General features: G+C 39.1%; 2 protein-coding genes and 1 long non-coding RNA gene across 9 annotated transcripts; 2 read left to right on the top strand and 1 right to left on the bottom strand.

The window, feature by feature from the left end:
- The first annotated feature begins 94076 nt into the window (after window positions 1-94076).
- Window positions 94077-217051, top strand: UBR2 (ubiquitin protein ligase E3 component n-recognin 2). 7 transcript variants are annotated; one of them, XM_041769855.1, is made up of 47 exons: window positions 94088-94743; window positions 103343-103602; window positions 135487-135565; window positions 137415-137528; window positions 145651-145781; window positions 148799-148937; window positions 149414-149476; window positions 153388-153508; window positions 155801-155908; window positions 156244-156332; window positions 157419-157517; window positions 165113-165276; window positions 165367-165466; window positions 167438-167566; window positions 168635-168818; window positions 171170-171231; window positions 171899-172009; window positions 172979-173044; window positions 174873-174995; window positions 175139-175202; window positions 176119-176243; window positions 179585-179637; window positions 180732-180834; window positions 181849-181897; window positions 182299-182453; window positions 184792-184894; window positions 187132-187241; window positions 187352-187432; window positions 187748-187926; window positions 188783-188982; window positions 190963-191056; window positions 191718-191879; window positions 193321-193421; window positions 194125-194203; window positions 196665-196813; window positions 197179-197234; window positions 200196-200292; window positions 200584-200651; window positions 202178-202313; window positions 203003-203093; window positions 204159-204289; window positions 205895-206003; window positions 208061-208117; window positions 210273-210350; window positions 211237-211407; window positions 213249-213350; window positions 214892-217051. In XM_041769855.1, exons 1-47 carry the CDS (start codon window positions 94666-94668, stop codon window positions 215031-215033), a joined length of 5265 nt encoding a protein of 1754 aa, XP_041625789.1. In that variant the 5' UTR covers window positions 94088-94665; the 3' UTR covers window positions 215034-217051. The 7 variants fall into 7 exon arrangements, 6 of the variants coding, with proteins under 6 accessions (XP_041626001.1, XP_041625789.1, XP_041625714.1 ...); XM_041769780.1 differs by lacking the exon at window positions 157419-157517 and adding an exon at window positions 157250-157348 and having other exon boundaries at window positions 193318-193421; XM_041769746.1 differs by having other exon boundaries at window positions 94089-94743; window positions 193318-193421.
- A 1511-nt stretch (window positions 217052-218562) lies between these two features.
- Window positions 218563-222654, top strand: LOC121499967. Its single transcript, XR_005990279.1, has 3 exons — window positions 218563-218655; window positions 222195-222307; window positions 222403-222654. It is a non-coding gene; the product is annotated as an uncharacterized LOC121499967 (long non-coding RNA).
- Window positions 221254-237047, bottom strand: PRPH2 (peripherin 2). The gene is made up of 3 exons (XM_041771275.1): window positions 236467-237047; window positions 224850-225096; window positions 221254-221466 (listed from the first exon to the last, which is right to left on the bottom strand). The coding sequence occupies exons 1-3, from the start codon at window positions 237045-237047 to the stop codon at window positions 221254-221256; spliced, it is 1041 nt and encodes a 346-aa protein (XP_041627209.1).
- Window positions 237048-253096: the final 16049 nt, after the last annotated feature.

The raw sequence follows: 253096 nt of genomic DNA, 5'->3' as shown, positions 1-253096 counted from the left end.
ACAGTATTCACAGCTCCTCAGCTGCTTTGCCAAGTCCACAAAAGCTTATCAGAGGCGAAAATGTTGCTCTAAGTCGAAGTGTGGCAGTCATGGCCCTAAAGTCCTTTGGGGTGCCTGTGTCCTGTCTGTAGTAATGATGGGAACAGTTTGTTCCTTTTAGCTCCTTGTAACAGTAGGGTTGCATTCAGGTTTTGTAGAGCCCTGCTCTTACACAAGTTGGGGCCTCTTTAAACACACACACATGCACACACACAATTACAAATAAAAAATTAGATGCAGGACTTTGGAAAGAACTCTGTGAAAGTCTAGAAGCATTAACTTCATTAATTTCATAGTGCATTTGACCCTTAAACAATGCAGGGGTTAGCTGAAAATCCACCTTTTTTTTTAAGATTTTATTTATTTATTCATGAGAGACACAGAGACAGAGGCAGAGACACAGGCAGAGGAAGAAGCAAGCTCCCTGCAGGGAACCTGATGTGGGACTTGATCCCAGGATCCCGGGATCATGACCTGAGCCAAAAGCAGATACTCAACCACTGAGCCACCCAGGTGCCCCGAAAACCCACTTTTGATTCCCCCCCAAAACTCAGCTACTAACAGCCTCCTGTCGACTGGAAGACTTACAATAAAACTGTCAATAACCCATATTTTGTATATTAGATGTATTATATACTGTAACCTTACAATAAAGGAAGCTAGGGAAAAGAAAGTGTTAAGAAAATCATAAGGAAGAGAAAATACGTTGACAGGACTGTACTGGTAAAAAAATGCATGTGTTATGCGCAGACCTTCACAGTTCAAACCCTCGTTGTTCAAGGATCAACTGTATGCCTATCTGTGCTGAACAGTAGTAACAAATCTTTTTTTTTTTTTTAAGTTTCATTTTTTTTTAATTTTTTTTTTAAATTTATTTATAATAGTCACAGAGAGAGAGAGAGAGAGAGAGAGAGGCAGAGACACAGGCAGAGGGAGAAGCAGACTCCATGCACCGGAAGCCTGATGTGGGATTCGATCCCGGGTCTCCAGGATCGTGCCCCGGGCCAAAGGCAGGCGCCAAACCGCTGCGCCACCCAGGGATCCCAGTAGTAACAAATCTTACAAAAGGAGAAGAAATTATTCAATTGAATAGCACAGAAGTATTTTTCACTGTATATTCACATCTGCTTGACAGTAATTTTAAAAATCTGCTAAAAGAAAGGGAAATTATCCAATTGAGGGCCAATTAATTAATAGGAGTTGTTTTGTTTTGTTTTTGGATGGTACCTGTGCTCCCAGGCTGGTTTTTATCTCCCCAGCACTTTATTTATTTATTTATTTATTTATTTATTTATTTATTTGACTGAGAGAGAGAGAGCGAGAGCACCAGGGGGAGTGGCAGGCTGAGGGAAAGAGACAGGCAGACTCCTCACTGAGCAAGGAGCCCAGTGTGGAGCTCGATTCCAGGACCCTGGGATCATGACCTGAGCTGACAGCAGATGCTTAACTGACTGAGCCACCCAGGTACCCCATTTTTAAATAGTTTTATTTAAATCTAATAGACAGGGATCCCTGGGTGGCGCAGCAGTTTGGCGCCTGCCTTTGGCCCAGGGCGCGATCCTGGAGACCCAGGATCGAATCCCACATCAGACTCCCGGTGCATGGAGCCTGCTTCCCCCTCTGCCTATGTCTCTGCCTCTCTCTCTCTGTGACTATCATAAATAAATAAAAATAAAAAAAAATTAAATCTAATAGACATACAACAAACTGCTCATATCTGAAGCATACAATCTAAGTTTTGAAATATGCATATACCTGTGATACTGAGAGATTGGTGGGATCTCAAGATAGTGAATATATCCATCACCCGCAGAAGTTTCTTTCTGTCCCATATAATCCCATCATCCAGCCCCTGCTTATATTCCCTCCTCAACTCTGCCCATATATTCTATATACTTTATATCTGCTTTATCCTTTTTCTCTCTTTTTATTTATTTTTATTTTTTTAAAAGATTTATTTATTTATTCATGAGAGACACACACACAGAGAGAGAGGCAGAGACACAGGCAGAGGGAGGAGAAGCAGGCTCCATGCACCGGGACCCCGACGTGGGCTTCGATCCCGGGTCTCCAGGATCGCGCCCTGGGCCAAAGGAAGGCACCAAACCACTGCGCCACCCAGGGATCCCAGCAGTCTATGTTTTAATAAGCCCTCCAAGGGGGCTCTGATACACAACAAAATTTAAGAACCACTAACTAAAGGCTGGGATTATATCCTGTTCATTGTTGTGGCCTCTGCCTCAGCATGTGGTGCCTAGAAGGTTGAAAAGAATTTGTTAAATCAGGAATACAAATACCCCTTATACATGAATTAATTTTAAAAATGATTTTTATTATGATACATTTCTCATAGAAATACATAAAAGATATAATGAATACTTAGTCTATCCAGCACAATTTATAGCAAACTAAATCTTAACAGTTTGTCACATTTCCTTCAGATATTTTTTTCTAGAACAAAAACATTGCAGCTACAACTGAGTGCTTTTGGTATATCCTCTTCCCAATCTCATCCTTCTTTCTCCTTCTGTAGAAATAACCAAGATCATGCCGTTGGCATTAATCATTCTCATACATGTTTTATGCTTTTACTACATATTCATGTATCTATAAACAATATATGGAATTGTTTTGCAGGTTTTTAAACTCTTTGAATGGTGTCATACTCCACATACCCTGCAATTAGCTTTTCTGTATTGTTTTTAAGATTTATCATGGGGCAGCCACAAAGCCATGATTCATCATTGTAATTGCTGTATAATATTCCCTTATACGAATATATGATGATATGTGAAACTGATCTTCTATTAATGACATTTAAATGTATTCAGTTGATTTAGTTTCTCATTGTTAATAGAATGCCACCACAAATATTCACACCCTCTAGTCCAACCAAATAGTGTTTATCTAAGGTTTAGCCCTGAGAATAGACTTCCTGAGATTTAGGAAGGTGAGCATTTCCAATCATAATAGATAAAATCATTGCTCCTCAAAGAGGTTGTACCGATTTCTCCACCTTTTTTCCAATGTTTGGTGTTGTCAGACTTTAGATTCTTGCCAATTTGGTGAGTATGAAACAGCATCTCATCCTTTTTCTAAATCTTTCAGTACCTTACATCCTAGGGTTGAGCATCTCTTTATATGCTAATAGGCCATTTGGATTTGAGAGATATGAAGTTAACACATATTCACATCAGTTTAAATCCCTGATATCATCTCCATGTCTGAAAGAGAGTTTTAATAGGGAGAAAGCCTGAGAGGGAGGAAAAAGCGGAAAAAGCCCTGCAGAGATAGGAGTAGATGAAGTGAGGGGAAGCTAGACATACCATTCAACTTCCTCAAGGTCATTTCCAGGGACCTGGCCAATTGTCACATCAGTTCTATTTCAGTCCCCCAGAGTGGAGTCCTAAGTCCTGGGAGAGGTTGAGGTAGAGTGGATGGTGTAGTAAAATCTTCACTGAGGAAGGCTCTTTCTGGTCCTGAGGTTTTCAGTCTTTTTTGGTTCAGGACTAGTTAACCCACTGTTAATGAAAGATGTACATCCCTACTAAGATGTGGGAAATGGAAGGGGTGATTATCACAATAATTAGATTGGCATTGGTGAACTGGGACTAGGAGTGCTATAATTGCTTCCATGTATGGGACAGTCCTACTCAACAAGGAATTTCCATGACCACTCCACACAACTTTCAACGGCCCTGCTAGACATTTATCTAGGTGAAAAACCTGTCCAGAATGGTCAAGCCTAGCACTTAACTGTTTTCCGTGTCATCGCAATGTGTTTTGTCTTGGGTTTAAATTGATTGTTCTGGGAATGTAAACCACTATTTAAACTGAGAGAAGATTCTTTTTTTTTTTTTTTAGATTGATTGATTGATTGATTGATTGATTTTTAAAGCACCAGCAGTACAGTGGGGAGAGGGAGAGGGAGAGAATCCCCTGAGTATGGAGCCTGATGTGGAGCTTGATCCCATGACTCCGAGAACATGATCTGAGCCAAAACCAAGAGTCAGTGCTCAACTGACTGAGCCACACAGGTGTCCCTAAACTGAGAGAAGATTCTAATTTCATTTTGTTCAGAACTTTACCAAGATTTTCCCAAAAAAGTCTTCCACCTGACAGTACTGATCATGGTATTTAAGTCACCAAGACGAGAATTAACTGGTGTTAAAATATTGTGTGTAGAATGATCATAGTACCTGTGAATTTCATTTTGGTATTTTTTTTTTCATTTTGGTATTTAAAAAGGACATTACAAAATGTTTTTTGAGAACCAGTGAGTTCATAGTTCCTTAGTAAGGAAATTTAGGTTAAGAGAGTGAAAAAAATAAATAAAAACCAAACCCTCAGTTAGCTTAAGATGACACAGTGGGTAATTGAGAGAAGACAGCTGTACAACCTTTGCTGACTGGCATCAAATCTAAACTCTTTGCATTAAGCCACTCTACCTTCCAAAGCCATGGCCTCAGTGCAAGTAACAGCAATCACAAAAGCTTATAGGTACCTGATACTTGCCAGACATGGTTCTTAAGGGTTTTACATTTACTAACTCTCTGACCCTCACAACAACTTGAGGTAAGTAACCTAAGGTAGGTACTATTCCTTATTATACAGGTGAGGAAGCCAAGGCACAGAGAGGTTAAGAGATATTCCCAAAGGCACACAGCTAATGTGTAGCACAGCTAAGATGATCGATTCCTGGCTACCTGGCTTTGCATCACTTCACTGTATCTTTCTTTCTTTCTTTCTTTCTTTCTTTCTTTCTTTCTTTCTTTCTTTCTTTTTCTTTCTTCTTTTAGATTTTATTTATTTATTCATGAGAGGCACAGAGAGAGAGGCAGAGACACAGGCAGAGGGAGACGCAGGCTCCATGCAAGGAGCCCAATGTGGGACTCGATCCCGGGACTCTGGGATCAAGACCTGAGCCAAAGGCAGATGCTCAACCTCTGAGCCACCCAGGCGTCCCTCACTGTATCATTTCAAAGACAGGGTCAGGAAGCCAGGCAAACTTAACTGGGGCATTCAGGCTGTAGAAATAGAGGGAAATGGACACACCCAAGCCAAACTGTTGCTGAAGTAATAGAATGTCCCCAGATGAGCTCTGAGGTATATGTGGATCTCCTGACACTATATGCAAACTACGTATCTATGTGTATATATTTGCACGTTATTTTAGTGAGCAAGTTCATGGTTCCCATTTGATTCTCAAAGCAGTTCCTGACCACAGAAGTTAGAACCACTTGTTATAGAGAAGTATCAGCAGGATTTAGTGAAGAGGAGAATCTGAACCCAACACTGGTGCACAGGGCACTGAGTGCTGGGATAGAAGCTCCCTTTGCTAGAACTTCTCCACTCTTGGGCATCTCCATCTAGGAGCAACCTCTCAATTTCTGTTCCCTGCAAAAGCAAACCCTGAGAAAGTCAACACACTGCACAAATAAGATCCTTTTTTTTTTTCTTAAGATTTTATTTATTTATTCAAGGTAGAGACACAGGCAGAGAGGGAGAGAAGTAGGATCCATGCAGGGAGCCTGACGCGGGACTCGATCCCGGGTCTCCAGGATCACACCCCAGGCCGAAGGCGGTGCTAAACCACTGGGCCACTGGGGCTGCCCAAATAAGGTCCTTTCTATGTATTCAATTACATGCAAAAGATCAGAAGCCACTGATTTATAAAGCAAAGGAGGAGAAAGAACCATGTTCTAAGAGCACGAGTGAGGTTGAAAGGGCCATTCAAGGTGTGCCTGGGTGGCTCAGTGGGTTAAACATCTGCCTTAAGCTCAGGTCATGATCTTAGGGTCCTGCGATTGAGCCACATCCCTGCTCATCAGGGAGCTTGCTTCTCCCTCTCCCTCTGCCTGCTGCTCCCTCATTCATGCTCTCTCTCTCCCTCTCTGTCAAACAAATAAATAAAATCTTGGGGGGAAAAAGCCATTCTATACACATGTGGCTGTAAGCTTTTTCTGCCTCAACACATCAAGAAGATTTAGAAGAGGCACAAACCACCATGGGCCATGCCAGGATCTCATGTGCGAGTAACAGCTTCTGAAGGGGAGACTCTCAACGCTCCTCAATGTTCTGTAACCCCTGATTCCGCCCAGGTGACCTCCTCCAGCTTTGGTGGGAGTCCTTATACACACCAGCAGCTTCCTATCCCAAACACTTGCTCCTTTTCTGCCTCGAAGCTGTCTCTGGACCCAGGGCCCTATTAGTTCACGCCCCCAAGGATAGTGCTGAATCAGGTAGGGAGTTAGTGAATAAATGCCTCTGCTTTCCTGCCCTTGGTGGGACAAATCTGAGGTGTGTTTTACACAGTCTCTCAGACCGTCCCCAGTGGGATTGGGCCCCAACTGCCCACAGCAGTAGGCCTCTCCTCAATGCATCCTTTACTGACTTTTCTTACCTTGTGTCTCAATTCAATTTCCCAACCCCTCTTCCTGGAGCCAACTCTAAAATAAACTGTATCCAAATCTTTGTCTTAAGGTCTGCTTTTAGGGGAACCCGAGCTAAGATGGTCTCCCTTAAAGGTCAGGCATCAGCTAAGAATCATGGCTAAGCAAGCAAGGCTCCAGCCAGACCTTGAAGCCTATCTTGCCAGATGCACCATGGACCTGGCATTGTTGGGGATGGGGTGCTCACAAGACCCTTGTAGGATGTATCTGAAGTGCTCTAAAACCAGGGGGGGAAAGCATTGTTCAAATCCTTAAATGAGGGGCACCTGGGTGGCTCAGTGGTTGAGCATCTGCCTTTGGCTCAGGTTGTGATCCCAGGGTCCCAGGATCAAGTCCTGCATTGGGATCCCACAGGGAGCCTGCTTCTCCCTCTGCCTATGTCTCTGCCTCTCACTCTCTCTCTCTCTGTGTGTCTCTCAGGAATAAACAAAATCTTTTTTAAAAAATCCTTAGATAAGAAATTCTATCATAGAGGGCCTTATCACTACAAAGCTGTATATAAGGAAGCTTGTCCCAGGACAGACTTAAGGAAGACAATTTCAGAGAGCCAACTTAAAAACAGGCCTTAAAAGAACAGACTCGTGAAGCCAGGGCCTCTGCAAAAGGTTGTGCTGTGGCTGAGGGGGCAAGGGGAGTTGAATTCCAGCTGGCATTCTGATCACCAAGCTATGTGCCCATGTAAAGAGCCTACTTTTTAAAATGTGTACAGAAGGGGGAGATTATCTACACATGGCCCTGTGTGCATCCACCACAATCTCCTGGTTCACTCTTAAAAAAAAAATCAGATAGGTTTCATCTTCAGATCCAAACTATCATTGCTAGCAATATATTCTTTATAATGATATTCCACTGATCTAGAACAAAAGCAATCCGAAAGCCCCGGGCTGTTTGTTGTAATGGAATATTCCTCATGTGAAAAAGTAAGCATTGCTGTTGTATTATTAATGGAGTTTATCCTTTTTCCACCAAGTTGACAGCTTTAGTATCATGTTGGCACGATTTATTCTGCTAAATGATTAGAATACCTCTCTGTCACATTTCCATCTTCCTCTTCTAAATTGGAAATGCTTGTATTCTTGCTGCAAAGTCCGACATTTAATGAGATTTGAACTTGTTTGCTTTGTGTTGAATGGGATTAACCCCCCTGCCAGTGCCCACTCACCAGTCTTTGTGTTGGGGAGGCCCCAGTTATGGGGGCAAATGGATGGTTATTCTCAGCAATAAAAATGAGCAAATAACGTGAAAGCACCCATACCTCAAAGAGCAGAAGAGTGACCTCTGTTTGACCTTGAGGTCTGTGTGCTAAAATGTTCCCTAACAGACAAAACAAGCTTTGAGCCAGAGAGAAAGAGAAAGATTGCTTACTTTCTGATTACTTTGTTTAAACCAACCTCCTCACTAGTTTATAATCCTTTACGGGAGCATATTAAGAAGGGGCAGTCTAAGGCCTGTTTAGAGCGGAGAAGAATCATGAAATAAACAATTAATATTTAGGAAAGGGGCCCAGAACCCTTTTTGTAGGCTTTTCCCTCTCCCCATTTAATGACTAATAGCCTTGAGCTGTGGTCACAGGCATCCCATGTATTTATTTTGATTACTGCTGTCATATATTCGGTGGTTACATCTTTGTGCTATTTTGGACAATCCAAAATTAGGGGAATTCATTGAAGTAAATAATGCCATGATTTCTGCTGGTGCAAGTTGTCTGTAGTATATACGAGTGTCGGTTCCAGTAACAGGGAAGCAAAGTCAGCATTCAATTTTATCCTGGCAAAGTGGTTTTGGAACTTTGGCCTTGGGTGATTTTAAAAAATCAGTCAGTATTCTTTCCCTTCCAGCCAAATACTCCATTACAGTGCAGTATAACATATGGATGCTGCTGCTCCTGCCCAAGGCTGATCTGCACTGTCTGGCTTCTAGGCTTCCGCTCAGGTCACTGCCTCCCACCACCCAAAAGAGTCCTTCCCATCCTCAAAGAGTTCAAATCCTAGTTCTTTCCCAGGTAAAGCTCCCAAGGTAGCTTTCCCAGGCTACTTTGACACCTTCTCTTCCTCCTCCAAATATTGACAACCCATTGCTTGGCCCTTCTCAATATACTACTAATTGTCTTTTAAGCCTATAGGTTGTTTTTTTAAAAGATTTTGTTTATTCATGAGAGACACAGAGAGAGAGAGAGGCAGAGACATAGGCAGAGGGAGAAGCAGGCTCCCTATGGGGAGCCTGATGCAGGACTCGATCCCAGGACCCTGAGATCACATTCTGAGCCAAAGACAGATCCTCAACCACTGAGACACCCAGGTGTCCCAAACCTCTAGGTTCTTATTTATCCAGGGAGATTTTAACATCCTAAAAGCAGAAGTTGTAACATGCCACCCCAATTCTATTCCACCCCACTTTTTAGTAACCCATCCCCAGTTATTCAGAGTGGCAATAAAACCACAGAGAAACTACCCTCTCTGGCCTCTCTGGCCAAGCATGGTCATGTCACTAAATTCTGATCAGTAAGATACAAGGAGAAATGTTTTCTGGAACTTATAGAAAGACTGCTAAAAAAGAAAAGGCTGGACCTTTTTGTCCCTTCCTCCTTCCTGCTGCCTGAAGTGAAGAGGGGGATGGCTAGCACTAAGAAAGCCACCTTGGACCGTGAGGGAACCATCAGGATGGATGCCATGGCCAAGCATAATGGAGCTAAAAATAGGGACGATGTCCAGTGAATTCGTGAAGCCACTATTCCATCTCTGGCTTATCACTTCTAGACTTCTTTTCTGAGAAACAACGAACCTTTTATGTTTAAGCCACTGTTGTCCCATACAGTCGAATCCACTTCTCCAGTCCAGCTTCTTAAGGGCAGATGGGCTTTTTAGTCATTGTATCATGAGCAGTGCCTAACACACAGTACATGATAACTGTATTTGTTAAAGCTGGAAAATATTTTCCGTCTGACCCATAACAGTTCTCATCCTCATTAGTAATAGAATTACCCTCTTTAAAATCATGCCTATTGATCTTAGGCTCCAATTTCAAAAGTTGATATTGTTTCCACTGCGTAAAATGTTTATCGTTGCAGATGAAGTCATTGTTTATTTAGGAAATAGAAGAGATCAGAAGAAAAAAAATAAAGAAGGCCATTATTAGGTCACAAGTGGAATGAGGTAAGTTTACTGCATGACCCAGAGGAGCCCACATGAAAGGTATCTTGGGCAGGTTTAATTTCATCTGGTTAATTTTGCTCCATTGCAGGCAGAGGAGAAACAAGGCATTTTTATGCCTGTATAATTCTCTGTAGCCACATCTTCTTTCATTAACTTGACCTTCTAATGCTGACCTCCCTGAGTCAGTATCTGTGACCTGTGATAGGAATCGTAGTTATCGATCAATAGAAGTGCTCCTGTAGATTTTGAACCACAAAGACTTTGAACCATAAAATATAAGAAAAGGATTGTCAAATTGTACCTGGGGATCTGTAAGTTGACCTTTGACAAATCATTTAGCTTTCCTTTGCAGCCCTTGGCCGTCTATAACATTGTCACATACATGTGTGCCAGTTCTCCTACATGAATGTGGCTGGAATTAATGAGGTCACCATTTCCAAATGTGTTTAAAGGTCCTTACATGGAAAACACTTTGCAGGCAGAAAAAATGATTATTGATCCATTATCATTGATGACTGCCAACCTTGAATAAAATCTTATTTAGAAAGAAACACTCTTCCCCATGTCTTTCTCCTGAATGTAATAATTCTTAGGAGTAAATGGTGGAAGAATTGTGTTTCAAAACTGTATAGCTTATGTGGCAGATCATATGTTTTGTCATCTTAAGGCAAAACAAGTTTAAAGTCAACTTTACAATTTTTCTTTCCATTTGCCATTTCCGTGGTCAATACCAAAATTACATACCTTGAGAGTAAAACAACATGGGAAGCTTAACTTTTGTTTGTGCTCTTAAATTTTAAAAATGTAAAAACCCAGAATTAGAAAAGGACCCTGAAAGTATCTGATAGTTATTCCTCCTTCAGGTAGATGGACAGCCAAACTATCAAAAACAAATTTCAGCCGATCCCATTCATAGAGGTCTCTAGGAATCAGGAAATCCTTTGTTTTCCCAGAGAGTCTTGGTCAGGATTTTAAAGTTCTCTTTCATTTCTGGTCAGAATAGCTACATCTCCAGTCCCACAAGTGCCCCAGAAAAATAGTTTCCTAGAAGAAGGTCACCAGTGCATGGAATCTTTTATTACAAGCCCTATTACACATAGCAAAACAGAGGCATCTCTGACTTGCTATCATCTTTGATTGAACATAAATGGGCACATCTACACATGAGACACATAAAGAATTGAGTTACACAAAAATCAAATCAATAGGGACGCCAGTGTGGCTCAGCAGTTGGGCATCTGCCTTTGGCCCAGGGCATGATCCTGGAGTCCTGGGATCGAGTTTCGCATCGGGCTCCCTGCATGGAGCCTGCTTCTCTCTCTGCCTATGTCTCTGCCTCTCTCTTTCTGTGTCTCTCATGAATAAATAAATAAAATACTTTAAAAAATCAAATCAATAGCTAAATGAACAAAGAACTACTAATGCCTTAAATCGGGAGCCTTCTCTCCCTTAGCCAGACTATGAATTCTGTCCTGGAATTTCATTTATGGAGGGGAGTGACTCTTCTATAAAGTAAGGGAACATTTTTCCTAGGAAAATATTCCCCAAAAGAGAAAAGGATTAATGAGAAATTAGATTAAGATCCAATTTATTTGAAACCCATATATAAAATTAGGTCATTCATTCTCTTTATACCCAAATAATTATATGCAAATAATTAATTATGACTCACGCACCTAGCTGTATATTACCACATACATCCTCCAAACTGTGAGAAACTCCTGCTCAGTCCACACCTCGTGGCTCCCCCTTTTTCTGAACACCACTCTATTCTGGTGACTGCTATTGCTAACAATCTCTGGCAGAGGTTAGGTCTTCCACTTTTCCTTCTAATTCTTTGTACCAAGCCTGAACACCAGCTCTTTCCTAATTTCTCCCAGCAGCATTGAGACTGAAATGCAACACTAATAACAACTACTGAAGGTTGAGAGTAAGACAGGTTGAGAGTAGAGGCAGGGCGCACCATTCAAAATCAAATTAAAGGGGCAACTGGGTGGCTCAATCGGGTGAGCGTCTGACTCTTTGATTTTGGCTCAGGTCATGATCTCAGGGTCATGAGATCAAGCTTGGAATCGGGCTCCGTACTGGGTGTGGAGTCTGTTTAAGATTCTATCTCTCTTGGGGCACCTGGGTGGTTCAGTGGGTTAAGCGTCTGCCTTCCACTCAGGTCATGATCCCGGGGTCCTGGAATGGAGCCCCATGTTGGGCTTCCTGCCCAGTGGGGAAGATGCTTCTCCCTCTCCTTCTGCTTACTGCTCCCCTGCTTGTGCTCTCTTGCTCTCTGTCAAATAAATAAATAATATCTTTTTTTAAAAATAAAACGTTTTAAAAAATATTTTCTCCCTCTGCCCCTACCCCCACCCACTTGCTTTTTCTCTCTTTCTCTCTAAAAACAAACAGACAAACAAACAAACCAAAAACAAGTTATAATTACTTTCTAAGCCTAGATAACTTCCTGGCCATTCTCCCAGCCTGACCCTAAGCAGCTCGCCCTCTACCACAAAAGTGCTTCAAATCTTTCCTTTCTATGAAGAATATATTCTTCATAGAATAATGTTCCCATTATCAATCATGTTGTAAATAGGTTCATTTGCAGTTAGAATATAAAAATGTAAGGAGACTCTTAAATGAGAAAGGGAAAGGAAAATTTTATTTTCCTTTTGGGGGTAAGAGATCCGTTTTTCTAGGACTTGGAAATGTGGAAAGACTTGGAATGCTAGCCACTTTGATGCCAATAAGATGAAGACAACCAATAAATAAATTCAGAGCCAAGAGAAGTGCAAGGAAACAGAGCTAGAGATACTGGGTTGGATCAATTTTAAACTTACCTTACCTCTTGAATTTAGTTATGAGAGCCAAAACATTCCCTTACAATCCAAGTAAAATTGTATTAGGGTTATTTTTGTTATTGGGAAAAAGCACCCTGGTATACGTCCATGTTCCTAACTATACTTATACTGCCATTTCTTGGTTTATCATAGATACTATCTATTTAATCTGTAATATGATAAATGAAAAAGTAGACTTTTTTTAACACCTTTATCTCCTCTTTCAGCCCCTCTATTGGTTACCTTTATAACTGTAAAGATCATCCTAACAACTTTATTTTTTTTGATCCATCAACTATCTTTTAATGTTCCTTATAAAATTAAGATATTAGCCTCAACTAGTCCACTCAGTAATTCTTTTTCTTTTTTAAGATTTTATTTATTTATTCGTGAGAGACACAGAGAGAGAGAGGCAGAGACACAGGCAGAGGGAGAAACAGGCTCCCTGCTGGGAGCCTGGTGCAGGACTCGATCCCAGGACAAGCTGACAGCAGATGCTCAACCACTGAGCCACCCATGTGTCCCTACTCAGTAATTCTACACTTCACTTTGTACCTTCTGACATCCATACTCAACTTTTGCATTATCAAAGTTGATAATGTTTACACTATAACTAAATGGTCTAAGATTTATCTATAGATTGCTTATGAACAAAAAATCAGTGAAAACTCTTTGCTATTGGTAATGAATGCACCATGATGGCAGGGAAACACTGTTCAATAGTACCATCATCCGGTGCACCTGGGGGGCTCAGTCAGTTAAGCATCCGACTCTTTAGGCTCTGGCCATGATCTCAGGATCCTGAGATCAAGCCCCCTGTTGGGCTTCACACTCACCACGGAGCCTGCTTGAGATTCTCTCTCTCCCTCTCCCCACCCAAATAAATAAATAAATAAATAAATAAATAAATAAATAAATAAATAATTGTAAAAGATAGTATCATCCTCCATCTACTCTCATTTTAACTCTATGAAAGTCCCTAAAAATTTGACTTGCTGTGTAGCTGAGATACACAGAGGTAGAATGGAGACAGAGACAGAGACACAGAGACAGAGAGAGGCAAACAGACAAGGCTGATGTGATTATAAGAAGCAAGGATATGGTCCAATTGGGAGTTACATTTAACACCATAAATGAACAAAGTTTTATCATAGCATGAATACTTGTGAGCATAAAATACTTGTATAAGTCAAAATACTTGTATACATAAAAATGCATATATACATCATTCACACATACCTGGGTAGAATGAGAGAGAGCAAAGAAAAACAAAAATAAAAACTTCTACATTATTATGACCGGAAATATTGCTCACTGCAGAATCAGTGATCATTAGAGTTACATTTCCTCTCTCATTGCTTTTTGTTTTTCCTAAAATTTTTATCTACTTTTTTTTATTCCGCACTATTTGTAAATTATATAAATAATGTAGGAAATTTTCCCACATCAATGACTGTTTATATTTTTTCCATAGTTATTTTTTCCAAAACTTTCTCTATGTGTTTGCATATGTGTGTGCATGTGTAAAAAGTTCTATTTGCTGCTTTGTTTTACATAAATATTGTAACATTGTACATCTGGTTCTCTGACTTACTTTTTTCACTTACCAAATATCTTGGATACCTTTCCACATCTAAAAAATACAGCTCAAGTTAATTATTTTCTTTTAACACTCACCTAAGTACTGGTACGGTTGTATCATAGATCTGTTCATTTCGGTTTTGTTTTTCTAATTATGTTAGACCCAGTTGTACAGATAGATTGACGTGATTTGATTATTCATTTATAGCCAATTTGGGGTTTTATTCCTTTGCTTCCATTCTTCTCCCTTCACCATAGACATCTACTTTCAGATGTTTAATGTGTATCTTTCTAATCCACTTGCCGTATTTTTCTTACATAATATACATCATTTTTAGTGAGTGTAGGCTTTTTTATAAAAATGGTATCATGCTATATGTCTCTACAACTTGCTTTTATCATGTAAATTATATTTAAGATTCATCCATGTTGATAAATGTTTGTTTATTCCTCTGAACTGCTGTATGGCAATCTATCATATGATTAGACCACATTTTATCTATCCATTCCCCCATGGCTGTCATTTAAGTTGTTTTTGACAATTTGCTATCATGAATAGTGATTCAATGAATATTACTGTACATATCTCCTTCTGTATAGGTACAATCCATAATTATTTAATCATATCACTGATGGATATTTAGTTTGTTATAAATTTTTATTATTACAGATCTCTTTTGTCATATATGCATTTTATCCTCTAGCAAATGTTGTGTAAGCAGCATTCTTACATAGAACTGTATGCATTTTAGAATTTTGATATCACTAGATTATCTTCCAAAAGATTATATCAATTTAAATCCCCAACAACTGAACATGAGACATCAATTTTCTACACATTTGCCTGCACTTGATATAATCAATATGAAATTTTTCTCTATAACACAGTTAAGAAATAGTATCTCATTGTTAAGATTTGCATGTCCCCAGGGCTCAAGTGTGGCTCAGTAGATTACGTGCCTGCCTTCAGCTCAGGTCGTGATCCTGGGGTCCTGGGATCAAGCCCTGAGCTGGCCTCCCTGCTCAGTGGGAAAGGTGGGGAGAGGGAGAAGCAGACTCCCTGCAGGGACTCCGATGCAGGACTCGATCCCAGGACTCCAGGATCATGAATTGAGTTGAAGGCAGATGCTCAACCACTGAGCAACGCAGGTGCCCCTCCTGTAAAGCTTTTTGTTTGAGTCTTTCTTGCTTTAGGGAATTTTCCCTATTTCATGTGTTGTAAGTATTTGCTTTCATATTCCTATGATTGTGTATGTGTATGTGCTTGACTTAGAATATCCTTCCCTGTCAGTAGTTATATATATATTTGTCTGTGTTTTCATCTAAGACTCTCATTGCTTATGGGTTTTATGTTTTTAAGCTTAGCCCTTTAATCCATTTGGGATTTAATTTGGGGAATGGTATATGGCAGGGATGTAGCTTTTTTCTCCCAATTATTCTAACACAATTGAATTTAAAATAACATAATATCATATACTATTAACCTCTCACGTATAGACAAATCTACTTCTATAGTCTCCATTCTGCCCATTAATCTCCATTAATCTCTTTATGTATTTCTATGCCAAAACCACACAATTTTAATTGCTTTAGTATCGTTAAATATTTTTATATTTGATATGAATATCAAATATAAATACTTATACTTGATATAAGTCCTAATGTCTGTTTACAGGAGTATAGTAGACCAGATACCCTGAACAGCTTCTTGCAGCAAGACAAGTAAAAATTCTGAACAGAATAGATTTCTTTTCAATTTTAAAAAGTTAGCAAGGAAATTGCAAAAAGTTACATAGGCCGAATGAGTGAAAGACGAAATCCAAGTGGAATGCCAGGTGCCTTATCATCCTCTTTTATGACCTTAATCAAGTTTCCATTTTGACATCCTCCCAAGGTCTACAGCATTGAAGTTCTTCCAAAGCAAGGAAAATGGATAGAAGACCCATGCACAAAGCTAACATACAAAAAGATGTGTTAGAGGGGCACCTGGGTGGCTCAGTGTTTGAGCGTCTGCCTTTGGCTCAAGTCAATCTCTGGATCCTGAAATCAAGCCCCATTTTGGGTTCCTTGCTCAGCTCGGAGTCGGCTTCTCCCTCTCCCCACCCTTCCCACACACACACCCCTGCCCCCACTCATGTACTCTCTTGCTATCTCAAATAAATGAAATATTTTTCAAAAATGCTGAAATAAGAAATGAAACTAAGTTGCCGGCTATCACCACTGTTTTTTAATATTATCTTGAAGATAGAAACAAATATAATTAGATATGAGAAAGTGAGGAATTTTCTATTTATTTATTTATTTATTTATTTATTTATTTATTTTGAGAGAGAGAGAAAGCGTTAGCCCAAGTGTGTGTGGGAGTGAGCACAGCAGGCTGGGGGATATTCAGAGGAAACAGAAAGAATCTTAAGCAGGTTCCCTACCCAGCACAGAGCCGCATGTGGGGCTTCATCTCACAACCCTGAGATCATGACCTGAACTGAAACCAAGAGTCAGAGGCTTAACTGACTAAGCCACCCAGGTGCCCCAAAAGTAAGGAATTTTATTTTATTTATTTCTTTTTACATATATTTTTAATTGGAGTTCAATTTGCCAACATATAGCATAACACCCAGTGCTCATCCCATCAAGTACCCCCATCAGTGCCCGTCACACAGTCACCCCCAGCCCCCACCCACCTCCCTTTCCACAGAAATTTTAAAAGAAATGGCAAAAATGTCACTATTTTCAAATGATTTGATTTTATATTTAAGAAAATCAACTGAAAAATAGGAACACAAATAATAAAAGGATCCAGTAAAAGGCAGGGTATAAAATTAATATAAAGCAATGAATACCTTTCTTATTTAAAACAATACCAGTTAAAAAATACAATGGGAAAAAAGACCACATCTGCAATGGGAAGAACAACAAATGGATACACTACTTAAGAATAGACTTCATAGGAAATATGCACTCTGTTAGGAAAATTTTCAAACACCACTGTTGGACACTAAAACAGAACTGAATAATAGAGATATATGCCCTGTCCGTTCGTAGAAAAAGCCAGCATGGCAAAAAATGTGTCCTGAGCCAATTTATAAATTTAATCTTAATAAGATTACCAGTGGATTTTCCCCCCAGGAAATGGATAAATTGGTTTTAAATTCATTCAAAAATTATATAAACAGGGATAACCAGCGGGCACCCAGGTGGCTCAGTTGGAAGTGCATGCAACTCTTGCTCTCAGGGTTGTGAGTTCGAGCCCCACGGGGGTAGAGATTACTTACCTAAATTAAAAACTTAAAAAAAAAAAAAAGAGTGACCATAAACACTCTGGAAACGAAGATACGGTGTATTTATCCAACAGATATTAAAATATACCAAGATTTCCCTCAAATTAAAACAGTGTGATAAAATAAAATAAAATAAAACAGTGTGATAATGTTACATGACTAAACAGACTAAAGGTGGAAAATATAAAAAAAACAGAAATAGGGCAAATATACCTAAAAACTTAATATATGAAAACATGGCAATTCAAATCAGAGTGACAAGAAAGAATTTTAAATAAATATTTTAAATAAATAACTGGGTAGCCACCTGGAAAAAATAATGTTGAATCAAGACTCTCATATACCAGGAAAAAAGCAATTACCTTTAAAATCTTAATATTAAAAAGGGCACCTAGCTGGCTCAATTGGAAAAACATCCGTCTCTGGATTTGGGGATGGTGAGTTTAAGCCTCACATTGAGTGTACTCTCAACTCACGTTGAGAGATACTGAAAAAAAACAAAACAAAACATAAACTAAAAAAGTCGTAATATTAAAAAATGAAACACAACTATCAGAAAATGTGAGTGAATTTCTTTAGGAACTAACTATGACCTAAAATACAGAAGACAAACAAAATAAATAAATAAAAAATAAAAAATAAAATACAGAAGACACTTACAAAAAGCTTAGTGATTTTGACTACATAACAAAGTTTTTTAAGTTCATGAGAAAATATGCCAAAAGCAATGTTGAAAGACAAAGGACAAAGTGGGAAAATATATTTGCAACCTACGTCATAGCCAAAGAGGAAATTATCCAAATATGTAAGGAATAACAGTAAATCAATATTAAAAAGACCAATAAAGATCAGTACTTTTAAGGAATGTTAACAAAGTACATGGAACAGAAAGTTCTCAGAAAAGGATAGACAGGGCAGCCCTGGTGGTGCAGCGGTTTAGCGCCGCCTGCAGCTCAGGGCGTGATCCTGGAGACCCTAGATCGAGTCCCATGTCAGGCTCTCTGTATGATGCCTGCTTCTCCCTCTGCCTCTCTCTCTTTCTCTGTCTCTATGAATAAATAAAATCTTAAAAAAAAAAAAAAAAAAAGGAAGAAAGAAAAGGATAGACAAATGGCCCTAACGCATATTTTTTTAAAAAGTAAGCTTTCTTTAACTCATAAGAGAAATTCAAATTGAAACTAAACCAAGGTAATTCTTAAATTATTTTTTTTAAAGAATTTACTTATGTATTCATGAGAGACACAGAGAGAGGCAGAGACACAGGCAGAGGGAGAAGCAGGCTCCACGCAGGAGCCCGATGCGGGACTCGATTCAGAGACCTCGGATCACGCCCTGAGCCGAAGGCAGACGCTCAGCCGCTGAACTACCCAGGCGTCCCAGTAATTCTTAAATTATGAAAAACCCAAAAATTGAGCTGCAGTTTCTGTTAGCAAGGCTGTAGCACACTAGATCCTTTTAGACGTTGGCACTAGTAGTAAAAAACGGTACAACCATAGTGGAAAACAATATTTCCCAAATTTAAAAGCATTTACCCTTTGACCTGGCATTTTCATTTCTGGAGATTTTATATGTTCCCCTACTCATTGACAAAATGATGTATGTATGGGGTAATTCATCACTGCATCATCGACTGCAATAGGAAGATCGGAAACAAGTGCCCACCAATAAGGAACTGCTTATATAAACTATATCCTGTTCACACAATGGAACACAATACAGCTGTTAAAAAAAAAAAGGAAGTTTTTTGTTGTACTGCTGTGAAAGAGCTATAAGATCTACTTTAAGTAACAAAAAGAAGGTATAGAATAGTAATTTATAATTTTCTGCCTTTTTTTGTAAGAAAGAGGGTAAATACACACACACACACTCTTATTTGTTTGTATCTGCATAAAGAATATTGGAAGTATTTAAGGGAAATTGATAAAAGGGCTCAACTGCAGAAAGGAGGGAGTGGAAGGTAGCAAATCAGTAGGGAAGGGAGTGACTGGATTCATTGTTAGGATAAAGATGTTGATTACCTTTAGATTTTGTTAATTCGAGTCAGGACAGGTTTGTTTTTGTATGTCTCAGTAACGAACACATCAAAATCTCGGAAGTCTAACCACCAAGATTTTCTCTTTTCTTTTCTTTTCTTTTTTCTTTTTTCTTTTTTCTTTTCTTTTCTTTTCTTTTTTCTTTTCTTTTCTTTCTTTTCTTTTCTTTTCTTTCTTTTCTTTTTCTTTCTTTCTTTCTTTCTTTCTTTCTTTCTTTCTTTCTTTCTTTCTTTCTTTTTTTCCTTCTTTCTTTCTTTTCCTCCTTTCTTTCTTTTCCTTCTTTAATTTGACAGAACAGAGCAAGAGCCAGAGAGCATGAAGAGGGGTGGGGGGCAGGCAGAGGAAGAAGCAGGCTCCCCGCTGAGCAGGAAGCCAGATGAGGCCTCAATCCCAGGACCCTGGGATCATGACCTTGAGCCTAAGGCAGACACTTAACCAACTAAGCCTCCCAGGTGCCCCTAACCACCAAGATTTTCTTTCTTTCTCCTGCTAAATGTCTGTCATGGGCACACTGGGAACTCTATCCCATAGTTCTGGGAGGAGCATAAGACCTAGTTTGCACCAATGAGATGTGACAAAATATCCTGGAGCATTTCTGACAAACATTTCCTCACTCTTGAGAGGAGTCAAACAGGAAGACATCACTTCTCTCACAGGTTTCCACAGGATGCCTAGTGGTATGGGAGCCATGTTGTTGCCTTGGGAGGGGCAAGCTTGAGAGACTACATGTCTGACCTCCTGGATATGGTAGAGCTAAAAATAGAACCTGGGTTCTTCATGATGTCAGTAAACCACTGAATTAGCTAACTCTGGAGACTTCTTACCTCAGGATTTCTTATTACATGAGACAATAACATTTATTTTATAAGTTTCCCAAATTAGGTTTTCTGTTAGTATTTTTAGATGGAAACATACTCATCTATAGGTTTCTTACTCATTTTTCTTATTTTATTGCATTGACTAGATCTCCCAGTGTAATGTTGTATAGTAGCATGAAAACAGGCATCCCTGTCTTATTCCTGACTTAATAGGGTTACTTCTAAAATCATCTCTATTATGATAGCTGTAGATTTTTGGTAGGTCCTTTATTAAGATAAGAAATTTCCCTTCTACAGCTAGCTGCTTACAGGTCTTTTTAAATCCTTAATAGATGTTAAATGTTATCAATTATTTTTCAGCATTTATTGATGTAATTAGATGCTTTATTCTGTGAATGTAGTGAATCATATGACTTTTTTTTTTTGAAGATTTTATTCATTTATTCATGAGAGACACAGAGAGAGAGATGCAGAGACATAGGCAGTAAGAGAAGCAGGCTCCATGCAGGGAGCCCGATGGCGGGACTTGATCCCTGAATTCCAGGATCACGCCTGAGCCAAAGGCAGGCGCTCAACCACTGAATCACCCAGGGATCCCAAACTTTTTTTTTTTTTTTAATTTTTTTTATTATTTATTTATGATAGTCACAGAGAGAGAGAGAGAGAGAGGCAGAGACACAGGCAGAGGGAGAAGCAGGCTCCATGCACCGGGAGCCCGATGTGGGATTCGATCCCGGGTCTCCAGGATCGCGCCCTGGGCCAAAGGCAGGCGCCGAACCGCTGCGCCACCCAGGGATCCCCCCAAACTTTTTTTTAAAGTAGGCTCTACATCTACTGTGTAGCCCAAAGCAAGACCTGAGCTGATATTGCGAATTGGACACAACCTACTGAGCTACTCAGGCATCCTGTGAATTAGATAAACTTTCTAAGTTAAAATTAGAATCTTTTTTTTTTTTTATGATAGTCACACACACACACACACACACACACAGAGAGAGAGAGAGAGAGAGAGAGAGGCAGAGACACAGGCAGAGGGAGAAGCAGGCTCCATGCACCGGGAGCCCGACGTGGGATTCGATCCCGGGTCTCCAGGATCGTGCCCTGGGCCAAAGGCAGGCGCCAAACCGCTGCACCACCCAGGGATCCCTAAAATTAGAATCATGGACATCTGTAATTAACCTCCTATTGTCATGATAGATCCCTTTGATACAGTGTTGTGTTTGCTGTATTCAAGACCTTCCTTGAATTTTAATTTGCTTTAAACATACTCATACAAAGTTTTTTTCCATTTATTTCTTCTTTGAATATGTTTTTCCATCATTTTGTTTTCAACATTCATAGGTGGCTTTTTTTACTGGTGTCTCTTCTAATGGCTAGATTTTTAAAAATCCAATATAATAATTCTCTTTTCATCACATTGCAGCCCAATCACATGCAATGTGATATTGACACAGCTGAGACCTCATCTTATTTTGCCTTTTCTACTTATTATGGATTTTTGTTGTTTCTTTTTACCTTTTGTACGATTTATTGAATTTTCTTTGTCCTATTTTCCCCTTAAAATTTGGAACATGTTGGGATGCCTGGGTGGCTCAGCGGTTGAGCATCTATCTTCGGCTCAGGGTGTGATCCCGGGATCTGGGATCGAGTCCCACATGGGGCTCTCTGCGAAGAGCCTGCTTCTCCCTCTACCTATATCTCTGCCAATCTCTTTCTCTGTGTCTCTCATGAATAAATAAATAAATTTTTAAAAAATTTGGAACATGTATCTGCTATTTCTTCCAGTGGTTACCCTGATTTATATGGACTTTACAATAAGTTTCACTAACTTCTTTAATAAGATACTGCTTAATATGTCTCTGTGGGATTACATTTAAATTAAAAATTTTCCTAAGTAAGTACATTGTCTATTAATTATTTGTGGATGATAAATTTTCTGAGTCCTTGACTACCTACAAATGTATTTATTTTGCATTCATACCTGAATATTCTCTGAGTATAGAATTCTAGATTTGTAACCATTATCCTCTCAAAAAATTTTTTTTTCCTCTCAAAAATTTGAAGGTATATTTCTATTGTCTTCTTGTTTTCAAAATGTTCTCATTGAAAATTCTGATATCGGTGTTCGTAGAAATGCTTTTAAGAATCTTTGAAGGCCGGATCCCTGGGTGGCTCAGCGGTTTAGCGCCTGCCTCCGGCCCAGGGCGTGATCCTGGAGTCCCAAGATCCAGTCACACATTGGGCTCCCTGCATGGAGCCTGCTTCTCCCTCTGCTTCTGCCTCTGTCTCTGCCTCTGTGTGTGTGTGTGTGTGTGTGTGTCTCATGAATAAATAAATAAAATCTTTTTAAAAAAAAAAGGAAGAAGAATCTTTGGATGCTATCAGGGATCCTCCTTAATAAGCCTATTGCTTTAAAATTTCACTGGACAAAAAAATAATAATAATAATAATAATAAAATAAAATTTCATTCGACATATCTAGATGTAGTTATTTCTTTCTTTCTTCCTTCTTCCTTCCTTCCTCTCTTTTTAAAAGATGTAGTTATTTCTTTTTTTTTTTTAAGATTTATGAGAGAGAGAGAGCACGCGCACGCTTGCGAATGTGGGGGAGGGGCAGAGAGAGTGAGAAAGAGAATTCCAAGCTGACTCCACATTGAGTGCAGAGCCTGATTCAGGGCTCAGTCCCAGGACCCTGAGGTCACAACCTGAGCCAAAACCAGGAGCCAGAGATGCTCAACTGACTGAGCCCCCCAGGTACCCCAAAGATGTAGTCATTTATTATTCATCCTACTCCATTCTCAACCTGAAGTATTGTGTCTTTATTCAACTCTGGAGATTTTTCTTTTATTATATTTTTAATTTTTCTTCCTTTTCATTTTCTCTGCTTTTAATTAATTTATTTTTAAAAATTTTTTTGTATATTTTTTATTGGAGTTTGATTTGCCAACATATAGTATAACACCCAATGCTCATCCCAACAAGTGCCCCCCTCAAGGCCTGTCACCCAGTCACCCCATCCCCCCATCCAACTCCCCTTCCATTACCCCTTGTTCATTTCCCAGAGTTAGGAGTCTTTCATGTTCTATCACCCTCACTGATATTTCCCACTCATTTTCTCTCCTTTTCCCTTTAATCCCTTTCACTATTTTTTATATTCCCGAATGAATGAAACCATATAATGTTTGTCCTTCTCCAATTGATTTACTTCACTCAGCATAATACTTTTCTTCTAGAACATGCATGGTTAGGTCTGGGAGGTGCTGGCTCTACTGTCCATGTTTCTAAACATTTCTTTCACACTTTCTGTCCTTTCATACTCACTCTGGGAGAATCCCTTGGCTGTTGTTTCTAGCTCACTAAACAGTTCTTCATCTATATTCAGTCTGCTATTTCCCCTTCTGAATACTTTTTGTTTCCAAGATCTTGATTCTTGGTCCTTAGGTCCTTGGTATTCAGTCCTTTTTCATACTTCCTTTTTGTCTCATGGTTTCAATTACATTTCTTACACCTATGAAGATTTTTATTATATTTCCCTTAAAATCACCTGTGACTTCTATTAACTGTTTCTTAGGTATCCATCATGTGTTACATTTTGTGCTTCTCATTGATGATGTATTAGTAATATGTACTTCTGTGCACATCTTTCCCTTTACGATTCTCTGTTAATCCTGCCTGTGGGAGCTGCTTATTGAAACCCACTTCCAGTAACTGTTGGGTAGGAAAGTTGGGGTGGACCTTCTGAGTGTGGAGCTGCTGTCTCTCTCTGGGTAGCAGCAGCCTCCAAAGATGCTACCTTGCCTCTTTTTTTTTTTGCTACCTTGCCTCATACCCAAAGGTTTCTTCTCACTATTCATGGGCAGACACCTCTGCTCACCACCATATGATGCAAAGTGGAAAGTCGTGAGAAACATAATTATCAGTCTCCTCCTACCTAAGTGTACTGGATTGAGTAGTGTCCATCCCTCCTCCCCAAAAGAAATCCATGTGCAGAGGGATCCCTGGGTGGCTCAGCGGTTTATCTCCTGCCTTCTGCCCAGGGCGTGACCCTGGAGACCTGGGATCGAGTCCCACGTCCGGCTCCCTGCATGGAGCCTGCTTCTCCCTCTGCCTCTCTCTTTCTGTCTCTCATGAATAAATAAATAAAATCTTTTTTAAAAAATTCATGTGCATCTAGAAACTATGAATAAGACTTTATTTGAAAACAAGGCCCAAATGCAGATGTAGTCAAGCTAAAATGAGGCCATGTTGGATTAGGGTAAATAAATCCAAGATGACTGGTATTCTTAAAAGAAAAGGAAAATTTGGATGCAAAGACACAAACACCTGGCGAAGGCCATGTGAAGGCAGACATGAAGATTAGAAGGATGTACCTATAAGCTAAGGAATGGCAAAGATTGTCAGCAACTACCAGAAACTAAAAGAGGCAAAGTCCTCCCCCCAGGGCCTTCAGAGGGAGAATGACCCCGCTGACACCTTAATTTCAGACTTGTAGCCTCCAAAACTGGGAAAGGGAAAAATTTTTAAAAATCTATTGTTTAAAGTCATCCAGTTTGTGGTAATGTGTTCCAGCAGCTCCAGGAAACGAATACACCTTGTACCCCTCCAATCATCCTCAGTCCCCTCTCCAACCCATTTTGCATCTTTCCAGTCTTCAACTATGAGATGGTCAGTTTCACAATGGAAGTCCTTTTCATTTCCTTTGTAAATGACCACCATCCCCTCCCTACCCACTTCAGCCAAAAGAAATTTACCATACAAGACAAGAAATTTACCCTGCAATTGAAACTCATTATGTCCTCCTAGATATCAGGTCATAAAGATTTAAGTCTTCACATCATAATTTACTCATCTGGAAAATAGGAATAATAATACCTCTACCCTACAGAGTTATTATGAAGAGTAAAAAAAATAAGGTTGATACAAAGGGCTGTAAAAGTCAGGGCATTGTATTTTCCATTATGGTAAGTGCCACATAGAGAAGATTAGCGTGATGACACATATCAAAAGTAATACGTGTTATCTTGACATTTGAACTAATAACCTTAATTCTGTTAATATACCTCAAGAAAACAACAAACTACAGAACCATCTTTATGCTTGAAAAATGTTCATCATAGTAATCCTAATTAAGACTATACTTTCAGGGATCATCATAGTAGTCCTTATTAAAGCAAGACATTGGCAGTAATCCAAGACTCTTTTGCCCAGTCATATAGTATCTCATAAAATTCATAGCATTTAAAAAAACTATTTTGTAATTGTATTATTTTTATTTAGCAAGCACATATAGTGCTTAATATGTGCCAGGCACTGTTCTAAGAACTTCAAAAGTATTTTAAAATGTTACACTTGGGGATGCCTTGGTGGCTCCGTGGTTGAGCGCCTGCCTTGGGCTCAGGGCCTGATCCCCGCATCTGGGATTGAGTCCTGCATCAGGCTCCCTGCGAGGCTCTTGCTTCTCCCTCTGTCTATGTCTCTGCCTTTGTTTCTCCGTGTCTCTCATGAATAAATAAATAAAAATCTTTAAAAATATAATAAATAAATAAATAAATAAATAAATAAATAAATAAATAAAATGGCATGCTTAGGGGTGCCTGGCTGGCTTAGTAAGTGGAGCATGCCACTCTTAATCTAGGGGCTGTGAGTTCGAGCCCCACATTGGGTGTAGATATTGTTTTAAAAAGATTCTTAGGGGATCCCTGGGTGGCGCAGCGGTTTAGCGCCTGCCTTTGGCCCAGGGCGCGATCCTGGAGACCTGGGATCAAATCCCACGTCAGGCTCCCGGTGCATGGAGCCTGCTTCTCCCTCTGCCTGTGTCTCTGCCTCTCTCTCTCTCTCTCTGTGTGTGTGACTATCATAAAAAAAAAAAAAAAAGATTCCTAAAAAATTCTTAAAAAGGGGCAGCCCCGGTGGCTCAGTGGTTTAGCGCAGCCTTCAGCCCAGGGCGTGATCCTGGAGATCCGGGATCGAGTCCCACGTCGGTCTCCCTGCATGGAGCCTGCTTCTCCCTCTGCCTGTATCTCTGCTTCTCTCTCTGTGGGTCTCTCATGAATAAATAAATAAATAATCTTTAAAAAATTCTTAAAAAAGATTTTATGTATGTATGTACTTATTTAGAAAGAGATACAGAGTGCACGCACACATGCGCGGACAGGTACAAGCGACAGGTACAGGTAGAGGGAGAGTAAATGGGAAGTAGACTCTATGCTGAGTGGAGCCCAATGTGGGGGCTTGATCCCATGACCCTGAGATCATGACCTGAGCCAAAACCTAGAGTCAGATGCTCAACCAACTGAAATACCCAGGTGCCCCAAAAGTAAAATCTTTAAATAAATAAAATAAAATGTAACATTTATAAATATTAACTCATTGACATATTTTTAAAGCTTTTTGTAAGCTATTTTATATTTAATAAAATAGTATTAAAATTTTATGATAGATTGTTTTCATACAAGTTATTAATATCTATATTAAGACAAAAATGTAACTTCCTATTAACATGTGATGCATACTTTAAATAATTACATAATTACATTTTAATTATATTAAAAAGCATAGTTTGTGGTATATGTTTTGAAATGGAATTGCTTAATATGTTTAGGGACAAAATCTATATTTTGATAGAAGCTACATGCTATGGCATTAAGATGGGTAAAAATAGTTTTCATTGCCTAATGTTTAGAATTCTTGCATTTCAGCTTAAAAAATCAACTATTTTGGGATCCCTGGGTGGCGCAGCGGTTTGGCGCCTGCCTTTGGCCCAGGGCGCGATCCTGGAGACCCAGGATTGAGTCCCACGTCGGGCTCCCGGTGCATGGAGCCTGCTTCTCCCTCTGCCTGTGTCTCTGCCTCTCTCTCTCTGTGTGACTATCATAAATAAATAATAAAAAAATGTTTAAAAAAATCAACTATTTTCTCTTTATAATTTTCATATTTTGTTCCCAAATGAAGAGATGAGGGAGACTTTAGACTCTCATTTGTAAAATACTTCTCTATAAACACATTTGGAAATGGAAGTTGAGTGCAGATAATCATTTTGCCTAGTAAATGAATTACTCCTTCCCACTTTTATTTTATTTTGTTTTAGATTTTTTTTTTTTAAGATTTTTATTTATTTACGAGAGACACAGAAAGAGAGCAAGAGACACAGGCAGAAGGAGAAGCAGGTTCCAGGCAAGGAGCCCAATGTGGGACTGAGTCCCAGGAGTTCGGGATCAGGCCCTGACCCAAAGGCAGACGCTCAACCGCTGAGCCACCAAGAGTCCCTTAGATTTTATTTTTAAGTAATCTCTATGCCCAGTGTGGGGCTCCAACTAATGACCCCAAGATCAAGAGTCCCACGCTCCACTGACTGAGCCAACCGAGTGCCCCCTCACTTTTTAAAAATTTTTTTAAAAGATTTTATTTATTTATTCATGAGAGACTCAGAGACATAGGCAGAGGGAGAAGCAGGCCCCACGCAGGGAGCCCCATGTGGGACTTGATCCCAAGAGTCCAGGATCACACCCTGAGCCAAATGCAGACGCTTAACAGCTGAGCCACCCAGGTGTACCACCTCTCTCACTTTTATTTTTATTTTATTCCAGGGAATCCCAGAGAATGTAGAACATTATTTCCCTTTCAAAGATATCAATGTTCATTGATCTTGCAGAGGATCACAGACACTTTATGGGACCCCCATGAGGTGGAATGTTTTGCAACCATTAAACATGATGCTCATGAGGAAAATGTATTACATGAAAAATATTTATGATATAATGCCATGAGGGAAGCAGTGTACAAGTTTGTAAGTATGCTACAGAAATGAGAAAATGTGTAAAATGATGTAAAATCACTTCAATAGAAAAGACAGGAAATATTCAAAATAATAATAACATGACAGATGGAGAAATTATATTTCTTCTTTCCAAAATTTCCTAAAGATCTGTAATGTGCTTATACTACCTTCATAATTTAAATAATCATACAAGAAGAAAGGGACTAATGAGCTCATGATGATTGTCCTTTAGCAACTTTCTATTTAAGTAAACCTTGATGCAGGTCATCATAAAAGGACACATAGGATCACCTGGGTGGCTCAATGGTTGAGCATCTGCCTTGGGCTCAGGTCATGATCTTGGGGTCCTAGGATCAAGTCCGGCATCAAGCTCCCTTACAGGGGGCCTGCTTCTCCTTCTGCCTATGTCTCTGCCTCTGTCTGAGTCTCTCATGAATAAATAAATAAAATCTTAATAAATAAATAAAAATAAAAAGACACGCAGAACCCCACACACTCTATAGATAAAATTTCTTTTTTTTCCTTTTTTCTTTCTTTCTTTTTTTTTTTTTTTTTGAGAGAGAGAGAGAGAAAAAAAGAGAGCATTGGAGCACTAGCTAGAGGCAGAACAGAGGGAGGGGAGACTCTCAAGCAGGATCAGTGTGGAGCCTGATGCGGGGCTGGAATCTCACCACCCCGACATTGTGATCTGAGCTGAAACCAAGAGTCTGATGCTCATCGGACTGAGCCCCTCCAGATGCCTCCACAAGGACTGGTCTCTACTGTTTGCTTAGGGAAGATAACTGCCATGGGCTTGCCTTTTAGAGAACAGTTCCTTTTTGTAGGCCCTTTTTGTAGAAACTTCATTAATCTCCCTTGGATGGCCTTTAACTCGACCAAACTCTGCTTACTGTATGCTTAACACAAAAGCACAGCGCCTTGGCTTCCAGTACCAGGCCACTTACTGTCGTGTGCTGGGAAGGACACCGGCATAGGTGTTAAGAGGCCGAGGTCAAGGCGTAGCTGTGTGTTCTCAGGCAATCAAACTCCAGGTCTGAACTTTATCTTTCTGATCTGCCCGAGGGGGATGGGAGTCCTAACTTCTGCAGAGCTATGCTCTACAGGAGAAGGAAATTCTCGGCTAGACAAATGATCTATCATTTCACAGAAGTAGGGACACTCAAAAAGGGGTCTGACTCCTGCTACAGTAGAAACAGCTTAAGGAACGCCTGGGTAGCTCAGTGGTTGAGAGTCTGCCTTTGGCCCAGGGCGTGATCCTGGAGACTCAGATCGAGTCCCGCATGGGGCTCCCTGCAAGGAGCTTGCTTCTGCCTCTGCCTATGTCTCTGCCTCTCTCTGAGTGTGTCTCTCATGAATAAATAAATACAATTTTTTTTTCTTTTTTAAGAAAGAAAGAAAGAAACAGCTGGAGAGCAGGAAGAGAAAAAAGATCAAAAGTACACATTTGAAAATCAGCTTGGAGCTGGGGAGGGCACTGGAGGGTGAATCTCAGGAGACCTGAGTTCTAGTCCTTGCTCTGCTGTTGGCTAAGGGTATGATCCTGGGTTAGTCATTTCCCTTCTGCAGGCCCAGTTTCTTCCTCTGTGAAATGAGGTGACAGATCTAAGGCCTCTAGGGTTACAAATTCTACTAATATATGGTTCTATATTATAGGACCAACCGTGCTAGTGATAGCTCAGTTGGTTCTTATAGGGCCTCATGGTTGGTTATTCAAGGGATTTAGCACAATGTTGACTTTGATCTTTTCATTCATTCTAGGGTCATCTTTGAAATAAATCAGAAGAGAAAAATCCATAAAAGCATTCCCATTTAATTCAGTTTCTTGGGGATCCCTGGGTGGCTCAATAGTTTAGCATCTGCCTCTGGCCCAGGGCGTGATCCTGGGGTCCCAGGATCGAATCCTGCATCGGGTTCCCTGCATGGAGCCTGCTTCTGCTTCTGCCTGTGTCTCTGCCTCTGTCTCTCTCAGTCTGTGTCTCTCATGAATAAATAAATAAAATCTTAAAATAAAATTTAAACCAGTTTCTTGAGGTTGATATTTTAACAAACAATAAACTGATGAATCATGAGATGGCCTTGGAAGATATTAGACACTTAAATCTGCTCAACATTTTTCAGGAAATAGGCTGTAAATGGGGGAAGAAAAAATGTAAATGTGTTCAAAATGGGGAACTGTCTTAAATAAAAATAACTACATTTTACTTTTAAATTAAAAAAAATTCTTCTGAAAGAGTACTTGGGATGGGTACAAACATAGTGTCAGGGATTTTCCTTTACATCCCACAGCCAACTCTCAATTTGCTAAACAGCATTTTGGGAAATGTGCATCACGAATGCAGACTGAAGAGAGGAGAATGTGGCAATGGGTGACTTCTCCAGCCCTTCCTCAGCTGCTTGTTTTTCCTGATGGCCACACTGTGCTAAAGCCAACCCTTCATCATTAGGAGAAGCTGGGGGTAAAAATGGGAGGGGGGCACAAAATTTATCTTCTAGCTCAGTATCCGGTTCTCCTCACTCAGTGGCAAGTCCTCTCCAAAGGTGACTTACCCATCTAGAGTCTGTCGTTCACCATTCCTTCCTCCCCGCCTGCCTCCCTCTCTCCTTCTCTCCCCACCTTCCCTCCCCACCTTCTTTCCCCTTCCTTCCTTTTATTCTTTCTTTCTTCCTTTTTATTGTCTTTCTTCCCTTTCCTTTCCTCCTTTCTTCCTCACTTCCTTTCTCTGTCTCTCTCTTCCTCCCTTTCTTTGCTCCTTCCTTTTTTTCCTTACTTTTTCTCCACACCTTTTATCAGGAAACATCTTTTTTTTTTTTTTTTTTTTTTTTTTTTTAGGATTTATTTATTTTTTCATGAGAGACACAGAGAGAGAGAGAGAGTCAGAGACATAGGCAGAGGGAGAAGCAGGCTCCCTGCGGGGATCCTGATTGGAGACTCGATCCCAGGACCCTGGGATCATGCCTTGAACCGAAGGCAGACGCTCAACCACTGAGCCATCAGGTGCCTGGAGAAATCTTCTGAATATATTGTTCTGAGCTATAAGAGATTGAGAAGATCCTACAATAGGTTGTATCTTCCCAGGTTCGGTAAGCTTTTATAGGATTCAAAGGCTCAAACAAATGGAATACGCTTTCCAACAAGAATTATGGCTGCCAGCCTTGGTGAGGGAATATGGGGGTATGAAAGGAGGGGGTATTTGTAGGGTCTATCAGCCAGGATCCAGCTGCAAATAACGGAAACCAATTTGGCTAGTTTAAATAACCCTTAAATAATGGAGTTAGATGCTTACAAAATTGTCTGAAGGCTATAGGAAGAGCTTCCAGGAATGACTCCCCAGAACACGATGGTAGCAGCGGCCCACAAAGGGAGCTGTTACTGTCAATAGTAGTAAGTTCAGGAATCCGGAAGCTCTAGGTCCACGTTGCTCATGTGTTAGAAGGTGGAGGAGGGACAGTCAAGTACCCTCCAGACTGAGAAGGCACTTGAGACAGTAAAGTGAGGCAAGCCACTCTCTACCATTTACACAGAGTTTTATTCAGGCTAACTTGAATACCCTGTGGGACAGTGCAGGGGCTGGGCAGACAGACCATCCTGGTGCCACACAACAATTCTCCAGTCCCGTTGGGACCCTAACCTACAGGTTTTGTTTTTGGTTTTTTTGAGATTTTATTTATTCATGAGAGACACAGAGAGAGAGGCAGAGGCAGGCTCCCTATGGGGAGCCTGATGCGGGACTCCATCCTAGGACTCCAGGATCACGACAAGAGCCAAAGGCAGACACTCAACCAGTGAGCCATCCAGGTGCTCCCTTAACCCACAGGATTTATGTAGCAAGGGGATCCTTAAGGATCCTTGGTGAGGTGAAAGTTAGTTACCTAAAATAGCACCAGTTATGCACCAGAGGATCTCTACTTGTCCTCTCCAGTGGGCCTCCTGCGTGTCAGTGATCTCCACTGGTTACCTATAGTGATTCCTTTTGTATGCCGCTTTAGGGAAGATCAGAGCAAGCCTCTTCACATTCCAGTCAGGGCATGTGTCAAGCTCCAAGGGGCCTGGAACAGACGGCCTTGAGGAAGGTCATGGTGTGGGCATGAACATGACAGAGGCCAAAGATGAAGCCAGTGTCATCAGCTACTGGCTACTGCTACATCCTGACACCTACAGAGCTAAGAACCAGACTCTGACACTTCTGCCACTTTGACAGAAGTATCCAACTCCTCTATACTTGCATGCAAGCCAGCAGAAATGACAAAAACCAACAAAAACATGTCCTCCACCTCTTCCTGACTTTCAAATCCCAGGTGTGTTTCCATGATGGGCTTGGAACTCCAGTTGTCAAGGACTCTAGAAAATATGCAATCTAAAAAGAAAGAAAGAAAGAAAGAAAGAAAGAAAGAAAGAAAGAAAGAAAGAAAGAAAGAAAGAAAGAAAGAAAGAAAGAAAGAAAGAAAGAAAGAAAGAAAGAAAGAAAGAAAGAAAATATGTAATATTTTACTTTTTATCTGGAGCATTTAGCAAGGCATATTACAAGGGAGTTGGAATGGAGCTGAGTGAGTGTATCTGTAATATTTGACATGAAAGTAGGGAGGGAGAAGAACTTCATTTTCCCCAAGGCCCCTGTAAGTTTACTCTCATACACCAAGGCCAGCCATGAACATCACCGTGTGTATAAGAAGCCATGCAGGGATCCCTGGGTGGCGCAGCGGTTTGGCGCCTGCCTTTGGCCCAGGGCGCGATCCTGGAGACCCAGGATCGAATCCCACATCAGGCTCCCGGTGCATGGAGCCTGCTTCTCCCTCTGCCTATGTCTCTGCCTCTCTCTCTCTCTCTCTGTATGACTATCATAAATAAATAATAAAAAAAAAAATTAAAAAAAAAGAAGCCATGCAGACATACGGAAAATATAAAAAATAGTGAAAGGGATTATAGGGGAAAGGAAAGAAAATGAGTGGGAAATATCAGAGAGGGAGACAGAACATGAGAGACTCCTAACTCTGGGAAATGAACAAGGGGTAGTGGAAAGGGAGGTGGGCGGGGGAGTTGGGGTGACTGGGTGATGGGCACTTGACAGGATGAGCACTGGTATTGTACTATATGTTGGCAAATCAAACTCCAATAAAAAATATACAAAAAAAGAAATTAAATAAATATTTTAAAAAGAAAAAAAAAGAAGCAATGTAGAGCATAAGGCCTTCTGGTAGGGGAGGACTCAGAGTTCAGTGCATAAATCACAACTGGCTACCTAGAGCTTATACTGTCTCATCTGAAAAATAGGAAGACACACTCAGATTGGCAGGCCAATACCATATATATAAGGTTAAAGATGTGTTCAATTTACAGCATCTATTTGTTGTGAACCTACTAGGTACAAAGAAATACTTCCATATTTCTTTTTCATTTAATCTTCATAACCCATGAATCCAGAATTCCAGAGATATGAGACATATTACGTATATTAAAAAGTTATTGAATTTCCTGGAGGGGGCAAGGTGGTGGTAGAAACAGTACATGTAGAGGCAACTCATTTATCTTTACTAGAGAAATGAGAGTTGAAAGCTAGGTAAAACCATTTAGAGAAGTTGTCAGATTTCCAAAACCAGAAATGTGTATGGAAATTTAAAGGTACATCTAACCCACATGTCCTTGGACTGCTGAAGTTAATCCTAACTTTAAGTTAATGGTGTCGCAAAAGAAGTGTTAGGACCTTGGGGTTTCTGCCTGGCTGGGGTGCGCATGTGTGGTGAGGTGACAGGGAAGGATTCTGCTTCAAAAGACACGGAAGAAAAAGGTTTTCTTCTGTTGAAGAAGCAGAAAACCACTAGCCCACAGGCACAAGTCATAAAACACAGAGGGAGCAGGTCAGAGCTCTCATATGAAAAGGAGTATCTGCTACAACCAGCAGCCAAAGACTCAAGCCATATCCTGGGTAGAACAACTATAGGAAGGTATTTTTCAGAACCCTCTTGAGGAAATCAAAGGCTTTTTGATGAAAAAAAAAAAAAAAAAGTAAATGTTCTCTGTTCATAGACAAAATATATATCAAAACTGGACAGAGATAGATTTTTGGTTTTAGGAGGCAGGTCTTTTTTAAAAAAAATTTTTTTAAGGTTTTATTTATTTATTCATGAGAGACACAGAGAGAGAGGCAGAGACATAGGAAGAAGGAGGAGAAGCAGGCTCCCTGCAGGGAGCCTGATGGGGGAGGGGGGGATTCATCCTGACCCTTGAGCCACCCAGGCCTTTCAATGTTGAAGTATAGTTGATAAGAGGTAGATCTTGTCATAAAAAGGCACAAACTATGTTTTTCCTTATCCTTTAAAATTTTTTTAAAATTGCCTATATTGATAGTATTAATGTGTTATCTACCAAGTTCTTTTTTTTTTTTTTAAGATTTTATTTATTTATTCATGAGAGACACACAGACAGAAGCAGAGACGTAGGCAGGGGGAGAAGCAGGCTCCCTGTGGGGATTCCAGGACCCCAGGATCAAGACCTGAGCCAAAGGCAGATGCTCAACCCCGGAGCGACCCAGGTGCTCCTCTACTGAATTCTTTATCTGTATTTTGTGTCTATTACCTCATTTATAGGTATGTCTTATTATCATTCCCTTTTATACATAGAAGATGGAGGCTTAAAGAGTTTATCAAAGTCAGGCAGCCTGGGTGGCTCAGTGGTTTTGCGCTGCTTTTGGCCCAGGGCATGATCCTGGAGTCCCGGGATCGAGTCCCACATCGGGATCCCTGCATGGAGTCTGCTTCTCCCTCTGCCTCTCTCTGTGTCTCTCATGAATAAATAAACAAAAAATCTTCTAAAAGAAAAAAAAGTTTACCAGAGTCAAACAAAATATAAGCATGGACTCTGGGATTTATTTATTTTTTTTAAATATTTTCTTTCTTTCTTTCTTTCTTTCTTTCTTTCTTTCTTCTTTCTTCTACTTTTTAAAAATTATTTATTTGTTTCTTCATGAGAGACACAGAGAGAGATAGATGCAGAGACACAAGCAGAGGGAGAAGCAGGCTCCATGCAGGGAGCCCGATGTGGGACTTGATCTTGGGACTCTGGGATCACACCTTGAGCCAAAGGCAGATGTTCAGCCACTGAGCCACTCAGGCATGCTGGACATTTAGATTTAAAGCCAGGTGTGACTCCAGATAACTGCTGACATCCTAGCATCATTAGAGTGATCTGAGCAAATATGGATGTGGGCTCAGTTCTATTATAAATATGTAGAAGATGTTAAATAAAATATATTTGAAATATATATGTATGTAAATAAGTTGAAAAAAATAAAGGAAAATGTCCAAATACTAGGAATGAAGAGATCCATTAAAGGCAGAGCAGCCATCATGTGAACTAATAATGCCCCAACAGCCCACGAGGATTTGGGTGTAGAGTTCAGGCCAGGAGTTAATGCTCATAAAGAGCAAGAGGAAGGTGACAAGCCATGATTGTACTCTCTGCTCAAAATCTAAGATCTTGGGGCGCCTGGGTGGCTCAGCTAAGCTTCTGACTTTTGACTTCAGCTCATGCCTTGATTTCAGGGTTATGAGTTCAAACAGAGAAAAAATTGAAGGTCTTAAAGAACTCTTCCTTCTGATATAGGGGTAGAAAAATTGCTCGTGGGCCCTATAAATTTGCCAGGAAGCTTACCACTTGTCATAGTTCTTAGATGTGGAACAAACATGTCATCCATGAGAAATCTAAGCCCTAGGCCTATACCTTGTGCAGGAGTGGAGGTCTGAATTAAGCTACCTGCATGGTGCAAAATCTGAGATGAAAATTTGACATAAAAATTGGCTTAGGTGGGGATCCCTGGGTGGGACCCAATTGCTAAGCCACCTTCTCCTCATGATGGCACCTAATCCCTACTTAATCCACACTTCTCCTAATACCCACTCAGCAACACCAACCAATCCAGAATTGATACTCACTTCCCTTGGCATCCTCAGAATTCTTCAGTGGGACCTGAACCTTACAAAAGATACCCCCCTCCTTCCTCTTGTGGAGTGATATTTTCCATAATTCCCCTGGAGTGCCCTCCTTTGCTGTATTGAGTCAGTAACTGACGTAGTTAAATGACACACTTGCTCCTGGTGGTCTGTAGCTGATTAGACTTTATCAGTAGAGAGTTTGTATATCCAAGAAATGGAAAAATAGGCCCCTCCTCAAAAGTCAAAATAATAGAAAATCTGAAAGAAACTATAAATCATAAGCAGATTTTAAGTGATGAAAATAGTGGTAGGGATGTCTGGGTGGCTCAGCGGTTGGGTGTCTGTCTTCGGCTCAGGGCGTGATCCTGGAGCCCTGGGATCAAGTCCCACATCGGGCTCCTGCATAGAGCCTGCTTCTCCCTCTGCCTATGTCTCTGCCTCTCTCTCTCTGTGTGTCTCTCATGAATAAATAAATAAAATCTTAAAAAAAAAAAAAAAAAGGAAAGAAAATAGTGGTAAAGATAGCGATCACTGTTCAAAGCACTTCACAGAATGTTAATGTCTCCTGTCTTCAAGAAATCCTTGTGAAATAAATACTACTACTTTCTCCATTTTACAAATGAGATATTAGGAAATTTACTCATGGTCACACAGCTATTAGGGTGTCAGAGCTGGGATCTGAACCCAAGCAGTCTAGTGCCAGAGCACATGCTATTCATCACTACAAATGGAAAGCAACAGGACACTATTAAATAAGAACAGGGAGGGAATCCCTGGGTGGCTCAGCAGTTTGGCACCTGTTTTCCGCCTGGGGGTTGATCCTGGAGCCCCAGGATCGAGTCCCACGTTGGGCTCCCTGCCTGGAGCCTGCTTCTCTCTCTGCCTGTGTCTCTACCTCTCTCTGCGTGTCTCTCATGAATAAATAAATAAAATCTTTTTCAAAATAATAATAATAAATAAGTAAGTTTAAATGAGAACAGGGAGATTTTAAAAATTTTTTTTTCAGCTTTCAACTAGCGTCGTTCTTTTTTAAAAAAATTTATTTATTTTTTATTGGAGTTCAATTTGCCAACATATAGCATAACACCCAGTGCTCATCCCGCCAAGTGCCCCCCTCAGTGCCCATCACCCAGTCACCCCAACCCCCTGCCCACCTCCCCCACCACTACCCCTTGTTCATTTCCCAGAGTTAGGTGTCTCTCATGTTTTGTCACCCTCACTCATTTTCTCTCCTTTATCTTCTTTCCCTTTCATATAATTTTTATATTCCCCAAATGAATGAGACCATATAATGTTTGTCCTTTTCCAATGGACTTATTTCACTCAGCATAATACCTTCCAGGTCCATCCACGTTGAAGCAAATGGTGGGTATTTGTCATTTCTAATGGCTGAGTAATATTCCATTGTATACATAGACCACATCTAGAACAGGGAGATTTGAAGGAATAACTGAATCAACTTTCTAGAAGTACAAAATAGGGTCATTCATTCATTTACCAAATATTTATTGAGCCCATATTATATGGCAGACGTGGACTCTGGGAATATTACAGTGAACAAAATAGACAAAAAGCTTCATTCTAACAGAGCTTACATTTTAGTGATGAAGACAGATAATAAATACAGCATATGAGGTAGGGATAAGCAGAAAAAAATAAAGTAGGGGTAAAGGGGATAAAAATATCAAGAAGGAGTGGGTGAAACTTTAGATAAGGTATCAAGGAAAGCCTCATTGAGCAAATGAGTTTTATTTAAGACCTGAGGAAGTGAGAGAGCAAACCATACAGATGTGTAAGGAAGAACTTTCCAAATAGAGGAAACAACCAGAGCAAAGGCCCTGCAGCAGGAATATGCCTGGTGTTTTTAAGTAACAGCAAAGAGCCCAGTGTAGGTGAGAGTGGAAAAAAGAGAGAAGGAGAAGCAGTGGGAGGTGAGGCCAGGAAGTAACGGGGTTGGATCATGTAGGGACTTGCAGATCATAGTAAGGCCTTTGGTTTTACTTTGAGTGACAAGGGAGTCCTGCTGGGTTCTTGGCAGAAGGAAGTAAGGATCTGGCTAACATTTTGACAGGATTACTCTGGCTGCCATGTTGAAAAGAAGCTGCAGACAGACCAGTCAGGAGGTTATTGCAATAATCCAGGCAAGAAATGACAGTGACTTGGACGAACAGGGGCAACTGTGTGAATTGTTGAAAAGTGGCCAAATTCTAGGGCACCTGACTGGCTCAGTCAGTTAATTAATCATCCAACCCTTGATTTTGGCTCAGGTCATAATCTCAGGGTTGTGTGATCAAGTCCTGTGTCAGGCTCTTTGCTCACCACGGAGTCTGACTGTCCCTCTCCCTCTGCTACACACCCCCATCCCTCTCTCTCTCTCTCAAATAAATAAATAAAATCTTTTTTTTTAAGTGGCCAAATTCTGGATCTATTTTTAGATAAATCAATAGGATTTATAGTATTTACAGTGTGAGACAGAGGAGACAAAGATGATTCAAGGAGTTCAACCCGAACACCTATAATAACAATTACCATTAACTGAGATAGAAAACAAACAAACAAAACAATCCTGCAGGATTTGGGAATGAAGATCAGGAGCTTAGATTCCAAACTTTCAAGTGCCTCATAGCCAGTTAGATACGGGTCAGGAGTTTAGGGGAGATATAAATTTGGAAGTTATTAGCATATCTGTGGTATTTGAAGTCACAAGACTGATGACTTCATCTGGAAAGTGGTTTCAATTGTGAAAAAGAGAAGAGGTTCAAGAACCGAGACCCAGGGACTTCATCATTTAGAAGTAGGGACAATGAAGAGGAACCAGCAAACAAGACTGAAACAGAGCAACCAGAAATACAGGAAGAAAACCAGATGAGTATGTGTCTTCAAAGCCAACTGAAGGAAGTTATTAAGGTTTACAAGTCCATAGATGGGTTCAACAGCAGTTTAGACCCACATGAAGATAAAATTAGCAAATTCAAAGAGACAGAGATAGAAAGATGAAAAAAATTTAAAAGAGTGATTATAAGAAATGCAGGATAGAATGAAGACATTCAACATGTATATAGTGAATGTACCACAAAGAAAGAATAGAGAATGCGAAGAGTGATATTTCTTTTTTTTTTTTTAAGATTTTATTTAGGGTGCCTGGGTGGCTCAGTGGTTGTCTGCCTTTGGCTCAGGGCGTGATCCTGGAGTCCTAGGATTGAGTCCTGCATCGGGCTCCCCACAGGGAGCCTGCTTCTCCCTCTGCCTGTGTCTCTGCCTCTCTCTCTGTGTCTCTCATGAATAAGAGATATTTCAGGAAAATATCCAAGAATTTTCTATAATTAAATTTAGAGAGACATTAGTGTTGCTGGTTGGGTTCCTAGGGAAGTAGATTGAGTCAGATGTTGGTGGCTTATTCTGGAATACTTTTGGGATCAATACCAATGGAAGGGATGGAAGCAGGACCAAGTAGAGTGAGAAGGTGAGCCTTCATTGCAGTCTCAATAAAGACTTCACTCAACTTCATGGGAAGAATGACCAATTGTCCTGGATTGCCTGGGATCGGGAGATTTCCCAGGAGGCAAAATGGAGGGGTTTCAGAGACACGAATCCCTGGCAAACTTGGATGAGTTGATCACCTTTCCATGGGAGCCGGGAATCTCAGATGGACCTTTAGAATTGTCCCATGTTGACACAAGAGGGCTGGCTCTTTACACCCCTGCACCAACCAATCATTAGATACAGGCTACACTCAGGAAAGGATGGGACATTGCGGGTGAAGCAACCCTATTCAGCTGAGGGCAATTCCTAGAGAGGGGTTGACATTGAGCATTGTCTGCCAGAGGTATCTCCCGTTTCTAGCATCTGGAGGATTAGGATTAGGTCCTTCAGCCCTGAAGAGGGATCTACCATGAATCTTTGGGCACCTGGGTGATAGCTCAGTCAGTTGAGCATCCAACTCTCGTTTAAGCTCAGGTCATGATCTCATAGGACGCCAACACCGGACAGAGCATCTGGCTCCCTCCTCAGCGGGGAGTCTGCTAGAAGATTCTCTCCCTCTGCCCCTCCCCCTTCTCATGCACTCTCTCACTAGTGCTCACTCACACTCTCCCAAATAAATGAATAAAATCATTAAAAAATTAGAATGCATAATTTCCAAACCCATAGAAATAAAAAGGGGGACCATAAGAAAAACTTTATTTTTTTTAGATCTTATTTATTTGTTCATGAGAGATACACAGAAAGAAGCAGAGACATAGGCAGAGGGAGAAGCCCGCTCCCTGTGGGGAGCCCGATGTGGGACTTGATCCTAGGACCCCAGGATCACCCCTGAGCTAAAGGCAGATGCTCAACCACTGAGCCATACAGGCGTCCCAGAAAAATTTTATTAATACAATAAAAACAGTTTAGATAAAGAAAATGCTTGAAAAAGGAAAAGCACAAAAACAGGACAGAGACCTAAATCCAAATAGACTGCTAGTCCTAATCAACCAATCAATTTATTTATTTATTTATCATTTTATTTTTCTTCACCAAATTTAAACAATTAAATCCAGTGTTAAAAGGCAAAAATTCTCAGACCAGGAAATAAAATCCAACCATTATGTTCCTTTTAAAGAAACAAACCTGAGGGGTGCCTGGGTGACTCAGTCCTTTACGCTGTCTGCCTTGGGCTCAGGTCATGATCTAGCATCCTGGGTTCAAGCCTTGCATTGGGCTCCCTGTTCAGCGGGGAGTCTGCTTCTCCCTTTCCCTCTGCTCCTCCCCTTCCTTCTGCTCTTCCCCTCCCTCTGCCCCTACCGCTGCTCCTGCTTGTGCATATGCACTCTCTCAAATAAATAAAATCTAAAAAAGAGAGAGAGACAAATCTGAGACATAATGATATAAGAATTTTCAAAGGAAATAAATGGCAGTATTTACACAAGGCAAATACTAGAGGAAGGATATCTGGTGTGGCAATGCCAATATCAGGCAAAAAGCATTATTGGAAATTAATTAGACTTCAGCTTCCAGCAAAGCTAGAGTAACAGGACTCAGAATTACCCTCTCACCTGAGACAACTGAAGAAGTGGGCAGACTAATTGAAAAGATGGATTTTCACACTTTAGACATCAGATGGCACAGAGAGTGATCCCTGAGAAGGGAAACAAATTTGGCAAGCTGCATAATTGTTCCAGTGTAGAGCCTGGAGAGTTCCCAGGACATAGCACAGACAGGGAGAATCCAGGCCAACCCGTGGTCTCCCTGAGTTGAAGAGATAAATCTGGGAGTCTGAGGCAGGGAGGCAAAGCTGCTACAGTTTGCAGGCACAGTACTGGACAGCAGAGAATTGCACACAGAGAAAGACGGTTCCGGAGATCCTCACAGGATCCCTTTCAAGTCTTCGGCTGAGTGCTCATCAGCACATGATGGAGAGGAAGCTATCGAAAGCCAGAGAAGAAATGACCCAAAAGGAGCAGAGGAAATAATCCAGGAGATGACAAAGGGCTAAGAATTGTTGGGTTCCCATCAGACAAAATGGAAAGCCTGGTAATTCACAGAGCACTGAGTAATTAGGATACTGCCTCAGTAGTGGGGGAATATTAGCCCTAGACTAAAGACTACTGGAGTCTCAGTAAACAAAGGTTAAAAATAAAAAATTCTGGGGCACCTGGGTGGTGCAGTCGGTTAAACATCTGACTGTTGGTTTTGGCTCAGGTCATGGGAGGAGTCTGCTTGAGATCTCTCCCTTTCCCTCTGCCTCTGCTCCTCCCCCTGCTCTCTCTCTCAAATAAATAAATAAATCTTTTAAAAAATCCTTAAAATGATCATCTGTTTACTCATAATTTAACTTATGTCCTGGAACAAAGCTCAAGAACATTTACAGAAACACAAAACATCCAGCATCTCACAAGATAGAATATACATTGTCTGGAAACTAATCAAAACTTACCCAGCATGCAAAGAAGCAGGCAGCAGGAAGCTACGACCCATAAGGAGAAAAATCAATTAATAAACATATCATCCAGAAAAAGCACCGATGACAGAATTAGTAGATAAGGACACAAAGTTATTTTAACCATATTCCATTAAGCTCAAGAAGGTAGAGGAAAGATTGCACATGTTAAGCAGAGAGATGAGAGATATAAAAAAGATCCAAATTTGTGGTGCTTGGGTGGCTCATTCAGTTAAGTATCTGCCTTTGGTTCAGGTCATGGGGATCGAACCCTGCATCAGGCTCCTTGCTTAACTGGTAGTCTGCTTTTCCCTCCACCACTCCCCAGTTCATGCTCTCTCACTCACTCTCTCTCTCAAATAAATAAATAAAATCTTAAAAAAAATAAAAGACCCAAATTGAACCTCTAGAGATAAAACATCCTGGGATAAATTTCACTGGATGGTTGAACAGCAGATTGGCCACTGCAGGAGATAAAAGAGAATTCATTAGAAAGTTATAAAAATTAAAATAAAAAAAAAAGAAAGTTATAAAAATCCTGAACAAGCATGCACCTAACAATGGAGTCTTGAAGTATATGAAACAAAAATGGACAGATCTAAAGGAGGATTTAATGACTTCATGACCATGGTGAGTTTTTTTTTTTAAGATTTTAATTATTTATTCATGAGAGACACAGAGAGAGAGAGGCCGAGACACAGGCAGAGGAAGAAGCAGGCTCCTTGTGGGGAGCCCAACCTGGGACTCGATTCCAGGACCCCAGGACCATGACCTAAACCAAAGGCAGACGATCAACTACTGAGCCACCCAGGCGTCTCCATGGTGAGAGATTTCAACATTGTTTTATCAAAATCTGATAAGTAGAAAGTCAAGGCTTTAAACTGAAACAGTCATAAAATATAAATCAAAAATATAAATTCAAAATAAAAGCTGACATTGCAGGTCCTATATCTTCATGGATTGAGACATTTGTTGTCTACTGTGAGCTCCCTAAAGAGCAAAATTCAAGACTGATCCATCAGAGCCTAGCATGGGGCCTTACATTTTGGTTTATCAACAAATAAACATTTATTATTTTATTATTTTAATTCTCAATAAAGTAGCGAAAACATTTGTAAGGCCATAGAGCATATAAATGCACAATTAACAGGCTTGCATTAATGGATGTATATAAAACTGCACCTAACAACAAACAGAGCATACATACCTTTTTTTTAACTTTTGTTTATTTAGGGGCACCTGGGTAGGTCAGTGGTTGAGCGTCTGCCTTTGGCTCAGGTCGTGATCCCAGGGTCCTGGGATCGAGTCCCGCATTGGACTCCCCGCAGGGAGCCTGCTTCTCCCTCTGTCTGTGTCCCTGCCTCTCTCTGTGTCTCTTATGAATAAATAAAATCTTTGAAACAAACAGACATTGATTGATTGATTGATTTTAGAGAGGGCGAAGGGGCAGAGGGAGAGAGAGAGAAACTTTAGCAGGCTCTGTGCTAAGCATGGAGCCCAATGCGGGGCTCCATCTCACCCCTGCAAGATCACGCCCTGAAATGAAACCAAGAGTCAGATGCTCAACCAAGTGTGCCACCCAGGCGCCCCACATACATACTTTTTTCAAAACCATGTGAAACATCTGTGAAGGTCAACCATGGAGAAACCATTAGACAATAAAAAATGTGTTATCACACTGTTGCAGGAGAGTCAAACTGTAACTTGTTTTCTTTCCTTTTTTTTTTTTTTTAAGATTTTATTCGTTTATTTATGAGAGACACACACAGAGAGAAGCAGAGAACCGCTGAGCCACCCAGGCATCACATATAACTTGTTTTCTTGCTATGTAAATAATGAATTCAAATACTTTCGATGGTTCTTGGAAATGTAGTTGTGAACACTCTTTTGTTTTCTGGGAAGTTGAGGAAGAAGCAATACTTCCCTCTCCCCTTTTCTTCACCCTGACAAGCTACTATTACTTCATAATCCAAATACAGCAGATCCTAAGAGGAAGCTTAAACTTCATGATCAGAGAATGTAAGAATTCAGATCAAGTCTCCGTACTGATCTTCACCTCACTGATAAGAGGAATATAACAATCATATTAACTGTAATATTATACTGTATTAACTGTATAATTAAAACTATATTAACTGTATAATAAACTGACATTCAGCTCTCATTTCATATGTTGGTCCTAAAAACTCTATCAAGAAACAAATTGTAGTGTCATTATAGTTAGCTATCTGGGTTGATTTTGCCTTATCTGATGATAGACAGGAGTCTGGTGTCCAAAGTAGTAAAAAAAAAAATAGACATTAGTCTTATAGAATATTGCCTTTAAAAAACACACCTTTGGGGTGTCTTGCTGGCTCAGTCAGTAGAGAATGTGACTCTTGATCTCAGAGTCATGAGTTCAAGCCCAATATTGGGTTAGAGATTACTTAAAAAAATCCTAACAAAAAAAAGTTTTAAAACGTCTTTATTGAGATATAATTCATACCATACAGTTCACCCTTTTAAAGTGTACAATTCAATGTTTGTAGCGTATCTACAGTTTGAAATCATCAAAGCAATCAATTTTAGAATATGCTCATTAGCCCCAAAACAAACTCAGTACCTATTAACACTTGCTTTTTATTGTTCTCAGCCCAAGCCAATCCCTAATCTACTCTCTACCTCTATAGATTTGCTTATTCTGGACATTTCGTGTAAGTAGGAACATACAATATGTGGTCTTTGTGACTGGCTTCTTTCATTTAACACAACTTTTTTTTATTTTTATTTTTTTATTTTTTTTAAATTTTTATTTATTTATGATAGTCACAGAGAGATAGAGAGAGAGGCAGAGACACAGGCAGAGGGAGAAGCAGGCTCCATGCACCGGGAGCCCGACGTGGGATTCGATCCCGGGTCTCCAGGACCGCGCCCTGGGCCAAAGGCAGGCGCCAAACCGCTGCGCCACCCAGGGATCCCAACACAACTTTTTTTTTTAATTTATTTTTACTAAAAAATTTTTAAGTCATCTCCACACCCAGTGTGGGGCTCCAACTCACAACCCGAAGATCAAGAATCGCATGATCTACATACTGTGGCAGCCCAGGTGCCCCTGACATAACATTTTCAAGGTTCATTCACTTTGTAGCATGTGTCAGTACTTTATTCCTTTTCATTGACAAATAATACTCCAGTGATTAGATAATAACAGATATTATTTATTCATTCATCACTTGATGGACATCTGGGTTGTTTCTGGTTTTCAGCTATAATGAATAATGTTGCTATGAGCAATCAATCCTGTACAAGTTTTTATGGGGATGTACGTTTTCTTTTTTTTGGAGGGGGGGATGTACATTTTAATTTCTCTTGAGTATATGGTAATGGAATTGCTGGGTCACATGCTAACTCTAAGAGGAATGGCAAGATTGCTTTCCAAAGCAGCTGCACCATTTTGCATTCCACCAACAGTGTATAAGGGTTTCAATTTCCCCACATATCTGTCAACACTTGCTATCATCTATCTGTGTAATTGTAGCCATCACAATGGACATAGAGTGCCATTTCACTGGGGTCTGAATGTTGCAGGTCTAAGACTTATTTTTGATTGGGTATTTCACAAGATAAATGTTTTGTTTTGTTTTGTTTTGTTTTGTTTTGTTAAGATTTTATTTATTTATTCATGAGAGACAGAGAGAGGGAGAGGCCGAGACACAGGCAGAGGAAGAAGCAGGCTCCATGCAGGGAGCCTGATGTGGGACTTGACTCCGGGTCTCCAGGATCACACCCCGGGCCGAAGGTGGCGCCAAACCGCTGAGCCACCCAGGGATCCCCAAGAAATTTTTTTTTTTAAGATTGTATTTATTTATTCACGAGAGACACACACAGAGAGGGATTGAGGCAGAGACACAGGCAGAGGGAGAAGCAGGCTCCATACAGGGAGGCCGATGTGGGACTTGATCCTGGGTCTCCAGGATCAGGCCCTGGGCTGAAGGCGGAGCTCAACTGCTGAGCCACCAGGGGCTGCCCCTAAAGAAATGTTTTTAATTACTTTGCTATAGTATGCATTGTTATTGACCTTGTTTATCCATAAAAATAATCAAGTTTGATACAGGAAAATGGAGAGTGTTCGTCTGTGTATTGCTATATGTCAGGGGCTTAAAATAATAACCATTTTATGACTACAGACTCATGACTACTCTCATGAGTCTGTAGGTTGATGAGGGTCAGCTGGGTGATTTTTCTGCTCTTTGTGATGTCTGCTGTCTCTACAGTCACCTGGGGCTTTACTGCACAGGAATATCCAATATAGTTCATCACCATGTCTAGCATCATCTTGGAGATGGCTGGCAGGCTGGACTTAGCTGGAATACTTGGGCAGCAGGGACTCTTTCTCTCCACATTATCTGAGAGCCTCTCTCTCTCTCCACACCCCCTCTCTCTGCATACCCTTTCTAGTGAATAAATAAATAGAGTAGAAAGGACTTCATACATGTTAGCACAGAGCTCCCAAAAGTCCAAAGTGGAAACTTTGAGACCTTCCTAAAGTTTAGGCCTAGAAATGGCACAGCATCACTTCCACAATACTGTATTGATTGAAGAGAATCTGGGCCAGTCTAGACTCCCAGGGATGAGTCCTGTGAGGTGCAGATCCCAGGGGACCACCTTTGTAGTCTAGCTACTGCAAAAAGAATAGCTTACTCAGTTATAATAATAACAACAAATGTTCTAATTTACTAACATCACTGTTATATATTTTCAGTTTTTAAGGCATTTCTGGCATCTATCATTCAGGACCTTTTAGGAAGCAAGAAAGATCTTGGTTTAGCAAGAAACAATGGATATTCTAAGAAAACATCCTCCCCACCTTCCAGATTTCTTGTTCTCTCAAGTGTAAAGGAAATATAAAAAGGATCATACTGGGATGCTGGGGTGGCTTAGTCGGTTAAGTGTCTGTCTTTGGCACAGGTCATGATCTAGGGTCCTGGGATCCAGCCTCGCACTGGGCTCCCTGCTCAATGGGGATTCTGCTTCTCCCTCTCCCTCTGCCTCTTTCCCTGCTTGTGCTCTCTCCCTCTCTCTCAAATAAGTAAATAAAGTCTTTTTTAAATAAAAAAGGATCATTCTTACAAAAGAAGCTAGAGAAAAAAAGACCCCTATGACAGCTAAGAAAAATTTTGCTGTATATGGAAATTATCAACCATTTCCATTTTCAAAGCATATCTTCTGATGCTTTTGAAAGATTGCCTTGCCCATCATTCTACATGTTAGATTATTTCTGGATGTGCATGCTTATATTTCCCAATGCAGTCCACTTCCCCCATGTGCCCCACTTTGAAGTAGAGGCTCCATGCTGCAGAATTTCAGATCCTAGTCCTAGACAACACACCTGAAAATGTTTTGCATTTTACATTTGAAGGCACCTTGCCAGCATCCAATCCTAAGGTAAATCAGAGTTTACTACTTTAAAAGCATTCATGAAGTCCAACAATGTTGCTGACTCCTGATGAAGTAGGAAGCTCCCATCCCCAGAAGGGTTTGTACAGAACTGGGTCACCTGCCACAGATGCTGCTGTTAGGATTTGGGGAAGTTGGAAAAACCCTAACAAATTTCAGATCTTATTGTTTTAAACCTGTTCAAAGTAGACAAAGCTTTGCCCACTAATGAAATGCTCCATTTCTGAAGTCAGACAGACTTGGATTTATTACCTGGATTCACCATTCACCAGCCATATGACTCACGGATGAGTCATTTAAACTCTGTTGGTCTGTTTTTTCATCTGCACAGTGGGGATAACAATATTACCTATATTTAAGGCATGGGTCCTGCTGCTGATCCAGAAGATATGCAGCTGCTCCAGGCTTGGACCAGGAGCCTTCACTTCCAAGGTCACAGACTTCTGAGAATCTAATGAGAGCTTTGGATCCTCTATATTCCCCCAACCTGTGTGCATATAATGAAAATGTGACTACAAGTTCATGGTATTCACAGACCCCCAGTTGCTCATTCATGGTTCTTCTAGGGAGTTCCAAGCCCTGGCTCTAGTTGAAACGCAACAGCAAGAAGCCTACAAAAGAAAAGCAGAGACTCCCCCTCATGAAAACTGCAGCAGCTCCAGAGGCAAATATGCCGTGTTTTTTGAGAATCTCAGTCTATCTTTGATGTCTGGAAGTGCAATCTTCTTTTTTTTTTTTTTTAAGATTTTATTTATTGATTGATGATAGACGCACAGAGATAGGCAGAGGGAGAAGCAGGCTAATGGGGGACTCGATTCTAGGGCCCCGGGATCACGACCTGAGCCAAAGGCAGACACTCAACCGCTGAGCCACCCAGGTGCTCCTGGAAGTGCAATCTTCTGAGACTGAGCCAGCTCTACAGAAATTTTCCTATTTTGTGGCTTTCAGAAATACCTTGGGAGAAATAAAACTGAATAAGCAACACATGACCATCTTACCTTTGCCATTTTAGTCATCTTTCTATAATCTAAATAATTTTTTTGAGAAGTTCTCTGAGAAAAACCCAATCCACCCCCCCCCCCCCCCGAAATTTCCCCTGGATCTTCACTCTGTTCTCCCACAGAGACTAGAAAGCATGAATAGATTGAGAAGCTGAGCTTGGAAGCCATGTCCGTCATTAAAAAGGAGGAGGGGAACTTTGCAAATTTTCAGTTTCTCACTCAAGCCCTGGCCTGAGTATTATCTAGAGGCTTGCCAACCTATGAGCATTTATGTGATGGTACCGCAGCTGCATGTGCTCACTGCATAAGCAGACCTAGTCTTATGGCAGATAGGGAGAAGTATCAGGTAACCCATTGCAGGACTAGTCTTCTAAGTCTATCATCTCCCAGGAGATGGCCAGTAGAGCCTCTGTGTGGAGGAAGAAACATCATGATATCTTCTGAGCATATTATTGTTATTAATGACTGACTTTTCTCACAAAGGAAATGGATAACATCTCTTATGTCTGAACAGTTTTTCAGTGCCTTACTTAGTTGTACACATCTCTGCTTGTGTTGTTTTAAGCTAGAGCTTGATTTTTAATAATTCATTAATGAATCTTGTTTAACCTTGCTTAATCTTCTTGCCTAATTCTCCTTTACATTAAAGGATTAAAGACAGAAAAGGCGTAGCCAATTGATGACTCACTCCTCTTTCAGTGCTGATCCTCAAAGGCAGATAGACAAGAACCTATATTCGGGGAATGAATGAAACACACAAGTCTAAACTGAAAAATAAATCATCTGAGTCTCACTCTATTTATTCTAACTTCCCCTTCCTTTCATAACACAAAATTAGTCTTACGGGGTTTGCAAGGGCTATTTCACTGCTGCATCTTCCACAGAATACTCTCTGATGAAGCTGACATTAGTAACTCACTGCCACAAACTATTTGCTTTGAGCTGTTCTCTAATAGTGGGGATGGGCCACACTGAGTCATCTACACTCTCCCCCAGGCCTTTAAGAATCCAGGAGATTATTTACTTGACAATGGGCCAGGATTAGCAATGTAGGGACTGTGGCTCTGGAGTGGAGCTGGGGGGACAGGTAGGCCATGAATCTTCGGGTCCCAAGTTGTACTAGGCTGAAGAAGCTAGGAGGAGAGGCTGAGTCTCAGATGGGTTGGTTGGAGCCTGATGAAGTCAACTTACCCTATAGAACCCAGAAATGGTGTCCTGGTCACATTGACGGGGCTCCATGTTGACCTACTTTCTGTTTCTGCTCAAGCCGGTGAGGTATACCCTGATGTGGTGGGGATCCAAGGAGGGTCCCCTGCTCTGGGGCCACTGGTGTTTTGTTCCTTTTAAATTAAACCTGAAAACCTTCCCGTTTCCTACCACATTCTTATAAGCATCAGTCTCATGTGTAGAAGAATAAAGTAGGAGCTTCTTATATGCCATGATTTAGGGGTGCTAGATAAAGCCCTGTTCCCTGAGGACATTCCTACAGGACATCTCCTTCAAGGTAAGGCACTGAAAGTGGCTGCTAAAAAGCGAATGAGGTTTGGGTCATCTAACAAATAAACCTATTCTCAGCCGTTAATGCCTTTCAAATCATTGATAAGATCTGCCCGTTGGGACATTTGAACTCTGAAAATAGCACTTTGGCCTGGTTACTTTTACTGCAGCCTGGAGCCCAGATTTTCAGATTCAGATTCCTGCATATTTTTGCCAGTCATAATTCCAGCCACCACATTGAGATTTTGTGTAGAAAGAATGGAATCATGATACTAAACATAAAACAGTCCACACTTTGCAGCCCATATTCTTGCACTAGTTCAAAGGCTGTGTTCTTCATGTTGTAAGAAGGCAAAAGCCAAATCAAGATTGGGGAAAATGTTTATATACTCTGACCTCCCAATGATACAAACAAGGGCAGGAAAGTGAGAGAGATTATAAAGAATGCAGAGTAGCAGATTAGCAGTAAGGAAGTTCATGTCTTTATACAGGAGTCCCCCCTTCTCTGTGGGAGATACATTCCTAGACCCCCAGTGGATTCCTGAAACTGTAGATATACTGAACCCTATAGATACTGGGTTTCTTTTATACATACATACTTATGATAGTTTATAAATTCGGCACAGTAAGGGGTTCCTGGGTGACTCAGTCTGCCTTTGGAGCAGGTCATAATCTCAGGGTCCTGGGACTGAGCCCAGCTCAGCAGGAAGCCTGCTTCTCTGTCTCCCTCTACCCCTTCTCCCACCAGGCACAGCGCTCTCTCTCGCTCTCTCTCTCTCTCAAATGAATAAAATCTTTTTTTTAGCGGATCCCTGGATGGCTCAGTGGTTTGGCGCCTGCCTTCGGCCCAGGGCGTGATCCTGGAGTCCCAGGATCGAGTCCCATGTCAGGCTCCCGGCATGGAGCCTGCTTCTCCCTCTGCCGTGTCTCTGCCTCTCTCTCCCTCTCTCTGTCTCTGTCTCTCATGAATAAATAATAAAATAAAATCTTTAAAGAAATTTTAAAATTAGGCACAAAATATAGAGAATAGGCACAGTAAGAGATTAACAACAACTAATAATAAAACAGGACAATTATAGCAGTGTACTATAATAAAAGTTACATGAATGTGTTCTCTCTCTCAAAATATCTTACTGTCCTGTACTCTCCTTTCTTCTTATGATGACTTGAGATGATAAAATGCCTACATATGAGATGAAATGAAGAGAGTGACATAGGTACATAAATACTGTGATGTAGCCTTAAGCTACCAAACGTCAGAAGGAGGATTACCTGCTTCCAGACCACTGTTGACCTCAAGTAATAGAAACCACAGAAATGGATGGGTAAGGTGGACTGTTGCACTTGTTCCCCTGGCAGGCTGGCTTTCTGAATCCACTTCTGCCTGAGCCAGTGGGTGGCAACCTGCTCTACGGAGTGCAGGTATATTCTGGTCTGTTCTCCCAGCCATATGATAAGCCAAACAGGATAGCCTCCATCCCAGCAGGAATGGAGGATGACATTTTAGAAGATAAGTTCAAAATAGGAGAGTATCACCAAGCCCATTTGACTTCACAACTAGAGCACATTCTCCAACCCACTTTTGTAATGAAGCCAACATTTTAATCTCCAAAATTATTTCTTAAAAAATAAAATGTAATTAATATCTAAAAATAATCCTAAAAATTTAAATAGAAGAAGAGATGTACTCTTCTGTTGTCATCTTGCATCGACAGTGACTTTTGCTTCGGTCTACTAGTTTTCAGGAGTGCGCTGTCAGGGGCTCAGGGCTTGAGGCAAGAGTTCACCAGGCTATTTCTGACTCAGCCTTTACCGACAGCCTCACCCAGGCAATGAGATTACTCATGTTTGTTTGTGCACAGGCTGAGTCCACCACTTCTCCACACTCTCAAGAAAGAGCATCCTCTACACCTCCCAGAACAGTAAATTCATGGGATCCTGACTGGTATCTACTACACAAATGTTTCTATGTTAGATACCTGGAAGGATCCTGAGGTTACAAAATAAAAGAAAATTCACAAATTCTTTGGATGATTTCATAAACAAGACTAAAAGAAAGGTGCACGCAAGAGGTTGTGGACACACACAGGACAGGATTTTTAACTCTAGGGAGGGAAGGGCTTCAAAGAGCATATAAATATTTTTTGTCTTTGAGTAATAGAATACCCAACTATATAGTCTAAGTAGTAAAGGTGTTTATCTTCTCATGTAACAAGAAATGCAGAGACCAGGAAGAGCAGGGTTGGTCTGGATGCCATTAAGAACCAGGTTCCCAAAAAAAAAAAAAAAAAAGAACCAGGTTCCCAAAAAACCCCCAAAACAAACAAACAAACAAACAAACAAAAAAAAAAAAAAAAAAACACTTTCCTTTTGTCCTGACCATGGAGTAAGAAGTCTTCACTTACTTTAAATCTTCTCCATTGTGGATTTAATATTGAAAGTTCCATTCTCACAGTCATCATTTCTGATCCAGTTGTTCTGGATTTCTCCTGTGACTAAAATAGATTTCGTGGGTTTTTGTTATTTTGCTTATTATTATTTTAATTTTTATTATTTTAATAACACACTCAGGCCAAATCCATTTCTTTTCTTTACACTACATGCCTGAAGAAACTTTCAGTTCTGCAGAGGTGACTGAATGCCCTACTTATCTCAAGCATTGTTAAGTGTGCCTGCAACAATCATTTTGGAGTACCAAGATCATTTATTTCCTAATCTAATAAAAATGCCAGGCTAGTTCAACTTCAGTTGTCTTGTACATGTGTTAGGGAGAAAAAGCAAGGTTGCAGTTTATTAAAACTGCATTTGTTTGATTACACAGAATAATACATGTACATTTTAGAAGCTATAGACAATAAAGGAGGTTGTATAAGCCAAAAACGTGAAGAGGGATAAAGACCACTCCCTGGAGTTATGCAGTGCACATCCTATGAGACTGCATATGGCAACTTATTTCTGAACACATAGCGCATAAAAGAAAAAATTCCGCATGAGTCTACCTACCAGCAACAATATTAATATTTTTCTGAGTTTCCTTCCAGTACTTTCTCTAGGTATATTGCGTTTTTAAATTATATTTAACATACATCTGCTTTATAACCTCCTTCACTTAACAATTGTGAACTTTTAAGTATTTAAATATTCTTTTTTTCTCTTTTTTTCCCAGTATTTAAATATTCTTAAAAATATCATTCTCAAAAAAAATAAAAATATATACATATATATCATTCTCAGGGCAGCCTGGGTGGCTCAGCGGTTTAGCGCCGCCTGCAGCCCATGTTGTGATCCTGGAGATCCAGGATCGAGTCCCACATCGGGCTCCCTGCATGGAGCCTGCCTCTCCCTCTGCCTGTGTCTCTGCCTCTCTGTCTCTGTGCTTCTCAATAATAAATAAATAAAATCTTTAAAAAAAGATATAATTCTCAATTGTATCATATTTTATTATTTCATTTAACAAAAACACAGTTGACCCTTGAACAATTTGGGGCCCAATTCCCCTGTGTAGTTGAAAATTCTCATATAACTTTTGACTCCCCAAAAACTTAACTGCTAATAGCCTACTGTTGACAGAGAACCTTACTAATAACGTAAACAACATATATTTTGTACGTTATATGTATTCTTACAATAAAGTAAGGTAGAGAAAGAAAATATTATTAAGAAACTCACACAAAAGAGAATACTTTTACAGTACAGTGCAGTATTTATCAAAACAAAAAATCGGGGCACCTGGGTGGTTCAGTGGTTGAGCATCTGCCTTCTGCTCAGGTCGTGATTCCAGGGATTGAGTCCCACATTGCAGGGAGCCTGCTTTTCCCTCTGCCTGTGTCTCTGCCTCTCTCTCTCTCTCTCTCTCTCTCTCTCTCTCTGTGTGTGTGTGTGTCTCATGAATGAATGGATAAAATCTTTTTTTTTAAATCTGTGTATAAGTGGACCCCTGCAGTTCAAACCCATATTGTTCAAGGGTTAACTGCATAGTATTTCCTTAAAATTTTTTGAAAGAGATAGAGCACAAGCAAGGTGGGGGAGGGGCAAAAGGAGAAAGAGAGAATCTTGAGCAGAATCTGCGCGGAGTGTGGAGCCCAGTTCAGGGCTCAGTCCCACAACCCTGAGATCATGACCCAAGCCAAAATCAAGAGTCAGACACTTAACAACTGAGCCACGAAGTTGCCCCTTTCTAGTATTTTCTACATGCCAATCACTATCCTAAAATCATTAAAAATACTAACTCATGTAATCCTGCACAGCTATCTTTGTTTGCCTCTTCAAACACCTCTACCCTCTTCCACCCTTCTCTGTGCCCCGAGAGGTGAACCTGCAGAGACTATGTCAACGACTTTCTGTCCCCTCTCATTTCCTTGGGTTTGGCCCGTAACACATTGTGGTAGATTGGATTGTCATCCCCAACTCTACTCTCTCCCTTTCTCCCTATGTTAGCATTTGCCATGTGAATGTGCCTTCGAGTAGAGTATACAGAAAAGGAATATTTCTACTCCATTTATCTTAGGCTCAGCCATGTGACATGCTTTGGCCAATGGAATAGTTGTAGGCTTGCGGTGATCAGAAGCCTGAAAAGGACTTGCCTGTCTGGTTTGGCCTTTTGAGTGCTGGCCCCAAAATAAAAGGCCCTCAAAGCTAACCAGAACCCAACCAATCCAGAGCCTGAAGCAGAGCTGCCCAGTCATTCTAGGAGTGAGAAAAACAAATGTTTGCAGTTGGTAACCACTGAGATTTAGAACTGTTTGTATATAGCACTATTGCAGCAATGTCAGGCTATTCACAGGTGTCTCAGAAAGATCCTAGAGTTAGGTCAAGGTGTTTATGCAAGCTCAGTGGGCTTGCTCATAAACAGCACAGCTCCTCCTCGGATTGACGACTTTCTCCCTCTTCCTTTCTTTCCCCCTTTTTCTCTCTCTCCACATTCCAATAGCCGCCTAACTACTTCCTATTATTCCCTACTGTACTAGCTCAAATCCCGCACTATGCTTGCTAATTGCCCTACACCCTGCCCCCACCCCTGTAAAGAGTCCCTTTGTTAAATTCTCCTCAAATTACCCAGTTTCAGTGTGTCATTAGTCTCCTCTGTGGACTCTAACTGATAAACACGCTCATGAGACTATCCCATGAGGTAGGTACTATTGCAATCATCACTTCACTAACGACACTGGAACTTTACAAGGCCACGCAGTGAGTAAGTGGCAGAGATTTGAAGCCAAGTGGATTCATGCGGACCTCACTCTGTGACTACAGGTCTACCTAATGGGCTTATCATAGTTTATTTAACTAGCTCCCTATTGTCAGACATTCAGATGGTGTGTATATGTTTGCTATCAGGTTTTTTGTTTGTTTTTTCTGTTGTACATACTGCTGTTGTGAGCAATCGCTGCATAAATATTTGCTCATTTTCAGGATAAAGAACATTACTTTTTAAAGATTTATTTATTTATTTGAGAGAGAGAGAGGAAAAAAATGCACAAGGAGGAGGAGCAGAGGGAGAGAGAGTATTAAGCAGACTCCACGCTGAGCACAGAGCCAGACCTGGGCTTGATCTCATGATACTGAGATCACAACCTGAGCCAAAACCAAGAGTCAAACGCTTAACTGACTGCCCCACCCAGGTGCCCCAGGGTTAAGAACATTTTATTTATTTTTTTTTAAGAGCACTTTTAAAAGTGAAATTGTTGAATTAAAGAACATAAATGTCTCTGTTCTCCAACCCTTTCTTCGTTTTTAAAATTGTTTCTTTTTGACTATAAAAATAACCAGATTTTTTTTAAAGATTTTATTTATTCATGAAAGACACAGAGAGAGAGAGAGGCAGAAACATAGGCAGAAAGAGAAGCAGGCTACCCCTAGGGAGCCAGATGTGGGACTCGATCCCTGAACCCCAGGATCAGGCCCTGAGCCGAAAGCAGAGTTCAACCGCTGAGCCATCCAGGCATCCAAAAATAACAGATTTGATAAGCACAATTCAAGGACTGCAGAAGTGTGTATTGTAGGACATGAACAACTCTATAATTCCATGCTCTGAGAAAACCATTGACCCAGGATTTGTTAAGTTCTCTTTAAGAACAATTAATAATAATTATTATTGTTTCTTTTTGGAAAACCAGCAAGTGTGTTCTGTGGAAATGCAGAAAAGGAAAAGGAAAAAAATCATTTGTAATGCACAATTCATGCTGTGTGTGTAAACAAATATAGGACCATATTGTGAATACAACCTAGTAACATGCATTTTTCACTTTGCAACACACATTGTTATGAATATTTATCATGTCATTGAATATTCTACAATATCAGCTGCGTCTTACTTCTATAACTACCTTGTATTCTTCTGAATAATATAATTCACTGTCATTTGTGCAACCAGTTCCTTAGAAGTAGACATTTAAGTCGTTTCCCCCTTTTGGCTACAATAAATAAAATTCCCGTGGACAAAGTTATAAAGAGATATTTGCACATAGTTCTGATTATTCCTTTAAAAATATTTCTGGCTAAAGAATTGCTGGATCCAAATGAATGCACGTTGATAAGGCCTTTGATTTATAATACAACCAGCCCTACAGAGAGGCTGCCAATTTAGTCCCCACCAACAAAGGATATTATTGTTTAAATTTTTTTTGCCAGTATGATTAGGTAAAAAAAAGGAGGAGGAGGAGATCTTTTTGGTCTTTATTTACTTTCATTTGCTAACTAAGGAGATAGAACTTTTCCTAATTTTGTTGTCATTTGTACTTCTGTGGCAAATTATGTACTTTCCCGTTTTTCTTTTAGCATGTTTATTTTTTCTTTATGATTTGTAAGAATTCTCTTAAATTGTCATATATGTAGCAAAGGTTTTTTCCGCATTGTCATTTCTATTGTACTTTTTTAAAATGGATTTTTCATGCAGTCAAATTTAATGTTTTTACTTTTATGGTGTCTGCTTTTCGTGTTATATTTAGAAAGATTTTCTTCACCCCCAAATCACATAATCATTGATTCTTCATCTAATTCTCTCATAAATTTATTTTTTTATGTTACAGTTAGTAAGCCATCTGAAGTTTATTTTGGTATTTTAGGAGAGATAGGAGCCTAGCTTAAGTTGTGTTCAAATGATCAGCTTATTCTCTCAGCATCATTTACAAAGTAAACCATCATTGCCTAATTGATCTGAACCACCTTTATCATATGCCAAATTTTTGTATATTTCCTGGACTTTTAATTTTGTTTCATTGATTGGATAATTCTGTGCCAACACCTCACTGCTTAAAATACTAAGATTTATTATTATTATATTTTAAATTTTATTTTATTTTTAAATATTTAATTTATTTATTTGAGAGAGAGTGCGCAAGCATGGGGAAGGAGCAAAGAGTAAGGGGGAAGAAGGGGGAAAGAATCTCCAGCGGATTCCTCACTGAGTGTGGACCCAATGTGGAGCTACGTCTCACAACCCTGAGATTTTGACCAAACCAAAACTGAGAGTAGGGTGCTCAACCGACTGAGTCACCAGGCACTCCCTGAAATTTTAAGTTTAAACTGCATTCAATGTATATTAAGTAGTTTTGAGAAAGCTATCTTTACAATATTGAATTGTTCCATTTAGATGACAATATTCCATGTTCCACTTTTACAGACCCTTTGGGAATCAAAGTACAATTTGTATTTTCTTTTCTTTTCTTTTCTTTTCTTTTCTTTTCTTTTCTTTTCTTTTCTTTTCTTTTTTAATATTTTATTTATTTATTCATAGAGACACAGAGGGAGAGAGAGACAGAGGCAGAGACACAGACAGAAAGAGAAGCAGGCTCCATGCAGGGAGTCCGACGCGGGACTCGATCCGGGGTCTCTAGGATCACACCCCGGGCTGCAGGCGGCGCTAAACCGCCGCGCCACCTGGGCTGCCCTCAATTTGTATTTTCTTCACAAAAATCTTTTGCAATTATTTTAAATGCTGGAAGATATGGGAAATTGAAGCTCTACTGTGGATACTTTCAAATTCCAGGGAGCCCTGATTAGGAATCAAAAGACCTGGGACACGTGAGTGGCTCAGTGGTTAAAGCATCCGCCTTTGGCTCAGGTTGTGATCTTGGAGTCCCAGGATCAAGTCCCACATCAGGCTCCCTGCCTGGAGCCTGCTTCTCCCTCTGCCTGTGTCCCTACCCCTCTCTCTGTGTCTCTCATGAGTAAATAAATAAAATCTTAAAAAAAAGAATCAAAAGACCTAAAAGAGCCTGGCTCAGTTAGTAAAGTATGTGACTTTTGATCTTGGAGTTGTAAATTCAAGCCCCACATTGAGTGTAGGGATTACTTAAAGTAAAATCCTGGGCAGCCCTGGTGGTTCTGCAGTTTAGCGCCGCCTTCAGCCCAGGGCGTGATCCTGGAGACCGTGGATCAAGTCCCATGTCAGGCTCCCTGCAGGGAGCCTGCTTCTCCCTCTGCTTGTATCTCTGCCTCTGTGTGTGTGTGTGTGTCTCATGAATAAATAAATAAAATCTTAAAAAAAAAAAAAAAAGTAAAATCCTGAGGTACTAGGCTGGCTCAGTCAATAGAACATGCAACTCTTGATCTCAGAGTTGGGAGTTCAAGCCCCACCTTGGGTGTAGAGACTACTTTTAATTAACTAGCTAATTAATTAAATAAAACAAAATCTTAAAGAAAAAAAACTTAAAAGATAGGTTTTAGCTATTCACTTAATACTTGGAAAAATTCACAAGACTTTATTCACCCTCAGTTTCCTCAACTGGACTAATAACCCCTACCTTTTCCTACTTTCAGAGTTGGTGTGAGGATCACACAAGTACTGCAGTAGAGACAGCCATGTTAATACAGGAGTGATGTTTGGTCAATATATATCTAACAATGGTAATGTGCGTAGGAGGGATTTTACCATATAAAACAATCTAACCAATCAATAAATAATTACCCAGTAAAGTGCTCAACTATTTCGCCAGGGCTAAGTGGTTTTTTTCTGGACATGTTACCTTCAGTGCTAAAACCAGGAAAGTCCCAGCAGACCAGGATGCATTGGTCATCTTAGCTGGCAGGCATCCCCTTAGAACTCTGAGACGCTATAATTCCAGAGACAGAACAGGCCCTCGCTCACAAAGTGTTTCCAGTCTAGTGGTAGTGGAGATCTAGTGTTTGCCTATGACATGGTGAGGAAATGTGTGCATACTCAATTGCTCCATGAGGACTAGTGGAGCAATAGGGCTCTCAAAGAGGGATGATTGGTTTGGGCTGGAGACTCTACTGGAGGTGCCTGAACTAGACATATGAACCAGAGCATATGTGTAGGATGGGACTCCAGATGCGGAGTGAACACAAGGTAAGAATCAGAGTGTTATTGCATGGAAGATATGACTGAGCATTCTGCCCCAGCCTCACACAAGGGAGGTGCTCAATGAACACAAGTTTATTCGAGTTTGATGTCCCTAATTACACAGAGCTGGGATATACATGGAGTGTCTGTTTAGGGTTGAACACCCTGAAGTTCACAAGACTGAACAACTGGAAATGCAGAGCACCACCTAAAAGGCTCTCTTATAAATGAAATAATGTGAAATTTATACAACCAATATGTTTCTCTATTTCCTTTCGCAGTGAGAGTTTTGATGCTAAATTTAGTGCCCACCACAACTTTAAGAACTAGTTCCCATTTACTCCTTCCACTTCCTTTAATCAGACATTGTTCCTTCATATCATTGATATATCATAGTTTGCGTTGCTTAAAATAAAAAAAAAACATTTCTGGGACTCCTGGGTGGTTCAATGGTTGAGTGTCTTCCTTCGACTCAAGTCTCGATCCTGGGACCCTGGGATTCAGTCTGCATGGGGCTCCCAGCAGGGAGCCTGCTTCTCCCTCTGCCTGTGTCTCTGCCTCTCTCTCTCTCTCTCTGTATCTCTCATGAATAAATAAATAAAATCTTTTTTTAAAAAAAGAAAAATATTTCTACGGGCGGGGTGGAGGACACCTGATTGGCTCAGTCGCTGGAGCACATGACTCTTGATCTCAGGGTTGTAAGTTTGAGCCCCATGTTGGCTGTAGAGAGAGATTACATTAAAAAAAATATATATTGGGCGGCGTTGGTGGCTCAGCGGTTTAGCGCCTCCTTCAACCTTCAATACAACTCCATGTATATCCCAGCTCTGTGTAATTAGGGACATCAAACTCGAATAAACTTCAACCTGTGATCCTAGAGTCCCGGGATCAAGTCCCACATCGGGCTCCTGGCATGGAGCCTGCTTCTCTCTCTGTCTGTGTCTCTGCCTCTCTCTCTCTCTGTGTGTGTGTCTCATGAATAAATAAATAAAATCTTTAAAAATAAAATAAAAATAAATCTTTAAAAAAAGTACTACCTGAAAAACACGTTATGAAAAAATTAGAATATAGAGAAAAAGGCGAAGGAAGTTAAAATTTCTGATACTCCCTTTAAATATAGCCACTGTTAATGTTTTAATGTTCTCTCCCCACCCTACGCGCCCACCAATGTATTCTTTCTGGATATTGAACTGAATATGTTTTCTTCTTTTTTTGTTGTTTAAGATTATTTATTTGAGAGAGAGAGAGAGTGCACATTAGCAGAGGGAAGGGCAGAGAGAGAAGCAGAGTCCTCGCTGAGCAGGGAGCCTGAGGCCCATGTGCAGTGGGCGGGGGGCCTGGCTCAGGTCTATCCCAGGACCCTGAGATCATGACCTGAGCCAAAGGCAAACACTTAACCAACTGAGCCACTCAGGCACCCCTGAATGTTTTCAAACTTGCTTTTTAAACTCAATATTTCATCAAGGTTTTTCCATTTCAATAAACTGCTTCTGTAGCAGCACTCTTTAGCTGTTACATATCATTTCACTTCATGGTGATACACTAATTTATTTACCTAGTCTCCTACAACAATAGGACCATTGAGATTTCTCTCGGCCTAGTTTTGTTCTGCATTCTGCAGTTGTCTGGTCATTTCCTTGAATCAAGCCCTAAAACTAAAATCACTGGGCTAAAATTTAGACTAAAATCAAAGTCTAAATGTATTTTATATAATATCATTTATAGATTAAAAGGCCAGTTCTTGGGACAAATTGCCGAGGTTCAAATCCTCTATTTTCCACCTCTGTGGTCATGAGTCTTTTCTTTCATCCTTCCAACCCTTGTTTTTCATCCGAAATTAAGACCACAATTGTACCCACTGCATAGGGTTGTTGTGAGGATTTAAGTGAGATGACATATGGGAAGCACATAGCACAGTATCTGACACAAAATGAGCACTAAATATATTCTACAATTATTTTGCTAAAGGATATCCAGAAAGATAGTAGCAATTTTTACTGATACAAAAGTCATGGCCTTTGAGGGAGCTGATAGGATTTAACTCAAACAAAAGTTAAAAAGTATCAGGATGCCTGGGTTGCTCAGGGGTTGAGCATCTGCCTTGGGCTCAGGGCATGGTCCTGGAGTCTCGGGATCGAGTTCCACATCAGGCTGCGTCGAGTTGCCTGTGTCTTCCTCTGCCTATGTCTCTGTCTCTCATGAATAAATAAATAAAATATTTAATAAATAAATGAATAAAATAAAAGTATCAGTATGTACTGGTTCTTTGCCCACCACAATGATACTGAGCAATGTCCCCACCAATGTCCCCCTATCCTTCCAAGAGTGTTTTAATCTAGTCCCCCTAGTGGCCACGAGACTGAATATTCAAGATAACTAACCCTGTTCTTTCAAGGTTAATTCACAAAGGGAAATAAAACAACTTCAAATTTTTTTAATTTTTTAATTTTATTTATTTATTTTTAAAGATTTTATTTATTTATTCATGAGAGACACACAGAGAGAGAGGCAGAGACACAAGCAGAGGGAAAAGCAGGCGCGCCCTGCAGGGAGCCCAACATGGGACTCAATCCCCGGTCTCCAGGATCACACCCTGGGTTGAAGGTGGCGTTAAACCGCTGAGCCACCAGGGCTGCCCTCTACTTTTTTTTTTAATAGAAAATTTGTAGTGGCCCAAGTAACACCTTCAAGATCATCTCAGGTCTCTGCCTTCAGAAAGTTGCTAGCCTACTTTCCCAGATAGCTGTAGTTTGTCTCTGGTGAAGAAGAATAAATCTGGCTAAAGCAGTGGTTCTCAATCTTTGCTAAGCCTCAGTATCCTTTTTTTTTTTAGATTTTATTCATTTATTCATGAGAGACACAGAGAGAGAGAGAGAGAGAGAGGGAGGCAGGAACACAGGCAGAAGGAGAAGCAGGCTCCACGCAGGGATCCCAACATGGGACTCGATCCCGGGAGTCCAGGATCACACCCTGGGCCTAAGGCAGGCGCTCAACTGCTGAGCTACCCAGGGATCCCCTAAACCTCAGTATCCTGAAAAATAGAGATTCTCCAGAGATTCTGGTTTAATCAGACAGTAGTGTGGCTGAGTATCAGAATTTTAAAAGGCTGTCTAGGAAATTCTAATGTTCAGCTGAGGCTAGAGACAGTTGGCAAGAATGACCTCAAATTCCTCTTAACCTCTTTTCCATTTATTCTTCAACCAGACGGGCTATGGAGAAGTTGCTTCCTCTCTCACCAATGCCTCTCCTCATAGGAGAATTCCAAAGAGAATAAACAACAAGCATGAATAACTCCTCTGGGTCTAACCTCCCATTGCCTCTACCTGGTTAGAAATAAAGTGTGAGCCACAGAAGTAATTTAAATTTTTCTGGTTAGCCACATTTAACAAGGGAAAAAGAAACAGGTGAAATAATTTTAATAATTTTTAAAATTTAACCCAAACATATACAAAACAATATCATTTCTTTCAAGATTTTATTTATTTGAGAGAGAGAGAAAGAGCACAAGCAAGAGGAGGAGCAGAGAGAGAGAGAGAGAAGCAGGCTCCCCTTAGAGCAGGGAACCCAATGTGGGGCTCAATCCCAGTACCCCGGGATCATGACTCGAGCCGAAGGCAGACACTTAACCAACTGAGCCACCAAGGTGTCCCCAAACTAAAATCATTTCAGTGTGTAATTAATATGCAACATTATTAATGAGCTCTTTTACTTTTTTTTTTTTACAGGAGGTCTTCGAAATCTGGTGATATTTTACACTCAAAGTATATATCAACTTTGAAGTGTTCAAGAGCCATGTGTGGCTAGTGGCTGCCATATTGGACAGCACAGGGCTAGGGATTAAATGCAAATGAAATAACTTGGTAGGGCTCAGGCTCCCTTAAAATGGAGATATTTGTAGTGCTGCTCCTTGACTTTGCCACAAGGATCAATGAAATGCCTATTACAGTGCGGGTGTTAGTGAACTCTCAGCAATGTGTAGTTTCTCCTGTGCTAAGGGGAAGAGACGCACAGGGTTAGGTGGTAGATGAAATAACTCCTCTTATCTCTCTAAAACAGGATTTTTTGGGGGGATGCCTGGGTGACTCAGATGGCTGACCATCTGTCTTCTGCTCAGGTCATGATCCCGGGGTCCTGGGATTGAGCCCCCTGCCCTGGGGCTCCCTGCTTAGCGGGGAGTCTGCTTCTCCCTCTCCCTCTGCTGCTCCTGCTTGTGCACTCACTCTCTCTGTCAAATAAATAAATAAATAAAATCTTTAAAAATAAATAAAACAGGGTTATTTTCAATATGCTTAACCCATCTTCCCTTTTGCTAACCACAAAAAGCTCATGCTTTCCTTCAGTGATATTTTTTATTTCAAAATACAATTAAAAAATTCAATATCATGACTAAAAATAGAAGAAATAGCACAAAAATTGCTTTGCTGTCACTCTCCCTCCTCCAACCTAGAGGTATGGGCCTCCCTCCCCTTCCTATTGTAAATTCTGCTCTAAAACACCTTTCTCATTTCCAGGCTGCTGTATAAACTTCAGATGAGCCTTATGTTCATGTGAGGTTTTTAAGTTTAAAGTCATTTCTTTATCATTACAAAAACGTATTTTCCCTCAGTGAAAATCAGAAAATACAGAAAAACAGCACATATTGGAACCATCAGATCTGCACCATCCACAGGATGAGCACACTAATACCTGGGGTTGATCCTTGGAGCAGCTGTTTCCAATCCTGGCTGTTCATTGGGATCACCTGAGCATTCTAAGCTACATGAGGCCTATCCCCATCCCCAGAGACTGGGATTAAATTGGACTGGGTGCCACTTGGGCACCAGGATTTGTTTTTTAATGCACCTGACTGGCTCAGTTGGTGGAGCATGCAACTCTTGATCTTGGGGTTGTAAGCTCGAGTCCTACACTGGGTATAGAGATTAGTTTGAAAAGAAAATCTTTTTTTTTTTTTTTTTTTTTTTTAGATTTTATTTATTTATTTGAGAGAGAGAGGGAGCACTTGAGCAGGGGGGAGGGGCAGAGGCAGCAGCTTGACCCCAATGAACCCCCTAGGTGCCAAATTTCTCTTTTAAAAAAAAAGATTTTATTTATTTATTCATGAGAGACACACAGAGAGAGGCAGAGACATAGGCAGAGGGAGAAGCAGGCTCCCCATGGGGAGTCTGATGTGGGATTTGATGCCAGGACCCCGAGCTCACCATCTGAGCCAAAGACAGATGCTCAACCACTGAGCCACCCAGGTGCCCCTAAAAATAAAATCTTAAAAAAATAAAAAATAAATAAATGCTCCCCAGGTGAATTCTAATTAGCACCCAAGGTGAGAACCAGTGTTCTAGAGCTCAGGTTTCAATGCTCATGCCAATCATGGTGACCTCATCAAAATGTAGATTCTTTCTTTTTTTTTTTTTTTAAGATTTTGTTTATTTATTCATGAGAGAGAGAGAGACAGACGGACAGAGACATAGGCAGAGGGAGAAGCAGGCTCCCTCTGGGGAACCTGATGCAGGACTTAATCCCAGGACCCCGTGATTGTGTCCTGAGCCAAAGGCAGATGCTCAACCACTGAGCCACCTAGATGCCTCAAAATGCAGATTCTGATTGAATAGGTCTGGAGTGGGGCCCCAGATTCTAATTCCTATTAAAAGTGATGCTGTAGCAGTAGGTCTACCAACCATATTTTTAATATTCCAGACTCTTAGCCATGCCTAGATATCTAGATGTGCTTTTTTTCTTTTTTAAAGATTTTATTCATTTATTTGAGAGAGAAGGGAGAGAGAATGAAAGAGACCAGGAGCAGGGGGAGGGGCAGAGGGACAAGCAGGCTCCCCCACCCCCACCCCCGAGCCAGGGAGCCCTACATGGGGCTCTATCCCAGGACCCAAGCCAAAGACAGATGCTCAACTGACTGAGCCACCCAGGAGCCCTTGATGTACTTTTTTCTCTAAAAATTCTTACCATAGTCCTGTTTTTTTAACCTGCTTTTTAAAGTTCAGTGGTTCATTATGACCTCCTTTGCATTAAAAAAAAAAAAAATGCACTTCTGCAAGATCATTCTAATTCATTACATGAGACTTCATTTTAAGGAGATACTACTGTAGGTCACTTAGTACAGTGCTTTTGGGAGTGTGGGTTGCAGCTGGTGTATCATATAGTCTGGAAAGTTCAATCCTTGCCTCTATTCTGATGACGTAGATCAGAGATACAGCTCTACAAACAATTCTTAATATATTATCCCTCTCTCCTCTTCCCTCTTCCCAGAGACCTTAAGAACCACTGATTTAACAATTTTGTATTTTACGGGCACTCAATTTCTGACTTTTTCAGGCAAACATAGCAAAAAAAATTTTCTGGGGAAAAAAAAGATCACATCAATCTCATGAAGTAAGTGTTATTATGGTCTCCATTTTACAAATAAGTAAAATTTTCATGTGTAAAAATTTGCCCATGAGATTCTCTCACTTCGTTGGAGAATCCTCAAAATTCTGATTTAACCCTTTTGTACTTGGGGAAAGGACAACAGTGTTTTCTAGATAAAGCCAAGCTCTGAGCACTGGGCACACTCGCAGCCCTGCCAGATTCCCATGCTGAGGAGCAAGACCCCAGACAGAGCCACATGTCTTCCATGGCCACTGACAAAGGACCAGGGAAGCCAATGCAAGGCCAGCCAGTAAGTGGGCAAACCAGCAGCCTACAAGGAGCTCTGCTATAAAAACCCCTGTTCATCAGACAGGAGGCAGTACCATGAGACATAGAGGCTGTAGAGGCCCAGAACCCTCAAAAAGTGGCAGCTGGGAGAGGACAGAAGCCATGAGGCAGAAAAAAGAAGAGGAGAGGTGAACTGACAGCAACAGAAGTATCAGAAGCAGAAGCAGAAGAGGGCTGTGTCATGCTGAGAAGTAGGCATTCTCCTGCCAAGGTCGGATCAAGTCACTGTCCTCTGAGCTCTGGGTCCTGGGCCCCCTCCTGGGCTCTGAACTGTGTTCCAGTGACGCTCAGCTGGAAAGCCACTCTAGGTGCCTCCAGAGCCCTGATCCCCACAATTACTCTGGGGACTCTTCTTGATAATTGTGTGCCCTCCTGCCCAATAAGGGAAGGGAATTATTTAAGGTAAATCAAAAAAGACTTCATCAAAAAAAAAAAAAAAAAAGACTTCATCACAAGCAAAAGAGTCTAACACATGCTCCCAGTTATTACATTTTGTGACCAAATAATTTAAAATCTGATTTTAATGGGAAGAGTGAAAACAGGTGATTGAATGAAGTGGAGACTAGGGGAATCCCTGAGGAAGCAAGAGAGAGGAAAGACATTGCAAAGAGGGAGGGGGAGATGGGAACAGACCTTTTTATTAGTAGTGAGTCTAGACTATTCCTGGAATGTTCGACTGACTGGTCAGAAAGAGGACCCAACTGGTGGCCAGAGTCAGAGGAAAGGGAAGCTGAGCAGCACAGCATTGTCCAGAAGGTGCTCAGGGGTCAGTGTGATGACCAGAGCCAGCCAGATGGTGCAGGAAGCAGGTGACTCCCCCGAAGTGGCCTTTGCTCTGTTGATGGCCAATCAGAAGTAGTAACTAGATTTGCCCACCTGGAGTCCAGTCTTTCCATCTGGAACAAGAATAAAGATAACAGTGCACTTTCAGGAGACAGGACTCAGGCATCCCAAAAGTCCCCACCATTTCCCCTAAGACAAGAGATGTAGAAGCAGGAACAGGAGAGTCAAGGATCAGCAGTTTTCTGTGAGCAGTGGGCTTACTGGTTGATACAAGTCCCCAGCTACCACCTAACTCCCAGATAAGCCTGGATTTTACACGTGTCTCCCAAATATCTGTCCCTATTTAGTGACATAAGAATAATAACAATAGCAAGTATGTGGTAAGTCCTTAATGCGGGCCAGATACCATATCATAAGCCTCAAACCCATTATCTCATTTCATTTTTACATCAGCCTTATGAAGTGGGTGCTAAGACCGTCCCCAAATTACAGATAAGCTGATGCTTAGAGAGGCTCATTAATTTGACCGATATCATAGAACTAATTAGAGTAGAAATGGGATTTCCACAGTATCTGTCTGAATCCAGAGTCTGTTCTTGGTCACTTGAGTCATACTGACTCTAATCAATTGTAATATTAAAAGGTAGTATAGGGGGGCACTTGGGTGGCTCGGTGGTTGAGCATCTGCCTTTGGCTCAGGTCATGATCCCGGGGCTCTGGGATCCCCACAGAGAGCCTGCTTCTCTCTCTACCTATGTCTCTGCCTCTTTCTCTGTGTCTCTCATGAATAAATAATTAAAATCTTAAAATGAAAATTTTAAAAAGGTAGTATAGAGATTATCTAAATTTAAAACTCCATTTACCATATGAAAACATGTTCAAAATATCCCCATTTCATAGAGTTGTGGACTTGGGAAATTACAAGGGTAATCCAGGCACCCATTTGGCAACCGATGGTGAAGTCAAGCACCTAGAGGCAGCAACTTTCACTTGTAAACATTGCCAGATGTTTCTCATTTATAATGTCCTGAACTCTTTCCAGAACCTTCCACCCCAGCATTTTTCCTGATGGTAGATAAACCCTGAAAAACCATTAGGTCTTGAATTAGATGAGGCAAATCAAGCTGGTACAGTGAACTCAACACCATCTTTCATCAGAAAAAGATATCAGCAAGTCCCTAAACCAACACAGGGCTTTTCTGTTTATCAGCAAGTGGCAATTCCAGACCTCCTTCCAGTGGTGCAGAGAGGGCCTCACGTATTTCCTCTGGGGAAGTCTCTACAAAGGTGACTAGGGAGACCACAGAATTATGGGGCCAAGTCTGAGAACTGTGGAGAAAGGAGTGGTAGAAATTCCTTTTATTTTATCCTATTTTATCAGGCCTGCCGAAGAGAAACATGGTCTGTTGAACTAAATTCTTATCCAAACAATACAATTAACTTCCTCCTCCTCCTTTTCCTTTTCCTTCTCCTCCTTTTCCGGCTCCCTGAAGCTTCCAGAAAGTAAATTTTACATCTTTCATTCAATATCACTTCTATGCCTGCTGAGACTAGCGTGCGTCTGCTTAGAGATAGGCCTCACCCTACCAACTATGATTGGATTTGAAAGATGGTGAAGGGCCAATCTGTCCAAGTGCTGGACACTTATTTTTCAAATATACTTGCCAGTGCTGTGAAACTATTCAAAAGCATCAGAGAAAAAGCAAGCTTTCAGATCCTTTTTTACAAAAGTAGTGTTATATTGATAGCAAAACCTGAAAAACACAGCACCCAAAAGAAAACTACAAATTTCACTCTTGAATATGGATTTTAAAAATCTGAAAGAACCAACATTAATTTCTGATAAAATCTTTCAATATAAAAGAGGAATATCTTCTTAACATATGTATGCAGTCACACCAGAGCCAGCATCAGACTTTTTTTTTTTTTAAAGATTTTATTTATTTATTCATGAGAGACTCAGGCAGAGACACAGGCAGAGGGAGAAGCAGGCTCCCTGCAGAGGGGACTCGATCCACAGAACCACAGGACCACTATCTGAGCCAAAGGCAGATGCTCAACCACTGAGCCACCCAGGTGCCCCGAGCCAGCATCATGCTTAATCGTGAAATACTAAAAGGACATCCAGTAAATCTAAGAAAAAGACAAAGATGCCCTCACCACCGCTATTATAAATACGGGCTCCCTGCATGGAGCCTGCTTCTCCCTCTGCCTGTGTCTCTGCCTCTCTCTCTCTCTCTCTCTGTGACTATCATAAATAAAAAAATTAAAAAAAAATAGTTTAAAAAATAAATAAATAAATAAATTTCATGTTGTAGTGGAGGTATAAGCCAATACAATTACAGAAGGGAAAGAAATAAGAAGTATAAAAATTAGTAAGGGAAAGAAAATGTTCATTATTTGCAGATTTATGATTGTACACCTTGAAACATTAAAGGTAAGAAAATGCACTACAGTGTCTAAATGCAAAATAAATATACCAAAATGGGCAGCCCTCCTATCCGTAAATGATTCAGATCCGAGAAAATAGAAGTCCAAGGTGGTAGTGGGAAAGATAAGAATCAAACCAATTTGCACTGCAGAATCCCCCACAGGCTCGGGAATTGGTGGGACCTGTTCCCTTTGGAAATGAAGGAAGTATTAAAGCAAAGAGAACCGATTGAAATACTGTTTGGGAAGCAGTTAGAGCCCTTAAATGTCCTCCCAATTGCCTGCCTCGCCATAGCAGAAGACTGGAGGTTCATACTCTGGAAAGGGAAAACCGGGGAGGTCTCTAGCTTGGAGGGCATTAGGCACACTTGAGGGCAAGGGTGCCAGAGAGAAAACCAGACTAAATATAAGTATTAGTTGCTGAAACTTCTGCTTTCTTTCACCTCTGCTCCTAGAAGATAGCAACCTGGCTTTATTCTTTCCAGAAGGTTGGAAAATACTAACCTGGGGAATCCAACCAGCTCACAAGGAAAGACATAAAGCTATAGACAAGGGTCTTCCCCAGTGAAACCATCCAGCCAGAACATGCTACAAATCCTTCCCTACACCTGCAAAGCTTCCAATCAGCTTAAATAGGAGCAGATGACCAAAGATCGCCAGGCATCTGAGGAAAACTAACATGCAGCATGAAAACCAAATGTGCAAACAGAAAAAGGAAGTCGGAGGAAATGGATTATGCAATTATGTAAGGAGAGAAACATGAAAACAAGGACAATAAAAACCATTATTAATATCCTTAGAAAATAAGAAGCTATTGTGACATTGCATCCACAAAATAAGAATAGAATGCTCTAAAAAATAGAAAAAGAAGAGCTTTGGGAATTTTTTTAAAGATTTTATTTGAGACAGAATGCGTACCCGTGAGCAAGGGGTGAGGGGGACAGAGGGACAAGCAGACTTCCCACTGAGTGGGGAGCCCCATGCAGGCCTGAATCCCAGGACTCGGATCCCAGAGATCATGACCTGAGCCCAAGGCAGATGTTTAACCAACTGAGCCACCCAGGCACCCCAGAGCTTTTGGAATTTAAAGACGTGCTATCAGAGATTTGTTTTTAATTTACAGAAGCTTTGGAAGATGGTATGGAGGGCAGCCTGGGTGGCTCAGCGGTTTAGCGCTGCCTTCAGCCCAGGGTGTGATCCTGGAGACCCAGGATCAAGTCCCACATCGGGCTCCCTACATGGAGCCTGCTTCTCTCTCTCTGCCTGTGTCTCTGCCTCTCTCTCTCTCTCTGTGTGTCTCTCATGAATAAATAAATAAAATCTTTTTAAAAATTTTTTAATTAAAAAAAAAAGATGGTATGGAGAAAACCTCCAAGAGTGTAAAGCCCAAAGACAAAAGGAGATGGCAAATATAAGAGGAAATATAAGAAAGTTAGAACCCTCATCCCAGAGGTCCAATACAGAACCACAGGATTCCAGAAAGAATAAACAGTGAACATAAAATGGAGGGAATTATTGAAGAAATATTCCCAGAACTCATTGAAAAAATTTTCCAGACCTGGAGAGCATGAGTTTCCAAATTAAAAGTGTTCAACATGAAGAATTAAAATATACCTGTACTTACATATATCATTGTAAAATTTCAGGCAATGAAGACAAACAAGCAAACAAAAAATCCTCCAAATTTCTAGTGAGGAAAACAAAAGACCCATATAAAAGATCAGGGAATAAAGATGGTTTCTGACTCCTACCACAGGAAGCTAGAAGGTAACAGAACAATGTTATCGAAATTCTAGAGTGGCTTTCAACTTAAGAGTTTTATGCTCCTAATACCATTACTCAAGTATGGGAGTCAGATAGAGACATTTGTAGATGTGAAAAAATGTACCTCCAAAGCACCCTTCCTTATAAAGCAATTGAAGGATATGCTTCACCAAAACATGATAGTAAACCAAAAAAAAAAAAAAAAAAAAAGGAAGACCTAATGTCCTCAAAACTGGAGTTCTATCACAGGAGACAGGCTGAGGGAATCCCCAGGACAAAAGACAAAAGGAGGCAAACATGCACCAGGCATACGGAACAAGTCCAGATGTTTTTCAGGAAGATAAAATTGATAAAATAGTAACTCTTGAGAAGAGATTTATAAACTAGTAAAGAATTTGAAGCGGAATTAATTATAAAAACATTAAGAAAAACAACTAAACAAACGGAGAGAGAAACAATTTTCCAGGGAAAATGAAGACTGGGGACACCTAAGTGGCTCAGCAGTTGAGTTTCTGCCTTCGGCCCAGGGCGTGATCCCGAAGTCCCAGGATCGAGTCCCACGTCGGGCTCCTTGCATGGAGCCTGCTGCTCCCTCTGCCTGTGTCTCTGCCCCTCTCTCTCTCTCTGTATCTTTCATGAATAAATAAAATCTTTAAAAGAAGAAAAAGAGAAAATGAAGGCTGAATACTAAAACACATTATAAGTCTACCTATTTGAAACAATTTGGGGCTGGTTCAGGAATACACAAACAATTATAATAAATTAAAGCGTTTAGGAAAAGTTCCACATACACATGATAATTTAAAATTTAACTTGGGGGGCTGCCTGGGTGCATCCCTTGGTTAAGTGTTTGCCTTCAGCTCAGGTCATGATCCCAGGGTCCTGGGATAAGGCATTGGGCTCCCTGCTCGGGGGGAGTCTGCTTGTCCCTTTACCACTGTCTGTCTGTTCCTCTCTGTGTGTGTGTGTCTCAGGAATAAATAAAAATTTTTTAAAATTTTTTAAAAACTTGGGCAGCCCTGGTGGCACAGCGGTTTAGTGCCGCCTGCAGCCCGTGATCCTGGAGACCCTGGATCGAGTCCCACATCAGGCTCCCTGCATGGAGCCTGTTTCTGCCTCTGCCTGTGTCTCTGCGCCTCTCTATCTCTCTGTCTCTACGAATAAATAAATAAATAAAATCTTAAAAAAAAAAAAGAAATGCATTTCCCTGATGGCAAGTGATGCAGAGCATTTTCTCATGTGCATTTCCTAAAAATATATATATTTAAAAAAAAACTTGTAGTGTAAATACTGTTTGGACTAGCAATTCTACTTCTAGAAATTTATACTAAACATATATTCTTATATGTTTACCAAATCATATATACAAGATTTGTCATGTTAGATCACTTCAGGATTGACTCCTGTGGTGTACTAGGATTCAAGATAAATTTCACAAGTGGCATAATGTGGATTAAAGAATAGACTTTAGGGATCCCTGGGTGGCGCAGCGGTTCGGCGCCTGCCTTTGGCCCAGGGCGCGATCCTGGAGACCCGGAATCGAATCCCACATCGGGCTCCCGGTACATGGAGACTGCTTCTCCCTCTGCCTATGTCTCTGCCTCTCTCTCTCTCTCTCATAAATAAATAAAAATTAAAAAAAAAAAAAAAGAATAGACTTTACGGGCAGTTGGGTGGCTCAGTTGGTTGGGTGTCTAACTCTTGATTTTGACTCAGGTCATGATCTTAGAGTCATGAGATCCAGCCCTGTGTCAGGCTCCACACTCAGCAGGGAGTCTGCTGGAGATTGTCCCCCTGTCTTTCTCCATCTGCCCCTCCCCCTGCTCTCTCTCTCAAACAAACAAACAAACAAACAATAATAAAATAGACTTTATTTATTTATTTATTTATTTATTTATTTATTTATTTATTTTTAAAGATTTTATTTATTTATTCGTGAGAGGCGGAGAGAGAGAGGCAGAGGGAGAAACAGGCTCCTTGCAGGGAGCCCAATGTGGGACTCCACCCCAGGTCTCCAGGATCACACCCTGGACTGAAGGTGGCGCTAAACCACTGAGCCACCTGAGCTGCCCAAGAATAGACTTTAATGAAGAAAGATTGGTGTCAACAAGAGAAGGCCCATGATCTCCATCAATCTATTTGCCCCTGGAGAAATGTGCTAGGACCAGGCAGTCTACTGTATATGCGATGTGGGTTTGTGTGTCATGGGAGGGACCCCAATTCCTTGACAGAACCCCTTCTTTTAGGGCAAACATGAGAACCACCTTATCAATGAAGCACAACCTTGAGCGTTGTGCCGTCTAGATATGGTGCCAGCCAGTTTAGGCACAAGGTGAGGCACATGAGGCACTTATTTCTGGCACAAAATTTCAGAAGCCACCCAAAACACAGTAATCAAGATAATTTATATTTTAATGAAATTTTTAAAAATAAAAATCAGTATAGAAGCCAGTATGAGTTGGCACAGCACTGTTACTGATTGTCTTTACTTAAAATGTTGATATTTTGTTCATCATGGATTTTTTGCATTCATAGTGATTTTTAAAATATCACATTAAATATTATTTTTTCTTGATTACTGAGATTTGAGAGTCCTCTTAAATGTTGTGTCCAAGCACTACAGTCTCAGCCCTTTTGCCATTGTTGATTGTGTTGTCTGGGAAAGCTAGCCCAGCAACCCCCTGTACCCCACACCTGGATGAGGGAGCTTCCCCAGTTCTGCTGGTGAGTTCAGGTACAGCCCTGCCCACTAGTAGTAGAGTGGAAGGAACCTCCAAGATCTGACTGGCTCATTTTCTTTCTTTCTTTCTTCCTTCCTTCCTTCCTTCCTTCCTTCCTTCCTTCCTTCCTTTCTTTTTTAAGATTTTATTTATTTATTTGAGAGAATAAGAGAGCAGGAACCGGGTGAAGGGCAGAGGAAAAAGGAGAAGCAGACTCCTTACTGAGCAGGCAGCTGGAAATGGGTTTAGCACCACCTTCAGCCCAGGGTGTGATGCTGGAGACCCAGGATTGAGTCCATGTCGGGCTCCTTGCAGGGAGCCTGCTTCTCCCTCTGCCTGTGTCTCTGCCTCTCTCTCTCTGTATCACTCATGAATAAATAAAATCTTTTTCTTAAAAAAAAGGAATTCCATGCATCTGTGAAAAAAAAAGAAGCAAAACATAAAAGGTAATTAAAAGCAAGGTATAAAACAATTTATGTAGTACAGTAGTCCCCCATTAATCCGGGGTTTCGCTTCCTGTAATTTCAGTTACCTGCCATAAAATCACTGTCTGGAAGAAAATAATCTTCTTTCTGACACATTGTCAGAAGGTCAATAGTAGCCTAATGCTATATCACAATGCCTACGTCACTCCCCTCACTTCCTCTCATCATGTAGGCATTTTATCATTTCATGTCATCACAGGAAGAAAAAGGTGAATATAGTACAATAAGATATTTTGAGAGAGACCACATTCACATCACTTTTATTACAATAAATTGTTATAGTTGTATAATTTTATTACTGTTGTTAATCTTTTATTGTGCCTACTTTATAAATTAAACTTTATCATAGGTATGCATGTACAGGAAAAAACAGTATATATAGGGTTTGGTGTTACTGTGGTTTTAGACATCCATTGGGAGTCATGGGACATACCCTCATGGATAAGGGGGGACTACTGTATGTCACCAATTGAATTTCTAACACATGACATATAATATTCATAGCAATAATCACCATTATTGAAAATAGATAACCATTCAGTGCCTTATATGTGCCAGACTCACTTAATCTTCATTAACACCCTATGTAGTAGGTACTATCACTAGCCTCATTTTACATATGAGGAAACTCAGATCCAGAGAAACTAACGCTTCTATAAATTTTTTTTTAATTTTATTTATTTATGATAGTCACACAGAGAGAGAGAGGCAGAGACACTGGCAGAGGGAGAAGCAGGCTCCATGCACGTGGAGCCCGACGTGGGATTCGATCCCGGGTCTCCAGGATCGCGCCCTGGGCCAAAGACACGCGCTAAACCGCTGCGCCACCCAGGGATCCCAAAACTAACACTTCTAAAGTCACCCAGCTAACAATTGAAGGAATCAGATTTGGACACACACACAAATGTTTGTGTGTATTCATGAACAGTTTATGGAAAGACCCAACCAAAACCCTTCATAGTGGTTATCTCCACGCAATGAGACTGACAATCTAAGGTCTTATCGATTCTCTGAACTCTCTTTTTACAGTTAGGGTTGCCAGATAAAATACAGGACACCTACTTACTTTTAATTTCGGAGAAAGAGTAAATTGATCTTTAGTATAAGTACATCCTGTGCAAGATTTGGGACACGCTTGTACAAAAAAAGAAAATTATGGGCTGTTTCTCTGAAACTCGAATTTCACTGGATGTCCTCTGTTTGTATTTGCAAAATCTGACAACCTACTCCTAGTGAGCCTTCATTGGGTAAGATCAGAAATTTCCTTACTCCCGCCGCAGTGAAATACCAATTCTCCAACAATCTGATAACAATTCTGCCACAATCTGATAAGATAGGATTTCAACAGGTGGCATAATGCAGATATTGAAGTCACTCGTTTCAATGACAGCATAGTAATTAGGATGATTCAGAAACAACTGCCTGAAATTCTGTGTTCCCTTGATTTTTTTTTTTTTTTTTAACTGAAAGGGGATGAGTTGTCAACCACAAAAAACCTCAGGCGTCCTGTATGATACCGTGTGGCTCTATCTCTAACCCCAGAGGAATTCCCCCTGGAACCAGGCAGAGGCTTTTGTTCTTCCAGCGACCTGCCAATAAAAAAGACACACGTATTAATGGGAATTTGGGGCTCTAGAGAGCACATCTGGGTACAGTATCGAAATCTGTATAGGGTCTGAACCCCACAGAGCTTCGGAAGCCTTACAGACAGCTCTACACGCCGCCCTTCCGCGGGGTCCACAGCACAGCCCAGACGGGAGGTGCGTCTGCCGGACCCACCAGGCTAGCTCCTCTCCGGGATTCCTGAGGGCGGGGGAGGACCCGGCTCCGAGCTTCCGGTCCCGAAGATGCCAAACCCCACGCTCCTTTGAATGTCTGCTACCAGCTGCTTATTGAATGTAAAACAACAAAGGGACACACCGAGTACTTCTGGGTCCCAAGCTGTGCAACGGGAATCGGTCATGTTCAAACAAATGCAAGCTCCATTGTTCAAGAAGAGGAACCCCAGGGATAGGAAAGCCCAGCCCCGCGGAGGGTCGCGGCTCCCCCCGCGACTCCCAGCGGAGCGGCGGCGGCCAGCCCTGGGCAAGAGCGCCCCCTGCAGGCATCCCGCGTCATTGCCGAGGATGCGCGGTCGAATTCGGAACCCGGGCCGGGCGTGTGGATGTCTTGCTTCTAGAACTTCCTGGGGTCGCAGTCATCTGACTCATAGCTGGCGGGGTCGGGGAGGGGGAGGTACTGCACTTCGAAAGGAGAATAAGGGGTCTTAGCAAATTGAGTCGTTTAAACGCAGTGCCAATGACATGACTCTGGACTCTAAAGATAAACTGCATATTCTCTCGTGTATTTCAAGCCCTGGGCTGTGGTGAATGTTGGCCATTGGGACACCGGGTGGCTCAGCGGTTGAGCACCTGCTTTCCGCTCAGGGAGTGATCCCGGAGTTTCCGGATGGGGTCCCTGCATGGAGTCAGCTTGTCCCTCTGCCTGTGTCTCTGCCTCTCTTTCTGTGTCTCTCATGAATAAATAAATAAAATCTTAAAAAGAAAAAGAAAAAGAATGTTGATCATTGACTTTGCTTCATTTGACTGGCAAGTCTGAGAAAATTAAACTCTTGGTCCTTCATGTGGATGCCACCAAATCCTTGGTGAGGAATCCTTGTTCTGGCAAGATGAGGGAGGCAGGCAAGCGGACACACGAACAGAGTGATCTCAGAGAATGGACACTGCCTGGGCAAAGGCAAGGGTCCAACATATTTAATAAGCAACATGCTATTTTCAACAGCCCTGTAAGGAGGTTGGTCTTCCCCTACCTACCACTGTTCCTAGAGATAACGCTCTGCCCATTGCTGAAAAGTAGATTATGTTTCACTGCTACTCAGCCACAAGTGTGTTGTCACAACAATTGATGCTTAATTAAGTGAAATCAGCCATTATGGAATTAAGTCTTCAGGAATATGACAATCCTGATTTTCTTTCTTTCTTTCTTTCTTTCTTTCTTTCTTTCTTTCTTTCTTTCTTTTCTTGGAGGGGGAGAAACGGAATTGGGCAGAAGTAGAGAGAGAATTCCAAGCAGGCTCCATGCCCAGCCCTGAGCCTGACTCGGGGTTCAATCTCATCACCCTGAGATCATGACCTGAGCTGAAACCAAGACTCAGACGCTTAACCGACTGAATCACCTGGGCACCCCAACAGTCCTAATTTCTTAGCATCTGATTTGGAAACACAATTTCACAACTTGTGTGATTCAAGAATGGGTTACAAGCTAAATATAAAACAACCCTTAGCATGTGCCCATCTCTCCCAAGCAGCAGGTAAGGAAAGACAAAGGAATTCATCCCTCATTTCATTGCTGAGGATATCCATTAGGTTAGGAACATGCATGAGGAGACCTCAATTCTATCATAAGCCAGTTACTCTCATGCTAATTGTTCTCTACCATATTCTGCTTTGTTGGCAGTACCGAGGAATGACCTGATAATTACAAATAAGGTTTTTTAAAAGATTTTATTTATTTATTTGAGAGAGGGAGAGGATGAGTATGGAGAGAGGCAGAGGGAGAGGGACAAGCAGACTCCCCACTGAGTGCAGAGCCCAATGTGAGACTCCATTCCAGGACATTGAAATCATGACCTGAGCCAAAGTCAAATTCCTAACCAGTTGAGCCAACCAGGCACCCCCAAATAAGGAGTTTTAAACTTAGCTTTGATAAGGACATCTGTGTGGCTCAGTTGGTTAAGCGTCCAACTCTTGGTTTTGGCTCAGGTCCTGATCTCAGGATCATGAGATCTAGCTCCATCAAGCTCAGTGTGGAGTCTGCTTGAGATTCTCTGCCTCTTCCTTTGCCTCTCCCCCTGCTCATGCTCTCTCACTCTGTCTTCTCTCTGTCTCTCTAAAATAAATAAATAAAATTTTTCTAAAAATAAAAAATAAATAAACTTAACTTTGATAAAGCACAAGTGAAGGATTGGGAAAAATAACAACTAAACATATGAGTCTCAAGTAAAATTTCTTCTATCTTTTGGGTTTTACACAATGTGGGTGACCAATCACTTTACTGGGTAAAGTGGGACAGGAACTTATGATTTCACAATTCATCAGAAATATTTTTTTAGTTTTTTAAAAGATTTTATTTATTTATTCATGACAGACATAGAGAGAAAGAGAGGCAGAGACACAGGCAGAAGGAGAAGCAGGCTCCATTCAGGGAACCCAATGTGGGACTCCATCCCAGGTCTCCAGGATCACACCCCGGGCTGCAGGCAGCACTAAACCACTGGGCCATCGGGGCTGCCCTCATCAGAAAGATTAAAGTAAAAATGAAAACTCCTTTCAACCAAATGGTGGGTACATTATGAACTTACTATCTTGGAATCAAACCATGAACAGGAGAAGGAGATAAACCCAGGAAAGACTGAATATGATCATAAACACAAATTCAGCACTCTCATATCACATGAAGAGGTCTTTGATTGAATTTTCCTTTCCTAGTATAGCTCCTCTGATCTTATTTTCATTATGGTTCTTGTTGGTCAAAGACCAGCCCTTGATGTATGTGGGTTTATTCCTTCTACAACACAACCTCCAGCATGAGCTGGCTCCTCATCCATCAATTGTGGACAAACCAAACACATAAGAATCTCCAAAGCCAGAATGGGATGTACATAGAGAACAGTTACATACTCTAATTAATAACGTTTAATTATTTGAGTGTTTGCAGATAGAAGACCATATGGGAGTAAGCTCAACTATGGAAGGATTTAACTATTGTAGCCACTGGCAAAAATAAGTAATGGGTGGAAACAAAAGCCAACTGTAATTTGGTGTATATAGATCCAAGATCAGAGCATGATTTTTTTTAGTATAGTAGTACCTTTTTAACAATAAAAAATGAACACATTCATCCCTTCCAGTCTACAATGAGTTTGTTTAACTAATTTGGGAATCTGGACATTGTGTTCCTACAGTTTCTGGCAGTGGATGCCATATTGGACTACTCCATTAATAGTGGGGAAAGATAAAACCATTTTACCATCTAGGCAAAAGACTAAGTGTCTTATGTGAGAAATCAGGCTAGACTAAGAGGAAAGACCTAAAGATATTGACATCAGAGGTTCCCAGAAAACCTCCCAGGCAGATCATCCAACAGCAAACTTCACAATTGATGCCTTACCCACATTTTCAGAGCTTCTCATTAGTTGTTTAGTCTCTCACCCTTAAAAATGAGCCAATATCCACAGATTACAGACTCTAATATCAAAAGTAGAGACCAAAACTAACAGAAAGAAAGGAACCTGGGTAAAACAAACTATATGGGAGAGAAGAAACCACCACACCACACATACCATAGATATCCTCAGAGACAATCTATTGAAATCATAAAATAAGAACAAGATGTTAAGGGTGCCTGGGTGGTTCAATTGGTTAAGTGTCTGACTCTCGATATTGGCTCAGGTCTTGATCTCAGGGTCATGATCTCAGCATGAGATCAGGCCCCATGTCAGTCTCTGTGCTCAGTGGGAATCTACTTCTCTCCTTCTCCCTCTCCCTCTGCCCCTAGCTCCTCAAACAAATAAATAAATCTTTTTAAAAATAATAAAATCTGGGATCCCTGGGTGGCACAGTGGTTTAGCGCCTGCCTTTGGCCCAGGGCACGATCCTGGAAACCCGGGATCAAATCCCACGTCGGGCTCCCGGTGCTTGGAGCCTGCTTCTCCCTCTGCCTGTGTCTCTGCCTCTCTCTCTCTCTCATAAATAAATAAATAAAAATAATAATAATAAAATCTTCAGACCTTAAGAACATGAGTTTTCATATATTTTTTAAAGATTTTTTTTAAAAAAATAAATAAAGATTTTATTTATTTGAGAGAGAGCAAAAGGGAGCACAAGTGGGGGAGGGCAGAGGAAAAGAGAGAAACAGACTCCCCACTGAGCAGGGAGCCCAACCTCAGGACCCTGGGATCATGACCTGAGCAGAAAGCAGATGCTTAAATGACTGAGCCACCCAGGTGCCCCAAGTTTTCATATTGAAAGGGTTCACTCACTGCTCAGCACCAATGAATGGAAACTGATCCACATCAATCACTTCTTTGTGAAATTTCAGAACACCAAGCATAAAAAGATCACTTAGGCTTCCAGAGATAGAAAAACAGATCATAAATAATCAGTAATTAGAATGGCTCTAGATTTCTTCATAGAAATATTGGGAGAAAAAAAAAAGAAAAATATTGGGAGACAGAAGACAATTGGGAACTGCCTTCAAAATTCTGGAGGAAAATTATTTCCAACCTAGAATTCTATACTCAGGCAAACTATGAATCAAGTGGGAGAGCAAAAGAAAAATAATTCCATTATTGCAAGCTCAAAAAAGAGCTTCTCAGGGTGCCTGGGTGGCTCAGTTGTTGAACATCTGCCTTCAGCTCAGGGTGTGATTGCAGGGTCCTGGGATTGAGTCCCACATCAGGCTCCCTTCTCAGCAGGGAGTCTGCTTCTCCCTCTCCCTTTGCTCTTCCCCCTTGCTCATGCACTCTCTCTCTCTCACACACACAGATAAATAAAACCTTAAAAAAGAAAATAAAATATGAAATTACAAATACAAAATTAAGTATGAAAATGAATACTTATGTAGAATGAGAAAATAAATCATAATAAGCTATAAATTTTTAAAAGCAGGAAAATACAGGGGCAGCCTGGGTGGCTCAGTGGTTTAGTGCTGCCTTCAGCCCGGGGCCTGATCCTGAAGACCCAGGGTCGAGTCCCACATCAGGCTCCCTGCATGGAGCCTGCTTCTCCCTCTGCCTGTGCCTCTGCCTCTCTCTCTCTCTGTCTCTCATGAATAAATAATTTTTTAAAGATCTTTTAAAAAATAAATAAAAGCAGGAAAATACTACAAACACAAAATTCAGAAAAATAGAATATTTTTTTATGTGTTAACTGCTTGATCCATGTCTTTGTTTATCTATTTAGAGAAAGAGAGAGAGCCAGATTGAGCTAAGGAGGGTGGGGAGGGAGAGAAATATAAGCAGCCTCCACTCTCAGCTCAGAGCCCAACATGGGGCTTGATCTCACAACTCTGAGATCATGACTCATGCTGAAATCAAGAGTTGGACGCTTAAGTGACTGCACCACCCAGGTTCCGCTGATCCATGTCTTTTCTCTCTATATGTTTCAGCTGCATAATTTTCCTCCCCAAAATCTATTGTGAAAAATTTTAAACCTATAGAAAAGTACCAAGAATTTCATGATAAACACTATCTACCTACCACCCAAATTCTACACTTAACATTTTATTATACTTCATAAAACACCAGGGGTGCCTGGGTGGCTCAGTGGTTGAGTATCTGCCTTTGGCTCGGGTCGTTATCCCGGGGTTCTGGATCAAGTCTCCCATCCAGCTCCCCGCAGGGAACCTGCTTCTCCCTCTGCCTATGTCTCTGCCTCTCTCCGTGTCTTTCATGAATAAATAAATAAATCTTAAAAAAATAAAAATAGGGATCCCTGGGTGGCGCAGCGGTTTGGCGCCTGCCTTTGGCCCAGGGCGCGATCCTGGAGACCCGGGATTGAATCCCACGTCGGGCTCCCGGTGCATGGAGCCTGCTTCTCCCTCTGCCTGTGTCTCTGCCTCTCTCTCTCTGTGTGTGTGACTATCATAAATAAATAAAAATTTAAAAATTTTTTTAAAAAATAAAACACCAATCTGTCCATCTATCCATTCCTCAGAGTTTATATTATGCTGATAAAAATTAATTATAGCTGAGCCATATGTAAATTACAGTGACTTTTCCTGCACAGCTTTTTGTTTCCCATGGAGTTAATACTTGTCTTGTTTTTTCATTTTTACAGTTTTCTCTGAACACATCAGAATGTTCAATTCCTAAATCTCCACCAACTCACTAAATCTTTCCTTATAAATTTTATCTTGAGGGATCCCTGGGTGGCGCAGTGGTTTGGCGCCTGCCTTTGGCCCAGGGCACGATCCTGGAGACCCGGGATCGAATCCCACATCAGGCTCCCGGTGCATGGAGCCTGCTTCTCCCTCCGCCTGTGTCTCTGCCTCTCTCTCTCTGTGACTATCATAAACAAATAAAAATTAAAAAAAAAAAAAATTTTATCTTGAAATCTCTCTTGGAGTTTTCTGACCTACTCCAAAATGAGCTGATTGCTCTGTAGGCTTAGAGCCAGCAGTGGATTGCTCATGAAGCTAATGAAGCCTCAGCTTCAGGAGCCCTAGCCTCAGCTTCAGGAGCCCTACACACAATCATGTATTTGGTAAAATTTTCAAGGAAAGATATTTTTACTGCGATTGGTCAACTTCACGGTGTCTTTCCTATCCAACTTTCCCTTTGTCATATATGCAGTTTTGGGAACCAAGGGAAAGTAAGTTGAAGATCTATGCAATTTAGATTTAGTTGGATTTATTTATGTAGCTTACAGTCACATCTGTATAAAGTTAGCTTATTGTCAACCATTCCAGTAGGAATTGCTTCAGGAATATTCCTACCTCCTACTGTACTAACTCACCTAGGGCTATTACATGAGGGTACAGGGCCAGAGGTTCTAACAAGATGTACTATGATGCCTGGCAGCAGAAGTAGGTGAGTAGGAGCAGAGAAACAAGGTCTGAATGTAAGGAACCAGAAGCTAGTCTGTGGAAAACTTTTTCCATTAATCAGATACAGGAAATTGCAAGTGATGGATTCAGTTCTTAGCAATTCATTTTTCTCCTATCAGGAATATACTGGATAATGCAACACAGGTTTTTTGGATATACTGGATAATGCACCATACAGGTTTTTTGTTTTGTTTTGGTGCAAAACATTTACACAAAACTTATCAGAATTCTGCTTCAACCTATAGCAGAGCAATACTATGTGTATGGAAAGTTGTTTATTTTATACATCTCTACTATCAATAATAAAAACAAATTATAATTAACCATGCTCAAGAAAAGATTGAATTATCTCCCTATTCTCTCTAGAGAAAAATATCACAAAATCATTGTCATATAGCTATATTAGGAGGATAGAGAAATAAGAAGGGTGTGTGTATGTGCTGGGGGCAGGGACTGAAGGAGAGTCAAATCCTCATCTTTCGTTACAGGAAGTGCATAAACGATACCTAAAATGGAAAAAAAAATCAAGAAGCAGTACAGGGAAGCTATTTTGAGATATGGAAGCAGCTAAAATAATTCAAAGTGATTGCCTCTGAGAAGGAGAAATGGGAGGAAAGAGACTAGGGACTGCTTTGGTTTTTTCTTCTTCCTTTTTTTTTTTTCCCTTAACAAACTTTGTAGAACCCTTTAATTCCTGAAATTTGCACATGAGTAATTTTGAGACATATTAAATTTAAAAAACACTTACATCCTATAATCGAGAAATTCCAGCTTTGAGAATGTATCTATCCCACAGATAGACTCACACATGTGCATCATGATATTTTTACAGTTATTGATTGCAGCATGGTCTGTAAGTACAAAAGATTGGAAATGATTTAAACATCATCAACAAGGGATCGTTAAAATAAATAAAACATATCTATTGGAATGCTAGCTAGCCTATTTTTAAAAAGAAGGGACTCGATATACATGTGGAGAAATCTCCTAAATGAAAAGGAATAATACAGAAAATGTGCGTGTATGCTACCATTGGTATAGGAACAAGAAAATACTTGTACAGAAACTCTAGAAGGACACATCAAAAAATGGAAACAGTAGCTGTCTTCAGAAGAGAGAACCTAATAGCTAAATAGAAGGGGTAGGAGAATGATTTACTTTTCATTACAATACCCTTTCATACTTTTAAAATTGTAGGCCATGTGGTAATAGTATCTATTAAAAAATAAATTTTTAATTAGAAAAAATTTAATATGAAATGGAAAAACTATATGGTTAATTAAAGGAGCCCAACAACAAAATAAATGTGCATTTGCTAATTAGTAATTGTATCAATGAGGATTCTCCAGAGAAATAGAACCAGTTTATAGATACAGAGAGAGAATTATTGTAAGGATGGCTCTCACTATCAAGAGCGCTGGCAAGTCTGGAAAATGTAGGGCAGGCCAGTAGGCTGGAAACTCAGATAAGATCTCTGTTATAGTTTGAAATAAATTCCTTCTTCTCCAGGAAACCTCAGCTTTTGTTCTTAAGGCCTTCAGTTGCCTGGATGGGGCCCACCTAGAGTATCAAGGGTAACCTTCTTTACTTAAAGTCTACTGGCTTGTAAATGTTAATCACGTCTGCAAAATACCTTCACAGCCATATCCATACTAGCGTTTGACCAAACAACTGGGCACCATAGCTCAACCAAGTTAACACCTAAAATTAACCATCACAGTAACCATCAATAAAGGTATGGTTGCAAAAAATAGAAACTGTGATGCAGGTTTTTTTTTTTTTTTTTTAAGTAAGTAGATATTGATACAAGAAAGTAGATCCTCACAAGTTAATTGGGGTAGAGATGCAATTTTAGGATGAACATCTGGGAGAGTGATCCTGGAACTGCTAAATTTAAGAATATACCCCCCACCCCAGCTGCAATCCAAGAATCTGGAAATTACTGCTACTGCCATAATAATGGCCTCATAATATTCTAGAAACTATAGACTGGATCCTGCTGCAGACAACTCAACATCTCCATGATCATGCTTGATAAGAGCCATGGAGACAGAAAGACAGCCTCCAACTCACTTTCAACTTTTTTTTTTTAATGATTTTATTTATTTATGAGAGACATAGAGACAGAGAGAGAGAGGCAGAGACACAGGCAGAGAGAGAAGCAGGCTCCACACAGGGAGCCCAACATGGGACTCGATCCTGGGTCCCCAGCATCACATCCCGGGTGGAAGGCAGCACCAAACCGCTGAGCCACCTGGGCTGCCCTCACTTTCAACTTCTAAATCTCATTGGAGCACATATAACTGATTTGTCTAAGAGCCCTGCTTGCAAAGGAAGGTGAGAAATGTAGTGTTTGGCTTACCACACTTTGTAGCACAGGAAAGCATACCCAGATGAAATTGGCTAGCAAGCCAATCCACAGCATTTGCTACAGTAACTAAACTTGTGAATGATGGGTTCTGAGAGGCCAGTAGAACAGTACCCTTCCTAGCAGCCTTATGCCTTTGTCCTTTTTGGGTTGGGTGTCACTGGTTTACTAATGTCTTTGCAAAGCCAGGCGGATACCAGACTCTTTCTTTCACTTTGCCTCATATAATAACTAAGTACAATTATTTATACACTTTAAAGAGTACATTGCACCTGTCAAGAAAAAAAATATTCATGATACTTGTTTAAAGATGGTAAAGAAAAAAAAAAAAAAAAAAAAAAAAAAGATGGTAAAGAAGACTTTATTCAATGGGGTTTTGTAGTTGAGGAGAAAGATCAGGCTCAGAATACAACAAGGAATAGAGATTTATAGCCAAGGAGCAGGATGGGGTCAGAGGGTGACGATCCTTAAGAGGAAACATCAAAGCTGAGAGGACTGCTAGACCAACGTAGCCAGATTCTTTTTTTTTTTTTTCTTTTTTTCTTTAATTTTTTAATTTTATTTATGATAGTCACAGAGGAGAGAGAGAGAGAGAAGCAGACAACCGTAGCCAGATTCTTGCTGAAGGCAGGCTAGGGTGATAAAATATCAAGGATGAGGGATGAGGAATTTGATTAAATAGCAAAGTGATCAGACCAAAGGTGGGAGATTCTTGCCAAACTGACTCAGCATGATTCTTGCTAAACTAGAATAAGCGGGCCAAGGACAGATCCCAAGGCCCACTTAAAAAGAGGACTCAGAAGAACCTGACTAGAGGTAGGTCAAGGACAGAGTCTTTGTCACACCCCTCCACACCCAATTAACAGAAATAATTAATTGGGTGGAATGTGCTAGCTGGACAAGTCTGCCTCACGGTATGCCATGTGATAATCCTTCCCACATCTGGAAAAATGATGATCTTGATAAGCTGCCTTTAGGGAGCAGAAAACCACAAGTCTCCTAGTGTTCCATTCCTCAGAGATAACTTACATCAGTGATGATAGATATAGAAAAAATGAAATACTCTTCAAAACCTTAATTTGTCTATTCATATATTGTTTACTTTGTTATTGCCTGAGGACTCTACCTACCAGCTGCTTTATAACATGTTTTTAGAAACTAGAGGGAACCCACTCACAATACCACAAATGAGAAAAATAAGTTAAAATAGGCTGTCATCACTGCCAATTATCTCAGTATCAAAGAGGGAGCTGGATAACCTTGTTCCCAAGAGTGTGTGTGATCCTTCTAAGATAGAAAGATCTCAGTTCAATGTTTTGAAATATATCAAGGACAAAAGTTCTCAATATTTTACCCATGGCCTCTAAGAAGATCCAACTAATTATTTTAGGATCTGTCAAGGAAAACAGGAGACTAGATTATCTCCTATTATCTGTGAGTTTGGTTATTTGAATTATGAGAAATCTAATAAATTAATTTTCCTAGAAATGGGTACATGAGGGGGGCAAGATAGCATGGAAAGAATATGAGAGCTTCCAAGTTGGAGAGACCTAAGTTCAATTTTCAGCTCTGCTACTAATCTAAAATCAACTAGCTACTTTTGCATATAAGAACCACTTAGAAACTCAGTGGCTTAAAATAATAATCATTTGGTGCACAATTCTACAGGTCAGGAATTAAGGCCAGTTTTTCTGGTCTCCTTGGACTCCCTCACATGCTTACAGCTACCCACAGGTCAGCAAGGTGACTCTGCTTCCAGGAGTTGGCTGGCTCTTAACCTGTGTACCTCTGTCCTCCTCCATGTGGTCTCTCATCCCAGAAGGCTAGACCAACCTTGCTGCCATGGAGAAAGCAGAGGTCCAAGAAAGAGGGTCGGAGTATGCAAGACCACCTCTAGAGATCTAGGCTTGGCATACTGGCATACTGTCATTTTCATTGCATTCTAGTTACTAAAGCAAGTCATGAGGCCAGCCCAGTTTCAAAGGATGGGAAAATAGGTGCAAAGATTGTGACAGAGTCACATTTTAGTGGAATTGGTTTTGGGGGACATTAATTAGGGCCATAACACTGCAATCAATCTGCCACAATGACTTTGAGTAAGTTATCTATGTGAACCCCAGTTCCATCATGTTTTGAGTGAAAATAATAATGCATCTGAAAAGGTTTTAGTAAATAGGAATAATATACCTGTTACTAATAACCACAGCATTTATTTATCTGAAAACTTTAAAAAATATATTGGGGGGGAGGCAAAGGGAGAGGGCAAAAGAGAATCCCAAGCAGGCCCCACACCCAGGGCAGAGCCCAATGCAGGGCTCAACACCATAATCTCAAGATCATGACCTAAGCTGAAAATTAAGTCAGATACCCAACCAACTGAGCCACCCAGGCGCCCCTATCTGAAAATGTTTTGCCATAAAGTCATAGCTTTTATATTATTCTTAATTCAAGTCTGTTTCAGCCTCAGGGCCTTTGCCCTTACTGCAAAGCATTCTTTGTCTAGAATGCTCTTGTCCCAGATCTTATGTGACTAACTCTTCACTCAGGGCTAAACTCAATTCTTTCCCTACCTCATATATGGCTCCCTTACATGACTATACTTATAAGAATTTGCCAATCTATATGAACAAGGAATTTATTAATTACACAAAACATCAAAAAAGCCAATGAGTCCATTAGTAAGGCTAAATACATTATGATGCATTCATATCACGGAATACTATGTAGCTATTAAAAATAACGGAGCATTATGGAATTAAGAAAATTAATGTGGAGAGGAGTCTGGATGGCTCAGTCGGTTGAGCATCTGACTCTTGATTTTGGCTCAGGTAACCATCTCAGGATCTTGATATTGAGCCCCACATCAGGCTCTGTGCTCAGCACAAAGTCTGGTTTTCTCCTTCTCCCTCTCCCTGCCTGCACATTTTCTCTCTCTCTATTAAATGAATGAATGAATGAATAAATCTTTTTAAAAGATCAAAGTGGAGTTGTGGTTTACTCATTCATCTAGTAAAAATTTATTGGGCACCTACTATGTTCCAAACACTGTTCTAGGAACATGGACACATGCATAAAAACAGGGTCCCTGCTTCATTCAACTCACATTTTAGTTATCTGGAAAATATAATAAACTTTATCACCTAGGTAACCACCACTCCCAACACAAATCTCTAGAAATGTTGGATAAAAATATAATAAATATGATCTTAAATGCATATTTTAAAGATTGGTGCCATTCTGATTCTGTTGTCTTTGTGTTTTGACTCTCTGGAAGTTGGTAGGATTCTCTTTGATCCTAATGTTCTAAAAGTTCTTGATGATTTGCCATGAAGTTGCTTTATTTATTTATTTATTTATTTATTTATTTATTAAAAATAGTTTACTTTTGGGCAGCCCGGATGGCTCAGCGGTTTAGCGCCGCCTTCGGGCCAGGGCATGATCCTGGAGACCTGGGATGGAGTCCCACATCGGGCTCCCTGCATGAAGCTTGCTTCTCCCTCTGCCTGTGTCTCTGCCTCCCTCTCTCTCTCTGTGTTTCTCGTGAATAAATAAATAAAATCTTTTTTAAAAATAGCTTATTTTCAGGGCACCTGGGTGGCTCAGTTGGTTAACCATCTGTCTTTGGCTCAGGTAATGATCCCGGGGTCCTGGGAGGTCTGCTTCTGTGTCCCCCTCTACTCTTTCTCTCCCCCATGCTTGTGCTCGCTTGTGTTCTCTCTTAAATAAATAAAAAAAATCTTTTAAAAAATACCTTACTTTTAAGTAATCTCTACACCTGATGTGGAGTTTGAACCTACAACCCCAAGATCAAGAGTCACATGCTCTTCCAACCAAGCCAGCCAGGCACTCCAATATTGCTGTATTTAAAGCAATTGATCTAGGTAGTGGATGGGCTCCCTCAGTCTAGAATTTCACTTCTTGCAAGTTTTTTTAAAAAAAGATTTTATTTATTTATTTATAAGAGACACAGAGGGAGGGAGGGAGAGAGAGAGAGAGAGAGAGAGAGAGAGGCAGAGACACAGGCAGAGGGAGAAGCAGGCTCCATGCAGGAAGCCCGATGTGGGACTCCATCCCGGGTCTCCAGGATCACGCCCTGGGCTGAAGGTGGTGCTAAACCACTGAGCCACTTGGGCTGCCCACTTCTTGCAAGTTTTCTTGAAAAATTTCCTTTATAATTTATACTCATCCATTTTTGTTGTCATTCTTTCTAGAACTCCTATTTTTCAGAGTTTTTACTCTGCATATTTTAAAGATTGGTGCCATTCTGATTCTGTTGCCTTTGTGTTTTCTCTTTCTGGAAGTTGTAGGATTCTCTTTGTTCCTGATGTTCTAAAAGTCCAGAACTATGAGAAAATTAATTTCTGGGTTTTTTTTTTGTTGTTTTTTTTAAGAAGAAGATTTTTTTTTAAATTTTTATTTATTTATGATAGTCACAGAGAGAGAGAGAGAGAGAGAGAGAGAGAGAGAGAGGCAGAGACACAGGCAGAGGGAGAAGCAGGCTCCATGCACCGGGAGCCTGACATGGGATTCGATCCCCAGTCTCCAGGATCGCGCCCTGGGCCAAAGGCAGGCGCCAAATTGCTGCGCCACCCAGGGATCCCCTAAATTTCTGTTTTTTAAGCCACTCAGTTGATGGTGTTCTGTTATAGCAGCCCAAGGAATCTAATACAGGGTTCCACCCCTCTGACAGATTTTCTTTCTTTCTTTCTTTCTTTCTTTCTTTCTTTCTTTCTTTCTTTCTTTCTTTCTTTCTTTCTTTTTTTTTAAGATTTTATTTATTTATTCATGAGAGACACAGAGAGAAGGCAAAGACACAGGCAGAGGGAGAAGCAGGCTCCTCGCAGGGAGCCCAATGTGGGACTTGATATCAGAACTCCAGGATCACGCCCTGAGCTGAAGGCAGACTCTCAACCGCTGAGCCACCCAGGCGTCCCTAGATTTTCTTTCTTTTTGGCTGGTCAGTTTCTCTGCAGAAGACTCTCTCAAACTCCTCCCCAGGAGTTACTAGCCAGCCACTAGTGTTCTCAGAGTCAAGTGTGGGGAAATGCACAGGAGTGAGCCTGTTTAGTGTATAGACTTTGAATTAACACTCTAGAATTTAGTACTGTGTCTCTGTCCTTAGCTGTGCCTGGTGTTTCAGTCTAAAGACCTTAAATGCAGCCTGTCTAGAGGAAAAGCCTCCAGTCTTCTTCCAGGGTGGAAGATAGGGTGATCTAACTTCTTGCTCTATAGACTTTCAAACAATATTCTTGCTCTGAAGCATCATCTTCACCCATATTACTCTCACCCATATTACTCTCAGAGTAATATGATGCTTTAAATTTCTAAGACTTTCAGAGTTCTTTTCATAAATTCCCTTGATTCTGGGCTTCTCTGCTGCTAACTTAGGTTTCAGCATTTTCTGACTGCTAAGTTAGTTATTTCTCATCCATTTGAATCCCACCTTCCAAAATTTTGATGTTGTGATTCCCTAGTCTCTTCCCCACCCTCATGCTTCACTGTCATGAGATATTCAATATGCCCTGTTCAACTGGATGTTTTAAATACCCACATGGGAACATAAGACAACCTTGGATCCAAGAAACACAAATTGAAACTGTGATCCCTACATAAAGCCAGGGCTCTCAAAGGAGAGTAACATTGGTGAAAAGATGGACTAGAAAAACATGTACTGACCTGCAGAGGGAACTGACAAGGAAACTTTTAACCTTGACTCTAAGTAGGAAAAAGTATTCTCCCTTAAAAATGGATAAACAGGGACAATGCCACACAATTGAATTTATATTATTAGGGAACCTCAAGCCAAGAAACTAACATAAAGACTGGTCCTACATATATGATACTCCCAGAGTACCTGGTCCTGACTTTACAATGCTTCTAGAATGCCTGACTTTGCAGAGGCAAATGGAAAACTGCTCTGAAGGTACATGCTCTTATCAGAGGCCTCTTAAATTTCCAACAGCTAATGTTAAATGAAGATGATCTCAAAACTCATAATTACAAAGCAGAAAGGAAACATTCATTTAAATCATTAACACACACACACACACACACACACACACAAAGTAAGATTAGATTCCCAAGATCTTCATACCTACAACAATCTAATGAACACTACTGAATATGCATATTTAAAAGTATTAAAGATACAAAAAAGATTTAGAACTATACATAAGTAACAAGACATGAAAGAAAACAGGAATCTTTGAAATGAATTAAATATAATTTCTAGAAAGACAAAGGAAATCACTGAAAATAAAAACTCAGTAGATTTTTCATTATCAGATTAGACAGTTGAAGAGAGTTTGCACACTAGAAGATACGTGCAGAATATGGCACAGTTAAAAGTATAGAAGAATGAAAAAGATTAATAGAGGATAGAAAAGAAGTTTCAAACAGAAGTTCCAGAAGGAGAGAATAGAACTGATTGGTAATGTTTAAAGAAATATTTGAAGGTATTATTTGGAGAAAAAATGGCTTTGAAGAATTTGTTGACCATAGACTGCAACGTGAATGTCATTTTATACTAAACAATGTATACCATAGACTGCAACGTGAATGTCATTTTATACTAAACAATGTATACCATATAGACCATGTTCTCTGCCTATAATATGATACAATGAGAAAGCAATAACAAATGATAACAATGCCACACACATTTGAAAAATTTTAAATATAGTATATGGGCCAAAGAAGAAGTCATAAAAAAATTACAACACATTTAGCAGTGAATGATAATGAAATCACTATATACCAAAGTTTGTGGAATGCAATCAAAGCAGTAGATAATGGAAATGTATTGCCTCAATAAATCTATGATTCTGGGGTGCATGGGTGGCTCAGTCGGTTAAGCGTCTGACCTCAGCTTGGGTCATGATCCCAAAGTCCTGGGATGGAGCCCCCACATCAGGCTCCCTGCTGAGTGGGAAGTCTGCTTCTCCCTCTCCCTGTCCCCTCCTCCCCCACTGGTGCTCTCTCTGTCTGTCTCTCTTAAATAAATAAATCTTTTTTAAAAAAATAAAATAAATCTATGATTCTAAAGTTGGTCCCCAGGCCAGCAAGATGACTCAGGAACTTGACAGAATTGTAGTTTTCTATCTCCACCCAAAATCTATTGAATTAGAAATTTTGAAGTTGGGATCTAGAAATCTATATTTTATCAAGACCTCCAGGTGATTCTGATGCATGCTTAAGTTTGCAAACTGCTTAATATTTGCTATTAAACATATTAAATATTAATAACAAACATCCAACTCAAGAATTTAGAAAAAAACATTAAAATTAATTAAAATTAATTAAATTTAAAGTAATAGAAGGAAATAGTGTTAACAGCAGAAATTTTCTTTACAATCTGTTTTAATGGCTTTAATTCTATGTTAGGACCCTTAAAGAGGCATTATCTTTGCTTCCGGGTTCTAACTATCCCAGTTTTCCTTCAGCTTGACTCTAACGAGGTAGGGTAACAGTGCAAAGAAATTGGGCAGAGAAGAAAGTAAAACATAGAACATTTCAAGATCTCACATCCTAGATATCTATACAGATATATGCACACTTTTTTTTCTAGATAGAATCATAAGGAAGTATTAAAAATTATTTGGGGGGAGGGGAGACTGGGGGTAAGTGGGGTAGTTTTCATTTTTCCTTTTAAAATATTTCTACATTCATGCCTGGTAGACTCTGTCAGTTGAGCATGTGACTCTTGATCTTGGAGTTGTGGGTTCAAGCTTACTTTAAAAATAAATAGATAAAAAAAATAGATAGATAAATGAAGAAAATATTCCTATTGGGCACCTGGGTGGCTCAATGGGTTAAGCGTCTGTCTTTGACTCAGGTCACGATCTTGGGGTCCTGAGATGGACCCCCAAGTCAGGCTCCCTGCTCAGCAAGGAACCTGCTTCTCCTTCTCCCTCTGCCCCTCCCCTCTACTCCTGCACACTCTCTCATGCTTTCTTGTGCACACTCTCTTTCAAATAATAATAAAAAAAAAATCTTTAAAAAATATGTTCCTATTAAGTTTGAATTTCTAATCCTATCTTTAAAAGTGATAGCAAGGGCAGCCCTGGTGGCTCAGTGGTTTAGCACCGTCTTCAGCCAAGGAAGGGCATGATCCTGGGGAACCGGGATCTAGTCCCATGTCAGGCTCCCTGCATGGAGCCTGATTCTCCCTCCGCCTGTGTCTCTGCCTCTCTCTGTGTGTGTGTCTCTCATGAGTAAATAAATAAAATCTTAAAAAAAAAAAAAAGTGATAGCAAGACTAATTTGAACTATGAGATTATGGGTAATTTTTATTTCCTAATAAAAAAAGGAAAAACAAGACACTTAGTTAATATTATTTTTAGAACAATAGCCAAAACAAAAACAGGTCCCAGGCCTGGATTGTGTCAGATCTTTTTTTTTTTTCCTAATTCACAATCTCCTTCTCAGAATAAATTAGCATGCTTGATAAAATGTGTAAGCAATTTTCTGATAAACTCTAAAGGAACTAAAGACTTGTTCTAAGAAACCCACTCTCCCAATCGTCAATCAAGAGCCTAATTACCTCTAACCAAACATAATTTTCTTTTGTACCTTATCTATTTTTATAAAATGTCCCTGTCAAGAGTAAATCTTGACAGACTTGGCCTGGTAGGCTCCTTTTCCTTTGCAGCAACATTTATAATAAATTTTGATAAGTGGCCATAACTAAATTACTTGGAAATGTGTTTTCTCCAACCGTATTTAGGTATGTTTTATTTATTTTATTTATTATTATTTTTTTAATTAAAAATTTTTTATTTATTTATGATAGTCACAGAGAGAGAGAGAGAGAGAGAGAGAGGCAGAGACACAGGCAGAGGGAGAAGCAGGCTCCATGCACCGGGAGCCCGACGTGGGATTCGATCCCGGGTCTCCAGGATCGCGCCCTCGGCCAAAGGCAGGCGCCAAACCGCTGCGCCACCCAGGGATCCCTAGGTATGTTTTAAAACCTTAAAAAAATCTGGGTAATGGCCACCTCAGGTACAGTCCAAAAAAAGGAGGGCATGATAAATGACAGGGCCATAGAACTATAGGAATAGAATGCAATGATTCTTCCATTCTTTCCTCGGTATCTGTCGGCCTACCCACAACAGGCTTTGGAAAGTACTTGATGTGTACCACGTGCCAGGCACCGTTCTAGTATCTGCGGATACAAACAGGAACAAAAGGAGCTGGGGGGGAGTAAAACTACAGTTCCCACAATGACTTGCTCTCCGGCCTCTTCCCAGGTGAGCGCTTCTTTCCGCTAGTCTCTTCCCAGGGTTCTCGCAGTACAGGAAAGCCCCGCCCGCGTATCTGCATCTGCCCTTCCCCGGGTTAACTCCCACAATGCCTTCGCGGGACACCCTATAAGGGCCGCCACCGGCTTCGCGTCCGCGTCGAGGCGGACTACAGTTCCCAGGCTGCTCTGCTCCCTCCCTCGGGTGGTATCCCCCTTTCCCGGTGCCGGACGCGGTAGGCGCTAGCCAAGAGTGCCAGGTCCTGGCCTCTCTGTGTCCTTCTCTGGGGCAGGGACGAGGGCAGGTCTTGACTCTCGGGCACCGGGCCCGGAGGGAGCGCCGGAGGCCGCTCTCTCCCCTGTCCGGCTTACCTCACACTCCTGTCCTCCTTCCCCACCCGCGGCCGCCTGGATAACTCCGGACTGACTGCCTGAGGCACGGGTGGCGGTCTCGGCGGCCGCGGCTGTGGCGAGGCCGCGGCCCTCGGGGCGGCGGTAGCAGCGTCAGCGCTGGGGAGGAGGAAGGAAGATGGCGTCGGAGCTGGAGCCCGAGGTGCAGGCCATCGACCGGAGTTTGCTGGAATGTTCGGCTGAGGAGACCGCGGGGGTAAGTACCAGGACCTGGGCAGGGACGTCCGGGGCTCGCAGGTCGCGCCCCCGGGGGAGGACCCGACCCCTGGAGCTGTTGGAGCAGCCCGGCCCTGACGGGGTGACGACCTCCCCAGGCTCTCTGGCCTCGCCTTGCGGGCAACCCGGGGAGGCCACCGAGCCTGCCCCTGTCCTTCCGTCTTTATCTTCTAACAGTCCGCAGAGCCGCTCTGTGCGCTGGCCACCCTTGCGTTCCCTGTCGGCCTAGGAGAACCGACAGCTCTTCCATTCCCCCCCCCCCCCCCCCCCCACACACATTAAGTCCCCAGCACAAGGGCCTTTGCCCTTTTTGTCAGCTCTTGGAAGAGGGGAAAGGGAGACACTACCTGGTTTGGGGGTATAATCGCCCTCCTTTTCTCCTGCCTAATCCTTTTTCTCACATTAGCGGAGCATTTGCCCTCCCCACCGAAACAGGCTGCCCAAACCGGGTTCCTACTTTGTTTCTGGGCTCGACCTAAGGCACCAAAGGGTGCAAACGACGGTGTTCTTCTCCCTCTACCTATACCCCCTTTCAGTGCATTTCCCCACCGGTTTGGTCAGTCGACAGCGTTGATGAATGTGCCGAAAGTAGTATCTGGGCATGTTTACTGAGTGTGAGAAAGCAGTAGTGGAGGCTGGGAGATTAAAACAACAACAACAATTTATTCTAGGAGTTGGGGATAGGTGGATGGAAAGGAATTGTTAATACACTGAGCGGCTTTCAACGTACAGAAACTAATACGAGATTTCGTCACAGCAATAGTAGGAAGAGTTAAACCACAAACTTAAACCATTCAAACCGAGTTTTGTAGTGAAAGTGTGTTATAAATATGCTCATGTAAGCAGCAGAGTTGTAAAATGATTACTTTAATAAATTCGATGGCACCTTTCCTCAAGGACAGGGAACGCCATTAGAACAGATTGTCCAAAAAAAAAAAAACAAAAAAAAAACAAACAGATTGTCCAGAATGATTATGAATGGACTCAAACAACCTAGGCCTCACCTCTGAGGTCTCCTGTTTAAAAAACTTAGTTTCTAGGGAGGGAGTGACCTTTGAAATCATGCCAACAATCTTAATGTTATGAACAAAATTTTAGGAGGGCCCTTTGGAGTTGTTGGTCCCTGAGGAGATTTTTGTGTGAATTGATGAGGACACTAAAGTCAGAGTGGAAGCAGTTGACAAGAGTAGACGTGAAAATTTTAATGTGTTGTTGAATGATGACTCTTGGATTTTTTTTTTTTTTTGAACAAGCTTGTTTAGGTCTGTTTTCATTTACTTTCTACATAATATCGCAACAACCAGAGGATTTTCATCCCACATCTGCCTTCAGATGTGCCTTCATTTATCAAAGAGATTTGGAAAAAATAAAATAAATGAAAGTGTTACAAGTAGACGGTAAATGATCAGAATGATAGCTATTCCCTGTCATTGTGTCAATATCTGTATTGATATTTTAATCTGTTGTCTAACCTCAAAGTGGTGGTGTTGTTTTTACTCCCACTGAATCTTGTGTGTTGCTGTTGGGCCATCGACACAGGCTGTGTGCTAAATTTTTCCAATTCTGAAACTACAAGCTATCAAGTGATTGGAGTTTCTCCACCTTGTTGAAGTTCCTGTGGAAACTAGTTATAAACGGTGTTAGAGACCAATGCAGTAATTCTTATGCAGTGAAATTCTCAGGCAGACGCAGTGAGATTCCCAGGAAAAGCAATCAAAATGTACTGATTTGGGCTTAATTTGAGTTTGTGAAGATCACAATCTGAGCTATGTTTTACTTTTCTGTTTACTTTTAGATGGTTTTCTGAGAAAAGATGAAAAAACATTTAAAGACCAACAAAAGTCCTTAAAGAAGATGCAAACTAATATTAAAAATACAAGATTCTTCCAGCTATATAACCTGGCCTTGCTTGGGGGTTTATTGTCTGTATATAGTTAAAACCACATAACACTTAAAACTATTCTTTCATCTTAGGCTATAGCACAGTGCTTTATCACAAATTAAAAAGGATTAAAAAGGTTTTCTTGGGTGAAGAATAAGTTTCAGAGTAAACAAAGAAGTTATTGTAGCCTTTAGACCTTCATTACTGGTAATTTGTGGGATCATATCCATTTAAAATTACTTAGTAAGCTTAGTGTCATTTTTCTCACACTTTATTTATACACTGCTTTTTAAATTTCTTTTATGAGGAGGAAGGACTTTTTGTCATCTTATGTATTCTAACAAACATGCCTCACAAATAAAAGCATTTAAGCACTCTCTTTGATAATTATAAGCTTATCAACTATCTTTAAGTGGCCCCTTTCTCTTTTTTTTTGGTAGAATTGATTCCACAATATGAGTTTTGTAGCACTTCTCTGAGTCTATCTACGTTTTTTGCTCCACGGATTTTATTATAATGTGTTCCAGGGGATGATTGTGATTTAAGAAGTACATATATTGTTTTTCCCCAAACATAAAAGAAATACGTAGAGTTTTATGTCTATATTGGATATTTTTTGCCTTTAAATTTTGACAGTTTTATACATAATTCACATATATAAATTCAGTTCATTTGGTTTTTAACATATCCACATTTGGGCAAGCATCACCACAATTTTAGAACATTTTCATCACCCAAAAAAAGATCCTATACCTATCAGTAGTTACGTCCCGTTTTCCCCTAAACTCCCAAACTAAACTACTTATCTATTTTCTGTCTCCACTGATTTGCTTATTCTGGAAATTTCATATAAATGGAACCATAACAATATGTTGTCTTTTTGACTGGTTTCTTTCATTTAGCAGATGTTTTCGAGGTTCATCCTTGCAGTATGTATCAATACCTCATTCCTTTTTATTGCCAAATGATTTTCCATTATATGAATATACCATATATCATTTATCCGTTTGTCAGTTGATGGATATTTGCGTTGTTTCCACTTTTTGGATATTAAGAATCATGCTGCTGTGAACATTTGTGTCCATTTTTGTGAAGACATACATCTTCATTTCTCTTGGGCATATACTCAGGCATGAAGTTGCTGGGTTCTATGGTAATTTTATGCTTAATGTCTTGGGAAACTGCTAAACTGTTTTCCAGTGTGACTGCATCATTTTACATTTTCACCGACAGTATGTGAGGGTTCCAGTGAATTTTTCCATATCTTTGCCAACACTATTACTGTCTTTTTTTTTTCTTAAGATTTTATTTATTTATTCATGAGAGACATACAGAGAGAGGCAGAGACATAGGTAGAAGGAGAAGCAGGCTCCCCACAGGGAGCCCAATGCTGGGACTCTATCCCAGGACCCTGGGATCACGACCTGTGCCAAAGGCAGATGTTCAACCATTGAACCACCCAGGTGTCCTTGTCTTTTTGATTATAGCCATTCTATTGAGTGTGAAGTGGTATCTCATTGTAGTTTTTATTTGTATTTCCCTTGTGACTGTTAATACTGAATATCTTTTGTGAGTTTATTGGCTGTACATCTTTAGAAGTGTCAGTTCAGGTCTTTTGCCCATTTTTAAATTAGACTTTTATTATTGAGTTTCTATATTTTGATTTGTGAATGTTTTTACTTCATTTCTGGAACTCTTAATATGATTTGTTTAAAATTTTTCTTAATATTGTCTTAAAAACCTCCTTTCAGCACTAGTGATTATTGTTTTATAATTGACTTACACGTTGGTGATCTTTGTTTGAAAACAAAATCAAATGTGGTTAAAGGATGCAATTTTAATTGAGTATAAAATAGTAATTAGATAGTGTAATAAAAGGCTAACCTCTAGGGATTCTTTCATTTTTATGTTTATTGTACTTGCTCTCTATCCCAAGGCTTAAATTTAGCATTCAAAAAAGGAAAGCTCCTGGAAACATTGTCATAACATGTTTACTTTAGTGGAATGAGTTGACAGTTTCTTTACTTCCCTTATGGAGGACTTCTAATAAGATAGTGCTTATTACTTTGTTGTGCACATTGGTGTGACAGCCACAAGTGTCTGAAATAAGGACAGATTAACATGCCACCAAATTAGAAATCTCAATGGTTTTTCCTGTTGAAGAAATTACAGTTAGCTTATGTTACTGAGGATAGGAAAAGCCATTGCTTTTATTCTTTTGAGAAATACGTAAGCCATTTTTGTGATAGGTAGCCAAAAAATGTTTTCCCTTTGCTCAATTTCTCTTCACAATTATTTTTTCTTTTAATCTATAGTGTTGCCAGTCACTAATTCAATATTTCTGGTATAGAGTTCTTATGTGAAGGTACTTTGCTTTGTATATTAAGTGTTTAATGAAGTTTAAATGCCTGTTGTGGATCCCAAATCTTTTGGGTGGTTTTAAATTTGAAGGAAATGCCTGCTTTTCTTGAACCAGATGTTTATATCTTCTTAATAATTTATAAAAATACATTACAAACAGTTTTTAGGATGAAATGCTTTTACTAATAATATGTAATATATTAGCAAATATTAGTAATATGTTATATTGTATATAATACATATAATAAATATTACAGTAATTGAGTAAAATATATAGTAACATTTAGTAAACATATAAAATATTTTATATAAGGTTGATTTTTTTTTTCTTAATCATAAGTTGATATTAGTTTCTGAATCTTTTGTTTAAGGAATTTATGAATAGGGAGTGCCCTGCTGGCTCCTTTGATAGAGCATACAACGCTTAATCTCAAGGTCGTGAGTTAAAAAAGCCCCATGTTAGACATGGAAACTTCTTTAATAAAAAAAAAAAAAAAAGGAAAGAAAAAAAATCTATGAACAGATTTGACCTATCAGTGTTGGAGCCACAAGAAGACACATAATTTCTTTTAGAAAGCATCACCTTTTATTCTCCCTGGATTAAAATCCTGCAAAAGTGGTTTTAAGAAAAATGAGAATTTAAGATATAAGAAAAACAAATATGGTTGTTAAAACCTTTAAATGTTTTGTAAATTAGCATTGCCTGAAGCATAACTTTCTGGGATCATAGGATTGAATTCTTTGAATATTTAAAGCTTAATATTTTTATCCAGAAATAAATTGCTTAGGATAATTTGTATCTTCATTCACATTTTGAAATAGTTTCTGGGGAAAAAAAAAAAAAAAGAAATAGTTTCTGAAAAGTGGGTGAAAAACTAAACATTTATCCTTAGATGTGGCCAAAAAGTATTTTTTAGCTCAGAGAATTAGATTTTAGGTTGCTTTTTGGTTGATGACTCTGCCTTTTTCTATTGAGTACTTTTTTTTTTTTACTATTGACTACGTTTTTTAAAAAAATATCCTTTTGTAATTGCAGAATTTAGCGTGTGCAATTTTGATTTCAAGTCACTTCTCTAAAGAGATAATCCTTAATTCTGTGGGATTATCTCCTGCAAAGTGCTGTTGTTTTAAGAGTAATTTAGTTTCTTACTGGCATAAAGCAAACACAACTAAATTGGTAACATTTGAAAAAGATAGTTTCTCTTCAGGGGTGAAAACTTTTTCATTGTCTTCCTAAGAAGCTTCAATTCTGTCCCTTAATTTACAAAGAAGATTTTTACATTTTTAGTACACATGAAAATGTGAGGTTGATTAGAAAGTTAATATATATATCACCTCAGGAATATTTAAATCTCTCTCTATATATAGTTATTTTTATTTTATTATTATTTTTAAAGATTTTATTTATTTATTCATGAAAGACAGAGAGGCAGAGACATAGGCAGAGGGAGAAGCAGGTTCCATGCTAGGAGCCCAACATGGGACTTGATCCTGGGACTCCAGGATCACGCCCTGGGCCAAAGGCAGGCACCAAACCACGGAGCCACCTAGGCGCCCCTATAGTTATTTTTAGAAGGAAGGAAGTAGGTGAAGATTGTACAAGTAAGAGTTAAAATGAAGACCTTATATGGTGTTAGATATTACTGGAAAGTTAACTCTTTTAACTAGGATGTAATGTGATCTTCGGTTGTAATCCATAGGTAAACATTGGGCCTGTGAGTTAGCAGTTCCATTAACTGCATTTTTGTAGAAGTGAGTCCTTTCATGTATTCTGATTTAAAATATTTCCCTGGTTTAGAGCCAAAATAAGTTGCAATTACTCAAAGCAGTATGGTGGACAAATAAAGATGCAGAATTGGCAGGGATAAATGACAATACAGGGAAAAGGTTGAAGATAAAAGGGAAAAGGAAGGAGGTAGTTTGAAGGATGCTTTATCTAGGGCTTATTTGGTTTGGTTTTTAGAGACTGCAGGCCTGGATCTATTATCTCTCCTTTCATTAAAGCCACCTGGAGCATCTTTCTACACTATCAATGTTATATGACAGTAAGTAGTATAAATATATTTATAGTCATTTAGTTAACAGATTTTAATAAATGCCCACGAGGCTGGGTTCTGTTTTAGACCTAGAGGAAGTGGGAATGGGTGGTGGGAGTGAGGAATGGGCAGAGCGGGTATTTAAGAGAAAGTGAAACATACATGGGGTTCTGAAGAATGAGTAGAAAATAGCCCACAGAGCAGAGAGGAACACTACAGGTCACAAGGAGGAAAAATAGTATGACAGAGGCAAAGGACCTTATAAGCCATGTCAGGGGACTTGACTTGATCTTAAATACTAGGGGAAGCTGAATGACATGATCAGATTGATGTTTTGCAAGAATCACTCTGATAATGAGGTTAGAAAATGGACTGTACAAGGGCAAGACTGGCGGGGTGTGTGTGTGTGTGACTGATTAGGACATTTTTGCACTAATCTTGGTAAAACATAGGAGTGGGGGTTTTGGATCAGAGTGGGGATGATGCCTGTGGAGATGGAGAGAAAGAAATGGATGGAGTCAACAGATTATTTAGGAAGCCTAATAGATAAGACATGACTAATTGGATGTTGGATTGAGGAAGAAGGAAGATTTTCAGGTTTTTCTGGTGTGGATACTTAGGTAGATGCTGGTATCTAAAATAGGGAAGTGGATAGAATAGGTTTTTGAGGAGGAGTAGTGGAGATCATAAGTTCAGTTTTAGACCTATTGAACTGATGTTTAAATCAGGAGAAACTTTCTTGTATTTCTCTATACACTTAGCAATACTTGTGGCCACTGAATGTGTTTTTTTCCCATACGAAGCAATTCTCTAATCCCCTACAGAGACACAAAGTGGGTGTCCTACAATTCAATTCTGACACTATACACCTGAAGTTGACATCAGATCCCAGATTAAGGGCTCAGTCCCATAAGACTGCCCTCCTCACTAAACTTCAGATGCCAGTAACAAGCAGTGGTCTTCAGGTTACCTAGAACTTCTGTCTCACTTGGCTACGAATTGAGGGTTCCCATGACCCCCTCTTTGGGTTCAATAATTTGCTAGAATGGCTCACAGAACTCAGGGAAACTATTTACTAGATTATTGATTTATTGTAAAATGATACAATTTAGGCACAGCAGATGGAAGAGATGCATAGAGCAAGGTATGTGGGAAGAGATGCAGAGCTTCCATGCTGTGGGTGCACCAGTACTTCTGTGTTCATCATCCCAGTAGCTCTGTGTTCACCATCCCAGAAGTTCTTTGAACCCCAACATAGAAATTTTTATGGAAGCTTAATTATGTAAGCATACTTGAATAAATCATTGTCTGTTAATGATTAGCTCAACTTCCAGCCCCTCTCCCCTCCCTGAGGCTGGGGTGGAGGCTATACCAACCTTCTTATCACAATGGCTTGTTCTCCTGGCAACCAGGTCTCCATCCCTAGGGGCTTTCCAAAAGTCACCTCATTAACTTCAGCTCTAGCTCAGTTGAAAGGAGGTTAATTATCACAGGTAGTGGACATAAAAGTTTAGGACAGAAAAGTGGCTTTTGTTTGTTTTTGGGCTGGGAGAGCAGAGGGGAAAGGGCTTATAGACAGGTTGATTAGAGAAAGAAGGTGTAATTGATAGAACGAAGTCTCTTGTAGACTCATATTCATAAGAGACTGGTGTATCATTAATCAATGAGAAGTCTAAGTGGCATATTGTTTGTCTGTATTCACTGCATACTCTTCCTATCAGCAAACTGACATGAGGATCCAGATCACAGTCAGTATATCATTTGAGCAAAGCATTATTAGAAAGGAAGTCAGATGGGCGTAATGACTAGTGTCTTTTTTTTTTTTTTTTTTTTAGATTTTATTTATTCATGAGAGAGACAAGAAGGGACATAGGCAGAGGGAGAAGCAGGCTCCCTGTGGGGAACCTGATGTGGCACTCCATCCCAGGACCCAGGGATTACAACCTGAGCCAAAGGCAGTGGCTCAACCACTGAGCCACCCAAGTGCCCCTGGCTAGTGTTTTATATGATGATTTGTTGTGGTCATTTTCCTATAACTCCCTACAGAAGGTTGCTTCAAGAGTCATTTTGAGGAGAGGGATCATTTTACTTGAAGTAGAATTCTGAAATGCTTGGCATTTTAATAAAGTTCTAAATGATTTTTACCCTTTTTGGAAAGAAAACACAGTTATGAGTGACATCAACAAAATATATGACACTTTTATCATTATATTTGTACCTAAAAGAATATATAGTAGGTTTATTCAAATTAGCAGTTTAACATTGTTTAAACCTATTTTTTCTTTTTTCTTTTTTTAAAGAAATGGCTGCAAGCAACTGACCTCACTAGAGAAGTGTACCAGCATTTAGCCCACTATGTACCCAAAATCTACTGCAGGGGTCCCAACCCTTTTCCACAGAAGGAGGACATGCTGGCACAGCATGTTTTGTTGGGACCAATGGAATGGTACCTTTGTGGTGAAGATCCCGCATTTGGATTTCCAAAACTTGAACAAGCAAATAAACCTTCTCATCTTTGTGGTCGTGTTTTTAAAGTAGGAGAGCCTACATACTCTTGCAGGTAAAATATTGTCATTTTCTTTCTAAAAGGCTCTTGTTTTTACGTTTATTCCCTAAAACTTTATGTTTTTGTTTTAAAATTAGAAAATACACCTATATTAAGAAAGTCTGCACAGTAAATACATATGGTTTATTAAATAATCATGAAATAAATATTCATGTAATTATTTTCCAGGTCAAGAAATAGAACATCATCAGCATTCCAGAAAACCACTGTGTGCTTTCTTCCTTCCCTGTATTTAACTGCTGCCCTGACTTGTAATAGTCATTTCTTTACTTTTCTTGATAGTTTTCTAGTTAGTGATTCTTTTCAACATGGGGCTTGAACTCCCAACACTGAGATCAAGACCTAAGCTGAGATCAAGAGTGGGACACTTAACCAACTGAACACCCAAACGCCCCTCTAGTTAGTGATTCTTATTAATGTCCACATTACCTTACATTTGGCCAGTGGGAGCCCTGTCACACTAGTGTCATCCTTTTTACATGTCTTCATTATTAGGGTGTTTTTGTTTTTTTTTTTAATTAAATTTAATTTATTTATTCATGAGGGACAGGCAGAGGGAGAAGCAGGCTCCCCGCTGAGAGCCCTATGCAGGACTGTATCCTGGGACCCCAGGATCACACCCTGAGCAGACACTCAACCACTGAGCCACCCAGGTGTCTCACCTTCATTGGTTTTTTTTTTTTTTTTTTTTTTTTTTTTTATGATAGTCACAGAGAGAGAGAGAGAGAGAGAGAGAGAGAGGCAGAGACACAGGCAGAGGGAGAAGCAGGCTCCATGCACCGGGAGCCCGACGTGGGACTCGATCCCAGGGTCTCCAGGATCGTGCCCTGGGCCAAAGGCAGGCGCCAAACCGCTGCGCCACCCAGGGATCCCGGCCTTCATTGGTTTTTGAGTGCTTCTTTGCTTTCCAGCACAAGATATCTATAGCTTACTTTGTACTTACTCTGAACCATATGTAGAATCAGCCATTTCAACAAGGATTTCATTTTAGGTAGGAATGGTAGTTAGAAACCATTATCTGGTTGCTATATGTACTTAACTGCTATAGAATAACTTAACCTTTTTTATTTTTTTAAATGTTAAGAATTGAGTATACACGGGCAGTAGATGGAGAGGAAACCTTTGAAACCATTTACTCCTCTATTTCACAGAACTAGTCATTGTCAACAGTTTCTTATGTATCCTTCCAGAAATTTTTTATGCATATCCAGGCCTATATATATGGCTATCTTACACATATATGCAAACATACATACAAAAGGGAGTATGTGTTACATATATTTTGAGCTAAATTTTCCTTCCTCTGTTTAACAGAATCTTGACTTCTGTCCATATCAGCTGATATAGCTAGGTAACATTCCATTGCGTGGATGTACTATTTATAGAGGCCTTATGTAACATTTCTTTTTCTTAACACTTTTTTCTATAAGATTTAAATTTATTAAGTTCAACTTTGGTTAAGGCCTATAAGTTTCTATGGTAATTTTTTTTATAAGCGTGGTTAGAATACCAGTAGAGATCTTTTTATATTTTGAAATACGGTTAGATGTAATTTTTGTCTTTATAAAAACTTCTTTGAGTTCTTTTATTGATGTTTGAAGCAATGGACAAAGAAACTGAGATCCACTTGTTCCAGTAATGTCTTTTGTAGCAAAAGTATCCATTTCCACCACATATATTTGAATATCATTTCTTATAATCTTCAATCTGGAATATTTTCTCAGGGTTTTTGTTTTGTGTTTTTTGTGAGTTTTTTTTTTTTTTTTTTTCATGATCTTGATACTTTTTTAAATGTCCATTTGGGTTTGTCTGATCCACTTTATGATTGGAGTCAGGTTGCATCTTTCACAGGAATATCACAGAAATCACATGTTCTCATTCTCATTTTACTCTATCAAGTAGCATATAATTTTTATTTGATAACTGATGATGTTAATTTAGATCATTTGATTAAGACTTCTCTACTGTGAAGTTACTCTTTTACCCTTTATAATCAGTAAGTTTTTGTGGAGAGATACTCTAAGCTCTTAAATATCCTATTTCTTATCAAACATTTATTTTATTCATTTATTTATTTCAGTATATATTCATGAAAGCCCAACATTATTCATGGAAGCCCAACATTCTTGTGTTCCAATAGTTCTAGATTTAACTAGTGGGAGGCCCTATCTTCTTTGTTCTCATATCCCCATTATTCTTTGAACACTTCCTTGTTCTAACACAAGATATTTAGGGCACATCTTGGACTTTCTCCTCCCCAGACCTGAAATCAGTCATTTCTCTAAGGAGCCTGGTTCCTTTTCAGTAGATATTAGTCTTAAGAAATAAAATACTAAGTGTTGCTATTGGTATGTCACCAATCCCAGGCCCTTGCAGTGGATCTGTATTTTATATATGTCTATAGCTACATACTGAAAGAAATATTGAAAACATGCATTTAGAGTAATCTCTCCAGTTCCAATTGAATGCCACAGGCTTCTCTTTTCTCCCTTTGCATATTTGTGATTTCCTTTCTCATGAATCTGATTCTCATTGTCCTAAAAATATTTATTAATTTGATCATTTCTTCATATACAACCATTCTTTATTGTTGCTGCCACTGCCACCCAGCTCCATGTGATTGCCCTCCTTACTCATTTGAGCTCCACACCCTATGCTGGGCGTGGTAGCCTTCCCCCTCCACTTGTTAGGGTAGATCTAAGAGAAGTCTTTAAGATGTATGGTCACAGCCTTCATGTTGAATCAGCTGGGTATCTGCCTTGACCAGAACTCCAGAGACCTCTAGCACTGCTTGCTTGCTGGACTTCAGGTATCTCTGTGGCATTCTTGATTCCATAGCAGCCATTCTCTGACAAGTGTCACCCTCTGCATGTGCAGCCTAACCCTCAGCCAAGAACTCATCCATAGGTGACTACCACATAGACTGTCCTTTCGCAGTCTCCCCTGTCCTGCATATAATCCCTCTCTGGTTTCCTGCTCCAAGGCTTCTAGCTCTTTTACCTGCCCCAAATTTGATCTAGTCTCAGCTTAGTGAGACCTTCTTGCACTACTTAGATTCTAGCTCACTGTGCCACAGGTGGGAGTTTATTCCCTCGATCAGAGAGCCTTATGTATTCAGCTAGTTTTATGGCTGTGTACAGTGGGAGGCTGGTTGAGTACCAGTTACTCTATTGTAACCAGAAGTGGAAGTCCCAGTATTTATTTTAACAGAGAAAGTTGCTTATGTTTTTTGATCACCTTTTAGGTGTTACATTTAATGCCAAGTGCTTCATATGAAATCATATTTAATCCTTATACAAACTTCTGAGATAATATCCCCAAGGAGACTGTGGCTCAGAGTGGTTAAGTGACTTACCTGCAGCCATAAAAATTGAAACCAGGGCTCTCAGATTCTCAAATCCATGATACTTTCATTTTATCTTTATTGATCCTCATATATTGGTCTCCTATGAATTTTTCATTCAAATTCAGTAAAAAGAGAGGGGAAATAGGAAAAATGTTCTGCTTTTCTTGTGACTAAATCTGTCTAGTTCCTAAATTCTGAGAGATGTTCTTTATTGTTAAAATATTAGTGAATGAAATGAGGACAATGAACTAGATAGTTTTGCTTTTTAATGTTTTTAGAAAAAAAAAATCCACTGTCCTTTTTGTGGTTATTCCCACTGGTGCCTGAAACTCAAATCTGGAAACCATTACATGCCAGCATTCTGGGTTCCTAAGCAGAAAATCCTATTGCATTGTAATATGACTTCTGTACTACAAAGTACCTGCAAATAATATTAGATAAAAATATTTGGACTGGAGAAAGCTTTTGGTATTGTGAACTTGGCCTGAATCCTTTTCTACCTCATTATCCCTAGTTTAGGCTAGTCTATAAGTCTTTCTTTCTTTCTTTCTTTCTTTCTTTCTTTCTTTCTTTCTTTCTTTCTTTCTTTCTTTTTAAAAGATTTTATTTATTTATTCATGAGAGACACAGAGCGAGAGAGAGGCAGGCAGAGACACAGGCAGAGGGAGAAGCAGGCCCCACGCAGGGAGCCCAACGTGGGACTTGATCCCAGGTCCCCAGGATCACAACCTGGGCCAAAGGCAGCACTAAACTGCCGAGCCACCCGAGCTGCCCTATAAGCTGTTCTTTCCCTATTGCAGATGTTTGGCAATTAGGATAGCCTCATACATATTAGCTGCTCAGCAAATATTTATTGATGAAATGTCTGTTACATTGTTCAAAGTACAGAGGACAGTTTTATTTATTTATTTTTTAAAATATTTTATTTATTTATGATAGACATAGAGAGGCAGAGACACAGGCAGAGGGAGAGGCAGGCTCCATGCCGGGAGCCCGATGTGGGACTCGATCCCAGGGCTCCAGGATCGCGCCCTGGGCCAAAGGCAGGCGCTAAACTGCTGAGCAACCCAGGGATCCCACAGAGGACAGTTTTAAAGATATTTTGCTGTTACTACTTTAATTGAATTCTTTGAATATTCCTATTTTTTTTGTCCATTTCCATACCTGTCTGGTGGCAATATATTAATTGTAAGCCAGCTACTTTGGGAGATGTTATTCATGATTATGTACAGGATCCTTCTCATTCTAGATTTTACAACTTTGAATATTCACTCTTATACCTAGCCAATTAATTAATAGGACAGCTGGTACAACAGGTAGGTACACAGCACATTAATCTCTCTTAGGAATTTATTGCCACCCTATTTAATCTTTTAACTATAGACACAGTATTCAGGAATTTTGTTAGTCCTAGAAATTCATATAGGTCTATGTGGGTTCATCCCAGAGAAGACGTTGGGTACAGGAGGTCTTGATTAAATTGACAGAGTTGTGGGATCTTCCATTACTAGAAGTAAGAAGAATCTTATCTTCAAAGATGATTGTGGAATAGGCTTTTGGGAGTATGGACAAGTGGAGTGGGATGACAGGAGGAGGAATATATTTATTCCCTCAGTGAAAATGGTGCACTGAAAAGCTATTTGCCTGTATTGGAAGGTTAGGTGTGCATAAAGGATTTGTGGGTAAAACTGGGTCAGAGATGATCTTAGTAGATTTTTTTTCTGTAGTGCATGTGCTCAAGTTTGAACTTGGTATGTCAGCCCAGAGTTTCTCTGAGATATAAATGCATTTTACTACATTTTACTATGGTCCAAAGGTTTGGGTTAATCCATTGTCCCTGTTCTGGGTATTCTGTGTATTGAGAGGATGTATGTAATCAATGGAAAGGAATGCCTCATTGCGAGGAGGAAATTTTCACTTTGTTGACATCATCTAAATAGAGCCACAAAGGTATATTAAGGATAGAGAACACAAAGAACAGCCTCAGGTGCCGCTTTTTAGAAATAAAAAACTAACAGGCAAAACATGCATTTGGTTATATCTTTCAAAAGGTACAAAAGTGTATGCCATGAAAAGGAACCTTCCTTCTCCATCCCTTAATTTCCCTGTTGCCTTATCCAGAAGTGACCACCATGAGTAGTTTCTGGTGTATTCTTCCAGATACCCTATGCATATCAAACATTTCTATTTTATTCAGTAAATGGTAGCATATCACTTAAACTTGTTTTTACCTTATTTAAAGTTTGTCCTTAAAATTGTTACATAACATTAGAGAGAGAGAGTATGCACCCACTTTGTCTTACTGTTTTTTTTAAACAGAGAGGCGGAGATATAGGCAGAGGGAGAAGAAGGCTCCTTCTGGGGAACCTGATGCAGGACTCGATCCCAGAACCCCAAGATCACGACCTGAGCCAAAGGCAGATGCTCAACTCCTGAGCCATCTGGGTGTCCCAGTCTTAGGTTTTAATGGCTGATTAGTATTCTACTGTAGGATATTCTGTCCTTTACTTACTAGCCTTCTATTAATAGACATTTAGGTTGTTTCTAATATTACAAATAATACCACACTGAATGTCTTTGTGTGTCTTTGTGCACATGTAGAAGTAGATCCACAGGATACATTCCTGAAAGTAAAATTTCTGTGTCAAGTATGCATATATTTATTTCTCTCTGAGTGATCAGTAGTAAAAACTTATAAAAAGGAGATGATGTGCTTGTTTGAGGAAAAGAGTCAGGGTTGGGGACAAACAACAGAAACTGCAATGGAGATGATGGGCAAGTTTTGAAAATCTTTTAGCCAGCCTTACAGAGAGAAGAACCCAGGAAGAACATGATAGTGTGTGGCAGCCAGAAAGAGGAGGCAGATTGTTCAGTTACTTGAACTGTAGAGGGAAGAAAGCAGTGTCTGGTGACCTGCACGTGAATAGCTAACTAGCCTGGGGTGAGAAAGATTTAATTTATAAAGGGTCCAGAAGGTCCTAAGTTTGGACTCCACTCCTAACAGATATTTCTTTTTTTTAAAAAATATTTTATTTATTTATTCATGAGAGACACAGAGACAGATATACAGGCAGAGGGAGAAGCAGGCTCCCTGCAGGAAGCCTGATGCTGGACTTGCTCCCAGGACCCCAGGATCACAACCTGAGCCGAAGGCAGATGCTTAACCACTGAGCCACCCAGGCGCCTCTCCTAAGAGATATTTCTAAACTTTGCTGTTACCTGAAGTTGACCACAGTAGGTTAAAGGGTACTGTCCTTCACAAGACTATCCAAAAATAGCTGCAAGTTTGGGGGTTCCCAGAGGCTCCGTCAATTCTAATCAGCTGGCTGCAAATTTCAGGTGTCTCCATAGATTACTGTATGTTACATAATTCATTAGAACAACTCCCAAAACTGAAAAAAATGCTGTATTTATGATTAAAGTTTTATCACAGCAATAGGAAACAAATTGGAATCAGCCAGAGATAACATAGGAAGATTTCCAAGTGCAAAGCTTCTGTTGTCCTCAGGGACACATTATCTTCCTGGCACATTAATGCATGACAATACACATATGGTATTGGCAATCAGGGACTCTCATCCAGGCTTTGGTGTCCAGAGTTTTTATTGAGGTTTCATTATGTAGGCATGACTAACTAAATCATTGCCTATGGGACTTAATATCCAGCTCCACTTCCTTCCCAGAGATAGGGGTAATATTATGTGGCTGAAAGCTTCAACCCTCCATGGTTTGTCTTTCTGTTATGGCCAGTCCCCACTTATTAGCATAAACTATCATGTGAAGGGGGCAGCATGAATAACAGAGATACTCCTATCACACAGGAAATTGTAAGGATTTAGAGTTCCCTCCCAGGAACCCTGGGACAAAAGCCAGCCAGATTCTTTAATTACACAGTTGTTGAGAAAGTAAATGAGATTCTTTGTGTTTGATTTCCACAGTTCTTAGCACATGGTAAACTCTTAGTAAATGTCCATGCTGGGGTCCTGGGGATGAATGTCTCCTGTTATTCCCATGTCTCATGTATTCCCATAAAACCCAGTGCCCTGGTAAAATGACATTGAGTCTATCATTTGGAAAGATGAAATATGGTTATTGAAATTCTAGGGGAGTTTCTAAACTAAATCCATCAAGGATTAAAGTGATTCATGTCTGTAGGATAGAGGTTTTCCTGAACTAGAAAAACTGATATTCAGGAGTCTTTTATGTGTGGTACTTAGGAAAGGAATTTGTGAAGGGAATTAAGTTAGTTTTTCCATAGACAGTTATTTGTTCATAGTTTCTAAACTTACATAGGTCACAAATTATCTTGCTAAAGCCTCTACTATGCCAGAAAAAGCTGTCCATTTTCAGGCAAATTTTTTATATTTGTCTACATACTTATCTATTAGGAAAAGTATAGTCAAATGTAACACTTGTTACTCCTTTCTAAATAGAGATGGTTGTTAGTAGGGGCAATAATCTTAACTTTGATCATAACTATTTTACCATTTTATAACCGTTAAGAAAAATAAAATATTAATAGAATATGAAATCATACTCTAATGTGGGATAAATTTTAACACTTCTCTTAGATGTAAAGAAATCATTCCATTGATTTCTGTGTATAGTTAAATTGAGAATTTTTTTAAAAAGATTTTATTTATTCATGAGAGGCACAGAGAGAGAGGCAGAGACATAGGCAGAGGGAGAAGCGGGCTCCCTGCAGGGAGCCCCATGCAGGACTCAATCCCAGGATCATGACGTGAGCCAAAGGCAGCGGCTCAACCACTGAGCCACCCAGGCGCACCGAGAACTTTTTTTTAAGATGTGATTTATTTATTTAAAGAGAGAGAGCACAAGAAGGGGAAGCTACAGAGGGAAAGGGAAAACAGACTCCCCACTGAGCTGGGAGCCCAACGAGGGGCTCAATCCCAGGACCCTGTGATCATGACCGGAGCAGAAGGCAGATATTTAACCTACTGAGCCACCCAGGTGCCCTGAGAACTTTTTTTTTTTATTAGAGTTTTATTTATTTAAGTAATCTCTACACCGAATGTAGGTGTAGCTCAAACTCATGAACCCGAGATCAAGTCACATGCTCTTCCATCCAAGCCAGCCAGGCTCCCCAACAACATTTTTTTTTTAAATAATTTAAAAGTTTACTGCATCAATATTATGGATAACCAGAAGTTATGGTTGGGGAGTTATGCTATCAGGAATATTCTTAGCTTAGGTTTCCAGATAGTACTTTATGATGTTTTATTATAAATTATTAAATGGTTTTGCTCAGGTGAAACTTTTTCTTTCTTTTTTCCTCAGGTGAAACTTTTTCTTAACTCTGATTTTGTTAGTCATGATAGATGAAGTTATGCTAAAAATAACAAACAACCCTATAGTCTTGAAGACTTTACCCAAAATATATTTATTACTCAGACCATGTGACCCATTTGGATAGGTGAGATCAATGAGTGGAGGGTTCTACTCTGATTAGTTACTTTACACCATATTACATCTTCACAAAATTAACAATGCTTTTTAGGGTTCAGCACAGCAAGGGAAGAGTAGAGCTGAAAGGTCTTGCCCAACAAATAAATTGCCCATAATTATCAACTGTGCCCATATCCCTTTAGCCAGAACTAATCTGAAGGCCTCTGTTCAACTGCAAAACCGAGTGAGGAGGTGGGATTCTCCTGTATCTGGAAGAGATGCAAACTTACTCTCTGTGGATGAACATTAGAAGTCCCTTCAGTGATTTTTTTTAGGGCTTTTGGGTTATTTTTCCTTCCTCACAGAGTGGTTAGGATAAAATGAGGTAATGTATAAATAAAGCACTTGGGGAAATATATATGTAAAAATTTTAAACCAAATGCTGAGAGTTTGGATGAGTTACTGAGCCATGAATAATATCTTAAGCAGAGGGGTAAACATAGTTTCATTTCTATTCTGTGTGGAAATATAAAGCTCTAATGTGGAAGAAAGAACTTATTTCCAGTAAGAATAGTTTTAGTTTCTTGGCTTTTAAAAATTTTTTGAAAACTTGATCTCTTTTTAGTTTATTTCTATTTATTTCAGTATATATAAATCTCATTCTTTTGCTTTATTTATTTATTTATTTTAAAAGATTTATTTAGGGATCCCTGGGTGGCGCAGTGGTTTGGCGCCTGCCTTTGGCCCAGGGCGCGATCCTGGAGACCCGGGATCGAATCCCACATCAGGCTCCCGGTGCATGGAGCCTGCTTCTCCCTCCGCCTGTGTCTCTGCCTCTCTCTCTCTCTCTCTCTGTGACTATCATAAATAAATTAAAAAAAAAAATTAAAAGATTTATTTATTTATTCATAAGAGACAGAGAGAGGCAGAGACATAGGCAGGAGGGAGAAGGCAGCTTCTCGCAGGGAGACCAATATGGCACTCAATTCCAGATCCCGGAATCACGCCCTGAGCCACCCAGGTGTCCCAATCTCATTCTTTTAACTTCTGTCTTTCCGTAGTAAGTTTAGGCCATAATTTGATTGCTTTGTTAATGAACTTAGAAATGGGGAACTTCAAGGTTTTTTCCCATAATCAACTAAACACCCTGTACATATTAGTACATGTCCCTTTTACATACATCTCAACATTTTTCAAGATATATACTTTGAAGTAGAATTACAATGCTATTTTCTGTCACTGAGCTTCAGTATGTTGGAAATTCCCTTGTCTACACTGTTCTCTTTGACCTAGGAAAATGACAGGGACTGAGCAGTTGTTATCTCCTTAGATAGTTTGGATTCCGTAGTTTTCTAAAATGAGTCTTGTGTTCTTGTTTTAGAGATTTGTGATCATTTTTATTTACTTTTTGCCAGTTTGTTGCAGGATTGAACATTGGAGTGCATTGGGTATAATATTAACTTTATATGTTACGCCTTTGTCTAGATGTTAGGTAAAGAACTATGACTAGATTATTATGGGCTGATCCTTTGAGGTAAGGAAACTCGGATATATAGCCAAAATTTTCCTTTTGGTGCCCAATTGAATTTTTTAAGGGAAAATTTACATATTTCAAAAGGCACAAATTTTAATTTTACATTTTTGACATGGTTAAACTCCTATAACTCACAGCCCTTCAAGATATGAACGTTTCCATCTGACTAGAAATTTCCCTCTGAGTAACTCTAGCTCCTCGGGAACTACTATTCTGATAATTTCACCTTAGATTATTTTTGCCTGTTCTAGAACTTAATAAAAATTAAATCATTCTTTTGTTTCTGCCTTCTTTTACTCAACATAATGTCTCTCATCTATCCCTGTTATTATGATTACTGGAAATTGGTTCCACTTTAATTGCTGAGTAGTAGTCCATTGTATGAATGTACTTAAAATTGCACTTAATCCGTTGTCCTATTGATGAATATTTGAGTTGTTTCTGGTTTGAGGCTATCATGAGTAAAGTTTCTGTGATCTTTTTTTTTTTTTAAACAATTCTATCTTTTAATTGAAAATTCTCTTAAAGGAAATAGTAATTTATTTCAAAAATCATAATCCGTTTTTTATTTTTATATTTTATTTTTATTTCTTTCTTTATTTTAAAAGGTTTTATTTATTCGTGAGAGACACAGAGAGAGAAGCAGACATAGGCAGAGGGAGGAGAAGTAGGCTCCATGCAGGGAACCCGATGTGGGATTTGATTCTGGAACTCTGGGTCATGCCCTGAACCAAAGGCAGATGCTAAACCACTGAGCCACCCGGCATCCCTATATATTATTTTATTTTTTAATTTTATTCACTTGAGAGAGGGAACACGAGCTAGAAGATAGAGACAGAGGGAGAGGGACAAGCAGGCTGAACTTAGAGCCCAACACAGGGCTCCATCCCAGGACACTGAGATCATGATCTCAGCCAAAGTCAGACACAGCTGACTGAGCCACCCAGGTACCCCTAAATCATGTTAGTTTATGCCAAAAGTATTTTAAATGCAACATAGTAAAGTACTAGGTGTTATTATTCTGTACCTAACCCTATTTCTATGTTTTTAGTATACCAGATAACATAAATTTTGAACTATTAAAAATCTTCAGATTTTTATGATACATTTTAGGAATATTAAGATACCATTAAAATAGGTCTTTGATAGTAATCTAATACAGTAAGCATCTGATATAGTAGTTACTATTACCCTTTGCAGACAGGTCTTTTTCTTGACTTGTGTTTAATTTTTCATGGATAAATCCTTAGGAGTAGAATTACTGAATCAAAGGGCAGGTATATGTTGAACCTAAGAAACTACAGACTTTCTCCAAAATGGTTTTTTGTTCCCACCAGTAATGTATGAAAGTTCCATTTGCTCCATATCTCACCAACATTTGATGTCAGTGTTTTTAATTTTAGCCATTCTGTGTAGTGGTATCTCATTATGCTTTTAATTCCCACTAATGATGTTGATGGAATTTTACATGTACTCATTGCTCGTTTATCTAACTTCTGAAGTTTTTGTTCCAGTCTTTTGTCTATTTTTTTTTTAAAGATTTTATTTATTCATGAGATACACACAGAGAGGGACAGAGACACAGGCAGAGGAAGAAGCAGGCTCCATGCAGGGAGCCCGACATGGGACTTGATCCAGGGTCTCCAGGATCACACCCTGGGCGGAAGGCAGGCACCAAACCGCTAAGCCACTGGGCTGCCCAACTTTTGTCTATTTTTTATTGGATTGTCTTTTTATTATTGAGTGTTGGAGTTCTTTAGATATTCTGGGTACAAGTTCTTTGATAGACCTATTTTGTGAATATTTTATCCCAGTCTGTGACTTGCCTATGTGACAGAAATTTTGTTTTGTTTTGTTTTTTAAGATTTTTATTTATTCATGAGAGACAGACAGAGAGGCAGAGACACAGGCAGAGGGAGAAGCAGGCTCCATGCAGGGAGCCCGACGCGAGACTCGATCCCGGGTCTCCAGGATCAGGCCCTGGGCTGAAGGCAGCGCTAAACCGCTAAACCACCCGGGCTGCCCATGACAAGTTTTTTTTTTTTTAAATATTTTTTTCTTTATTTATTTATGATAGTCACACAGAGAGAGAGAGAGAGAGAGAGAGAGAGAGAGGCAGAGACACAGGCAGAGAGAGAAGCAGGCTCCACGCACCGGGAGCCCGATGCGGGACTCGATCCCGGATCCCCAGGATCGTGCCCTGGGCCAAAGGCAGGCGCCAAACCGCTGCACCACCCAGGGATCCCCCATGACAAGTTTTTAATTGTGATGTCATTTTACCAGTTTTTTTCTTTTCTGAAGATTGTGTTTAAGAAATGTCTGCCTTCTCCCAGTTAGCAAAGATAATCTCTATGTTTTCTTCTATAAACCTTGAAATGGTAGATTTTATGTGTGGGCTTATGATCTGTCTCAAACTAATTTTTTTTTTTTTATGGCTCGAGGTGGGAGTTGAGCCTTATTTATTTATTTACCTACTTAGTTATTTACAAGAGAGAGCACAAGTAGGGGTGGGGGCAGAGGGAAAGGGTCAAGCCGACTCCCTGCTCAGCAAGGAGCCCAGGACCCTAGATCATTGCCTGAGCCAAGGGCAGACACCTAACCAACTGAGCCACCCAGGCATCCCATGCTTCACTTACTTACATGTGAATATCTAGTTGTTCCAGCACCATTTGTTCCTTTCCCCATTGAATTGCTTTGGTGCCTTATCAAAAACCGTTTGACTATATATAGGTGTGGGTCTATTTCAGAACACCCTAATCTACAGTCACCCTCTTTTATCCACAAGGGGTATCTTCCAAGACCCCCAACAGATGCCTGGAACCATGCATAGTCCCAAACTCTATATATACTGTTTTTGTTTTTTTTGTTTTTTTTGCTATATATACATATCTATGATGAAGTTTAATTTATAATTAGGCACAGTAAGAGATTAACAGCAGTAACTAGTAATAAAACAGAAAAATGATAACAGTAACTGTGATAAAAGTATGTGAATGTGGTCTCTCTCTGAAAAACCTTATTGTACATATTCACTCTTTTTGTGATGATGTGAGGTGATAAAATGCCTACGTGATGAAATGAAGTGAGGTGAATGACATAAACATTGTGCTATAGCATTAGGCTATTGATCGTCTGACCAAATGTCAGAAAGATGATCATCTACTACCAGACTTCAGTTTACAACAGGTGACTGAAACTGCTGAAAGCGAAACCGCAGATAAGTGGGGACTACTGTATTCCATTCATTGAGATGGCTATTTAAGGCAATAACTACATTATCTTGCTTACTTGCTTTATAGTTAGTCTTGAACTGGTCAGAATAAATCTTAAATTTTTGTTCCTTTAAATTTTCTTTTGTCTAGTTCAAGTCAGTTGCATTTTATGAATTTCAGAATTATAGAATGTCACTTGTTATTTTTAAGAAATACTGCTGAGATTATGATTAGGATTATATATATATATATTTTTAAGATTTTTATTTGAGCGAGGGAGAGGGTGAGGGAGAGAGAAACTGAGGCAGACTCTGTCCTGAGTGCAGAGCCTGATGCGGGGCTCGGTCCGATGACTGCAAGATCATGGCCTGAGCTGAAGCCAAGAGTTGAATGCTTTAACAACTGAGCCATCCAGGTACCCCTAGGATTGTGTTTAATCCGTAGATCAGTTGGGGAGAATTGATATTTTAATGATACTGGGTTTTCCAGTCCATGAACATCATAATACTTTTCTAAGATCTTCTTTAATCTCTTTAGTGATATCTAAGGTTTTATGTAGGAATTGTGCATACCTTTGATTATGTTTATTCATAAGTATTTTATGATATTTTTTTCTTAGCTTTAGTTTTCATTTTTTTCTGTATAAAGAAATACAGTTGGTTTCTGATCTTGCATTTATGTCTTGTGACCTTGCTAAATTGGCTTAGTAGTTTTTGTTTTGTTTTTTGTTATTTAGGATTTTTACATAATCAGGTCATTTCTGAATGGGGACAGTTTTACTTCTTCCTTTCCAACTTTTCATTTCTTTTTTGTATGTTACCGCACTGGTGAAAATGGGACATCCTTGTCTTGTTCCCAGTCTTAGGGGAAAGTATCCAGTCTTAAACTATTAAGGTATAGTTTTCTCTTACATATCCTTGATCTCATTGAGGAAGTTCCCTTCTATTTCTAGTTTGCAGAGTTTTAAAAAACATTATAAATGACTGTTGAATGTTGTCAACTGCTTTTATATTGCAGCTTTTGGGATTGTCATAGTTTTCCTTTTTTATTCCATTAGTGATTGCATTGATTGATTTTTCAAATGTTTTTCATTACTGAAATAAACCCAACTTGATTTATCATGTATTATAACTTTTACATATTACTAGATACAGTTTGCTAATATGTATTAAAGACTTGATTGTGTTCCATGCAATGTACCAATATGTCATTTTCTTACAATATCTTTGGTTTTGATATCAGAGTTAGTGCTGGCCTTATAAAATGAATTAGGAAGTATTTTTTCTATATTTTCTGAAGAATCTATGCAAAATTGATAGGATTTCAATGTTTGAAATTTGGCAGTAAAACAAACTGTCAAGACATGGTGTTTTCTTTGAAGGAAGGTTTTGATAAATTTGATAAATTTCTTTTTTAAAAAAGATTTTATTTATTTGAAAGAGAGCGAGCGAGCACGAGCAGGGAAAAGGGACAAAGGGAGAAGCAGACTCCCTGCTGAGTGGGGAGCCCAACATGGGGCTTGATCCCAGGACCCTGAGATCATGACCTGAGCCGAAAGCAACCATTTAATCCACCGAGCCACCCAGTTGCCCCAACAGATTGATTTCTTTTCTTTTCTTTTCTTTTCTTTTCTTTTCTTTTCTTTTCTTTTCTTTTCTTTTCTTTTCTTTTCTTTTCTTTTCTTTTCTTTTTTCTTTTCTTTTCTTTTCTTTCTTTTCTTTTCTTTTCTTTTCTTTTCTTTCCTTTTCTTTTCTTTTCTTTTCTTTTCTTTTCTTTTCTTTTCTTTTCTTTTCTTTTCTTTTTTAAGATTTTATTTATTCTTGAGAGAGAGAGAGAGAGAGAGGCAGAGACACAGGCAGAGAGAGAAGCAGGCTCCATGCAGGGAGCCCGATGTGGGACTCAATCCCAGGACTCCAGGATCACGCCCTGGGCTGAAGGCAGATGCTCAACCACTGAGCCACCCAGGCGTCCCCAAATTTCTTATTATAGTTATTTCAGAACTGTATTTCATCTTGTTAAGAAATATGTTTCACTGTAATAATGTCAAATTTGTTGATATAGAGTTGTGCATAATGTTTCCGTATGTTGTTGGTATCTGAGGTATCTATAGTAAGGTCCCCTCTTCCATTCCTGATATTAGTAATTTGTGTTTTCTCTCATTAATCAGTTTTATAAATCTTTCCAAAGAATCCATATTTGGCTTTGTTCATGTACTCTTTTATCTGTTTTGTTTCACTGATTTCTGTTTTTTTTAAGATTTTATTTATTTATTCATGAGAGACACAGAGAGAGAGAGGCCAAGACATAGGCAAAGGGAGAGAAGAAGCAGGCTCCATGCAGGAAGCCCGATGTGGGAATCGATCCTGGGACTCTGGAATCGTGTCCTGAGCCAAAGGCAGACGCTCAACTGCTGAGCCACCCAGGCGTCCCTGATTTCTGCTCTTATCATTATTCTTTCTGCTTACTTTAGATTTAATGTGCTTATATTTTATTCTATAATCTATCAGTTATCCAGAAGTATGCTGTTTAATTTCCAAATACTTGAGGCTTTCCTAGATACTGTATCTTATTTCTAACACAAATATTCTATAATATTTCAGTCTTGAAATTTATTAAGACTTGTTTTAGGGGCACCTGGGTGGCTCAGAGGTTGATCCTCTGCCTTCAGCTCAGCTCGTGATCCTGGAGTCTCAGAATTGAGTCCCACATCGGGCTCCCTGTAGAGAGCCTGCTTCTTCCTCTGCCTATGTCTCTGCCTCTCTCTGTGTGTCTCTCATGAATAAAGAAACAGAATCTTAAAAAAAAAAAAAAAAAAAAAGACTTACTGATTCAGGACCCACAGTCTTGAACATTCCATAAGCACTTGAAGAAAGGTATATTTAGCAGTTTTTGTATATATTCTATAAATGTCAGGACAAGGAGGTTGGTAGTGCCATTCAGGTCTTCTAAATGCTTATTTCTTGATTTTTATGACTAGCTGTTTTATCAATTACTGAGAAAGGGGTATGAAAATATTCAGATGTAATTTTGGATTGATTTCTTCTAGTTCTATCAGTTTACGTTTCAGTTATCTATAAGCTCTTTTATTAGCCACATATATAGATGTTTATAATCTCTATGACCTCCTGGTCTATTGACCCTTTTATCATTGTGAATTGTCAATGTCCTTTATTAATTCTGATAATATTCCTTGTCTCGGGTCTATTTTATCAGATGTTAATATTAAGCCATTCCTACCTATCATAACATATCCATTATATGTATATTTTTTTACTTCATTCTGTGGCCCTAGAATTTGCAGTATGTGTTTTTTGTTTATTTTTTTTAAAGATTTTATTTATTTATTCATGATAGACTGAGAGAGAGAGGCAGGCTCCATGCAGGGAGCCTGATGTGGGACTCAATCCTAGGACCCCGGGGTCACGCCCTGGGCCAAAGGCAGGCACTTAAACCGCTGAGCCACCCAGGCTGCCCGCAGTATATGTTTACAATTAATCCAAGTTTACTTTGAGAAAGTTTTTCTTTCTCCTTCGTTTTTGAAAGATCATTTGTAGATAGAAAACTCTAAGTTGCCGGGTGGGGGGTTGTTTGTTAGTTTGTGGGGTTTTTCCTTCAACATTTAAAGTATGCTACTCTACTCTTCCTCTTGTTTGCATGGCTTCTGAGGAGAAATCCAGATACAATTCTTATCTTTGTTATTCTTGTAGGTAAGGTGTTTTTCTCTGGCTTCTTTATCTTTCATTTTCTATAACCTGAAAATAATATGCCTAGGAATAGTCTTTTTGGCATTTATCTTACTTGATGTTCCCTGAGCTTTCTGGATCTGTAGTTTGGTGTCTGACATTAATTTAGGGAAATTCTCTGGGTGCCTGAGTGACTCAGTTAAGCATCTGCCTTCTACTCAAGTCATGATCCCGGGGTTTTGGGATTGAGCCCCATGTCAGGCTCTCTGCTCAATGGGAAGCCTGCTTCTCCCTCTCCCTCTGCCTACCAACCACTGTTTGTGCTCTCTCTGTGTGTCAAATAAATAAAATCTTAAAAAAACATCTAGGGAAATTATCAGTCTGTTCCTTTCTCTCTTTTTTTCTGTTCTCTGGCATTCCTGTTACATATACATTATATCTTTTGTAGTTGTCTTACATTTCATGGATATTTTGTTCTGTTTTTCTTTCAGTCTTTTTTCTATTTGCTTTTCACATTGTTGAGATATCCTCAAGCTCAAGGATTCTTTGTTCAGCTATGTCCAGTCTGCTAATAAGCCCATCAAAGGCATTCTTCATTCTGTTACAATGTTTTGATCTCTAGCATTTCTTTTTGGTTCTTTCTTAAGATTTCCATCTCTGCTTACATTGCCCTTCTGTTCTTGCATGCTGTCTGCTATATCCATAAGGGCCCCTAACATTAATCGTGGTGGTTTTAAATTTCAGGTCTGATAATTCCATCATTTCTGACATACCTGCGTCTGATTTTGATGCTTGCTTTATTTCTTCAAACTGTATTTTTTGCCTTTTAGTATGTCTTAGAGTTGTGTGTGGTTTTTTTGTTTTGTCTTTGGTAGCCAGACATATGATATATCAGTTAGAAGGAACTCCATAGACTTTTAGTGATGTGATAGTAAGGTGTGGGAAAGGGGAAGGAAGCATTCTGTAGTCCTTTGATATGATCTCAAGTCTCCTAGTGAGCCTATGCCTCTGGACTCTGAACTTAAGTGCTTTTCATTGCCACCACTCTACCATCACCACCTGTCTTTATGTGGGACAAGATGGCTAGAGTGGGCTGGAAGTGGATATTTCTCTTTTCCAGGTCAGTTAGACTCTGATAAAATCCAGCAGGTTAAAAAAAATAAAAACAAAACAAAACAATCCAGCAGGTTAGGCTCTGACTATAGTTTCTTCTGAGGGCAGACTTTTTAAGAACAGAATGCCCTTGCATATTTCAGAATAGTTCCTTTTTTTTCCCCCACCCCTGAAAACATGAGAGGACTTTTCTCTGATGTTCATTGTAAGAACTTAGTAGAACTCCAGGAAAAAAAACTCACCAAAATGTTAGGTCCCTCTCTGTTTCCCCATGACTGGAGTTTTAATCTCAAACATTCACACTGAGCCTCCAGCAACTTGTCAGGTGTAATTCAGGTTTCTAACCTCAGCATGACTAGGTGTTTTATCAATTATGACTAGCTGTTTTATCAATTACTGAGAAAAGGGTATGAAAATATTCAGATGTAATTTTGGATTGACTTCTTCTAGTTCTATCAGTTTATGTTTCAGTTATTATTAGCCACATATATAGATGTTTATAATCTCTATGACCTCCTGGTGTATTGACCCTTTTATCATTGTGAATGTCACAAGGACATTGTCAATGTCCTTTATTAATTCTGATAATTAATTTATTAATTTTGGTTCCTGTAGAGGTTTGTGTTTGTGGGTTTCTGCTCTCTCAAGTTGTGTTTCTCTGTATTCATTTATTGGTCTCTATAATTTCGGGGATAGCAGTTTGTCCTGTGACCTTACTTCTTTTGTACATCTAAGATGGGTTAATGGTTTTTCAGTTTGTTTAACTTTTTATTTGTTAGGACAGTGTGGCAACCCCTAACCTTCTTACATGCTCACTGGAAACTGGAAGTTTTCCCTCATTTTTTAGGGGTGTTTTCCTGAATATAGAATTCTGGGTTGATACTTTCAAATGCTGAAAAGGAAAAAAAAAAAAAAAGAAAGATTTTGTTTCATTATCTTCTGACATTTGTTATTTCTGATGATGTCTGCTTTTATTAGCATACCTATGTTGCTTTGTAACACATGTGCTTCGTTTTCTCTGACTTCAAGATTTTCACTTTATTGTTGGATTTCAGCAATGTGACTATGATATGCCTAGTTGTATGTTCTTTGTTTTTATCCTTATGGGGTTCCTTGAGTTTGTTGAATTGTAAGTTGATGTCTTTAACGAAATTTGGGAAGTTTAGGTTATTTTTCTTTTTTTGTTTTCTTTAAAGATTTAATTTATTTATTCATGAGAGACAGAGAGAGAGAGAGAGAGAGAGAGAGGCAGAGACACAGGCAGAGGGAGAAACAGGCTCCATGCAAGGAACCCGACATGGGACTTGATCCTGGATCCCCAGGATCAGGCCCTGGGCCGAAGGTGGCGCTAAACCGCTGAGCTACCCGGGCTGCCCATTCTTTTACTTTATTACTTTTTCAAATATACTTTCTGCCTCATTTTTCCCACTCCTGGAACTCCAGTTACACAGTAGTATAATTGAGGGACTAGTTAGTCTCATATAGTAGTAGCACATAAATACAACTTACAAGTAAAATTATGAATATGTGTGTGTAATACAAATATATTTACATAGTGCATGCTCTAAACATTTTAATAAGGGATGTATGATCCGCGAGAGTTTGGAGATGACTGCTTTCACTAAAGCTCTAAAATCTGAGGGATCTGTGTGTGCTTTCACCAAACCAGCATACTTTAATATGGCAGTTAAGTATTGGTCTTGTAACTGTACACATTTGTTTTTTCTTAGAGAACAAGGATCTGGCTTTACTTTTCTTTATGATTATGTAAAGACTGGCTCTTAGGTTGATTTTTAGAAATCCAAAAATACTGTCTATGAGAGGCAAAGTAAAACTGAAAATCACTAAAAATAGGAATAGAACAGTGGAGAAAAAAATACCAGCCAAAAGTATGATACAAAAGAAAGCTGGTATAGCAGTTTTAATCTCTGGGAAATGGAATTTATCTAGAAAACAATAAGGGACACAAAAAGATAACCAAATTTAAAAATGGACAAGGGATTTGAATAGACATTCTCCAAACATTTTGGTTGATTATGTTTGTGCAGCCTTATAGTAGTACAGACTGACAAGTTTGGACACATTTTTTTTTAGTTAATAAGCCATTGTATTTATTTTTGTTTTTTTAACATAAGCCCAACACCCAATATGGGGCTTGAGCTCATGTCCTTGAGATCAAGAGTCACATGCTCTATTAACTGAGCCAGCCAGGTGCCCCTAGGGTGGACACTTTTAAAAAGATTAATTTTTATGTGTGAATTATATCTAAGTTTTTAAAAAGCAATCTGTATATTCAACATTAAAGGAAACCGGTTAATTCTTGAGACTCAGAGCCATACAGATTGTTCTCCCACTATATTTAATAAAATAAGAAACAAGAAAAGATAAGTTAAATAAATTTTATGTTTGGAAACTACCATTGCTAATGTTAAGTAAAAGAATATTACTGAAGTCACTAAGGAAGTTTGTTTATTTATTTATTTTTAAGATTTATTTATTTATGATAAAGAGAGAGAGAGGCAGAGACACAGGAAGAGGGAGAAGCAGGCTTCATGCCGGGAGCCTGATGTGGGACTCGATCCTGGGTCTCCAGGAAGTTTAGAAACAGAATGGAATGACAAAATCATTGTGTGTTGAAATTTTGGGGACATCGCTAAAGGAATATTTAATAGGAAGTATATACTTTTAAAACATCTGCCAAGAAAAAAAAGAAAGGTTAAAAATAATTTCTGTGGTGGAAACAAATGAAAATAGTCCAAAATCTTTGGGGTGTAGCAAAAGTGGTTATAAGAGGAAGTTTATAGCAATACAGGCCTACCTCATGGAGCAAGAAAAATCTCAAACAACCTAACTTTACATCTAAAGGAGCTGGAAAAAGAAGAAAAGAAAGTTGCCAAACCTAGCAAAAGGAGGAAAATAACAAAAAGAGCAGAAATAAATGATATAGAAACTAAAAGAAAAAACAAAAACAGAAAAGATCAATGAAAGGTTCTTTGAAAATATTAAAGATCAAAGGACATGGTTTTTTGAAAATATTTTTTAAAAATTGATAAACTTGTAGCAAGACTCATTTAAAAAGAGAGAGGAAAGCCCCAAATAAAGAAAATCACTAGTAAAAGAAATAACTACACAGAAATACAAACAGTTGTTACAGAATATATATTTTTAAAGATTTTATTTATTTATTCACAAGAGATACAGGGAGAGAGAGGCAGAGACACAAGGCAGAGGGAGAAGCAGGCTCTATGCAGGGAGCCCGATGTGGGACTCAATCCTGGGTCTCCAGGATCACGCCCTGGGCTGAAGGCAGCGCTAAACCGCTAAGCCACTGGGGCTGCCCAGTTGTTACAGAATATTATGAAAACCTTTATGCCAACAAATTGGACGACTTAGAAGGAATGGATAAATTCCTAGAAATATACAACCTACCAAAACTAAAACAGGAAGAAATAGAAAATCTGAACAGATTACCAGCAATGAAATTGAATCAGTGATTTAAAAACTCCCAACAAACAAAAGTCCAGGACCAGAAGGTTTCACAGGTGAATTCTACCACACATTTAAGGAAGAGTTAATGCCTGTTTTTCTCAAACTATTCCAAAAAATACAAGAGAAAGAAAAACTTCCAAATTCATTCTGTAAGGCTAGTATTCCAAAACCAGATAAAGATACCACAAAACAAACAAACAAACAAACTACAGGCTATATCTCTCAGGAATGTATATGCAAAAATCCATGACAAAATATCAGCAAACCGAATCCAGCAATACATTTTAAAAAATCATACACCACTATCAAGTGGGATTTATTCCCAGGATGCAAGGATGGTTTGATTGTCACAAAACAATCAAGATAATAAGTCACATCAATAAAAGAAAGGATAAAAACCATATAATCATTTCTGTAGATGTAGCAAAAGCATTTAACAAAGTACAGCATCATTCATGATAAAGATCCTCTGCAGAGTGGGCCTAAAGGGAACGTATCACAGCATAATAAAGGACTTATACAAAAAACACATAGCCAATGTCATACATCTGATGAAAAACTGAGAACTTTTCCCCTGAGGTCAGGACAAGACAAGGATGTCTACTCTTGGCACTTTTATTCAACATAGTACTGGAAATCCTAGCCACGGCAATTAGAAAACATAAATAAAGGCATCCAAACTAGTAAAATTATCAGTTTGTAGGTGATATAATACTATATATAGAAAGCCCTAAAGACATCACCAAAAACCTACTAGATTTAATAGAACAGATTCAGTATGGTCATAGGTTACAAAATCAATGAACAGAAATCTGTTGCATTCCTAATACTAATAATGAAACAGCAGAAAGTGGATTAAGAAAGCTATCCCATTTATAGTTGTACCAAAAAGAATAAAATACCTAGGAATAAACTTAACCAAAGATGTAAAAGACCTATACTCTGAAAACTTATACAACATTGATAAAAGAAATTCAAGACAATGGAAAGATAGTCCATGGAATGTGCATGAGTTGTAAGAATAAGTATTGTTAAATTATGTGTAGTATCCAAAGCATCTATAGTCTTAATGCAATCCCTACCAAATACAAACTGCATTTTTCACAGAACTAAAACAGTCCTAAAACCTGTATAGAGGGATCCCTGTGTGGCGCAGCGGTTTGGCGCCTGCCTTTGGCCCAGGGCGCGATCCTGGAGACCCGGGATCGAATCCCATGTCGGGCTCCCGGTGCTTGGAGCCTGCTTCTCCCTCTGCCTGTGTCTCTGCCTCTCTCTCTCTCTCTCTCTCTGTATGACTATCATAAATAAATAATAAAAAAAAATTTAAAAAAAATAAAAATAAAACCTGTATGGAACCACAAAAGACCTTGAATAGCCATAACAGTCTTGAAAAAGGAAAACCAAAAATGGAAATAGCAGCATTCCAGATTACAAGTTATATTACAAAGTGGTGGTATTTTTTTTAATTTATTTATTTGAGAGAGGGAGAGAGAACGTGTTCATGCATGAGCAGAGGGAGAGAAATCCTCAAGTAGACTACCCATTGAGTGTAGAACCCAGTGCAAGTCTTGATCCCAAGACTCTGAGATCAAGACCTGAGCTAAAAATCAAGAGTTGGACATTCAACTGACTCAGCCATCCAGGGGTCCCAAAGTGGTAGTAAACAAAACAGTATGGTACTAACATAGAAAGAGACACAAAGATTAATGAAACAGAATAGAAAACCCAGAAATAAACCCACAATTATATGGTCAATTAATCTTCAACAAAAGAGGAATGAATATACATGGGAAAAGACAGTCTTTTCAACACATGGTATCAGAAAAACCAGGCAGCCACATGTGAAAGAATGAAAATAGACCACTTTCTTTCATCACACACAAAAATAAATTGAAAATAGATTAAACACCTACATTTGAGACCTGAAACCACAAAAATTCCTGAAGAGGGCACAGGCAGTAATCTCTGACATCAGCCGTGGCAGTATTTTTCTAAGTATGTCTCCTAAGGCAAGAGAAATAAAAGCAAAAATAAACTATTGGAATTTCATCAAAATAAGCTTCTGCACAACGAAGGAAACAATCCACAAAACTAAAAGGCAACCTACTGGTTAGGTGAACCTATTTGCAAATGACATATCTGATAAAGAGTATCCAAAATATATAAAGAGCTCATGTAACTCAATACCCAAAAAATAAGTAATACAGTTTAAAAATGAGTAGAAGTCATGAACAGACTTTTCTCCAAAGAAGACATGTAGATGGCTGACAGAAGGATGCTCAACATCATTCATCAGGAAATTACAAATCAAAACTATAATAAGATACCATCTCACACCTGTGAGAATGGCTAAAATCAAAACAAGAAACAACCAAGTATTGACAAGGATGTGGAGAAAAAGCAACTCTCATGGGCTGTTGGTAGGAATGCAAATTGGTGCAGCCACCATGGAAAACCGTATGGAGTTCCTCAAAACCTTAAGTAGAACCCCCCAATGATTCAGTAAATACACTATTGGGTATTTACCCCCCAAATAACAAAAACTCAAAGGATACATACACCCCTGAGTTTACTGCAGCATTATTTACAATAGCCAAATTATGGAAGCACCCCAGGTATTCATCAATAGATGAATGGGTAAAGAAGATGTGGTTTATTATACAGTGGAATATTCTGCCATAAAAATGAAATACTGCTATTTGCAACAACGTGATTAAAGCTAGAGAGTATAATGCTACGACCAATAAGTCAGTCAAAGATAGATACCAGTGACACCTGGGTGGCTCAGTCAGTTAAGCATCTGCTTTCAGCTTAGGTCATCAAGTCCCACATCAGGCTCTGTGCTCAGTGGGGAGTCTGCTTCTCCCTCTGCCCCTCACCTCACTCATTGTGTCTCACTTTCTCTCTTTCAATAAAAAAATTAAATAAATAAAATTTTTAAAAAAGATGCCTTATGATATACTCATGTAGAATTTAATAAACAAAGCAAATGAGCAAGGAGAAAAGAGACAAGAAACAGACTCAACTATAGAGAAAAAATTATGGTTACCAGAGGGGAGGTTGGTGGGAGATGGGGGAAATAGGAGGTAAGGATTAAAGAATACATTTATCACAATGAAAAAAATATTTTAAAATAGCTGTACATACATACATTTCCTGGTTTTGTTTGCTGAAAGGACCTAGAAACTGCAACTCCTGTAGCAGAGAGCACACCTAGTACCTAGATACTGGTTTCTAAATACCAGTGTCCAATAAAAGGAATCAGAACTTCATGGGACAGAGAAACTACAAAGTAAGTTTCAAACATCTTGTGTTGCTCCCTCTCCCCAAGAAAAGGAAGGGGCAGGTTGAAAGGGCATAGGAGCCAACTTGAAAGAGCTTCCAGTGGCCACAGTTGAAACAGTTTGAACAATAAAATAATGATTGGATTAAATTCTAACCCATAAAATAAAATAAATATTCATGAGTCCACACTGATGTAAGTATTTGAATAAATGAGAGAGAAGGGATGTTTTCAGTAGTTTTCCAACCGAAAAATTCCACTTAATAAATCAGACAGGAGGGGCAGCCCTGGTGGCTCAGTGGTTTAGTGCCACCTTTAGCCCAGGGTGTGATCCTGGAGACCCAGGATCGAGTCCCATGTCAAGCTCCCTGCATGGAGCCTGCTTCTCCCTCTGTCTGTGTCTCTGCCTGTTTCTCTATGTGTGTGTCTCTCATGAATAAATAAATAAAATCTTTAAAAATAAAAAATAGGGATCCCTGGGTGGCGCAGCGGTTTGGCGCCTGCCTTTGGCCCAGGGCACGATCCTGGAGACCCGGGATCGAATCCCACATCGGGTTCCTGGTGCATGGAGCCTGCTTCTCCTTCTGCCTATGTCTCTGCTTCTCTCTCTTTCTCTCTCTGACTATCATAAATAAATAAAAATTTAAAAAAAAATAAAATAAAAATAAAAAAATAAAATCAGACAGGAATGCAGGATATGGAAAGTTACCATTAGGCAAATAACACAGTGGTAATTGTAAATAAGATCCATCGGTAGATGCTAAAACTAGTAGATGACTGAGAAATAGGATATTTGAATAGTCTCAAATATTTCCCCAAATATATTTAATTATAAAAGGTACAAGAGCATATTTATAGTGTAGGAGTTTGGTAGATACCATCTTAACGAAGTAAAATTATTGTCACCAGTACTCTGGCATATCTGATCAGCATCATGTTCCCTCTGTTATGATGTACTGAGGGCAGAGCATCACTTCTGTAGTATTCTTTCTTACCAAAAATGTATAACTCAGTCTAATCATGAGCATGTCAAAAAATCCCCAAATTGTGGGACCTCTACAAAATGAGTAACCAGTACTCTTCAAAAAGTTGTGGTCACAAAATTTAAGAAAAGACTGAGGAACTGTTAGAATTTGGAGGAGACTTTGGAGACATGACGTCTAATGTAATGTGGGATCTTGCATCCTGAAAGAGAAAAAGGAACCATAGTGGGAAAATTGACGACTTTTGAATAAGGGCTGTAGTTAATAAATTGTGCTGATGTTAATTTCCTTAATAAATTGTGCTGATGTTAATTTCCTTGTATTATTGTTAACATGAAGAAAAGTTTGGTTAGGGTATAAAGGAACTCTCTACTATTTTTGCCCCTTTCCTAGGAGTAAAATTATTTCAAAGATAAAAAAATAAACAGGGTAAACATTCAGCCCAGTAGGTTAGATGAAGAACACTTGAGCACACTCAAAGGAGAAAGAAATTAAAAGATCAGAAAATAAAAGTAAAAAGCTGAGATATACTGACTCTTTGGAATTTTTTTGTAAGACTGAATAAGGAAAAGAACATGCAGATACATAAAATTCAAAATGAAAATTGAGAAACACACTGCGTTCCTTTTGATGATACCATGTCTTGCAAAGCTAGGTCATCAGCATTGTTGTGATTGAAAAGCAGATATTTTGTGGAATAGGCAATGAAGGTAGCAGTATCCACTTTGATTCTAAGTGTTAAAAAATGGTTAGGTGTTCAAAGGTCCTAAGTTGTTTGAGTCTATCTAATAAACAGAATAATTGTTTCTTTTAGTCTAGAGGTACCCTAAAAAAAAAAGCAACTATGGAGATGCTAAAACTTTGGCAGCCTTTGAAATATGAGAATTATGAACAACTAAATGCTAAAAAAATTCACAAACAGGTGAAATGGATAAATTTATAGAAAAGTGCTAGGTAGCTTGAATACAGTATGGAAAACAGTACAGTACTGGAATGGTAATTAAAGGTCTTCCCTTCCACAAATCCCATACCTGGATGACTATAGGTGAGTTCAACCAAATTTCAAAGGAAAATTAATTCCTCTTTTACACAATTTACTATAGAAAATGGAAAAAATTGGGATGCCTGGGTGACTCAGTGATTGAGCATCTGCCTTTGGTTCAGATCGTGATCCCGGGGTCCTGGGATCGAGTCCCGCATTGGACTCCCCTTAGGGACCCTGCTTCTCCCTCTGCCTATGTCTCTGCCTCTCTCTCTGTGTCTCTCATGAATAAATAAATAAAATCTTAAAAAAAAAAAGAAACTGCTATAACTCTTTATGAAGCTAATATAATCTTTTTTTTTATAAGATTTTATTTATTTATTCATAGAGACACAGAGAGAGAGAGAGAGAGAGAGAGAGAGAGAGAGAGAGGCAGAGACACAGGCAGAGGGAGAAGCAGGCTCCAAGGGAGCCCAACGTGGGACTTGATCCAGGGTCTCCAGGATCACGCTCCGGGCTGCAGGTGGCGCTAAACTGCTGTGCCACTGGGGCTGCCCTAATCTTGTTTTTAATCCCTGATAAATTTAAGAGATTCTAGAGCCATTTCTTTTATTAATAATAGCTGAAAGAATCCTAAATAAAATATTAGCTATCTGAATCCAAGGATATACTAAAAGTGACGCATCATAATCAAATGGAGTTTAATTGAGGAATCTAAATAGTTCATCTTTAAAACAATTATTAAAAATAAATAAAACAATTATTAATGTAATTCACCATTTTAATAGAGAAGAAAACTATGTTTTTCTGAGTTGATTCTGGAAAGCATTTTATAAATTTCAACAATTGTTTATGATATAAATTCTTAGCAGACTACTGAACATTTGGGTGTTAGATTTTTAAAAACTTTGTTATGGACATCTTCAAACATTAAAAACAGGGTGAAGGGTATAATAGATCTGACATGTACTCATTACTCAGCTTCAGCAATTAGCAATATATGGCAACACTTTTTAAGTTTTTTAAAAATATATATTTCTTAAGATTTTATTTATTTATTCATGAGAAACATAGAGAGAGAGGCAGAGACACAGGCAGAGGGAGAGCAGGCTCCATGCAGGGAGCGTGACATGGGACTGGATCCTGGGACTCCAGGATCAGGCCATGGGCTAAAGGCGGCACTAAACCACTGAGCCATCCAGGCTGCCCTATGGCAATTCTTTTTATGTATACTCATACACATAACACTTTTTTTCTTGCCCTGCCAGATTACTTTTCTTAAGAGCGATAGCTGAGGGTGACAGAGGGGGAGAAGTGAAAATCTTAAGCAGGCTCCATGCCCTCTACTGGTCCTAACACAAAGGGTCGGGGGCTCAATCTCATGATCCTGAGATCATGACCTCAACCAAAATCAAGTCTGATGCTTAGCCAAGTGAGCCACCCAAGTGCCCATCAGGTTATTTTAAAGCAAATTCCAGGGGATCTCTGGGTGGCTCAGCGGTTTCGCGCCTGCCTTTGGCCCAGGGTGCGATCCTGGAGTCCCGGGATCGAGTCCCGCGTCGGGCTCCCGGCATGGAGCCTGCTTCTCCCTCTGCCTGTGTCTCTGCCTCTCTCTGTGTGTCTATCACAAATAAATAAAAATAAATCTTTAAAAAAAAATAAAGCAAATTCTAGGCAGTTTGCCTTTTTACTCATAATACAACTTTTTTTCCCCCTCTGCAACCATTCACATCCTAAAAAAGTAACACTAATTCCTTAACATTATCTAATATCTAGCCTGAATGGAATTGTTCTGATTGACTCATACATGTGAATTCAAAGTCCACACATTGCATTTGGCTGTTATTCCTCATTTTTTCTTTTAATCTATAATAGCTCCTCTCCCTCTTTTTTTTTTCTTTTCTTCTTTTTCCCATTTATATTGCTAAGAAACCAGATCATTTGTCCTGTGGAATTTTCCACAGTCTGGATTTGTTTACTGTGTCCCCATGGTGTTGCTTAACATGTTTCTCCCTGTGTTTCTTCTAAACAGGTAGTTAGGTATAATTGAATTATTATGTTTATACTTTATAAATATTGATGTGTAACTTCTTAATTCTTCATGTCAGGAAGCCCATGATGCTTCTCTGTTTTTTTTGTTTGTTAAGATGATCAGTGGGTTTAGGTACCATGCAGATGCAACCATTAAAAAAGGTCTTCATTAACCTTTTTATCCAGTGTTTTAGCAGTCACCGATGCTTGTTGATTATTATTTTATTAGAAGGTAGCAAAATATTCTAACTGATCATTTCTTTCTTTATTAGCTTGTCTTTTATAAAAGAAACACAGTCCCTCCTCAGTCCTTTGATTAGCTTGAGGTGCAGTTTATATAGGAAAGGCACGATATTATGCTTAATTTTTTTTCTAGAAAAGCACTTTATCAGTAAACCTTTGAATATAATACTAATAGAGAACTTTTAGATATGTTTTTCTTTAATATCTAAAACAAGATGGGGATGCCTACTCTTACTGCTGCTGTTTAATATATCACTGGAGATCCTTGTCAACAGTATAAAGGAAGAAAAATAAAAAGGTGTAAATATGGTAAGGAAAGAAATAAAATTGTCATTACATGCAGACTATGTATTCATTTACCTGGGAAGAAAAATAATTCAACAAACTATTAGAACTGCCTTGGTTAATCAAAGATACTAAAAATCAATGTTATTTTCTTTTCATCATCCTTAGGCAACTAGATAAAGATTTTTTTTAAAATATGTATCATTTAAAATAAAATCTAGGGAGCACATCTTTATTAATCTAATCAAGAATATAAAGGATTCATATGAAGAAGACTTTATAACTTCAGTAGAAGACTTAAGAAATAATCATGGAAATGATAATTTACTCTTATGACAATGTTCTTACTCCTGAAATTTATCAATAAATTCTAAGTAATCTCTGTCAAAATTTCAGCTGGATATTTTTTAGAGACTCTGTACACTTATCCTAAGTGATGTGTGGACGAATAAAGAAGAGTTTGTGAATAGCTAAGTCAACATTTTTTAAAAAGAGAATAAAAGGGAACTTAACCTGCCAGATATTAAGATATACTACAAAGCCATAGTAACATAGTGTGGTATGATGTAAGAACAAATAGATCACTCACACATATTAGACAGCTTAGACCCAAGGAGATGTGGGAACTTAATATTTTATAAAGATGATACCACAACCAATAGATAAAAGTTAGATCATTTAGTAGATGGTGTTGGAAAAAAATAGTTCAGTGTATATTTGAGAAACAAAACTATGTTCTACTATATTCTACATCATATACAACTATATTCTACTCCACCTAAATGTGGAAGATAAAACCAGAAGATTAATAGAAGAAAGTGAAGAATATTTTTATGACCTGATTTTGGGGAAAGAACTTCTTAAAACCTTAAAATACAAACCAATTGCGTGTGTGTGTGTGTGAATTTAATTGCATCAAAATAGGCAGTTCTATTTAACAAAGGACCCCAAACACAAAATTAATATACAGGTGACAAATGGGAGACAATATTTGCAATGCTTAATTTTGCAAAGTGATTATATCCGCTAGATTAGATTGTGCAAATAAGATAAAGCAATCCTAGCAGGAAAATGGGCAAGGAGAATTTATAGAAGAGGAAACCCAAAAGCAATAAGCATATGAAGAGTTGAATAAACATATTAGCAATCAGAGACATGCAAATTAAAATAATAAGATATCATTTCAAATATGTTAGCCTTGCACATATTAGAAAACTAGATGGGGCGCCTGGGTGGGCTCAGTGGTTGAGTATCTGCCTTGGGCTCAGGTTGTGATCCTGGGGTCCTGGAATTGAGTCCCGCATCAGGCTCCCTGTGGGAGCCTGCTTCTCCTTCTGGCTATGTCTCTGACTCTCTGTCTCTCTCATGAATAAAAAAATAAAATCTTAAAAAAAAAATAGGTAAAACCAAATGCAATGAAAATGCTGAGCTATACAAACCCTCATAAACTGGTGGGGGATATGTAGCCACTCTGGACAGTAGCATGGCATTCAGATTGAGAAGTTGACATGTATATGACCCAACAATTCTGCTCTTCAGTTTGTATGTCAAAGAAAGTCTCAGACACATCTGTAAGAGAACATTTACACTGTGTTTTTTACAGCATTATATAGGTAGAAAGGCAATGGAGATAATTCAGGTGTCCAGTGCAGGGAGAAGAGAGAAAATATTTTGGATACATGCCATAGCATATTACATAGCGATTAGAAGCAAATCAGATGTATACATGCAAAATGAATGGATTATGTTACAGAAATGAAAAAAGTAACAAAATGAAATATATGACACAGTAAGATTTACATACATTAAAAATACATGCACTCAAAAACATTTTGTAAGAACATACCTAGATGGCATGCAGGAATAAGCACAGAAGAATAGTTGCTTATGAGGTTACAGTAACTAAGATAAGTGGAAATTTAAAGATTTTTGTAACTCACCATTTCATTTCATGGAAGTATAGGAATTCTCTTGTTTAAGATATAATCTGTAAATGTATCTAATTGGCATTATGATGAAAGTAAATGAAACAACTGAAATGAAATGAAAATGTGATTTCCGCAAATCTAGTATAAGATATACACATCCAGTGGTATGGGAAGCAGGTTCTTAAGCTGACTTCATTGCTCAAAGATCTGACAGATCTTTGGGAATATTATTTCCTTTCTTCTCACATCAAGGCAGTTCACTGTTCTGGCTCTTCTTGGATGTATTCCGAGTGAAATATTATGTTGTGAAATACACAGTTATTTTCTGACACTCTGATTTTTTTTTCTTTAACTTTACAGAGACTGTGCAGTTGATCCAACTTGTGTTTTATGCATGGAGTGCTTTTTGGGAAGTATTCACAGAGACCATCGATATAGGGTTAGTAATGTCCAGATAATAACCATACCCACTATTAAATTTTATGTTAGATATATTTTCTGCCTTTTTTAAATTCCAGGATTTAACACTAAAATGGAGGATAGTGGTTTAAGAAATGTGTTATTTAAACACTTAAACATATGATACCAGCAGGGTAGGAATGAATCGTGAATCCAGATTTCTTGAACACATGGTTTAGGAAAGACCTCACAGATACCAGTTCCTGCATGTTGGTTTTCAACTAGTTTGTTACTTCCTTATGTTTATTATTTCAGTAATTCTAGGTTTATGCAGAAGGTTATCAAAAATTAGAGGAAAAGGTGAGAGGTAAAAGTGGGAGGGAGGTTCTGAAGGGAAGGACGTGGAAAAAAAGAGTAAGGAAAAGTGTCAGGATTATACATTTAAGAAATAACTCAGTTGGTCGTCATCTACAGAAGATTTGTCATTTCTTAATATTAAAGAAACATCTACATAGTAGGAGAGGGGTCAACCCCAGAATATGAGACCCACCAATTTTATTATTTTTCTACTGCTATAATGCAGTCAGTACTTTTCCAAGAATCAGGTATATTTACTTTTAAATCAAGGATACAAAGGTGGATTATTGCTAAGCCTGTCCTGGTTGGTTCCTCTACTGGAAATTGAAGATAAAGCCTTGAACATTCAAAAGTTAGGGAAATGTTAGTACCTGGAACTTTGCACCCTAATCTCAAATGAAATCATAGGGAAATTTCAATCTTATTATTAATTTAGGAGGCCTGTTGGCTCAGGACTTTCCTCCTGTTTGTTTTTCTTCATTCTACTCGAGTATTGATAATAATGAACTAAAATAGCTACAAAATTGGACCCCTTTGATTTTTGTATGTTCCCTTTATTTTCATAAATCAGTAAAAGAATCCCGGTTTCCTTTAAGCTGTTCTACCTGTCTTAGGTAACCATAAGAAGCACAAAAGTTGTAGGGTTATCATTTTCCAAATGGCTGCCTGCCCACGTTTGTTGGCCTATATCCTTGCAGCCCTTGGGAATAACTGTCATTTGTAGGTTTACATTAGTTGTATTTTGATATCTAACATACAAATAACTTTTGGGGAGCAGAGTATATAGGGTTCATTCTAAAATTTGCTTCAAATACACACTGCTAAACACTCTTTCACAGTATTTTTTTTAAAGCAGAATTTCCAATAATTAAATAAGTTCTGTCTTGCCAGCTTCCTTGAGTCATTGCCATATCTTAATGTATGAATAATTCATGAATCCTGCAGGTGGTGAAAACTTTTTCTCACCTGACAGTCTTACATTTATATTTCCTGAGTGTCTTTCCTTGTCAAAGAATGCTATTTAGGGGATGTTAGGGGATGTTAGAAAAGAAAAACAAACTATTTCTGTAGTTTCTGTTGGTTACTTTCTCTAATGTAGATGTAGCACTCTCATTAGACTCTCCTGGGGGAAAGCAGCTATAGGAATCTTTATAACAAATCTGTTATATTACATTAGAGTGCTATAACCTGGTGGCATTGATATCAACATTATACCAAAACTCAGCAGGGAAACCCTCATGATTTTCCTAATAAGGAAGTCATATGTCATATAAGTGGACACATTTTACCTCTTTAAAATAACTGTAGTTTATTAGACATTACAAAGTAGCTTATTTCAAAATTGTTTAAATTGGCTTAGGCTTATTTAAGCTTTGAAACATTGAGAGGTTTGGCATTTATATAATTTTACTCCTCCAAAGAAATTAAACACTTTAGCAATGTTATTTCCTGAGCACTTGATATTCTTATTTATAATCTTATAGCCCTCAGTAAATACTTATTGACAAGATACTTTACAATTTTTTTTCAAGATGACAACATCAGGAGGTGGAGGTTTCTGTGACTGTGGTGATACTGAAGCTTGGAAAGAGGGTCCTTACTGTCAAAAACATGAACTTAACACTTCTGAAATTGAGGAAGAAGAGGTAAAGACATTTTCACAAAGTTGTTTTTAAGGAAATACTGTTTTAACCATGAGTTTGAAACACTTTCAGATATAGGAATTAGGTTATGAGAAATGGATAAGCAAAATATTTGTCACTATTACCAGTGACCAAATCTGCTTTGAAAGTTTTTTTTGCATTTTATAGATGCCATACCATTGTTGGTAGTACTCACTTGAAATTCTGCAGGTTTAATTTAATTTGGATTTATTATTTGAAGTTTTATTCCTCATTTATCTTTGAAGGATTATTTTTACTATTTGTAGCAATTAGTTAACTTGGTTGGCTTTTGTGTATTTGTGTTGTGACTAAGATTTTGTGAGCTAGATACTTCTCTGTAAGTATACGGTAGCCAATCCTAATCACCATCTGGCATAGCAGTGTCATTGATATGTGATAGGACCAAGTATAAAAACAGTAGCTCAGTACAAATTCTAGTCACTCCAGCTGTAACTATGTGCTTTTTTAAATTGTTGATTTTGCATTTTTCTAAATGATATTTAAATGATGTAGTAGACTCAATAAATATGTAAATCTCTGCTACTATTTCTGACAATTTGATGTTTAAGATCCTTATTTCAGATTTTATTTTTAAATGGCAGAGAGGTAGGTGCATTCAAAGTACTTATGCATTGTTAGTAGGTCTAATATAGATTTGGGACAAGTGAACATTAATAGTACTTCCTGGTACACATAACCTTGCAGGTCTCGAATATTTGACCAAGACTTTATGGTGTAGGACAGTTCTTTTAGACTGTGTTCCACTGTGTTTAGGACAGTTTAAAATTTTTGTGAAATGATTGAGTACTATGGAAAACATATCTTGTGTTTCATTTGGTTTGTGTAAGTATTTTAGGATTTGCAGCAGATAAATGCCCAGTAATTAGGGTTTCAGTTTTCTCCGCTTCTATTGGAGGAGCTCTGTTCTTATCTCTTTTATATATTGTATTGGAGTTCCGTTTGTAAAAATACAAAATAAGACAAGGATATACTTGACAAAAAGAGCTGTGTTTCTCTCTCTCTCTTTCTTTCTCTCTCTCTCATTAATAAATAAATTTTTAAGATCTTTAAAAAAAAAAAAAGGGCAGCCTGGGTGGCTCAACGGTTTAATGCCACCTTCAGCCCAGGGCCTGATCCTGGAGATCCGGGATCGAGTCCCACATCGGGCTCCCCGCATGGAGCCTGCTTCTCCCTCTGCCTGTGTCTCTGCTGCTCTCGCTTGCGCTCTCTCTCATTAATAAATAAATAAAAATCTTAAAAAAAAAAAAAGCTGTGTTTTTTAAAAAATTAAAAACTGATGTAAAATGGTGGGAGAAAACATTTGCAAATCACATACGGTAGTGCCACCTTATCCATGGAAGATATGTTCCAAGACCCCCTGTTGTTGCCTGACATCATGGATGGTACCCAACTCAACATATACTGTTGTTTTTTTGGTTTTTTTTTTTACATGCATACTTATAAAATTTAATTTATAAATTAGGCACAGCAAGAAATGAACAATAACTGGTAGTAAAATAGAACAATTATAACAAAATATTATAATAAAATTTAGGTGAATGTGCACTCACTTATTCTCATATTGTACTGAGATGATAAAATACCTACTTTGATGAGATGAAGTGAAGTGAATGCCATAGGCATTGTGACATAATGTTAGGCTACTGTTGATCTTCTGACCATACATCAGAAGAAGGACTGTCAGCTTCCAGTCTGCAATTGCCCTCGATGTGACTGAAGCAGTGGATAAGGGGGGACTTAACATATCTGACAAGGGCCTAGGATCCAGAATATGTGTCTTACAACTCAACAACAGTGCCACAAACAACACTATTAAAAATGGGCAGAGGACTTGAATAGACATATCTCCAAAGAAGAATATAATACAAAAACCAACAAACACATGAAAACATGTTCAGCAATATTGAAACCACTTTACACCCACTAAAATGGCTATAATCAGAAAGAAGGAATGTGTGTGTTGATGAGGATATAGAAAAATTGGAGCCCTTGTACATTGCTAAATGAGATGCAAAATGATTCAGTGCTATGGAACAATTTGACTATTTCAACAAAAATTAAACGTAGAATTGCCATATGAGCCTGTAATTTCACTCTTAGGTAAATACCCAAAAGATCTGAAAACAAGTAATCAAATAAGTATCAGCCATAATGGCTATCAGTGGACGAATAGATAAATGAATTGTGGTATATAGATACAATGTAGTGTTACTCAGACATAAAAAGGAATGAAATACTGATACATGGAACAACTTGGATGGACCTATAAAGCATGCTAAGTAAAAGAAGCCAGACATAAAAGATCACATTTTGTATAATTCCATTTATATAAAATACCCAGAATAGGTAAATCTGTAGGCAGAGCACATACTAGTGATTGCTAAGGGTGGGGGGAAGGGAGAATGGGGAGAAACTGCTTAATAGTTAAGGGGTTTTACTTTGAAATAATAGAAATCTTTTGGAATTGTATAGAGGTAATAGTGATACAACATTATGAATGTACCAGATACCACCAAGTAGTTTACTTTAAAATGGTTTAGTTTAAAAAAATAAATAAATAAAATAAAATGGTTTAGTTTATGTTCTGTGAATTTCACCTCAATTATTTGAAAAAGAAAAACCTTAGGACTTTTGTTATCTTTTTATCTTTGTTTTAGAGTAGACTTAAGTAATTTTCTAAGAAAATTTGTTTGTAGTGATTCTGTTGACTTTATTCTTGTACATTAGTGGGGTAGCTATCAAAGAGAGCGTGCTTGAGTTAATTTCCTGAATTTTAGAAAGAGGTTAGCAAGACACCTGCCTGAGTGAAATTATATGGTCCTACCTGGAGAATGCATACTGCAACAGCTTGACAGAAAACAAAACCTCCAGACTGCCATATAATTCCCGTTTAAGAACTCAGTTAAGAGAAATGAAGTCCTCAAGGATAAGAATGTAAGAGAAGCTATTTTTAAAATAGCATTATGTTTAGCCTTCCCGGCCCCTACTCACTAAATTTGTACATATACCTAGGTTTTTTATATTTTATGCTTGAAATGGAAGAAAGTTGTATAATATTTGCAATGTACTTTTTTTATAATTATTTTTATTGAATGTAATTTTTTTGTTATACATCTGTCCTGCATCTTAAGAAAAAGTTGAGAAAAACTTCATAATATAATTCTGTAGGGATAATGTTTAGCAGTTCCATAGGTCTTCTCAACTCTTGGCATTTAGGATGGGACTTTTTATTGTATAGGCCAGGAATCAGCAAACTGTGGCCCCTTAGGCCAGATCTTCAACTTGTTACTGGCACCACCATAAGCTAAAAATGGTTTTTATATTTTTAAATACTTGGAAAAAAATCAATAGGATGGTATCTGTGGCATGTGAAAATGAAAGGAAATTCAAATTTTGGTGTCTGTAAACAAAATTTTATTGTAACACAGCTATGCTTAGTTGTGTTACTGTCCAAAATTGCTTTTCCACTACAACAGCAAAATTGAATAGCTACAACAAAGACCCTATATAGTCTACAAAAACTAAAAGACTTAGTATCTGACTCTTCACAGAAAGAGTTGGATGACCCCAGGTATTTACTCTCAGAAGCATTGTGTTTATTATACCTACTTCCCACTCACTAAATGGTAATAGCATCTCCCATCATTGTGACAACAGTAAGTACCCAGCCAATGTTTCCAAATAGGCCCTTTGGGCTGGAGTGTCCTCTTTCATAACCTTCATTTTCTCTTAGGTCTCTGCGTTAGGAAATGTTACGTTTCTCTTGGTATGAGTCTGGTAACAAATTGTGTTTCCTTTTGTTGGAGCTTCTGGAAAACAGAGTCAAATGTTTAGAAACAGTGCCTGTCTTTAAAATAAACAGATATTATCTTGATTTCACTTTATTTTCCTACCTTTATCCTGGTTTTGCCCACTTTGTACATCTATTTTTAATACTCATTATATTAGATATATTCTTAAGTTGCTATAAATCCATTTTGGAATGAAATTTAATTTAGTAACAAATGCACTGAATGAACAACCTCAGTGAAGACTTTTTTTTAATCTGAAATTTTCATTTAATGCTGTTTTCATCTCGAATGCAGATTTTTGATCATTAATAGCTAAGTATTATGCTAAGTACGATATTTTGTTTACTTCATTTAATTCTCAGAACAGCCTTATAAGGTAAATACTGCTATTATGAATATTTTGTAGCTGCAGAAGCTTGAGTTTTAGAGAGATTAAAAAACTTCCCAAAGTGTCCTCCTTGCCCATAGTGTCTTAATGGTCCAGTAATGGAACTCTTTAACAGTACATTGCACTAATTTTATTTTTTTCTCTAAATTTTTATCTAACATACAGTGTAATATTAGCTTCAGGTGTAGATTTTAGTGATTCATCACTTACATACAACACCCATTACTTATCACAAAAAGTTCACCCCTTAATCCCTGTCACCAATTATCCCATCCCCTCACCCACTTCCCCTCCAGTAACCATCAGTTTGTTCTCCACTTAAGAGTCCATATCTTGGTTTGCCACTTTTCCCCCCTGTATTTCTTTGTTTCTTAAATGCCACAGATGAGGGCAGCCTGGGTGGCTCAGCAGTTTAGCACCACATTTGGCCCAGGACGTGATCCTGGAGTCTTGGGATCAAATCCTATGTCGGGCTCCCTGCATGGAGCCTGCTTTTCCCTCTGCCTGTGTCTCTACCCTCTCTCTCTCTCTCTTCCCTCTCTCTCTCTGTTTCTCATGAATAAATAAAATCTTTAAAAAAAATTTCCACAGATGAGTGAAATCATATGGTATTTGTCTTTCTCTAACTTATTTCGCTTAGCATAATACTCTAGCTCCATTCACATTGTTGGAAACTGCAAGATTTCATTCTTTTTTATGGCTGAATAATATTCCATGGTGTGTGTGTGTGTGTGTGTGTGTGTGTGTATATATACACATACATACACATCACATCTTCATCCATTCATCAGTCAGCAGTCAGTAGACATTTGGGCTTTTTACATAATTTGGCCATTGTTGATGATGCTACTACATTGCACTGATTTTTAAAATAATTTTCAGCAGTGGAATTTTTTTAAATAAAATTACAATTTTAAAGCCCCAGTAATAAAACAGATAAAAATGGTATTTTTAAATTCCAGCATAATTAGCATACAGTGTTATATTAGATTCAAATGTGTGATAAACCGTTTCAATCCTCACTCACTGCTCATCAGGATAAGTATACTCTTAATCCACTTCACCTGTTTCAACCATCCTCCCCCACCTCCCCTCTGGTGAACATCAGTTTGATTTCCTATATTTAAGTGTCTTTTTTTTAGCTCTCTTTTTCTTTGTTCATTTGTTTCTTAAATTCCACATATGAGTAAAATCATATGGAATTTACTTTCTCTGACTTATTTCACATAACAGTATACCCTGTAGATTCATACATGTTGCAAATTGCAAGATTTATTCTTTTTTATGGCTGAGTTTTATTTCATTGTGTATATATGCCACAGCTTCTTTATCCATCTGTCAATGGACACTACAAGTGGCATTAATAAATTTGTCCTTTATAAGTGGAAATGTGTATTAGTTACTTGCTAGACAGTCAACTTATAAGTGAGGTTTTGATGTCATTAGTTTCTAGTAATAAACTAGTTGGGCAGTATGGAGAAAGTCCTTATTTGCATATGACAATGGTTAAAATAGTGTAATGCAATATATGCTTACATAAAAAAATTCAAACAGAAGTGTATCACATAAAAAACTAGTTATCCATAATCCCTACTGTCTTCTAACATAAACACACATAACTTTTTAGTAATATGCCGTATATTATTCTAATTTGAAAGAAGAGTAACACACAGTTGACTGACAAAGGTTTGCAGTCTATAAATGTAATCAAAACTACAATTATTAATCATAATTGATAATACAATATAGGATGAGGTGATCATTTATTTGCAAATTCTAACTGATGCTATCATAAGAGCACTTTGAGAAGTCTTTCTTAGCATTTAATTTACCATTGTACATATGAGTAGACTTGCACAGCTTAGCATCCTTTCACTGCAGAAATAATTTTTTAAAAGATTTTATTTATCCATGAGAGAGAGAGAGAAATAGAGAAGAAATAATTTTTTTTAAGAGAGTACACGTGTGAGCCAGTGAGAGGAGCGCAGGGAAGAGAGTGAGAATCTTAAGCAGACTCCACAGTGAGCCTGGAGCCTGATGGGTGGGGAGGATGCAATCTCATGACCCTGAGATCATGACCTGAGCTGAAATCAAGAGTCAGATACTTAACTGACTATGCCACCCAGGGGTCCCCAGAAATAATTATTTCTAGTCAGTGACCATTTTTCAAGAAGTTAGTATGTGTACAAAAACAGCAGAAGAATCTGTATTCCTAGCCCTGCCCTAAACTAGGCCAATGTAGGCCAATAGCAAAATTACTAGTTGGTGATCCCCCAATATGTAATATTACACATTTTGGGGTGTATTTTTACATTACCATTTTAAAATAGATAATTTTATATTTTTAAACTGATGTGTAATTCAAACAGGAATTTTATAGAACAGAGTTTGAACACTACTGGCTTGAATTCTTAAGAATTGGCAGTTGTTTCTGTTTCAGGACCTGTTTCTTATTGTAATTCTGTCATTTTCTAAATGTCTTGTATTATGGGACATAATTGTGAAAAGTGAATGTACAGCTAGATAACATCACCAAGGAAACTGAGTTTTGATTCTGATTTCTATTTTGTCATAGCATGAGGTTCATATTAGATTCTTGTTTGAGAAATGAGTATAATACTATCTAGCCATTAAGCTAAATAGTATGTTTAGATTTAAGATAAAGCATTAAGGTTAAAATTGTATAATACATTTTGTTTAAAAGGTGTAATAAACTTTGTGTGTATATATATATATTTTTAAAGATTTTATTTATTTATTCATGAGAGACACAGAGAGAGAGAGGCAGAGACACAGGCAGAGGGAGAAGCAGGTTCCATGCAGGGAGCCCAACGTGGGACTAGATCCCGGAACTCCAGAATCACACCCTGAGATGAAGGTGGCGCTCAACTGCTGAGCCATCCAGGCATCCCAACTTAGTGTATATTTATAGTAATACTTTTTCACGTTAACCTAGATTTTTTGTGACTTACTCCCTGTTAATTGTAAGGTACAAAGTTCCCTATTCCAAACATACACGACATGCCCTGAGTGATTCTTATGGCATCAAGGGGCAGCTTTCTGACCTTGCTGGTTTCTCCTTTTTAAAGTCCTGTAAATCAGGCTCTCCTTTATACCTATAAAACTAAATATTGCTTGTTTGTCCTTAGATAACATTCCTTTGTTTATTCTGGAAATTGGGGATTAGTAGGCTAGGAAGCCATAAAAATGGTTTGATGTTAGGTGTTAATGATCTTGGAATGCCAGTCTAAAATTTTAGATTTATGGGATGCCTGGGTGGCTCAGCGGTTTGGCGCCTGCCTTTGGCCCAGGGCTTGATCCTGGAGACCCGGGATCAGGTCCTACATTGAGCTCCCTGCATGGAGTCTGCTTCTCTCTCTGCCTGTGTCTTTGCCTCTCTCTCTGTATCTCTCATGAATAAATGAATAAAATCTTTTTAAAAATTTAAAAATATGGGATCCCTGGGTGGCGCATCGGTTTAGCGCCTGCCTTTGGCCCAGGACACGATCCTGGAGACCCGAGATCGAATCCCACGTCGGGCTCCCAGTGCATGGAGCCTGCTTCTCCCTCTGCCTGTGTGCCTCTCTCTCTCTCTGTGTGACTATCATAAATAAATAAAATTTAAAAAAAAAATTAAAAATAAATAAAAATTTTAAATTTATTCATTAGGCATTAGGGTGCCATTGAATCTTTTCAGTTGATTCACTAATTGGGATCATTTTGAACAAAATGTTTTAGGAATCTTGATTTGGTAGGATATAATGTACAGGATCAAAATAAAGACAAGCCAAAGCTGGAAGATCAGTAAGCTGTTTACAGTAGTATCTTGAGGGGTAGAGGCAGAACAAGAAAGAGAATTCATGTGCATTTAAGATGGTTGCAATTTCTTTTTCTGTTCTTTCAGGATCCTCTTGTCCATTTATCAGAGGATGTGATAGCGAGAACCTACAACATTTTTGCTATTATGTTTCGATATGCAGTGGAGATACTAACCTGGGAAAAAGAAAGTGAATTGCCAGCAGATTTAGAGATAGTGTAAGTACAATCCATTTATTACACAAATCCTTGTGTTCGTATTTGCTCAAACTCTGTTTTAACCATTTTGGTCCTAATTCTTCAAATTAAGTTTAATACAGCTAGGATACGACTTACCTTTTCTATCTTTTTAAATAGTTTTCAAGAATACTTATTTTATAGTTTTTAAATATGTGTGATAAACTTAGTACAGGTTTCTCTCTATTCATTGGTTAGTTTATTTAAGCCCTGTCCTTTAGGCACGGCCAGTTTTCTGTTCTTTGTGTGATAAACCTGGTAACTCACATTTTTACTATTTGCATTGAGATTATTGAGGACATGGCAAACTTGTAACCAAAGAACTGGATTCCGCCTTAACTGTGTTAAGGGCTCACTTTTCCATGTAATGTGCTTGCCTCAAGCAACCTTCTCTTTTACTTTTAAGTCTAACCAAGTTTGTTGGAATCCTGTTCATACTTAAAGTTGATTATACGTATTACACGTTGAAGTGAGGGTCTGAGGAAAATCAGTGGTTTCTTTTTTGCTTTTTCATGAGTACTCTAGATAATTAGGCATGGGTAAATGTTTTTTAATAAAGTGAGGTATTAACTATACTCTTTTGGAAATGTTGAAATAGTGCCTTATAAATTTATCTGCACGTACAGGCGTACATTGTAGGTATTGCAGGTTGGTTTCTAGACAACTGTAGTAAAGCAAGTCAAATGAATTTTTTGGTTTCCCAGTACACACAAAAGTTATGTTTACAACCACGCTGTAGTCTAATAACATTGTATATAAAAAAGTACATACCTTAACTTAAAAATATTCTATTGCAGGATGCCTGGGTGGCTCAGTGGTTAAGTGCCCTCCTTTGGCCCAGGGCGTGATCCTGGAGTCCCAGGATCGAGTCCCACATCAGGCTCCCTGCATGGAGCCTGCTTCTCCCTCTGCCTGGGTCTCTGCCTCTCTCTGTCTGTATCTCTCATGAATAAGTAAATAAAATCTTTATTTATTTATTTATCTATTTATTTATTTATTTATTTATTTATGATAGTCATACAGAGAGAAAGAGAGAGAGGCAGAGACACAGGCAGGGGGAGAAGCAGGCTCCATGCACCGGGAGCCTGATGTGGGATTCGATCCCGGGTCTCCAGGATCGCGCCCTGGGCCAAAGGCAGGCGCCAAACCGCTGCACCACCCAGGGATCCCAGTAAATAAAATCTTTAAAAATATATATATATTTTATTGCTAGAAGATGCTAACCATCACCTGATATTTCAGTGAGTCATTATCTTTTTGCTGGTGGAGGGTCCTGCCTGGATGTTGTTGGCTGCTGATTGATCAGGGTGGTAGTGGCTGAGGATTGGGGTGACTATGGCAGTTTCTTAAAATAAGACAACAGTAAAGTTTGCCACATCAGTTGATTCTTCCTTTCACTTGAACACTTAGAGGCCACTATAGAGTTATTAATTGGCCTACTTTCAGTATTGTGTCTCAGGGAATTTGGAGGCCCAGGGAAAGGGAGAGAGACAGGAAACAGTTGGTCAGTAGAGCAGTCAGAACATATACAACATTTACACCTAAGTTTGCAATCTTAAATGGATGTGGTTCCTGGTGTTCCAAAACAATTACGAGAATAACATCAAAGATCATTGATCACGGATCATCAAATATAATTATGAAAAAGTTAGAAGTATTGCAAGAATTACCAAAATGTGATGCAGAGACATGACATGAGCAAATGCTGTTGGAAAGATGGCATTGAAGAGGCTTCCTCAACTCAGGGTAGCCACAACCTTCAATTTGTAAAAAAAAAAAAAAAAAAAAAATACAGTATTTATAAAGTGCCTATAGATGTGCCTATACTTCAAGTTGGGAACCATTGATCAAAAATCCAAATATAGACCCTAGAGAATAGAAGAGTTTTATTTTTATCTTTTTGTTCCGTTCCACTATAGGTTCAAGGCCACCATTATAGAAGGGAAAGGAATGTAACTTGCTTCTCTTGTACTCTTTTCCTATCTAGTAAATGGCATTCCATCTACCCAGAAACTTAAATCATTTATACTCATTTAGATTTCAAGTCCACGTGGTTCTCCATCAAATTATTCTACTTCTGTTTCTCTCCATTACTGTTATCCTAGTCCAAATTAATTGATTTCATCATTGACAATCTGGCCTCCCTAACTAAATTGCCCTATCTACTCTTGCCCCTTACAATTCATTCTCCACACCATAGCAAACTGAATTTTAAGGCAAATCTGACTATATCTCCTATTTTAAATCATTGAATGCCCGTAGGATGGTAAAATCAAAAGTCTTTAAGATGTCTGCCTCTCTCTAGACCTTTTTCCCTGCGTACCAGTTCCCAGTTACTTAGCTTTGCCACCTCAGGGACTCCCTCTAGCCCAGGGTTGATCAGCTATTGGGTCCAGACTAATTCCTTGTTATAGGGACTGTCCAGTATGTTGTACAATATTGTTTGTTTGTATTTATTTATATTTTAGTAATCTCTAATGTAAAAGCCAATGTGAGACTCGAGCACATGACCCCGAGATCAAGAGTCATGTGCTTTTCCAAATGAGCTAGCCCCAGTGGATTGTAGAATATTTAGCAGCATCCCTGGCACTTACCCATTAGATGCCAGTGGCACTCCCACCAAAAAATGTTTCTAGACATTGCCAAATGGTCATCTATGGGAGACAGAGGAGAATTGCCTCCAGTTGAGAACCATTGATAGCCAATTCTGACTTTGAGTCTCAGATTACTTCTCTGGCAGTTCTTCTCTGAAGTCCCAGACCTGTTTTACCCTGTTGCGGCATTGTATTCTTCTTGATACAAGCCAGTTCATTTAGAATTATATGTCTAATATATATCTTCCCCATCAGATGGTAGTGTTATAGAGCATGGAGATCACAGATATATGCCCAATACCTAGCACATTCCCTAGAACTAGAACCAAGTATGCTCTTACTTAATCAGCCTGGAGCTAGAGAATATGCAATTAGAAAATACATAATTAATGTTTTATCCTACAGAGAGAAGAGTGATACCTACTATTGCATGCTGTTTAATGATGAGGTGCATACTTATGAACAAGTTATTTATACCCTTCAGAAAGCTGTTAACTGTACACAAAAAGAAGCCATTGGCTTTGCAACTACAGTAGATCGAGATGTAAGTGATTTCATTATATTGATGTCACATAATAAATTTGAACCTTTTATTACAGATAAGTTATTCTGGGAAAATTGAATAGGCTTTTTTTTTTTTTTCACTTGCATATTGACCCAAATACATTTTGGAATGTAATGTAAGCTGTTGTCAGATAGAAAGTTTAGCAGGAAATGTAGATACAGTTGCTCTCATTCTACTCAGTGATTAGAAATATTCAGTTATGAAGGTAGAAATTATAGCAACCTCGAAGAATAAATGTTATGTTGTCTAAGGAAATATACTTATTAATGGCTTAAAAATGTTAGGATGATTTTGAAGGAAAATATTTTTTATCATTGAATAGAATGAATGTTTTAAATATTAAAATTGACCAGAGTTGTTATATGCTCAGATGTTTATTTGTTTACTGGATGAAAAGTTATTAATACTGAATATAATATTTTTACATGTTAATTTAAAATATCTTCATTTACCAGGGACGTAGGTCTGTTCGATATGGAGATTTCCAGTATTGTGAACAAGCAAAATCAGTAATTGTGGTAAGTAATTTAAAAACAAGCCTAAATTATTATTTTTTTATTAGTTTGAAACTAGTTGCATATTTTGGCATTTATGAACAGATTTTTTCTGCCTTCATGAATGTAAAGCCAATATCAACAAAAATCATGTTTAATAATACGTTTCTTAAATATTACATTATTATTTATTTAGTTTGTTCAAGCTGTGTAAGTTTAATATAGAAAATGAATGTTTCCATGAGATACAGATTTTCTGCTTTCCTATTTCTCTATCAGAGACATCTTAGAAAGTGTTTAATTTTTGTTTTGTTTTTGATAGGGTATCATGTTACTTTTTAGGAATTAAACTGGCCTTTGGCACCACAATTAGAATTCAAGGGAAGTTATTTCTTGGTAACTTATAGCAAGGTATGCTGCATATACTAATAGTATTTAGTGTATTATTTCTCTAAGAGAAAACTATCCCTCACATTTATATTTATTTTACAAAGTAAGAATTATTATAAATTATTCTATGTAAATGCACTTTATGTAAATGTGCTTTTTGTTAAATATTTTAAATATGCAGATAAAAATAGAGATAACAGCCCATATGTTCACATTATACGTTTTCTTCATACTTCTTTTACATAATAAAATAGTATAGAAGAGACTGTATTATCCCTTCTTTATCCTATTCTCTTTTCTCCTATCCTAGAGATAACTACTTTTACTAATTCTTTTGTTCATTCTTGTGTGTGCCTTTATGTTTCCATTTATTAAATCTGTCAACATTATATATATGGATTTGGAGGCCTCTAAACCTTGACAAGATCCATACTAGATATATTATACTGCAACTTTTCATTTCACTGTTGGTACCAGGTTTATGTGTGTTGATGCATGTACCTGTGAAGTATTCCATTGATAACTTTACCATAATTTTTCCATTCTCCTGCTGATGGACAATTAGGATAATAATTTTTCTTTTATTGTCCTGCTGTGGACATTGTTTTGTCTCCTTGTTGCATAGATACAAAAGTTTCTTTAGGGTATATACCAAGAAATGGAATTTATGAGTTGTCAGGATATGAGCATTTTCATCTTTACTAGATTTTGCTGAGTTAGTCTCCAAAATGGTGCCATTAATGTATACATGCCCACTAGTGGTGTATAGAGTTCCCATTCATCAATACTATATGTTGTCAGATTTTTAAATTTTTGCCCATTTCATGTGTTTAAATGGCATCTCATCAATTAAATTTGCATTGTCTTAATTTTGAGTATCTTTTTCATATTTATTTATGTTTTCTGTGAATTTCCTATTCATATCCTTTACCGATTTTGGGGAGTTTTCTTTTTCTTACTCTTGTTAGCGGTTCTTTATGTAACCTGAATTGTAGTCTTTTGTTGCAAATATCGTTTCCCAAAATATCTTTTTTTATGATTTGTATATTTTATGTCTTATTTAAAAAATTATTTCTTTATATCTGGACATACTCAACTTAATAATGCACCAGAAACTATACTGTGATTGAGTAAAAGAATATTTCCAGTTTTAGGAAATACAGGCTGAAGTATTAAGGAATTAGGAGGAATGATGCATGGTGCATATAACTTACCCTCAGTGCTATTTTTTTTTAAGTGCATGTATATGTATCTGTGTGGAGAGAGAAAAATAAGTTGGAATGATAAAGCAGTTGGGATAAAAGGTTTGCAATAGATGAATCTGAGTAAAGGAGTATTTTTTTTCTTATATTGGTTGCTTTATAACTTCTTATGTTTAGTATCATTTCAATTTTTCATTTTTTTAAAAAGTAGTAATTTATAATCTTTTGTGGCATTTATGTATTCATAAAATAGAAAAGGAAGTCCAGAAGTAGAAACAAGTTAGAAGGAAAATCTAGGAAATTATAGGTATATTCTAAGGGAGGAGGAGAGCTTCTTAACCAATACTAGAACCCCAGGAGTTAAAAAAGAAATGTATTTTTTGGCTACATAAAAAGTTAGCATAGCAAAATATTCTATAAACAAAGCCAAGAGGCAAATAGTAGATTTAGCAAAATTATTTCTAACATAGAAATGGACATTTAATATTTATGATAAACAGAATCCTCATAGATTATCAAGTAGGGAACAAACAACTAAATAGGAAAATGGACATAGGATATGGAAAGGCAATCATCAGGAAAAAAACCTAAGAATCAGGAAAAATCTACATGGTCAGTGTACATAAAGACTCACTCATTAGTAATCGGTAAAATGATAGGGAGATTTCATATTCATCAGGATGCAGAAATTAAAGTGATGAAATACCTTACTGGCAGTGATGCAGAAAATAGGAATACTTGTATAAAACTAAATTGCTACAGCATTTGGGGAAATAATTTAGTAGCATCTATTATTAAAGTTATACCTTTCCTAAGAATATATCCCATAGAAATGTAAGCACTAGCAAGTGTGTGTACAAAGATGTTCAGTGCTGCTTTTTTTGTAGTCACAGAAGACGAAAACAAAGGGAATATGAGTGCCCTTCTCTAGAGGATGTTTGAATAAATCCACACCACAGAATATTATGAGTCATTAACCCAAAAAAATCGGTTAACGCAAAGATGCACAAGAGTATGTATAGTATCCCATTTTTGTAAATGAAATAAAAATCTTTATAAATGTATACATATATAATATATAGATAGAGAAAATATGCAAAGATGTACTGTGTTAATGTGGGTTATGGGAATGGGATGAAGTTGGGGGTAAAAAGATGATCCAAACAAAAAATGAGAAGGGGGAATAAAAATTTAAAATTGTGAAAGACTTAAGTAGACATTTCTTCAAAGAAGGTATATAAATTACCATGAAATTACCATGAAAACATGCTCAATGTTACTAATTATTAGGAAAATGCAAATAAAAATCATGATGAGATACCACCTGATACCCACTTGGATGGCTATTATAAACAAAGGAAAACCATAACAGCATCACAAGTGTTGGCAAGGATATGGAGAAATTGCAACCCTTGTGCATACTGCTGGTGGGAATGTAAAATGATACAGCCACTATGGAAAACTGTAATGTAGTTCCTCTAAAAATTAAGAAGAATTACCATATGATCCAACAGTTTTTCTTGTGGCTATATAAATGCACAAAAGAATCAAAAATGGTCTCAGAGATATTGTATACCTATATTCATAGCAGCATTATTATTCATAATAGACAAAAGACAGGAGCAACTCAAATGTTTATTGATGGGTTAATGGATAAATAAAATACATGTACATACAATAGAATATCATTCAGCCTTAAAAAGGAAGAAAATTTTGATGCATGCTACAGCGTAGATGAACCTTGAGGACATATGCTAAGAGAAATAAGCCAGTTACCAAAAAAAAAAAAAAGATAAATACTACCTGATTCCATTTATATGATATCTATGGTGTTTAATGGGTATAGAGTTTGAGTTTTATAAGATGAAAAGAGTTCTGGAGATTGGTCACACTACAGTGTGGATGTACTTAACACTCCTGAACTGTACACTTAAAAATGGTTACATTGAAAATTATAGTTTATTATACAAAGGGGTTTTTTTTGAGTATTGATAACATTTCTGTGCAGTGAAGCAAATTACTTAAATAAATGTTTGATTACACTTAAGAAGTTAAAGACCTAAAACAAATGCAAGCATTTAAATAATTTCTAGTTGGTAGAGCAGATTTTCAAATATAGGACCAAAGATTCAAGTTACTCGTAAGCTATACCTTACTTTTTTTGTAAGATTCTTTCTAGCAAATTAGGATCTGAGTAAGGCAAGCCAAGTGGTATTTTTCTTATACATGAAAAAAAATTATCCTGTAATGATGAGAATGTAGTTACGTTAAGTAAAAATATTAGCTTTTTTCTGTAAGATAGCCGTTTTAGATTGTTTTTTCATTCTGCCATTTCTTTTTAAGAGAAATACCAGTAGACAGACAAAGCCACTCAAAGTTCAAGTTATGCATTCGTCTATTGTCGCACATCAGAATTTTGGTTTGAAACTTTTATCTTGGCTGGGAAATGTTATTGGATATTCAGGTAGGTCCAAAAAACTATTTTGGAAATAATATCAGGTGAAATAATTTCTTACTTTAATTTCACATTTTAAAATACCATCTCACAATATCTTTATTGTACAGACAAACCCATGTTTCTAAAATTTTGATCCACAGGATTATTTTTTTAAAGATTTTTTTTATTTATTCATGAAAGAGGCAGAGACATAGGCAGAGGGAGAGGCAGGCTCCCCACGAGGAGCCCAATGCGGGACTCGATACTAGGACCCTGGGATCACAACCTGAGCCAAAGTGACTGAGCTACCCAGGTGCCCTGCCTGATCCATAAGATTTCTTATATGCATACAAAGGATTCTGTGTTCAAATAAATGCAGCAAATATTAGATTGAACAATGGCAAATGACTTTAATATGCTAATGAAATATAAATTTCACAGACTTAAATGTTTTTTTTAAAAAACAGCATTTTGGGGGCCCTGGGTGGCTCAGTTGGTTAAGCGTCTGCCTTTGGCTCAGGTCATGATCCCGGGTCCTGGAATCAAGCCCTGCATCAGGTTCCCTCCTCAGTGGAGAGCCTGCTTCTCCCTTTCCCTTGCCCTCCACCACTCATGCTTGCTCTGTCTCTCTAGTGCTCTCTTTTCTTTTTTCTGAAATGAATAAAATCTTTAAAAAAATAAAATGAAAATAAAACAGCATTCCGTGGAACTCTGTTCCACTGAGCAAGCTGGAAAATACTACTGTAAATTAAACCTAAATGATTAGCAGTTTAAAAGATACAACGCTAATGTTGATACCTTTGTTTTGACTCCTCCAGCTTTTGGTTACCAATAATTTGTAACTCTAAACTTGCAAATTTGAAGTTCTGGATTTGTATTTGGTATTTATGTCTTTCCATATTCCACAAATTAGGTAATCTTTTTAATGTGGTAACAGAACAAAGAATCACATGGCTAATGCCAGAAATACAAGTGTGGTATATAAAATATAACACTAAAGAGAAAATTAGGAATAGATTAAGCTATCTGTCATACTTTCTTTAGAAAGCAAGAGAGGTGGCTTGGATAAATGACATTCTGGTGTTTATTATAAAGAGAACTTCTAAAATATTTGTATTAAGAGAGCATTGCCACATTGTGAACGGACAATTGAAAAAAATGTGGAGTTTTGGAAATTTAGGAGACTGTGTTTGCTTGCTTTTTAAATGTCTCTCCAATTATTTTTCTTACCCTCCTATCTTTTTAGTTTTAGTGTTTTCCATTGGATATATCTTGTGCACCAAGTTCTCTTCTGCAGTAGTAATGAATAGTATCCTGGAAGCAATTTTCTGCCAAAAATATTTTTGAGATATTTATCACTAATTATTTAAAGACCTTGTCTTGGGACGCCTGGGTGGCTTAGCGGTTGAGCGTCTGCCTTTGGCTCATGGTATGATCCCGGAGTCCCGGGATTGAGTCCCGCACCGGGCTCTTTGCATGGAGCCTGCTTCTCCTTCCTCTTTCTATGTCTATGCCTCTCTCTCTGTGTCTCTCATTAATGAATAAATAAAATCTTAAAAAAAAAAACAAAACCTTGTCTCTTAATTAATACTTATATAAGTATTTCTCTTTAGCCTTGTAAACAATTCCTGTTTGGTGGCTTTTATAGTTTTAAAATTGCTCTATTTTGTCTGATTATTTTGCGTGCTTATAAAAGACTAAAAAGAGTGATTTTAGTTTTAACGTATGAAACAAAAAGGTATTAAAGTTTTGGTTATGCTAATGCTTTTGTTAATATTTGAAGAACATTTTTTTTGTTCAGCATTTAGAAGATGTAGGAATTTGTCTTCCAGGACATTTCACATAGTAGCCACACAGAGGTTTACAGGGAACGTTTGCTAAATGAGTGGGAACATTTTGCATAACACTAATAAATGGACTGGTCTATATTATAGTATAGAGGCCATGCGTTCTTTTTTTTTAAATGGTAGCACAGTTATTATGCCTGCCTTCAGTTATCATGGGATGTAACAATTTTATTATAATGTGGTTTATTTAGCATATGTACTTAAATTCTTTATAACATAAGAGGTCATTGCCTTTCTGATAGGCTTATATTTTGGTATTCTAGAATAAGTGTTAGTATATAATGCAAGATTTAGAATTTTTCTTTTTGTGAAAATGTTAATAAAATAGTTAATATGTTTACTTTTTCTGAGTAAATTTGACCATTAGTAAACATGTAAAACTATAGATTTGTTGGAACATTTCTATTAAAATGTCATTTTATTTTAATACTTGAAGTTCCTATTTCATGACTACTTTTCTTCCTGTTTTAAGATGGGCTTCGCCGAATTTTATGTCAAGTTGGTTTACAAGAAGGGCCAGATGGCGAAAACTCTTCTCTAGTGGATAGATTGATGCTTAATGATTCCAAATTGTGGAAAGGTAATCTTTTAACCACTTTTAGGTAATTGGAAAAGGCATTTTCCCCCCATTTGGAGAGGTATTTAATAAATATAGTTTTTACAATTAGCACATTAGTCTTATTCTTTGGAAAAAACAAAAACAGATTTTAGAGTCTGTAACCCAAATTAAATAAGCTTCTTTTTTTTTGTTGTTAGAAAACTTTTTTTAGAAACACTAAATTTTTAAGAAGCAGATTGCAATTGTAGAGTTTTGCTCTTGAGACTTAAAATACAATTGAGAGTATAAAAACTTTGGAAATGTAATTTTTGGCTTGTTGATACATCCTTATTTTACATCTGCTCTGTTTGTAAAAGGTGCTAGGAGTGTGTATCATCAGTTGTTTATGAGCAGTCTACTTATGGATTTGAAATATAAGAAGTTGTTTGCTATTCGATTTGCAAAGGTAGGTAGTCTCTCAGTTTTATATTTTTTAACAAAATAGGTTATATTCAGAATAAATATAATCCATTATTATATCCAGGCTTTATAATATTAGCAACTAATAGTATTATGTCACTGTATTGATTTTAAATTCTAAGAAACTTCAATAGATGATCTTTTTATCTTTTATCAATAAAGTAAAATTCCAGCAGTAAGACTTTTCTTTTCGTCACCTGCCATAATAATACACATATCCAGCTGTGAAATCTATATAATATGAAACGATAAATGAAGAATTTAAACCTGTGCCATTGTGAAATATGGTATTATTCCCATTAAAATTTGTATAAGGAAAAGATAGTCTTAGCTGAAGTGACATGTATATATGGATGTGATTTAAGAATCTTGAAATGTTGGTTGTTGATATTGTTGAATTATGTTCTTCTCCCTTCTTGTAATATGTGCTTATTTTTTTTATTCACCTGAACTAGAAGTTCTTAATTAGGAAGCATATAAGGATCATATGGGGGGCTTTTTCAAAAATATATATATATATATTTGTGTCCTGTTCTCAATGAAGCAGATGCACCAAGCATATGCACTTTGAAAAAAACATCAGGTGATTCTGATATACACCTATAAGAAATAAAAGTCCGGTTTCATCAGAGACCATGTAAAGTTGCTGTGGTTTAGCCCTATAAGAACATCCCAGGATTTTAGAAGCTGTTACTCCTATTTGAACTCATAAATTGCCATGGTGCTCAAGAAGGTTGTATAGCAAATCAATATTCATACAAAATTTAATTGGTAGAAGTAATTTCAGTTACCATTCTCATAGCAGTGTTATGTTGTTGACTCCTCCAGCACTGACTTTTCATTATGATCCTTAAAACATTTGGTCATTATGGATTAGAGGTGAATCTCCCCCTTGTTGTTTAGAATTACCAGCAGTTGCAGAGAGATTTTATGGAGGATGATCACGAGCGAGCAGTGTCCGTGACTGCTCTGTCTGTCCAGTTCTTCACCGCACCTACTCTGGTGAGTAGTGCTTGCCTTTTCTTTGTAACTGATAGCTGGCACTCCTTGCCTTTTTTTGCCTTCTTAATAGAACTATGAGCGTTTGCAGAGTGATTATGTGACAGATGACCACGACAGAGAGTTTTCAATCGCAGACCTCTCGGTTCAGATATTCACGGTCCCTTCACTTGTAAGTACTAAAAGACTTAGAAGAACTTTCTTGTTTGTCATTGACAAAAATTAAAGTCTTAAAATAATAGAAAATGAAGATCTATATATTCCTGAATAGAATAATATTTTATTAACGGGTGTTGGGACTTGAGACACTTTTGACCATGCTAGAACATAGCCTGCAGTATGTAATCTAGAGACAAAAAAGTCATTTAAACTTAATCTGTATGTTCTAATACTACTTCCCTGAGGTTTTGAACTGGTTGGTGAGTTAAAAATTAAGCTGATTGGTTTAACAAATTTATCCATTAGAAACAGCATATTATATAGAATCTCACATTTTAGGAAGCTCCCCGCCCCCACCACCCACCCAATAAGGGAAAGGGTAGCTAAGGCAATAGAATCACAATGATTATGGATCATCTTGTACTAAGTTTTACTAGTTCCTCAGGGAGACATCACTATATTTTTGTGCTATTCAGTAATTAAAATGCATATTTAATTTATTTAACAAAAATGTATTGAGCATCTATGATTTATTGGGCACAATTCTAAGCTTTGGGAATACAATGGTGAAAAAAAACAAAAAAAAAGATGCAGTCCTTGCCCTCATGGAACTTAAAATAATGAGAAAAACTCATAGAACTGGTTCATTAAAATTACAATGAAAACAAGAATTTGGTTGTTTTGAGAGAGAATAGAGAGATCTGATCTTTTCCCAAAGTGCAGATAGAAATTCTGTAGGGAAGGCACCTTTATGTGGGCATATGAAGGAAAGTTCATTTAAAGGGACCAGCACTTGAGAAGTGCTGAAATAAAGTTCCTATCCAGGAAACAAAGCCAGCACAGTTGAAGATCCTTGAACATGGAATAAAATGAGACCAGAAATGAAGGCGGGTGCCAAATTGTACAAATTTAAGAGTATTCTGAGGTTATTTTCCTACAAGGTACATTTTCCAGTTTTTTTGTTCATTTGTTTTTAACGAGTATTTTTCCCCAGATTACCTTTATGTTCAAAGATATATTCTAGTACAGTTGAAGCTGTCTTTATCCACACTGAGGTATTACAGGCCAAATGAAGGATTTTGATTTTTATCTGAAGAGGATGGGAAAACATTGAGTTTTAAGTGTCATGTTTTAAAAGATCTTGCTCTTTTTTTTTTTTAAAGACTTTATGTATTCATTCATGAGAGACACAGAGAGAGACAGAGACACAGGCAGAGGTAGAAGCAGGCTCCATTCAGGGAGCCCAATGTGGGACTCCATCCTGGGACTCCAGGATCACTCCCTGGGCCGAAGGCAAGCACTAAACTGCTGAGCTACCCAGGCATCCCAAGATCATGCTGTTTGTAATTTGGAGAACAAATGGACAGGGGGCAAAAATGAGTGTGAAGAACCTAATTAGCTGATGCGACGATCCCTACAAGACATAAATTTTTCAGAAAAGAAAGAGACTATACTGGCCAATTTAATTGAGTTCTCTGTTACTTCATACCAAAACCCAATAAAGCAATTTACAAAAAAATTACCATCTGATCTTTCTCACAGGTGAGCTTGCACAAATCAAATCAAGTAATATAGAAAAAGGGTAATAGGGGATCCCTGGGTGGCTCAGCAGTCTAGTGCCTGCCTTCGGCCCAGGGCGTAATCCTGGAGCCGCGGGATCAAGTCCCGTATCAGGCTCCCTGCATGGAGCCTGCTTCTCCCTCTGCCTGTGTCTCTGCCTCTCTCTCTCTCTGTGTCTCTCATGAATAAATAAATAAATAAATCTTAAAAAAGAAAAAAAAAGAAAAAAGGTAATACATCATAACCAAGTTATGAATAGTATAACATTTGAGGGGAAAAATCAGTTGGCATAACTTACCTTACTAATAGAAAAAAATTATATCAAATGCTTTTTCTGAATTAATGAATATTAGACACTCATTCATAATTTAAAACAAAAAAATACTTCATACCTGGGAATGAAAAAGAACTTTAATGTAATAGAGTACCTAAAAACAAAACAAAAAATAAAAATCTAAAGCAAACATTGTACTTAATACTGACCATTAAGAGCTTTTCCCCTGAGATCAGGAATGAGAAAGATTCCTGCTTTTATTCACCACATGATGACTGCCATACTTTCTGTAGTTTCTTGAGATAGATGTTTAAATTGTTGGCTTTGAGCCTTTTTTTCTGGTAAGTGCAGTTAAGGCCTAATTTTCCAGTTTTCCATCTAAGCATAATATTAGCTACACCTCACAATTTTATTATATCCTATTTTTATTATTTAGTTCAAAAATTTACTGAGTTCCTTCATGATCTCTTCCTTGATCCATTTGTTCTTTTTTTGTGATTACACTTCTTAGAAATATATTGCTAAATTTCAAAACACTTAGACATTTTCTAATTATTTTGTTATGAATTCTAGCTCAATTTCACTGGGGTCAGAGAAAATGCTGATATCAGTTCTTTGTTGAGTCTAGCTTCATGGCCCAGAATGTTTTCAGTTTGGTAAATGTCCCATGTGGACTTGAAAATAATATATGTTCTCTTACTATTGGGTGCAGTGTTTCTATATGTCCCTTAGGTCAAGTTTGTTTATTTTCTTTGTATAAGTCTTATGTACTTAACTAATTTCCTGTCTATTTGTTCCGTCAACTATTAAAGAATCTTAAGAGTCTCCCAATGTGATTGTTGGATTTGTCTTTCCCCTTTTAGTTCTGTTTTTATCTATCTGCTTTATATATCTTTATATATATAGAATTATATTTCCTAGATTAACCCTTTTATCATTTTAAATTATCTTTTTTCATCTCAGATAATGCTTCTGACTTGAAGTAATTTATCTGATATTACAGCAACAACTCCTTTCTTTTGGTTAGTGTTTGCATAGTATTGTCTTTTCCATTGTTAACATTTTTTTTTTTTTTTTTTTTTTTAAAGAGAGAGTGGGGAGTGGAGGGAGGGTTAGAGGGAGGAGTAGAGAATCTCAAGCAGACTCCACACTGAGCACAGAGCCCAACATGGGGCTCGATCTCACAATCCTGAGATCATGGCTTGAGCTGAAATCAAGAGTTGGACACATAACCAACTCCCAAGCCGGGAGCCACCCAAACACTCCACATTTTTACTTTTTTGTACGCTTATATTAAACGTATGTCACTTTTTTAAAGCATGTATTTACGTTTTGTTTACCCAATCTGATACTCCTGATGATGTAACCAAATTACTGCTCATTTAATATAATCACTAATATATTTGGCTTTATATTTGCCACGTTATGATTTTTTTCTGTTTGAACCATCTATTTTGTTTCTTTTTCTCTTCCTTCTTACCTTCTTTTGGATTAAATAGTAATTCCTCCCTCCCCCTTACTAACTTGTTTATTTTATTTTATTTTATTTTTTTAAGATTTTATTTATTTATTTATGAGCGACGGGGAGGTGGGGGGGTGCGGCAGAGACACAGCAGAGGGAGAAGCAGGCTCCATGCAGGGAGCCCAAAGTGGGACTCAATCCTGGATCTCCTGGGCTGCAGGCAGCGCTAAACCACTGCGCCACCGGGGCTGCCCACTTGTTTATTTTATATTCACTTAATACTCTTGTAAAGGTGACTCTAAAGCATTTTACTCAAAGTGTCAGTAGTGACAGGATAAACAATATGTACTGCACTGAACCAACACATTGTTGCTCTCAGCAAAGCTCTTGCTATGAGGAAAAAATGTCAGCTTAATTAAACTGTTAAGAATTAATTGATTTATCTTTTTGTCACAACTAACAACAAGCTGTTTGCAGGCTGCTAGTCCATGAACGGTTATGGCGTGCATCCGTGACATTGTAAGCAAGCACCATGTTTCAGCCTCTGAAGAGTGAAGAGTGGAAGTCTAGGCTTCCCCACTCAGCCTTTGCTGCTGTGTTACTGTCTGAAAATTTCTGTCCTACTGGGTTACTTCTTTCCTGTGGCTGACAAAGCAGGCTTTTATTGGGACTTTTTTAAAAATATGTGCTCGTTGGCATTTTTGGGTTACTAGCTTCTTAGAACTCTGTCTTCTTGTGTTCTTTGTGGTCCGTAGCCAGTCTGCCTTCTTCTGGCCACCTTTCTGAATCTTTCGGTGTTGTTTTGCTTATAATGTCCAGAATTGTTAGGTGTACTTACTAGGAAAACTACACCTACTTTCACCTGATTTCTGAAGCAAAAATCCATTCTTTTTTAAGATGCCAGTTTTCTGGTGAAATTCTCCATTTTTCCTCAATTTTCTGAAAATGTAAATCTTAACTTTTTTTTTTTAAGATATTTTTATTTATTCATGAGAGACAGAGACCTAGGCAGAGGGAGAAGCTGGCTCCCCACAGGAGGCCAATGCAGGACTCTGTCCCAGGACCCCAGGATCACGACCTGAGGCAAAGGCAGAAGCTCAACCGCCTGAGCCACACAGGCGTCCCTCTTAACTATTTTAAAGTCATGGTCTTGGGGCACTTGGGTGGCTCAGTTGGTTGAGCTTTGGATTCTTGATTTCAACTCAAGTCATGATCTCTGGGTCGTGGGATAAGTCCCACCTCAGGCTCTGTGCTCAATGTGAAGTCTGCTTAGGATTCTCTCTCTCTGCCCTTCCCCGTCCCCCCGCTCATGCATGTGCTACCCCCTACCAAAACAGATATATAAATAAAATCTTAAGTTATAGTCTGATAATGTCATTATCTAGATCATTTGTAGTTCTGTTTGATTTTTTTATATATATATATATTTTGCCCTATGTAATTTTTAGTCATTTGAAATGCTTAACTTTTTTTGACATTTGTCTTCGGTTTCAGCAGTGTTGCTGTGATTTATGCAGGTTTGGCTTCCTTTATATTTATACATATTGGAGTTGGGTGACGCCTGGGTGGCTCAGTGGTTGAGTGTCTGCTTTTGGCTCGATGTGTGATCCCAGAGTCCTGAGATCGAGTCCCACATCAGGCTTCGTGCATGAAGCCTGCTTCTCTCCCTGCCTGTGTCTCTGCATCTCTCTGTGTGTCTCTCATGAATAAATAAATAAAATATTTTTTAAAAAAGATATTGGTGTTGGTAGATACTGTATCCCTAGGCTGATGGCTTTCTCAGTTTTGGAAGTTTTGGAGTCATTCTCTCCTCAAATATGGTTTCTGCCCTATTCCTTTTTTCTCATTGCCTTCTGATAGGATTTTTTTTATTAAAAATCTTAGACGCTGCCTGATATCTTTCTCCTAAGAAAATTCTCCTTCATGTTAGGCAGCTGGAGTGAGGCCAGTCACCTTAGTCCAGTTGGAAATTGACATGACTCCAGGTTATTGGTTTTTGGGTTGTTGGGGTTTTTTTAGGTTTTATTTTTTCATGAGAGACACAGAGAGAAAGGCAGAGGGAGAGACAGGCTCCCTTGTGGGGAGCCTGGTGTGGGACTCTATCCCAGGACTCCAGGATCATGACCTGAGCCAAAGACAGATGCTCAACCACTGAGCCACCCAGGTTGCCCCTGTTTTGTTTTTGTTTTTTGTTTGTTTTTTTCTTAAGATTTATTTATTTATTCATGAGAGACACACAGGGAGAGGGGCAAAGACATAGGCAGAGGGAGAACCAGGCTCCCCACAAGGAGCCCGATGGGGGACTTGATCCTGGATCTTGGGATCACACCCTGAGCCAAAGGCAGATGCTCAACCTCTGAGCCATCCAGGCATCCCAAGGTGCCCCTATTTTGGCAAGACTTTGTCTTCTGAGTCATCCTCACCCCTGTGACATTCCCAGTCAAGAGTCTAGGATGTTCACTAGAGTTCCTTTCCTCTCTAGGTTCCTGAACTTGTTTTGTTTCCTCTGTTTGCTGAAACTGCCACATCACTCCTTTGCTCTTCTAGTCTGTCTGCTCTTAGACTTCTGGCCTGCACAGCTTCAGAATTTTGTAGGTGTCTTATGGGGAAAACTAGAAGAAATTTGGACTCCATCTCCACCCTTCTGTTCTCACTAGAATCCTGGCCGCCCCACTTCCCACACCAGCTAAAATCTCAGATTTCTCTCCCTATTAGCATCTTTTTCAGACTTCTTCCTGGGATCTTCCTGTTTTGCCCTACTCCCAAAAACGTCAGATGCTGAAGGAAAAGCAGCTGCAGGATGTTGGCTTAGTGCCCTCTGCCATTCCCCTTCTCTATGCTTTTATCCCCTTGAATCCTTGTTGCCTCAGCAGCTCTCTAATGATTTCAAACTTTTTTTCCTAGTTGATCTTTTCTGGTTGTTCTTAGGGTAAATGTTGGTCAGTCTCAAGCTTAATCCATCATGACTGGAAGGAAGAGTACATGTATAGTTTCTTTGAAAAAGCAGCATTATTCATTAATCTGCCTAACCCTGCTTACCAATCAATTGCCTGGATATTAGTTAAGTGTTCTTATCAGTGATAAAATCTCATATATTGGTCTTTTGGGTTAACTGAAAATCCAGTCTTCACTTACAAATAGCCTGATCAAGAACCAGTACTAATAATTCAAGTGATTACAATATCTTGTTCTAATTTGTTTTTATTAAATGTGCCCTAATTTATAGTCAGCACTACCCTGTATGCTCTGTCACGTTTAGTTTAACCTAAAGTATATGCACAGGCCATTATTTTTCAATAAAGTTTTTCAGAGAGGTGCTTGGGTGGCTCAGTCAATTGGGCATTGAACTCTTGGTTTCCCAGTTTCTCGCTTACTTGCAGGTAAAGCATTTCTCCCCAGAAAAGAAACCTGAAATTATTTTTTAAATTGTAACACTTTTAAAAGTAATACTTAACCCATATATTATAAACATATATACATGTGTATATACATATATATGTATGTGTTATACACACACGTGTTATCTCTGGAAAAATATGCAAGAAAACTGCTAACAGAGATTGCCTTTGCAAGGGGGACTTTGGGAGCTAGGAGACTTTTTATGTGTGTTCTTTTTTTGCATCATTTATATGTATTTGCTTATTTAAAAATATATATCTATACGTAGAAACAAAAACAAAAAATAAATTTTAAAAGGAGATTAAGAGGAAATACAGTTTCTTTTTTTTTTTAATTTTTATTTATTTATGATAGTCACAGAGAGAGAGAGAGAGAGAGAGGCAGAGACACAGGCAGAGGGAGAAGCAGGCTCCATGCACCGGGAGCCCGACGTGGGATTCGATCCCTGGTCTCCAGGATCGCGCCCTGGGCCAAAGGCAGGCGCTAAACCGCTGCGCCACCCAGGGATCCCCGGAAATACAGTTTCATACTAAGTTCTACAGAATGAATCTATGATAGGAACCTCTGGATCCTAGAATAATTATACCATACCATTATAGGTGTCTAAATGTCTCAGTTAAGAAAAATTTGCAGCCTGGTTCAGACCCCCACCCTGAATTGTCTTTGAATAAATGAGTCTTGGATCTGTCTCCTAATATTCTGGCATCTTTCTCCCTGATATAACTGTTGCTTCATACACTTGGCAGTTGGAGTAAGTAATTGTTGTTTAAAAATACACAGTAATGCATTTATAATACTGAAAAGGGTTTAAACTTCAAAGAGCTAACCAGTGTTGATGACTTTTTTTTTTTTTTTTTAGCTTTCTAGTAAGTAGGTTTTGATTACCAATGTACTCTGATACACTTTGTTCTAGGCTCGGATGCTTATCACAGAAGAAAACCTGATGACCATCATCATTAAGACTTTTATGGATCATTTGAGACATCGAGATGCCCAGGGCAGATTTCAGTTTGAACGATATACTGCTTTACAAGCCTTCAAGTTTAGGAGAGTTCAGAGCCTTATTTTTGATCTCAAGTAAGCTTTTGTTTAATTGTCTCAGCCACTTGCATCTTGTAATATGTCAGTGTTTACCCATATGTTCATTGCTATTTTTATCTTGTTCAGGTATGTGTTAATTAGCAAACCAACTGAATGGTCAGATGATCTGAGGCAGAAGTTCCTAGAAGGATTTGATGCCTTTTTGGAATTACTCAAATGTATGCAGGTATGTATAAATGGAACATTTTAATGAGGAGCACTTCCCTTTTATTTTTTTCTTGGTTCATTAAACTTAACATCTTTCTATCTAGGTGTTTTTTTCATTTGGGGCACATTTCCAAAAGAATAATTTGGATGACTACAATTTGGAGCAAGAAGCTTGTCTTTAATTGGAAACTCTTAGATGTAGAACAATGACATCCAAGCAAAAGTTTTGGCATCTATTGTTCTTTTGTATTTGGTTGTTCTTTTGGTTACTAGTAACATTCTTTCTTTGAGGATTGCAAGTTTACTATATTTTAATATACTATATTTTAATATGCCTAAGTAAAAGTATTAATTTAATTATTAAGTGAAAGTATTATTAACTATGTTTAATTTTTATTTTTAATGTTTCCATAATTCTCTCCTTGATATAATATTTATATAATACAGTATAGAACTTGCTCCCCTCTGTTTAATTCTCTTTTTTGGAAACACCTAATACAGAAGAGAATCTAGAAACAGAAACCAACTGGTTAAAAAAAAAAAAAAAAAAAGCCAACTGGTATATTTAACCAATTTAACTGTAAGAAGGTAGATGTCATCCCCAAATTTCTGAGCTGTTCCATTGTAATTCTTTTAGTAGCTATCTGGGTTTCTTAAGCAAGAAATAAGCAAAAATCTACTTAATCATTTTTGGAAAATATTGTAGTTTCTATGTTGGGTGGTGGTTCGTGGATATTTAATTTATTATAATACTTGTATGTTTTTCTATCTGTAGAAACTTTGGTCATTTTAAGTACTTGAGGTGTCCTCTATTTTCTGTAATCTAATCAGCTTTGACACCAAGAGGGTAACTAGGCTGGCTTCTAAAACATAGTCTTATTTAAAATTATTTCAAGGGGAACCTGGGTGGCTCAGTGGTTGAGCGTCTGCCTTTGGCTCTGGTTGTGATCCCACAGTCCTAGATTTGAGTTCCACTTTGGGCTCCCCATGGGGGGGCTGCTTCTTCCTCTGCCCATGTCTCTGTCTCTCTTAAAATCTTAAAAATAAATGAATAAATAAAATTATTTCAAAAATGTATGTTCTTATAAAACCATTTTATTTTTTTTGTTTTGCTTTTTTTCTGGTATTTTTTGTAGGGGTTTTTTGGTTCTTTTGCTTTCTTTTAGTCTGTGAGAACTTTTAGTTGCAGATTAGGAATTAATATGAAAACTTTATTCCAGTAACATTTTAAAAGCCTAATTTTTTTTTTTTTTTAATTTATTTGTTTACGATAGACACAGAGAGAGAGAGAGAGAGAGAGAGAGGCAGAGACACAGGCAGAGGGAGAAGTAGGCTCCATGCCGGGATCCCGATGTGGGACTCGATCCCAGGTCTCCAGGATAGCGCCCTGGGCCAAAGGCAGGCGCCAAACCGCTGAGCCACCCAGGGATCCCCTAAAAGCCTAATTTCTTCTAACAGTTTAGTCTGTAGATGATAGAGCTAAAAAATAATTAGAAGGATTGTTGCAGTGAAGTATACAGGATTGTTTAAAACATATACAAGATTGCCTCAAAAATAATTCAAGATTATTGAATTCAAAATTAATTTAAGATTTTATGTGGTCACTTGAGAGAGAGTGTGTGAGCAGGGGGAGAGGCAAAGGAAGAGGAAGAAGCAGACTTCCCGCTGAGCCCAACACAGGGCTCAGTCCCAGGACCCTGGGATCATAACCTGAGCTAAAGGCAGACGCTTAAAAAAAAAAAATAAAAAAAAATAAAGGCAGACGCTTAACCGACTGAGCTACCCAGGTGCCCCTCCTTATTTATATTTTAGAGAATGTTAATATAAAAATGTAATATAGAGAATTGGACTGCTTAGACTACTTGAAGCTATTTGTTAAAAACTTTGTTTTTATAATCAATATATATTTTTTCTGTATTATTTCTTAAAATTCTATGTAAGAGGATAAATACAATTTTAATCCATTTAAAATCTTTTCTCTTCCTTTAAGGGAATGGATCCAATTACACGTCAAGTAGGACAGCATATTGAAATGGAACCAGAGTGGGAGGCAGCCTTCACACTACAAATGAAATTAACACATGTCATTTCAATGATGCAGGACTGGTGTGCTTTAGATGTGAGTTTCTTCTAGGGGTGGGGGTAGGAGATAAATGGATGAGGGGGAGTAAAGACTCCAAAGAAAATTCTGAGGAGATTTGGAGAGTATAGTGGTGATACTTACCTTATGAAACAACGTATTTTCCTCTCTTACCTATAAATTCCATAAAAGTTTAAATTCTGAGGGCTTAAAAATTGGAAAATAGAGGAAGAAGTAATCTACTTTCTTTCTTCTCTTATGTTGCTATCTTCATTTTTTCCACAATCTCATCTAGATTTTGAGCATATAAAAAGAGTTTAGAAATTTATCCAAAAGTAAAAAAAGAAAGAAATTTATCCAAAAATAAAGCTTTACAATTATTTCATTTGTTCTCTGTCTTTATAAAGTCTAGATGAGAGCCTGTGTAAGTTAAGAGGTAAGAGAAGACTTCTATGAGATATAGGTCAGTTAACTGATCAAAGAGTAAAGAATTAAAGAATATTCCTGACTGAGAGACAACTGCATCATGCTCTGTGATGAAAAAGAGAGTGAGAAGGCTCAGGTTGGAGCACAGAGGTTGAAGGTAGAAAGGCAGACTGACTTTGCAGGACCTTGGAGGTCATGGAAAGAAGTTTGGATTTTATTCTGATTTGGGATGCCACTAGCAGCTACCAAGCAGAAAAGGTGACATGATCCAGTTTACATATTTTTTTAAATTACTCTGTGTAAGAATAGATGGAGGAGAGCAAGGGTAGAAACAAGGGATTTAATAGATGGTTGGCTTTCCTTTGAGTTACTGAAGATGATCAGTGGGCAGGTTTGAGAGAAATTTAGAAGATGAAATTGCCAGCTTGGTTATTGATTGGAGAGTGGGAAATGAGAGAAAGGAGAGTATTGGAATAACTTCTAGACTTCCACAGCTATATGGAGATGTTCTTCCCTAAGACAGGGCACTGGAAGAGGGACCGAGTTGAGGGAAGGAAGATTGAGTTTGGTTTTGCCTATATTGATGTCTGAGGTACTTACTCATCGTTGAATTTGAGGTGCTTATTCAATATTGTAGAAATCCAAACTTTTGAGTAACTTACAGAAAATCCTCTTTTTTAGGAAAAAGTGTTAATTGAAGCTTACAAGAAATGCCTTGCTGTATTGATGCAGTGTCATGGTGGTTTCACTGATGGTGAACAACCAATCACATTAAGCATTTGTGGACATTCAGTGGAAACTATCAGATACTGTGTTTCCCAAGAAAAAGTTAGCATTCACCTCCCAGTTTCTCGCTTACTTGCAGGTAAAGCATTTCTCCCCAGAAAAGAACCCTGAAATTATTTTTTAAATTGTTGTTTGTGATTAATATTTTTTGAATACTTACTATACATTATACTGAGAGTTTTATAAGCATTAACTTCTTTAATTATCATATCAGCCTATAAGGTAGGTATTATTATTACATTTGCTTCCCAGATGGGAAGACTAAGATACAGAGGCGACTTCCTTAATGTCATGCAGTAAGAAAAAGTCAAAGTCTGCGTTATTACAGTTCAAATCACCTTATCACTTAACTGATTGCTTATAAATTGAAACCATTCTAAATTTTTTTTCTCTCCCTCTAAGCTGTTTTTTATTCATTTATTGATAACCTTTTTAAGCAGCAGGTCAAGAGTGAGTCCCAAATTGGAATGATTGTTTTTTAGTCATAAGTAGTTGATTTATAAGCCCTTTATATACATGGTAGAGTATTTGAAGCTGCAACCTTGCAGCAGGTAAAAACTTTGAATATGCACTTGTCCATCTCTATCTACAAATCCATTTCAGTGTAGCTTCCTTCTATATTTCTTGATTGCAGGAATTCTTACCCTGCTCACATACTACTGTTCCCTGTAGTTCCATTTTTACTTTGAGAGTAGAACAGAGTTCTAATGATAGTTATTTTTACTTATTGCAGAATTTGTAATTTATCTTAGGTATGTGGTTCAGTAATGTGATGTGAAAGTGGTTGTGTACATATGTGTGTAAGAGATTGTGGAGAATTGATATCATTTCTTCTTTAAATGTTTGGTAAAATTCATCAGTGAAACCATATGGACTTGATCCTTTTTTTTTTCCTGGAAGGTTAATTAATTACTGAATCAGTTTCTTTAATGGCTATAGGTTAGTTCTAAGTATCTGTTTCTCCTTGTAGGAGTTTTAGTAGTTCATGTTTTTTAAGAAATTGTTACATTTCATCTAAGTTATCAAATTTGTGAACATAGAACTGTTCCTAGTATTCCTTTATTATTCTTTTATAATGTCCATGGGATAAGGACTTATAATCCCTTTCTTTTCTGAATGCATTTTTTTTCATTGTTCTGAGCATTGTCACATTTTTTTGTGCTAGGGCCTAGCATTCCAGCAGTCTTCTGGCAGTCATGGAGATTTAAGATAACTTAGACATCTAAATATTACTAATGCAACAAATAGGACAACAAAGAAGTACTTAAGTATGCAATTGTGATTGTGGGAAGAAATTCCTTATTTCTATAACTTGTTCCGGCCCTGTTTTGTTTCTGTAAGTGCTGTGAGCACTGAACCTGTTGATACTTGATATGAGCAGGTGGCAAGCATGGTGTTGTGGGAAAGTATTCATCTGGAATGTAGGAATGTTGGTCCTGTTTACAACTCAGCTACTAATCTTTGCTGCCTTCAGAAATCTGGTTGTATGATGGAGGCCAATGCTGAAAGTTATCCACAAGGAAAACAGTACTCTGAGAATGTACTCATTTCTGCCTAAATCTGTATCACTCTCAGATCTTCTCAGTAGCCATTTTTGAGCATTCTACTGACTATATTTGATAAAGCTTGACCTAAATGCTTATAATCTAATTGAAGAGCTTACTAAAGTAAACATACACAAAACAGTTCAAGAACAACTTGGAATATGTACTAATGGAGGTTAAGTGGCAGATGTTGAGTGCAGGTCATTAGAATGAGACTCATGATGCAGGTCTTCGTGAGTATGAAAGCCACAAGCCAGACTTGACCATATGGCCACATCTATTGACAAGATTGTAAAAAAACATTCTCTGTGTAGACAACAACATAAATAGGACAATTAATTCTTAGTTAACTGAATTAACCAAGGTTGAGCTATTCAAGAGCCCTTTGCAGTTGGGAACTAGAGAGGCTTTGATTTTATGCTGGAAGTTCTGGGGAACTTAAATCTGAGGTCAGGATCAGCACAGACCACAAGTCTCTCTTCTTGCCAGAAGGATCTCTCCTACTATACTGTAAATGAGAACAAACTCCACAACCCAGTGAAATATGACCCTAAAGTGGGCATAGCATAAATTGCTTTGATAATTATATAACTGCTTTTGCTGTATTTGTATGTCTAACATTTACTTCTATAAAATGTCATCTATGTCTATTAGTACCTATAATTAGGATTCTAGCTCTAAGTGTACCTTTGATACAGAGGTTCATGAGAATCTCATTTTAAAAAGCTTCATTTATGGATGCAATTTATTTTTTAATCTTAATTTGTAATGGGATAGGTTCCCAAAGAGAAAGAGTAGTTAGATACAAAGTTGAGTGAATACTTAGGACTTTTTTCTAAATGATCTGCAGTTGTAGAAATACTTTTTTGTTTGTTCTCCCATGCAGGTTTACATGTATTATTAAGCAAAAGTGAAGTGGCATATAAATTTCCAGAGCTCCTACCTCTAGTAAGTAATACTAACATTTAAAAGTAAATACCTATCTATTATGTTTCATAAACTTGAAACCACTTGAAAACAAACTTGATTAATCAGGATGCTCCAGAAAAACAGAACCAATAGAAGATTGTGTGCCCATGCATGTGCACACGGGTATGTAAGTATGGAGAGAGAAAAAGAAAAAAACAAGATTTATTGTAAGGAATTGGCTTGTGCAGTTATGGGACCTAGCAAGTCTGAAATATACCTGTGTGGTAGTCTGACAGACTAGAGACCTAAGGAAGAGTTAATGTTGTAGCCTGAGGTCCAAAGACATTCTGGAAACAATTTCTTCATCCTGCGGGGGACCTCAGTATTTCTTATAAGGCCTTGAACTAATTGGATGAAGTCCAGCCACATTACAGAGGGTAATCTGCTTAACTTAGAGTCTACTAATTTAAATGCTAATCAGTCACTTCAACAAAATACTCGCACCAACATCTAGACTGGCATTAATCAAAAACTAGGTACCATGGCCTAGCCAAGTTGACACATAAAATTAACCATCACGCAAACATACTTTAAGTAATTTTAACTATTGTTTTATACAAAGTTTCCATCCCTATCTTCTTTATAATAAGAGTTGAGATTTTTGTGGATTTTTAAATTTATTATTATTTTTTTTTAATATATACAGAGTGAACTTAGCCCACCCATGTTGATAGAACACCCTCTTAGATGTCTTGTTTTATGTGCCCAAGTACATGCAGGAATGTGGAGGAGAAATGGCTTCTCTCTAGTAAACCAGGTAAGTATTTTTTAGTTTATGAAGAGTTTTCAATCCATCTATTCCTTTGGCATCTGTGAAGGTTGTACATAAGTCATTGAAAGTTGAGTATATGTATATTAAAATTGTTTGAGAAGATAAATGTAATGTTAAACCAAAAAGTTTCTTAGAACTTTTATTCATACTTTGCTAAGAAACAATAGAAATGAACGCAATTTTCTTGATTTTTAACTTGAGAGCATTTTTAGAACAGTTTTAGAACAACAAAACATAAGAAAAATCCAGATTTCATCTATTTAAATAAAATTGTGGTAAAAGATGAAAGTTCGTTAGAAACTGATGGTTACCAGAGGGGAAGAAGTCAGGGGGTGAGTAAGAAGGGTAAAGCAGAGTGAAAGGTACAAATTTCCAATTATGGAATAAATAAGTCACAAAGATAAAAGGCACAGCACAGGAAATATAATCAATGGTATTGTGATAAAATTATATGATAAAAAATGGTGGCTACACTTGTGGTGAGCATAGCATAACATACAGACTTGCCCAATTACTATGTTGAACATCTGAAATTAATGTAACATTGTGTGTCAACTATACTTCAAAGAAAAGTTCTATTACTACAGCTCTGGAATTTTGGTTTTATTTTTAGACTTTATCAAGGCTTGGTGCAGGGTTTTTTTTTTCCATTTTTCATAGCCATAAACCTTACAGAAGAGTAACTTTGTTAGGAAACACAGAAAGTTGGCTGCAAAATATGAACCATAGAATGAACATTGAAATCTGGAAATTTCTAATTATTTAATCTCTTCTAAGACAGTATTAACTGTTAAAGAAACCACATTGTGTGTGTGTGTGTGTGTGTGTGTGTGTGTGTGTGTGTACGTGTGCATGCCCATGTGCACTTGCATTAAACTCATGTGCTCTTGGGGATTGGGGAGAGGAGAGAGCTGCACAAATAAAAACCTATTACCCAATATAATTTTTTTTTAGATTTATTACTACCATAATGTGAAATGCAGACGTGAAATGTTTGACAAGGATATAGTAATGCTTCAGGTAATGAATTAAAAGCATTAAACTTACAGGTTGTAAGGAATGTTTTTTTTCTTGTCATTTCCACAGAACCCAGTCACTTATGATTACTCCCAAATCTGTAACACCAGCCTAGCCCTGTCTCCTGAGCTCCAATCATAAGACTAACAGGCTATAGAACATTTCCATATCAATTTCCTGGACACATGTCAGATTTAACATATTCAAACTAACTCCTCTTATTTCTGCCATACCTTCCTCCTCCTATCTTGGATTTCCTACCTTGGCATATTGTTCAACAATCTTTAAAGTTGTTAGAGTCAGAAACCTGAAAGCCATCCTTTTTTAATTGTCCTTTGGTTAAAGATCCAAACCTCTTAAACTGATTTCCAAGGCTTATGAAACATAACTATGTTAAAATTCCCTGAGATTCCTGTGTTCTCTCTTAAGTCTTAAATTCTGTATTTATTTGTTTTGCTCCCTAGTTTGCCTACCCTACCCCCTTCCTTTTCTGTTCACCTTGTAACTTGTTTTCCTGTATGTCTTAGTATTTAGTGTCACTTTCTCTAGAAAGCCTTCCCCAACACACAAAAATGTAGCTAAGTATTCCATTTGGGAACACCCATAGCATGGTGCTCATCCCGATTACCATGGCATTCATAGCTCTGGATCACAGTTGCCTATTTACTTCTTATCCTCTCCGTTAAACCTTGGCAACTATATCTTAGTCCCTTTTTGTCTACTATGCATAGCAGAAAGTCTTATCACATAGTAATTTTTCCTTGTTATTGCTGAGTGGATTTAAAAATCATAAAAAAGGGGACACCTCAGTGGCTCAATGCTTGAGCATCTACCTTTGGCTCGGAGTATGATCCTGGGGTCCTGGCATGGAGTACCATTGGGGAGCCTACTTTCCATTTACTTGTGTCTCTGCCTCTCTCTGTGTGTCTCTCATGAATAAGTACATAAAATCTTTTAAAATAATTTATTTATTAAAACAAAAATCATAGAAAAGGTTATGAAATGTGAATTTCAAAAATTATTGGCTCAGGTCGTCTGGGTGGGTCAGTTGGTTAAGCAGCTTAGACTCAGGTCATGATCCCAGGGTCCTGGGATCAAGCCCCGCATCAGGCTTCCTGCTCAGTGGGCAGCCTGCTCCTCCCTCTTTCTCTACCCCTCCTCCCAGCTTGTGTTCTCTTCCATAGTCTCTCTTTCAGAGTCTTTAAAAAATGATTGACCCAAAATAAACTTAAATCCAAGTTGATTTAGAATTTATACAAATGGAATTAAAGGAGAATTAAAACTAAACTAACATTTTAAAGCTGTTGTTTCAGTTAGTATAATCATCAAAAATTAGTTTGAGAGCTCTAGAGTTTAATATTATGTAAATAAAAAGAACTAGAAGCTTAATTGCCATAGTGCATTTCTTTTTTCTTTTTTCTTTTTTTTTTTTTTTTGCCATAGTGCATTTCTTTCAGAGTCCATACACTACTAGATAGTGACGAGAGCCTTCAGATAAAACTTCAGAACTGAATTCATGGGTTGCAGTTAATTCAGAGCATTAAAAAGAAAAAGAACATATAGTCCATGTTATTCTGATGTGTTAGGTTTAAAGGGTTTTTTGTTTTGTCTATGTCTTGTTTTACCAGCATAGATTTTTATTTACATTTATAGCTTCCACAGGTAGGCAATTGGCTAAGTGGGTTTTCATCTGTTTTAGGGATTGGTGAATAAGTAAGCTATTTTCACTTATGCTCCCCAAAATATCTTTCACGAATTGTTTAGTAGCCCCTTTGACCTCCCTCTTTTCCTTTATCTCAAACTTTAAAAAAAAAAAAAAAAAAAAAAAAAGACAGGTGTCTCCATGATGGATCCAAATCATTTCCTGATGATAATGCTCAGCCGCTTTGAACTTTATCAGATTTTCAGTACTCCAGACTATGGAAAAAGATTTAGCTCTGAGATTACCCATAAGGTAAGAGCATGTTTTATAAGACCACAATACATCATTGAAGAAAAATCTTTCATTCTTTTTGGATATGTTAATTATCTGAGATAATACAGTTTTTATATTTTTATCTTTGAACTTTCTCTCCCCAACCCCCCAACTTGTTACAGGATGTAGTTCAGCAAAACAATACTCTAATAGAAGAAATGCTATACCTCATTATAATGATTGTTGGTAAGTTTCGGTTGTTTGCAACATTTATCAATTATATTGGCTTTTGTGATAACAAATAGTTCCGAATTTCTAAGCTATGTTTCTTTTGTTTGAGCAGTTCTTCAGTTTCAGGAAGATTAGAGCATTCATCCATCTCTTTCTCACTTCTGGTTACTGTAGCACTGAAAGTGATAGTGTTGTGGTACTTTGGAACAAGAGAGCACAAATAACTGAAGCAGAATAATCTGAAAGACTCTTTGGGGAGAAAAAAGTAGGACAGAAGAGGTTAGCAAGTAAGAATAGGATATTTAGGAGCTATTTACTGTTCCTTTGTATCTTAGGTATGTTTCTTTCTATAGTTTTGTGTTATAGAACTGTCATTTTGGCTTTAGATATGATAATAATAAGTTAATAGAGACTTGTGGCTAATAGATGCAGATTTCTTTTCTTATTGCCTATATCTTCAGTCCTGTCACCTCCATCTTTCCTATTCTTTTATCCTTACCTTCACTACTTCCTCTGCTATTTTAGACTCTGTAGTCCATAGAACAGAGAATCCTGGCTGCTCTCAGAAGGTGATACTAAGAAAGGTCTCAGAAGGTGAGATCTTATTTAGCACTAGGTAGAAGGACAAAGGAAGGTTCTCCCTCCCTGCTACCATGTGGCAGATGGCTTAAAAGCAGTCTCCCAGTCTACTGGTACAGCAATTGACTATATCCAATCCCTTCCTGCCTCTGATCCCATTCTTTCAAAATAGAAACCAGAGTTCTCTCTCTGCTGCCCAAAGCCTGCTTTCACCCTAGCTTGTTATCAAACTAATTATTACTTTTCCGCTGCACAGAAAGAAAAATATATTGTGTTGAATGAATTAAAAGTATATGCTGCTTAAGTATTATGATTATGTTAAATGTGTGTATATGTACTTCTGCCTCAATAGGAGAGAGATTTAGTCCTGGAGTTGGACAGGTAAATGCTACAGATGAAATTAAGCGAGAGATTATCCATCAGTTAAGCATCAAACCTATGGCTCATAGTGAATTGGTGAAGTCTTTACCTGAAGATGTAAGTACTTGGATCTTACAAAAGAAGTTATGGAAATTCCTCCCTATCTGTTAGGCTATTATGTTTAGATTTACTTCTGTATACCTTTTCCACAGTGGTAAAGACTATAATTCTAGGACACATATAATTCCTAGTCACTCTTACTAGAAGTAATTAGAGGGGCACCTGGCTGGCTCAGTCGGTAGAGCATGTAACTCTTGATCTTGGCATCATGGGTTCGAGCCCCACATTTGGCACAGAGGTTACTTTAATTTTTTTTTTTTTTTTTAATACTAGGGGGGAAAAAAAGAGAGAGTATTAGTGACCAGGGATAGTAGGCAGCATAGAAGTAGAATCTTTTACAATGAATTCTTAGAAGAGATAAGGATGCTGAATAAAGTAAACCTGATCTTAAGAACTGAAGTTACGTATCCAGTAGACAGGGCTTGTTATAGAGTCCTTACTACAAAGTTACCACGGGTGAAGATAATAACTTTGTGACTTAATATTATTGGAGAAGTAAGAAATACCTGCTCAGCTATGTTGAGGATACTAAAGTTTTTCAGAGCTTTTTTTCTTCTGAAGCATCCCAAAACTCTCCTTAGGAAGCCATCTCTTTCATTTTAGTGAATGTAAAATAATGTTCACATGAGGATTCAGAGGCTAATTGTAACTATTTCTTGTCCCAGGATCTCCGGTTCTTTGGCCAACTATTTTTCAGCAACAGGGCTTTCAGATAGATACCCAACACTTGTAGTTAGGAGAGATCCTTATTTCCTTGGGCTTTTTTAAATGTTTTCCCAAATTTGAAACAAAGATTAAAACTTTCTTTTTTTCTTTTTTTTTAAAGATTTTATTTATTTATTCATGAGAGACACAGAGAGAGAGAGAGGCAGAGAGACAGGCAGAGGGAGAAGCAGGCTCCATGCAGGGAGCCCAACGCGGGACTCGATCCTGCGTCTCAAGGATCACACCCTGGGCTAAAGGCAGCGCCAAACTGCTGAGCCACCCGGGCTGCCCAAGATTAAAACTTTCAACCTTAATATTCATTCTTCTGGGATTTAAACCTCTATTTGTTGCATAGTAATACTTCCTTTAAGCTTTATGTTATGAAAAGTTTCAAATATCTATAGAAATAGAAAGCATAGTGTAACAGAATTTATCACCAGTTTCAGCCAGTCTTGTTTTATTTATACCCCAATCACAAATCCCTACGCCCCCCACTGGGTTATTTTGTTAAGAATACTAGGGTTAGGGGACACTTGGGATGGCTCAGTGATTGAGCTATCTGCCTTTGGCTCAGGGCGTGATCCTAGAGTCCCCACATTGAGTTCCACATCAGGCTTTCTGCATGGAACCTGCTTCTCCTCCCTCTTCCTAAGTGTCTGCCTCTCTCTCCCTGTCTCTCATGAATAAATAAATAAAATCTTTAAAAAAACAGAAAAAGAATATCAGGTTTAGGGGCATCTGAGTGGCTTAGTTGGTTAAATGTCTGCCTATGGGTCAGGTCATGATCCCAGAGTTCTGGGATCAATCCCTGTGTCAGGCTCCCTGCCTAGCGGAGAGCCTGCCTCTCCCTCTCCCACCACTGCCCCCACCTCTCTCTCTCTGTCAAATAAATAAATAAAATCTTTAAAAAATATATATCAGGTTTACCGGCGTATGATACATGGTCTTTATAACCCAACCAAAACTACAAAATAAGTTTGCCATAGGGGAGGAAAAAAGAATCAAAACTTCCAAGGCCCTGCTTTTTTTTCTTAAAAGTACCTTAAAGGAAAATTTGTATTCTTTATTTACATTTTATTTTTTTTGTGTGCATATTGCTAGGGATGAGCCATTTTTAATGATTTCCTCAGATGACCAAACCAGACTTCAGAGCATTCTCTGTCCCTGCTTCTGACTTTACTCGCAATGTGACCATGTTCATTATAATTTCAAAGGAGAAAAAAAAAAAATCTTGTAAAAACAAAAACAACAACAAAAAAGGTCTTATTCCAAGCATTCCAGTAGTTTTTTTTTGCATGAACTTAGCTATAATATAAGTAGTTTTATGAAATAGTTTAAAAAGTCCAAGAAAAAGTTTCTCTTTTTTTCCTTTTTTGTATTTGAAGTTGCTAGGGGGTGGGGAGTTTGCCTGTTTGATGTATATGTGAAACAATGTTGTGCAACAATTAACTGGAATTTTATTTTGCTGAGTTGTTCTAACCAAAAAACAAAAAACCAGAATAACAGGCTTAGCATTTCATCTATAAATGGAATTGTATATGTATTAAAACAGTGGTTCTCAATCAGAGACAATTTTGCCTCCTAGGATATATTTGGCAGTGTCACTACTCAGGGCAGGGTTGTGTGGTGCTACCGGCATTGAGTGAGCAAAGGCCAGAGATACAGCTAAACATCCTATAATACAATGCACAGGACAGATCCCCTACAACAAAGAATTATCTGATCCAGATGTCAGTAGTGCCAAGGTTGAGAAACTGGTCTTAAAGGACTTTTAGAAAAACCTACCTATATGCCATGATAAAAGAACAATAATTAATAATTTCTTAATATCACTAAATCTAGTCAGGATAAAAATTACTTAAAACTTTATAACACAGGAAATAAATCCTGAGCTGTTAGATGAGGAAGCAATTACAGTTTCACTTGGACTTTATAGAATAAAGAATTTTTTTAGGGGTCAGGAGAAGAGAGGGAGAGAGAATCTGAAGCAGGCTCCATGTCCAGCACAGAGCTCGACCCAGGTGCTCAATCTCATAACCCTGAGATCAAGTCCTGAGCTGAAATCAAGAGTCAAATGCTTAACTGACTGAGCCACCCAGGCACCCCAAGAAGAATATAATTTAAAACAGCATTTTAAAGTATACCTTGTACAAAGTGATGGCAAGTATATTTACCAAATATTTTTGACCAGAGAATTCTTTAATCAGCATTCCTATTAATATATTTTTATGAATGGGATATGATTTAGGAAATGCTGTTTTACTAAAAATAGATAAGGAATCAGTGTAATTTTCATGAAATAGTATAAATATCTTATATAAATTTTGTTTAAATGTTATGTGTACTTTGTGTTGTTTTTAACTTAATTCCTTTTGAAAGCTGTCACCTTGAATCCATATGGTAGTAACTTGTTTCTAATTATAGAATCTGGGTGTTAGTTTACAAAATAATTTCCTTGGTTATATATTAATGATTATGTTTACTATGGAATCCTCACCTATAAAAATTGAGATAATAGTATACCTGCTTCATAAGGTTGCTATCTAAGGCCTGAGGAGAGAAAAGTACAATGTTCAACGTGCTAGCAGACACTGTTAACATGAAATGCACTTACTTGTTTCTCATGCTGTTAGGAGAACAAGGAGACTGGCATGGAGAGCGTAATTGAAGCAGTTGCCCATTTCAAGTGAGTTTACTTCCTTTTCTTTCCTGTTCAATTTTTTATATATATTAATTTTTCTTACAGTTTCCTTTGATGGAACTGAGAATGAAATTGTTACTTTCAGAGAGTGACAGACATTTTCAGATGCATAGTTCTGAACTACATTTCTCACTGTCATTTCACTCTTCTGATCTAGCTCTGCACTCATCAGCCTAAATTGGTTTATGAGAATTTTCATTGTGCTCAGAACTGGTGTTCCTAGCTGATAGTTTCAAATAATTGACATTAAACTGAGCAGATGGGGACGCCTGGGTGCCTCAGCGGTTGAGCATCTGTCTTCGTCCCAGGGCGTGATCCTGGAGTCCCGGGATCGAGTCCCACGTCAGGTTCCCTACATAGAGCCTGCTTCTCCCTCTTCCTGTTTCTCTGCCTCTCTCTGTGTGTCTCTCATGAATAAATAAATAAAATCTTTAAAAAATAAAAAATAAATAAACTGAGCAGGTGAAGGATGCCCAGGTGGCTCAGCAGTTGAGCACCTATCTTCAGCCCAGGGTGTGATCCTGGGGTCCCTGGGTTGAGTGCTGCAAAAGGCTCACTGCATGGAATCTGCTTCTCCCTCTGCCTGTGTCTCTGCCTCTCACTCTCTGTGTCTCTCATGAATAAATAAATAAAATATTTTAAAAAATAAAAATAAACTGAGCATATGACAGAAGTCAATGCATTGAGCTTTCTTAAAACTGCTTTCTTTGTTTCCATCTGAATGTGCCTCCTAAATTATGAGGTGGCCTCTGAATAGTGCCTTCACTCTCTAGTGGTCAATAGGTAAACTAGTTTATCCCCTTGAGATTGTTGAGGCAATTCCTCAATCCTGCTTTTTCCTGCTCCCACTCCAACAGTGATGTCCTTATTTTGTTAATTATGAAGATACAAAGTAGATGTGTCAGATAAGATGATGCATGTAGAGCTTTGGATGTAGATTACCAAATTAACCCAGAGAATAGTACCACTTTACATTCATCAGCAGTGAGAGCTCTGCTTTTTTATTCTGTTATCTAAGACTGTCTCATAAATTAGGGTGTGACTTTAGTAATAATATTTTAAGGACTTTTTTTCCATAGAAAACCTGGATTAACAGGACGAGGCATGTATGAACTGAAACCAGAGTGTGCCAAAGAGTTCAATTTGTATTTCTATCACTTTTCAAGGGCAGAGCAGTCCAAGGTAAATGGGAAAATTAAAAGTGTACTGGGGAAGAGCTGTGTGTGTTTGTTGATTTGTTTTTTTCCTAAACAACTTTTACTGCTTTTCAGGTATTGAAAAAGAATACAATAAAAATATTGTAGGAAATTTGAAAAAATATAAAAACGTACAATGAAGAAGGCATAGATTACCTAAAATATTACCACCTAACATTTTGGGCCATCCCCTGCTGCTGCCATGTATGCTAAATACATATATAAGATCTATATAATTATATACATAACCACACATATGATTGTATTTTATTGGCTTTTGAAGACAAATTGTCAACCTGTATAATAATCAGTTAAGCTCTTTTATGTTCATTTCAGAATTGCTACTACTTAACATTATCCTTTTCCATAGTAATTTAGGGAATTTTCCTCATAATTGTTAGGTAAATTTTGTCTTTTAGGAGTCTTTTTTTTTTTTTTTTTTTTTTTTAAGATTTACTTATTTATAATTTGAGAAAGAGGTAAATTGTACATGCATGTGGGAGGGCCAGAGGGAGAGAATCTCCAGCAGACTCCCACTGAGCACAAAGCCTGACATGGGGGTTCAGTCTTATGATCCCTGAGGTCATGACCTGAGCTGAAATCAAGAGTCAGACACTTAACCCACTGAGCCCTCCCAGGCACCCCAGCAGTCTACTCTTAAAACATGTTTTCGTAAAGGATGTTAATTAAACTTAAACATGAAGCTTTGTTTAGTTTTAGATGTGTACCATAGAGCTTAACCCTAGATAACATTTTGGTTTTGGTTTATACATCATTCCCCTGCATATTAAGATAAGAAAGAACTTCTTTGGGGCTTGGTGGGGGTGGGTAGTGTGTAGGAAAGGAAAATAATCTTGATGTGTCATTTGGGGCTTGGGGGGGTGCCAAGAAATAAGGGTAAATATCTTCTAAAATCAGAAAATGGTATGACAAAAATTAACTTAGTAGTTGTAGATATTAGGTTGTTGTGTATTACTAATTGCCTCTCCAATTTTATTAGGCAGAGGAAGCTCAACGGAAATTGAAAAGACAAAACAGGGAAGATACAGGTATTTTTAATCTTTCTAAAAATCTTTTCTCTTTTCTACTTGTTAAATGTTGTTTTCTATTGACTATAATGTTTACTATTGGTGAATTGGAAGATTTAAATGTTTGCTTTCCAAGTGAACATTCAAAAGACTAATAAATATGCAAATACAGAAATAGACTGTACTGAGTCACCTCTGGCTTAGTGGTTTTTATCTCATATCCTAGGACATTTTTAGGGAAAAGAAAGGCTTTCCTCTGCACTGCACTACTATTTATGTAGTTTTTATGCATTTGACCTTGTGAAGGTAAAATATAACTTTAAGATCCGTGTTAATGATTATTCTTTGAGTGAAGACTATCAAAAGATGGGTTTTTAAAAACATGTTCTACAGAAGAAGCCAAATAATAACTTTATTTTCAGCACTTCCACCTCCAGTTTTGCCTCCTTTCTGCCCTCTATTTGCAAGTCTGGTAAACATTTTGCAGTCAGATGTGATGTTGTGCATCATGAGGACAGTACTGCAGTGGGCTGTAGAACATAACGGATATGCCTGGTCTGAGTCCATGCTCCAAAGGGTAGGTTTGAAAACACTTATTATTTATATTTTAGTGCTTTTTTAGTAAAAGTCAAAATATTCTTGTCAATATCTATACACAGACAAATTAGCACAAAACAGTGTTATTTTAATTTGAAATATAGTAATATTGTTACTGCTTTTGTGTCTGACAATGAAAATGAGAGCCAGGCAGGTATTTTTTAATTATACCACTTAGTTGTGATTACCTTGGTCTTGTTGGCCACTCTTCTCTCATTGATTATTTGTGATATCTGTTTATGCAGTACTCTGACACTTGTATAATGTGTTATCCTTAACATGTTTTTATTTAACCTCCTCAAAAAACTGTGGGTTCATCAGTATCTATATTTTACAATTGAAGAAATTAAAACTCCAAGATTTATGGTCATGTAGCTAATAAGTGATAGAACCTTGTTTGTATTTTATTTTACAGCTTTGATGTAAGTCATTGTTGAATTGTTTACTTCATTGAATTCACACAACACCCATTTGGGTAGATAAACTTTTTCCATTACATAGATGAAGAAGTCAAGTTTCAGTAAGATTCAGTTAACTTGTTGGTGTTACTCAACTAGTAAGTAACATAATAGTAATTATTCAGTTAATAGAATTTGCCTACTCTGTACCTGTTTCTGTGGTAGGTACTTTTGCATACAATATTTGCAATTCTTAAAACTCTACAGGGAAGGTGTTTTTTTCCCCCCATTTTAAAGATGATGAAATTAGGCTTACACAGATTCCCTGAAGGCACGTTAGATTGAAAGCTATGAAGCCAGGATATAAATGAAAGCAAGCATTATTTCAGATCCATCCTCCAAAGCTATTTTTCTTTCCATTATCTCAGCAGACTCAAGTGTCTCATTGGCTAGGATATGTGTATACTCACACACACCCCTCCCATTTATAAACATATACTTAAAATGTAAAAGCATGGAGTTATAGGCTACTAGAGACCATCAGTATTATATGAGCAATAGATTTATGGGAAATGATGGAGAAGAAAGGAGTGAACAGCATTACCTTTTATGTACATTTATTTTATGTCCTTCAAGCTAACCTAGTTCATCCAAGTCTCTGACAGCCACAGTAGCTCTTTGTGTGGGGAAACATATAGACAACACACACATATTTCCTTCCAAAATTGGGAAGCAGGATAAGAGCAGTAAAGATGCAAATAAAATCGATGTAATTTTATATTTTCCTAGAAGTCTAGTAAGGGATTTTTTGTGAGATTTAAGAACTATAAAAATCTTCATAAATTATGTGGTATTAGAAATAAAAGTATGGGGATGCCTGGGTGGCTCAGCAGTTGAGCGCCTGCCTTTGGCTCAGGGCATCATCCCAGTCCAGTATCAAGTCCTGCATCGGGCTCCATGTGAGGAGCGCCTTCTCCCTCTGCCTATGTCTCTGCCTCTCTCTCCTTGTGTCTCTCATGAATAAATAAATAAAAATCAAAAAAAAAAAAAGAAAGAAAGAAAGAAAGAAAAGAAAGAAAAAAAGAAAGAATATCTTTCTGAGATGATTAAGATTTTTAGTTCTTAGAGAAACTAGAGAATATTATAAACTAGATCATTACATGATAGATGCTTTCAGCTCTATTTGGTCACTGATTCTTAAATTTTTTTTAAAGACTGTAGTGTAGGGATGTCATAAAACTGAGAAGGACGTATTACATGAACTTACTCTAAGAATTTGCAGTTGAATTTTCTTCCAAGGTGACATGGAAATTTTTGTTTCCTTAATGAGAATTTTTTATTAGAAAACAAAATTTAGGGATCCCTGGGTGGCGCAGCGGTTTGGCGCCTGCCTTTGGCCCAGGGCACGATCCTGGAGACCCAGGATCGAATCCCACGTCGGGCTCCCGCTGCATGGAGCCTGCCTCCCTCTGCCTGTGTCTCTGCCTCTCTCTCATTCTCTCTCTGTGTGACTATCATAAATAAATAAAAATTAAAAAAAAAAAAAAGAAAAGAAAAAAAAATTTAGAGTTTGAATTTAATAAAAATTAGTACTTCAAATTATTTTTTGCACTTAGTCTTTAGTAGTTTGCTTTATCTTTTTTCAGTGGTGAATCCTTTTTTATTACCGCCTATAAAAATACGTGCTTGGGCAGCCAGGGTTGCTCTACGGTTTAGTGCCGCCTTCAGCCCAGGGCCTGATCCTGGAGACCCGGGATTGAGTCCCATGTCAGGCTCCCTGCATGGAGCCTACTTCTCCTTCTGCCTGTGTCTCTGCCTCTCATTCTCTCTGTGTCTCTCATGAATAAATAAACAAAATCTTTTTTTTAAAAAAGTGCTTGATTTTTGATGTACTAAAAGTTACAAAACATTTTATTCAAGGTGTTACATTTAATTGGAATGGCACTACAAGAAGAAAAACAGCATTTAGACAATGTCACAGAAGAGCATGTAGTAACATTTACCTTCACTCAGAAGATATCAAGTATGTATATACTTTTTACTAAACTAATTGAAGATACTACTGATTTTAAATATGTAATATAACCTCTTATTTGCTCATATAGATTCTAAATAGATTATAGTAAATCCAGATTTCTGAGGTTATATGTACTCATCTGTGTGTTAAAGGTACTATATATCATATCCTGATCCTGATGTATTTTCATGAAAATACTTAGGGACTGCACATACTTAAAATACATAAATTTTAATTCATAAACTGAAAGCATTAATGAGGAGTCCTTAGCTTGAAATCAGTATAGCACATACATTTAATTCTCAGATATGCTTTGAAAATACAAAGTTTACTATCAGGGTTCATTTTTAAATTCTTGCTGTTATAAAGACATATTATTAAAAATAAGAAAATTAGCTATAGAAGATTAGATTATCATTTTATATATAAAGTAATGTGATTTTTTTTAGAAGGCCAGGAGACTTTTCTTTTAGCTTTTTATTGTTAAAAATTGTAAACACAGGCAAATGTTGGTACAGGAAACATCCATACACCTACCACCTAGACTTAGTAGTTAGTATTTTGCTATATTTTCTTTAATATTTGCACACTTTTTTAAAGCATTCATTTCAGCCATCATATTTCATCTCTAAAGAAAAGCCTTTCCTCTCTTGATTTTCAAAATAAGCATTTGGTCTAATAGTTGCCTTCAGGGGTTACAACTATGAGGCTTCTTTGTTCACTTAGGATTGTTGTGCTTTGCTTTTTAATATTACTCTTGGGTTTTCATTTACTCCATTTTTTATAGTCACATATGGTCAAGGTTCCTTTAAAAAAAAAAAAAAGATTCTTTTTGATACTCAAATTGCTAGTTTTGGTCAGTGGGAATCTGTTCAGTTGGCTTCCCTGCCCTTTTGACCCTAGCCTGTCAGTATTTGAGCACACCTTACTTTCTGGCACAAAACATGCCCCAGACTCATCTTATACTTTCCCTGCCCCAGACCTGCAATCCACCATTTGCTCAGATATTTAAATGAATTTATACTAGGAGTTTCAGCAGGTGGTATAATGGATAGTAATACCCATTAAAGGTATTAAACTATAATTTCATCCACTCATCACTCTACAACATCAGATTCTCTTTCTCTTTGTCTCTTTCTTTCAACAATCATTTTCTCTAGCCATTCCTCATATTTCTCTTTAAACATTTTATATAATTAAAACCCTGTTTAGAGTCAAGTCCCTAAAATTAGCCACAAAACTTTAGATCTGAAAGAATATTAAAAGATCACATAGTTCAATCTCTTGCCCTCTTAGGAATATTTTGCCCAAAAGGCAGCACTTAAACCAAGAAAGTCAATAACTGGACATTTTTTACTATAAAACTAAATTAGCTAACATTTAGATTAAGTGTACTCTTGATGTGGACTTATATGTCTTTTCCTCAAAGAAATAACTTACAGAAGAAGAAATGCATTTTATTTTAAATCTAGGTTTTATTAAAAGGCCAAAACAAGGGGCACCTGGGTGGCTCAGTTGGTTAAGCATCTGCCTTCAGCTCAGATCACGATCCCAGGGTCCTGAGATCTAGCCTCATGTGGAGCTCTCTGCTCAGCTGGGAGTCTGCTTCTCCCTCTCCCTCTGCCTGCTGCTCCCCCTGCTTGTGTTTGCTCTCTCTGAGTGTCAAATTAATTAAAACCTTAAAAAAAAAAAAAGGCCAGGGTAGCCCGGGTGGCGCAGCCGTTTAGTGCCGCCTGCAGCCCAGGGTGTGATCCTGGAGACCCCGGATTGAGTCCCACGTCAAGCTCCCTGCATAGAGCCTGCTTCTCCCTCTGCCTGTGTCTCTGCCTCTCTCTCTCTGCCTCTCATGAATAAATAAATAAAATCTTAAAAAAAAAAAAAAAGGCCAAAATAAGTTGATGTATTTTTACACACACACCCGTGTAATCTAGTTCATTTCTTACACTTTTTTAAATCTCAGGTAGACCTTTTAGCTGGGTTTTTATTTAATTGCTAAAGGCTATGTTAAAATAATCACTTGGTATAAGATGTCCATTTTGAATGATTAAAGCATTCTAGTTATTAACTTGTTTTTAACTACATATACATCACATTCTTAAGAAGTATTGAAAATCTCTAAGAAGTAGAGCTGTAAGTAAATGATGGGCAGATAATGTTATAAGCAACCTTATCTTCTTGTGCATAGTAATAAGCACTGTGAAATATTAGTTGTTATTGTGCCTTTTATTTTTTTTCTGCCTTAGAACCTGGTGAAGCACCAAACAACTCCCCTAGCATATTAGCTATGCTGGAAACACTACAGAATGCTCCCTACCTAGATGTCCACAAAGATATGATTAGATGGATATTAAAGGTACAATTTCTGGCATCACTTTGCTTTTCATGAGAAACATTCAGTGTTCGTTATCTTTAAATTTTGATAATATTTCATAGCTTCCAAATAACTGATACTTTTTGTCATAGACTTTTAATGCTATTAAGAAGATAAGAGAGAGTTCATCCACCAGTCCTGTGGCAGAGACTGAAGGAACCATAATGGAAGAGGTATAAAAAAGCAAATGAGGTCCTACTGAAGGATTGTAGCAAGTTCACTATAAACAACTAAACTTATCTGTAATAAGTTGGTAGTTGATGTTATTCACAAAAAAATGTGAATTCCAAACAATGTGCCACTTTTTATTTGTTGTAGCAATTTTTTTTCTGTGTCTATTCTTTTTTTTTAAACAAGGCTAAAAAAATCTTTTCTCTTGTTTAGATAAGTAAGATTATTAAATAGTTTTTAAGTAGTAGTTACAATCAAGACAGTTCTGCTTTGGGGCAAAAATGTTAATTTGGCATTTAATGGTCTAATTAAATTAGAGTTCAAGAGACAAAGACAAAGCTGAGAGGAAGAGAAAAGCTGAGATTGCCAGACTGCGCAGAGAAAAGATCATGGCCCAGATGTCTGAGATGCAGCGGCACTTTATTGATGAGAACAAAGAACTCTTTCAGCAGACATTAGAACTAGATGCCTCTACTTCTGCTGTTCTTGATAATAGGTAAAAAAATAATTAACATTTTTTTATCTCTTGACCATTGATTCTCAAATGGGAAAGATGTTGGGTTGTATTCCTTATAAGTCACTTTTAGTCTGAAAGTAATTTAGAAGGATTGGTAGGCGAATAGGAATTACCCATAGAATTTTAGTTTTTAGTATACATTTATGAGTATATCTCCAACTATAGATAAGATACCATGTGTATGCTCAAAATGATGTGTCACACAGAACACACTTGACATTCAAAGAATGAGTGCACAGGGCGCCTGGGTGGCTCAGTTCGTTGAGCATCCAACTCTTTTTTTTTTTTTAAGATTTTATTTATTTATTCATGAGAGACACAGAGAGAGAGAGGCAGAGACACAGGCAGAGGGAGAAGCAGGCTCCACACAGGGAGCCCGACACAGGACTTGATCCTGGGTCTCCAGGATCCGGCCCTGGGCTGAAGGCGGCACTAAACTGCTGAGCCACCCGGGCTGCCCAGAGCATCCAACTCTTGATTTTGGCTCAGGTTATGATCTTAGGGTCGTGAGATCGAGCCCTGTGTCAGGAATCTCCTTGAGATTCTCTCCCTCTGTACCTTGCACGCTCTCTTTCTCTCTCTCAAATAAATAAATCTTAAGAAAAAAAAAAGAATGAGTGTACTAGGCTCAGTTAACTGAGTGTCTGGCTTCTGTGTTGCATATTGGATTGCTGTGAGGGTTATAGGAGATGGTTTCATATATATGAGTGACTTCTACCAGTTCAAATCATCAAAACCACACATGTTGAATATGTATGTACCTAAAGTCTACTGCTTTATGATTAAATGGAAACTTCTTAGGCTCATTCATGAAACTTGTATTCTTTTATTGCAGCCCTATGGTTTCAAATATGGCACTTACAGCTTTGGGACCAGCACAAACTCAGGTCCCTGAACAGAGACAGTTTGTTACCTGTATATTGTGTCAAGAGGAGCAAGAGGTGAAGGTGGAGAGCAAGGCAATGGTTCTGGCAGCATTTGTTCAAAGATCAACTGTATTATCAAAAAACAGGAGTAAATTCATTCAGGATCCAGGTAAGTCATAGCTAGATCCTCTCCTCCCTCTCAGTGACTGCCGCTCATTGTGGCAAAGAAATTTTATTAAGCTAATAATAACTCCATAGGTTTGGTTCGGTGGCATCTTAGGCAAAAATTTTCCAGTTGACAGATGTGGAAACACTCCAGAAGTTAAGTATCAGCCATGAATTACATAGCTGGTAAATAACAGATTTTCAAAAGAAAGCTTTTCTTTGTGATACAGTATTAGCATACTTGGTACTTAGCAGTCTTTCCCATTTTTCAATACACTTGTAAAGTCCTACTAATTAGTTGCCACTCTGAAACAATAATTTTGTCTACTGGATAAATCCAAAGTGGAATCTCTTGGGAACCGATCTTGGGAATCTCACTGGCAACCGAGTTGCCTATAAAAAACAGTCCTTGAACCAGATTCTGATGCAAAGTAGTGATAATATCACTGATAGGGTTCCCCAGAAAGCAGACTCTTGAAATAGAGATGACCATGCAGGACATTTATTTGGGAAAGCCTTGGAATCAACATCTGTGGAATGGAGAGGAAGGAATCAGGTTTAGGCAAAGGGAGAAGTTGAGCTTTAATGCAATTCCTCAAAGGCTTCATCCCACCCCACTGGAACTCTGGGGCCAGATGGCCCTTCAAAGGTGTCCTTTTTTGGAGCAAGGGGAATTGCGTCTTTAAATCCCAACACTGATCAGTGACTGGTTGTTGGCCACCTCTGGAAAGAGGTGTGACTTTGAGCGAAACAGGTGCCCCTTAAAGAGGAATAACAGTTAAGTGCCCTTTTCCAACTGCTAAGGAGGGAATAAGTCATTCATTCCTCCAGGAGCATCTAAGCTGCAGACACTTTTATATCTCTACTCTTAGACTTGTTTATATGTCATATGCCTCAACAATTCCAGTAAACTTCTTGAGAGTGAGAACTGTGTCTTAGGAATTTCCAAAGCACTTATTTAGCAAGTGCCTTTTACATTGTAGAATTGAAAACCTGCTGGTAGGATAGCTTTTTCTCTGTAAGGAAAGTCTTCTTATAGTGTAGCTAGCTCTCAAGAGCCTAGCTGAAAAAGATTGATCTGCTTCATCTTAAAAAATAATCATTTGAACTAAGCAATTTATAAATTTCATTGCAGGCCAGAGATAAAGTTATCAATTTTATTTAATTAGTTATTTTGTGAAGAAAAAGCTTTTTGCTCTAAGGTTTTCCAAATGCTTTCACAATTTATATCGGGAAAGATCTTTTTTTATCCTATGACATTTGTACTGTTCTAGTATATAAAGCAAATTAAAACTTGAATAATTCTTTATAGAATGTTATGGAATTTCTAAGACTATGCTAATTTATATAGAGAATTCCAAAAAGAAGCCAGGCACTCATCTTAAGTTTGTCTTCATGTTATCATCTCCTTTGAATATAAAAATTAGCATCAGAACAGAAGACTGTTTAAATTACTCTTTTTCCCCATCTGGGCTGCTAGTCCTGGGCATTTGGCTTTGGCTCTGGTACAGAGATTGTGACTATTCTTTGCATGAGTGTCTTAAGCAGAATCTCCTCTAGGGGGCGCTCCATTAATGCCAAAACAACTTTTTTGTTGCAGATCTTATGACCCAGCTATCCTAAAGTATTAAAGGCAGCCCCGGGGAAGTATCTCCCCCTTAATAAGCTCAGGAATTTTGGAAGGAATGGTGCCCTCAAAGCGTGGAAGAGTAGAGATGTATAATACAGAATTCTAGTTTCAGTTAACAAATCAGGGATGTTTAATTTGCTCAGGGTGTTGAAAATTAGAGAGTCTTGCTTTCTCAGTAATCCAGGGTCTTGCATAAATTACTGGTATCTCAAAGGAATAAACTAGCATTTCATTTCAAGTTTACAAACACTTATCAAGGATTTCACAATTTAAAGTTGTACCTTTATTATAGGAAGATTAAATGCTTGGTTTTTTGTTTTGTTTTGTTTTTTGTTTGTTTGTTTTGTAATGCAGAAAAATATGATCCATTATTCATGCACCCTGATCTGTCTTGCGGAACACACACTGGTAGCTGTGGGCACATTATGCATGCCCATTGTTGGCAAAGGTAATTTATATTCTTAATATTAGTCAAGAGAAGCTTATCCGAAGGCTCAAAATTAACTTTTTAAGTAAAAGACATTTCATTCCAAAAAAAGAGAACTAGAGATGCTGAAGAAAAAAACTGCATATCACTACCTAATAACAACTAAAATTGAGTTGCTTTGTCATACATGTGAAAGGAGTATCTTAGAAACTTCATAGTATGTCAGATATATCTTTAAATGTGGGGATCTGTATTAGCTAACAAACTGGATGAAGAAAAAGATTTTTTCGGTGGCATAAACCCTAGATGAGTAATGTCTTTCCAGGGTGTTCCTCTTGATTTGAAAGGTGTTAGTACTTGCCTTATTACTTCCTGAGATTGTCCTGGCTCCCTAACCTAAGATGGGATAACATCTAATTTGTTCTACCTTGGTGCTTTCTATTCTGCAAAACCAATGAATCAATGCTATTATCTTAGCACTGTGCTCATTCAGTGATCATGCATTTGCGCTAGGAAGTCGCCACCAGCCCTAGGGAAGTGACAAGGCAGCACTGAGACCAAGAAATGTGAAGATTTTAATTCTTGTATTGTGGAAACAAATTAGTTAAAACGTTGAAGCTTGTGGCTCTCATTGAGAAAAATTACCATTGTTTTTGATACCTCATGTTCTCTAATTGTAAAGGTATTTTGATTCCGTTCAAGCTAAAGAACAGCGAAGGCAACAGAGATTGCGCTTACATACCAGCTATGATGTGGAAAACGGAGAATTCCTTTGTCCCCTCTGTGAGTGCTTGAGTAATACTGTAATTCCTCTGCTGCTTCCTCCACGAAATATTTTTAACAGGTAAATTTGGGCTCATAAACCTTTGTATTTAAGCAGTAGTTTTCCTTTGAAAATAATGAAATGATAAACCAGAGGGGAGAGAATCACACTAGGTAATTGCATAATGTTTTCCAGATTCTCTTTTTTGTAGTCATTTCTTTTGGTATTCCCGTGAAATATGACTTTAGTTTTTAGAAAGGAACGGGCCAAATTTAATAGTTTCTTGGTCACCCATAATACATTATAGAAGGTGTAAAATTCTCATGTATTTATGAAAACTATATCCTTTATTTCTAGGACTCTAAATCTCTTCCTCATACTTTGCAAGATATGCTTAGTAAATGGATGGGGGATGGAGGAGCTGTTTAAACTGAATTTATTGAATATTCTAACAAATGTAATTTTTTTACACTCTACTGGTTGATAATACCTCAGGAGTTGGGCCAAAATATGAAAATCTGTTGACATTTTCAAAATGGAAAATTTTTACTTCATAATTTCTAGGATGTTTCTGGTTAATAGAAGTATTGCACATTCTCAGTTCAATATGAATTTGATACTCTCTTCTATTCAAAACTGGGTTTTATATCTCAGTTTAGAATTACACTGTCTACCTTACCTGCACAAATACTAATTTAAGTTTTGCGCATATTAAACATTATTAATTTCTGTGCTATTTGGATCCAACTCAAAGCAAAGTTCTTTTCAATTTTAGGAATTCAAACTATGATGTCTTAGTTTATGCTACCACAAAATCTTCTTAAAACATTAGTAGATTTGAGTATAAGCTCACACTTTTTAATCATAACAGAAAATCATGACTTACATCTGCATTTGAATTGATAAATTAATCATTGTTAGATTAAGGATTCACTGCATATCAGAAGAAAATTATATTTGTTGTATTTCATGCATTACTTTAGTTGTTCCCCCCGCCGTGAAGGTCAATTACAACATAGTTCATGAAGAATACAGGCTTTTTTGGAGTCTGATATACCTGGGTTTGAATGCTAGATCTGTCCTTGATGGGGTTGTAATCAAGTTACATAGCTCTGAACCTCAGTTTCCTCATCTGTAAAATGGGGAAAATAATGTAACCTATTTCATAAGAGTATTTTGAAGATTAAACCTAATACTATAAAATGCTTTTACTAAGTGTCACATAATAAACACTCAGTAAATACTAGCAAATTCCAGTATTGTGAAAAAATGAAATTTTTGACAAATAACGTTATTAGCATTATAGTGACAATATCTTTTCATTTCTATTGGCAAATATCTATTCTTATTTTTTTAAGGCACCGAATTTTCCCCTAGCTTTTTTTTTTTCTTTTTTTTTTTTTTGGAGGTGTGTTTAAACTATTATGCCCATGAGCATAATAAAGCGCATAATTATAGAGTCTTTTTGTATCTTAAACTAAGTAACAGAATACTAAACAGTCTCTATAATCTTCTCTAGCAGGTTAAATATTTCAGACCAACCAAAACTGACTCAGTGGATTAAAACAATCTCTCAGCAAATAAAAGCATTACAGGTTCTTAGGAAAGAAGAAAATACTCCTAGTAAGTTCTGATAAGTTCATTTTTCCCCTAAAATCTGAGATTGTTGGAAAATGTAGCTCCAGAAGAAATTATTTAAGAATATTTTAATTTAAAAGTGAAACCTCTCATTTTAAAATTTGACTTATTCTAATTTTCTTTGTCTTAGTGAACTAGTTTTGACTTACCACATTATTCCCTATTTCTTGAAAAACATACAAGCTCATGTGAAGTTTATAATAAATACTTCTCACTTATTCCCCCATTTTATTGAAGAGCTTCTGGGGGTGGGGGAATGTAACTGAGTGTTGCAGAGCCAGCTTTAGTTCTTGATGGGCTGACTTGCTTTATTGTTGGCATTACCAAAGACTTACCAAGTTTCATAAATATGTACTACATTTAACGACCTCGTGGGAAAGCAGTCTGAGTAGATTTTGTATCAACTGGTTTTTATAAAAACAAAATAGCATACCTTCCTTACTTCCCCTAGCTGTGTTCTAGTGGCTATACTATTAGGAAAAGCATAGTTGACTGTAGAAGGTGCCTCGGTCAATCAGCAGTAGTATTTCTCATGCTTTGTATGTACCTTAGGCCACTTTTTATTAATGGTAATCTTTCCTGTCATTTTTTAATTTCTTTGACCTATATTTAGAATGAAATTTATGACTGAAATTTATAGAAATACTATAGACTGATGAATAATAATATAAAATGGTTATCTCTGTAGATACTGCTTCTTCAAAGAATTTAGAGAATATGGATGAATTGCAGTTCCCTGAAGGGTTTAGGCCTGATTTTCATCCTAAGTGAGTATATTATTTTATTTCTTCTGAATTTGTTCCACTTGAAAAATTTAGTGGTTAGAATATTATTTGTCAAACTAGGGAGCAAAACATTATGGTACATTGATCTGGAAATCTGAGGTTTAAGGATTAAATGTTGATACTTACTGCGGGTATATTGATAAAAACTGAAGAACCATGTGACATGCTTTCCTCTCACCAACCTCTCCTAGTCTACATTGCTGACTTCCTGCTCTACCCTTCATCTGGCTCTCCTCAGCAACAAATCAGTACATCTAAATCCAAACTGCTCAGCATCCCCCAAGTCCTATACTTTCCTTCTGACTTTCATATTTCTGGTGATGGCCCCACCAATGTCATAGTAACCCAGGATCAAAGCCAGAATATTTTCAGCCCTGTTTTATTATAAAGTACAGTATAGGTTCTATAGACAAACTACAACTGCTTGATTCAGTTCCCAGCAACACTAGTTGCTAGCTATGTGATGCTTTTCAAATTGCTTGACCTCTCTGTACCTCAGTTTCCTCATCTGTAAAGTGAGTACTAGTATCTACCTTACGTTGTGAAGATAAAGTGACATAATGCATGTAAAGCTACCAACTAGAAAAGACATCAGTCTTTTGCCTCCCACATCGCCTACCTCCATCCCCATCTCTAGTCCTATGATACTGTTTGTTTTGCCATTTATTTCTATATATCGAATTCAAATGCTTAGGTGACTGTCTTTTGATTTATTGTTTTTGCACCATTATCTTTCTGTTGACTGACTAAAATTCAACCCTTACCTCTATCTACCCTATCCACTGCTCTTCACGACTATCCAAGTAGAGTTATTTCACAATTTTTAGTTAAACTGGTTAGCAATTTTTGCATTTTAATGCTCTTTACTAATAGAAGCTATGTGTTATGATTTTATTTCCTTTCTTATATAACATTATCTTTCTGGTGGTTGATAATCACCTTATTTCTTTCGTGTACTTGGTTTTTATATGGATATATTACTTTTCTGTGTACACACCCGTGGTGTAATAGCTCTCTCAGATGTCTAGCAGTAACTTTTCTCAGTGCTCAGATACATCAGATGATCTTCTGTTCTGGAACCTGTGTCCTCCTGCCCTGATCAGGACAAGGTACCCTGAGACTTCCAAGCCTGGCCATGCCCTTCATATTTCCCTGCATCTCAGATCATGCTCTTTCTTAATTTATTCCCTTGTTTTGCACAGGTGACCCTAAGAAAGGATGCCTGGGTGTTAAATTTTCATGTCTGAAAATATAATTATTTATCCATATGCTTGGTTGATGGCTTGGGTATAGAATTATAGGCTAGAAGTAATTTTTCATCTAGATTTTCAAAGTATTGTTCTCCAAATTCTAGCATCTATTGAGAAATTAATGCTATTCTGATTCCTGTTCCTTTATGACTATTACTTCCCTTTAATTCCCAGTGTTCTAAAATTTCTCTGTGATGTTCCTTGGTATATGAATCTTTTCCGCATCCATTTTACTGCGTTTTCAGTTGACTTTTTGAAGATTCATATCCTTTAGTTATGAGAATTGTTTTGTTTCTTAGACAGTCGTCTTTTGGTTTTTCTGTTCTTTGAGATGGTCCTACTGTTAGTTAGCTCACTGTTGGCCCTCTTAGGCTGATCCTCTAAATTTCTTGCAGGTTTGCTGGCTTCTGTACTATCTGTTTTCCCTGTATTTTTTTGTTTCTGCCTATTTGTTTAGGTTTATCTCTCTGATGTTTGATTCTTTCTTTAAATGTGTACTGGTCCTCAGGTGGCTGTTCCACAGTAAGTCATGAAAAAGCTCATTGATGCCTGGTAGGCAGGCTGGAATTTGCTGACCTGTGAACTGATCAGGCACCTGCTGCTCTTACTTGGGATCCCCAGATGCCTGTTTGTAAAATGGCTCCCCCCAAGGCTTCTTTGCTGGAGAGACTAACATCTTTGGCAGTGGGTATACATTGTCAGTGTTCTTAAAATGGAGATAGAGGTCAAGGGTTGTTTTTAAGGTTCAGTATGTAGGCTTCCACCAAATACCTTATTTTCAGTCCTGGGTCTCACCCCTACCCACCAAAATAAAGTATAACTCCTCTTATTCAGGGACAGTTTGCATGTCTTTAATTCCCGCTTTGCACACTCTGTTTTTTAAATAGCGTAAGTGGTTCAATTCCAACATAGCAAATGGCTGTTAAGAAACTAAACCATTAGGGATGCCTGAGTGGCTCAGTGGTTGAGCATCTGCCTTCAGGTCAGGTCATGATCCTGGGATCTTGGGATCAAGTCCCGCATTGGGCTCCCCATAGGGAGCCTTCTTCTCCCTCTGCCTGTGTGTCTCTGCCACTCTCTCTGTATGTCTCTCATGAATAAATAAATAAAATCTTAAAAAAAAAAAAAACTAAACCATAATTAATTAACATGAACACATTGTTTTAAGCTAATTCCATACATGTTTACTTCAGGAACCCTTATTCTGAGAGCATAAAAGAAATGCTAACAACATTTGGAACTGCTACTTACAAGGTGGGACTAAAGGTTCATCCCAATGAGGAGGATCCCCGTGTGCCCATAATGTGTTGGGGTAGTTGTGCATACACCATCCAAAGCATAGGTAAGAGATTTATAGTTGTGTCTCTCGCTAAGTCACAAGCATGTGCTAACATGAATTATGTGTAGAAGCCTGTACTTAAATGAGATGTGTAAAGTGGCAAAAGTATAAAGAAATCAAGACTTTGAAGTAGGAAGTAAATATAGACACAATATTAGATTGATAGTTTATAAATAAAGCACAGCAAGTGAATTCATTTTGGTGGTGCTTATAACTTCTTGTTTCTTAAGAGGATGTGTTTTTAATTTTACTTTTCATCCACAGTTAATTCTTGTGAAATGACTTAAAAGATTTCAGAACCTGACAGTATTATGCTTTCAAATGTACATAACATCAAACTCATCATCTTAACCATTTTTAATCTGCAGAAAGAATTTTAAGTGATGAAGATAAACCATTATTTGGTCCTTTGCCTTGCAGACTGGTAAGTTGTCAGTTTACTCAGTTCACAGAATGGTGAAATGGAAATTTAGTGGTTCTACTTTTTTTAATCTTAAAAACCTGAAATAGTTATTGAAGCATAGGTTCACTCCTTTCATAGTAAAGCCCATTTTCTGTAACAATAGTGAAGAACTAATGTTTGTGGTTTAATTTTCCATGATTTTCTTTTAAATAGACTTCAGCTCTTTTCATCCAGAGATCTTGGTTAAACATGCAAAAAATGGAAAACTAAAAACCGTTCTCGTTCTTGAATTTTTAATGCTATAATTGGAAATATAAAAAGAACATACCTGGGGATCCCTGAGTGGCTCAGCGGCTTGGCGCTTGCCTTTGGCCCAGGGCATGATCCTGGGTGGGGTCCCAGGATCGGGTCCCACATCGGGCTCCCTGCATGGAGCCTGCTTCTCCCTCTGCTTATGTCTCTGCCTCTCTCTCTCTCTCTCTCTCTATTTCTCCTGAATAAATAAAATCTTAAAAAAAAGAAAAAAGAAAGAAATACCTAAACCACTTTGGACTTAGAATATCTGGAAGTACACTTGATATTAAAACTGTCCTGGGGATCCCTGGGTGGCCCAGCAGCTTAGCGCCTGCCTTCAGCCCAGGGCATGATCCTGGAGTTCCGGGATCAAGTCCCACATTGGGCTCCCTGCATGGAGCCTGCTTCTCCCTCTGCCTGTGTCTCTGCCTCTCTCTCTCTCATAAATAAATAAAATCTTTTTAAAAATAAATAAATAAAATAAAATAAAATAAAAAACTGTCCTGAATTGTATCGTTATAGTAAATCAGCAGAATGATAGTTCTTAACTATGAAGTATATGATATAATGTTATGACATATCAGCGTTGACTGTGATATTTTCTGCTACAATAAGTAAGAGTTGGTAATATGTTGATTATTAAAAAGGTAATCTAGTTATCCATCTAGTTGGTCAGCAGAGTTTGTTGAATTCCTCTCCTATATATTTGTCCTATCCCTTTCATTCATACTCCTACTTATCTGGTTCAGCCTCACATCATTTCTTGACTAGAGTATTATAGCAGTCTCTATTCTGAATCTTTTTTCCTAATACAATATGAAATGGTTCCTCCAAAAAGTAACAGTGACTATATCTCTTAAACTTTTTTTTAAAGTTTGTTATTTATTTATTTATTTATTTATTTATTTATTTATTTATTTATTTAAGTAATCTCTATACTCAGTGTGGAGCTTGAACTCACAACTCCAAGATCAAGAGTTGCATGCTGGGATCCCTGGGTGGCACAGCGGTTTGGCGCCTGCCTTTCGCCCAGGGCGCGATCCTGGAGACCCGGGATCGAATCCCACATCAGGCTCCCGGTGCATGGAGCCTGCTTCTCACTCTGCCTGTGTCTCTGCCTCTCTCTCTCTCTCTCTCTGACTATCATAAATTTAAAAAAAAATTAAAAAAAAAAAAAGAGTTGCATGCTCTTCTGAGCCAGCCAGGTGCCCCATATCTTAAACTTCTTAACCTGTTTCTCCATTATCACCTCCTGCCAATCCCTGCATCCATGGTCCACACTGGCAGAATCATTGCCAGTCCTCCCAGGCCTTCACCTCTGCTAAAGTGGCCCAAGCAGACTCTTCCTCTTTATGATGACTCTTCAAGCTTTCCTTTCCCGGAAAACCTCTGAGTCCTGTGAGTGGAATATCCCTCTTGTGAGCTCCTTGAGTACAGGAGAAGTGGGGTTAGTTTTTATTTTAAGATCTTCAAAACCAAGGCTAACATATATTAGTCCTCAATATTTGGTGAACCAAATAGCATTACAGAAAATTTGGAAAATAGGGGATCCCTGGGTGGCTCAGCGGTTTAGCGCCTGCCTTTGGGCCAGGGTGTGATCCTGGAGACCCGGGATCATGTCCCACATCAGATTCCTGCATGGAGCCTGCTTCTCCCTCTGCCTGTGTCTCTGCCTCTCTCTCTCTTTCTCTCTCTCTCTCTCTCTCTCTCTCATGAATGAATAAGTAAAATCTTTTTTTTTTTTTAAAGAAAATTTGGAAAATAGAGAATTAAGCAGGAAGAAAAAAAACTCTTGTTCGCCACCTGTTTTTTCCATTAGCGTGTTTAAACTTGATTACAGTTGGTATTTACATGTAGTTTTGTTCCTGTTATATTCTTCAGTTTACATCAAGATTTTTCTCATTGTTGCTACATAGTCCCCATAATGATTTTTGATGGCTGCAGACACCCTGATTTGTTACATTCATCTTCTTGCCCATAGTTTCCCCAATATTTGGAAGATTTCCCACATTTTAGAGTATCTCTTTAGAATAAAAATAAAGAAATACTGCATCACCTTAGTTGTTTATAATCTGTCTGAATGCATATATCCTTTTCCATAGAGAACCAGCAGCTTGGTTTCAAGGAGATGCCTTTGGTTTATTCTGCATACAATTAGATATTATTCATTCCATGTTAGAGACATGTCATTACAGATGTGACAGATTCAGTTACATACCCCCTAGAAAGATCCTAGAGAGATCTCACGTGCATCCAGCTTTGCTTTGACTAGCTGTGCTTTGAACTAGGATTCCTAAAAGAAGATAACTACAGTTGACCCTTGAACAACATACATGAATTTGAACTGAACAGGTTCACTTATACATGGTTTTTAATTTGTGTGTGTATAGTACCATAAATGTACTTTCTCTTCATGATTTTCTTAGTATTTCTTTTTCTCCAGCTTCTTTTATTGTAAGAATACAATATATATAATACATGTAACATAAAAAATGTGTTAGTCAACTATGTCATCAGTAACGCTTCTCATCAGCAATTAAGTTTTGGGGGGGGTGAAAGGTTATATTCAGATTTTCAACTGAATGTGACGGGAAGGGGCACAGCTTCCCCACCCCCTACATTGTTCAAGAATTAAATGTACCTTATATGCTGACTTCTTTGTTCATTGCATCAATCTCTTTATTTCAGGATGACTGTCTTAGGTCATTAACAAGATTTGCTGCAGCACATTGGACAGTGGCATCACTTTCAGTGGTGCAAGGACACTTTTGTAAACTTTTTGCATGTGAGTATGAACACCTCTGTACCATATATGTTATGGTCATTTCTCATCTTCTGTAATTTTTTTTTAGTGGTGCAACTACTCTCCATTATGAAAAATATTTTGGTAATACTGTTTATGTACAGGTTATAGCTTATAAATTCATATACATGTTATAAAAAGATAAATTTAAACTAGGTTATATGCATTTTAAAAATAATTTCAAAAAAAATAAAAATAAAAAAAAATAAAAATAATTTCATATTTATGTTTGCATATGAAATATGCTAATGTAATTTTTTTTTAACTATTTAGCATTGGTGCCAGATGACAACCAGGGAGACCTTCCATGCATATTAGATATCGACATGTTTCATTTATTGGTGAGTATCTTGTGATTTGTGTTGTTTTTTAAGATTTTATTCATTTATTCATGAGAGACAGAGAAAGGCAGAGGGAGAAGCAGGCTCCCTGATGATCAGGGAAGCTGATACAGAGCTTGATCCCAGGACCCCAAGACCACGATCCGAGCTGAAGGCAGACACTTAACCAACTGAGCCACCCAGGTGCCCCTATGCTGTAATTGGGGTTTAAAATTCTTTTTATTTTATGACAACTGTATCTTAGACTTGGTGACCAGTGTAGAGGCAGACAGGAGGAGTTGTCATCCATTATTCTTACTACTTCTGAGTATAATTCTTTTCCCAGAAGCCTCAAAAAAGAAAATGTTAAGGAATATAGTTGAGAGGCTTGACCTCTCTTATTTTGCTTTGTGACTAAGATCAGTAACTTACCTCTTTGTTTTTTACCCATAAAGAAGTAGAAGTAACACTAGTAATATAAGGGCTGCTGCTGACTCAGAGTGCTCTGGGACAGGTAAACCCTATGGTCACATTACTTAGCAACAGACAGCCCTTTTCTGTGAATTAAGAAAAGGAACGTATTCTGAGCAGGTGCATCGGACAGGCAGGTGAGTCTTAGTGCCCAGACACAGCACTGGCTAAGCAGTGGGTGGCTGATTTTCAACCCCACCTTAGCTAGGTCACCTTTACACAGGACACTGAGTTTACCACCACACATAGCAACCCCATTTGCAGTCCCCATAATCTTTGGGCATTGGATTCTGAACCTTTAAATTAGTTAGTCCCTGTCTCAAATGATTGTGTCAGAACTCAGTGGAAGAAGCAGTGTAAAGAGCTTAGAGCACTGTGTCCCCAGTAAATGTTAGCTATTATTACTGTTTCTATGACTGCTATAAAGATTGTGCCACCACTGGCACCATTGGACAGGCAGCAGGTGGCTCACAAGCAAGCTAGCATTTTTTGTGCACCTGACTGCTTTCACTTTCTTTATTAGTTAGCCCTTACATCCTTGCTACTGAGATATTAAAAACATATATATATTATTGCTAGTTTACCAGCAGGAAAACTGAGGCTCAAAGGTGTGAACTTGTCTAGAAAGCTCATAAGAGGAGTGGAATTCGGGACACCTGGGTGGCTCAGCAGTTGAGTATCTGCCTTCGAGTCAGGGTGTGATCCTGGGTTCCGGAATTGAGTCCCACATCTGGCTCCTGTAGAGAGCCTGTGTCTCTGCCTCTGTCTGTGTCTCTCATGAATAAATAAATAAAATCTTTAAAAAAAAAATGAGCTAGAATTCATGTATTTTAACTAACAGTAAGGTATGTATTAGAAATCACTGGGCATATGAAACGGTGCTTATGAAGACTCCATTAGTCCATAAGTCATTTCATGTAGCCAGTCCCAGTGGAATTTCTACATGTGCCTTGTAACAATATAGATTTCTGAAGGGGATGGGCTGAGCTCAGAAGGGGATCATGTTAAGAAATTGGAAATATCTTCAAGTTTGGAAGGAAAGATGACCTGTCTGACCCTTGGCATTTGGTATCTAGGTGGGCTTGGTGCTCGCTTTCCCTGCATTGCAGTGTCAGGATTTTTCTGGGATCAGCCTTGGCACTGGAGATCTTCACATTTTCCATCTGGTTACTATGGCACACATCGTACAGATCTTACTTACCTCGTGTACAGGTAACTCCTTTTATTCAGCTTCATGAAGGACAAAGTACTGTTTAAAAGAAAAGTAAGAGGAAGAGGTGCCTAGATGAGAAATGCGTAAATTATGATTAGGCTACTTCTTTTTTCTGTTGATCCTTATGTAGAAAGTTTTGAAACAAATTCCGTTCTATTAAAATCCCCTAGTGGGACACCTGGGTTGCTCAGCAGTTGAGCGTCCACCTTCAGCTCAGGGTGTGATCCCGCGGTCCCAGGATCAAGTCCCACATCAGGCTCCCTGCATGGAGCTTGCTTCTCTGCCTCTGTCTCTACCTCTGTGTGTGTGTGTGTGTGTCATGAATAAATAAAATCATAAATAAATAAATAAACAATACCCTAGCTATGTGAATGTTTTTCCTTTTATTTTTATTTTGTAAGTTCAGTAATAGTCTAGTACCATAGAATATATATTTAGCTGATTTTATTCACAGGCTGCTTCCTGGCCTGCTGAAGCACATTTGCTTCCTCTCCTAAAGCCTCCCGGCTCCTTGTTAAGATGGAGATTGATACTATCTGAGCACTTGAGAGATTAAAGTTCTTTGTATTTTGTAGGAGTATTTTCAGATAATGTGCAAATATAGGAGTCCATTTGAGCACTTAAATGATATGGTCCTTAATCTACTTCATAGGCAAATGTGAAGTACTAATATTTCCATATCTTTCAGAAGAGAATGGCATGGATCAAGAAAATCCTGCTGGTGAAGAAGAATTAGCAGTTCTTGCTTTGTATAAAACACTTCACCAGTGTACAGGAAGGTAGGATCATGATCTTTACATCATCACAGTTCCCAAATATCAGTAAGTGATAGCATGAAAAAGGAATTCGTTTGTTGAAAAAGGGAAATTGCTGCCTGTTGACATGTTTAAAAGAGATGAGGAAGTGATCCACAGAACTCAAGACATTTTAATATAATAACATGATTGGAAATCTCTGAAAAAGAAGTAATTTGTAGAGCTTCCCACATGTATTTGGCCATGGAATCTTTCTTTTGTTCAGAGCATTTGGCAGTGACTAGTGGAAGTATAGAACTTACTTTGAAAAGTACTATTCTAAAATATATGTTGTCTCACAAGGAATTTTAAAATGCAAATTAAGTCAGCATAATATATTTTTAAGGTAATATCCAGGACTGGCCAGAGTGCAGGGAAATTACTAGAATTCCACATATTGTTGGAGCCATTTGGATTTGGTACAGCAGTTTGTTTCACTTAGCTTTTTAACAGTGTATGTCAAGAACCATAATATTTATTCTTTGAGTCACTCATTTCTGAGAGTGCACACTAAAAAAATAATTAGACATATAGAAAAACCTATAGGCATAAAAAAGATGCACACTGTGATATTGTTTGTATTAGCAAAGAATTTAAAGCAAACAGTGTTTGCTTACAAGGGAATAATTTGCTGAATATTATGATTGATGTATTCCAGAATATTATAGTTCTGATAAGAATTATGTTTTATGATGTTCTGAAAAACAAGTTAATTTTATATTTCATATGTTACAACTATAGCTATGTAAGACCTAGATGAGTGTGCAAATAGAAATAGCCAGAATAACAATGCTGATAAAAGTTTCTAGAATAGTGGATAGGGTTTTATTTTCCAAATTTTCTCTTTATATAGCTATATTACTTTTATAAATTTTAATAAGAGCATTGGCAACTATAGCACTATTTATACTTGACGTCCTGTAATGGGGCTGCCCGCTCCTTATATGCCTCTGTGCCACTGATTCCAAATAGCAGTTGTCCCTGTTTTCACACTGTGCTATAACTAGCTTTCCTCATTAGATTTCCCAATTATCATTTTTCTCTTTGTAGTGCCTTGAAAGAAATACCATCTGGCTGGCATCTATGGAGGAATGTCAGAAATGGAATCATGCCTTTCCTTAAGTGTTGCGCTTTGTTTTTTCATTACTTAAATGGAGTTCCTTCTCCACCTGAACTTCAAGGTAATTTCTAGTTTTCTTCAAAATGTGGGAAATGTAGGTAGTCTTTCACTCCAGCAGTTTATAATTAAGGTAACTTACAAAAATAAAAATTTAAGGGGCACCTGGATGGCTCAGTCAGTTAAGCATCCAACTTTTGATTTCAACTCAGGTCATGACCTCAGTGTCATGAGATTGAACCCCAAGTCAGGATTCATGCTGGGCGTGGAGCCTGTTTAAGATTCTCTCTCTTCCTCTCTGCCCCTCCCCACCCCACTCACGTATGCTCTCTCAAAATTAAAACGAAAGAAAGAAAACTTACAAGGACACCTGGGTGGCTCAGTGGCTGAACGTCTACCTTAGGCTCAAGGTGTGATCCCGGGGTCCTGGGATCAAGTCCCTCATCAGGCTCCCTGCAGGGAGCCTGCTTCTCCCTCTGCCTATTCTCTGCCTCCCTCTGTGTGTCTGTCATTATTAAATAAAATCTTAAAAAAAAAAAAGAAATAGAATAAAAAAAATAGAATATAGCTGATTGTGGTGATGTACACAATTATAGAATAAAAATGCATATTTATATATATGTGTGATTTTATTTGCATCTCAGTAAGTGTACTTTTTTTATTTACAAAAATCTAGTTTTGCTTTCAGAGTTAAAATATTCAATTATATGTTATCCATAAACTGGGTTCTTCAGATAATAAAAGAGGATAACTCACAATGTCAAGTGTTTTCTAACTTGAAATGTGTGGCATTAATGTTCAGAATACCCATAATTGCACATATATGATTTTAATGAAGGAATTCATTTTGTGTTTTACAGTTGTTCTCTGTATTCTGTTTTGATTCATTTCATTAAAGTGTAGTATCAGTGGGGATCCCTGGGTGGCTCAGGGGTTTAATGCCTGCCTTTGGCCCAGGACATGATCCTGGACCCAGGATCAAGTCCTGCATCAGGCTCCCTGCATGGAGCCTGCTTCTCCCTCTGCCTGTGTCTCTGCCCCGTCTCTCTCTCTCTCTCTCTCTCTCTCTCTCTCTCTCTCTCTGTGTGTGTGTGTGTCTTCATGAATAAATAAATAAAATCTTAAAAATAAATAGTGTAGTATCAAGGCAAACTTAAAGTTTACTCTGTACCTCACAGTGACTGGCTCAGGCAAGGGATGCCTGCATGTGAGCTTGCCCTCTCAAAGTCTGTTGAGTGACACTTTCATTCAGCTAATAGTCTAGACTTCCTAATCATTTGCAATGATGATTAAAGGTAGTACTTAAATCCATCTCTCATGATAAAATCATCTTCTATTTCTGTATTGCTTTATGCTTTTCCAGAGTACCCCATATGTTATTTTTGTCATTAATTTGTTCACACATAACCCCAGTGAAGTAGATCGGGTAAGTACATCATTTTGCAAATGGTTACACGGAGACACCAAGAAATTGTAACCAATTTGTTGTGGGAGTTGCCTGGCTCTGCTCTCAATTGTGCCCTTTTCTGTGGTCCCCTTCCACATGTCCTTTTGTGAACTTGTAAATTCAGATTCTTTCATTATGCTTTTAAGCTCTGCTATTGCTTACTCTCCTGCAGGACCTACTCTTAGTTGTTATATGCATCACTCTTCTCTTCTCCATTTGCAGTTTCTGGAACAAGCCATTTTGAACATTTGTGTAACTACCTTTCCCTGCCAAACAACCTCATTTGCCTTTTTCAAGAAAATAATGAGATAACAAAATTACTGATTGAAAGGTAATGATTATACATTTTTCTTCCATTATATTGAATAGTTCTATGGAAACAAACTTAGATTTATCACATATTATGAAATTCTCAGATAGTGAGCCTAGCAGAATTCAATGTGTGTAACTCATCTCATAAGGATTAGGCCTTTTTAGTTAAGAATTTACCTTTGTGGCATGGTTTTTGCCAAGCTAGTGAATAGCATAAGTAGATTTGCTTATAAGGAGAGTAGTGGTAGGAATGTTTATTTCCTCATATTAACATACGTATTAAGGACTCTATTCTGTAAATTTTTGGAACTGAAAAACCTTGAGGGTCATCTAGTCTAATACCCTCACTTTATGTTTGAGAAAATTGAAGTCTAGGGAAGGTTATTTGTCATTCATATCAAGTTAGTTAAGATTAAAACTTAGCTGTTCTACCCACAGAATGGGGGGAAATATTTACAAATCATGCATCTGATAAGGGATTAATATTCAGAATGTATGACCGTGTGAATATATGGCCAGAATTCTTACATCTCAACAAAAAAGCAACTACCCATTTAAAAAGGAGCAAAGGACTTCTCCAAAGAAGATATACAATGGCCAATAAGCACATGAAAACGTGCTCAACATCACTAGTCAGTTATTAAGAAAATGCAAATAAGAACCACGGTGAGGTGCTACTTCACACCTATTAAGATAGCTGTAGTCAAAAGACAGACAATTGTGCTCACTTCAGCAGCACATATACAAAAGACAGACAATAATAACACGTTAGTGAGGATGTCAAGAAATTGAAATCTTGTTCATTGCTGGTAGGAATACAAAATAGGGCAGTTGCACTGGAAAATAGTATGGCAGTCCCTCAAAAAGTTAAACATAGAATTATATGATCCAGCAATTCAACTTCTAGGTATATATTACAAAAGAATTGAAATCAGGGGGCACCTGGGTGGCTCTGCGGGTGAGCATCTGCCTTCAGCTCAGGTCCTGACCCCAGGGTCCTGGGATCGAGTCCCGCATCGGGCTCTCCATAGGGAGCCTGCTTCTCCTCTGCCTAGGTTTCTGCTTCTCTCTGTGTTTCTCTCATGAATAAATAAATAAAATCTTAAAAAAAAAAAAAATTGGAAGTAGGGACTTAAACTGATACTTGTACAGTCATGTTCATAGCATTATTCATAATAGCCAAAAGGTGGAGCAACAATACTTAGAATATACACAGAGTGACATACTATTCAACCTTTAAAAGGAAGAAAACTCTGACCCCTGCTACAACACGGATGAAGCAATTATTGTATGTTTCCGTTTACATAAGGTATCTAGAGTAGTCAAATTCATAGAGACAGAAAATAAAATGGTGGTTGCCAGAGGCTGGGTCAGGGGAGGAATGAGTTAGTGTTTAACGAGTGCAGAATTTCATTTGGGAAAGTTGAAAAAGTTCTTGAAATGGATGGTAGGGATGGTTGCCCAATAATGTGAATGTACTTAATGCCACAGAACCGTACACTTAAAAATGGCTAAAATGGTAAGCTTTACATTACGTATATTTTGCTGCAATAAAAAAAAAATGTTTTTTTCATGAGTATTCTAGCTCCAAATAGTAAGAATTTGTCATTAATTTATACTGGTTTTTCCAGAGTGTCCAACTGAGTGGGATAATAGTGTATGCTTTTAGAAAACCACAGCTCGTATTCTTCTGATTTAAAAGTCAGGGATCCCTGGGTGGCGCAGCAGTTTGGCGCCTGCCTTTGGCCCAGGGCGCAATCATGGAGACCCGGGATCAAATCCCACGTCGGGCTCCTGGTGCATGGAGCCTGCTTCTCCCTCTGCCTGTGTCTCTGCCTCTCTCTCTCTCTCTCTCTGTGTGACTATCATAAATAAAAATTTGTTTTAAAAAAAATAAATAAAAGTTGTAGCAAAATATGTCTTCTCCTTTCTTTTGATGTAGTAAAAAAGCCAAGAAGATTTGTTTTTCTCTTACTGAATAGAGAAATAGAGAGGAAAAAATTCTATTATAACCCTTCAAAAATAAAGTTTTGATTTTGTTTCTCTTCCCCACCCGCCACCCCCATTACATTGAAGTTGGTGTCATAACATTGAAGTTAAAAGATATCTTGAAGGTGAAAGAGATGCTATAAGGTAAGTTAAAGATTATGAAGATTTGTTTGGGCAGGAGATAGAGAGGAAGCAGGATGTAAGTGTGCCATTCCTTTAAAAATGACCTTGCAAATCTTCAGTGATTCCAAGAGGTAGAACATCTTGCCTTCATACTACTTTTTTCTCAGTCTAACGAGAGTTTCTAAAGAATAAGAATTATGAATATAAATACGGTGCATTATTCTTGGCAGAAGAAACAAATAACAAAAGTATTGTATTTTGGAATGTTTGCTTTTTTAAAATTTTGAATCCTTTTCCAGGTTTTTCTTAGCTCTGTTTTTTCCCTTTTATTATGGAAATTTTTAAACTATCCAAAAGTATAAAGAATCATATAAGACTTGACATTCCTGTCACTCAACTTCAGTGATTATCAAATCATGGCTTTTTTTTTCTTCATTCTTTTTGAGATTAGCTCTATTCTGATTTCTGTAGTAAAGTATGCTATCCTAGGTGATAACAGATGTATTTCATTTGTAAATCTCTCCTTGGTTCTACTGAATACATCATACATAAAAATCAGAAGGTTAGAGGAGATTATCTGTTTCTTTGATTTTTATATACATCCTGTCCCAAATCTAGAAATGATAGCACTCTAATCTTATTAGGTTGAATATAACCAATTTCATATGGTTCAACTCTGCAGTTGGAAAACTCATGTGGAACAGTAGTTCTCTACCTGAGGTATACATCAGAATAATTTTGGAAATTTTTAAAAAATACTCAAGCGTAGGGGTGCCTGACTGGCTTATTCAGTAGAACATGTGACCCTTAATGCTGGGGTCATGAGTTTGGGCCCCTCACTGGGTATAGAGATTACTTAAAAATTAAAAAAAAAAAAAATTAGAAAAAAATACCCTGTCCTTACCTACCAAATCTAATTTCTCTATCATTGGCATGTGTGTCTCCCCAAAATTCCCCTCAGGTGACTCTGGTATAAGATCTGCTCTCTCAGGCAGACCTGGCTGGCTCAGTCAGTTAAGCATCCTACTCTTGATTTTGGCTCAGGTCATGATCTCAAGGTTGTGAGATCAAACATCTGTGTTGGACTCCCATGGGGTATGGAGCCTGCTTAGGGTTTTTTCTCTCCCACTCCCTATTTAGAAAAAAAAAAAAAATCTGCTGTGTCAGTCACTTCCCCTTGGCTGCCTGTCCCTGCCTCAGGGACAGGCCACATCCCACAGTCTATGCTGCGCATGTGTGAGCATTAGAATAGATCCTCACATACCAGATGAATTTGGATCTACATTTCTATATGAATTACTTGTCACAGAATCAATATGGCCTGGTGTCTCTAATTTAAAGAAAATCTGTCTGTTCCTCTACTGCCCTCTCTCCTCCCAAGTCATTTCTGCCTTAAGATCACCCTTAATAAAGCATATCCTTTTTTTTTTTTAACCATGACCCAAAAGGGGTTTTATTGCACAATTGGAAAACCAGTTTCATATCTTTTCTGTCTTATCCTGAGTTGTGTGGTTGGGCTCTCCATTACTCTGTTTTCCATAGAAGCCCAGGGAGGAATCTCCCCTTCTGCCCAGAGCTACCAGATTTTCCCTTAAATGGGAAAGATACTAAGTACTGTCTACTGTCTTGATAATGTATTCTGAGCTCTTCAAGTAAACATGTAAGCCCAAGGGCCCTCTGTTTTTTAAGAGTGCCTTGTTGGGGTGCCTATAGGGCTCAGGGGGAGAGCATGGGACTCTTGATCTTGGGGTTGTGAGTTAAAGCCCTATTTTGGGCATAGAGCTTACCTTTAAAAATTAAAAAATAAGCATGCCTGGGTGGCTCAGTGGTTGAGCTCCTGCCTTCAGCCCGGGGCGTGATCTTGGAGTCCCGGGATCGAGTCTCTCGTTGGGCTCCCTGCATGAAGCCTGCTTCTCTCTGCCTATGTCTCTGCCTCTCTCTTGTGTCTCTCATGAATAAATAAAATCTTTTTTAAAAAATTAAAAAACAATAAGGAAATTCCATCCAAAAAAAAAGAGTGCCTTTTTTAATTTCTTTTGTGGCTTCTTGTAGCACTATGGTAATACCCAGTCACTCAGATTCAGTCTTCCTTTATTTGTTTAAACTAACAGTTACTTGTCATTGTTATGATTTCTAACTGGTTTTTATGTTTGATTGTTATGTTGTTTTGTTTTAGCTATCCAAGAGAATCCAACAAATTAATAGACCTTCCAGAGGATTATAGCAGCCTCATTAATCAAGCATCTAATTTCTCGTAAGTTCTGATATTCAAGTGTTAAGCATTTCTTATCACTGGAAGCACTCACTACTTTATTCAGATTTTAAGGGATTTTATTATCGTTCCATTTTGGGGGGGGTCAGGGAATTATGATGTCAGTAGTGTTTTATACTGCCTGTCTTGTAATGACACCATTCCAGCATGCTTCAGCATAAGGTATGGGAAACGGGGTGATGGGTGACAAAGTTGATTCATTACAGGTTATCTAAATAGCACTTTAATAAGAACCCTTTAGTAATATTTGTATATGTTTGACATAGAAACAGCATAAGCAATAATCAATAGTGTAAAAACTGAACATTTCCTTGGCAATTGAAGCTGCCTTGTGTACCTCTACTCTGGTGTGTCCTCTTCTTCCCCTGCAGAGACCCACTGTTCGACACAGAATATCAAGCTTCCTATGCATTTATAGGCTAGCAACAAATGCTTATATTACCAAGCAGCATATATTATTATTTTGTATGTTTTAAACTTAAAAATGGCAATCTCTACTATACATATTCTACAGTTTCTTATATTCAGTACTATTTGTAAGACTTTTTTATACATCCGATATACATAACTGTTAATTCATCAGTTTTCACTTTGTGTAGTATTTCATCACGAGAGCAGAATTTACATTTTTTTTATCTTACTGATTTTATTTACCTCTTTTCCAGATGTTGATTAAATATTTCCAGTACATGTTGTTTGTGTGAGATGTTCCCAGTTTTAGAACCAAATTTGGCCCATAGGACACAGGCATCTTCAGCTCTGCTTGATATTACAGAACTTTTTCCAGGGTGGCTTTACCACTGTCAGCTCTTTAGCCATTCCTTTTTAGAGCAATGACTTGAGCTTTTTTTTTTTTTGTCCCATGGAGATGCCCCAAATCAGGTGGTGATAAGAGCAGAGCCCCCACTCTGTGCCTTGTGTGTGGAACTCTGCTGTGCTCCCAGAGCTACTGCTGTCAGACTGAACTGGAAGGGGAAGACGTGGGAGCCTGCACAGCTCACACCTACTCCTGTGGTTCTGGGGTGGGCATCTTCCTCAGGTAAGGCTCTGACGAGAGCTTTTTTCTTTGCATCTGCAGCTTTGCACCTGCTGTGGTATATACATGTTGAGGGATGGCACAAGAAGCTACTATGTTACAAAGAATGTTGAGACTGCTGTTCTGTGTTTGTTCATTCAAGGAACATGGAAAGCCTTGTCTCTTCATATCTCATATTTGGATCCTACTCTCTTTGCCTCTTCCATTGTCATTCTTCCCACCTCCATGACAGTTTAATTCTCCTTTCTTTGTGCCTCATCCTAATGTGAAACTTCCACTTGTCCTTTATTTTCTGCCCAAACCCAGTCAAAATTACTTCTTTTGCCATATCCTTATGGTTTGGGATCCATACATATCACTGCCTGATGTATATAACCTTGACACTTGAACAACATGAGTTGGAACTACATGCAAGTCCACTCATACACAGATTTTTTTCAATAAATACAGTTTAGTACTGCAAATGTATTTTCCTTTTGAGTTTCTTAACACTTTCTTTTCTCTAGCTTGCTTTATTGTAAATACAGTACATAATACATACAACATATGGAATGTGTGTTAATTGTCTATGTTACCAAGTAAGAGCTTCCAGTCAACAGTGAGCTATTAATAGTTGAGTTTTGAGGGAGTCCAAAGTTATATGCAGGTATTCAACTGCATGGGTAGGGGGGAGGGGTCCTCATGCCTAACTGCCATGTTGTTCTAAGGTCAACTATGGTTGTATATATTGGACAACATACAACAAATACTTAGTGACTACTGTGTACTGGGCTTTGAGAATGTAGTAGTCAACAAAACAGACAAAAATCTCTGCCTTTGTGGAACTCATTTTCTAGCATGGGAGATAAAAAATAATAAGGCTGACAATTTAGAAAGTGATACACTTGGAGGAAAAAAATAAAGCAGGGAGAAGAATATGAAATGGCAGATGGGGAGTTGGATTTTAGTTAGGGAACCTAGAAGGTGCCTTTGAATAAACACTGAAAGAAGTAGGGAGAACACTCTAGGCAAGAAACAGCAATTATAAAATTGTTGGGGAATGTGCTTGCCGTGTTCAGGAAACAGTAATGAGGCTTGTGTTGCTGGAGTGGTGTATACAGGAGAGTCCTAGGGCCTGCTGTGTCCTGGTGACATTTCTGAGTGAGATGGAACTCAGTTCAGGGTTTGAAGGAGGGAGGTGACATGAATTTCAGCTCCCTTGAGGCATAAATTAGATCTGTATCTTAGGTAACTTAGTCCCCTGGTGCCTGACAATATCTTGTATATGACAGGTTCTCTATAAATGTTGAGTTGAGCTGGATTATTAATACCCAAAAAAGGCCAGGCAAACCTCTCAAAGGGATAGGGAGACATGTTTTTTAATAACCCTTTAAAGAAATAAAAATGTCTCTTGTCTGGCATATTTCAAAATTCTTTCAGTCATGTACAGTATTGCTTTGTGTTTCAAATCAACCTAATTCAGAATGTTTTTGTACACTTTTTTTAAATGAGCAGTTCGCACATAATAGTGGTTAAAGTATCAGTATCTATGTTTAAAAGTTAACTATCTCTCTTACACTTAATAGTTTTTTAAATGCCAGTATTACATGAGCCACTGATTCCTTATCTAAAATATTCCTCTTCCTAACTATATTGATTTACAGTGCAATCATTATTGGGTATAATACAATCATTTTAGTTATTTTTAAAATTTGGGCAGATGTGTTGATACTTCAAGTATCTCTGCTATAAAGGCTGTTTCTTCTAACACTGGGGTTGTTTATTTTTTATAAGACTTCAGTCCATTAGGAACTGAATCCAAACATTGGTTACTAATCTGTAATGTATAAATGGTCTCTCTACAGAGTGCGGGAATGTCAGGTGCTATTTTTAGCTGGCAAAACCAAAGGCTGTTTTTATTCTCCTCCTTACCTTGATGACTATGGGGAAACTGACCAGGGACTCAGGTAAGAGCCCATCCTAGGGCACTGGGTTGGCTGATCCGGGCCTCCAGAGCCTTCAGTACACTGATCAGTCCTAGTGATCAGGGAGTCTGCTTGTCCCTCTGCCCCTCCCCCACTTGTACTCTCTCTCTTTTTCTTTTTCTCTCTAAAATAAATAAATAAGAATGTCATGAGGGCAATCAGGACAGATAAGGGAAATAATAAAAGAAAAGCAAGTTTTTTTCCCATTTGTGACTCCAGAGAACCATTGAAGTAGCCTGTTGTGAGTTGTATGACTTTGTAAGAGTAGACCCAGTGTTGTTCAGAAGTTATAAAAGAGCAAATATTAATTGATAAGAGATGTGTTTGGGGCATCTGGCTGGCTCAGTCAGTAGAGCATAAAACTTTTGATCTCAGGGTCATGCATTTAAGCCCCACATTGGGCATAAAGCCTACTTGAAAAAAAGAGAGATGTGCTTATTTTATTATCAGAATCTGAGGGCAGCCCAGGTGGCTCAGCGGTTTAGCGCCACCTTCAGTCCAGGGCGTGATCCTGGAGATGTGGGGTCAAGTCCCAAGTTGGGCTCCCTGCATGGAGCCTGCTTCTCCCTCTGCCTGTGTCTCTCTGCCTCTCTCCCCCTCTCTCTCTGTGTCTCTCACGAATAAATAAATAAAATCTTTAAAAAAAAAATCTGAGGACAAAGATGTAGAACATACAGAGCAATACAACAGTATTTGAGGCTTAATCACTTCTACTCTGGTTGCTTGTATTATATCATGAGAAAAATGCTAACAACAGTTCCCTCAAGCACTATTAACTTCTTCTAGACCATCTCTTTGCCCAGAGGAGGTGAAAGTCTTAACCTAGGTAAAACCATCCAGCCTTGGGAAGCAGAAAATGAAAAACTGGAAAATAAGGCAAGATAAGTAGAAGGCTGCCCCAGGGGCTTGGCTACAAGGTTATGCACGTAATGCCACCTGGTGATGGTTCTTCCATTGCCCTGAGGAATGTGGACTCTTAGGAGGAAGAGCCCTGCTTAGAGAGTAAGAGGATTGTGTGTGCTCTGAATCAGGAGCAAAGGCCACCAGCGTGAACTCATCAAAACTTCTTTGGTTAAATTAGACCCGGATGTTATTCACAATTGCCTGCTTTGCTTACTAGACTTTATGGCTAAAAAACAGCACCATGGGAAACATTTTTACCTCTGCAGTTCTCTTTCCATCTCCCCTGCCTCCTTCAGTCTTATATTTTACCAACAAAGTGGATAATGAATAGGTATTGTAGCCTCTCCACCCAGACCCTCCTGCTCAACCCTAGCCTCTCTTCCCTCACCGTAATCTGAGTAATTGTAGCTCCTATACATTTTCCTCTTCTTTTCAGTACTTACTCCCTTCAGCTGCTCCTAGCCAGCCTTCAGAGCTAATGTGTTAATAGCCACAGTCTCATACCAAACAGGAATTTTGCAAAAGATCTTAAACCAGTAACTTGTAACTGTTCCTAAAAGTTGGGGTATAATAGATGAATAAAAAGAATGCATCCTGAATGACATACGTCTTCCTTCTAGACGGGGAAATCCTTTACATTTGTGCAAAGAGCGATTTAAGAAGATTCAGAAGCTTTGGCACCAGCACAGTATCACGGAGGAAATTGGACATGCACAGGAAGCAAATCAGACACTGGTTGGCATCGACTGGCAACATTTATAGTTACTTCACTACCAAAAACATAAACTTGGATTTTTGTAACCCAGTTGGCTTTTCAGGAAAGAATAGGAAATAAATTCTACTGAATTTGGAAATAAATTCTATATTTAAGCTTTTCTTCCCAGTTTTGTTTTCATAGTTTCTGGCTCCAGGGACTGATGAAAATCATCTTCCATCAGTGGATTTTCTTGCACCGTTTGCTATGTCCCTCAATATAACTGCTTGAGTTTTAGAATTCAGCGAGGAACTTCTCTTTCCAGGCTGGGCACAGCCCCTTTGTGGGCATCTAACCGCTTTGACTGTTCACAGTAGTCTGAGCCATGTTATGTTACTGATCACAAGGCACTCAGGCCTGAAGCTGATTTGACAGCAGCAGGAAACAGTCTCTGTGGTCTGTTGGGGTCACATTTCCTGGTCCCTTTCAGTGACTCTCAACACTGGGACTAGGTCGCTGTCCCCTCTGCTGACAGGACCCTACCTCTAAGAGCAAAGCAGTGGATTTTGAAAGTGGCTATCCCTGTCTCCAATGGCTATGAGCAGGTTGGGGCACATGTGCAGGAGGAGCCTGTGGGATGGAGAGAGCCTGGTTGCTCCATATGCTGGGTGATTTTCAGGGCTATAAAAGTTGGATTTGTGGGGGGAGGGGGACAAGACTTTTGGCTTTGAGAGAAAAACTCATTTTAAAGGGCTTTTTGAAAACTTAGACTATCCTAATTTTTCAGACAATATATTCCCATTTCTAAGACTAAACCAAGAGATTGTATGCATCTAGAATCAAACTAGAAGAAACAATGAGAATTCAATGTTTTAAGGTTCCCCTACCCTTTCTAGCATTTCCTGGAATAGATGAATTACTGTTTACCTGCTGGCTCACTTAGTACATTCCTGGGACAGCTTTTGTGCCCAGGGTTTTTATTATTTCTAAGCATTATTGTTCTTACTAAGATGTGCCTTCCTAGAATGATAGCCGCTTAGTAGAATAGCTTTTAACTGTTACATACCACATAGCCACTCTCATTTGATGTATGTGTGCTGAGAGCTTGAATACAGAGGGTACTTGCAGATTTAGTGAAGGAATACATTCTGAGCCTCTCTAAGGTAGGGCTAAGGGACAAATGAATAATAAGAGACTCTTGGATTTTTTTAGCCAATGCAAGTAAGCCTTTTACTCAGTTTTCTTGAACTGCATCTGTAAGTTCTGTTCCATTCAGCTTTGTATACACTGCAGTAAACCCAGGAGGAAGGTCAGAAATCCAGACTTCAGGCTAAAATAAAGAGGGATACAGAAGCCACATCCACTGCTTCCTCTCTAAGGTAGTGTGTGACAGGACCCCCTCTTCTGAAACCCTTCTTGCTTGGGACTGGCTCAGCATCTGAGAGGAGGACCAACAGGAAGAAAATCCAAATTAAAACACAGCATTCTTCCCCCTTTATCTGGCCTTTCTTCCATTCATAAGAACTGGGGCTGTGGATGGCATAATGATTTCAATGTTTATTTTGGTCTTTGTCACATCCCCGTTCCTTTAGCATTTAAGCCCAGCTTCTTTTGGCTTTTCTCCATATGTTCCCTCAAGCTTGAATTTAAAATAGGACCAGGTTTCTCCCTCTGTAAATGAATTATAAACATTTCCACCAAATCATAACAATACTGTGGCTTTCAGGAATGACTTTACAGAAGTCCATTGTTAGCAGAGGGTGTCCCTGGATTTCATTCTCTGAAAATGACAGAGTCTGAGAGAAGATGAACTTACATGAAATAGCAACACACGCACCCTTTTATCTTCTAGTGTGTGCATAATTAAGCTAATTGTCATCCTTGCCAATGATTTATGATTTGTTCCGCATGTATTATGTTTATTGTAGAAATGTTTATATAACATGCTTTCCATATCAGGGAAAATCATATCTGTTTAATAAATTGGCTATAACTTTAATATCTGTGGACAACTTGTAAAATTTGGAATGTATCATATGTAAAAAGTTTAAAGATATCCAAATAAATGCTTTAGGTGTTGACATTACTTTGGATCTGCCTACATTGTTTAAAATGCCATAAAAATGTCCCCCATGTCACCTTGCTACAAATAAAGTAGGACATCTGTATTAGCTTGAAAATTAAGATGCTTATATTATTAGTGTCAATTATGGCCATTAGCGAAACCATCCTGACCTTCCCAGGGAAAGCTGGATCATCATTTCAGCTGATTAAGCTTCATATTCATTGGCTATGACAGCTCATGACCTTTCTGAACCATTTTGGACCTCAAATCACTGGGGAAAACAGCACTCGGAGTCTCTCCTAGCAACAAGACCTATCTCCAAGTTTATACTCTTCTTGATTGTTCTTCCCTGGTAATCTCCAGATCCTTGTTCTTACACACTCCCCAGATATTCTCTGCTTATGGGAGACGTGTAGGAAGGAAACTCTATCCTTTATTTGCAGGAGAGTCATTGCCTATAAGAGCTCTGCTGTGCTTTTCAAAAATCTTCTTAAAATGGAAGATGTAAGCTAAGAAAGCAAGGTTTCCATATGCTTTCCCTGTTTCCTGGCCTTTAATGCTGCTCCCACTTATTCCCTTCCCTGGTCCAAATGTCAGCAGTTCTAAGACTCATTAAGCCTTCTGACACTCTTTGTTCTGTCCTTACTCTTGCTTTTTAAAGTCAGGTTTATTAAGGGTTTATTTTTTCACATAGTAAGAGTCACCCTTTTTAGTGGACAATTTTATGCATGTTAACAAATGCATAGAGTAGTTCACAACCACTACAATCAAATAGAACAGTTCTATATCCCCACAAAGCTGCCTCATGCCCATTTGTGGTCATCATCTTCCCCCATCCTGACCCCAGGCAACCATTAACCTTTCTGTCCCTTTGTTTTGACTCTTCGAGAATGTTATATACCTTTTGAGCCTGGCTTCTCTCACTAAGAAGACTAATGCATTGGAGAGTCACCTGTGTTCCTTTTGGTTGCTGAGCCGTGTTCTATTGTGCAGGTGTTTATACAGTTATCAGGTGTGAAGGACACTTGGAAGGCTTTTGGTGATTATGATAAAAGTTAAAACATTAATGCACAGATTTTTGTGTGGACCTATGTTTCTATTCCCCTTGGGTAAATAGCTAGGAGCTGTCCCTTTATCTTAACCGACTGTATACCATCTTTGTACAACATTCTCTAACTTTGCTGTTTATACTCTTCCTCTGTTTGAGAGGACAAAGCATACCATCAGGAATCAAGGACTGGTGTTTCTTCTCTGCAGGCCAGTCTCCTGTCCACTGAAGACCAGGAAGGCCCTCTCTCCCTGATTTACATACTGCCACCCCCCACTGCCACATTCCTATTCCTAACACACTGTGCTGCTGGCTGGCTGCACTGTCATCAGGAGCCATGTTCTGTATTTGTTTTTGTTTTTGTTTTTTTTTAATTTTTTTTTTTTATTTTATTTTATGATAGTCACACACAGAGAGAGAGGCAGAGACAGAGGCAGAGGGAGAAGCAGGCTCCATGCACCGGGAGCCCGACGTGGGATTCGATCCCGGGTCTCCAGGATCGTGCCCTGGGCCAAAGGCAGGCGCTAAACCGCTGCGCCACCCGGGGTTCCCAGGAGCCATGTTCTTAATGTAGCAGGTCAGAGGCCCTAATTGTCTTCTCCCTACCCCCCCCCCCCCCAGCTCCTGGCTAAGCTGCAAACCTGCTGGCCTAGCATTACAGGTGCCCGGACTAGGAGGGGCAGGGAAGCATGCGGGAGCAAGCACCTAATCTTATTAACCTGTATTGAGGTTACTTGGGGTTTATTTGATGATGGCTCAGTCCTAGGCTTGAAAGTGTTGCAAAGCTATGGGTTCTTAAACTGAAACCACAGATTCTAGCATATTTGTCTTCAAAAATGTTCAAAATAAGCAGCTAGGACCTACTTCTTCAATATGGAACGTTTTAAAAGTGTAAAAGGCCTAAGGTACTTTACCTCTTACCATACTCCAGGGCTAGGCCTGCCGGACTTGAAAACCTGGCTGAGTCCCTTGGGAGAAATGAATTTACACCGGTCCCAGGAAAGACTGAGGTTGGACACAAGGAAGACCTAGTACAGAGTCTTGCTGACAGCCATCTGAGAAGCCCTAATAAATGCAGCTCACCCTAAGTCTGCTCTGAACCAACCAGGGATATTCATTGTAGGATCAGTTTGCCCTTGGTCCTCCCAATAGCTCTCAGATTTATATCTGCCCTATAACCTGGCCCCATAGAGACTATGTTTTGACTAGAACAGAAAAAAAAAGATTGGATGTTTTGCTTAAATCACTAAACTAAGATTCAACATATTAAAATATTAAATGAGGGATCCCTGGGTGGCGCAGCGGTTTGGCGCCTGCCTTTGGCCCAGGGCGCGATCCTGGAGGCCCTGGGATCGAGTCCCACGTCGGGCTCCCGGTGCATGGAGCCTGCTTCTCCCTCTGCCTGTGTCTCTGCCCCTCTCTCTCTCTCTCTCTCTGTGTGACTATCATAAATAAATAAAAATTTAAAAAATATATATTAAATGAGTTCAGCTCTGGTCTAAACTAGCAAATGTTGAGATTATTTGGATGACCTAATAATCAATGTAGTTGCAGACGAGGTGGTGAGAGAGAGAGAGTTGGTGACATCCATGCTGTTCAAACAGCTACCCCTACCAGTAGCCATGCTTCCTTTAAGGGTCAGGTTCAATTTGCTTTTGATAAATACTTGCTAAAGTTGGGGATCCTGTAATAACATACTGTCGAATAGGCTAAGATAGGCACTTAACACAAGTAATTTTCACACAATATAATTTTTAATGTCTATGATACAGCTGTTAACAGCATAGTTACACGTGGCCTAGAGCAGCACTTTCATGATGGTTCTCAGTACTCCTGAGGGGAGAGAGTTACAGGACCCTCAGAGGTGGCTGACTCCCTCAGCATGTTCAATGTGGACCACTCTTTGGTCTCAAGAAGATTCAGAAGTCTAATTAAACCTGGGACCAGCGTTTGATAGTGTCCAAATATCTTTGATCTGATCCTAACGCCTGGGAGAACTAGAGCCCCAGAACATGCCCCAGGCAGCACCGGAAGTCTTAAATTTTCTCCCCACTGAACACATTAGAACAGCAATGAAGTCCTTCTCTCCTTCCCATAAAAGCTTCCCTTTTTTCGCTTTTCTGAGAGAAATTAAAAACTTCTCTTACTGTCACTAGCACAGAAAGATGGACTGTCTCAAGGAATCTTCTTTAAATATGGAGGCATTCCAGAAATATTGCTTTGCAGGATGGGTAGCTGGGGAAAGAAACAGGAAGAAGCTCCCAGAGAATGTTTTGCCCTCCACTGTAGACAATTCATGTTGTCCATGGGGGCTGTCATGGCCACCTGTATGGGTGTTCCTGGGCCCTCCAAGAGGTGAGGCCTGGTCTCCAAAGAGTGGACTCTTGTCTAATTGTTGCTCCTCTTCCAGTAAAAGGCAACCATCTAACCCAGTGTTTCCACAGATAAGCCAAGGGAGGTTACGTGGCACGTTAGGGGTGGGATGTTGCCAGAATATGCTAACAACCTGACCCTCAGCCCATAGCTCACTCCAGGCTAAGTGAGGGCATAAGAATGTGACACAGAAATAGCCTTTAACTATGTATTTGGTGAGGAAAATAATCCTGTCTTTAAGTTCTTTTGCCCCATCGTTGAAGAATTCCTCTTGTGAGCCCCCAGTGCTTTGGAGAGTGCATTACTCTTAGAAAAGTATAACATCCCCCACCTTCCACAATTATACAAATAAAATGGCTGACCTGTCAATATTGGCATTTAAAAAAACACGACAGCATGGCCAGTAAATTTTTTTAGACTTCTGTGCTTATGCAACAAGTGATGCTTTGAATATAGAATGAAGCAACTTGGAGCTTGTAATGGCAGACTCTTAAAAGGGGAACTGCCCTCAGGTGTGTCCAGTAGTAGGTGTAGTCCAGTCCCGGGTGGAACTGAATTCATGTGCTTTTAAGAGTGATCCACTATTCAGCCCCCTGAATAGAGGCTCATTCATTTTTAAGTCAATCATTTAACAAATGTTTGCCAAATGCTTTTAGGGATCCTAAACTTTAAATCCCACCATCAAGAAGAGTTTGTAAGACGGCCGCCCTCCTTGGGAGATTCAGATTGGATGAGGGGGGTATCCACTTTCCTGGAGTCCACTACTTTTCAGTGTCCAGGAGGGGAGGGGGCCCTGGGGCCATCAGCCAGCCTCTGGGGCCTGGCCTGCGTCTGCACCCTCAGCTTCCACCTGGTTACTCTTGCCCAACTTTTTCAAGCTCTCCAGAAAGGCCTTCCAAGTCTCCGACACGCTCTTTTCCAGAAGCCAGCCCTCGCTTTCACATTCAGGGTCTTCAGGGTTGGACACACCTTCCAGTGCTGTGTGTAGGTAGCGCAGGCCAATCGTGATGGTCACCTGGTGGGAAGAAGAGACTTAGAGCTGGTCTGGGAGAAGTAGCTGGAGGCTGGAGCTATTAGGAAGTAATAGTTGTAAGCCACCAGCCTCTTCATCCCTGGGGCCCTTCAAGTGTGGCAGGATCTGTTGAGTCTGGGTTGATGAGGGCCTGCCCACCAGTCTGGCTTGGTGCTCAAGATAGCTGCCTCATCTCCAGCCCCATTCTCCTCTCTTTCTGGCCACCCTAAGCTTCTTTGGGTCCCATTCACACTTTCTTCCCTCTAGTCTTTACCATTTCCTGTTTGCCTAGAATATCGTTCCTCTCCACATTTACCTGTTAATTCAGCTTCAGCCTTCTTTGAGTGCTCCCTGCTGCTCATTCTCCCTCCCCTTCCTCTCAGATCTCGCTGTTCTGGGGGCATTAGTCCTACTCTCCTCTTCCTTGGGTCCCTGCCCCATTCCTAGCACAATCTTTAGCACATATTGGGTGTTGGGTAACCATTTGCTAGACAGAATTAAAGTCACCCCCTCCCTTCTCAACAAGCAATATCATCGTTTGTGGTTCCCTTCTACTTCTGTTGTTTTGATTAGTGTGGGGATGAGTGGGTGATTTGTTTGGATTTGTTCACCAGCAGTCACTGCATCAGGCTACGGTGCCAAAATGCCTGGGTTCAAACACCAGCCCTGGCACTTGGCCAGCCATGTGACTAAGAAACCTAAGTTTACTCATCTGGTTTACAAATTTTCAGATGGAGTGTCTCCTGCCTCATGTGCATGCTGTGACATGTCAGTATGTGTAGAGTGCAGTGAGGTGTACAGTAAGGATGAATAGATATGTCAACTGTAACTGGTTATTGGTGTGGTAAGTACTGTTTTCACTTTTCTAATGTATTGTGTTACTCACTTGTTTCTACACAGATTCATTGTTTACTCTCTCTTATACTTCTCCTTTGATAGTACAGCAAACTCCATGAGGTGGTGAGGCCTGCTAATGGAGAATGTCCACCCGCTGATCCATCTTGTTCACTCTGTCTCCCAGCCCCTAGAACAGCACCCAGTGATGATGGGACCTCAGTAAACATCTACTGAATCAATGCTCAAGGAGCATTTTATAATTATGGTTGCAGATGACATTAGTAACTAATAGTTTTAGGTTTTAGTTACTGTCTTTTGAAAGCTTAATAAATTTTTTTTTAAGATTTTATTTCTTGGGCAGCCCTGGTGGTGCAGTGGTTTAGCGCCGCCTGCAGCCCAGGACGTGATCCTGGAGACCCGGGATCGAGTCCCACGTCGGGCTCCCTGCATGGTGCCTGCTTCTCCCTCTGCCTGTGTCTCTGCCTCTCTCTCTAGCTGTGTCTCTATGAATAAATAAACTTAAAAGAAAAAAAAAGATTTTATTTCTTGGGATGCCTGGGTGGCTCAGTGGTTGGGCATCTGTCTTTGGCTCAGGGTGTGATTCCAGAGTTCCAGGATCAAGTCCCGCATCGGGATCCATGCATGGAGCTTGCTCATCCCTCTGCCTGTGTCTCTGCTTCTCTATCTGTGTGTCTCTCATGAATAAATAAAATCTTTTTTAAAAAGACGGGATGCATTTAAATCTTTAAAAAAATAAGATTTTATTTATTTATTCATGAGAGACACAGAGAAGCAGAGACACAGGCAGATGGAGAAGCAAGCTCCTCAAGGGAGCCCTATGCAGGACTTGACTCAATCCCAGAACCCCGGAATCATGCCCTGAGTCAAAGACAGATGCTCAACTGCTGAGCCACCCAAGCATTCCAATAAAATATTTTTATAGTGGAAAACCCCTTTTCTCCTCCAGGAAGTCCTCATGGTGTGCATGCTCCCACTCTGATCCTCTCCTTTCCTGAAGGAAGCCTATTGATACATTATGAATTTTGCACTTGGTAATGTTCCTCCCCTTGGTTCTTGAGTTAGGTGTCACTTCCTAACTGGATTGGGGGCCCAGGAGGGCAAGGCTCAGGCCAGGATCCTATCGTTAGTTCAGCTAACTTCATGCCCATCGCAGAGCTCTGCCAACCAAAGTCCTCAGCTAAAAACCAGGGGTATTTACTCCCTGTTCTCAGTGAGCCAGTCCTCATCTCATGCAGTCACTAGCTTCCTGAAAAGGTGAGCAAACTGAGAGGTAGCCAGTGGAACCCCATTTTCCCACTGACTTCTGTCACCCTTTAGTCTTCTTTTCATGGGTTTTCACAACCTTCTGACTTTCTAGCAGTAAGCTTCTTGTCTGGCTCTCTACCCACTCATTCCCAAACCTCAAGGAGTCAATGACCAATAAAATGTCATTCATTTGCCTTGACATTAAAAGAAGCCCTCTCCCCCCAACCTGGCACCCCTACCCCCTGACTGTACATACAGTACCTCTAGTGTGATGTGTTAGAAGTACTCATCTCAGCTGAGGGTACAGCTATGTGTGAACTTCCATAGCACTAAGAGAGCAACTTACTTAAAGGTCACTTTCAGTGAATCTTCTCTAATGGACAAACTTTCCCCACCCAATGTTTCTGGCTTTGTACTTCCCTTGCTCTTGTTCAGCACCCAGGACAGCGCCTAGCACTCCTTAGGTGTCTAAGAACTAACTCTTCAATAAAGGAGTGAATGGCTACATCCCAAGCTCTGTACAGAGAGGAATTAAGGCTTAGAGGTAAGATCACATGAACCCACAAATAATTAGAATAACAGATAAATTGCTACCAGAGTCTCCAGAGAAGCACAAATCCAAATAGCTCCCATTTCCTAAACACAATGTACATATTATCTCCTTTTGCCCCCTCCCCCAGGAATCCCAAAGCTAAGTGCTGTCAGCCCCATATAACAGGTTAAATAACTTCCCAATACCTCAGACTGAAAAAACAAAGGCACAGGTGAACCTCTAAAACATGCAAAGTGAAAGAACCCAGACAGAAAATGTCACATATTATCATGGCATTTATATAAAATGTCCAGAATAGATAAATCCACAAGGACAGAGCACAGATTAATAGTTGCCAGGGACTTGGAAGAAAGAAGTCGGGAGTATGCTGCTTAATGGGTATGAGCTTCTCTTTGGGAGTGATAGAAATCTTTTAGAACTATGTAGATGTGGTGGTTGCACAATATTGTGAATATACTAACTGCTAATGAATTGCTCACCTTAAAATGGTTAATTTTATGTTCTATGAATTTCACCTCAATAAATTATTTTTTGAGTGACAGGAAAGAAATAAAAAATAGTGGAGGTGCTAGGGTCCAAACTTAGGCTGTCTGACCCACAGCTAAGCTGAGGACTGGTTTGGAGGAGAGAGACAGCACTCTCTTGTGCTTGTCTCAAGTCCCACCCATTCATTAAATCTAAAAGGGGCAGGTGATTCCCTCTTCCCTCCCCCCCACCTGGCCCAACCTACCTCAAAGAGCCAGACAAGTAGTGTGACAGCACCCATGGAGTTCATGAGGCTGCTGTAGTAGCTCAGCAGGGCAGCCCTGCAGCCATTCACCCACAAGTTGAGCTCCTCTGTCTGGTGGTCATAGCTGTAGTGCGCCGAATTGTTGGTGAGCTGGTACTGAATGCAGGGCCGTGGAGAACTGGGGTTGCAGCAGCTGAAGGGAACACCATCCACCAGGTATCGCCCATCCACATTGCTCTTGATGCGACTAAAGGAGAAAGATGGCTTGAGAGGGGCTCCTTGGATTCCTCACCAGGGGCCAGTTCCCCCCAACCCTTGCCTCTGAAAAGCAATAATATTCGTATATTCATTCATTCATTCATTCATTCCTGGTAAATATTTGTTGTGCACTTACTATGTGCCAGCCACTGTTATAGGAGCTGAAGATGGAGAAATGACCCTAGAGAACCAATGTCCCTGCCTTCCTAGAGCTTATATCCTTGAGGGCTGAGACAGATAATAAACCAAGAAGCAAGTCAGTAAGGAATATAGAAATTCATCCGGCCACCCTGTGTACTGCCAGGCCCTGGCATGCAATGATTTCTTGGAACCATGTCAGGCTGGTAGGAAGAGGAACAAGACAGGTGGTGACTGGGACAAGACTACCTAGCATTCATGACCAACAGCCTTTAACCCCCGGCCCCCTCTCCAACCTTCTGTCTCAATAATAAGTCACTAGAGATCAAAGCCCCCTCTGGCCAGACCAGTTCTATTCAGTAGATGTTTCCAGAAGTCCTGCTCTGGCCCAGGGCCTGTGTGGGGGCAGGGAATGAGACTGGAAACAGTTACCATCCTTGTCCTTAGCTTGCTGGCTAACCACAGTGAACTCTGCCCCTCGCCCACTGGGATCTCCTTACTCACCTGAAGGATGCAGCCCACATTATTTTTGCACTTCCATATTTACTGACATATTTGGTTAGGGCACATGATACATTTATATGGGTTGAGAATTCAAAAGGGGCAGACATCTTTACAGTGAAAGCTCTCCCCATCCTTATCAGGCATCTGGATATGTCCCAACTGACCTGAGTGAGGTTACCCCAGTGTCTTTATGTGCCAGAATTCATCAGGCTGCACACTTAAGATTTGTGCACCTGAGTATATGCATGTTATCTTAAAGTTTTTTTAAGTTGCACATGAACAATGAATTACATCATAGCAGCATACTTTTACAACAGAAGAATAGAAAGCATGTAATTATTTAAAATATAAATTATAATTCCACCTCTGGGTATTCAAAGAAAATGAGAACATTAACTCAAGGGGCACCTGGCTGGCTCAGTAAGTGAAGCATGCGACTCTTGATCTAGGGTTGTGAGTTCAAGCCCCTCATTGAGTGTAGAAATTATTTAAAAATAAAATCTTGAAAGAAGAAAACATTAAGTTGAAAAGATAAATACATCCCTGTGTTCTTTGCAGCATTATTTATAAAACCAAGACATGGAAATAACTTAAGTGTCCATCAATGGGTGAATGGGTAAAGAAACTGATACACACACACAATGGGATATTTTTCAGCTATTAAAAAAAAGAAATCTTATAATCTTTAAAAGAAATCTATATAAAAAAAAAGAAATCTTGCTATTTACAACAACATGGATGGACCTTGAGAACATTATTCTAAGTGAAATAATAAAGATAAAAACTATATCATCTCACTTATATGTTGAATCTAAAAACAAGCCAAAAACCAGGTTTATAGGTACAGAGAAAGTTTGGTGGTTGCCAGAGGCAGGTATGGGAGGTGGGCAAAAAGGGTGAAGGTGACCAAAGTACAAGTTTCCAATTATAAATAAGTTCTGGGGATGTAATATACAGCATGGTGACTATCGTGAATAATGCTGTGTTGCCTATTCGAAAGCTGCCAAGAGAATAAATCTTAAAGTTTCTTATGGCAAGAAAAAAAATTCTGTAACTATCAAGGTGATGGATGCTAACTAGATTTATTGTGGTGATCATTTTCCATTTTATGCAAATAGAAAATAACTTGTTGTATCCTGAAACTAATACAATGTTGCATGTCAACTATACCTCAATAACAAACAAATAACAGAAATTGTTTTCAACAATGTTAATTGAAATGGAATTTCAGTGTTTCACTTCTAAATGTCCATGTTTAGTCTCCTACTCATTCTTGTCCCTTGGCCTCCAGGTCCCCCCAACTCTAGCCAACTGTCTATCCTTCTAAGCAACACATGACAAGCAAACACAGAATCTGCAAATGTTCTTGTTTTTTCTGTTTTTTATCCAATGGTAATGTACTGTCTTGAACCCTTCTTTTTTCCCTTAGCAATATCTTAGAGATTTTTTTTTATGTCTACTAGTGAAAAGTGTTTTCCAGGGTTTTAATGAGCTGCATGGTATCACCATTGTATAGATGGTCAATGGGGTACTAGTCAGTTCCCTACTGATGGATATTTAGGGTTTTCTCAGTCTCCTAGGTATTGTGAATATATCTAGAAGGTCAATTCCTAGAGGAGGCATTTTAATTTCCATTTTTCTCATTATGAATGAAGTTGAGTATTTCTGATATGTCGAAGGGTCATTTGTGGTTCCTTTTCTGTGAACTGTCTGTTGATGAGTATGATTAAGATTTTAGGGGGGATCCCTGGGTGGCGCAGCGGTTTGGCGCCTGCCTTTGGCCCAGGGCGCGATCCTGGAGACCCGGGATCGAATCCCACGTTGGGCTCTCGGTGCATGGAGCCTGCTTCTCCCTCTGCCTGTGTCTCTGCCTCTCTCTCTCTGTATGACTATCATAAATAAATAATAAAAAAAAATTAAAAAAAAAGATTTTAGGAATGTTCTGCACGATGTGGCCTCCTTAGTTCCAGAACAATCCTAGCCTGGGTTATGGTGACCATATTTCCATATGCCCTGCAGTCCCTGACCTCTACTTCCTGGGCAGGACCCTTGCCCAGAGAATGGGTGGTCTGGGTGTACAAGGGATTCAGGACAGTGATAAGAGCAGAACCACCTGAACTTACTCCCAGTCCATTCCTCTGAACAAATTCCTTACCCTCTCTGGCCCTCAGCTTCCTCATCTGTAAAATGGAGTTGACATGAAGATCATATGAAGGGATGTGTGTAAAAAGTCTTAGAAGAGTGGCTGGTACCATTGCACTATGGCTGGTGCAATAAGTGTGGATTCATGGCCAAGCCTGGATGGGGTGGCAGAGCAAGAGCCTTCACATGTTCAGGGAATGGCTGTGACAATGGAACAGACCACTCAGCCCCACTGGGGAACAGTGACTGTGAGCAGGTGGCAGGATTTCTGCCAACTGTGAAGAAGAGGCTATGAGAGCCTTCTGTGAGAACAGCAACCATATCCGTGAGGGCAGAGCTCACCACTGGCCTGAGGTAGGCTCTATTAGACATTTGTCACTGACTGAAGTGGTTGCTAATGAAATTCTTGCTTGGGGATGCCTGGGTGGCTCAGCGGTTGAGCATCTGTCTACCTTCGGCCCAGGGCGTGATCCTGGAGTCCCAGGATCGAGTCCCACATCGGGCTCCCTGCATGGAGCCTGCTTCTCCCTCTGCCTGTGTCTTTGCCTCTCTCTCTGTGTCTCTCATGAATAAATAAAATATTTTTTTAAAAATGTTTGCTTGAGCCAAACTGAGTGCACTGAGCACAGTGGGAACAGAAACCACTCTGCTCTCCCCCTGCAGCCCTTAGCTCAGCACCCAGTGGTGGAGCCCTGGGTGGTCCAAGACAAGAGGACTGAAGCAGAAGGGCCATCAGTTTGGGGTTCCTGTCCCCCTCTTGAGAGGCCAGCAGTCCCTGCACAACTGGACAGACAATAGTCTCCAACCCCCATGACCAACCCTACCATGCCTCATGAGGCTGGGGGTCTCTGAGTTCAAATACTGTCTGTCCCCTTCCTGACCTGCAGACTGTCCCTTGAGCCCGCTCCTACTAGCACAACATCCTAGGTGGGCCATTCGCGATGTTCCATAAGAAGAGTGGGTATAGTAGAGGGAGCTAGCCTCTGAGACCCAAATCTGCATTTCTGATCTGTGGACCTTCATCCTCTGAGTCTGTGTGAGGTGGGGATTACCACCTCCCCATCTTGGGAGCTGTGGGAGCTGTAAATGAAGCAAGGTGCAGAATGTACCACCTAGGCAGAACCCTTGCAATCCACCAGATTGTTCTACAGAGGAAGAAGTGTTGCCCAAGCAGGGCAGGGCCTCACCCAAAGCCAGACAGGAAGTGGAGAACCAGGCCAACAGCAGTTGCCCACTCCTGCCCTCAGAGCTTCTTCAGAGTCTCTCAGGTCCTTCCTGTCTGTTGGCTTTTCTTCTTAAGTTTCCTGGGAAAGCATGCCCTCCTCCCTTGTTCCCTGTCCCAGAAACCCTTTCCTGTCCACCATTCTGTCTCCGTATGCACTCTCCAGGTGTCTTAAGCTGGGGTAAAGCCTACAGACCTGCCTCATACATAATACATGTGTATCTGAAGTGAAGGTGAGGCCTACAGTTGTGTGGGCTGTGGCCAGTATAGGCTCTGAGCTACCCTCACTCCGCAGGCTGGCCTTCTCCAGAGCCCTTATCTTCCCACCTCAGCTAGCTCACCCCTGCAAGTGGAGAAGTCACCTTTTGCTAGCCTCCTTAAGGCAAAGCTGTGTCTTCCCTCAGACTGGGGCTCCCTGAGGGCAGGGCTGTGTCTCCCCTCAGACTGGGGCTCCCCGAGGGCAGGGCTGTGTCTCCCCTCAGACTGGGGCTCCCTGAGGGCGGGGCTGTATCTCCCCTTTTTGCCTTCCCTCACCACCTGCAGTACTTTATGTCCAATAACTACTCAAAAAAGAAATCTTCAAGGACATACTAGTACTGCACTGCTATATACCAAGTGCTCTATGTGTATTAATTCCGTTTACTCTCCCACACCCCTATCATGTCATTTCTCAGATGAGAAAACGGAGTCTGACAGAGGTCAAGTGAATTGCCAAGGTTCCGCAAGTGTCACTCAGCTCCCATTCCAGTTGGTGATTGACCACTCATTATCAGTTACACTCCTGCCTCTCCCATTCCCCTCCACTGTTCATTTCCATATGGCTCTCCTTGTTGATTTATTGATTTATCTCCTAAACTATGTTGGTTTTTTCAGGAAAACTCTGACAGGATGATTTTCCCAAGTCATATATGACTTGGCTATGAAAGAGTATGCTAGAAAACAGATCTTACCTTAATCAAGACCCTTACAAGCCCTGGTGAGCCCTGAGCAGAGCAAGATTTGTAGCCTGGGAAATACTCTGATATAAATAGCCAGCTCACCACCTAAGGAGCTCTCCTCGCCTGGCTTTGCCTTAAGAGGGTGAGTGGGGCCTTAATCTGTGGTTAGAGCTAAGATAAGCACTAAGTAAACAAGGTGATGATTCTAGAGGAGAGGGGGAGCTATTTCCAGAGATATAGGACCCCAACAGATCCCAGGCTGGGGGCCCAGGGAATTCCCAGCCTCCATCAAGCCTGGCCTGCCTCCCCCATGCTGTCCTGGGCCTTGTCCTCAGGAAGCTCCAGTCTGAGGAGGAGAAACCACACAGCCTTTAAGAAGCCCCAGTCTGAGTGGGGAGAGACTTCAGGGAGCTCCAGTCTGAGGGGAGAGACACAGCACTGCCTCAGGGAGCCCCAGACCTGAGCGGGGAGATATAGGCCTGCCCTCAGGGAGCTCGTAGCCAAGATCTAGTCTTCTTGAGATATCTGTAAATTGTTCAGAAAGAATGAACAGAAGCATGTAGCCTGTGGGTTCCCTGCGTGGGATGGGAAGTGAGAGAGCTTGGTGCTAGCCTCTCTTTCAGGCTGAAGGCTCCAGGCCAAGCACTCCTGGCTAACAGTTCCTGGCACCAAGGTGTCTCACAAGACACTAAAGTTCTGGTCATCATGAAAGCAGAGGGAAGCTTTAAAGGAATTGTTATAAGTTGGCTGAAGACTTCATGTCCTTCCTCATGTGATACATTAAGATACACACAGGGCACCCTAGCAGTGTTCTTGCCAAAACTAAACCCAAATCCAAGCACACTTCAGCCCTAACTACTGGCTTATGGGAAAATACAGGGGACAGAAAAACAAGTTAGGTGACACCACTTGGCTGCAATTGCCGTTGCCCAATTGAGAATGTGAGGAATTCTTCAGGACAAATGACCCAGTTCCTTCAATACACACATGGCATGACAGTAACTGTTACAAAGTAAAAGAGACAAAAGCAATCAAAGAACCAAATGCAAAGTGTGGGCTTGGTTTGGATCCTGATTTGAACAAACTAACTGTAAAAGATAGTTTGAGGGATCCCTGGGTGGTGCAGTGGTTTAGCGCCTGTCTTTGGCCCAGGGCGCGATCCTGGAGACCCTGAGATCGAATCCCACGTCGGGCTCCCGGTGCATGGAGCCTGCTTCTCCCTCTGCCTGTGTCTCTGCCTCTCTCTCTCTCTCTCCCTCTCTCTCTCTGTGACTATCATAAAAAAAAAATTTTTTTTTAATTTAAAAAAAGATAGTTTGAGACAATCTGAGAAAATTAAACAAACTAGATATTAGATGATCTTGCTGCTAGTTTTGTTGGGTATGATTACTATTGTGTTTATGTCAAACAAAAGGAAAAAGGCAAAAAACAAATCCTATGTACCTGTTAGAAATGCCTCCTAAAGAGGGATCCCTGGGTGGCGCAGCGGTTTGGCGCCTGCCTTTGGCCCAGGGCGCGATCCTGGAGACCCGGGATCGAATCCCACGTCAGGCTCCCGGCGCATGGAGCCTGCTTCTCCCTCTGCCTGTGTCTCTGCCTCTCTCTCTTTCTCTCTGTATGACTATCATAAATAAATAAAAAAATTTAAAAAAAATAAAATAAAAAAAAAATAAAAAGGTATGCATTAAAAAAAAAAAAAAAAAAGAAAAAAAAAAAAGAAATGCCTCCTAAAGAGACACCTGTGTGGCTCAGTGGTTGAGCATCTGCCTCTGGCTCAGGTCATGATCCTGGGGTCCTAGGATTGATTCCTACATCAGGCTCACTGCAGGGAGCCTACCTCTCCCTCTGCCTATGTCTCTGCCTCTCTCTGTGTGTCTCTCATGAATAAATAAATAAAAATATTTTTAAAAAAAGAGAAAAAAGAAAGGCCTCCTAAAGTATTTACAGGTAAAAGAAAATGATGCCTGGGATTTGCTTTAAGATACTCAGAGAGGATAATGTGTGTTTGGGAGGGTGGTATAGATGAAACAAGAGAGTGAAAATGTGGATATTTGTTGAAGCTAAGAGAGGTATACATGGAAAGTCATTATAACCTCTCTACTTATGTGAATACTTGAAATTTTCCATAACAAAAGTTGGAACTGCAATAGAATAAAAGAAGCACTGGTTGATGGGGCAGCCCAAGTGGCGCAGCGGTTTAGCGCCGCCTGCAGCCCAGGGTGTGATCCTGGAGACCTGGGATCGAGTCCCACGTCGGGCTCCCTGAGTAGAGCCTGCTTCTCCCTCTGCCTGTGTCTCTGCCTCTGTGTGTGTGTATGTGTCTCGTGAATAAATAAATAAAATATTTTTTTAAAAATGGAGCATGTCTCCTTGCCCCAGGAGCACCAGGCCAGAGCCAGTGAGAAGGTAAACACAGAAGGTAGAGCAGAGCCCAGCCTTGTTTGCCACAGGCTCAGGGAGCCTAGATGGCGCCTCTGGTGTCTGTGAGGCCACCTCTCAATTTTCTGAAGAACTGGAATCCAGTCATAATCCACAGAAGTTTCTCAAGCGTAGGTCATCTCTGCCCACACCTGCCAGGTGTGGATAACATGGCAGACAAGAAGACGGAGAAAGACAAGATGAGAGAGGACAATGAGTCGCCACCCTCAAAGGGACCTGGATGATTCAAAGTTTCAGTCAGGGCAAGAATTCATTTACCACTGAAGCTGTACAAGGTGACTTTCACATCACTGGAAAGCTGGGCAGGAGAGTGGAAGGAGCACATTTACAACGAGACTCCATACAATGGGATATAATCTGTCCATGAAAAGGAAGGACATTATAACAAATGTGGCAACGTGCTTGAACTTGGAAAACATTATGCTAAGTCAAGGAAGCCAGGTCCCAAAGGACCAATATTATATGATTTCATCCAAATGAGATGTCCAGAAGAGGGAGGAATATAGAGACAGAGAGGAGACTCGTGGTTCCTTAGAGCCAGGCCACGGAGGCTAGGGAGTGAAAGCCAGAGAGTACAGGGTGTCCCTGACTCATGATGAGAATGTTCTAAAGTGGGCTATGGTATTGCCTGGGTAGCACACTCTGTGAACATGCCAAAAACCATTGAACTGTCCACTTTAAATGGGTGAGTTATAAAAAATGTGAGTTCTCTCAGTAAGTCTGTTTTTTAAAAAATTGACCCCCACTTCTTGCTAACCTGAAGCTCAGATCTCTCATCTATAAAATAGCAATAACAACACCTAAAAAAAATCACAACCCCCCAGGGAGGGATTTTGTGCAGAATAAATGTGGGACCTGGCAACATTTAGGCTAAGTTAGGCTAACAAACTTAGGCTAAGTTTCCAGGTAAACAATGTATCTGTTGGCTGTAACTTTCCGCAAAGCTGGTCTCAAGACACAGTGGTGGAACTGAAATGCCTTTCTCTTTCCCAAACCTCCTGTGAGGTCACACTCCTGTGCTGGCGAGGGTACAGCCTGATAGGGTCACTGTCACTGTGTCACTGCTTCCCACACGTTCTCATGTTAATGACCAGTGGACAACGCCTGTGGGCCAGACTAGGGATGGGGTGTGGCCAGCAGGCTGTGTGCTTGGGATGGCTGGGGTAGGGTGAGCAAGAAGATTCTAAGCTCTTATAAAAATCTTCAATTGATGGGGCACCTGGGTAGCTCAGTCAGTTAGGTAGCTCAGTCACCTAGCTTAGTCAGTTAGGTGTCTGCTTTTGGCTCTGTCTCATGAATAAATAAATAAAATCTTTAAAAATTGATTGATTAATTGATTTATGAGAGACACAAGAAAGGCAGGGACACAGGAAGAGGGAGAAGCAGACTCCCTGTGGGGAGCCAATGTGGGACTCGATCCCAGGACCCTGGGATCACAAATTGAGCGGAAGGCAGATGCTCAACCACTGAGCCCCCCAGGTGTCCCAATAAGTGTAAAAAAAAAAAAAATTTCCATACTCCAACCAGCTCACTGCTCCTGGGATCACTCCCAGAGTCGTCAAGGTCAAGGAGAACACTGAGACCCACTCCAGACTTTTGCTGGCTCCTGCGAACTTGGTGGTGAGGAAAAAGAGAAAAAGGTGAAGAATTCCTTTAAAAAAAAATCTTGTTGGAAGATGATGCTGCTCCCTGGCCCTGCCCTCCTGCCCAGCCCCATCTGCTTCTTTCTGCTTCTGCTGCCTCCAGATCCTCGCCTTGAGGGTGCTACTGAGAAAAGCCCCAAAAAGTTAAATGCTTACCACTTCTCAGTACCTGGCCTCTCAAAAAAATAAATACACTTTAGACTGTTGAGAGGAGGATTTGCAGGGGCCAGCTTTGTCAGGTAAACTTAATAATCCTCTTAAGGAAAGCAGTTACAATAAGAAAAAAATTTGAGCATCGGGAATGGGAGAAAGTGCCAGCCCACATTCTCGCATTCATCTCTTTGTTCCTTCTTTCCACCAGCAGATGAGGGCAAATCCAGCCCCACACTGAGAAACCTCCCCTCGCTCACAGGCGTTGTCCACTGGTCATTAACATGAGAACGTGTGGGAAGCAGTGACACAGTGACAGTGACCCTATCAGGCTGTACCCTCGCCAGCACAGGAGTGTGACCTCACAGGAGGTTTGGGAAAGAGAAAGGCATTTCAGTTCCACCACTGTGTCTTGAGACCAGCTTTGCGGAAAGTTACAGCCAACAGATACATTGTTTACCTGGAAATTTAGCCTAAGAAAAGTAAGAGAGAGACAGAGATATAGAACAACTTGGAGAATTTCTCTATTCTGGGAGATTTGGGAATAATTACAGAGAGATTTTGTAAGTCCCTCCAATGACCAACTCTGTGCAGAAGGCAATCAAGGAAGATGACAGGAAAAAGTGAAAGCCCTTTCTTATTTGCTCACAAAAGCTGTTTCAGCTTCTCCTCCTCTCCCACCCCTATCCCCAGGAATTCTGCTTGTCCCTCCTGCGGGCAGCTTGTGTAAGTCATGCCACCTGTGCTGTCCCTGCAAGACCCGTCACCTAGGAAGGGCAAAGCGGTTTACTAGCCTCTCCTTGACTAGGGATTTGTAGCAGTAATCCCCATCCACAGAGAAAATAGAATCCCAAGCAGTGACCTTCAATCTGACTTCTCTTCCATCTGAGGTGCAGCTAAGCTAGCCATCTGGGGTTCATGGGTGTTGTCTGGGCTTCAGCCAGGCCCTGCTGCCAGCATGCGCAACACCCCGCGTGCAAGTCCCCTTGGACTCACCAGCCTTACTCAGGACAACCCTGGGTGAACATCTGACTCCTGGATGAATAGCTGACCCCTTGCCTCAGCCAGGAAGTGGGTTGGATAGGATGGAAAGAAGAAGTGAGGATGAGCCGCCGGCTCAGGGAAAGCTGTCCTTTCTCTGGAAAATGACTTGAAACCCATAATAGTGGGTCTTTTGAGAAGAGCAGCGTGCTGGAGTCAGCCACTGTTACCTCTACCTCTCGCTCACCAGTACCTCCCTACGTTGCACCTCAGGATTTTATTTTTCTTTCTTTTTTTTTAAGATTATTTATTTATTAAAGACAGAGAGAGAGGCAGAGACACAGGCAGAGGGAGAAGCAGGCTCCCTGCAGGGAGCCCAATGCGGGACTGGATCCTGGGTCTCCAGGATCACGCCCTGGGCTGGAGGCAGATGCTCAACTGCTGGGCCAACCGGGGATCCCCCAGGATTTTATTTTTCTACAAACCGCAAATACTTTAGAAACTTTATGGTGTCACACTATCTTGATTCAAGGAGAAAACACCAACAGGCATCTTAATGGGCACCTGCTGTATGCCAGGCTCTAGACAGAGCTAGGAGTGACCCCCAAGATTACCTATTCCAGTGCCTTCATTTAAAAGATGGGCAAGCAAGATACCAGAGTGGCAAGTGACTTACCCGAGGTTACAAGCTGATATCCAACACAGCCAAAACTATAGCCTAGACCTCCTGACTGCCCTGTCCTCTGCTCTTTCCACCACCCCCAAGGACATACACCTTGAGAACGGTTGCTCGATGTCAGAAGGTTGGAAAACAAGGGAACTAACCAGGAAATTTAAGCTTCTGGGACCAAATGCAGAAACCTGGAGTGAATGAGACAAATGGCCAAATAACATCTCAGTACTTGTGATCTCTGAATGCCCCATCCCTACCATATGAAGCAGGCACTCCTTCCTTCCTGGATCTTCCTCCCTGGAGACTCCTAACCAAGCAACTTATATAACTTGACACCTTCCTCCCAGACATTCCTTAGCCAGACATCAGGTGGAGCATATGATATCGCCATCTGTACAGGTCAAGAATATTAGCGTATTAGCAATTAATTTTATATGGACCAGCTGAATCCAGCCACACACACACAGTATTAAGTTGTGCACACTGAGCACCCGGTGGGCCTCTGGCCCCAGGGCTGGAGACCACTCACTCTTTGACTTCTTTGGAGGAAAAGTCCAGGTAGCGATTGCTGATCCACTGAATCTCAAACCAATCTCGAAAGCCATTGTTGCCACAGCATTTGAACTCAATCTGCAGCAAGTCGATGGTCTTCTTCATGAAACACCTGCCCGGGGTATCTGTGTCTCGGTAGTACTTCATGCCGTTCTTGAGCCCGTGGGCCAGGGTGCTCTCCAGTGAGCCCCGCATCAGGAAGCAGCAGAGGGTCACCAGGAAGAGGGCAATGTTGAAGAGGACACAGACAGCCAGGTACGGCTTCAGCCAGGGCTTCCACTTGGCATACTTGGCAGGGTCCAGGGCATCGTAGCAGATCTTGCCAGCCAGAGAGTTGAAGACACAGGACAGCACCCCCATCACTATCAAGGAGTTGGGCACAAAATGGCTCTCTGAATTATTCATCACATCGCTCCTCTTCCGCAGTTCGATCTTAAGGAATAGCCCTAGGCTGAAGATGATGATGCCAGCCAACACGGAGAGCCAGTTCATGAGCCAGAGCCCTTGGGCCAACTTCACCCGCTTCTTCTGGTCAAATTTGACTTTCAGCAGCGCCATTCTCGCCGAGTGCAGTGCAGGCAGCTCCCCAGCACAGCTCCCACTCCTGACTGCAGTGAGCCCGGGGGCTTGAGAACTCAGGGCTCTGGGCAGGGAGCAGATGGCCCACGCTGCAGGGAGCTGCCCTGGGAGCTGCCCATGTTGGGCCCCTTAGCCTGGGACCCCCGTTAACCTCGTAGCAGGAGCAGGGGCCTCAGAGTCGCAGCTCATGAAGGGGCCAGGTCTCTGCGATGTTTCTGCAGCTTCCTTCCCAGCCAAGCAGGCAGAGCCTGAACGCAGCAGATTAAAAGTGGGGTCCACAGGGCATCTCGCTAATCTCTTTAGCCAGGTTCATCCCATTAGAGAAAGCTGTGCCAGTTTCAGAACATGGCCAAGAGAAGCCTAAATGGACACACTGCAGCAGAGAGCTCTGGGTTCAGCTTGAAAAATGAGAGACAAAACGCAAGACTGACCAGGGGAATGGGCTCTGCCTAAGGGCTGGCTCAGGTCACATGTCTCCCCAGAGGCCCGTTTCCAGGCCAAACTCCTTCAAATTTAAAAATTTCTATGGGACAAAAAACATTATTATCCAAGCTGAAAAAAGAAATTAATAACATTTAAAAAAAAAAAAAAAGAATCAGTAAGCATTTTTGAAAGCTCCCACAACCCCACAATCAAAAGAAAGATCAACAATTGACTAGAAAAACAGTAAAAGGGCAGCCCTGGTGGCCCAGTGGTTTAGCGCCTTCACCCTGGGGTGTGATCCTGGAGACCCGGTATCGAATTCCACGTCAGGCTCCCTGCATGGAGCCTGCTTCTCCCTCTGCCTGTGTCTCTGCCTCTCTCTCTCTCTCTCTCTCTCTCTGTGTGTGTGTGTGTGTGTGTGTGTGTGTGTGTCTCATGAATAAATAAATAAAATCTTAAAAAAAAAAAAAGAAAAAGAAAAACAGTAATAGACAGGAACAGGTGATTTATAATAGGCAAACTTGGAAAGTCCAATCTGGAAAAGATGTTCAATCTCAGTAGAACACAGGGAAAGACAATTAAGATAATAATAAAAGATCAAATTGGATCCATCAGATTAAACATCTGTCAAAATTCTGTCACCAAACAGCATAAACAAAGATAGTAGATAAGGACTCTAAATTTTTTACGTTTAAAATTAACAGATTTTTTCTTTTTTTCTCTTAAGATTTATTTATTCATGAGAGACACAGAGACAGAGAGGCAGAGACAAAGGCAGAGGGAGAAGCAGGTTCCATGCAGGGAGCCCGGTACAGGACTTGATCCCAGGACCCCAGGGTCACGACCTGAGCCAGAGGCAGATGCTCAACTACTGAGCCACCCACGCGTCCCAGCAGATTTTATTTCTTAAAGCAGTTCTAGGTTTACAAAAGAAAAAGAAAAAAAAGAGCAAAAAGTACAGAGTTTCCATATACTCCTTTCTCACAACCAGTTTTCCTCACAATTACCATCTTGTGCCTGTTGTGGTACGATTGTACAACTGATGAACAAATATTGGTGGTATTATTATTATTATTATTATTATTATTTATTATAAACTAAAGCCCATAGTTTACATTAGAGTTCACTTGTGTTGTACCTCTGTGGGCTTTGCCAAATGCACAGTGTCATGCATTCACTATTATCAGGTCATACAGAATCATACAGGATACTTTCACTGCTCTTAAGAATCCCTGTGTTTCACCTATTGATTCCTCCTTCCCTCCCTGCCCAACCCCGGGGCAACCAAGCTCTACAGTTTTACCTTTTCCAGAATGTCATGTAATTGGAATCATAGTCTTTTCAGACTGGTTTATTTCCCTTAGGAATGTGCACTTGGTATTTCTCCACACCTTTTTGTGACTTGTAGCTCATTTCTATTTATTGCTAAATAATAATTCCATTAATATGGATGTACCATGGTTTTTATTTATCAATTCACCAATTAAATGGCATCGTGGTTGCTTCCAGTTTTTGGCAATTATAAAAAAAGCTGCTATAAACACTTGTATGCAGGTTTTTGTGTGGATATAAGTTTTAAAATCATTTGGGTAAATATCTAGGAGCACAATTACTGAGTCATATGGTAAGACTATGTTTAGCTTTGTAAGAACTGCCAAATTATCTTCCTAAGTGGCTGTACCATTTTACATCCCCACAAGCAATGGAGGAGTTCCTGTTGCTCCACATACTCACCAGCACTTGGTTCTTAGCATTCTGGATTTTAGGCATCTCACTCTTGCTTTAATGTGCATTTCCTTGAGGACATATGATGTGGAGCATCTTTTCATATGTTTAAATGCCTTCTTTGGTGAGGTATCTGTCCAGTGCTTTTGCCCACTTTTTAATTGGGGTTTTTGGGAGTTTTTAGACTGTAAATTTTGGGAAAGTAATTTATCTCTATTAACATTTAATATGCACATTCCCAAGTGCCTGGGTGGCTCAGTCAGTTAAGCATCTGCCTTCGGCTCAGGTCATGACCCCAGGGTCCTGGGATAGAGTCTTGCATCAGGCTGCCTGCTGAGCAGGGAGTCTGCTTCTCCCTCTCCTTTTCCCTCTCCTCCTCCTCCTGCTTGTGCTCTCTCTCATGCTCTCTCTCTCTCTCAAGTAAATAAATAAAATCTTTAAAAATAAATAAAAAATAAAGTAAAATAAAATGCATATTCCCAATGATTCAGCAATGCCACTTCTAAAACAACCTGTGCATATAAGCACAAAGTGTTTAAGGAACAAACCAATTTTGTCCTCAAATTCATGTCCACCAAATACCAAAGAAGGCTTCATGCTGCCTGTGAGTTCAAGGCAGTCAGTAGGTCAGGTCTCCAACCTGGAACCTCGTTTCTTCCCTTATGCGCATCGGATCCACTAGTTCCACCACTTGCATGTTCCTCTTTAAGATCTCCAAATCACTAAGTAGAATCAAAGGAGTATTTCTCCAGATAGAGGAGGTATGGAAACAAAGCAATGAGTTTTTTTCCTCCAATGCAGTCACCTTAGAACAAAACACCTATTTCCTTGCTCCACCCAAGTCAATTTGGGAGTGACCGAGGCCCAGTTCTAAGACATATAGGAAAAGCAACCTTCTTATTTTATTGTCACACCACATTTTTGGGTAAAAAACTACATTATCCAGAATAATCACTCTTTTAATAGCCAAGACTTGGCTTCTAAGCAGCTTTGGATCTTCAAAGGATTTCAACTCTTCACCATCAGAAGAAACATTGAAAAGAATGTGCTGCAGTTTCTGGAGTTTGGTTTAGTTTTCGTTTTTTCCCAAGAGAGAATGTTCAGACAACCCGAAGTGTGACCAGACTCAGACCTCATATGCCCAAAATCTGAAGACCAACCATCCTGAGATAAAATGGGTGTGGATGATAGTGAAGTTATCTCAGAGAACCTCTTTGGAACATGCAAGAGAAAATCAGAACGAAGGAGAGGACGAAAAAATTGGTGTTGAAACCAGAAACAAAAATTTAAAAATAGCCCTACCAGAATAACCCGATTAGCCAAGGACTTCTTTCTCCTCAATTGACCAGTTGTACAGCGCGAGGAGGGGCAGCATTGAGTCCCGGGCAGGTCGGTGGATGCCCCCTGGTGGCCAGAAATGGAATGGCTTCAAGTGTTTGGAAAAGGGTAGATTTCTCCTCTCAGGATAGAATGGGCCATTATCTAGAAAGGAAAAAGAGAAAGAAGAGACATCAGGAATGTCCCTGGCCATACCTTTCAGGTAAGAAGTGAGGCAAAATATGGTGAGGATCAAGCAGAGAATAGTAGACTGCAGAGGACAGAATAATGAATCTCTGCTGGAGGATGGGGGAAAGCTGGCTCCCTCCCCCATTAAACCAATGAAGGTGAGTCTAGATGCTATCAATCTAGGATAAAGATAATAAAATAGGAGACGCCTGGGTGACTCAGCAGTTGAGCATCTGCCTTTGGCTGGGGGCGTGATCCCCAAGTCTTGGGTTTGAGTCCCACGCTGGGCTTCCTGCATGGAGCCGGCTTCTTCCTCTGCCTGTGTCTCTGCCTCTCTCTGTGTCTATCATGAAAAAATAAATAAAATCTTTTAAAAGACAGATAATAAAATAAGTTAATGGAATTAAGGGTGATTCATTTTTCTTCTTTAGAATCCCTTTATTTTTTTTAAGATTTTATTTATTTATTCATGAGAAGCACAGATAGAGAAGCAGAGACATAGGCAGAGGGAGAAGTAGGCTCCATGCAGGGAGCCCGATGTGGGACTTGATCCCAGGACCCTGAGATCTGAGCCAAAGGCAGACGTTCAACCACTGAGCCCACCCAGGTTCCCCTTTAGATAGAATTCCTTTAATGCTATTGTAATAATGAAATGAAAATAACAAAAGTATGCAATTTAAAAAATAAGAGATCATCTCTCGACCTCCAAACCAAGGAAGAATGAAGCACAGGTTGGTTCTTTGAATAATTAACTGACTTCTGTTTTCTTAACATCTCTCCTTTGATCGTCATCCTGACTTCCGTTTACCCTCTACTCTTTCTTTCTCCCTTTCTGCCTTCTTTCTTTCCTTCCTTTCACTTTTCCTGTTAAATATGTCATACATAGAGCAAAAGATAATATTTAAATGAACATCTATATCCTCTCCCGCACATAAGAAACAGAATGTCACCAATACCTGTGAAGCAACTTGGGTGCCCTTCCTTTATTCACAGAGGTAATCTGAATTTGGTATTTACCCTTCTCTTAATTTTCTTTAGTGTTACCACTTATACATGTATGGTTAAACAATATATCATTTAGTTTTGCTTGAACTTGATGTATAAGTATTCTTTTTTTTTTTTTGCCTTTGCTTTTTTCACCCCAACATTGCATTTAAAATTTCATACCTCCCAGGTGCCTGAGTGGTTCAGTTAGGTAAGTGTCTGACTCTCGGTTTCAGCTTAGGTCATAATCTCAGGGTCATGAGTTCAAGCCCTGCATCAGGCACCACACTCTTTGGGCAGTCAGCTTAAAGATTCTCTCCCTCTGCCCCTCCCCCCAGTCTTGCATGCATACTCTCTCTGAAATAAATAAATAAATCTATAAAAAAAAATTTTCATACCTCCAGAAAGCCCACTTATCATAAATGTACAGCTTGATCAATCAGCATTAAATTTTTCATTTGAATGTCATAGACATTAATATACAGCTCTAAATTCGTTATTTTTTATCTTTAAATATAATGTTTTTAAAGATTTTTTTCATTTAAGAGAGAAAGAGCATGAGCAAGGGTAGGAGCAGAAGCAAAGGGAGAAGCAAGTGGACTCCCAGCTGAGCAGTGAGCCCCACTTGGTGCTTGATCGCAGGACTCTGGGATCATGACTCATGCACATGTAACTGACAGCCACCCAGGCACCTCTAAATATAACTTTTAATACTTTATTTTTAAGTAATCTTTACACTCAACATGGGGTTCAAACCCACAACTCTGAGATCAAGAGTTTCAGGCTCCACTGACTGAGCCAGTCAGGTGCCCCTAAATATAATCTCTGATACAAAGACTACATATAGGGGATCCCTGGGTGGCACAGCGGTTTGGCGCCTGCCTTTGGCCCAGGGCGCGATCCTGGAGACCCGGGATCGAATCCCACGTCGGGCTCCCGGTGCATGGAGCCTGCTTCTCCCTCTGCCTGTGTCTCTGCCTCTCTCTCTCTCTCTCTGTGACTATCATAAATAAAGAAATAAAATTTAAAAACAAAGACTACATATAGGATATACAAATTGTAATGATAAATTAAATACTCATCACCCAACTCAAATATCACAAGTAACTTGCATCTACATATAGGATTATTTTCATGACATTCCCCTCTGCTATAGATTGATTTTGTTCCCTGAAAATTCGTATGTGGAAGCCCTAACTCCCAAAATGACTGTATGTGTTACCTATAGGGAGATAATTGGGTTAAATGAAGTAATTTTTTTTAAGATTTTTATTTATTCATTTGACAGAGAGAGCACAAGCAAGGGGAGGGAGTGACAGGCAGAGGGAGAGGGAGAAGCAGGTTCCCATGGAGCAGGGAACCAAATGAGGGGCTCCATCCCAGGGCCCTGGGATCATGACCTGAGCCGTAGACAGATGCTTAATCGATTAAGCAAACCAGGCACCCCAAGTCTTTTAAGATTTATTTATTAATTTGAGAGAGAAAGAGAGCAGGAGGAGAGGGAGAGAGAATCCTCAAGGCAACTCCCATCAGATCATGGAGCAAGAGCTGGACACAGAGCTCAATCCCAGGACCCTGAGATCATGACCTGAGCCAAGATCATGACCTGAGCCAAAAATCAAGAGCCAGATGCTTAACCAGCTGGGATCCCTCTTTTGATCTTGATCTTAACTTCTAAATGATTGACCATTGGGATCCCTGGGTGGCGCAGCGGATTGGCGCCTGCCTTTGGCCCAGGGCGCGATCCTGGAGACCCGGGATCGAATCCCACATCAGGCTCCCGGTGCATGGAGCCTGCTTCTCCCTCTGCCTGTGTCTCTGCCCCTCTCTCTTTCTCTCTGTATGACTATCATTAAAAAAATAAATGATTGACCATTAAGTATCATGGCTACTATTAGTTTTAGCAGACACCCTTAAAAAAAAAAAGATTACTTATTTGAGAGAGAGAGAGAGAGAGAGAAGTGTGGGGAGGGGCAAGGAGAGAGAGAATCCCAAGCAGACTCCCTGTTGAGCTCAGAGCCTGGGATTTGGGGCTTGATCACAAGACCCCAAGATCACTACCTGAGCTGAGATCATGAGTCAGATACTTAACTTACCAAGCCACCCGGGCACACCTGGCTTTAGCAGATAGCCTTAACAAGAAGTTCTCTTCCATTTCTACTTTGCCAAAAGTGTGTTCTCATGAATAGATGCTGAATTTTGTAGAAGGCTGTTCTACCTCTTAGATAATCATATGAATTTTTCCCTTAAGCTCTTAATGTGACAATCTAATCAGTCCTTTTTCTAAAGTCAGTCTAGCCTTGCCCTCCTAGAATAAACCCTAGTATATTATCATCTTATATACTTTTGGATTTTGTCTACTGGTATAATTTTATGATCTTCACAAATATATTTGAGTTAGATTAGTCTATCATTTTCCTTTCTCATAAAGTCCACGTCTGATTTGGGTATCAAGGTTATGCAGCCTCATACTGTGGAATGGGGGTAAATTCATTTTTTCTCCATATTCCGGAAGAGTTTGTGCAAGAACAATATTATTTCTTCCCTACATGTTTGGTAGAATTTACTGTTAAAACCATTTGGGGCTGGACTTCTATTTGTGGGAAAGATTCAACTATGACTTCAATTATTTAATAGCTATGAAACTGTCTGCTTTTTCTGTTTCTTCTGTGGCAAACTGTATTTTTTTAGAAATGTATTCATTTCATCTATGTATTCAAATTTATTGGCAGTGAAGTCTTCACAATATCCCATTATTATCTTTCTAATATCTGCAGCATCAACAGTAAGGTCCCCTTTATTTCTTCCTTAGTTTATACTTGCCTTCTCTCTTCTTTTCTTGACAAATAAATCAGAGGTTGGTTTGTTTCATTAATCTTTTCAAAGAATCAGCTGGTGGGTTATTTTTTTCTTCAATCTCTATTGTGTTTATGTTGCCTTTGGCTTTTCTCTGTATTTCCTTTCTTCTCTTTCTGCTATTCTTTTTGTAACTTTCCTTAAAAGATTGATTGATTGATTGATTGATTTGAGAAACAGAGAGAGCACAAGCAGGGTGGGGTGCAGAGGGAGAGGGACAAGCAGGCTCCTCGCTGAGCAGGGAGCCAGATACGGAACTCCATCCCCTGAGATCATGACCTGAGCCAAAATTGGATGCTTAACCCAGTGAGCACCCAAACACACCTCTTCTTTTTAACCTCTTAAGCTAGATACTTAGTTCATTCATATTTAGACTTTCTTCTTATATAAGCAATTCAAGGGCAAAAGAAATGTTACTTTTATAGATAAAGCACAGATACACATAATAAATGATAAAGCACAGCACAGAAATAAATCTACAGTATATCTGTGATCTTAAAATTATATGGACAGGGGATTATATATAGGTGATTGGAGGGGGGAAATGGCTAAAAACTTTCCTTAAGGGGATGATGATAAAAGAAAAGTTGAGAAACACCACCCTAAGACAAGAATCTGAGAGAATATAGTTACTATGGAATTTCAAGTGACATCAATGAGGAGGGGAAGATTGTTAAAAAAAAAAAATGAGGAGGAGAAGAAGTGATACATGAGAGAAGGCAGCCAATCGGGGGTATGCTCTCAGGCCAACTTCTACTGGGGAAATCAGAAGGGAAACACCTTCAGGTTATCCCATCTGCACTGAGGGGGCCCAAGTATTTATTCACTAACTCCTGGCCAGCTTTTATAGAGGGCTGCTCCCAGGGAGTAATGAACAGTCTTGGGATCCAGAACCCTCAAGCACCAACTATTAGCAATATCCTGCAATAGTCCATGGGGGCACAATAAAAAGTCCAAGAAATATGGATAATCAATAGTCCCCTGTTACACTGTTGTTACTTAAAATATTAGAAAGTGCTATTAGGAGATAAAATTTTTTAAAAAGATTTTATTTATTTATTTGCAAGAGACACACACAGAGAGAGAGGCAGAGACACAGGCAAAGGGAGGAGAAGCAGGCTCCATGCAGGGAGCCCGGTGTGGGACTCGATCATGCCCTGAGTTGAAAGGCTGTCACTCAACCACTGAGCCACCCAGGCGTCCCAGGAGTAAATTTCTGATATGAATAATCACAAGCAGCTTTTTTTTCTTATAAAGCCCCCAGGGGGACATATCTGTCATGTAGGTGCTGCTGGACTGAACAAGTTAGTGTTCCTTGTTATCAGCTACAAGTCATCAGGCTGCCTTAAGTCTAACCCAACTTTCCCAGAGATGCAATGTTATAAATTGTGGGGGTTTTTAAAGATTTTATTTTAAGTAATCTCTGCACTCAATGTGGGATTCAAACTCATAACCTTGAGTTCAAGAGTCACAGGCTCTACCGAGTGAGCCAGCCAGGTGCCCCGTAAATTGTTTCTCCAAAACAGGAAACACATTTAATACCATAAAAACACCAAAATTGGAGATGAAGAGAAATGAAAACCAAGTAGGCTGCAAATACATAATAAACATAAACTAAATATGTATGTGGCCAAAAAGCTAAATTGTTACTGTTCTTGTGGGGGAAATTTTGTGCACAAGCTGGATTTGCTAAGGATTTTTAAACTACAGCTTCAATGGAATATTCTTGGTAAATGTCCATAAGCATTCTCATTGCTCAACAACCTTAATGACTATTCAACATTCCTATCGTCTTTCTTTTTTTTTTTCCTATTGTCTTTCTCAGACATTTCCATTATTGATGAGATGTACATGAATGCCCCCACCCCCGTTCATTTCCTCCTCAAAGATTACAGCTGACTTTTGTGGAAGTCTTTGGTACTTTTATATTAGCACTGAAGCTTCTCCTGTTCTTTTCATTTCTTTCCTTTTCTCTTCTTTTTGTAAGAAAAAAGCCCCAATACGGGGCTTGAACTTACGACCCCAGAGATCAAGAGCCACATGCTCCACTAACTGAGTCAGCCAGGCACCCCACCCTGTTCTTTTCTTGTAGAGGTCATTCTGTGGTCTTTTTGAGAAGTGCTTCCTTTGATGCTTCATCTTTTCTTGAACATTTCCGAAGAGACAATGACTTTGTGGAAATAATTTCTTGACTTGGCGCCATACTGGATTCTCCATATCTAATTATGCTGACAAGCATTCTGAAGTTTGGCATCACATGATGTTGGCTGAATTGGCCTACACTTCCCACTTTCTTCAAATTTTTCTTTCCCTCAAAACCTGTGCCTACCAGAGAATACAACTTGACCTCTGGGAGACTGGCTCATTCACTTTTCTTTTTTGCCCTATTGTGTTAAAATATCATGCTTCCTTTTTCAAAGAAACTGAGGGAAATCCCAGGAGACTTCCCAAAGGAGATGACATTTGACTTGTATAAAATTTTGGCAGGTGTACGTGGACTCAAGTGTGGGCACTGCTTGAGAAAAGGCCAAAAAGTATGGCAGGTGTTTGTACTCAGTATCTTTCATTCATTCCTCCAAATCTATTCTTCATTTTTCTCCACCCTGCTCTGTGTCCTGGAAGATGATCATTATAGACTGCACCAACAGACTTCCTCGCCCTACAGTTTTCAGTTGGGCTCAGCTAATGGAAGGCACCAACAGAAGAAAGTGGCATCTTCTCATTCCCATAGTGGCCTCATCCCTTCACCAAAGGTCACAGCTCCTGTCAGGTAGCATCGTCTCTTTCTGGGTTCAGGTAACAGTTTTGTCCCTTCAGCTCTAGGCGTGCTAACAGGTATTGCACCATCTTTTACTGCTTTTCCTAAACTCTGCCCACAGCTTTGAAATAGTTCCTGTATTAAGCTCTCCACAAATTATCCATTTTGAGTGTGCCATCTGTTTCCTGCCAGGTGCCTGATTGATACAGTGTGTTTGATTAATGGGTATTAGTTCAGACGAGTTGGAGCATGAAGCGTGTGTGATGAAACAGCAAAACTTCATGTAGGAGCAGTAGGCTGAGAGCAGATGGTGAAGGGCCTCGTCTTCCAGGCCAGGGAGTGCAGCAGGCAAATGGGAACCTCAGAGGGTTTTAGGCCAGAGGTGACATGCTTTAAGAAAACTAATTTGGCAGCTGCATGCAGAAGGGTTTAGCAATCAGAGATGGGGAGACAAGTTAGGAGATGATTACAACTGCTGTTACAGGAAGATAACACTTTGTAATTATCAGATTGGCAAAATGCCAAAGATTTGAGAGCACAGCACAGTGATAAGGATGTGGAGAAATGGCACTCTCAGACATTGCTAGTGAGGGCATAAATTGATAAACCTCTTTGGAAGGCAATTTGATAGTATCTATCAACATTGTAAATGAGCATAAGCTATTGACTCAGCCGTTAGATGCTCATCTGGGTACTTACCCTACAGATAATATTGCACATATGCTAAATAATTTATGTGTAAGACTATCCATTGTAGCATTTTTCTAATGGTTCAATATTGATAACTGAAATGTCCATCAGAGACCAGTAAACAAGTATAGCACAGTCCATGGAATGGAATACTATGCAGCAGGTAAAGAGAATTAAATGACTATATGTACTCACATGGGAAGATCTCCATGGATGATGTTCATGAGAAAGGTAAGGTGCCTAGTAATTTACATAATATGCTTCTATTTGAGTGGGAAGATAAAAGGATATTTTGCATGTGAGTTTGTAAATGCAAAACCCAGAAGAATAAAGGAAACAGGTTACAGGATAGTTGCTCCCTGAAAAGAACTGAATGGCTGAGATCAAAGGGAAAGGGAGATTTACTTTTTTTAAAAGATTTTATTCATTTAGGGCAGCCCTGGTGGCTCAGCGATTTGGCGCCACCTTCAGCTCAGGGCCTGATCCTGGAGACTCGGGATCGAGTCCCATGTCGGGCTCCCTGCATGGAGCCTGCTCCTGCCTCTGCCTGTGTCTCTGCCTCTCTCTGTCTCTCATGAATAAATGAATAAAATCTTTTTTAAAAATATTTTATTTATTTATTCATGAAAGACACAGAAAGAGAGAGGCAGAGACATAAGCAGAGGGAGAAGCAGGCTCCATGCAGGGAGTCTGATGTGGGCCTCGATCCCGGGACCGCGGGATCAGCCCTGAGGTGAAGGCAGATGCTCAAACACTGAGTCACCCAGGTGTCCCTGAGATTTACTTTTTATTCTAATTTTTTTGTACCTGTGCATAAATTATCTCTGCTTAAAAAAAATCCATTGCACTGCCATCTTAGACTCAAACCTCTACCTTGATATCAATTCTTTTTTAAAAAAAAGATTTTATTTATTTATTCATGAGACACACAGAGAGGCAAAGACACAGGCAGAGGGAGAAGCAGGCTCCCCTCAGGGAGCCCGATGTGGGACATGATCCCTGAACTCCAGGATCAGGCCCTAGCTGAAAGCAGAGCTCAACCGCTGAGCCGTCCAGGCGTCCCCTTGATATCAGTTCTAAAAATCAGACTATGTATAGCTTTCTTGGTGACATAACACAACTGAAAGGTATTCAACTAAAAAAAAAAAAATCTTCATACGCCATTTGAATTCCTGAGTGGATTGTTGAGCTTGTTTGCTAGGTAAGTAAATGGCCTTGAATTGTCTTGCTTGGTCTTGTCGGTTTTTTTTTTTTTTTTAAGGTTTTATTAATTTCTTCATGAGAGACACAGAGAGAGGCAAAGACATAAGCAGAGAGACATAGGTTCCCATGGGTAGCCTGCTGCTGGATTCAATCCCAGGACCCCGGGATCACAACTCAAGCCAAAGGCAGGCACTCAACCACTGAGCCACTCAGGTGCCCTAGTCTTGTCGATTCTTAAAGTTCAAAGTACAGTATCTGAAAAATTGAGAGGCAGGCTTTTGAATAGTAACTGCATTCCTCTGCGACTGTTGCTAATCCAAGTAGGCAGTGGGCAGAGATGTCATTCAAGGAATTCAACCCCTGGATGGGTGATGGATGCCTTGAGTTCTTTACTAAGCTGGAGAGGTTATAAGGCATCGCCTTTTAGAGCTCTCAGAATTTCTCTATTGGGATTGTTCATCTTCATCTAGACTGTACCCTCCATAAAGGAAGACGACATGCTCGTTTGCCATTGCATTCTTAGTGCCCAGCACTGCACAGGTGCTTAGTCTATGCTCAAATATTTGTTCAGTTGAATTGATCATGACTTTCTGTGTCATATTGTCCCTGCACTTCCTGAAACTTAAAGTTGAGTAAATAATTGACCCTTTATCTCCCTGCATCTTAATCGCAATGGCCAATTTATTTTCTTCGTAAGAGAAGAACAAGAGTCAAATAGTGTGACTAAGTTTTTTGAATTGGTGATTAGACTTTAGAATTCAATGCAATTGTGCTCGCTTCCACAGCACATATACTGAATTCAATGCAATTTAGTTGTCTAATTTTTGTGATACCGGAGTAATTGCATGATGTTTCTAAAACATTGTATTACCTTGCAATATTACCCATAAAAAGCTGAATCTTTTTTTTATTAAATATTCTATTTATTTATTCATGAGAGACACAGAGAGAGGCAGAGACACAGGCAGAGGGAGAACCAGGCTCCATGCAGGGAGCCCAACATGGGACTCAATCCCGGGTCCCCAGGATCATGCCCTGGGCCGAAGGCAGGCGCTAAACCACTGAGCCATCCAGGGATCTCCGAAAGTTGAATCTTTATGTCTTGCTGATTTAGTTCAGTTCCTGGCTAATACAATTAAGACTTTTTTGGCAATAACTCTTGCGTTGCAATCAGAACTTCAAGATTAGAACTTATACATAAATTGGCCATTTATCTTTGTGGGGTTGAAATTCTGGAGTGATACTTTGCAATTATGTAATACTGTACTGAATTGTGTCTAACACAACCAGTCATAAATGGAAATTTAATAAACTCTGCTTGAGTGTATAATTTTATTGCTTCCTAGCATTGATTTTATTTAATAATTTTTTAAAGGCTCTATTTATTTTTGGGACTCCCAGGTGGCTCAGTAGTTGAGCGTCTGCCTTTGCCTCAGGGCATAATCCAGGGGTCCTGGGATTGAGTCCTGCATGGGACTCCTCGCAGGAAGCCTGCTTCTCCCTTTAGGTCTCTGCCTCCCTGTGTCTCTCATGAATAAATAAATAAATCTTAAAAAAAAAAAAAAAAAACCACTTACTTATTTTTGAGATAGGAAGTGGGGAGGGGAGAGGGAAAGAGAATCCCAAGCTGACTCCCCACTGAGTGAGAAGGTGAAAGCTCACCTCCCTCTCAAGACCCTGAGATCATGACCTTAGTGGAAATGGAGTCCAATGCTTAAGGGACTGATCCACCCAAACATCCCCCAGAGGTGATTTTTTATGAAGATATATGGTCATTACACTTATTGGTGCAATATGCTCTCATTTTAATCACCATGATTAGATTTGCTTAATAAAAACTTACTAAAATAACTCTAATCATGCCTTTTTTTTTTTTTTAAGTTATTTCTATGCCCAGCATGCAGCTTAAACTCATGACCTGAGATCAAGAGTTGAATGTTTTGCTGACTGAGCCAGCCAGGCACCCCCCTAGTCAATGCTTTTAATTCAGGGGTGACTTTTTTTTTGTCAAAAGAAAAACCCATCAGTTTAAGTTTAAGGAAAACATAATAATGTCTAACTCTTTGAGATGGCAGAAAGACTTGAGAGGACAGGATGAATGTGGGCAAGATCTGGTGAGGGGAGAACTGTCGTGATTTGGAAGTTTGATATTACAAACTGGCCAGCTCAGGGACCAGATGCAGACCAAAAAAAAAAAAATTTTGTTTGGTTTTTACAACGTTTTTTAAATGCTTAAATTTTTCTGCCAAATCACCTGGTCCTCTACTCCCAATTGACTTTCTTTCAGCTTTACTCATTGACTTTACCTGTTTGGCCTTAGTAAGCATTGAATGCCTGGAGAAGAGTGCCATCATTGAAAGAAATCTGGAACTTGGGAGGGAAAATGGAGATTTTTTTTTTTTAAAGATAAGGATTTTAAAGATTTTTTAAAAATGTTTATGTATTTATTCATGAGAGACACAAACACACACAGAGAGAGAGAGAGAGAGAGAGAGAGAGAGAGAGGCAGAGACACAGGCAGAGGGAGAAGCAGGCTCCATGCAGGGAGCCCGATGTGGGACCGGATCCCAGGTCTCCAGGATCACGCCAGGGCTGAAGGCGGCGCTAAACCGCTGAGCCACTCAGGCTGCCCGAAAATGGAGATTTTTAAGAATATATGAATTTGAAAGGCAAGTGAGCCCATTAACTAGAACTGTACACATAGGTTGAGAGTTGTGGCTCTGGAGAACATGCATACGAAGACAAAACCTTGGGCATCACTCACACTTAAGGGCTGTGAATCATCAGAATCATAATGAATGGGGAAAAGCTGTCATAAGAGAAACAGATATAGAGCAATGCTATAGAGGTCAGAAAGAGAGAACTTCAAGAAGATAGGGGATTAGCAAGCATCAACTATAGTTCAAACTGCCCTGATTGTGTGATTTGATCTATTATAAACTGCAGGGGATTTTTTTGGATGCAGCTAAACTCTCCTGTGAAATTTCAGTCCACAAATAGAACTGCAAGCCCATTGGTGTCATGAGCATGGTTTTTCCTGAAGGGGACTTGGCATTAAACTGTCAGTCTCTAGGAGCATAGTCTTACAATACTAGTCCTAGTTTCTTATGTGAACATGTGGTTGAGAATTTCATTACATGTGGTCTTTATTACTAGAATTAATTCTCCTAAACAATAGTTTTTTTTTACACCCCTCTTCTTTGCAGATGTTGCAATTTGTGAAATGATTAGGATTGTCTCAAGTCAGCCAACAGTTGAGGGGAAAAAAAAATCCAGATTCACCTCCAGCTGAGGAATAGAGGTTGGTAGGCCCCATTTTTTTTACTGGCCTAATTTACGCCTGGGTGACTCTACCCTTCTTCCTCCTTCTCATTTGTTATTTCGTTACATTTCACATATCCTAAAAGCCACCTTAAAGTCTTTTTTGGAACAAGATAGAACATATAAACACTTAAGGTACTAAAAGCACTTTAATACTTTTGGCTATTATTAAAATCATGTCTACAGTTACAAGGCCACCCAAAAAAGCTTTTTGAAACTTAGAACTTTCCATTTAATAATAATGTGTGATGGGGTGCCTGGGTGGCTTGGTGGCTGGGCGCATCTGCTCCGGTCGTGATCCTGGGGTCCCGGGATGGAGTCCCTCATTGGGCTCCTTGCAGGGAGCCTGCTTCTCCTCTGCCAGTGTCTCTGCCTCTGTCTCTCATGAATAAATAAAAATCTTAAAAAAAAAAAAAAGGGGTGGGGGGAGATTCCTGGGTGGCTCAGCGGTTTAGTGCCTGCCTTTGGCCCAGGGTGTGATCCTGGAGGCCCGGGATCGAGTCCCACGTCGGGCTCCCTGCATGGAGCCTGCTTCTCTCTCTGCCTGTGTCTCTGCCTCTCT

The sequence above is a fragment of the Vulpes lagopus genome, chromosome 1, assembly GCF_018345385.1.
Source record: "Vulpes lagopus strain Blue_001 chromosome 1, ASM1834538v1, whole genome shotgun sequence".
NCBI classification, from domain to species: Eukaryota; Metazoa; Chordata; class Mammalia; order Carnivora; family Canidae; genus Vulpes; species Vulpes lagopus.
This window is presented reverse-complemented; position numbering and strand designations above follow the sequence as displayed.

Coding starts and splice junctions, on each gene's coding strand:
- UBR2 (XM_041769780.1), top strand. CDS start 94,666: ATGGCGTCGGAGCTGGAGCCCGAGGTGCAGGCCATCGACCGGAGTTTG. Junction 181,898..182,298: donor ACAAAACAGGGAAGATACAG/GTATTTTTAATC, acceptor CTTTATTTTCAG/CACTTCCACCTCCAGTTTTG. Junction 187,433..187,747: donor AAGGAACCATAATGGAAGAG/GTATAAAAAAGC, acceptor TAATTAAATTAG/AGTTCAAGAGACAAAGACAA.
- PRPH2 (XM_041771275.1), bottom strand. CDS start 237,047: ATGGCGCTGCTGAAAGTCAAATTTGACCAGAAGAAGCGGGTGAAGTTG. Junction 225,097..236,466: donor TCCTCCAAAGAAGTCAAAGA/GTGAGTGGTCTC, acceptor TTTCTCCTTTAG/TCGCATCAAGAGCAATGTGG. Junction 221,467..224,849: donor TACTTGTCTGGCTCTTTGAG/GTAGGTTGGGCC, acceptor TCTTCCCACCAG/GTGACCATCACGATTGGCCT.